Source organism: Anomalospiza imberbis, chromosome 1 (genome assembly GCF_031753505.1).
Source record: "Anomalospiza imberbis isolate Cuckoo-Finch-1a 21T00152 chromosome 1, ASM3175350v1, whole genome shotgun sequence".
NCBI lineage: Eukaryota > Metazoa > Chordata > Aves > Passeriformes > Viduidae > Anomalospiza > Anomalospiza imberbis.
The window spans coordinates 12,818,539-13,106,896 of NC_089681.1; the positions used below are offsets into that span (position 1 = coordinate 12,818,539).

General features: G+C 40.7%; 3 protein-coding genes and 4 long non-coding RNA genes across 8 annotated transcripts; 2 read left to right on the plus strand and 5 right to left on the minus strand.

Moving 5' to 3' along the window:
• Positions 1 to 39,921: 39,921 nt before the first annotated feature.
• On the minus strand, positions 39,922 to 175,830 carry LOC137469400 (uncharacterized). Its single transcript, XM_068182102.1, has 2 exons — positions 173,666 to 175,830; positions 39,922 to 39,937 (listed from the first exon to the last, which is right to left on the minus strand). Exon 1 carries the CDS (start codon positions 175,717 to 175,719, stop codon positions 173,911 to 173,913), a length of 1,809 nt encoding a protein of 602 aa, XP_068038203.1. The 5' UTR covers positions 175,720 to 175,830; the 3' UTR covers positions 39,922 to 39,937; positions 173,666 to 173,910.
• LOC137469398 (uncharacterized) lies at positions 85,774 to 87,358 on the minus strand. The gene is made up of 2 exons (XR_010996476.1): positions 87,026 to 87,358; positions 85,774 to 86,866 (listed from the first exon to the last, which is right to left on the minus strand). It is a non-coding gene; the product is annotated as an uncharacterized lncRNA (long non-coding RNA).
• Positions 86,756 to 105,980, plus strand: HAS2 (hyaluronan synthase 2). Its single transcript, XM_068182074.1, has 4 exons — positions 86,756 to 86,896; positions 95,764 to 96,390; positions 100,894 to 100,995; positions 103,019 to 105,980. The coding sequence occupies exons 2-4, from the start codon at positions 95,764 to 95,766 to the stop codon at positions 103,949 to 103,951; spliced, it is 1,662 nt and encodes a 553-aa protein (XP_068038175.1). The 5' UTR covers positions 86,756 to 86,896; the 3' UTR covers positions 103,952 to 105,980.
• Positions 103,860 to 114,151, minus strand: LOC137469392 (uncharacterized). The gene is made up of 2 exons (XR_010996475.1): positions 114,044 to 114,151; positions 103,860 to 104,093 (listed from the first exon to the last, which is right to left on the minus strand). It is a non-coding gene; the product is annotated as an uncharacterized lncRNA (long non-coding RNA).
• On the minus strand, positions 158,080 to 191,493 carry LOC137469407 (uncharacterized). 2 transcript variants are annotated; one of them, XR_010996482.1, is made up of 3 exons: positions 191,169 to 191,493; positions 190,969 to 191,068; positions 158,080 to 158,272 (listed from the first exon to the last, which is right to left on the minus strand). It is a non-coding gene; the product is annotated as an uncharacterized lncRNA (long non-coding RNA). The 2 variants fall into 2 exon arrangements; XR_010996481.1 differs by having other exon boundaries at positions 190,969 to 191,048; positions 191,169 to 191,484.
• A 29,035-nt stretch (positions 191,494 to 220,528) lies between these two features.
• LOC137465339 (uncharacterized) lies at positions 220,529 to 221,557 on the plus strand. The gene is made up of 2 exons (XM_068177357.1): positions 220,529 to 220,547; positions 221,007 to 221,557. The coding sequence occupies exons 1-2, from the start codon at positions 220,529 to 220,531 to the stop codon at positions 221,555 to 221,557; spliced, it is 570 nt and encodes a 189-aa protein (XP_068033458.1).
• A 39,861-nt stretch (positions 221,558 to 261,418) lies between these two features.
• LOC137475500 (uncharacterized) lies at positions 261,419 to 268,502 on the minus strand. The gene is made up of 2 exons (XR_010999936.1): positions 268,302 to 268,502; positions 261,419 to 261,647 (listed from the first exon to the last, which is right to left on the minus strand). It is a non-coding gene; the product is annotated as an uncharacterized lncRNA (long non-coding RNA).
• Between the last annotated feature and the right edge of the window lie 19,856 nt (positions 268,503 to 288,358).

A 288,358-nucleotide genomic window follows, 5' to 3' on the forward strand; every position in this document is an offset into this window, starting at 1 on the left:
ATCTCACCATTTTGAACTTTAATTAATTTTAATTTTAAAGGTGGAGTGTTCGATTTCACCAGCTCAGTAATGTTATTATCAATATTACTTTCTTTTATTTTGACCTGCATAACTACCCAAGATTTTTCAGATGTCCAACTCACAATACCAAACTAAACAACCCCAAAACTGCATTGTTTGACATTATGTGTCACATGGACAGGGTACAAAAAAGGTTGGAACTGTTGGATCCCAGCCAAAAATGACGCCCAAAAAACTGATACCAGTAACAGACCACAAAAAGACCCTGTAACCTCAAGGTCACCTTGCAGTGTGGATCCTGCTTCATTATTTGGTATCTATGCCTAAATTCTTGATTCAGCTGCTTGTTCTTGGAAATTACAGGAAATTTTTTTTTGGCTCTTGAATTTAGCTAACTTTACTGCAGAGATCTCCAGGAGATTTAACAGAGAAACTTTTGTCAATTCTGCTGTAATTGTAATCAGAATTCAACAAATATGCTGCATGGGAAAAAGAACCAATTTTTGCCAAAGATTTAGCAAAATATACCTGTCCTTTTCCTTATATTTTTGCTGGATGTCAGGGCATTTGGAGCTATGATTAGACAGATGACTTTAGGGCTGTGATAATTTCTTCTTTTCTAAAGAGAGCAAAGAATTATCTTTGAATAAAAGCAAGTCAGTGTCCAATGAGCATCTCCTTGTGGCTGTCTTTGTTCTCGGTGTGTGACAATCACTTTGAAGACTCATTTTACTACAAGGGCACTTGTGTGAAGAGTAGCCCACAGGACCCTGCGATGGTGATTAGTCTTTGTATACTCCCGGATCCTTTGTGCCAGACCTTCAGCATGACAGTTCAAATGGGTTAGGAGTTCACTCTCACTTAATTAATCCCAGATTTTGTTCATATGGCACACATCGTTGGTGGCAGGACTTGCAAACAGGACTGCATAGGTATGAAATCAGCAAACAATGGCTTCATTTTGCTTTGTGGTTCTCTGTGAAGCAGGCCTCAATCTAGCAAAAAAACTCCAACCAAATGAGCTAAAATAACCTCAAATATACAGATATATTTTTCAGAAACAATATCTAGATAAAAACTTCAAATGTACATTTTAAGTGTTATTTCCAAGACTCAGAGTCACAAATAGTCAGAAAAAATCTAAAAGTGTTTTATTTTCCTTTAATATTACAGTCTTTCAGTCTTTACAGGATTTTAGGGAATCCACCTCCTTTACTGCTGCAGAAACCTAGAAAAAAATAGTCATCTAATAGGCCTGCAGCAGTGAAATGTCATTAATGTCCTGGAGGTGACTCCTTAAGTCATGTTTAGAAGATGTGGTTTCTGAGGCAATGCCCAGAACTGGCAGAAGGAGCAGTGATAGACAAGTATTTAGAGGACACATTACTTTTCTTACATCTGCAACTCTTCCACTGGTGCTGGGTGCTGTCCAGATCTTGAATAAATCAGGTTTTGGTCAAGCAGAGTTTACCAAGATTTAAACCAATCAAAGCAGTGGATAGGCAGCTAGGTAAGCAACAATTCTTTGAAAGATTCTGCTGGTTTAGTACAAAATGCATTTAGATTAAGGATATGGAAAGAAAATTCCTTAATTTAGGGATTAATTTAAGAATTCTCATTAATTTCTTGATGTTGTTAATGCCATGCTGCACAGCAGCTTCAGAGTCTGTCTAATTCTGGTGGACAAAGAAGTGACTGAACTTGTACAAGCCTTTGCTATCTGGACTATATGTATTATTGCACCCAGAATAACTGAAAATTAAGGTATTAGGACGTAGGCAAATTCTGCAAGCTCTGACTATTGGAGGCTATCTCTGTGTGAACGTAGACTGTAATAAATGAAGTGTCTAAATTACATATCAACATACTCTAAAAATCTATAAAAAAATTCAAAGGCACATGGTTGATGACCCTTTTCCTTTGACACAAAGGGTCTTTCTCTCTGTAGTACAATGCCTTACACTTTGGCCTAAGCTAAACTTTTGTCTAAGAGCCAGGAATGAGCCCCTCATAGAAGGAAAGATCTTCACAGGGCTCACTGCATTTCCTCAATCTGCACTCTGGAAGGGAACAATACAACTGGAAGAGCAATTCTGCCAGATCTGCTGAAGGCAAAGGCTACTGTTCTCCTGAGCAATTAATGCAGCTATGCATCATAACATCAGTTGTGCCACTTAACATGCAACTGTTGGATGCTTAGATGCTAAGGCTACCTCTCCAATAAAAATTAAGTGCAGCCAGGACTCTTGTCTGGCACTGAGGACACCTGGTATGGAGCACTGCCAAGATCAATACTGCTAAATGCTATTAAATACTACATGAGTATATTAAAATCTTTTGCTCTGCAAAACAGGGCAACTGCCTGTTGGGAATGTCTCCTGCCATACGCTAATCTCAGAACCATGCCTGGGAACAATTTGAGAAACTGCTGAAGCAGGCCAAAAACATGCCAGAAACTTCTCTGATAATTTAAAACTGTAGAAAATTGACTTGCAGAGCCTGGGAATATTCCTGCACCCTGCTAAATTTATAGTGTAAGTGTAGCCTGTAGAGATTAAGGCAACCTAAGAACCTATTGAAAATAGGGTTTCAGGAAATATGGACTACTCAATACAGTGACTCAATTCACCCAACTGTCTGCAACCCTGCATTGAGTCTATGTCTAATTGTGTTGCCCTAGAAAACATTTTATATGATGAAGCTTTAATTTCTTATTCCTTGTTATTCCGTCATTAAAGTACAAACTCATCAGACTTAAGGAGAAGAAATGCAGTGTTTATAAATAAGGGATTGGCAGATAACACAGGAATATATCAGATCATTGGGACCAGGAATTAGCTTCACAGAAGCTAGATGCAATTAAAAGTGTTAGAATCAATGAGCTGAGACATTCTTTCATTTAGGTGTCTGAACTATGCTTGAAAGTTTAGTTTTTCATTTAAAGTCCTTTAATAAAATTCTGTATAACAGCCTCAGTTTGTCTGTATAAGTTTTTAAACTGCTCTTTGTGGGTGAAGATACAGAATAATTAGTATCCTGACAGGTTCATATTTTTATTTAAACTATGCATTATTTAGCTTAGCAGCCAGGGCATGTGCAATGGCATGAAATAATTTGTTCCATCAGGATACTCTTTGCATGACAATATGCACCTTGTTCTCTTTACTATGAAATGTAAAAATTCTTTATGAACTCACTATATTTAAAGGCAAAAGGAAAAAGCACTAAATCTGTCAAATACTGAATTTTATCTGGCCATGTATTGCAGATTAAAAAAAAAAAAACAAAACAAAACTGAGTTAAACCCCACAAACTTAAATCTTTACATCTTCAAAGAAAAATAGAATTTTCCTTGTGAGGCTATTACATCTTTTGCTATGTAATATTATCACTAATAAAGATTGCACGTTAGCAGGAGAGGCCCTGGGTATGTTCAAGCAAGAGACAGCTTTGTGGTTTCTACTGTTAAAAATCTGTCAGTCAGGTTCCCAAAACAGTGTAAAGGAAGAAAAAGAAAAAGACAGAGAAAAAGGAAGGAAGAAGAGAAAAAAGGAAGGAAGGCTGGTTGACTTAATACAGGGACACAAATTAAAAGCAGGGGAAAAAAGAGTGAAAAGAGACCGGGGCTCAGGGAGTAGAGATGAAAGTAAAAGAAAAGACAAACATACACAGCTAAGGCCAGAGTGCAAGTCCTTTCAAGTCCTCATTAACCCCACAGTAAAGAGTTTCCTTGTGAACATTTAGCCTTTTCATTGAGCTCTTCTTTTTCATTGTCAAATGTCAGCTGTGAAACGTTTGGACGCAGCAGTAACCCTTTAAAAACCTCTTTCACAGAGTGCAAGCCAAATCCACCACTATGTTTTAGCTCCATGAGCAGACACACTAATGTGAATAGTGTATTAAACCAATGTGTGGGTAAGAAAATCACACCCATGTCTGTGTGAACAGCTGTGCAAGGACTGGGAGACTAAAATTTCCCTGGTTGCAAACTGAGCACCAAAGTCACCAGGGCAGCATAATTGTGAGGGAAGGATGAATGCTCACTCATGGCTGATTTCTTCAAAAACCCTCCAAGAGACCATGATTGCCTTATTCATGTTTGAGGGCCTCAGGAGCAGCTGTCACAGAAGGATGATGGCACAGCAGCCTGGGATGGCTCCTTGCTAACAAGCACAAGGTCAACATCCAGGCTCTCTCCCCGAGAGCTTAAACATGTGCTTAACTCTTCAGTTTGGGAGCAAACACATTAACTTCAGTGTGCCTTTTCACAGAGGTGAAGCTCAGCTTGGGATTTTTTGAAAGCCTTGAAGTACAGATCCCTAACAGAGTCTGAAGTATTTTGAATCTAGAAAGTTGCTTCCCAGGGCAGATTTTCAACAACTCTGTAAATAGGTTTGATAGAGGGTGTTATATTATTTAGAAGGGACCAAACCAGAATGATATTTACGAAAAACTCATAAGAGTTTTTTGTTTACTAGAAGTTCTTTCCTTGCCAAAGGTAGTTAGTTTGTTCTTTCTTCATTTATTGATGCCAAGATAAAAAAGGGGGGGAAAAGCCAATTATTTAAGAAGGTCAAATGTGTCCCAGCTTAAATTGTGAATTACTTAAATAACAGGACATGTCACAAAACTGACATCAGTGTTTCTCTTCAGTCCCACCCAAAGATAATGAGAAGCCATTTGAAAAATTTCAGCTGAGCAAAATAAACAAAGATTTTGTGCAGACCCTGTTAAGAGCTTGATTCAACAAACCTGTATCCAGCCAAATAACTCTTTGTAAAATTAGAAATCTCTCTAATATTTCCTTATTCAACAAGTAGGGGATGTTTGGATTACTGCAATAATGAGCATGTACAGGATCAGGTAAAATAAATTAGTCCATATTTCTCTTCTTTATATCAAATGACATCCCACAGAAGACAGCTGTCATCTTTAAATCTTATTTTGGAGGGAATGAGACACCACTTATGTGGGAGGGGAGGAGAAAAGGCAAGAACATAAGAGAGAGAAATCCTGCACAGTTTAGCTACTAAGAATAGTTACCAATTATTTTATTACCAAATGGTACAGACTGAGAACAACAGGGAACAATGAAAACATTCCTGTGAGAAAGAATAGGAAAATATTATTTGGAATGAGAAAAATGTAGGCAGCACACTTGGAAGAATGGTTTTCAAGGAAACCCCTTTTTACTGAGACGAGAAGCAAATGGAACAAGGCTCTGAAGTAGAAGCTCATGTGCTCACTGAGGGGGGCTGATGTAATTGTTTAAGTGGCTCTTGGTCTCCTCCAGAAAAGCACGTCTTTGTGGAAGATGGCAGAAGGGCCAGTAGCAGCAGTAAGGGAGGAGGGTGACAGGGAGCTGTCTTACAGGTGGCATTGGCAGCCTCGCTACTGCTGTCCTTGGAGTGCACACCAACACTTACCAGACACCTTTGTCTGCAAGAACAAGCTGCAGCCTCCTCTCTGCTGTGGGACATGGGAACATGCTGGTTGTAATAATTCCATGGCTTAACATAGCTGTTTGTCACGCTTTGTCACCAGTCTGGCCAGAAACACCCTCAAAATGGCTTATGTGGTTGTCTGAGCCCTGAATATGTAGAGCTGAACCAGGACAAAACCCAGACAAAGAGAGAGTGTCCAGGTGATAGATACAAGGTGATGTTTGCCTTGGCAACAGGCCCTTGTGGCAAATCTCTTCTTCCAGGTGAGTCAGCTACTGCACATGCCTGCCTGTACAGCTCAGCCCAGGTACCAGGCAGCCCCTTGGAGGGCTCCTGTCCTCAGCTGCACACACTCAGTAATATTCTTCCACTGTGTACATACAAGGTACAGTTTCTGGCACATGAATTTGTGCCTTACTACTTATTTCATTCAGCCTTCCCAGATCTGAACCCTTAAAATAAACAGCTTTGCTGTCCTTTAGGCATTCCCTGAGGAGTGTTGGTATTACAAAGGTTTCCATTGCCATAAAGACAAAAGCAGAGGCTCAATGCAATGAAAAGGTTAATTGGTGTCAGTATGTTTTGAAGAGGGATGCTAGGAAGGAGGGGTATGCGGTTACAGCAGTAACCAAGACAAAAGATCCAAGCTCTTTCCCCATCTGGGCAGCAGTCCTCTTGCATGACTTAGGGGGAGTCACTTCTGTCCTCTGCCGAGGTTGCTGCTATTTTGCAATGTTTCTAAGTGTGCCCACCTGATTGCAGCCATGGGCAGCATGAAAGCATGTGAAATGGTTGCTCAGTCTGGGTGAGAAGGAAGGAGAAGTGGCAGACATACAAGGCAGAGCAGAAGGATAGAGATACTACTGTGGACCAAAGGAGCCAGCAGAGAACACAGAGAACACTAGCTGCTACTGAGTGTTACAGCAGAGGTGAATTTTTAAGAGACAGCATTACAGACCTGGGGACTGGGGAGCCCTTCCTGTGCACAGGATGAAGCAGGGGATACCACCCTAACTTTTTAAGAGAAAATTACAGTAACAGGTAATAAAAAATGGAAAAGTAGGCAAGGGAATCAACAGCAGCATGCTAATAATGTCGTTGGCATATATTCTTTTCAAGTTCCAGATGTAGTGGGTGAAGCAGATACATCCCCAAGCATGCCCTCTTCTCCTCACCTCCCACCTAATTCAGGGTATTGCCTCCTCTGATATAGAGACTAAATAGCTCTGGGAGCATCTCCTTCTGTTATTCTAGTCAAAGCAATTTTGCAGAGTAAATGCATGTTATTTAAAACCTAGTCTAAACAGTCTGTCTTAATTTTCATAAAATTGAATAGAGCATGAAAAAAAGCCATTTAAATGGCATTTAGGAGAAAGTGTTACTTTTTGATGATGACGTAATTGTGAGTATCTGGAGCTTGTAAATCTTTTCCTTATACATCTAGAGAGCATGGGTTTATGACCTAAGAGAGGACAGGCAGGTAGGGATATAATATTTATAACCTACAGGAGGGTAACCAGGTAAGACAGGAAACATTTAAGTAGCGACACTACAATGATTAAGGCTTTATTGTACCTCTGTAGCTGAAAAGCAGTAAATTATTACAAAGCATTATTATCTCATCCTAAGAGCTCACTCAACACATAAGGAAAAATAAATAGTTCACTTTGTACATTTAATTCAGTCGTTTGCCTGTTTACATTGAAACTGGCTGCTTTAACTCCCCAAATGTTTAATATCAAGTAAGTTCAAAGAAAAGTATAACTTCTCAGCAATGAATTTCCTGACTTTGCTCTTTCTGTTTAGAAAAGATGATAAAATGGATTGCAATGTTTTACAGAATTTCAGTATTTATTACATATCAAAGCTATTGGCCTAGCATTTTAGAAAGATTTACAGGTTTTTGTCTTCAGATGTCACATAACAACTTTAAGACTAATCTCAACCAAAGATGCTAAATTGCCAAAGTAGTTTCACAACAGTCTGGAGTCTTAAACCTTTCACACCGGAATTTTGCTCTGCAGGATCCAAGAAGTATGTGAATAAAGAAAAAAAGGAAATAAGTGAGCCAGCTAAATCATTTGTACAGTGATTAAGTGAAAAGACAGCAGTGACCCTTAAGCTGATGAAATGAAACCCTGCAGGAAGCAGAAAAGCAATAAACAAAATGGCAGAGGTTGTTGAAGACTATGGACAAGGTGGTATCACCAAATACCAAGCCCTGGGGCAGACTCTGCCCTGCAGTAGAGGCACTGTTTCCCTTATCCTCCTCTAATGCAGAAACACTATACTCTACTAGGGTTTCCCAAACATTTACAAAGCACATTTCCCTTTTGGTTCATCTTCTAGTGAGTGTATCTTTCCCTAATCCACTGCTGCTCCCTTCTTTCAGGGCGAGACAGCAAGAGTGGGGGTTAAATGCTTGTCCTCTCCTCCCTGTTCCTGCCAGGACTGAGTGCTGATAGCAATTAAAGTTATGTAATTAGCAATTCCCTTGCTGTGGCAAGCACTGACAGCCAATACTTAAAGCCGATTCTCACTTTGCCTCTCTGGAGGAGCTGAGCTGCTGCTGATTTCTGCTGTCTAAAATTTCATGACCCTTTTGAATGCTCTTGTGACCTTTAAGGGGTTCATGACCCTCACTTGAGAAACATTGGGCCATTTCTATCAAACACTACTATTTTTTCATGGCTAAATATTCCTATGTTCCCAAGTGCACTAACACCTTGCAATGGGCCCCTGTAACTGTCAGACACTGGGGACAGACTTGCATGACCCTGGCACCCCAGACAACATCATGTGCTATCTCTGCAGCTGCTCATCGCTGATGCTGTGCAACAAGGATGTTGCACAAGGATACCCCGTCCAAAGGGCAGAGGCAGACCCAGGATGAAAGGGGAATGAAGGAGAGTCATGTGCTGTGACCACAGAGCAAGACAGGCAAGTGCATGGAAAACACCATCTCATGTCAGCTGGAAAACTACAGCCAGGCCCCTGGGCTCTGCTGACACCTGCACACAGTGGACCTGGGTGGCTCCAGGAGCAGCAGAAGGAGTTTTAATCATGATGTAACTCAAACCAGCACTCTTGAAAGGTGAATGGCTCCAGTGCTGGCTTGATCCACTGTGTAATGTACTAGTGTGGTGCTTGGGGAGGTTTCCCAAACTGGGAGGACCTCTGGGGGAGCTGAGAGAGCCCACAGAAGCCTCCAGCTCACATGACAGCAGATGTTGGGACCTGGGTGGGGTTGGAAACCAAGGTAGCCAAATGCCTTCACACCTATAAAAGAACCACTTAGGCAGCCCTGGTTATCTGCAGTGATGCCAACAGGGAGACAATCTGCACAGAAGGTGTGCAGAAAAGATGCTGAAGACCTGACAACTTGTCCCGGGAGCAATAGTAATCCCCCACAGAAAGTCATAGACTTGTTAAGCTCTGCATCCACTGTGAAGTCCATGGGCCTTGATCACAAGGTGACTCAGTTTGTGGATAAGGGAAAGGAATGCATGTTGCTTACCTGGAATTCAGTCACCAAAGCCTTTGACATCATTACCCACAACATCTTCCTGAGAAGCTGGCAGCCCTTGTCTTGGATGGATGCACTCTTGACCAGATAAAAGACTGCCTGGATGGCCAGGCCTGGAGAGTAGTAGTGAAAGGAGGTAAATCCAGCTGGCAGCTGGTCACAAGCAGTGTTTCCCATGGCTCAGTTCTGGGGCCAGTCCCATTTAATATCTGTCAATGATCTGGATCAGGGGATCGAGGGCCCCTCACTAAGTTTGCAGATGATGCCAAGTTGGTTGGGAGTGTTGATCTGCTGGAGGGTAGGAGAGCTCTGCAGAGGGATCTGGGCAGGCTGGATCAGTGGCCCAAGGCCAGTGGTGTGAGGTTCTACAAGGCCAAGTTCTGGATCCTGCACTTGGGTCACAACAACCCCATGCAGTCCTACAGGCTGGGGAACAGTGGCTGGAAAGCTGCCCTTGGAAAAGGACCTGGGGGTGTTGGTCAGCAGGGACTGAACATGAGCCAGTGTGTGTCCAGGTGGTCAAGAAGGTCAATGGCATCCTGGTGTGGATCAGAAACAGTGTGGCCAGCAGGATCAGGATAGTTATTGTCCCCCTGCACTTTGCACCTTGTGTGCTGTGTCCAGTTCTGGGCCCTCACTGCAAAAAGGACCCTGAGGTGGTGATCCAGAGAAGGCTCTGGAGCACAAGTCTGATGAGGAGCAGCTGAGGGAGCTGAAGGTGCTTAGCCTGGGGAAAAGGAGGCTCAGGGGGGATTTTATCACTCTGTAATTCCCTCAAAAGAGGCTTGTAGGAAATGGAAACTTCCACAGATACTGAGGGGTTTGATTTGCAGCCTTGGAAGAAGCTTGAGTTGATGTAAAAATAAAAGTTCACAGACATTAACAGAAAAATTATAAACTTATATTTCTATAGTTCAATGTAAAAATATGCCTTAAGTAAGTAAAAAACTGTATTGGGTAAGATAGTGAAGAGTTTTATAGTGTAGTAATGTAACTGCATAGAGTAAGCTAAGAGTTTAAATGTTATAATAGAAGCATATGTGTGTACATGTAATAGTAGCCCATTGGATAAAAGTTATGCAGTGCAGCAGAATTAAGTAAAGATGATAGGTTAGAAAAACAAAACAAACTTTGTGGCAACTTTCTGTTGGATTAGAATGTTGCATATTGCCTTGTAATGAAGAAATTTGTGACTACCTTGAGCTATGGCCGACTTCTTACTCCACTAAAGTCTCACAGCTTTTGAGGCTGATGTTTATCTGAGTAATAAATTGTTTTTTGCCCGATTGTGGTCCCATCCCTTCAATTAAGGCATCAATAATAATAGAGGCTGTAAGCCAGGTGGGGATTGATTCTTCTCTCGGGTAAAAAGCAATGGAACAAGAGGAAACAGACTCAAGTTGCGCCAGTGGATGATTAGGTTGAATATTAAGAAAATTTCTTGACCAAAATGGTTGTCAAGCATTTGAACAGACTTCTCAGAGAAGTGGTGAAGTCACCATCCCTGGAGGTATGTTAAAGCAATATAGATGTATTGCTTAGTGTCATGGTTTAGCAGTGAACCTGGTTTAGGAGTGGACTTGGCCGTGCTGGGTTTATGGCTGGATTTGATGATCTTTAAGCTCCCTATGATTTGCATTTCCTCTGGTTGACTCCTTCCTTTCCCTGGGACAAAACTGGATAGTGCTGATGGGCACAGCCTTGGCACTCTTCATCCTGCCATGAAAATTTTCCATCTGAAGTTTACTCCATGTGAAATGGGAAAAGTTAAAATTCATAGGAAAGCAGTAACAATCTGCAAAGTCACCAGATGTGGAAGAAAGAGAGAAGAAAGGGGCAGGAGACTGGCTAATATATGATAAATAAAGACTAGGAATAAATTCTGAATACCACTCTAAAAGCCATGGACATGAAGTTTACCTCTTCTTACTTATAGACCCCCAAATTTCTTTATTGGATATGGTCATCTGAAGGTGACATGAATTTATGTATCCAAGGAAAGATGACACATCTGGTGCAAAACACTTAGAGAGTAATAACGAGAAAATAAGCCAGAGTCTCCTCCAGAGAGCAATTCAGCACAGAAAAGGAGTGGTAGCAGGAGCAAGCATTCACATGAAAGTCTCTGGTTTGATTCATAGATTCCAGCATAACTGGGGAACCCCTGCACTGCAGTATCAGGCTTTGGAATCAGTTTTGCACCATGCAAGCACGGAACAGCGTTGAGCCCTAGGAGTATATTCACACAAGACCGGCAGGCAGGGTTAGGCAGCCTTGGATTTGGTCCCAGCTTGACCTCCCTGCTTGATTTTAAGCAGCCTGTGAACAAACATTTACTACAGTAACAGCTAACAAGTGAGTCTCTGTAAGGTGTAAAGCTGGGATGCAAATTACAAACATATGTAAATTGAAATAGTTTAGGTTAATTTCTTGGTGCTGAATTCAGTGACTAAGTGCTTATTTTAGAATGTTCATTCCATGCCTTGAGCTAATGCTTTGTTCATCTCTTCAGTGGCAGAAAGTGATTTAGCATAATCCTTTACTGTAATGTCCAGTTTTTCCATAAAGATTACAGATGAAACCAAAAGACCTCATTCTAAAGAAGGCTTATTTCTTTGCAAATCTGGCCGCTGTGTGTTTAACAGCACCAGAATGGTCCATTGGAGGGAAATCTCACATTTGGGAGGATGCAATGAAGGAGTCCTAGACAACCTAAACCGTCCTTGTTTGCCAAACAATGTGTGTGTGTGAGGCTTAAAAAATGATGAATTCGAAACACATTTCCCTGCTTCACAACAACTGAAAAATACCTTTCAATCAAATGAATAATAAAACTCATTGAAACCACTGAGGCTGATTATCATCTAGCTATAATCATTGCAATGCTACTCGCATGAATGTGACTGCACCCAGCAGCTGATATCATCTGAGGATCTGGTCCAGGGATCTGTGTAAGGGAGACTGCAAGATAACCATGGGAGACCTTGAAGTTTTTGGCACACAGGCCTGGTTGTTAATCTCAAAGTCAGTTCCCTTACCTCCTCTATTGGAATACTATGGATTTACTTTTTTTCTCACAGTATTTCTGCTTCTGTCTTTGACTTTCTTTGACTTCCAGCTGAAATATGGATGTTAAAAGAAGCACACAAATTATTTTTAAATATGATTCAGAAATGTCACTGCATTGTGGGGAATGAAAATTCAAGTAGTTGTTAATTTTACTCCAACTATTCAAATAAAAATTGAGACACTATGTTTCTTTATAAAAAATAAAATGTTGAGGTCTGTTTATCTAGAAGGATATTCTACATTATAGACTTGGCCTCATGAGATGTGGTCCATGCAAGGAGGACATTCAGCCTTTTATTAAACTACTCTTGCTAATTATTTAAAAGAAGTTTTAATCAAAGCTTTCTGTTTTTTTGGAAAGATTTCTCTTTTTATGGAAAGTCAGTCTCTTTAAGTTAGTGGAGAAAAGTTTGATGTTTAAAGTCAAAATTTTAATAAAGCATTTTAAAAGTACATGCAAGCTATCAAAATAACTTTTAAACCTGAAAATTTAATACCATTTTTTTGGGAAGAGTTCAGTCTGTTTCACTCTCCTTTCAATTGTGGATGATGAAATTATTTAATCAGCTTTCTATCCCTATTCCCAAAATCTGCAGCTTCCCAGCATGAAGATGGAAGAGGTGGATTTACTGTAATAGGGTGACTTTTTTCCCTGGAAAAGCTGAGATAATTCAGAACTGATTCCTCTGGCCCTTTGAGCTCATGTAAGTAGGAAAGGCTGTAATTTAAGTGTTGGGGAAATGGTTCTTTGAAGCATAAGATATATGTACTGCAGACACGCCACCCAAATCTCTCGGGAGTTCACCACCTCTGTGGTTCCCAACGTACTAGCAAAGAGTTTTTCAGCCTTTTTAAAATCATTGTTGCTACCATGTTTGTGCACTTTCCCTGGAAAGGATGTTATGTGATTTAGGCCATTTTAAAAAGATTCTATTGGTTTGGTCTGCTCCAGCTGGCTCCAACATTTCACTAGGACACAATAGAATGTATTTGCATCCAGCTGTAAGATCTGTCAAGACTGTAAGAATTTAAGTGTTGGGATGAAGTCAAGCTGGTGTGGGGTGAGCTTGGAAAAATGGCTGAGTTTATATTCTGCCTGTGCTTTAACTTAGATTGCTAAAAATACAACTTCTGTATTCACAGGACATTTACCCTAAAGAAAGTGTTTAAGGATAGTGACTTACAAGCGCTGTAGGATACAGCTCATCCTGCAGGAGCAGCTCTCACTCCCAGCTGTGGTAGCTTCTCCCCTCTCCCACTGCCACTGCAGCCTGCAAGCTTGAACTCTACATCAAGCTGCTCCTAAATGATGTGAGCATGGTGTGCTGGCCCAGCCCACTTGCAAATTCTATTTGATTTTCTAGTTCAGTGAACTACAGGCCTTTACTTCTACCTGTGATTTGCTTGCTCTTGCCACAGAAGATGGCAACAGACAAGAGTGAGGCACTCAGGGAGGCTTCTGGAGACTAAACCGCCTCCACTACTGGTGTTTCATCTGCTGTGTCTGCATTGTCAACACCTGAAACCTAATGTGGGCTCAGCCAGCTCGAGGTGGTGCAGTCTAACCTAAATTTCCAGCTCTACCTAGCTACTCCTAATGAATCCTGATGGGCAGATTTCAGGGTTTTGCAAGAGAGGAAGGTCCTGCAGCTGAGCCAACAGCAGAGCTGGTGTGTCACCACAGCTGGGCACATTGGCATAATTGTCCCTTGAGTATGTATTAGAGCTCCAGCTCCAGGGTGGGTGAAAGGAAACACCCTTCCTGTCCTCCTGCCTGGTAACTGTGGGCAGAGCAACAGAGAAGGTGGCTGCAATGGCAAAATGTCTCCTAGCACCCCACTGAATTTACACAGAACTTGTAATCAATCTTCAGGCACATCCCCTAATTTAGGCAAAACCTGAGCTGTGCATTTTTATGTCCAGCTCTCAGCTGGATCCTCCATGAACCACCACTGTCAGACAATGTTATTACCATTGCTGTTGCTTGATAATTGCATCAACCTTTATTTTTCAAAGATTGGGCACTCAAAATTAGCATGGAGTTTACTTCTAGATTTTCTGGCGCCATTTTGCAGTCAGGTACAGGAGGACTAGGAAAATGAAGCGGCAAAACACCCTTCTTGCCTTAACTTGTTTGGACAGTTGCAGTCCTGAGGCTAAATTTTCTCCTCTTCCTTTCTGATTATATATTGAATATATGCAATACAAAAAGAAACAAGAGAATAAAAGAGAAAGGAAGAAAGAAAGAAAGAAAGAGAGAGACACTCTTTTAGTTCAACACAAGCAGCTACTTTAATGACAGTTCTTATAAAAACAATATTATGTTAAATTATTTAGTAAGTTTTATTTAATAAAAAGGAAAAAGGAAGATGAAATAGGGCATTGAGGAAATTCCTCTGTTTATTTTTGTCTCTATGGTGGTTCATTTTACCCACCAGTGTTTTTTTCTTCACTGCAAATCCCCCTTCCCTCTTGATTAAAAACAGACTCTAATAAAAGTGGTTTAAGATCATACTGATAACTTCAATTCAAGAACATGAATAAAGAGCAGCCTTGGAGGAAAGAGCCCATCTGCTCATATATGATATTAGGAAGGGAGTGCATAATGCAGAGTAGTGATTGCTACCATGTGTAAGATTATTCAGGTCTTCCACGTGTGGCTTCTAACCTATATGGCCACTTAAAATAAGAGGGATTCAAGTATCCTATAAAACAGGTCCTATGTTTTACATCTGACCTTTTCCTGAATATCAACCTTATTAAAAACAAATAAAAAATGTCCTGAATGGAAGCTGTAGTTTGATCTGGAGCTTATGGAGGCTGACAGCAACCCTGCTATTGCTTAGAGCAGGGCAGGAGCTGGCCTCTGCTTCATTCAAAAGGAAACCCATATCAAGCTGCCTTCTGATGATCACTCCACAACTGTTTTTTATTTCATTTTATTCTAATAACCTTACAGAAATACATTTTTCACCAAATTGAAAGCTTGTCTTCCCTGAAGCCATGGAGGGGATGAGATAGCATTACATCAGACATTTCAAACAGTAAATTCTGAACTTGGAAGGAGAACTTCAAAGCAGGGTTATGTGAAGTTTCAAGTGCCCAGGCAGAACAGCAAAGGTGAAACAATCATAATCTCCACAGTGGAAAGCAGTGACTGAGTGAGTGTAAGCCATGAATCCCATTATTTTAATCTAAAATATGTATTATCATGTGGTTTGGAATCCATGTTTGATATGCTGCGCTAGTTGCTGTAATAATGTATAATACAAGGCCTGGACTCCAAGACAAAATTTAATCAAGATAAAAGCAGGTTGCAGGCAGAGATGGAAAGACTTTTGCACACCATTTTTTACAATTTTTAATACAAGTGCAGCAACTGGAATTGGTGAAGGTACAAATTCTTTTAGCCAAAATGGTTAAATTAAAAAAATAAAAAGCCTACAAAAAACCTCCAACTAATACAGAAGCAAATGAACATATACAGAGAAATCTTTTCCTTGTAAAGCTTGCTCATCTGAATTTACAATGATAAATTAAATTGGAATTACTCTTCTATCTATGTAAAGCCAGAGATAAGGGCTTGGACTGCCTTAATTATACTGGTATAAGCTGGCTAAGAGCCTCTGCCTATTCACACAAAACAGGTGCCACTTTACCAGCAATGGAGATGCCTCTTTTGTTCCCCGAACAAGGCATCAGTGCAGGAGGAGGAAGCAGAAATATATACTCTCAAGGAAAAGCTTGCTCTGGAGGTGGTTTGAAGTGAGAGGAAGAGGCAGCTTATCAGGTTTTAACAAAGATTGTTTTGCAAAATGTCTCTTTAAGAAAAAAAAAAAAAAAAAAAGTGGAGGCTTTTTGTTTTTTTTAAAAATTATTTTTGAGGTTTTTTTGTGGGTTTTTTGATGGGGTTTAGGGATTTTTTTTAGGGTTGTTTGTTTTTCATTGATTTTGTTTGCTTTTTTACATTAAACATAGTAAGATGTACTATGTTTACAACATAGTATTTAACTTACTGTGGAGATTGATTTCTGCCAGCTTCGTCAGCGCTCTTTGCTCATCACTCTTCCTGGGCTGCGTTTCACAGAATCCAAACCACAGCTTAGAAGAGCACCATCTTTCTGAAGAACAGGAGCTACTCAGTGATCAAGGAGCCCCCTTTATGTCAAGCAGCAAAAGCACAACCAAGACATACTGAAAAAGCTGATATGAATTGGGCATTTTGGCATTAAGCTGAAAAGAATCAATGAAAGTTTCTGCCTTGAACTGAAGCTTGTTTCCAGACACAGAAAGTCCAGATAGAGTCTTTCCTAGATGTTCTGCATCCATGGAAAATAGTTATGACAACTTCTCCTAAAAATACTTTTCTTTATATGTCTGGAAGTACATGTATAGTATTCTAGGTTTCTCCCATTGCTATATGCTTAATAACAATCCTGGCTTATGTTCTTTGCTAAATTTGGACCAGAAATGCTACATTATTTGCCCACAGTCATAGCAGAATGTCTGAAAATGGCATTTGGATTCTCTCCAAGTAATTGGGATGAATATACTTCTTTGCTGCCAAAAAAAAATAATCTTCCTTGGCTATAAAGTTCCCATACTTACCTCTCCTACCCTATAGTCTATAGCTGTGTTTCTGCAGGCCTGTGACCCTTGTCTCATAAGCACCTCTGAAAAGGTGTTACAGGCAGGATATTGAGGGCTGTGAGGAATTAAAGCACTTGCCACAGATGTGTGCATGGGACTTGACTGTTTTGCTAATGGTGGGAGGCATGAAACCTTCATGTCCAGTGCAGCCACAGGCAGCAGCTTTGTCTCAGCAGCCACTGTGAAGAAGTGGTCAGACCACACTCTTAATTGAGTTCAGATGTATGAGGAGGAGATAATCTGACATGGACTGACACGCTTACACTTCTCACACCTTGTGGCTCCTACTTTCCTTCCATCACAGGACATCCACCATAATCCCAATCTCCTCCCATACCCAGTACTTCAATTTTATGTTCCCTCCTCTTACAATACCCTTTTCCTCTTTCACGCTTCTGTCTCCTGCAAAACCTACCTCTCAAATCCAATATTCCCTGAATTTTATTTTGGCCATTCCCACCTCCAGCCTTAAGCCCATATCCCTCTCGGTTGCTTTTTGGCACCTCCTGAGATATCTCACAGGCATCCAGCCCAACAGCATCACCTGGAGCCATCCAGCACCAAAAGCCTGGATGTGAGAGGCAGCAACACTTAGAGACCTGCCCTTACAGGGACCCTCAAAACAAGTCAGAGCAAGGGAATGAGCTTTAACTGGCTCCTGGTGACAGCCAAGTATATTGTGTGCTGGATGAAGCCTAGTGCCTAAGTGCAAAGCAGATTTATTGTGGACAATGCTGCCTCCTTGGGCTTGGCAATTAAATATTGTGTATCTCACACCTCTGTTTATGAAACAACTTGAGGAACTTACTCAGCATGAAAATCAAGCAATCAGTTGGAAATGCTAAGTTATTGTTATACCCATTGAGTAGGCGGACCAGAGTTACACGCTTAAGGCTGTGTATTCACTGATTTATAACCAACAAACAGGCAGCCTTTTTATTTCCAATTAAATATACATCTGTCCCTTATCTGGCTTCTTTCTCAATTAACCTTACTCCTAGCTGTATTGTAAATGCCTTTGAAACAGAAGATGGAGAACACAGGTGGTTTCTAGGATGGGAGGATGAATAAAAGAGACAGATCATGTGAATTATCTCAGCTGAAGCAATAAAATGTGAGTGACCTGGGAATGTCCTGTGTGTCTGGTTTTGGACCATAAAGTCTACCCAGAAAGGATGCCATTTATCTGCATTAGTCCCTGAAGCAGGCTTAGCAGTCTTTTTGCAGGCCTGAAACAACGTCTATCTATCATTGCTACTGTAATCTTGAAAGCAGAAGGCTTAATGGCAAAAGCATCTTAAAGCTACAAACATGGTAGGAAATAAAACACCACGCTTGTACAGAGGGGGATTTCCCAATCAGTAGCTGTGCTGGTTGTTGCAAAACCATTTCAGTTGTGTTTCCACATTAAATATTCAACAGTCCTGAAGCAGCTCTTTGGCTCACAGTAAGGTCACTTGGGCTGTCTGCATCTCCCATACATGTAGGTCTGGGCTAGGAGCCCAACTTATAATTGCTTTAGTACCAAGAGCTCAGCAAAAGCACTGCAGGAAAGGGCCTCTGTCCCTGTCAGCTGTGATTCTCAATGACACCTTTAAAATTCACTTGTGAATAACTGATTAGATGGATTAACTCTGGCTCTTTGCTCCATATACCCAAAGGCAAATTTATTCCTTTGTAGGCAATAATGTCTTCTAAAGTAAATAAACAAACCCACAGATGGTGGTTTACTTGTTCAATTAATATTTTGTTGTTAATTATTTGTAACAAACTCTCAGAACTATTTCTCATGATAATAGATAAAGACTTACCATGGAGCTGATGTTTGCTGTGGGACCAGTGTTTACCAAGAAGAGTATAACAAGTCCAAAAAACAGTCACAAAATAGTCACAATATATATGAAATAGATTTATAAAGCTAAAGGCTTTATAAGGCTCTTTAGCCTTATAAAGGCTAAAGAGATTAAACTGAGAGGAGTGGATGGGGAAGGAAAATGTAGCCAGTCAAAAATTAATTAAAATATGTAGAGAAATGGTCAAAGATGTTATAAAACAATTTAAAACAAATGAAATGGAAATTATAATTAAAACACTTGTAGAGACACTCCTAAACAAAGCTAAGAAAGAGAAAAAGCTATTATAGAAAAATCTATACTTGGTAGGATTAGGGACAATAAGTATGTCTAATATGTTGGTAATAAATCCCTAAGACAACATAAGCCTATTGCCACACAAAGCTGGTAACTTTATCAATACTGCTGCAGACAACCTGTGCTCAGTAAATATCTGTGCTGTACCTAGAAAGCACAAGATGAGGAAAAGGATGACAGATTATCCAAGCCATTAGTAGCTGAAGACACATTAGGCAGCATTTTATAGAGATAAATATTTTAAACAGAAGCTCAAATAAGAATCACCCCAGGGTTCCATGAGAACTGACTGAAGTGGTCTCTGCCATGCAAATGTTCATTTTTAACACATTTTGGAATACCAGGGAAATACCAGGGAAGACAGCTAATATTGTGTCTGCATGGAAAAAAGGGAGTGGTGTGACAAGAATAGGCTGGTGAACCCGACATCAACACCAGGCAAAAATATTTATTGCTTTCTCTCCTCCCTTTTCACTTCTGACCTTGTTTCTTTTTGAACGCCAGCCCAGTGACCTTGAAGCAACCTTCTGGTTGCTTAGTTTTCCTATGCACTGGGAGTTAAGACTGATTCCCACTGGGGTCTCTGCAAGCCTGACTGGAATTCCAGTACCCTCCCTGCTAAATACAACCACACATGGTCCCCAAAAAGGCTTGGGAAGCATCTGGCCTGCTATGCAACAGCAGCACACAGGAGCTGGGAATCAGCCAAAGAGTGAGAGTACCAGCTGATGGATTTAAATCAAGGACTCAGCTCCAAGGGATCAGGGAGGAGCAGAGGAGCATTTTGGAGGAGGGACAGTTCCGAGTGATACAGGCTGCAGGGGCTCTTTCCTGGTTTCTCTGCTGCGAACTGAAGCGGGAATGCCTGACCCACGGAAAATGGTGGGTTCACTTGTGCCTTTTGTCTTTCTGGTTCATTTGTAGGATAGAAGTCTGGACCAGGCTTCTCTGGTTTTAACAGTCTGTAGCCAGAAACAAGAACTGTCAATAGTCCCTAAACCTTGTGTTTTCTGCTATTATTCTATCCCTAGTTTTTCTGCCTTTCCTGCTTACTCTTTTTTTAATTAGAATATATATTTTTTCAGACATTCCTGATAATGCCCTCAGCCAGACACTTTGACAAAAACACCACTTGCAAAGTGCAGTCTTATCAGGATAATAGGAACAGAACAGGGCTTGCACAGGTAATGGAGGGCGTACCACAGAGTCTCTGAAATCTGCTGAGGGAATTGATATATCATGTCTCTATCACAGAGGAAAGACTTGTGTAAAGATTCACTGACCTCTGCTTCCACATATCCCAAGTGCTTGGGCTTAGGTACTGTTTGTTGCACAGACCAGCCTGAGATATGTTTGATGGTACAAGTGTCTTGGGTGTGCAGTTTCTGGTTTTCATCCAAAAGTAAAGAAGACCTGCAGGGACATTAAGGGAGCTAAGAACAAACACAAAAGGTAGTATAACATCTGGAACTCACAGTTTCTCTTTTTTTCCTAATCTTATTTTACAAGCATTTTGGAATAGACATGAGAATTGAGGGGCAAAAAACATGAGAGCACTGTTCCAAGACAAGTTAACTGGAAGAACAAGTTGAACCAGAGACTACCCTCAACAAAGAATACTTCAGTAAAAGGAAGAAGGTATAAAAACTGGAGACAAGAAAGGATAACACCACATTGTATACAACAACATCTTATTTTCCTAGGCACAAAATTAGGATTACTTATTATTCCTATACTCATAAAAGCTGGATATTCTGCAGTCGATAAAGGTATGCCCACTACAACCACCGGTTCCCAAGGTCTGAGATGGCTGTAGGCTACTTCTGAAGCTTTTATTGTTATTATTTTAATAATCCTGGATACATACTTCAGAGGACAAACAGGATGTTATTTTTCATGAAAGGGGCCAAGGAGAACAATAACTTCATTTGCTTCAAAGAGTGAAGGGAAACTCCCTGCCCTGATTACAGCAATATAAGGGTTAACAGAGGAGCAAAGGCAAGTAGTATCAGTCAATGTCATCGCACATGTGTCCCATCATAGAATAAAAGATGCAAAAGGACAGAGAAAAGGACCTTCTACCACCTCCTCCAATGAGCTATCAGTGGGACCATGTGCATGATCTAGCTGGGAGAATGTGGATGCCTGAGTGAGAGTTCTGGCCAGTCTTTTCAAGGCGAAGGGATCCTGACGTGCTTCCTAATACAGAAGATGGAAACCAGTCCAGTATCACATATACATTTCACCTTTACAAAAGTTATCAATGCCTCTCTTATTGTTTCCCTTGGAGGATCAATGATGATGCTGTGAACTTGAAAGCAGCATCACTTAAACAAGTAATTTGTCCAAGTGAATTTCATTAGAGAGGTAATGTCCTCATGCTTTCAGTCATAAATAGCTGCTCAGCAGTGGAGAGGCATTTACAAAAACTTTATGAAATAACACATTTCCTGGTTTATTGCCTGAGGATATGTTAGCTAGACAGACTTCTTTGTCTAAATAAAATCAATTGATGTCAGCTAGGCTTTCTCATCTTAGCGGATGAAATTGTTAGCTAGGCATATTCCTAACTTTAATAATAGGAGTTGCAGCTGTTGAATATTGTTTGTGGCAGTCTTGTCAACAAATGTCTGGTTTAATTTATGAAAGAGAATTGTGTCAACAATGGGAATTTATTGTTTTCTACATTTCATTCCTTCTGGAGTCCTTGGTACATGAGACGTTATGGGAAAGAACTTGTGCAAAATACAAAGCTCTGAGTGAATCTGGGATCACACATTTACAAACACAAGCATTAAATATTTTGAGCTGTAACAACCCTGGAGGTGTTCAAGGCCAGGCTGGATGGGGCTCTGAACAACCCAGTCTAGTGGAAGGTGTCTCTGATCATGACGGGGTTTGGAACTAGATCACCTGTAAGGTTCCTTCCTACCCAAAGCATTCTATGATTCTATTAATTCAAACAGGCTCCTTGCAAGGCATTGGGTAGTGTTCTTCCTTGCTCACCATTTTTTTTTTACTTATTATGTATGTATTGAAACACAAAAATTTTTCTTTTCAGGATCACTATAAAAGAGCTGAAAGTTGCAGCATTTCACTCAAGAAATACTATTAGAAAACTATGTTTTTCCCTATGTTGTCTTTCTGAATTCATTAATAATTTCAAGAACCCTAAAACTGCATCTCTCAATGAAATTGCTGATGTCTGAGGGTATTTTAGCAAACTCTTCACAGGCTGAGTCTTTCAGCTCACTACTCAGGCTATGATCACATTTCTTTGTTTCTGCTGAAGCTCTCTGGCATTTTTTCCCCTGATTGCCCAGATGTGGAAAGGAACCACCACATAAAGCATAAAGCATAAAGCTGAAAATAAGGAGAGAGAATAAAAGTGTGTGTCCCAATATTTTCCTGTTTGTCAGTAATCTATCCTGGACCTGAAAAGATAGAAGTTCTGGAGTTTTATGGTCTAGACAAATAATCTGTGTTCAATTACAGCTCTGTCTCAAAGGAAAAATCTCTATCTTAAATTTTTATGAGGAAATATCTCTAAATGTGACACACTCTGTTTTCCTATGAGATAGCCTTTATAAAAATGTCCCTGGTGGGCTATTCAACTCTGCAAAAATCATTACTAATTTCAAAATGTAGATCATTAATGTGACAGAATCTTCTATGGAATAGATGTTTCTCTGCAGAATTTCATTACCTCTCTTTTGGCTATAAAAAAGATAATTTTTTAAATTTAGATATAATGATAGGTATTAAAGGAGAGGACCAGTTATGATAATTTTGAAAAGTAATAAAACACTATACCTTGTGTATAAATTGATTAACTTTCCTCTGTTTTGGTACATACAGATCATGTCCAATATGTCTTGTAAGACCCCTAACAAAGCAATAGCTGAATACTTTAAATCCTCTAACATATTTAACTTCACAGCCACCTTGACAAGTAGGGAAATACTATGGTGGCCAAGACCTATGTACCTCTTCCTACCTGTAAATACCTCATTGAAACAGCTATGTAAATCCAGCCATCTTAGGGTCGTCACCTGGCAAGTGAAACACAAGCATTGTTGGAGTCAAAGTTACCCTGAGTGAGTTCTTAATTTCCCAGTCAGTCTGCCTCACCAGGAACTGACTAGGGATGGTGAAGGTCATCATTTAAAGGACAAGACCTAACAATTCACTGTAGGTGCAATGAATTTGAGCCTGACCTCATGAGCATAGAGAGGTTGTAAAGAAAGTCTCTGCCACGCTGTCCTTGCAAAGTCACTGTGATGCCAAGATGGGCTGACTTGCACAGACATTCAGCCTATTTCCCACCCACAGGCTTACCACCTTGTCAAAAAATCCCTCTGAAGTCTGAGACAAACAGAGACAGGCCCCCAAAGCAGATCTAGCTTCCAGCAATCCATCATCATCCAAGTCAGAGCTGTTTGCTCCTCTGAAAGGGTTAGTGTTTGTGTTTTGCATCTCCATGTTACAACTGGTAGCAAATGCTGACTAGAACGGGTCTGTAGCACCAGGAAGGGAACAGCTCTCGGTGAAAACAATGGGTTTGTCATGACAATCTATGACAGGAAAAAATCAGGATTGCTTGTCAATAAACATTTCTTGAGAAAATTTGTTTTCTTTCAAAGTATGTTTGGGAGTGTTGCAGGGAGTTCTGGCTCTTTTCAAGGATTATCTGATACAGTAGAAATATACAGGAAGAGAGGGGCAGGGAAAAAAAGTCACACAGAAAGGGATAGATAGACAGAGTTATAAGTGGTAATGTGATAATATTCTTATATATGGCACCATCATTTCTCACAGCAAGACTGTCTGACCAGATGTGGGTAAAAACAGAAGGAAGGAGGCAGAGAACATGTGGTGGGTGAGGGAATCCAGGTCTTTGAGGACAGTCTGTTAAGTGCTGGTACATGTATTTCTGTGGGAGTGGGAGGAGCTCCTATTGTATTTGAAGCTGAGAAAAGAAACCTTATACCAAATTATTGCTTGCAGTAAGTGCAAGTTCAGCCACTTCTGAGAAGGCAGTAAAGCATTCCCAGGGAAAGTTTCTTTGCACTCCTTCTTGATTTCAAGAGCTTTCTGAAATTTTGAAAATTATTAATAGTGTCAGGCATAAATAGGTGCCTGGGAAGAAAAAGAGTTTTCCAAGGAAAATATACATAAAAATTATCTGACCTCCTTTTTGCGGTTTTGCTCAGACAACGAGAAGACACCATTTCTACAGAGAGGAGCTGAAAGGAGGGTTTTCCCTGCACAGACATCTGTTTCAGGCTGAATTTTCATGCCCGTGTTGTTTTCTCTGCTGGCAGTAAACCACTCTGCTCAAACAATCATACACCCTTGTGTTGAGGGACTTGAATGAATAGGAAGAAAAAAGCCCTTTATGAAGCTTTGAAATGGCAAGTGGGATCAAATGAATATTTTCATTGGCATCAGCTAGTCCCCCTTTGTTCAGAGCAGGAGTTTTGAAAGTCCAGTGCCTGGACCATCACAAAGTCATAGACCAGCACTTGGAGATCACCAAGGAGAGGGAGAATATTGCCTCTCTGGATTCCCAGACACTCTTTTAAAGAAATAAGGAACATACACAACAATGTTTTTGAATACAAAAAGCTGCCACCAGCTCTTTGTATTCAAAATTCTGCCCCATTCAAAGGCTTAGGGCAAATAAACCCCCTCACCTGATGGGAATAGTTTGCACAAATCCAATCTTTGAAGCTAAGAATAATTTTGAACAAAATTCTTGTTAGGAAACACGTAACAACACCACAGCTGAGTCTTTTGCAGAGTGAGAGCTGAAGTCCTTGGATCTCTTCCTCTGCCCACCAAACCCCATGTGAAAAGCGAGATGAGGTTCCCACAAGCAACTCCAATTTCAATCCTTTTCAGACTTTATTTCTTCAATTCTGTGGCCTCCTGTGGTAGCAAACTATGCAGGCTGGCTACCAGCTGTGTGAAGGCCTGATTATTATACATTTTAAATTTACCTGCTGGCAGCTACATTTACACTCAAGTGCCAGAAGAATGGAAAAAATAATCTAATGCATCTCAGTTGTTACACAGAGTTGCTATGGAGACAGGATGGGTCTGGAAAAGAGTATCAGAGAAGGGTCCTGCCAAAAAACAGTATCATGTCTCTCAGGAAGGCTCCCCAGAGGAGTGTTGAAATCTCAGTCTGGGAATCTCTCAGTGTGGAGAGTGGAGCAGGAAAGGAACAGATCAACCTGCAAGGATCCAGAAAGGAATGGTCTGAGTCTCACCTGCCCGAGCCATGCAGGATGCAGAGGAAGAGCAGAAGGACTGAAGAAGCAAAGAGACTGTTGGACATGGGTAGGTGTGGAAAAAGGAGCCTGTTGCCTAAGAACTTCACCAGTTTCACTAGCTCATGCTTCTGAGGAGTTCAGTACTAAGAACTTGGGGCTTCACTCAAAGCCTGCTCAGTCAATGGGAATCACTCTAGTTTTCTCTGTGTTTTGGACGGAGTCCTTTCAAAACAAGCAGTGAATAGAAACAGGCTTTCTTCATCCCTGTGGCCAGGAATACCACCAGCATACCTCAACTTTTAGGATCACAACAGAGTTTTCCAAAACAATTTCCTTGGGAATGGAGAAATGATCACAAATGACTGAAATACCTGGGCTCTCTTCAGGTGGTTCCCTGGCCAAGACAGAGAGACTCCCTGCAGCCTCACACTTTGCCTGGTGATCACGAGACAGGAGCAGACAGGCTGGCAGCCAGAACTGTGGTTCTCCAGCCCAACCAGGAGCAAGCACAGCCTTACAGGAGCTGAGCTTTGCTCACCCACTGGCAGCTGCCTGACAGTGCACTTCACCTGCATTTAGGAAGTTCAATAAATTTCTGAGAATCTGGAGAAACTGTTTTGGTTTTGTAATTATGGCCAGGTAATTATGGCTTGTAATTTATGGCCAGGTTCTCCCAGTAAGAGCTTCAGGTAGCTGAATTCCTTCAAAGGTCTTGTCCTGGTTGTGAGTACTCAGAATATTGCCAGCTCTGCCCCAGCACCTGGGCAGTATTGTCTATTTTCTGTGGTAGCAGAAAAATCTGCAACACCAAAGGGTTGAGTTTTTGACCACATGCTGGAGCTGGAGCCCTGAGCACATTAGCTGGCCAGAAGTCGTGTTGATCCTACTGAACGTATACAGGTGCAGTTGTCTTTTAAATAAATTATCTACTTAATTAAATTTGAGATGAGACTTATTACATAGGACATTAGTCAGAAAAGATCCTGAAAAAATGAGGGTTTGTTTTTTTTTTTCTTTCACTAAATCTTGGACTGTTGAGGTGTTTTTGTGTGTGGTTTCTCAAAAAGACCTTGGATAACTTTTGATTTTAAAATAAACACATTTTGAGAGCAGAAAGTGTTGCAAATATTTATATTTTCTTGCCTTTTCTTTGAGTTCCTCTAATTCTGAAACAGGAAATAAATTTTGTCATTAAGTGGAACAGGTCTTTTTATGGCATTTGTGTTTCTAAGAGGTAATTTTCTATTACTTGCTATCAGTTATATTTTCCAGCTCACAAAGTGTAGATAGTTCATTTCCCTTTTCCAAAGGACCTCCATAGGTGTTTTAACATCTGCAAGAAAATAGGCACAATCATTTCTGCATCATGGGGAAGCTCCTAAGGGGACTATGGTAAAATAAAAGAGTATCCAGTCTGCTTGGAACCTCTTATATAAAACATTTTTGCAATGATAATTGAGAAATTATCAAAGCCTTTTGGGGAGGAGGCCATTACATTTCTTTAATTACTTGAATTTTTTATTTATTTAAAAATAAAACCTGATTTTATTTTCCACAGTCAAATTTTAAGCTGAATTTCCAGTTGCAAGTGATTTTTGCAAAAAAACTTATAATGGAAGATAATTAGAAAAATAACAGTCAGATAAAAACAATATACCCCAAAGGCATTTAAATAAAGCATAGAGATTGTCACAAGCTTCTATTTTGCTTATCCCTTTGTAACAAATAAGTAGTCAGAATGTGTTTGCATTATGACACAGGATGAGAAAAAATGTCAAAAATCTCACAAATTTTTCTGAGACAGAGGAATTGTCCTCACCTGACCAAATCTTCCGCCCAAGACTTGCAAATCACATCCCTTCTTCTGACTTCCACATTCCACTGGCACAGGGTGTGCTTCTCTCCCTGATTTTGCACCACATAACCCAAAAAAGCCACTCACGTGGGGAAGGACCCTCAGCTTGGCGAGAGCTGCAGGGGCACAGCTTAGTAACTGCTGTAGAGAGGAATAAGGCTGCCAGGCTGCAGCTCTGACCAGCACCAGTGACTAAACCTACAAAAAGTGTCTCTTTCCCACACACCAGCCAGCCCAAGTGGTTCACCTTGACTGCCTCAGGGACATGGCCTCCTGGAGAGGCCTTGGAGTGTTCACTCCACCTGGCTCCTTACTGCTGTGTGTCCTGTGCCTCAATTCAGAGTTATTGAGGGGGCTCTGCAGCTCATGTTAATAACATTTGTACCTGGTTTTCAAGAGTCTCCTCACCAGCTCTGCCAGGCTGGTGCTCCTCTCCAGCCTGCTCCTCTCCAGCTCTCTGAGGGACAGCTCTGTGCAGACTACCCAGAGCAGGACACAGAATCGTGTAAAGTCAAGGCTGGAAGAGATCTTCAAGATCACCCAATCCAACTGTCCATCCAGCACTGCCACTGTAACCACTAAACCACTAAACCAAATCACCGAGCTCCAGATGCCTCTTAAACACCTCCATGGTGTCATTCCACCACCTCCCTGGGCAACCTACTCCAGAGCCTGGCCACCCAAACAATGAAAATACTTTTTCTAGTATCTAACCTGCATCTGCCATATCTAAGCTTAAGGTCATCTCCTCTTGTCCTCCCACTGCAGGCATGGCAGAAGAGACCGGCCCCCACCTCACTGCACCCTCCTTTCAGGCACTTGTGGAGAGTGACAGGGTCCCCAAACATAGCTCCTTCAGCTGTTCCTCATGTTTTCTAGTCCTTTTGTGAGACTTTTTGCCCTTCACTGGATGTGCTCCAGCACCTCAAAGTCTTTTTTAAAGTGAGGGGTCCAGAACTGAACACAGCATTCCAGGTAGAGCCTCCCTAGTAGCAAGTAAAGGGAGGCAATCACCACCCTGGTTCTGCTGGTCACACTATTCCTGGTACAGGCCAAGATGCTTTGGCCTTCTTGTCCACCTGGGCACATGCTGGCTCGTGTCCAGCTACTATCAGCCAGCACCTCCCAGTCCCCTTCAGCCAAACAACTCTTGAACCAGTCCTCCCCAGGCCTGTAGAGCTGCATGGGTTTGTTGTAACAATGCAGGACCCGGCACTTTGCCTTATGAAACCGTGAGAAAGGCTGTTCTGCCTGTCCATCTGCAAGATGATGTTCTCCACTGCTGCAATGTAACCCCATCCAGCAACTATGTACCACACAGTACTCACTCACTCACTCCCCTCTGCCTCACCCTGCTGGGATGAGGAAATCAGAAAAATGGTAAAACCCATGAGTTGAGATAAGAACAGTGTAAGAATTGAAATTAATAATAATAATAATAATAATAATAATAACAACAATAATAATGATGTTAGGAAAAGGAGACAGGGATTAAAATGAAAGAGAAATAAGTGATCCACAGTTCGAGAGCTCATCACTGTTCCCCATCAGTGGTCAGCCCCTCAGCCAACTCTCCTCAATGTATATATCAGGTGTGATGTTCCATGGAATATCCCTTTGGCCAGCTCAGGTCAACAGTCCCAGTCATGCTCCCTCCCATCTTCTTGTGCACTTCCTCAAAGGCAGAGCATGAGACACTGAAAGGTCCTTGACCCAGGGTAGGCACTACTTAGCAACAACCAAAACATCAGTGTGTTATCAACATTATCCTGCTGAATCCACACACAGCACTGCACCAGTGCAGTGTGAAAAAATGAATTCTATTCCAGCTGGGACCAGGACACCCATGTCAATGGCTGAAGACTCCACAAGAAGATTGGAGTCTGTTTTTATTACCTCAAATGGGAAATGGAGAGCTTTCACATTCAGACTCTTGAGTTTGCATAGGCAGAAGAGGCAGATTCAACCCCCCCCCCTACCAAATGGGTACTAGTGTAGCAATAGAGGTGAGAATTTTAAGAACTACAGTGAGCATTGGTTAGGACTGCTCACCTAAAGGAGACAGGAACTCTCCACAGGGTGCTGATAGGGTATCACCCAGTTCACAGGTCCAGCTGCAACAGGGTGAGCACAATGCTTGGATTGCTAGGAAAGGGAACTGCTTATCTGAAAGAAAGGTATGCAGAGGACTGCTCAACCATAGCTTTCCTGTAAGATCCTGTATCCTTCTTTGGGGATGTTGAAAAGCAAACTGAACAGGGCCCTGAGGAAGTTGCCTGAGCTGGCCATGCTCTTAACACAGTCAGTCAGTCAGTCAGTCAGTCAGTCAGTCAGAGGCTGGAGCTCCAAATATTTCTTTCCATCAAAATTTTTGTCTGATTCTGTGCAGGTAATGCAACACTAGACACAGGTGTCACACTAGATACAAAGAAATAGTGAAAGGTCAGGAGTATTGAGAGAGAAAAGAATGACCTGTGGAAGTCATGCAACCAGTCATATTCTTTAGCATCATAGCATGGCCTGTGTGACCAGTGATGATTCTGAATACATATAGATAAGCCCTGATAAAACATAGTTCACAATACAGGATTTTTTTTTTTTGTTAAAACAAACAAACAAACAAAAACCAAACCAAAACAAAAGAAGGCCCTGAAGCTTGATCCAATCTCCTGGAAACTGAATTTGCTTCCTTGACTTCACTGGTTGTCTGCAAACTGACTACATGGGACGTATTCATATATCCCAAAACCTAAAGAAACTGTAATGATAAAATTTGGTTCCTTTCTAACATATGCCATAAGACTACTCTTCAATCACTCTTGTAGTGAGAAAGGTGTACCTTCTGGAAAAAGCTCTGAGACTTAATGGAAGGAACACAAAATGTTCCTCAGAGCAGAGGTAACCGAGATAACTAAAGTCCCTGCCAAAAGTACCAATCATTACAGCAGGGGCTGAGAGCAGCTAAGCTACATGGGATGAAAGGATTTCTGTTGGACCAACCACAACTCTGGAAGCAGAGAGCTGTGAAAGAGAAGGCCAGAAAAAAAGCCAGAGATGCAAAATACTGAATTTTGTAAAAATCAGGCAAATGCTTCTGGCACATTTGGATTTCTCAGTGAGGAAACCACCTCCTGCTTGCTTGTATTTTTTTATTTATTTTGTGAAGCAAGGAGACCTGGCTCGTATTTCTGGCAAATAAATCAGATTGCACAAAGACTCTGCATGACTCTATCAGCTCCTCCTCCCAAAAGAAACATGACACAGAAAAACCCTGAATAGCTGCTAAACATTCAAGCCAAAGGAGCATGGGATTTCCTGCAGCAGAATTTTATGGTTTCTTTGCAGCACTGAGAGAATACTTGGTGGGCTATTCTGCCAGAGGGGCCCATGTGACATATAACTGCTCCTCAGAGCACACAGAAATCACAGAGAACACGACTTTCTGCCTGTGGATAGCTATGGTCACAGTGAAGAACACAAGCTAGGCACATGGAACTACCCACATGTGCCACCACCAGAGAGTTGATGCTGCTGGTAAGTGGCACTGTCAGTGCGCAGCAGGGATGAGAAAGCAGTGCAGGAGCTTGCAAAGAAATTACCTACAATCCTTAATGCTTGATTTATTATTAACATATTCAGGAAATATGAGGATGAGCTTCAGATGCTTTATGGTAAATGTCCCATGTGGTGGTTCCTTCACTGTGCTGGGAAGAGAGAGAGAAAAATGAGCAATTGGGCCCAGGGTGAACAGGGATATTAATTAAGGAGATTCTGCCAGCCCCTTGAGGCCTGTAGATCCCTCTCTGGCAAGTGGTTCAGAGTTTAAAAAAATCACATATTTCCCTTGGTTTATGTCGATAATCTAAAGTGTGTAACATCATATTCTCCATAATATGCATCTAGCAGAAAGACAAGAGAGCAGCTGGAGCAGGGCATGCCTGGAGTACCTCACCACAATTTCCCCAGCTACTTACAGAAAACATCTCTCTTGAGAAAGAAGGTATCATTTATTCATAATTACAGTAGAATATCTATTAGCACTTAAGTCTCCCACATTTCATCTTTTTTAGCCATTCACATCCTTACTACTTTTTTACATTGCATTGATATCTGACACGGACAGGCAGGCTCTAGAGAGACAACATCCTTACTGTCCAGCAGGCCCTGTAAAATTGAGGGATGGACATCAACATCATGGGCTCTAGTTTCAAGCCAAATTCAACTACATCACACAGCTGGTTCAGACTGGTTAAGTGCAGCTAAAATTCAGATGCTTGCCATACATCTAGAGGTCATGGCTGAGAGTGAGATCTATAATAAAAACCAAGAGATCCAAGTCACTAAACTACTGAAACAAGTTCCCTACTGATTTCAATGGGACTGAAGTACCGAAATATTTCTGCTTCTAAGCCTTCCTCCCTTTGTTCATCCCAGTCCCACCATGGATAGTAAAAAACCAGAAACAGAACATTCATCCATTTCATTGTGCAGTCTCCAGTTTCACTGATCACTTCTTTGTCTCCTAAGCTGCCTGCAGTCACCTGTAACCTACTGCATCTGCATGTCTGTGGTGCCTTGGGCCTCCAAGGAAGAGAAGGAATCATTCCAGAATATTTTTACTTTCAAGCAGATGTTTGCATAGACAGTTTTAAACCCAGAATGGAGGAATTCAGTTGGCTAAAGATACATACAGTGTCATCCAAGGGCTTGGCATATCAAGGCAAATGTGACAAAAAACAATGGGAAACTTGCATCCTCACAGGACAGCATCTGGTTGGGAAAAAGACATGGGTTCACTAAAATGGTGTTTGGTGCCTATATTCAGGCCATTGAGCCAGGCTCCAAATGTCATCTTCAGAAGTAAAGGTTATTCCAGACAAAGGTATTTGTCTGAAAATGTGAGATGACTTCCATCTTTGCATTATCAAGACATACCATAAATTTTGAAGATGAAGGCAAAAGACCTTTCTTAAACTGTATCCAAGCTTCTGGTGCATCTTCTATGATTCAAGACTCACCAAGAAATTTAGTCACAAGTGCTGGAGGCAGTGTGGAGCTGCGCCAAGCAGTGAGGCCCTCTGGGGCAGCAGGATGCCTGGGGACTCAGCAACAGCAAGGGACTGTGTTGCCTTTCAGTAGGCACAGGCAGTACCTGCAGCAATGCCTCTTGGCCCACTCCACTGATGAAGGCTGTGTTCAAGAGACACATTGGCCAGAAAATTGCACTGGTTATCATCAGGGTCCATCAGCAGGGCTCCCCGGTGGAGACATCATCCTGCAATTATGTGGGAGCACACATCTGGCTGCAGGAGGAGTGTAAGGGGGAGCTGTTTGGGAGTGTCTTTTAACGCAAGAAACTCAAAAATTTTTACATCTGGAGGAATCAGTCATGCCTTAGATGTTGGGCCATTTTCCTCAGAAATGAGCCTCCTCCCAGATAGGGGAAGGAGAGAGATGTTGCCTGTGTCATAAGCAGGGTGGGGACTCACAGCTCATTGGTGTTTGTCCTAGTTTCCCTAACACATGTCTGAGTCAGGGAAGATCTGCCGTCAGAGAAAGTGCAGGCTGTAATAGTAAGGTGAAAATTCCTCTGTTTGTATCATTGCACTTTATTTCCTTATCTTCAGCAAATAAAAGCTGTTATGAAATGCTGGTTTTCCTTTCAACATCTGACAAGTTAATCAGGAGCCCAATTAAATGCAGCACAAGACAAACCAGTTACATGCATCTCCCACTGTCTGACTCCCTTTCAGAACTCTTACATCACTTTTAAGTCATTTCCTTCCCCAGATGAGGCAGCTTAATTTACACCAAAGAGTTTGATCTAACCCAAACAGTCTTACAATAAACCAGACAATCTCATTTTTTATATCATTGGCCTTTAGAATCAGGGGGGCTTCTTCAGACAGAAACTGAAACTTCTTACAAAATGTCAAAACATGTTCATAATCAAAACCTCAGGTGACAACTTGGGCCTAAGTATCATGAGCTTTGTGATCGTATTTTAAATTACAGAAATTTTTTATTTGGTGTAGCAGTGCCCAGAGTGGCAGATGGAAAGAGAAAAGAAAGTATTTCAATAACCATGTCACAATAGATTCTAAGTACTCTCAACTTGATTTAGCCGTTGGATTTCTCCATAAACTGCCAATCTGTGGTATGAAGAAGCAGAATTTGTGGTTTTCCTTAGAGAAAAGCACAAGTGCCTCGCATATTATACTATAACAGTGAATAATGAACATGTGACTCAACTCAGATATTATTCAGGAAGGAAATTCTCAGCAATTGCAGCCCAGGTAGAAACACATCCATTGTTTTATATCTCAGACACGGTGGACCAGATGAGATGGCTTTACTTTGAGCAGAGGAGAGACTTAGAAGAAGCAAATGTAATTCTCCTTACTTTCTTTATGAAGTGTTATATATTACAGAAATCAATAAACTCACAAAGCTAAAAACTGATATCATGAAAACTGTAGCTGGTTTTTTACCTTTTGTCTTGAAAGGAGTTGAAAATAACCCACAGGAAAACCTGGATCGGGAACGGTATCTTAGCAAGGTATATATTCCCCTGATTGTATCCCTAGTACAGAGCAATCTGTATTAGCAACTCTTATCAGAGCCATCATATGGCCTTCCACACCAATTCATGACCTAAGCCTCAGAGAGCTCTGTGAAAAATCTTGTTCCTTTAAGAGACAGTTATCCCTTGGTTTCTTTCAGGACAATGCCAGAACTCATGGATTTATTCTGTATAAATGAGAAATTCCACCCCTCATTAAACAGACATGGTCTGTAGAAGATAATTAACCACATCTTACAGTTTATCCAACCCACTAAATTTGGGTCAGATATTGCTCTCCACCCAGATTAATTGTCCAGGACAGACTGACTGGTTTTGGACCAAATAGTGTCTCACAAGCACTTAATATGCCTGGCATGGCATAAAAGGAAGCAGAAACCTGAGAAGAAGAGAAAATTAGAACAGTGGGAAGAAAAACAGTTTTTTTACTGTGCAATGGACTTTGTCTGTCTAATGAATCCCCTTTGAAAACCACCCATAGTAATAAATTAGGATGTAATATATTGCAAACAGATCAACAGGGGCATGCACATAGTCTTAAGTATCTGCCACAGGTGTTTGATTTTACATTTGACAGCAGGTCAAGGAGTAACCATGTAAGAACAATTGTGCTATAGCTTGCAGGGCTAAAAACTTGTTCTAGATTGGAAGGAAAACTAAGCCTCTTGGTCTTTCTGTAGAGTAGAATCAGTTGATATAACTGGGTTTTGATTGAAAACATTTTTAAAAATTTAGATCTGGACATTTTTTCCTGCCTATAATATTTAGAAGACTTCTTCTAAATAGAAGCATCATTGTGATTCAGTTACGTTAACATAATGTTTTACTTTCACAGAATAAGACATGCTGACAATATTACATTAAAAATATGTCTGGGCTGACCAACTTCTGTGAGGTCCTTCATGCACAGTCTGCCCCATTGGCTTAAATCTTGGATGGTCTCTAGAAAAAAACCTCAGATCATTACAGTTTTTAAATTACATGAAACTTTTGGGGTTCTTCACCAGCAGTTGTGAAGATATATACAGTATTTTTTTTCACACCTACAGATCAACCAAACCAAACATAAATGTATACACAGGAGATTATTCTATTCTTCCAAAATATATTAAAAATCTACAGAGGAATGAATAAAAAAATTAAACAAACCCACAACCCACATGTAAGGATATTAGAGATATTTTCATTGAACCTTCTACCATTTGTCTTGATTCCTGCTGCTGTCAGTGTTCCAGTTTTCTACAGCCTCTCAAAGAAGTCTGGAATGATTAACCATTTCCTGAGTTCCAGTCATGCTTCCCATCCATATAAACAGTAAACTCCTATCCATGTCTCTAGCCATTTAGCTTTATTGTTCCTCCCATCCATGTTTCTGCTTCTCAAAAAAACCCATCCAAAGAAGAAAACCACAAAGCCAACTGCAGTAGTCTTGGGAATTTCCCAGTTCTTGCCTATATATGTTGTAGCAAAGGGGATGTGTGAACCAGTCACCCCAGTGCAGGGTACACTGAAACAGAAAGGCAGCCCCTGGAACTTGAATGGTTTAAACTCCAATGTGTTGTGCAATGTAAAAGGGTTTATTGACCCTCTAGTCCAAATAACTGCTAAGAGCCACCATTGGAGCTGGGGTACTTACCCAGCTGAACCTGTGGTCTTTTTCATTCTTACAGTGCTTATTCCTGTAAGAATATTATTCCTGAGTTTCTCCACATGCTATTTATTGTGATCTTGGAGTAAAAAATGTGCAGGACAGTCTTTGCTTGGCACCAGATATGAGTCTTATTTATTTAAATTATTCCCTCCTGATGCTGCAGGTAAGGTCACACTGGAGCTGTTGTGGTCTCTAACATTTTGCTGTGTCTGGGACAGTATTCTGCAGAAGACTGTGGAATATCAGTGCATTTCTGTTGCTGACTCTGGTCAAATGTTATATTTTTAATTTAATTTCAACAGCTGTGGTCTAGTGACAAATGTCTATGCTCTGCATTAGGTCTGCTCATGACCTAAAACTGTGAGAGCTACAGCAGAATCTCCGCTAATAATAAACAGTATTAAATGTCAGCCAGATGAAACTGAAGGATGGAAAAAAAATAGTACAATGCAGGGAGGTGCTCCTTCCACTTACTTTTATTTTTACTGCATTTAGAGACTTTCACAGTTTCTCTGCCTTGAGTAATATTTTTGAACACAGAAATTCACTTCTACGGAGTGAAGTTCACAAGTCTTCCTACTGACTTGAGGAGAAGTAGGATCAGGACCAATTATTTAGGTTGTCTTCCTTACCAACTTTCCCTGCCTTTTTCTGCTCAGACATGTTTCTATTTTTAAGTCTTTTCTTTTCCAAAGATCCCTGAAACATGCTGAAGATAGGCTTCAATTGCATCCAACATTTTGTAATGAGAGGTGATTTGTTCTGCAAGCAAGGAAGAAAGTTTTATTGTTCTGGCAATTTGTCTCTTTGGATATGGTTTAGAAATCAAATAATATGTTGAAAACATGCTTCAACAGAAATGAAGCCCAAGAATCCTCATGCTAACACCTCATAGCTTTAATGGAAGTCCTTCAATAAAATCGAAGATAGGCAAACAGTATTTAGGATTGTCACTACAGGCCAGAGCCTGTTGTAGTTCTACTGATTCTGTGGAAGGCTTTCACTCTTTTAACTCCTGTCCTTTGAAAAGACAAAACACTCTTTGGTATTTCTATGCTAAAAGTTAAGACCCATGAAAATCAGAAACTGGCTCAGTAGATACAAGTAATTATGAAGGCAGCTTACCTCCAAAATTTTGCCTGCAGTTGCCCATAGCAAACAAAATTGCTTTCAAAAGTTACACCCCCAAACTCTGCCCATATTTTCATGGTATGAAATAGAAAAATAAAATTTCCCCCTCAAAGCTATATGTCAGTAGCTCCCAGAAAGTCTGTGGGGTTTTTATAAAAGGGCAAAAGTAAAAAAGATTTAAAAATTCTACAAGTGAAGAACATTGTAAACTGCTGTTCATTTCAAACTTCAATTTTTGAAGCTATTTAACCCTAGAGTAACTATTTTAGGGAAGGCCAACAGCTATTTCTGGTATTTTTCTGGGTATTTCTGGAAACAGTCTGGTTACTCTGTCACCATGGGCACAGAGACATTTGCACAGAGACAAATTTGAGTCAATTATTTTTGTGTGTTCAAAATAATGGAGAGGATTACACTGACAACTTACATCACATCAGAATCCACAGGATCCATCATCATGAGCTTTATAATTAAAGCCTTGTCTAAATGGAAATAACTTCCTCTGCAAAACCTTTCTCAGCTCACACAATTTTAGGAAAATAAATGTACTAAAATACTCAGATTTTGTGTAAGGACATCTTGAAAAGTAAATGGAACTGGAAAATTCATTCCAAGACTTGGGCACAAAAATTATCAAGAAACATTTTATGGTGTTAGGATGAATATTATTAACTCAAGTCACAAAAACATTAGTGTATCAACAACTGCACAAAGATGAGGTCTATCATTACTGGAGCCAGAATAAACCCTTGATTTTTGCATTACAGGTAAAATGCATTACAGGTAAAATGACATGCAGTGGTGACATTAGTGACAAGTCTCCCACAGAAATATTGCCTGGTTTCTCCCTTCATTGATTTCTTACCATTATTCTTTCAGACACATCCTATAAAATCATAGGAAATTGGAGAAAATAAAGAACACAATCTTCCATAACTGGAAGAAAAAAAGGATAGCTTGGACTTTTTAACAGTCTGAATGGAAAAAGTTTTAATGAGGATGCAGAAAGGGAACCAAAATAATGCTATTTTACCTGTAAGAAGAGGGAACAGAAAAAAAGTCACAACCAAAAGAAGGCTGAGAAATCAAATGTGAAATGTTACTGGTCAGCAACACTTACTATCCATGATTTTTGGTTTTACGGAATAAAATTCTGAGTTAGTGAAACCAAAATTTTTGTTGCTGTAGAGCAAGAGTTCTTACAAAATTCTGATAACTCATGAGTATGTGTCAACAGGCAAATCACATTTTCATAGTCCAAACTCAGAGTAAAAAATTGATACCAGTAAGTGATAGCTGTTTTCTTGAGTGATGCATTAACTGAATTGTTGGTGTTCATTTCACACTTTGAATAACCTGTGTTTGTGAGAGATGACAGATAGAAAAAGCACTTTCTCTTTCTATAGAAAGCAATTGTCTGGTTTAGAAAACTCTAAAGTTGATGCAAATCAAAGCTTGTGGTTTCAGTCCATCTCTGGCATATTTTGCCCTACTATTTCAATTCCCTTTCAACTAAGTACCTTATATACAAGGAAACACTGTCTAAATCCAGCAGCCTGTTTTGGAGGAGTTATTCAACTCAAACCTTCAACAAAGTGAAATTCATGGCATTGAGCCAAATGGTGATTTATTCATGCCTTTCTATCAGCAATCTATTTGAACTGCTTGAGATTGCCTGAATAAATTGTTGGCCCCTGCTGTTTGCCACCGAGACCAGACTTCCCTCCTGGCAGCATTCACGAGACGAACCCTGCGGTGTTTTCTCCTGTGCCCACCGAGCTCTTCCTGTGCTGTGGTTGACACCTGAAGCTCCCAGCCCCTCTGCACTTCACCTCTCATCTATGTGTTCTCCTTGAACTGCTGTCCTGTACTTTGACATGTGCTGCTGGAGCACCTGGCTTCATTCACCTACTAAACTTTGTGATTACCCCTCAAAAAATAACACATTCTTCCTCAAAACATGACAATACTGCACCATTTTTAGCTATAAGCACTGAGGAGATATATACTTGGTAATTCACCAGGCAAAATGTCCCAGACCTTCCCAGATTCTGGGACTACCATTTCATTCCATCTTTGTAAATTCTTCTGACTCTCCTTATTTTTGTTTTATTCTCCTTTTGTAGGCTATTTGTGATTTATTTCTCTGATGTTTTGGTGATGGTTTGTTCCATACATCGTTCCAGTGGCTACTTTGCTCCAAGCACACCATTGTTTTCTCAGACCAACCCTGGCAAATAAAAATATATGTCTATATTCTATAACATTGTATTATGTTTAAAGTATCCATTTCAAATATCTTTAAATGATGTGCAGATTTCAGACCAATGTACTTACTCTCCATTTTGTTTCCTCCAGTCTCTAGGCATTTAGAGTCTTGCTGGTTCCGTCTTTTTATCAGGAGAGTTACTGTTGGTATATGTTGCAACTCTACTCATTAACTTTGGAAAAAAGCCACTCAGTTTAAGTGCTTTTGCAAGACTTGCCTGTTCTACACCAACAATTGAGGTTGCCAGGTGCTTTTGTTTATTTAATTCCCTTCCTTTCTTTTTTCCCAACACAAACGGTGGTAATTCAGGCTTTTAGAAAATACTTGGAAACATGATATTTTGCATTAAAAAACTAGGCCATGCTTATATTGCCAGCAATGCATGTTTGAAGTATTAACACAAAACACCTAAAAGAAGCATAATATTAATAAAGAACTCTGCATTAAAGACAAGCCAGCTGTCTTTCTTATCCTAAAAAAAAAGCCAGGAAACCCAGATGTAGAGCTAATCAAATTCAATTATAAATGAGCTACCTGGCAATATCAGCTATTTTTTCCCCAAATGATTCAGAAAAAAACAAAGTTTTTTTACATACTTATTTATATTTGAGTTCATCCAATACCTTGGGTAGGCAACTGCTTTGATTCATTGTCTAGGCATTAGTCATTAGTGGTCTGACTTAACAAAGCAATGTCAGGACAGAGAGGCTGTTGTAATACAGGATTTTCCACTGGGCTTCTCTGTTATCTGAAAACAGATAAGAGGCAGACTATCATTTAGGAAAAACTTTTCCATGGGGAAATTTATTCATTGGCCAATAGCTCTTCATTTCTTTGGTATCTTGCAGCAGGTACCTAGCACAAGATGGCCGTTGAAGGTGGGAGAAGGAGCAATGGCCCCAGCTGCCAGTGCTGACTGGTCATACCCTTGCTCTCCAGATCTCAGTGAACATACATGGAATTTACTTTTTATTTAATCTGCCTGATTTGCACAGACAACGTTTTCACTGAATTCCTTGAGAGGAAAAGACCTATGGCCATTGTGTGCTCCATCATGGAGACCAATCTGCCAAATCACTCTTATGAGTCTTACCCATCAAAATGATACCCATGGCATGATGAGTACAGCTTAATAACTTCAGGATCATAATGGTCAATGAGTAGTCAATCAATTAATTGACAGCTTAAATTAATATTTTGCAGCTCATTCTAAAGACTTGAGGGTAACCCTGAGAACATCTCTATCTACCATATCTAGGAGGGAGAGGGAATATCAGGTGGCTCAGGGCATTAGGGGGACAGAAACCACTCTGAGGAGACAGACAGAGTATCTCACTAAACATGAAGTTTTTCAAGCCTGAAAGCAATGAAGGTCAGTAAATGGTAAATGTCACTCGCAGATACCTTTGTTTCCTTTTCTGCCCATGTTTATTGAACTGCAGTTTAGCTTCATCACAGTTGTAGCATACTTATTTCATGGTTATACTATTCTTACATTCAAAAGAGTGCTGCAAAAAAAGGCAGTCATTACACATGAATGTTGCACACACATGTTTGGTTTGACAAGGTATCCAGCATGAAGATAATTCTACTTAAGCCCTGTATATGGCCGCAACTGAAGATTCAGCTGGGACTAGGCTGAGCTGTTGCATGAAAAGTTCTAACATGAAAACTGAATATAATGTTTTTTCTTCTGAGTGCTGTCAGGTAGTCCTGCTGTGCTTTTTTTTAAAAAAGCAGTGGCCACTTTACCACTCATGACTAAAGTATAATCAGTCCTATTGTTGGTGGAAACACCATCCTGGGAGATGTTTAAGAGGTGTCAGATCTAGTGCTGAGTGATGTGGTTTAATGGATGAGGGGTTACAGTGGTAGTGCTGGACTGATGGTTGGACTGACTGATCTTAAAGGTGTCTTCCAACCTTGATGATTCTATGAAACATCAGCAATTCAACTGTGTTTTTGACAATACTATCACAGACCAGGAACTCTGCAGTAGGTAAAATCCCTTTCCATTTAAAGCCAATTTTTTTAGATGCTCTAAAATTCACTGGTTTCTCATTTCCTAGAAACTGCATGGTATTTCATTAACAGAGAGCAACACTAGCCTACCTGGAGTCATTTGAACATAGGAATCATGTGACATATTTTATCTCCTCTTTCCCCTCTCTTTACCACTCGCCAAAGTTGGGAATTAATCTCTCTCTCTCTCAGATTTTCCTCACAGTTGACCAGCCAGTTCCAGGCTACTCGTGGCTTCCACTGCTTCACAGAGAAGGAAAGGAAGCACAGTATTAACAATAAAACAAAGAACTGGCAATTGTAAGTAGCTGTGAACCTGATAACCCAAAAAGTAATATTGTGTGTAAACAGTGAGAATGCACAAGGGTCTGTAGATTGACAGCTTTCACTGTAATTGGAGGATTTCTGAAGATATTCAATATTCAGCCAACATCCTTTCAGATCCAAGTAGGACAGACAGGAAGGGAGTAAAGCATCTTGGTAAAGTCTGCCTCTGTCACAACACTTTTAATTGGAGTGGGGAAGAAATTTGAAAACAGTCTGAAAGTTGGAAAACAATCAGAATTTCCAAAAGAAAAACAAACTTCACATATGAAAACTTATAGGCCTGGGATCATGGAAAAGGGAGAAAGTTTGAGGCCTTGGTGACTAGAATACAGGAGTGAGTGGAGAGGGAAGGTGTTGTTGGAAGAGGCTGAGGAATGGGGATTCGAATGCACTGAGCATGAGTAGAAAATGGTCACTGACTGCTATGAGCAGATAACGGTCACACTGCCAGATCCTGAAGGGCAAAACTGAACAGCCACTCACTACAATTATTCCTTCCTAGGATCTTTTTTTTTCTTTGGATACTTGAAGTTTGATGAATGTGCTTTATTCTAAAGGCAGAGAATAAACTGAGCTCTGCATTAATCAGGATCATTAGGGAAATTTTGGCAGGATTATTTTTACTTGGAAGAAATATTGACATTTATTCAGGGACATTTTTTTTTCTACTGGGTTCAATCAAGAATTTCTTGTAGACACTAGAGACAGCCCTGATATCACTTGCTGAGGATCTACCTCAGATATATTCTCTTAGATGGCAAATTCTGCAGTATATATATATCTGCTTGTATCTACCTAGCAAAACAGAATGGTAGTCTCTGGCAAGGTTCCTAAATAAAATTTTAAGATAGCCGTGTGATGCCCAAAATGATTTTTCCTTTTGCTATCTGAATAATCCGAGTTCAACCACTGCCCCGTCTCCTTCTAGACAGCCAGTCAGAAACAGCCCAAGCTTCTTATGTGTCATCATGAATGAGAAAAAAAAAAAAAAACAAACAGCCGCAGACTAGGAAGTTATTCACAAACCTTGAGTGCTGGTCTCTTCCTCTCTGCTAAACCAGAGAATGATGAACTCAGGGACCTTCTGCTTGCTGAGGATTGTGCAGTGAATGCTGGTATGCTGTGTCTGGCTTGGTGGGATCCTTTGTAGAGCAGATACTGTGGATTTAAGAAGTAAAGAATCTTTGATTCACACTTCACTGGTGGTCACAAGTCAGTCTCTTAACTTGATATAAATGGTCTCCATAATTCCAGGTTATTAAGCCTATCAGGAAATAATGTTTTTTGGTTGGTTTCTTTTGTGTGTGTGGTTTGGTTATTTTTAAAGGATTTGCTTTGATCATTAACCAGATGCTGGAACGTATTTGATTTAAAGTCTTCATGATAGCAAGGATTGATAATCTGAGCTTTCTTGCTTCTGTCAAGAATATTTTCAAGTCAGCAAGTTGTGTCTGCAAGCTGTTACCATCTGGTGATAGCTCTCAGTTTGCTATGTAAGGAACAGGACTTTGGCAGGCTTTCTCACAACATGGAAATGTAGTTATGTGGCAACAAGGATATCAAGTAGTGTCTGTCCCTCTGCACTCAGTGTCGAGGACATCAGCCACGGTGGAGATGGGGCGTGGGGTGGCAGGAAGAGCCAGGCACCCTGGGAAAAGGGGAGAGGAGGGCAACAGGGAAGAGACTGGGGATGGGATGAGAAGGGTAATCAGGGAGGAGGACAAGGAGGATTCAAGTGAAGAGATAGATAGGAACTGATCATGGGAGAGAATCGGGGTGGCAGGAAGAAAGGAGAGCTCATTACCAGGATGGCAGAGGAGTTTGCCATCCTCCAGGCTCCATGAAGGGCTGAGTCTCAGCTGAAGAGCACCTCCTAGGAAAGGAACAGATCCTCTGCTCTTACCTTCTGACATGAACAGGGTTCCCAAAAGTCCACAGGTTATTTTATTTACTGGTGAAATAATGAGGGCAGATTCTGTCTCTGACTCTTCCACACAGCAACACAGAGAGCTGGCTCCAGACCACCCACAAAGCTCCATCAACAGTGAGCCAGAAAATTACACCAACTCAAGAGGCAGGCTCCACGTCTTGCTCTCATGGTGATATACCATTGTGGACATTTGCAAAAAATTTATTTGGTGGCTGCAGAATTAGCTGTGGTGCTGAGATCACACACACTGGTCACTGAGGTAAAACCAGTGGAAGGAATAATGAGAAGCCATTATTTCTTTGAGTCTATTGTGCAGGATGAGTTTCTCTCAACATCAAGAAAGAAGCAATACAAATACTTCAATTTAAAGTAGGGAACCCTAAATTTTCATGGCAGCAGCAGCTTTTCTGTGGTACTGCAATAGTAACTTGTTGCAAGAGAGTCAATATCCTTGGCAGTTAAAATAAAAATAAAAGGATCTCTTGATAAAGGATGATGTTATAGCTCTGGCCTCACTGTCAGTGGCAAAACACCTTCCCAGTGCTCTATAAAGGGCAGATCTTAACTCTCTTTTGAATACTATTAGAGAACAGATTTATCTTTTGCTAATTTGCAGATTTGTCTGCACATCTTTGTCCATGTTGTGCAATCCAATTCCAATCTAATCCTCCCTTGGTGATATTTCACAAAAATCTTAGTCTGATTATGCCCTAGTATCCAATTCATTTTGGGAGATGTTGCTTTTCAGACTTCCCCTACATTACAAAATGTTTTAAACATTATGTTTGGAAAACATTTAGAAGCATTTCTCCTCTCCTACCAAATAACTTCACAATTAATAAAACTTTTGTTTTCTTTGAAATCAACAATATGGTTTCTGCAGGTAAAATACCACTGGTGGAATTAAAATCATCTCATGCTACGGCCAGAGAAAATTTAATAATATTTTTTTGTTTGGTGCACTTGTGTGCACAGAAGATAAAGACAAGAAAAACCCCAAACTTGCTGTTTTAGGTTTAATCTGGTATGTGACCACAGTTATCTAAGGGGAAAGAGCAAGGAGCTGTAGAAAGAATGAATGGAAGTGGGGAAAAAAGGAGAAAAGGAACTATAAAACCTTTTGCAATCTACAGAGAGAAGTGCTGGCTAAAAGCATACAGGAGGCCTTTTAGGCCAGCTCCCAAATTCCTCCTTCTTTGAACACTTTGTAAACAGATGTGGAATCTTCAGCACAGCTAGGGGTGATGGATGAGAAGCACTGACCATAAGTATTTTAGGAGCCAACAGCCCTTTAAAGAAAAGATCTAGGCATCCAGAAGAAGGAAGACTGAAATTTAACAGATTTAGATATCACTTGGTAGAACACAACAATGTATGAACCCGATGTGCGCCCTGACTGCACTCTATCTGACTCTCTGGGGAATACATGGGGATAATTAAATACCTGTAGAGGGATCTGTTGGGGCCTGGCCAGCTCTGCTGGGAGCTGCTGAACTAGCCACAAGCTAAACATAGTGAGCCACAGGCTTCATTTTACACCCAGCCCAAAGCACTGCTGCAGCAACCTGGGTGGGAGCTGCAGCAGCCAGCCCTGGGCTCTTTTGAAGTCTGATGCCTACAAACCTGTGTATGCCACTGTCATCCCTCCCCTTGCTGCCAGCTTGTCTCCTCCAAGCTCTCAGGAAGATGTGAGGTCTTCAGGAGGTGACAGGAACACTGAGACAGGCTCATTCACTTCATGTCAGAAATCCAGGCAACCAAAATCTTATGCTTAAAATGCCTGTTCTTTCTGTTTCTTTCTTTGAATCTTCTAGCTATTCCAGACATTTGACCAGCCAAGCAGATGAAAACAAACAAAAAATAATCAAAGCAACCCAAAGACCTGTTCAAAGTAGTTTGCAGGCGAAGGTTTGGACAATACAGTTGCTGTTGCTAATTCTTTATTTTCCCCTCATCAAAAGCAACAGCATGTTCTTTATCTTCCCAATGCCATCAAAGCAACTGAGATAAGAAGGAAGAGCCACTCCTTACCTTCATACACATCACAGTGAGCTCACAGCATTGCTTACAGTCTGTGGAGTAAAGGGATCTATGAAAAAAGATCTCTACCCCAAGCAGGTATCAACAGAGAGTTTAGACTTGCCAGGCATGGAGATTTTGGGGGAGGAGGAGAAAATATTATTCACTTTGGAACCCTATTAAATTTGAAAACATTTACATTATATTAGCATGCCTAAATTTGTTAGAAAGAGGAATTGAGGCAAGGCAATATACATGGATAAAATCCTAGCTTAGAGTAATGTGTTGACAGAAACGGATAGAAAACTTCATCATTCTGGTATAGTTCATTTTGTTCTGTAATATGCTAGGCCAATATAAACAATTTGCCACCAGTATAATTGCCTGTTCCCTTGAGTATTTTCTGTGTTGCTGTTTCAATTATACCACTGTAGTTAAAGTGGCAAAATTATCAAAGACAGACAAGCCTTTTTAGAGGAAACTCAAACTGCCTGCCAAATAAGGATTTGTATTGCTCAAATAAACTCCACGCAAACAAAATATTCAAAGGCTTCCAGCCAATAAACGTCAATGATATTAGTTCATAGACTGCCAGCCAGTGTGGGCCAGCTGTGCAGGGGCAGTCAGGGGCTCAAATAAGGAGATGCAGCAAGTGGAGTCTGCAAAACTGCCTAACCAGTGCAGGAGGCAAAATGCCACCAGCTTTCCCCAAATGTGTGTTGTTACACACCTGTCTACCTTTGCAGCCCCGCCCTTAGAGCATGAATTTCAACAACAGACTATGCTAATGCTCTGGTAAAATAAATTTACCCACCTAATCCTCACAACTGAAAGTATCCTGAAGTAAAATACAAACATCCTTTGAAAGTATCTGAGGCTATCCATTTAAAATTCCTGTCCATTTAAAATTTCTATCCATTTAAAATTACTCATCCATTTAAAATTTCCCATCAACAAAACTGTTTGGATTTCAATGGAAGGGCCGTAACAAGCCAGGGAACTTAGGTCAGGTCACACTGGAGACTGTCTCAGCCAGCTCCCACCTACTGCTCCCATCTCCAGTCCTTGCACGTGTTCCTCTCTTCCACGCTGAACTGCCTGCAAGGCAAATCTGACAAGGCATCCCTGGAGTCCTTGTCAGGACACAGAATCTGTACCACCACCTCAGCTGCATGCTGCAACTGCAGGTTGGGAAGGGCATCTCAGCTGAGTGAAACAAAGAGTGATCTTTCATCAGCAGGATTAAGAGCCAGGCTTAAATTAACACAGAGCTGCAGCCTGCTTTCCTGTGGCAAAGGTTGCACAGAATGGCATATCCTGATGCTTGAAACAGCTGAAGTGAACGAAGCAATAAAGCATTAAGTTTTTTGTGGGAAAGAAAGAGAGGTGTATGGACTAGGTGTCCTCTCAGGGTCCCTTCCTATCCTGCTCAAGGATTCTCCACTGTGAGAAGTAAATGCTGGCACACACAAGAGCAAACCTTGTGCTGTATTTGTTGGCAGAGTGCGAACCACCCTGTTCCCTTCTCTGTAACAGCTCATGTAGTACTGACAGCAGTACTGTGGTTCTCATGTCCCAGCTGTATCCCAGCATTAGAGGTCACAGTAAGCTTTAAACACTGAAGGATCAAAACAAAACCTTGACTTAAAGTTTATTGGTTTTTTTAAGAGGTGTTCTCACTGGAGAGGTGTATCCCAAGGACAATTCTTTCTCCTCTATTACATCATGCATTTTCTTGGGAAATGGGACACAGACTAAGATGGTTCCAAAAAGATGTTCTCATTTTTATCCTCATCTGATGTTTTTTTATTTGCAAATTCCCCAGAAAATTCTGTGGTCTAAGGAAAATCCCATCCTCTCTTCAATAATGGATTTGGTATTACTGAAGATACACTGGGAGATTTTCGAAGTACATTGATTTAAGTGTTCTTTGCGGTAATAGTTTAGCAAGAGTACAGATTTACCATTGCTGCATAGCTCTGAAATAGAACAGACTCATTGTTCTGCTACAATCTCCTCATAAAGCTGGCATCAGGCTCTTGAGATAAAACAAAGAAATTACTTTTTCATAAAATCATTCTATGTTGCAGGTGTACATGTCACATTAGTCACATTAATATTTCATGTTGTAACAGATTTATACATTTGATGCAAATCTCATCATTACCTCGTACAGCAACCTCAGATGAAGTGACCCAAATTCTACTCACTCAGGGCAGGTCTGGAAGAGATTGTTTTGGAATGATCTGCTCTGCTTGATCTGTGTGCTGTGGGGACAAACTATAGCCAATGTCAAAAACTCTCCTAAATGCAACCAAGTGTAGATTTCAGACCCCCAACAGCAACTAATTCACTCTGTTTCACCCATTTCTGGTCCAACTGGACTCTACTCCGTGCTAATATGGACATTGCTCTTCTGGGGCTCCACTGTGTCTCTCCTCCTTTTCCCCCTCTTTCCATTTCTATTTGTCACACTCTCTTTAATTGTCATTCATTTAAAAACCTATCAAACAGATTTGATTTAAGCAAGCTTTGTGGGGTGACAATTACCCAACATTTTCTCTGTCAGTTTTTTTGTTGCTAATTTTTAATATTTTGCTTTGCTTTAAAATATATTTTTCCAAATTACTGCAATTTCATATTTTCACTATGCCTTTTAGGGACATATTTGTGTCTGAATAACTCCAAGTCTTCTAATAACATAATTGAGTGTCTGATTTTAAAAATTTGCAGTATTAAGCAGTTAAGGACATCAGTTTTATGAGAAATGGAGATACTCAGGGGACTCAAATTACTTCTTTTGAAAGAAGATTTGGGGCTAAATTGGAACACTCCTGCATCCCACATATCTGTAATATTTGATGACCCACAATTTTAATCAGGTTAAAGAAAACATGGGGTTTATCTATGTGTGACAGAGAACATTGTCCTCAGACAGACCAGTGACAAATTTTAAGAGTATACTCAGTAACACAGAAGACATTTCAAAACATAATTTTAAGAGGAGATTTCATCCTATTTACCCTTTGGCAATTAAATTAGGAATTTGAGAATTCTACGGAGAAAGGGAAGCCATGTCTCCAGGTATCACTTTGGCCATTTAAAGTCCAAATCACCCACTGGAGATGCTCATATTTCTTGGTAGAGCACTCCGCTGCCTACAACAGCCTGTCCACTTGGAATTAGGCACTGATATTATAGACTTGCATCAACAAGAAATTAAATAGTTTTCTTTTTTGATAAAACATTCTCCTCTTTATAGCAGTGAGGACAACAAAGTCTTTTTGTCTGATATGTATTCTGTTTACTTCAGGTTTGAGAATGCATATTATCAAAGCAAATATTTGGAAGAGCCTTAAAAGTTTGGGGTTCTTTTTCTTCAGGGATTTCCAGGAATCTCTCAATGAGACTGACCGGGAGGCCAGAGCCTGGTGTGCCTGGGCTCTGTTCCCCAGTCTACCAGAAAACCTTGTGTGACCATCTGTGCTTAATATATTCAATCTTTGAAACACACAGATAACTGACCAGTACTGAAGGCTTTGACTCGAACCTATGATGCTTCAATTACTCTTGTGTAAAGCGTAAGTAACAACACTTCTCTAAATGAAAAGGGTGTTTTAAGTAGTTCCATTCCTAAGGAGAAAGGGCAGTGATATTTCAGTCAAGGAATCACTCATTACAATGTGATTGTGATATTATGACTCCATAGCTGACAGACATAATAAAGATCTGCAAGAAACTTGACTGTGCCTGCCAACATTCATTCAAGTTGAAAGTGAGTTGCAGTAGCATTATCTGAAAAATCAAATACTTATTCTTTGGCATTAAACCCCATTGTGATTTTAAAATATATGTTTTTCCCAAGACCACCAGGACAGCAGGGTCTGCATGAGGGCTAATTACTGATCTCTGACATACACAATTGTGCAACAGCATCTCGGCAAGGTTAGCCAAACCTCATGCTTTTATGTGTTTCAAACAGTGCCAGAGTTTCCTCTTCCAAGTCCAAGTTTGGCCTCCTCTTTATTTTACAATAATTCTGTGCTTGGGAATCTGAACAAAGGCCACCAGAAACTTGAAATCCAGAAATGAAGTCCAGAGTAAACAATAGACCAGAGTCAAGCTCACTCACTCTAGCCTGTTGCTGGCACAGACGTGTCATAGCATTTGCAAGAGTCCAGACCCCTGCAGATGCTCTTCTTTATCTCAGTTGTTAGATAAGGGTATGCCTTTCAGGATTGTTTTAGAGCCAAGATCATGCCCATGATTATTGAAGGAGTTTCTAAGAGGTTGTGAATTGAACATTGTCTCCCCATAGAAAAGCCTTGTTTTCTGTGAAATGCAACCTGCAGAAAAGCTGTCTTATGATATTACAGAAGAGTCAGTGTAATGTCCTCTGTCCATTATCAGATTCTCTGCCTACCTACTCCCTTTCCTTTTCTTTATACTCTCTCAAAAATTACATAATTTAAATCACTGATCATTTCTGGAAAGTTTTGACACATTTTTATCAGACAAGTCAGGCCTTTGTATCACTTTCACTGCAGACTGGCACTGAGGGATCCTCTGCCTTACAAATGAGCCAACACAATTCAGTGCAAGATCTTGTCGGGGCAAAGCACATTATGCTTGCATTGAACACTCTTCCTCACAGGCACTTCCAACTTTCCCACCATTCCCATCACAGCAGATACATTTAGCATCTCCTCCCTATAAGCTATTTGTTAGGAAAATACATATTTCCATTTTTCCAGAGTGTTTTAAATGGCCTTGTCCTACTCCATGCATAGCAATGGTCACACTACTAGGAGAGTAGAGGTTACTTCATTTTGCACTTCAGCATCTCATAGCTTATGATGCTATGATCTGATGATGAGAAAGGTATCTCTTTCCTCTGCCTGAAGCAGCCATGGGATTCATTTTCAGCCTAGAGATAGAAGTGGCTATAAGAAGATTGACATGGCCATGAGATTATTTGCATCTGGGTTTTTTTGCTGCTTGTTTGTACATGGTCAACATGTGAATCTACCACCTCTGTGTCACAAATCCTGAAATAACTTTTCCCTTCATCTTTCTCTCCTTCCTCAAAGGAAAAAGTGGTTGCAACAATTAACTTATGTAAAATAATGACTGTATTTGTAGACAGAGCACATTTTCATCAAAGCAAAGGGCTTTGAAGTTGACAGGAGAAGGACCTAACTGAATGCACAACACTATTGCTGTATATTAATACATCACCTTTGCTGAGTAAAACTTTCATTCCTGGCCTGCACCAACGCTACCAGTCAGGAAATAAACTGAATGGCATATGTTTTCCAACACCAATTCCAAGGTAATATGCGTCCACCTATCTTTGCAGAACATTTTGGGCAACATCAATATGATGGCAGTAGAAGAAAAAACACCAACATTTGCTGAAAGGCCTAGCTGAGACTGAAAAAGAAAAACTCCAAACCTCTGCCAAAGGCAGAGCATAAAGACTACAGTTCACAAAATATTGCCACAAAATATTGCTCTACAACTGTTGCATTTTGACACAATTGAAAAATATAATGGAGTTGAATGCAAATTAGGACTGGTATTGCTTCGTGTCTGCTCAAGGAATAAGAATGAAAGATGTTCAAAACATTTGTATCAAATCAGTGTGCCAGAAAATTGAGTTTGACTAAGAGAAATAGCCACAAAAGTCATTGCTGACAGCAGATACTTTTGTACTTTTCTATATCCTTTCTTTTTTCAAACTGTACTCCTAAAGAATGGACATTTTCCTCTTTGTCTGAAAAATCCCTTCCTTTTGGTAAAGTATCCCAGCAAATTAAGACACACCTTCACAATGCTCATTGCATCAGCTGTCACCTACTTAACTATCATCAGGGTGTTCTTTGTAGAAACATTCATACACTTTCTACCTCTGATACTCCTCCCACTGTAGTGCGCTGAACTGTTTCTGTATGCATTTGGCTCTCACAAAAGTTTGGTGGGGTTTAGCAGCCAATTAGTACCAGTTAGCCTGAACCTGAATTCTGAAACACTCATCCACAACCTCCAAGTTCTTCTATAAGGAGATGCCAGGTCTTTCTTTGGTTGTTCTTCCCCTTTGCTTTATCAGCTGGGTCCAGGAACCACATGCTTGGGTGATGTCTGCACATTTTTGGACAACCTTAGCACTAAGTCTGGCATTCCCTCATGACACCTGTACAATACCTGGACTGGTTGCCCACAAACTTCTGATTTCACAGAGTTTCACATAATCTGGCAGGACTTTCTATAGATGTAGGAGTCTGTCCTAAAACTATCATGATGGCTAACAGAGAATATGAGAAAGAAGTCTCATCATTCAACTTTGTGAATATGTTTGTAACTACTAACAGAGCTTCAAATGTAGAAACTGCTCTGCCTTCAGCTCTGCCAGGGCAGTGTAACACTGCTGTTACTATTTTTTAGCACAGCACAGGTACTGCAGCAATGCACCAGTGAACCAGACACCTTGAATACCGTACCCAGCACCTTGCCTCAGAACTATCTCGAGGGAACACCGGGTAGACTACAAGTGGCAGCCACTGCAGTTGTACCATTGTATTGTCAAGATTTACCTGGGTCAGGTGAGCAGTGGTCTGCTTGGTTGCGTGCCACTGAAAGGAATGGGAAACCTGAGGTGGGGAAAAGCTGGTATAGGTGCAGCATCAGGCTGCTCTCTCAAAGACTCTGGAGAGCAGCACTACAAATGGTGGTGAATATATGACTAGTTACTTACTGAAGCTATGGGAAATATTTTCCAGGCTGGTCCTACAAAAACAGATGGGAATATACCATGATGGGAAAGACAGTAATTCCATTGAGTTCATTCATTTCACTGAAACAGAGAGAGCCCATGAGGAAAGACTGCAGAAGCAGCTTGTGCCATCCTGCAGGCTCCTTAGCACAGGTCCACAATTGGTGGTCGAACCCTGTAACTCTTCTCTCTGATCTCTATGGATTAAATGAAGCTCATCAAAAGATGAAAGCATCCAGAGGTCTGTGACAAGGGAAAGAGCTGAAAAGAGGCCACAGCAGGTTCATGAAACCTGTTTGTGTCTGCATGGTAGCATTAAGAGGAAATCAGCTCTGTCACATTGAGACAAATAAAAACCCATATTTCACTCTGGCTTTCCATTTCTAAAACATGGGTTGTCCATAACATCTCTCCCTTAGCTTTGCCCTGGATTAAGCCAGACAGCTGCATACATTACATCATTATCCACAGAGAAGCAAGATTGTCCATGTTCTAATAATATATTTTTAATAAATCCACCAATCCCTCACCAAAGGACCTAGGCAAAGATCTGACGAGTAAGACTTATTTACACAAGACTGACTCACATGGTGTTATGCCTCTTCAGAGAGGGCAAAATGTTCAGACATGAACTAATCAAGCAATTCCTGAAACTAGTGGGACATGCCTATGTGGTCCTTGGTTCATGAGGACACTGGATATGGGTGGAGATCAGCAACAAACCAGGGGTGAAGGGACAGGAGAAGGTGGGTAAAGGAGGAATGTCTCAGTGGCAAGGCAGGAGATGCGATTCTGTTGCAGAAAGACAAAAGGAGCAGGGTCCTTGAGAGGGGGAGAGGCTGTGAAGAGGGGACAACCAATGAGCTGGATCAAAAAGGGCAAAGAGGAAAGGGCCTTGCCTCTCCACTTCATCACATTCTTACACTTCCTACGTTTCTTATATTTAGCACTGAAATATCCAGCTGACATTATGACAGGAAAATCTATCCAGTTAACTCACAGATCTCTGTGACTTCTCATCAAAGGGTTATGTCTACATTTTAGAAGGTATCACTTTAGCTTCTGATGCCAAGCCCCAGAGCCTCTGCCAGCATCATCAACACTTCCAAGTAGATGGGGGCTATAAGAGCTGCTGCTTGGCAGCTCAGCTGAGTGTGCCTGGTGAGGTGAGATGTGCAAGGTTCAGGAACAGTAGGGATCTTGCTTTATTCCAGCTGTACCTGGTTGGAGAAAATTTATCTCTTTCCTTTGTGGTTCTATAAAACACATGTGAACAACTGGACACGCTCACTAATTTTCTTCTCTCACCTCCAAGTTCAGACTCACCCCACTTCCAGCACATGGGCTTCCATGAACACTGAATTAGCAATGACAGCTTGGGGCTGAAAAACTTCAGGGTTTTTCTCACTATTAATCAGCCCTACACATGGCACAAATTGTCTCGAGGAAGATCCCACATATATTTCCTGCACAGCTGGTCAGTTAAGCCAGAACAGTTCCCCAAATTTGTCAACAGATGTGTCCTTGCAGGCATACACATAACATCTTGGACATTACTGTTTTGTCTTCAAGGAAGTAAATCTTTTTTTAACAGTTTTAGGTTGGATAAAAATGACTTTAAACTGGATTAAATTGTATTTTCTCTAGCAGTCAGCCTCATCAGCTCTGTAAGCAGTTAACTCATTCACTTCTGTGATGCCTTTTGGGCTAAGGTTTGTTATTTCTTTGTGCTGTTAATTAGCTGATAACAGTGGCAAGGAGTTGTGGGTGCCAAGGACTGCATTTCTCATGTGTTTGTGAGCGATAAAGTCTGCACAGCTCTGCTGAGGCAGAACAATAAAGCCCCTGAGCAATTAAGGAAATCTGATCAGTCCCACAAATATAAGGTGCAAGACCTCCTTTTGTCCAGGGATCTGGTAAGTGTTTCATGCCTTTATTCAAGAGAATCCAGTGGGGAAGCTGCCTCAAGAAAATGTTTATTAGTTGAGCTACTGAAGTTATGCCTAAGTAACAGCCCTACTAATCTCCCCTAAAGCAAAGGTGAGTTCATAACATAATTTGCTGAATTAGACCTACAGATTGGACTGCCAGCTCCTAGCAAGCATTAGCCAGCACCCAGGTTCCTCGGGAGCACAGACTGGCTGGTTGCACTGGTTACAAAGCTGTTTCCATGACCTGAGAAAGGAGAGCTTCACTTTTCCCAATATCATCATCATATTTCAACAAATGCCTTGGGAGTGTTCAGATTCCAGCAGCTGCTGTCTTCTCCCTGTCTGTTACAAAATGTCTCAAGCTCTCAGGACAGAGTTCAACACCTTCCTACAATCCACTCCTGGAAACCACTAGCCTGCGGAATATCAAAAAGTGATAGCCCAAAGTTTATTTGATCTCATCGAGTTCTTCAGGTGAAGGACTCATACTTCACAGCCCACTTGTGGTATTTAGTCATTAAAAGCAGAAAATCTTAGAGGATTTCCTCTTAAGTGTCTCCAATTCCCTCAGCAAGTTATCGCTGACGTTCAAATTTGAAAACTTACACAACTTTCTCATTCTAGTTCTTGGAAGTAAACCCTTGTGCATCACAGCTTTTGTGCAATATATACATTCTAAAGTAAAATTAATATCCTCTGTTTAGTCTGAATTCATTGGCTCCATGCCTAGAGTGACTAAGGAAATAGACTAGCATTTATAGAACAAAGCTGGAATTAATTCTGCTAGGGAAATGGACTGTGTTGAGAAAAAGACTTGAGAGGTGAAAACAATGGGACTCTCACTATCCAGAAGTGAAGAGTTGTCACATATAAACTGGAGTCTGGGAAGGAGAGACAATGTAACATGCAATAGCTCAGAGAATAAACGATCTGATCCAAACTCCTTGACTGCCACTGGATGTTTATATGTTTCTGAGAGTGATCTCAGATGACATCTGTATAAATTGAGTTTTTTACAGTTGCAGGCCCAAATTCCATTTTCATTCATCCTGGTACTCAAACAGAATCAATCCATCAGAATATAGACAGATGCACAGTTCTTACCATGGGGCAGACAAAGGGTGGCTCCCCTGTAATCTGTGTAGCTGTTCATACCTGAAGAGGATGTTCCACCCCACCCATTCAGAATGAAGAAGAAAAAATTGCTTTGCTTATCCGTTAAGCTCCCAATATAGACCTATTAAATGTTTTGGTCATGATTTTGAAACATATAAATGTAGTTTGAGGATTTTCATGGCAGACTCTGTAAGGCTGTAGTGGAGACTGTCTCACTGTAAACTAGGTCTATAGCTTTTTGCTATAACTTCAGCAGCATAAAAAAATCACATTGCCAGAACTTTAAAAATGCTTGAAAGAGATGGACTAATTAAGTGGTGCTAATACGTAAGCAGTTTAGGGTTGAAATACTTTTGGGGTTTAATAATGAAAGAGAATAATGAATATTATTATTGAACTTGGAAACAGTTTAGCTTGAAGGAAAATGGTGTAGATTGCAGGGTGCTTATACCTGTCTTGGAACCCAAACTTAATCACTATTCCTATAATAAATATTTCCATTAGCTAATCACTTCAAAGTGGTGACCTGTGTTTCTTTTGAGTAAAATAATGGTATATGAAAACAGCAACAATACAGGACAGCCCACCTACTGAGGGCAAATTGTTTTACACACTACAGGCTACAAGATAATCTGTCTTGATGTTTGCATTTAGACAGATTGACTCAAGAGAATGTGATAATTATTTATTCACAAACTCCATAGAATAAATGACTTTCTGCAGGAGTTAATATAACTTACATAGTTAACTCACTGACAAAAATGGACTGTTTGATTGCTCTTTTTTATTTGGTGAAGTTATCCACTAATCAAACAGATTTAAATGTTACTTTCTTGTGTGGTCATATCTTGTTGGAATCAGAGTGTTTTTAAGAGCAATAGCAGTCAGCAATGATAGCACGGGAATTTATAATTGAGAGAGTTTAGAAGTCTCATAGAAAATGGGTTAATCACATCCCTCAACTCTTGAAAGAGTTGACAAACAAGACCACAGGTAATTTTATGGCTCAAAAAGGAAAGCAAATTTGAAGGAAAGGTTTAACCATTCATAACCGGTTTGAGCAAGTAATAAAATTTCACCCATCATTAAGCTTTGATACTGCAATTAATAAAATTGCTGGGCACCAGATCTCTGTGTCAGTAAGACACTCTATGGATGCTGTTATTGGAAAACTGCTTCTAGGTCCCAAAATTATGATTTTCAGGTACTTTGTTGTTTGCTATCAGTAGTTTAAAATTATATTTGTAGATATGTGAGGCCTAATTATTTTCAACACTATTTCATAAGTCTGTAATTATTGATTTATGTATTTGTTTCCCCCTTCTTCCCATCCAAAAAAGTGCTGGTATTAAATATTAATAAGCATTAATAAATCCCATTTAATTAATTTTCAGTTATCAATACTGTGTTAACACTGATGAAACAAAGCTCTGTATAAAGGTAGACTTACTTGGCAATTCAATACTTCCCATTCTTTTTTAATGCCTTGGGAGGAGGCTTCAAGAGAAAAAATACTGCCATATGAAGTATATGCCCCCAAGGAAAAAACTGAAAGGTGAAAGATCGCAACTCAACAGCATCACTGAGTCTGCTGTGCCCCTGAGTGGAAACTTCCAGGCCACCATCAGGTGTCTTCTAGGTGGCAATGAGCACATTTATGGATCCTTGCTACTTTTACTTACCTGTCATGCATTGCACAATACTTTGTACTCCTAAATTGTGTAGATGCTGCTTGCAGAGTCTCTTGACACAGAGTGAAAGCGGATTGGACAGACATGACCCAAGAAGCAGAGAGAGGTACCTTCTCCATACCCTGAAGTAAGTTTACTCAGTTAACAGAATATTATGGGCATGATGTGGTTTGTCTCTTTATTCACATGCATATGACTTGTTTCCTTGCATTTTACCAAACCATTTACAATTGACTGGCAACTTTGAGCAATTTCTTTTTTTAAGAAACAGTGTGGGTAGTTTTGCCAGCCTCCTGACATTTTACTTCTAATGCCTTATGATATATTCCTCATTTACTTGCTGAGCTTGTTCTAAAATCGAGTCAGACTCTCTTCTCATATGTGGTTTGCTGTCCTACCTCTTTCTATTCTGCTGCATTCATCTTGGCATAGCTTGTTTCTTCAGTCTTTGCTTTCAGCAGAAAAACCTGCTTCCATGTGAGGCTTATGGTCATTACTGTCATAGTTTTAACTTTTACCTTGAGTTCCTGCACAAAGTCTGAGATCTGTTTTCATTTGCTGTACTGCTTTGGCAGAATAGTCTGTTTATTGCCACAACTGCAGTTTGCATGCAGAATTCACACCTAAAAGATTTACTAAACTCTCCAGATATACTTTATTCACATGTTTTAAACATAAATTGAGTTCACATAAGTAAAGTCTGTCCAATCCATTTCTTGAAACTACGTAATTTCATTTAGCACCTTCAGACAGTCACACTCCATTGATTTAGATTTTTCTTCAAGAACGACTGTAGAACTGTCATTTTTTCAGACTTATTTTTTTATTATGATGGTCATTATTATATGCATTGGTGAGAGAGTTTAGCAACCACAGTCTCACTTCAAATCCATTTTGCTCATCTCTGTGAAAGAAAAAAAAAAAAGTTATAATATCTTAATAGCAGAAGCTAGATTAACTGAAAGGATTTTTGATCCAGCCATGACAATTTAGGATATTGTGTGCATCATCAGAGCAATGGAAACTGCCTGTGTATGGATTGAGTTACAGTAAAAGAAAGGTGAATTAGGAACAAATTGTCATTTGTTCATGGGAATGAATAACATTAGCACATTGCTGTCAGCCTACTATGTCTTAGCTGCAAGTATGTGCACAAACATTTACTGCCAATAAGCTCATCTGCAGGAACCCATTAAGCTGATATAACAAGACATCTCAGGCTTATCTGCCTGCTCTGATGTGACATATCAATCTTGAGATAAGTCTCAGTAGTATATATCATCATTTTAAGTATTCAAATGCATTGCAGCATATAAATGCTGCATATATATGCATCAGCATATAAATGGAGCTCAGAAGAGTTCTTTACTAGCTCTCGAGTCAAATAAAGTTTTGAGTTAATGGAGTTTGCAATTTGAGCACACAACATGTATCCAACACTTTTTATATCTACATTAAAATATTAAAATTAAACGCTGTGATGCGACATGCACACAAATCCCAAGGGCTGTATTTTACTAGTGGTGTTGTTTCAGTGGTGTCTGAAGCATCTAGAAATGCTTTCCTGACTGAGCCAACTTTTAAAGTAGGCCCAAAACCAACAAGGAGACTGCCTGTCCTAACTCAAGAAAGGATGAGTAGGACTGTACTTGCTAATCAAAGATGACAGCCATAGCTGAATACTAGAGATAACTGTGACCTTAATGATGGTCACTAACAGCCAGGGCACCCAACCTCCTTGTATGGGACTGAAACGGAAAATTCTGAGGCACAACTGGGAAAAGGGAGTCAGAGTAGGACTGCTTTGCCTGCACAAGAGGTCTGAACTTGAGATAGGAGACAAGGGTAAGGTAATAGCAGTCCTGGGTTTTGTTACGGCCCAAAACAAAAAAAGCTTCTGCAGGAAGCGGCAAGGTTTGGGGAGCAAGGACATAACCTTTCTGACAGATGTGTTTAGACTTGGAGGTGGTCCTAATGCTTCTTTTGGAGTCATTTTGGTCAAGCAGTTTGTTTTTCCCAGGCCTCCCTCTTTCTCTGGACTGCTTTTTTAGAAGACAATGCAAAGCAAAAACAAACTGCAATTAAGTTCAGGTAACACTAAATGTCTGACCTGAATCCACAAACACAAGGGGTCTTTCAAGCTGAAGCTGGAAACTTCATCTCTATGACAATGGTCTCAGTATTACTTCAAATGCCAGCTGAGATCATCTAACAAAGAGAGACCACAGGTAATTGTGTAAAGAAAACAAGGTACTCTCAGGATGGAGTCAGACTTTAACTCTGTGTGGTCTGGTTTCTGTTGGCTTACAAAAATACAGCGTTTCATATGCCTGTTGCAGGACCCTGAAAGGATCGGTTATAACACAATCTTTTCCTAGTTCAACAAACAAACTTTAATACCCAGCTTTGAAAACTGAAAAACCTCCATCTTTCAGGTGTTAACAGTTCAAACAAAATGTCAGAACTTAAAAGGTGAGTTTATACTGTTCTATTTGCTGCAATTTGCATAGATACAATGCAGGGGAGACTTTTCTTTATGCTACAGGAAACAAGGAGTTTACATCAAAGAGCACTGAAAGGTGTTCTGTAAGTTCACAGAGCAAGAAACCCCTTTGGTCTACATATCTGGATGGAAATCTCATGAAAACAGGCTCTTCCATAACATTTCCAGTCATTTCTAATCCTAGCTGTCTCAGAAACATCAGAGTGATAACATTTCTCAAGTTATTTCAGTAGCCCTGGTTTTGGTCAGGCACGGGAAGCATGTAAACTTCACAAACAAACAGAAGTCTGACAGACAGAGGAAGCCTCAGAAGAAAGGCTTACTTCAGATTTACCTCATCTAGGGGGAATTTTTTTTATAATATTAATAAAGATGCTTTGTACTTTCATCCCAGAATCATGGGATTCCCCAAGGCCTAGTCTGTGCTTCAATTTTTAAACTATGCATTCTGTAAACACAGAGCTCCTTAATGCCATGGCTAAATCTACTTTTTCAGCTGTTCTACCTATGTGAGACATTTTGTACTAACATTGATTATCTTTTTTTACAGAACTAAAATAAAACTCTATCTGGGGTAAACTGCTTTGGCTGGAGGAGAGAAATATTTCAACATACACATAACTTCCCATCAGAAGGAAAATAATTAAAAGAAATCGCATGTGGTCCTCCTCCTGGGTGGCTGTATTTATTTAATTTTATTTTATTTTATTTTATTTTATTTTATTGATTTTTAATTTTTTTTCTGTGATCCTTTCTCAAACAGCAGTGCTGTGGGAGGTGGTGATGCTTTGCGTGCCCTTCTCTCCTCTTTACACATACTCTATCAGTAACAGACCCTGAAGACCTCATCTCTGCTTATTGTTGTTTGATTTCATACTTTTTGCATGCCTAAATTGGGAGATTAGAATTCAGCTTTCCTTTTGTTATTTCCTAACTTTTATTCATCTTAAACTTTTTGAACATTTGCAATCAATCCACTTGCTTCACAGTGGAGCCCGTGAAGCCCTAAGAGCTGAAAACACTGGCCCAGTATTAAATGATCAGTGAATTCTCTTTTCCAGAGAGTGGAGGTCAATATGGCAGATGCTGTGACATTCAGTAGCAGTCACATTGAAACATTAATTACACCTTTTCTGCATTTTCCCCACCAGTTTGTGATTTCATTTAGCAATTACATGATTACAAAGGGAAACTGCGTGTCCAGCTCCCATCACTCAGGTCAAGATAGAAGATAATTGCTTACACAAAATAATCTTGACAGCTTGTGCTTCACAGCAGTTTTCCTGTACATTTAAAGAGAACAAATTGCAGCCTGCAGCTCAGCATTGAATTTGCCAATTATATTAGCAGTCTAAAAAAAGCTGTTTGCCATTGCTCAGTAGTATTGCTTGCCTGGCTCCTGGACTTGTTCAGTCTTAAGTAAAAGCAACACAACATTGCCAGAAGGAAGAATGACACGCAGGCCTTCGAGACACCAATATTCCAAAATTAAGGAGGTTTGTTTGAAGTCCCTTTATGAAATATAGAGAGACAGTGCTACAAAGGAGAAATGCTGCTGGTCTGTGAGCAGACCAGGAGACTGGGCCTATGGCTGAAGAAACATTTCCAGTGAAAAACCCCTTTGATTCCGCTTGGCTTCAGCAGAAATGGATGGATCTGACCTCTCAGCAGGGCACTGCCCTCTGGCCCATCATATCACTTCTCATTCTTTCATTCTTCAAGATCATCAAATGCATTTACACTTTTACAAGTAATATACTTGGTACAAGGATATTCCCCACTCTCATGAGTAAATGCATTTTTTTTTAGTTATTTCCCATTTAAGATGGCCTCAGAGTCATCTGACTCTTGAATGGCTGAGGATTCCTCATAACGAAGAACGAGAAGCCAGATTTTGGGAACTACCAGCTGTAGGCAAACCAAGTGCAAACAAAAAGATCTGAACCTATTAACAGTAAATACATTTTCCAGTGGTATTTTGCTGTTAATGTACAAACCATGAGCCTAGCAGTGCTTCTACAGCAGACACTTGAGCTCCAGGCATACCTTTCCACTTAGAAAATCCAAGCAAGAGAAGGAAACATGATCCCATTCCCCCTTAAGGTACCTGCTCACTCCAGAGAGGCTAAAAGAGCCCTCTGAAAGATCAGTGCATTGGTGTCTGCCACAGATATCCTCTTCTTGCTGTGCCTCACTCTGGTTTTGATCTGGACTCCGGCAGATTTCAGTAGTAGGATGGTCATTCTCAGCAGAGTCATGCCTGAGCTCTGCCATGCCCAGGGGCAGCTGGCTGGCCTCGGAGGCAGCCCTGGGCATTGCCAGCAGCCAGGGCTCCTGCCCGCAGCGCCTGCAGCCAGGCACAGCCTCATGTGCAAACAGTCCTTCCCTCGCTGTCACTCCTGGTGGTGCTTGCTGCTGGCAGTGTGTGTGGCTGGCTCTTCCCACCAGCCAGGGCTGGAGCTGGCTGCCCTGCTAATTGTTCTTAGCTAGTTGTTCCAACAAGGTTTGTTCTCAAGTCATCTTTCCCACCACCTATTTTCTGCTTTCCTTGTTGATTTCCTGGCTGCTGCCCTGGTTTGCAGAGAGGCTCTCACAATAAACCCTGCAGTGATCCAACATGCAAAACCTATGGACTCCTCACTTCAAAACCAGAGGAAAACCCTTCAGGCTTTCATCCTCTGACCAGCACTTTCTTTCCCCCGTGTGAAAAATAGAACCATGTTTTCTATCTCTTTAAAATCTGATTGTTCATAAAATGCATGGTCCCTAACACAGAAAAAAAATTAATCTAATTATATTCTTACTTCATCCTACTCAATTAGCCTCTTCCAGACTCATTCCTTTAACTTTTGAACATATACCAACCAAGGGTACCTCTCTCAGGGTAATCAGGGTGTCTACTCTACAATCAAATCAGCAGACTTATACAGTGTCATTGCTACCATTACTTTTGGTGACTTACCTTTGATCAGTATTTTTATATTGTTATGCTCTTCTCCTAATGATGTAATATTTTTCAGCACTGCAGCATCCTTAAATAAAGACCATTATATGTGTGCAAAACATTACCAGAATGACACATCTCTCATTCAGATAACAGTTGAAGACTTTCTTCCAAGTGGGAGCTAAATTTCCTTTTCAGATCCAAAAACAGAGGCTTCCAATGTATAACTAAACCTTTCTTTCCTTCAAAGTTTTCAACTTTTTTTCCAAAGTACAGGTCACTAGAGAGTGGACTCTCCAGCTACTTCAGCTGAGTACCAAAACTTCTAATGGGAGTGTCTTCTTTTATCTGTGAGAGAAAGAGGAAAATGGGCAGAATTCTACACGGAATTTCACAATAGGTCTTGAAAAGCTAGCTTTAAAAAGCTTAAAAAGCTAACTTTATGTCCATACCACAAGAGGCAACAGAATGAATTACAGCAAAACTCTGGTAAGAGGCTAACAGATTGCAGAAAACATGTACACCACTAAACACTAACTAATCTGTCAGGCATATCAAGGAAAATCAAAGCTTATTACAACATGTGCAAATAAGGAGTTGATAAAAGTGTTGAACAGTGTTAGACACAGAACAGCCCACTGGGGAATTTCCATGAGAAACACATCCATTTGGTAACAATTCCCCATCAACAAACACTTTTTGAATTCTGCCAGCTAGTCAGCTCTTAATCCATTTAGGGTGTGCTATACTCACATTTTAGCTGCCATGGTGCTAAACCAAGTGACTTTGCAGGAATATACCTATGCTAAATCTGAATTATTATGTTTGTTAACCTATATGTGATTTCTTGAAAAACCTAAATAGTAGAAAATCTTTTTTCCACAAAATCATTTATGGCGTGTTGACCCAGACTGGATGCCACATGCCCACCAAAGCTCTTCTGTCACTCCCCGCCACAAGTGAACAGGAGAAAATATAACAAATGTTGCTGAGCTGAGATAAGGACCAGGAAAGACCATTCACCAAATACCATCACGGACAAAACAGACTTGAATGGGGGGAAAAAAGTTCAATTTATTGCTAATAAAAATCAAAACAGAATAATGAGAAATAAAAAAAATCTTGAAAAAAATCTTTCCTCCATCCCTCCCTCTGTCTCAGCTCTACCTCCTCCCACTCAGAGGTGCAGGGAGACAGGGAGTGAGGGTTACACAGTTCATCACAGGTGGTTTCTGCTGCTGCTCAGGGAGAAGAGTCCTTCCCCTGCTATGGCATGGAGATCCTCCCATGGCAGACAGTTCTTCATGAACATCTCCAATGTGAGTCCATCCCATGGGCTGCAGATCTCCATGAGCTGCTCCAGTGTGGCTCCCTTTCCACAGGATGCAGTCCTTCAGGAACAGGCTGCTCCTGCATGGATCCCCCATGAGGTCACAAGTCCTGCCACCAAACCTGCTCCAGCATGGACCCTTCCCTCCAAGGGTCCCTGCCAGGAGCCTTTTTCCCACAGGTTCACAACCTTCTCTCAGGCATCCACCTCTTCTGGTGCGGATGGATGCTCCCATGGGCTACAGGGGCACAGCTGCCTCACCACGGGCTGCACCACGGGCTGCAGGGGAATCTCTGCTACAGCACCTGGAGCACCTCCTGCCCCTCCTTCCTCACTGACCTGGGTGTCTGCAGGGCTGTTTCTCTCACATATTCTCGCTCCAGTCTTTGTTTGCAATTACTTCTGTGCAATAACTTTTAATTTGCCTTCTAAGATATATTATCACAGAGGCATTGCTGCCACAGCTGATGGGCTCAGCCTTGGCCAGAAGCAGATCCATCCAGAAGCTGACTGGGATCAGCTCTGCTGGACATTGGGGAAGCTTCTGGCACCTTACAAAAGCCACCTCATACAGACACAGCTACCAAACCCGGCCATGCAAAAGCAATACACATGTTGATTGGCATTCAGTGGATTGCATAATTCTTTACTCATTGATCCTGGTTGTGCTTGGCAGTAGAAGTTTCCTGGGTTAAATTTCAAACTGAAACACCAGAAGAAAACAAAAACTGTATTAAAAATGACAGAGGAGAAAAATAGCATTGGCAGAATCCATATATTAATCTTTATAGAGGATGCTCAATACCAACACCACTCTTTGTTCAAGATGGCTTAACAGTAAGAAAATTAAGTAATACTGCAGTCACGGTGCAATTTTTTTCACAGAAAAGGCAGGACAATCATGTGTCATCAGAGAAGCAAGTTGTGTTACTGTTTTGCTGGAGATAGTTCCATCATTCATTATCAGTTTTTTTTTTTAATATAAATGGAACCTTTTTTTAAAATATGATTCAGATTTTTATATGTAGATTAAGATGATTTTTAACCTGTCCAAAAACGTGAATTTTTCCATATGTAAAGCCAACATCTTTAGCACTGATTGAGCATTAATTGTGAGACTCTGAGGGTATGAAAATATTTTATTTATCACAGAACTATTGAATGTCCTGGGCTGAAAGGAACCTTACAGACCAGCTAGTTCCATCCCCTCTGCGATGGGCAGGGATGCCAACTGCTAGGTCAGGTTGCTCAGGGTCCCTTTCAAACTTGTCTTGAACACTTCCAGATATGGGACAATCCCAGCTTCTGTGGGCAACCTGTTCCAGTGCTTCACCACCCTCTGAGTAAAGAATTTCTTCCTAATACTTAATCTAACCCTGCTCTAAGTTTAAAATAATTGACCCTTGTCCTGTCACTGTCTCCCCACAAAAAAAACCCAACCAACCAAACAAAAAACAACAACAACAAAAAAACCCCCATAAAAAAAACTCTCCCTTCTTTTTCTAAGCCCCCTTGAAGTCTTGTAACGCTGCAATGAGGTGTCCCCACAGCCTTCTTTTCTTCAGGCTGAAAAATCCAGCCCCCTCAGCCTGTCTTTGTAGGAGATGTGCTCCATCCCTCAGATACTGAGCTCCTGAGTGGTGGTGCTGCTCTGGGAACAGTTTCTGAGAAGTGTGATGCAATACAAAGGAGCCAGAAAGGTGCAAATATTGATGTAGACATTTTCCTGTGCAACATTCAATATTTAATTCAATTTCAATATTTTACTTGAATATTAAATATTTAAATTAAGTAATTAAATAGTTGCTCTGGATTTCAAATATTATGGCCTTGACTTAGTGACTTCTATGGGAAAAATCAGCATTAAAATTATTTACAGCTTTTTACAACGTTATAGAAAAAAAGAGTGGTAGAGACAATATTAGACACTTTGTTACATACAATCCCAACAGATTTTGACTGAAAATTTGGGCAGTTCAAATCATAATTCCTGCCCACATCATTATTTACCTTTTCTCCCCAGGAGATGATAACATTCTTAAAACCAAATAAGAAATTGCATAATGAAGCAGGAGTTAATTGTGTTCTCATACAAATTTAGAAAATAAATATATTGTCTCCTTACACCATTTGGGAGGAGGGGCATTTGTTGGTTTGTTTTTTTTTTTCCCATAGGGCTCTTCCGTTACTGGATATCTTCTGTCCCGTTCCCATTTCTGTTTTGGGAATCTCCCAGAAGGGCAAAAAGAGATGCTGGTATATTCAAGAAGACCACAGTCATGCCAGGTGAGCAATAAGTGCAGGAAGGTGAGGTGTCTTTTCCAAGGGCAAAACCAAATTCAGCTCTTGTCTGTTGTGTGGTTGTGATCACCAAAGACACTCTACCCATCAAACAAAAATGAAATGCACTGGACAGATAGTTGTGGATCACTGATACAATTCATAAAAATTTAGGTATATGGATAATATAACATAAATCAAATAAATTCCTTACAACATGTAGCAACATAAACAAACTTTCCTTAAAGCCAACTATTTTTTCCTTCCTGGATATGATACTGATGCTGCTATTATGAACAATTAACATGAGAGATTTGAAAAACAAAGATTTATAAAAATGTGGTAGGAGTGGAAACCTAAAACCCCTTACAGTCCGTATGATTTGATGTCTGAGTAGTGAGTATATATTTATATTGCTAGAGGATTATCGAGGGAAAATAGCCCGGCTTGTTAACACCTGATCAGAGGGATTCACATCAGACTGATAAAATAAAAAAGGGGGATCTTGTAAAAGAGCTGGAAGTTGATGGAATGTTTTGTTACTTATAGTCTCATTCTCAGCAAGACTAACAGTGTTTGTGCAATCTAATTATAGGGGAAATTGGATACAAAATGTTATCATATCTTTAATGGAGGACTCAGAACGAGTTAGTGGAATTTTAAGCAGGCAGGGCAGGAAAATGTTGATTACTAGCACTCAAGTGATTTGGAAGGTTTGAGTCCTTACATTTAGGAAATAAAAACTTTAAAAATAGATTTACAAAGGTGTGGGGCTCTCTTCAGCTGATAACTGCTCCCTTTTCTTACAGAAAGTACTTAGAGAAGCACTGAGCTAGAATGGGCAGAGGAAGTGGAGTGAGCAGACCCAGGGAGCAGCCCAAAGCATTGCCAGTTCTGGTTCCCATCCAGACCTTGGAAAAGACACCATGCTTGCCTCACTCTTGGAGCCTCACTGGGACCCCAGGCACCGTCCTGGATGTCAGAGTTGGGAAGCTCAGTGGTGACAATGATTACTCCCATAGTGAACACTCAACTAAAGAACAGCACCCACAGAAACCCAGACATTTGGTGATACCTCAGCCACCTGGGCAGTTCAAGGTTTTAGGTGATACTTCACTCAGAGGAAGGGAAAACCAGACAAAAAACCTGCTCAAACTCCAAGTGGTACTACCTCATTTATAGCACTGTGTCCTTTCTGGGAGCTTGTGTGTCCCATCCAGCTGGTTAGATCCACCTGGGGCACACTGGACACTTGCACAATGCATGGTCGGGGGTGGGAGCTGGGAGCAGGATGGAGTGACATATTGATGCCAGGGGGAGCGAGCTCTCCTTGGAGGGAGAGCTGCCTGCATGCTGCCCAGCCCTGACCTCATCACAAACTTCATAGAATTCCCAGAGTCAAGCAGAGGAATCCTTGTAATCTGGAGAGCAGAAATCTGGGAGGTGTGAGGAAGAACACAAGATCCAGTACTGGGCTTGGAAGGTAACTCTGGGGGATCCACATCCTCCTGGAAAATGTTGCCTCTGCACTGGGGAGGGGCAGGGCTGTCTCCTCTTGTCTCTGGTGGTGTGGTGTGGTTCACGTACTCCACACAGCTGGACCCACCTCACGAGCCCCATCCAGCCAGGGGTAACCTTTCAATGTTCCAGTGCAGCAGACTTCTATGTCTGGCCAATCTGCTTGACATCTGGATCCATAGCAATGGACTCTGCATCTTTCACTGGGCAAAGTCTCCTCTGGGTGTGTTTAATCAGCCCCTCAGTCATCCTGCAGCACTGATGATAATGTTATTGTTGACTCACCACAGGAACTGCAATTGCTGTGTCAATCTAACACTTTGTAGATAAGATCAAGATATTATGATAAGATATTAAAATCACTTGAGGTTGTGGGAGGATATATATATTTATATATTTATATATATAGAGAGAGGGAGACAGAGATACGTATGTTGATTTCAAAGACCATCTAAATCTGTGGAGAGTTTCCTATTTATCATCATTAGTTTTAGCTTAAACCCTGTGGGACTGACATTTAAGGGAGCAAGCAACTGGGCAGGGACTCCAGGGACCCGGTGACCAGTTTACACAACAGTTTTTTCCATTTGCTTCTTAATGACCTCAGACACCTCTCCCTATGACTCAGTTTCCCCATCTGCAAAGGGGGTAAACGTGACCTTCCTGGGAGAAGGATGAAAATCGGCAGGCTGAAAAGGTGAGATGAGCTGGGTATTTTTATTTTGCACACAGTAATAAGAGAAGAAACTAAAAATAAAAGATGAGAAACTTAATCCATTTGAGTAAATATGTTTCCTTCTGGTGAGGAAGCTGACCAAAAGATTTCTCAGCAGCAGCTGCAGAGATTAGTAATCTGCAGCTACCCAGAACTCAAATCTATACTGTCTGTATTCAGTGTGCCACTATCAAATTCCTGTTAATCACTCAGTTAGGGCAATGGTGGTAGCTAAGGCTGATTCCCAGCCTCAGACATTTTTATGTTCCCTTGGTGAACATAAAAAGCAAAACTCTCCTTGCCACTCCTTCAGGAAACAGATTGAGACAGGGCTCAGCTAGAAATCAAGCTGGAAAAAGAAGTCTGGGCTCTAATCTAATCAATGGAAACTCTCCTCACCTCTACAAAGCCAGGGTTTAGCCCTGTATCCAAAAATAAATATCAAGGATTTTCCAGTGCATATCTGTGACTTTTTAAGAATGAGCCTGTATGGGCTTCCCCCAAGCAGCAGCAGCCAGCAGTACCCTCGGTAGCGGCGTTTCTGAGCCTTGCACGAAATGTGCTCACCCAGGCTTGCAGATCGCACTCCCCAGTCGTATCACTGAGCTGCTGACCTCAGAAGAGTATTTTAGAACACTTTTTAGCTATGGCCAAGCTAAGGGTTGCTTGGCTGGAGGGTGTTTTGGAAGATAGTGCAGCCACATGCTTTGAATAACTGAATTAACTGAATCTCACATGTTCAATTATATTTCCATTGGTTTCTACAGCTACTGGGACAGAGCAGGGGAGGACATGAGCTCCAGTCACATAGCTGGAAATGCAGAGATTCAATGATACCTCAGCTCTGCACAGTCCTGTAACAGGAGTCCTTTGGCAGATGAATCTTCCATTAAGCACATTTTTGGAACCAGGCTGATGGTCAGGGAGGGGCTTGTGTTTGCTTGATAGATTTACAATAGGATCTCATTGGCCTTCTGCTCTGTGTTTGTCTGGCTCTTGCTTCTAGTTAAGCATTCAGAGCAACCCCCTGGGCTTTGACTGTATGAGAACCAAACCTGCTGAAGTCAAATGGCTAAAATTTGAACATCTTTCCTAGGAGTCTATGAATCCTTGGAGATAAGTATGGAATTCTTGTCACCGAGATAATATGGACACTCAGGCTGGCCAAAGCATCAAAGTGAATCTCCATGCACTGCCATTAAATGCTGGAATTTGGGGTGTTTTCTTCTGTTGGAAGAGATGCAAAATACAGCTGTTTGTGTAAATCAGGACACACTTTAAAATACCCACAGCCCTCTATTGCCAGCACAGACAAGGCCCAGTGAAGGACACTCACCACTAAAGGTCAATGGGCAGAAAAATGCAAATGGAAATTAAAAGCATCAGAAGGAAAGTGACAGTAGGGTTCAGGGAATTTCAGAGGAAGGGTGGGCATCCATGAGGCAAGTTACCAAGGCTGACCTCAGACCATGAAAGGAAAGTTCATCACAGATGCCAGTAATGAAAGCAGATGGGGATGTGACATAACACTGGCTTGCCAACACATCATTGACTAATTAAATGGCCAATACCATAAAGATGATTTTTACCACAAAAATCTACAAGAGTCTAAAGACTTCAAAGACAGTAAACTCATTTTGTAGATGACAAACATTAATGAATAACTCAATTAAGAGCCCCATAACCCTCCACTCAAATTTAAAACTGCTTGCCCCAAGTTACACAATGAATTGCCATGGTGTATTGCGAAACTTTCTCCTTACTTCAGTCAGGAGATATTTTCTTCTCCAGTTTCAGTAGTAATAATCATCTCTTTGCTTTCTTTATGGCCGTGTTAATCACAAAGAGTGGAGCACAAAGGAAACATACCCAATACAGGAAAATAATGGTCAGTGAAAATAATGGTAAGATTTAGCCATTTTGTATTTGTTCTTGAAACAAATAAACACAATTGGAAAGATAAGTGGTTTGAAGTCTTTTTATTTAAGGCTTTTACATTGCTTTCTATCTTAAAAAAAAAAACAGTGACTATTAAATTAGTTTTTCCTGCCTTCTAGCCACAGATGCAAGCCACATTACACATCACAAAATTGTCTAATGTTGATGCAATTGCTGATCATAGTTGTGTTGGTCATTTTAAGGAACCAGACACACAACTTGGACTAGGAGTCACTGAATCTACCAGTTCTAAACACAAATTCAGCCTTTGTCACGTTATGCTGGAAGTGTGGCTCAGGAAGCCACCTCAGTAATCTGGCCTATTCATTCATTTGGCTTTTATGAATGGAAACCAGAAATCTGGGGTAGGGATTATAGTGGGGTGGTTTGGTTGTGGTTTGGCTTTATTCTAAACAGAATACTGCTTTTTCTACTGTGGATGTTTATGTGATTTTATATAGCCTGAGTTCATTCAGATTAGGTCAGGGCATCCTGAATTTGTCTGTAAACTGACCAACATAAAATTACAGAGATATTCAAGAACCACACTTTGGTATCCTTCCATGTGTATTTTATGCAGATAAACATCACCTAAGAGAAGGATAACCAGCTTCCACAGAATTGCAATATTTGTTATTAAATACAGAATCTGTGATTCTAACAGCCTGGCTTAATTTACCGAAAATTATGAATTTCCATGTTATTTTTCAGTTATTTATTTCCCTGTTGTCAAACACTTTATTTTTTATTATTGACATCTGAAATTGACCCCACATCTGTTTAGCAAAAGACAGCTACTTTCTTTCAAACTGTCTGTTTATGAGACTTACACCTCATTGTGCAAGTTATGGTGTATTTCACACAAAAAGACAAGCTTTTCCAGTTTGCCAGAAAAAGAGCTATTCAGCTATATGAAGGGGCTTATCTAAAAAATACAAATACTAATCTCTAACTAGACTACTGCAAAATCTGCTCTCCTTCATATTATCTTCTTGTGTATTTGAGTACACATTTACACAGAGGGAGGCATCTCTCAGGTGATCTTCCCTTCTTGCTGCTCTAATTCAAAACCAGACAGTGTTTAGCCTGGCCATTTTCACGTGGGAAGCAGGAAACAAGGCACAGATTTATCAGCTGTGCCCCACTGGCATTTGGGAATATCAGATGGTTTATGTAATAATTATGCAGCATTTTAGCTGAACTGGTTCAGTTCTTAATGAAGGAGATTTGGTTGCTGGGAAAGCCAACACTGAGGTTATGAAGGATAAGCTTCTTCTCATTTAGCTGCCTAAGAATTAGGTACTTTAAAAATTATCACTCCAGATTCCTCACAAAATAGTTATCCAAGCAACCTCAGGAAGGGATGAACAGCCACTGTCAGTGCCTATGTTTCTCTGTTGAAAAGTGAGAGAATCTAAGTGACCATCTTGAGCTAAATATCTAATACTTAGATACACAAAGTTAGCAGAGATTAACTCAAGTATGAGAAGTATATGCAAAAATTACTTAGCAGCTTTTAGAATGATAATTATATAAGCAGCACAAAAGAGATTTGACCAGATATAGATTGGAAGAAATTATCACTCTTCTGTAAATCTGTATCTAAAAATTGTTAGAACCAAAACTCTAAGACAAGATGTTAAAAATAAGTGTGGCAGGTGTAAATTTGGATATCTAAAGAAAGGGTAAGGATTTTTTAAGTGTGTCTACTGAGCAGAGCCATATGGGCTTAAGGGGAGCTACTAGCATTTGGTGTTTTTGAAATGACACCATGCGTTGAAAGCTTTAAACTGACAGTGAAATCTACTTTATGTCATTATTTTTCTTATTATTGATTTTTTTCTGAATTTTTTTATTATCCACAACAAAAGTGCCTTTTTTTTTACATTTTTTATAATAGAATTAAAGGGCAGTGTTCAGATGTCCTGAAATCTTGCCTCAGACAAGACACACAGCCCGGGTGTTCACACTTCCAATTGGACAGGCAATCAGCATTGCTACACTGCCATGGAGCCAAGATTCGCCATGCAAACACTTGCATGTGGTCAAAAACACCCCAGCCTGCAGTGACCGTAACTTAATTTTGCCTTTATCTGCAGACTCTGAACTCTGCAAGAATTTGCAGGAGCACCTTGAACAAGTATGTGTGCCCTGAACAGACCTAATAAATTCTGACAGCAAGGGTGGACATCACCTGGAGCAACATTACTGTTGGAAGTGGGAATAGACCCTATCTCACCAACCCCTTGAGTAATACTGGAGCTTTTACTTGAAAATCTCAGAAACCATAATGGAGGATTTTTATCTGCTTCAAGTCGCTGATGCAGAACAGCCCTCGCAAGGAACAACACAAAACATGTTAAATGTGTGCATCAGAGAATCATATCATAAATAACCTTGAAAAGGAAAAGACTGCTAAGATCATTGTGTCCTACTTTCTATGCGTGGGCACATACCTGTGTGTCAGTGGCAGCATTTGTGGTCTCTGTGGAAATGGACTGATGTTTAGAGAGGTTTTACTGGGCTTCCTTAGAGCAAACAGGACAAAAAGAGAATGAACACATTCAGTGCTCTTTAGCTGCCAAGTGATTTTAAATGGTAGATCTGTCCCAGTAGATGGTAGATGCCTGTCCCAAGAAGCACCACTTATACCAGAGATGCTTCTGAAAGCATGAATCTGGAAATACCTTGGAAGATGGAGGCTCTTGGGGAGCCTTTTGGTCTTATCCTGCATACAGAGAATTGTCTGCAATTAAGAGAGGAAAATTTTTCTGTTCTTGGTACTGTTAAAGGACTAGATCTCTTAAACCATAGCCAGTGACAGAAACCAGTCTAACTTGGGTGATAAAACTCTGCACTGCAAGAAAAACACCAAAACAACAAAAACCATATTCTTAAGACTAAAAATTAAAAATAAAATATAAAAGGGTAGACACGGAGAGATATTTGCCACCTCCTAAGAAGATTTTTAAATCAAAGGGGGACACCGTGATTAGATTATGGCCCCAGAATGACAACAACTCAACTTTCTCTTTGAACTCAGAGAGGCTCCCAGGATGAAGTAGTGTTCAAAGACAATTCCTTTGCATGAATAATATGGGGGAGGGTTTAATTACCACCTCCTTCATTCTTCATCTTCTCTAGCCAGAAAGCTCAGGTTTCAGCAGTTTTGTTTCTCACTGACACTGTGGCAGACTGGGGGAAGGGAGAGGAGGGTGGAAATACTGCAAGGCTGGGAAAAAAGGGAAGCAGCCAGTGAGCTGTAGCAAAAAGAACAGAAAATAAAAGAAAAGGGCACTGCCTCTTTCATATATAAACCAGTTAAAAAAAAAAAAAAAAAGAAAAAATTAAAAGAAAAGAAAGCACCATCCCACGGATATTATAAATCTCTGGAAAGTGTAGTGTCAGAAATCACAGCTCTAGTGAAAAAAAATCCTGTATCTCAAAACTCGTCTCACTCAAAACTGTTACATTATAGCTGTAAGGCAATCACGGGGTGCATCTAAAACCTGGTTTCACTCTGGCTGTCAGCTTAAGTAGGGCTACAACAAATGCAGACCAAGAATGAGTAAATCCTAATGTTTGCCTGTCTAAATAAAGACTGAATGCATATTGTCTTTATGTTGTCACTTATCCTCTTTTTAATGGATACAATATTAAGGACTGAAAATGTTTTTGGCCAGTAGCACCAAAGAGACCAGTGTGAGTCTGTTTTTAACAGATTTCAAATATTTTCAAATACAGTTGATTTGAGCTCATATAATATTCACAGCTTAGATCAAAGGTAAGAAACTCTCTTAGTTATTATTAGTAATAGTTTACAATCAGCCATGCTATCACTTGCCTCTGCAGCTTTCTTAAAATATCTGCAATTCGAGTGCCCTCTCTGGACAGAGGAGTGAGCCCTCCACACACAATGAAGAGAAAGAGATCTGCTGTGTTTCCTTACTTGGAACAGCAAGGGTCTGGCTGTGTTTCTTACTCAGGGCTCTCCCTGTAACTCTCGGCGGAGAACCACCTCTTGCTGTTCTCTGCCCAGCTCCTTTGCTATCTGAGGACCTCTGTGATGCCGTGTCCTCGACGCAGGAGCCTCACACCCATCCTGACGTGAACTTTCCCTCGCCAGCTCTGCTGTGAGTCAGTTGGAAGCAATTACTGTGTTGTGCAAAGCTCACGTTAGGCAATAGCAGCTGTGAGAGAACAGATGCCTCCCAGGTTGCTCCGTTTCCAGTTGTTTCTGACTATCCCTCTCCATGCCAGGTGTTGATGGGACACCCCACCACAGAGGAAAGAGCTTCTCTTGCTCTCCTCCAGCCTATCTTGGGTGGAGATGAAAGGGAGCAGAGCAGGCAATTAAGAGTGCACTTGGCTGAGTCCACCCAACCCAAGGGCACCCAAGGACACCTGGGACCAGGAGGAAAGGATCATCCCATGCCTGATACCTCAGTTACCAGATAGATTCAGCCCAGAGTGTGAAAACCACTGTCAGGACCTTGGTCTGAGCTCAGGTTTTCACATTGCATTTTCTCCTCTGCTGAACAGCAATGGGCTTTCCTAGAAAAGTGCTCTAGCAGCTTGGCCCGCTGAGCAGAGGTCATATGAAGACTCAGCCTATGGACATAGAGGTTTTGGCCAGGCATAAAGTGCTGGAGCCCATCCACCCTGTGGGGAAGTGTTCCCCCAAACCTCCAGGACTTACCTGGAGATCTACATGGGCCAAGTCAGAGGCAGCCCCACAGGTGCTCATATAGTCAAGAAACACGAGCAGAAGGAGAACTGACACTTAGGCACGGCCTCAGGGCTATTTATACCCTGTAGAGATGCCTGAGAGCCCCTTTTGTGGCATGTGCAATAAGACAAGCCTAACCCTGCACCACACAAGGTGCTGCTTGGGTGCTTCCCCATCAAGAGGGAAATGGGGAAATAAATATCAGTGGGGCTCCTGGTTTCTGTAGGAACAGAGGAAGATAGAAAGTAAGATAAAAAATATTTTAAAAAACCCTTTTAGATTTTGCTTCAATGAGCTGTTCCTCTCTGTTTCTGACAAAGAGCTAGAGATGAGCAAGTGTAACATGTCACCACAAACGAGCTCTACGTACCTCCACACCTTGGGGAATTTGGTTCCTGACTTAATTTACCGAAACAATGCCCAGTTGCTGAGGGGTTTGGTCAGTCACCCACAAGATGACGAAACAAATGACACCAGACGAGATGGGGGTTCCCTGCAGCAGACACACAATAAGGATTCAGAGCACTGTGCAGCCCAGCCCTCCCTGCTGCCGCCAGCTCAAGCAGCCCACACAACTGCTGAGCTGCTCTGGGGAAGACCAGCTCCTGGAAGAGAGAAGATAAAGAAAGAGACGTGGACAGATCATCCAAGATTAATGGTGGAAAAAAGTGAAAATACTTGTAAGAGGAAGCTTTCACTATGCCAGAATCATTATTAATTGCCTGCAACTCCCTGTGACTAAGAGTTGTTAAACTTCATTGGCATTTAAAAATGTAGATATTCCATTACACAGGCAAAAAACAGCTAAGATATTGGGATATGAAAGGGGGATTGACTGCAATGGGCACTTCTAATTAATTTTTTAAGAGTATTTTTTTTCAAAAGTGTTTTTTACCTTGTCTGTTTAACTCTGGAAAGTTGTTTTTACCTCCTCTATTTTAACTTTTTTTTTCCTAATTGGTCTGTGTTTTTTAACTCCCATGCCAGTTTCTATGAAATTAATAAGAGTGATAGAGAAATTTCCAAAATATTAAGGTATTTCAAACACTGCCTGAAACAGTGTCCAAAAGATGACTAAAATGAGTTTCCTAACTGAGATCAGCAGAGCCACAACCCTTAGTAGACATCACAGAAGTAAAATTGACAGGGAGCAAGTCTTGATGGTCACAGCATCATTTGCTTTGATACAAAATTGCATTTATAGAATTATCCTTTTCATTTTTTGTGACCTTTTGTCTTCAGGGTCTTCTTCACAGGTAAATCTAATGCAGCATCTTTGTCTTTCATTGCTTTGCACAGAACACTATATTTTGAATGAGACTGAAACTTTTCTGCAAAGAAAGTCTGGCATTCTGGTTTCCCACCTGTTCAGCTATAAATGGAGACCACAGAGACCACCTCTTTTGCTTAAGAGGGATGATATCACAATAGGCACTACCAGGCTGCTAACACACCCCATATTCCAAACTCAGGTATTCCCAACAGATCTCAGCTGAAAGACCACTCTGCTTTTGAGGGCAGAAGTGACACAGGAGCTGTAGAGGGCTGACAAGGCACCAGCACATGGAAAACCATTTGAAACTCTTTGTTGGGTTGGCAATGGACAAAAAGCTGAGAGGGGCAAAGGGCTGAAAGCTCCCTCTGAGGCCACAGACATAAGTTACCATCACTCTGAGCCTCCTTAGTTCTCATGTGCACCTGTAAACTCTCTTTGAACGTGCAGGTGGGAGTTTCTGATGTCTTTGGTAGCTCCGATAGGGAACATGTGATTCTGCCTCCTGAATCTTCAAGCTTGCCTTAGGCTTGCACTGTTTGTCTGAAATGGAGTAAAGGGGCATAAATTCACCTCTTACAAGGCAAACAGTGACAGTTCATTGAAACACATGGCCCTGTACTTCCTCTGGAAGAGAAAGGCTAGAGCAGCTCAGCAAATTCAAAGGCAGGATGCAAGATAAAGGCAGCTTTGAGAAGGAGTTGAGGTTTTGGTTTTCCATTGCTCCATTCTAAAAATAACAATGAAACCTCAGTAAGGGGTGAGGTGGTACCCTGTTTTTGTGGACTGTGAGTGTTGGTGCACAGATGCCATGGAAGTATCCCTAGCTGAGGCCTGGACTTGAGCTCGAGTCCCTTGGGAATGGCTTTATAGTTTTGAGGAAGCAGTAAAAATGTTACAGGTGTCTTCAATGACTGGTGCTCGCCTGCCTTCACAAATCACCTCAATACTTTCACCCACATTTCTTGAATAAAAGAAACTATTAACACGCCCATATTTTCCTTTGTTATGAGGAATTGTAACTAAAGGATAGATACAAATTCCTGCTGTCCCGGGTACCAGGACAGAGAAAGCCTTGCTACATCCATCAGCTGGGGACACCAGAGGGAGAATCTAGGGAAAAGCCACTAGCTGCTCATCCAGAGCACTAGGAGGAGGTAGGCTGTAGGTTCAAAAGACCCAGCAGATGTGTCTGGAAGGGAAGTGGGGAAAGAAGTGTCTGTTAGCTGTCACCACTATTGGACCAGAATGCAAAGGGCTTTGGCAAAATTTTCTCTTGTTCTTTAGAGGACAGAGATTTATGAGAAGGTGTTCCCTAATTTAGTTCTGCTTTTCCCAAGATTCCTCTGTCTCCACTCAGGATGGGTCTCCTTCCAGCAAGGAGTACCACTTACAACAATGAAGAAATCCCCTGATCTTCAAAGGGCTGCAGCACATTGCCATAATGCTGTCATAGCGAGGACATAGCCCCATCTATACAGGCAAGATCAAACAGCATCCTGCAGAGTCAGGATGCTATTGCATTACAACATGATTCTTCCCCATGACAGATTTGGCCAAAAGCCAGGCAATGAAATGGGTCTGCTAGAGTGAATGGACTTGGGGTCTTAGACAGCAGTTGGAGATTTATGCTGTTGCTGCTGCAGAAATCAAATCAAGACGCTGTTCCCCAGCATTACAGGCTTACCCAGCCATCTGCAGACCAATGGTGTGAAATCTGTGCCTTGTGTCATTGCTGTAGCTAAACAACTTGTGTTTTTCTTTCAAAAATGTGTTCAATGAGTTCATCGTTAATTATAATTGATATCAGTTAATACTAATCTTCAGAAAATGTGAGAAGGAAAATCCATTGAGAATATCCCTAGGTGAGCCCATCAAGAGATCATGCTGTGCTCTCATTTTCCAGTGTAACTGCCCATTCAATGATAGCTTCATAGGAAGGGGCACAGATAGTTTTAGTGGCACTTTGCTGCCAAGGTGTTTTAATGAAAGGCAATCAGCAGGATGCAGCAACCTGAAGTACTGAGCAATGATACAAAATCCAGAGATTTTTGTGAAGAGATTTTAACTGTCCTTCTTCATACATCTATACCCTTGATTTTGGTCTTGAAGTCATACTTAATATTCCTTGCAATATGCAGGACAAATCCATCGGTACTGTGGATTAGAGAGCAGAGAGTGAGAGAAATGAGCCTGTTAAGGTTTGGTGACTCTTGCAGGACTAGCAGAAGGACTGAGACCCTTAATGAATCTGAGTTAAAGGGGCTTGTGTCTGCTGTAATCTGTTTGCTGCATGCATGTAGGATTGTGCATGCTGGAATTTATGGTGCATACTCTGAGTCACAGAATATGATAAGCTCAAACCCATTGCAAAAAAACAAAACAAAAAACAAAAACAACAACAAAAAAAAAACCCACACAAAAAAACCAAAAAACAAACCAAAATTGCTAAGGCATTTGCACAAAAATAGATTAGCATGGCCTGAATAAGTGTGTTTGATTGGGTCAAGTGATAGTTTGTAAGATCTTAAGCTGCTGTAACATAATTCCCAGCAATCATATGTCTAATATGCTATCATGTCTATGTTTACTCTAGTAAATGAAATTAACTAGAGTCTATCCACTGGTTCTGAAGAGTCATGTTAAGGTTTGTGTTCTCATGACCAGACTGGAGCCTGAAGCTCATCCTCCCTGGTTTGGGACAGTAGGGACAGCCTGAACTGCTGTCAGATGAGCATATTAAAAGAAGAAGAAAAAAACCAACAAAACAACAACAAAACAATCTTTCTTGACCTCAGAAAGCTAAAACCTCTGCAGGTGACATTAAATGTCATGGGAGGACGTGGGCCCCTCTAGAAGGTACATTCAGACAAGGGACTTTTTAAGTATCAAGTCAGGAAGGACCCAGAGTTTCAGACAGATAGATGATAGAGGATGGCATGTTTTACCACTGGTCACAGAATATGAGGGTTTGCAAAATCACTGCTTAAATAATGATTTAATGGTGGACTTGGCAGTGCTGGGTTAGCAGTTGGGCTTAGAGATCTTTTCCAACTTAAATGATTCTATTTATTTATTATGCTAAATTGTGTGTTTGCCTGCACAATCCATTGTCTAATAAAATCAGTAGTGTAGGCTATGTTTAACATCTAGAAAGAGGCATATGACAGGAGCACCAGCATTACTTTAATAGCCAGATCACTGTGTGTCCTCCAGCCACAGTGAGGAGATCCACTCACTGGAACACCAGAGGATGCAATGGGAGGATATCTCTTTAGCCTCTCAACTCTTTTAACAGTCACTCCATATCATAACACAACAGCTCTTAATTACTTCAGGAAGATGCCGACTTTCTAGAAAGATCTTGGAAAAACCATCCATTCTTTACACTACTCCCTTCCTGCCAGGGTGCTGTGCCCTGCCTGGGGGGCCAGAGGCACAGTGGCTGCCTGTAGGCTACAGTGGGGACAGTGCATAGCAAGGCTCACAGCTCTCCCTGACAGATGTACATGGAAGTTCACATGTCTTCTCATGGCATTGCTTCCATGCTGGCATCTACCCAGACAATTTCCACTTCCCAGCAGCAGAAAGACTTCCTCCTACAAAGGTCAGAGATTTGATTTCGCTTCAGAGCACAGCAAGCAGCAGCAGGAAAAGCTGAACTCTACATCAGGGCACATTAATATTCCCAGATAGATCGCTGTCAATTCACTGATCACAAATCACTCTGATGTGTCACCTAGTCCTGTGGCTTTGGTCAAGGAAAGACCTTATCATCAAGGCTTCAGTCTGACAACAGGCATAAAGCTGTGTCTTTGAAATCTGCCCTCATAACCAGAACAGAAAACATTTTCAGTGAAAGATCAGAAGAGCCAGGAATCAGCAGGGTCTGCAACCTGTCACTGCTCACATGTTTGCTTTGTTATCAGCACATACATTCAAAAGTACCTTTGTCAAAGGGCTGTGGCACAGTTGCCTGTGCAAATCAAATTGTAGCGCAAAGCAAGAAAAGTGTTTGCCTGTGACGAGATCTCACCTGCTTTGTGTGCAAGCTGCTGGAGATCATTAGTACTCTCTGACACTTGTTATTTGTAAGCAGCCCTGCTCTCTTCAGGTTCATTTCCTGCTCCACAAAGCAACACAGCCAGACATTTTCACACATTCTGGATGCTTTGGGTAACATGGAGCAAACATCTTCAGCTACTGACTCCCTGACCATCCAATAACCCCAACAGCTTGGCTGTTGTATGCTGCAAGGCAGTATTCAACCCAGATCACACGCCATGAAAATCCATTAAGGACAGACAGCTCCACAAAATGGAACATACACCCTTCCTAAGTATATGCCATGCAAGAAAGAATTTGGACTGGAAAAAAAATCCAGACTCTTGGAGCAGGAATTGATTGTTAGTGTTCTCATAAAAGGTGCTGGGGGTCCCACTTGAGATTTCCTTGGTAAACTGTGTATGTCACAGACAAATTTCCACACAGCCACACTGCCCAGCAGCCAGCCTGCAGGTGCACAGCACCACACAAGTGTTAGTTTCGCTCTTGATTTTTAGCTTCTTTTGATGAAAAATATGCCATTAACTGAGAGTTGATGCTCTGATGTGGGATTTCCAGACAAAGGAACAAGAGATACATTTGTCCTCTGATTTCTGGTGAATTCTCATACAACATGGACAGAAAATGGGCCTCTAACTTGTGTGAGTGCAGCTGCATTCCTTGAGGTCTCCTGGGGCAGTTGTACTCAGATGCCTGCAGGATATGACCTATCTCTCATGGAGCTGGTGATGGTAGGGAGGACCTACCAATTTAGTCATATTCACCTTCCTAACACTAATCTGCAATATGTGCTTGTGGGAAGTAACCAAGAGACCACGTAATTATTTAGGTTAAGTGGCAACTTTGATTAAACTGTTTGGTAAGCACTGGCAACAGGTTAAAGAACGTCCTAAAAATGAATAAAATTAATAAAATGAATAAAATTAATTAAATGAATAAAATTAATAAAATTAATAAAAGGGGTGTCCTATGCCGCTGCCTAAATCTCATACACTCTAAGAAAGCCTCACTCACTCTTTTTTTATTTCAGTTAATGAAAATTTTATTCCAAAGGAAATTTTAAGTCAATGAAAATTTGTATTTAATGTCAATTATTTTTAATTTTATTATTGTTGTTGTTACTGTTGTTGCTATTAAAAAAAAGTAAGCCCCTTAGAGGTCCCTGTGTCTTTGTTCCCATGTGGTGGCTGGGAATTTCACTGCCTCTGTTAGCATCACTGTTGGGAGGACAACTGCAACCACCAGGCTATCAGAGACCAGGGCAAGGCTGTGATTGGCTGCACCACTTCAGTGCTCTGCCCAGGAAGAAGGGAGATTAATAAAGGCAACTACCTCCAACCAGTCATGGAAGCTTCTAAAAACCACTATGCTGGCATGTGTAAAAGCCATTACTCATTCCAGTTTCTCCATCTGAAGGTGTCTGGGAATGTAGAGTAGTATTTCTCCATCCTGTGAGCAGCCCACTGGAGACAAGAGCCCAGGCATTCTTCCAAGGGGGACCTGGACCCCTTCAGGGATAGTCAGACTCTCCAGACTGGTCAAGGTCAGCCCCGCCAGGAGCTTGGCAGCAGTGAAATCGTGTGGGTGAACATGTGCCAACCTTGAGCTGCCTGGCTCTGGTCAGTCTAATTCACTAGCAGAGTCATTGTGTATAGATCTACCTTTAACTGCATGTGCTCTTTGTTTCATGTGGTGTTATCTGTGGATCCTACAGAGTATAATGCTTCTACTTTAGCATTGAGACATTCTAAACTGGAGTCTCACTACTGTCACATTACACTATAGGCATGTGATTAAGTAATTTCTCTTAAATTAGACTTCACAAAAGAAACCTCTAACTGACCTGCTTTTCCTTCTGCTCCATGCTGGTTGCACATTAAAACCCATTACTTCAAACCATCCTGACAGGCATTTTTGCTGACAGTCACAGTCCATTCTAGCCAAGAGTTCTGGACACATCCAAATGTGCATGACTTGTTTCTAGTCTGAACCTGCCTGCTATTAACTTCTAACTTGCTTCAAGTCATGGCTTTCCCTGTTATATTAAAAGAAATTGTTGGGAAGTTTCAATTTTGCAAGAGTTATTTAATTTTAAAGACTAATGGTTTTTGCTGGACCCTGTAAATTTTTACATATAAATAACCTTGGATTTAAATTCCCAGAACACTGAAAGCCTCTAAAATGGCTCTATATATGGTGAAAACAACCACAGAGTGTTAGGTCTGTCTACACCCAGTCTTCATAAGCCTTAAAGTGCCCATGATATTTATATTCAAATCTGCAAGTAGATTCTCAGTTACCATAAAATCATAATTTAAGGCATGATTCTGCTTTCACTTACACCCATATGGGTTTCCGTAACTCTCCCACTTCCAGCAGAATTTCCTACATGTGAAAAGAGGTGTGGAACACACCTGGCATGTCAATCTGTTTGTCGATGGCTCCAAGGAGTTTAGAGGTGGAAGGAACTGCTAGATCACTTTGTCTGATCCGCCTGTTATGGAAATCCACTCAGTTATTCTTGTACTGGGCCCAATAAATTTCGCTGAACTAAAATGTAGCTTCCAAAAAAGCATCCAGAGAATTTCAAAACTTAGGAATCCACCACTCCCCTTCATCATTCAGATAACTGTTTAAAGAAAGCTTGCTATTAAATGTGCCTTCTGTCTAGCATGAATACATCTACCTTCCAGTTTTAGCTTTTCACTGTTACATGACAAAGATCCTTATTTTCTCTCATTTTCTTCCTTGAAGACAACTATGCATTGCAGAGTCTGCTTCTTGCTTTTCTTTTTGATAAGCCCTACACAATAGCTGATCTGCAGTAAAAGGGTGTGTGTAAATCCTCACCTTAGAGACAAGGCAAGATAAGAGCCTTCAGTGCCAGTAGGCTCAGCCACCTCAGCAGCCACTGCTGAGGGACCAGATCTGACCCTGTCTTCCTGGCAGCAGTGCTCCTGAAGATGCTGCTTAGGGCAGTCCTGCTGTCTGCTAGCATTGCCTGCTCGTTCCCACCCAAGAGCAGCCCGGTTCCCTTCGCCCTACGCGGCCAGCTCACACATGCACATAGGAAATGGCCATCATGCTCTGCAGTGCCTTCAGCACAGGTCACTGAAGGGGTGAGTGAAGCACTGCAAACTCTGCCAGTCCAAGCATGTGTGTGTGCTGGGGGTGAGTATTCCCATATTTAAGGGTGACAGGAAAGAAAAGAGAGGAAAAATGCACATGGAGCCATTCCCCCAGGGTAAAGTGAGCACTCAATAGTTGCTGAAGAGTAGCCTATATGCCATCAATTCATCCACTAATTTACTCTGCAGTAACCAATTTATTTAACCATAGTCTATGTTAATCTCCCCCAAAATTTATTTTGTGTGACCTCTCCCAAACAAACCCATTGCCTCATTAGAAGATTAAGTCAGGTTAGTTCATTACAATTTTCCTAATGGCTGGTGACAATCTATGCCTGTGGACAGTGACAGCCAAGAACTCCCTTCTCCTCACTACTTGTGACTATAAATCACAATTAGGACCAAGGATTGTTTGATAATGGTAACCATGTAGACATAACATAACATATATATGTAGATGTGATATACTTCTAATGAAACACATCTGCATCTGGTTTCTATAGCACTGCGTGGATTGGCATTAATCATTTTCTCCTACTTTTAATTCCTTCCTGGTAGGCAAACCTAACTTCCTGACCTACGTTATCCCGCTTGCCCTGACAGTGATCAGACAACATGAGCTATGGCTGAGAAGGAAACAGCCATAGACATGAGAGACTCACCATTCCCATTATGTCACTTTCTAAAGCAAAGTTTTGGTGTGATTTAAGTGCTGCTATTGCTGCACAAAGATTTGTGCCTCATCTACTGTCTCTTGATCCCTGTTCAAACCTAAAGAGCATGGGATTAAGCCAGTGGGATACTGTGTATTTCCAGAGTAATATATATTCATCAGTAGAGGAGACATGCAGTCTTCAAATGTAACTATTAAAAGGTGGAATACAAAAAACCAAAAAACAAATAAACAAAAAAGCTATTTCATTTATAACAAATGCTCACTTGAAAAAATTAATCTTTAACACTTAGTTATTAACCAAACCAAACAAACCCATCCTCCCCCTGAAACCTCATTTCAGAAATTATCCTAGACATGAAGTCCCCTGTTCAGAACATACATATCCCTGAATCACGACAAGGTCACCAAGTGCCCAAGGAACACAAACGAGGCCGGCAGCAACAGTTCCCCAAGGCACAGTGTTGAGTGCAGCCATGGATGGATGGACTAGGGACACCTGTGCTAATCCTCTCTTACCTTTGACAGTGCCAGAGAAAGTCTGATGCCAGGAAATCACACCTTTGGACTCACACAGACATCAAGGACTTGGTTATGTGTACAACAGTAGCAGAGCTTGCTGAGGTAGCCCCTTGCCTGGCTAAATGACAAACATTCATCATTCATCAGGAACTGGAGTGATAGGGCAGGGAGCAAGGGGTACAAAATGAAAGAGGGGACATTTAGGTTACATATTAGGAAGAAATTTTTCACTGTGAGGGTGGTGAGGCACGGGAATAGGTTGCTCAGAGAAACTGTGGATGCCACACCTGTGTCAGTGTTCAAAGCCAGGTTGGATGGGGCTCTGAGCAACCTGGTCTAGTGGAAGGTGTCCCTGCCATGGTAGGGCAGGTTGGGACTAGATAATCTTTAAGGTCCATTCCTTAAAGAATGAACATTCATTCTGTGAATTTGTGTTATAAGCCTGGTTTATACCAGATACTTGGCTATTAGGGTGGCTCCCGGGGAGAGGGGGATCAAGTAGCCCTCTTGACACCTTTCTGCCCTCTGCGCCTGTTTGCAGCAAACAGTGCCATATGTCCCTCGCTTGATGACAGAGGTGTGCAGGGCTCTGCATCTAAAAGTTTTGTGACACAGATTTGGAAGTGGTTGCAGTATGGGAATGGAGCTGCCATGGGAGGAAGGTCTGAGAGGGAGGAATACCTGAAAGCCCTGATAGATTCTATGCTTGTTAAGTCAAGCTGTACTTTCAAGGACACTCTAAACCATGAAAAGCCAGACTGCTGCCAAAGCAGTTGTTTTGCCTGCATCCAGCCCAAATGATCTCTTACTTTATTGCTGCTCCCTCTCCCCAAATAACTAATTTCTAACCTAGGACAGTTCTCCTGACATAGGAAAAGGGACAGTGAGGAGGAGGGTGAAACAGTTGCTTTCCCTGGAAATGTCAGGTTAAAACTGCCCACAAAACTCTGGCTTAAACTATTATCAGATTTGTTATTTGAGACAGATTGATTGTTCAAGGAGCTCGGCTTCAATGCACATCCTAAAGCCACTCCCCCCGTGGCTGAACACACCTGTAAATGTAACCACTTCCCCGAACTAGGTACTCAAAAAAATCTCCAGCCTAGGAAACTACCGACTTTAAACCATTTATGGCACACGAGAAGCCCCCAGAGCGCTCTGGAGTTTTGCCACACCAGAAGGTAACGAGGGGCGATAACTCGGCGAAGACTCATCTCCGGATTTCCCAACGGTGTCTGGATACGGTTCCCTTTGTGGGCTCGACGCCCCAAAGCGGCGACCTCTGCGGTCCTTGAGCAAATAGCACGGGGGAAGGGGAAGCTGATCCCCGCCATCCTCCCCCGCGGGTCCCCGCCGGGGCACGGCGGCCGCGGCAGCGCCAGCCCGGCCCCGCTGCGGCCCCGGGCCCGCGCGGCTCCCGCGGGCTCCGCCGCCTCAACAGCGCCACCCAGCGCCTCGTCATCTCACCCGCCGCGGAAACGGCGGCTCGACAGCGGGGAAAGCCGCCTTGGAAGCGGAGCGCAGCCGCAAGGAGCGAGTGAAAGCGGCCGGCAAGCGGCAATGGGGTGTGCTGTGAGCTGCTGGTGCCCCTGGCTAACAGGGAACCATCGACAGAATTAACACTTCTGATTTATAACGAAACAAGACCAAAAAAACACCCCCAAACCAAAAGCAAACCAATCCAAAACTCCAAAACAAACTCCACACCACAATTTTACAGTTTTTAAATGGCCTAACATATTTCCCGGCTTGTTTTAACACAAGAGGCATGGGTATGAATATCAGTGGGAGCTTCCTTGGCTATTTACTACAACAAATCTTCCCGAGAGTGAACGGGTAAAGCAGGATTCAAAACTGTGAAGTTCATCCATTCATAGACGCAATTCCTTTATTAATAAAAACCAGCAGCAGCAAAAACTGTCCCAGCCGAATAGTGGCTGTGGGAGGGACGAATCCCACACCCCAAGCCCAAGGATGCAGGGAGTGGGGAAGGTGGGGGGCTCCCCCAACTGCGGGGCATGAAGAGGAAACCAGTTGGTGGCAACATATGTGTATTGTATTTCTCTGAAAAAATTTGCAACTTGGCTAATTAAATTCCTGGCGCTGAACTGGTCCTTGGCTGAGATCATGGCAATTGGGAGGGTTGGGTTTTTTTTTTTTTCCTCCTTACAGGAGTTCCCTCCTTCTTCCCATCCTCCGCCTATTAAAACAAGTCAAGTCTCCCTTGTTAAAAGACCCCATAACGTGGAAGAGGCAGAAAAGCAGCAGCAGCAGGAAAGAAAAAGACGTCTGGAAAATATTACCCGTTTGCTGCTGCTGCTGCTGAGAAACCTCATTGAAACAGTTACTCGGGCAGCAAGGTATCACCAAAGAGACTTTATCTGATGCTGATCTCTCAAACTTTCAGACGCTGCCTTGCAACTTCTCCAGGCTCCTGGCTAGCCGGGTTTGAAATAAGATCTTCAACTTCGACCACGAGAAACTAACTCCTAATTTATTATTTCTAACTTTTTTTAATTATTATTATTATTATTATTACTATTATTTGGAGGGAAAAAATCCCACAACTTTGAGCTAAAAACTGAAGCAGAGAAAGACAAATACACGATAATTGTGAAAACACGTGGGAGAAAATGAGTAGGACTGAATAGCCTTACACGATTTTTTTATTATTTTCATTTTTAATTATTTTTTTTTATTTCTGAGCGTCTTATTAAGTCCCTGAAAAGTGCGATTTGTTCTTTTACCTCAAACTTGGAAACTATTCAGCGGGAGCAACGGTACGTGAGACCACACAGCTGGCTGGAGCCCCTCTATGACCAAAGGACAGAAGGACAAACAAGGTAGGTGATTTATGATTATGCTTCTGTCAGCTCAAGAGCAGAAGACCCCCTCCTCCCATCCCCGCTATTCCAGGGAGGAGAGCTGGAACAGATCCCCAAAATACGAGTGGGGCTGGGGGAGGATCTTACCGGCTCCTACGCTACACCTATTTCAGCAATGAATAGAACCGCCGTGAGGATGAATGAGGTTTTCAGCTTCAACCCCTCCTCCGTGTAATCCGTTTAAGACATTTGCTGAGCTTCAAGATCTGGGGGAAAAAAAAAAAAAACAACCAGAACCTCAAAAAGCCAAAAAAAAAAAAAAAACCCAACAGCCCCATAAACCCTGTGAAATCAGAATAAAATCGAGCACAGGCTGGGCAGCCGCTCCGCTGATCGCAGCGGGGAAGGCGAGACCTGCTCAGAGCCCAGTCCGGCTTCCCTCCGGCCGCCCCTCGCCTTTGCATCCAGGGCCGGGCGGGGACGCGAGCGCAGGGAGGGCTGCGACTGAGGGAAGGCAGGCGAGGCGGCGGGCGTGGGGCTGACGCCCCGCCTCGGACAGCGCTGCCGAGCAGCCCGGGCGCCGCGCAGCGCGGGGAGGGACGTGAGGGCAGGGCGGCTTCCCGCGGGAGGGCCGGGAGCCGAGGGCTGTGGGGCGGGGGCCGCCTGGAGCTCCCCGCGCCGCACGCCCGCGCCGGGCCCGCCCCGGCCGAGGGCGGGCCGGCCCGGGGCCGCGGCAGCGGGGGGCGATGGCAGCGCCAGCACGGCCGGGCCCCGGTCGCTCCCGCGGGCGGGGCCCCGTGACGTGGCCGCGCGGGGATCCCCCGGCCCCGCCCGGTGACGCCGCCGCTCCGCCCCGTTGGCCGCGGCGCCGGGCCGGGGTTCCCCCGCTCCGTGTGCAGCCCGCGGCCAGTGCGGGGCCCGCGCCTCCTGCCCGGCTGCAGAGCCCTGTCCCCCGCAGCCCTGCTCGGCACCCCTTGGAGCAGCGGCTGGTGTCTCTCGGACACGGCCGAGTGCCAGCTGGTCACAGCCTCGCCAGACTCCATAGCGATGCTGGCAGAAGGGGGCATTGGCCCTTGAGAGAGAATTTACCCCATTTCCTTGCCCCGAGAGGATCCCATTGTAGTACAACGTTCCTGGTGGGCGTTGTCTTAATCTAGAGAAGACGCAGAGGGGATCCCATTAATATTTCAAATATATAAGTATCTCAGAGGCGGGTTCCCAGAGGATCGGTGCCAGACTCTTTTCGGTGGTGCCCAGCGACAGGATGAGGAGCAATGGCCTTAAGCTAAAACACAAAAGTTTCACCTCAACAGGAGGAAGAACTTCAGGTTGAGGATGGAGGGCACCAAACAGGCTGCCCAGAGAGGTCGTGGAGCGTCCCTCTCTGGAGATATTCCAAACCCACCTGGCCATGTTCTTGAGTTGCCTGCTCTAGGTGACCATACCTGGGCAGGGGGGTTGGACTCCATAATCTTTACAGGTCCCTTCTAACCCTAAGGGTTCTGTGATTCTGCAGGGCTGCAGTGACCCCACATCTCTTAGGGCACAGCTGCTTCTCCATGGTTCGCTCGGCTTCATAGTCTTCAGCCTTTGGGATCATTTTTCCATTGGCACTCATGCACTTTTTTGAAAGCACACCTTGTGTGTAACATAGGTGCCTTGAGGGTTCTTCTGAGGACTAGATAAGGGTAATAAATCTTTCTTACCCTGCATCCAAGCATAGAAAAACCTGGGTCAAGGTTTACCAGTAGGAAGAGCTGCTCTATTGGATTCAGTGGAGTTTTCCAGGCAAGTTCACTGGGAAAAACTCAAGTCTTCATATTTGTGGCATGAAAGCACATTTGCTCCAATTTTTTGCTATTCAAGATTAGATAGAGCAGCAAAATATTCCTAACCAGCAACCAGAAAACATTTCTAAACTAGATTTTTGTTTAACCACAATCCAAAATATCTGAGTAGAAATATGATTTACTTCTTGTTTTGTTTCTTGGAGCATTTGTCTGGTGATTTTTTTTTTTTGTTGGTTTTCTTTTCTTTTCTTTTCTTTTCTTTTCTTTTCTTTTCTTTTCTTTTCTTTTCTTTTTTTCTTTTCTCTTTTCTTTTCTTTTCTTTTCTTTTCTTTTCTTTTCTTTTCTTTTCTTTTCTTTTCTTTTCTTTTCTTTTCTTTTCTTTTCTTTTCTTTTCTCTTTTCTTCTCTTTGTTAATTTGACAACTAGTGTATTACTGTGTACATCAGGGTCAAATCCAACCTGCAGCCATTGAATTAATTCCACATTGGTTACTCAAACCTGTAAGAGATTAAATTTGAGCAGTTTAGTGGGAAACATACACTGAACAAATATGAGATTCTCAATTTGCTGATCAAAGCCTGTGCATACAGCTAGAGTTTGCCATCATCAGTAATCCTGTTCTTTTAATTTAACTTCAGACTTTAGTCTTATGTGAGCCCTTTCCAGAAGGTCAATTGCATAAAAAAATCTGGAAGTTATGAAAGACCAAAAGTTCCAGATATGGTAATTGTCTTGTAATAAAGGTGTACAGATGGAGCATAACTTTTCACTTTCCTCTCTGCAGGCTGTAGAATAGAAGAGGGAGTCTAGACAGCTATCTTATGCTTGTGATTAATATCTACCTAGAATCATTTGTAGTGCGATGATATATGATTTAATTTGCCACCAAAATAAGGCTAGTAATGAATCTAATTATTGTCTGAGAAATTGTAAGCCTCAAACACCATTTACTCCCAGAGAGTGTGTATACAGGCCCAGATCCAGTGTGTGCAGGCACTCACACGTGCTCTCTGACACACTCGTGTCATTGAAGCAGCTGCTCTGTGGCAGCCAGTGCTATTATTCTCATAAGTAAGGAAGTGGGTATTAAGGCTTATAAAGATTATATTCTTCCTTTGGTTGTGTGCAAAACAGCCCTTGATGGCTGTATGCACTTAAATCTGCGTGTGCTGGCTTTTATGGTGCTCACCTCACTGATCTCAGGCATCCTGCTGAGTTAGAGTTGCATGTTTGTTACAGACAAATCCCCATAGACTATACCTTCAAGTGAATATAGGCAAGGAAAATAGCAAGGGGTGTGTTGGTTTTTGTTGGAGTTTTTTGACTAAAGCCAGTTATATGGAACTAGAGAACAGGTGGATCTCATTTAGCACTAAAAAGTGTAACCTAAGCCTTATGAAGGGTTTTATAGAGCTCCAAATATTTCTTACATGATCATGATTCCCATTTTACAGGTGAGGAAGTTGTGACAGAGATAAATGAATTCACTTACCTAAGATCACACAACGTTCATGTTGTTGAATGATAACACTAGGAAGCAAATTCAAATTGTCAAGACCCTGATCCACTCTTAGATTCCTTAATGTAAGAAATGCAGTGGTTAAGCACTGACATATCCAACAACCTTCATAAGGGAAGTTCATCTCTACAATAAATTTGTCTAAAATATACTTGCATTTTTACCTTGAGTGTCCCAGAAATAGCAGCTTTTCAGATAAAAATTTGTTTTATGCCTTTACTACAGAACTGCAAGATAAATTATCCACTGATTTCCCTCTTCAGCAAAATATCTAAGTGCACACTTATCTTTAATGACACATTTACATGCTTTGCTGAATTCAAAACCTCAGCACTAAGGTTGAATAGATATTCAAGAATTCAGTTTCCATACAGGCATTAAAAAATGAGATGTTTTCAAAGGTTTTCTTTGCTCAACACTTCTGGTTTCCACAAAGGTTCCAGACAAATCTGATCTGCAGATCTTATATGTGAGGTTGTTGATTTGTATTATCAATTTGTTTTCAATGAGGAGGTGCTATTGAAGCTGCTGCAACAAGTGCCTCCCCTTCAACGAAATTGCTTGAGTTTCTATTGCATAGCAATAACTGGACACCCAAATTGGATTAGTCTTGAATGAACTAATTGCAAGGTGTACCTCTGGAGGACACTTTTCAGGTTTTCAGTCCATTAGATCTGACTATACTAGTTAAGAATAAAGCACAAAAATGTATGGAGGGTGGAGTGAGGCCTTCAGCACCAGGTGTTCCTCTTGCAGATCTGTTCATGTGGTATTGCCCTGCTTGCTGATGTGACCACAGCCCTTGATGTCTAGAGAGAGGCACAGCTCTTTGTAACCTTTAAAAGTGAAGGGGACTGTGGTGGGTTGACCCTGGCTGGCTGCATGGTGCCCGCCCAGCTGCTCTATCATTCTCCTCCTCACAGGATGTAGATGCAGAAAATAAGAGGGCAAAACACCTGGTATGTTGAGATAAAGGCAACTTAATAAAGCAAAGGCTGTGCATGAAGCAAAGAAAAACAAAAAAATTTATCCTCTACTTCTCATCAGCAGATAATGTTCAGCCACTTCCCAGGAAGTAGGGCTTCGGTACTGAAAAACGAATGTCATAACAAATGCTTCCTCCTCTTCCTTTTAGCTTTTTTATCTGAGCAGATGTCATATGGTATGGAATATCCCTTTGGTCAGTTTGGATCAGCTGTCCTGGTTCTGTTCCCTCCCAGGACCTTGGCCACTCATAGCATATTGGTGTGGGAGAAAATGTTGGAGAGACATCCTGGACACTGTGGGAGCACTGCTCAGCAGTAGCCAAAACACTGCCATGTTAGCAATACCTTCCCAGCTACCAATATAAAGCAGAGCACTTGGAGGGCTATGGGAAAAAATAATTCCATCTCAGCCAGGCCCAGTACAGGGACACAATGAGCACATTTGTGATCAAACTTTTATTACTGCCTCCTGGATAGATACTGGCTTTTGCAACTTTATGGTTAGGGTTTTACTAAGTGTCTTCAGATGTTTGGAATTAACAAGTGCTAATTCTTTCAAACAACCTTCCAAATCATTATGTGTTTTTTGTGTCTCCCTCTCTTGCTTTTTAATCTTCTGAGGGAAAGCTACCCAGAATTACTATGTGGCAATGTTTGAGTGTTACACATGAGAGGGGATTTCTGAAAGAGATAATGTAGTGAGATGCATCCCATGTGTTAGAAGCAAATATGACTTCAGTTTGACCTCCATCAGTTTGACCCCCATCACTGGTTCCATGTCCTGTATCAATGGATGCCAGGCACCACCTGATTGCTTCCTTTTTCTTCATAGCAGCTACACAACAGAGGGTGCCCAATTGAACAGGCTGCAGATAATATTGGTATCTTCTGGCACAAGTGCACGTTGGTTTTCTGGATATCTATTTGCCCATATTCAGTATTAGTAACAAAATAAGCTTTATATTTCTCTTTGCCTCCTGCCTTCATAAAGGGATGAACTATCTTCAGGTCCTGTTACTCTCAGAGATGCATTAAAGCTGATTAATAGCCATGTGGATGAACTTTGCCACAGGATTTTGGAGGAAGAAAAATTGGTACTTTACCGTGGAGGTCACCAGTATTCTTTGCTGAGTAAAGACCCAGTTCAAAACAAGACATAAGAACCTGCTGAATTTCAGTCAAGTGTCTAGATCTTATAAAAGTTAAATCTAGGTACCATAACTACAGCAAATGCTAGCCTAAATATTTTTCAGAATAGAGAAAATGGAAGCATATTTTGCTATGTTCTTCTAATTTGAGATCTAAGGCATTATTCAGTCTGAGAAAGGAGTGTGATCTCTAGTGCTACAGTTAATACCCCAATCATTAGATGTACTGTGTATCAGTCATTTGTTAACCTGATGTTTTTCATTAGTTATGCCAGTTGTTAATAATAATGTAAATTCACCTTCATCACAAAGGAGAAATGTTCTTTTTGTATATATATTTGGCTTTATCAGGATGCCAAGAGACACAACGCCAAACAGTTCACCAGGTTGACTCTGATGTCAAGTACATGCAAAGGTTCATTTCTTGGTCATGCTTTTCCATAGGAGCCTCCAAAGAAAGGCACTCCTTGCCCACCAGTGTACAGTCACTACAAGGCAGGTATATACTTGGCACTGCTTTGTGAATCAAAATGTGTGACTGAATCAGCAACAGCCTACACAGCATTAGGATTTAGCATATGGCTTTCACATTTCAGTTCTACGAGATGGGCTGGTGAGCACTGCTCAGCTCCATCCCTAAAAGGAAAGAGCTGAAATGTCATGATAACAAATTGCTCAGTAGTAGACTTTGAAGACTCTTTACATACACTCACCTTGTGCTTGCGACCCTTGAGTCTGCTTGCTGGAGGCTGTGTAAAACGCATACTGGGTTCAGCACCATGGGGTTAGGTGAAGATGCCTCTAAAGATTTAGATGCCTAAATTGCAGGATAGAATTGTTATATTTCACTGTGTCAGGCCAGGCTAGATAATCATAACAGCATTGTCTGATCTGAAAGTCTGCCTAGCCTCAGTATTAATATTTGACTAAGCAGTTCATTTTTAGTCCCAGACTTATACAAGCATAATTTTTTTTTAACTTCTTGGCTTAATTCTTGGAGATGGGTGGAGAGCTTTTGGCTTCTTTGCCATTGTTTGGGCATGTTAAATTTGATAAAGATCATTTCTGCTGGGCAAGCTATCAATACCTCGTGTTCAATCTTGAGACTATTGAGCAACTTTTCCAGTTCCCCTGAGATTCAGTCAATTAAAAGACTATACATAAAACCCTTAATTGCACATACAAAGGGGAGCATTTCTTTGATGAAAGCCAAGAATTTAGATCAAAACATGGTTTATTTTCCTAAGGTTGACGGAGAAAGGGAAAAAGAAGTGTTGTTATATTAACACCAGAAATTAATTTCTTGATCTTAAAAGACTGGATTTTTGCAATGGAGAGGATCTGTGCTGTAATGACCAAGTCAGAGAATTTGGTTTTGGTTTTTTTTTCCTTTTGTGCAGAAGCACTTCATAGGTAGAACAAAACAATAGCAAATTAATGTAAAAGATGCCTGCTACATTATATAGTCATTCAAATGTAGCCACTCCAGATCTTAACATAAATCCTGTTTATTTCAGCCATATAATTCTTAATGTAAGCACACTTGAGACATCAAATGGGAAAGAAGAGTACAAATGCGCCATTAATGAGGCATTTACCTTGATGTTTGTGACATTTTGCATGCTTGAGGGATTAGTAAACACAAGGGCTATTTTACTTCGAGGTAGTCTAGAGGGGATCCATTACTTAATCTGTTTTCTAAAGCAAGTTTATTTTAGGCACTGAGTTTCAATTCATCTATAGTGGTGGTAATTATAAGCTGTCTTTTATTAGGCATCTTTATGACCCCTGCTATGAAAGATTTTCAGACAGGCCAGAACAGGGAGGGTCCCTTTTGCTGGTGGATCATTACAACACCTGTCAGAGCCCAGCCTTAAGTATTCAAGGAAGTCCTAGAGCTAGGGTCTGATTTCTTTAACAGTGCCTCCAAATATATATTTAAGAGACTTCCTCCTGTCTTGAAATTTAAGACCCTAAATAGCCAGTGGAAAAAGACAAAGTCTTTGTAACCTCAAACTTCATGCTTGCCTAGTTTATTTTTATATTGTAAGTGATTCTGTGTTGACTTTTTTGTTCCAAGCCTATAACTTTTCAGACATATATATAGTTGATGACAGCTATGCTGCTGTGTCTTAGTAGTCATTTTTCAAGGAAGAGTTAAAAACATATGTGATGTAAGGAAGTCCTATTCCAACTTCAGCTTTGGCCAACAGATGGTGAAACAAACATGAGCAGCAGATGAGTGAGATGATAACAGCAGGGAAAATATGAATATTAGCAAGAAAACACAAATATTAAATCTATTACTCTGAGAGGACCTAATTCAGCAAAATATTCAAGCATGAGCTTTATTGACTTGCCACACACTTGCTGGATTAGCCTTAAACAGACATCATCTGTTTTATGTACTTCACATAAAATGCATCTATTGGCAGAAAATGTTGTCATTAACTTCTTACAATTCTGAGAAAGCTGTTGCATAAAATAGGTAATGTGATTGTCAGAAAAGATATTTAGGTACCAATAGAGTCCACCTGCCTGCCTGCCTATACTGTTTATTTGTTTCAAGAATGCCATTGCAGCCTCCATGCCAACCAGTTGCCCCATAGGCCAGAGTTTAGGTTAGATTTTATAGCCAGGTAAGCTAAATATGTGGAAATGGTCAGAATCAGCTGATGTCCTAGAGAATTTCTGAGTCCAGGGTGGAGTGTTGGCTCTGTTAAATTTATGCATATTTTTGCCACAGACTTAATCTCAGTTAAGCTTTAGCCCCTATACACACATGCTTACGTGTGCATGTATCTGTGTACACAACTATATGAATATTACATTTTTGCAATGGTATTGAGAAGACCTTTTAAAGCAGATGTCTGATTATATAAATATAAATTATAAATATAGTCAGACATCTGTTTAAAAAATTATAAATACATTCAGGCATCTGTTTTAAGAATGTCTTTCCAATATTTTTGCAAACATAACTAGGCGACAGAAACAATTCAGGGTGGGATACAGTCATGACATGGATGGGGGATGAGGAGGGGCTGCCCAGACATTCAGCTGTTCCGCTCTCCTGTGACCGTATGAAGCGAGTGGTGGCCCAAAAGCCCCTTCTCCAACCTCCTCAGGATAATATGACAGAATGTTTTATCCAACTAGCCCAGGCTGCCAAAATAAGATCCTGACAGAGATAGCACCTTCTGTGAGGGCACTGTGAATAACGAAACATCTCTGCTACATTAAGTCTGTTTAGATTGTACTTTATATGGAGGAAGTCCTGCAAAGAGATGTTCAGTTGAGCAAGGGGATGCAGCGAGTCTGAGCTAGAAGCTCAGGGTGTATCTGTTGATGCTGAGATCTGTGTTGCAGCCACATGCACCCATTATGATGTCTTGTATCAGCAAGTGGTGGCTCTGCTAATGGTTTCCCTACTTCTTTGCAGATGTATTGTGAGAGATTTATATGTATCCTGAGAATACTTGGAACCACACTCTTCGGGGTGTCCCTCCTGCTGGGAATCACCGCTGCTTACATTGTGGGCTACCAGTTCATCCAAACAGACAACTACTACTTCTCCTTTGGACTCTATGGTGCTATCCTGGCATCACATCTCATCATCCAAAGCCTGTTTGCCTACTTAGAGCACAGGAAAATGAGACGGTCGCTAGAGACTCCAATCAAACTGAACAAAACAGTTGCCCTTTGTATTGCTGCCTATCAAGAAGATCCTGACTACTTAAGAAAATGTTTACTTTCTGTAAAAAGATTGACCTACCCTGGAATTAAAGTTGTTATGGTCATTGATGGGAACTCAGAAGATGACGTTTACATGATGGACATTTTCACTGAAATCATGGGTAGGGACAGTTGTGCCACTTACATCTGGAGTAATAACTTCCATGACAAAGGTCCGGGTGAGACAGAGGAGTCTCACAGAGAGAGCATGCAACATGTATCTCAGCTGGTCCTGTCCAACAAAAGTGTTTGCATCATGCAGAAATGGGGTGGAAAAAGAGAAGTAATGTACACAGCATTCAAAGCACTGGGGAGAAGTGTGGATTATGTACAGGTAGGTATTAGAGCACCAGGTCAGTGCCAATTCAAACACACTTTGAAAGAAAGCAGCTTTTGTATATTTTGTGCAGCATGTTATAGGCCATCCTAGTCCTTGATGAACACAGTGCTCCTTTCAGTCTGTTTGGAAACAGCTTGACCGTTAAAAGGGTATTTTGCTACCTTTTAAAATGGCCAGTCTATCTGTGACTGTTTAAAATCTGTACACCAGCTACTGGAGAAATCTGAAATCCTTCCCCTGCCTTCAGTACTGCCCCCTCATCCAAATGGTTTTACTTCAGACAAAGCCAGTGACCTCCTGAAAGCCCCATCTCTGCTCCTGTAGGTGAAGGTCTTGGGTAAGGCTTTATTTTGTGAGTTTGTTAGCGGACCCATATATGAGCAGACAGGTATTTGATCTCACTAGGGAATATCTTGGAGAAGTGGTGAAGTCTGTAAAAAAGATGGGGATATATTTTAAAGGCTTTGAAGGCTATGTGGAGTATTCAATAAAAGGGTCAATGTGTAGATTTGAAAGAAAATTTCTTCATCTAAAGCCTGAAGGAGCTTTTGCTTCATCACTTACAGCTGCATTACCTCACTCACTGCAACTTGGCCTTTAAGGCCCTTATGACACACTACTCACTTAAAAATGAATTAGGCTGGGTCCTCTCTCCCTGTTTCCAAAGCAGCAGAGGCACATTTTTTCCAGCTGCCTTGGATCCCCTGAAAGATTCTCTATGTATTTGCCTTACTTACATGGAAGCATTCCTTGCTCCTGCAAACAGCCCTGCTGACTGTGGGAAGGGGAAAGGAAGGCAGGTGGAATCAGATACTCTGGCTGGACACTGAAGATCCTTCCTTAGAAATCTAGGCCAAGAAGGCTCATTTGACTAATCCCACTGAATAGGAGATGATTTTCCTAATGAACCACCCTCAGTTCTTCCCAGCTTCTCCCACACTCAGAGCATCCAGCAGTCTCCTGCAGTGGAGCAGCAGCTCCCCGCGAGGTGCTCTCTGCTGGCTCAGGGCAGCTGTGTGGCTGAGCCACATGTGTTTCTGGGGCCTGTGCCCAGCCTTGTGTGGGTGTGTGTGCATGCTCTGCACAGCACAGCGTCCACGTGCAGTGTCCTAGGGACCTGGAGAGGCTGCCAGTGGCTGGGCTGAGAGCAGCGAGTCTTCCTTCAGTGTACAGGAGGGGCAGAAACAGGAGTGCCAGGAACTGCTCTGTTATTGGAGCTAGGAGAGTAAAGCCAAGATTTAAAACCCATCCTCTACCACTTCCCAAACTGAAACTGATTTATTCTTTCAAAACAATGGGCTTAAGCTCCCCATTGTCTGTGCTTTGGTTTTGTGCTGTGAGGAACTATGATGGGATAAAAATGCTGATTTTCTTTATTAGCATGGGTTTATAATCACACAGACATACCAGATTGCAGAGAAAGAAGGCAGAGAGGAAGCAGATTCATTGCAAGTTTCCTGCCTGAGTTCAGCTCTTGTATTTTTTAGGGAACCTGGAAAAAGTACTTCTATTTCAACAGTCATAGCATAAATTCAGAAAATAGAAGGGATATTTCTGTTTAGTTAACACTCCAGACCTGGCTCAGAAGTTCTAATGAATTTGTCAGAGACTGTAGTGCTGCTGTGAGCACAGTCTGCAGTAGTGAGTGATGCCACAGTCACATCTATAATCACATCTGTTGTAGAAATGTAGCCCCTTGGTGGCCCTGGCTACTGCAGAGTCATAAAAAAAATGCAGCTAAAATGTGGCTCTGTTTTATGATTGAATAAAGGTTGAGATATTTCAAATGGTCCTTTGGGGAGACCCAGGGTAAATTACTTTAAACAAGCCCAATATTTCAAAGGCTAAGCAGTCTGCATCAATGATTAAGCACTTTTAAAAGTAGCTAGTCAGCCCCACTTCCCAGTCTCAAAATTGTAGGCCTTACAGTTCTTAGAAGACACCCTGGAATTATGAACAGGCGATCATAAACAGTCAGACCAGTGCAGATAACGAGTTGTTGCTCAATAGTGGTGTCTCATTAAGTACTGAAAACTGCTGTGAAGGCTTGTTTCCATCCTAGAAGAGTTTATGAGTGTGCAAGTAATCAGGTGGAAGAGTTACTGGCAGGTATTGTCAGTGCAGAGCTGTGAGGTAACCAGGGTGAAATTCATCTTGGCTTGATGGAGATGCCTGTGTGGACAGTCTAGTGCAGCTCAGAGCAGCTTGGATAAACTGTCACTGCCTATAGCAAGTAAAAGAAGAGCTCCCTTAAGGTCAGTTGTCCCTTTCATGTAACTCTGTGACCCAAAGCAGTGATGTTTGGGTCACTCGGCCCTTATGTGGAAAGATGCCGAATTGTCTCTTGGGCTGTCCTGGGCACACCCTGGCTAGGCAGGTGTCAGTGTTTATTTGGGCTTCTAAGTGTCTGTGTTTCTCTGGGTGTGTCCTCTGTTCACCTGCAAAAACCTCATCCAGATGGAAAATGATGCTTATTAGATTTGTTCCAGAAACCCAGACATATCCACTTGTGCTGGCATGCCCAGGACATGTGATGGTGTTTTGTTGAAAAAATCCAGTGTTTTCAGGATTCATCATCGCTAATATATTAGTGATGTGGCTCATGGGGCAGGCCTTTCTACCATAGGTAAATACATCTGATGAGGTGGGAGCTGCTCAAGTAACAGGTGCTGGAGGGAAAGCAGAGGGGCTGGGAGGCAGCTGATCCCGGCCCACCACTCATGGTCATGGGAAATGACATGCCTGTCACTGCCTGAGCACCCTTGGAATTCAGCAAACTACAGATTCCCTGTGCAAAACACTCAGCAACAGGTTTGTCCAGGAAGACCCAGGTAAAAGTATAGGCACTGTTTTCCCTCTTCAGTAGAATTGTTTTTCTCCCCTTCTGTCACCCAGTGCTGTCACGGATGACTGCTTTCCACTAGAGCTGGAGTCAGGCCTTGGCCAGGTTACAAAGATGCTGTGGGATGAGGCCATTGAGGAGGGGAGATGGATGCATCAAATTAGTGGGAGCTGGAGATGCTTGTGGCTTTTCTCCTGACGGAGATATGAGAGCTTTCATCACCTTTCTCCTCTTGGCCCCCTCTGAGTTAGCACGGAGGGGAGCTGTTGGCAGAGTCCCAGCTGCATCCCATATTATGCAGTCTGGCTATCCTGGGTATCCTCTCCTCTTCAGTCTGGTCCAGAGCAGAGCCCCATTGCTCTCCTCCCGCTTCACAGAGCAGATGTAAAGGTTACCTCTCCCCTGGAGTGAGAGGGCTTAGGTTGAATTAAAAGTTTGCATGAAAGGACACCAAAATTAGGATACCTGTTACAAAGCCTCAGCAGAATCTGTCTTAATGTGCTGTTTATGCAGAGCTACTGACTTGTTCCTATTTGACCCCGTCTGAAGTCAGAGGAATACAATGTGGGGAAAAACTGGAGGCAGTATGAGAATTTGTAGGGTGGGATTCAGCCAGTCAGAGGGGTGTTTCTGGGACAGTCTCTGCTCCACTTCCTGGGTGTCTGTGAAATGAGTTCACAAACGATGTGGCCAGTTCTTTCAGCTGCAGTAACTGCAACAAGGAGACACCCTCTTGTTTTAAACAGGCTGCAGCCCGAGTCATTCTCCTCAGAGCGAATGAAAGCAATGCCAGCTGTCTCACAGACCAGCCAGCCTGTCTGAGCCCTCCTCCTACTCTCCAGGGGAAAGCCAATTTCCTAATGTACACAGTGTTTAGTTGACTAGGAGTGTTTGTGTAGCTGAAATGCCTTGTGTGTCATTTACTTCTGCCTTGGTCTTTTGCAGTACTGAACTTCAGGACTCACGCCTTCTGGCCTTACATATTTTTTTATAAGAATGCCAGAGAAAAATAGCAAATAATTTCTCTACATCAAATGTCAAATCCCTGCACTACTAATAACACATCATGCATCTAAAATTAAAAATTAGTTTGTTCTGAAATACAAGATACATATTTTACATGAATTGCTAAACCCTTCTGTGAGTGAAAGAATGATTGGGTTTCTTCCCAGACTCCTATTTGACTTTTTTTCTTTTTAATAACAAGTGTCTGGGATTTAACTCCTCGCTCTTTCCCTCATATGGCAGTGGGAAACATTTGACCAGGGTGCTCCAACCGTGCAGCTGATGCAGGGAAATTTTATGTCAGAGCATAACAGGAATCTGCTGCATGCCCACAAACACTGTCTTATTCTGCAGTGCCCCATATCTTATTCGAAGAAGCCAGCCCAGTGTGCCAGTAAAACAAATGGAGCTGATACAGAGGATTGTTTGTGTGCACAGCCTTAACAAACTCTGTGTTTTGTGCACTACTATGCCTTGCTGCCTGGTACAAGTGACCTTTAACAGAAATATCAGTGCAGACTTCAAAGTCAGATTTAATTGCATTCAGGAGAATATGCATTTAGAGTCATTATAATCACTTGCATGATTTTTATTTTCTTCTGTAGTGTACTCCTTAACCCATTTTTGTTCTTGTTTTTTCTTACTTGTAGGTCTGTGATTCAGATACAATGCTTGATCCAGCCTCATCAGTGGAAATGGTAAAAGTTTTAGAAGAAGATCCAATGGTTGGAGGAGTTGGAGGTGATGTGCAGGTGAGTACAACATTTTCAGATTAACAGAGGTGTTTCAGTAACTATTTGCATTGCAACGTATTTCTCTGCCTGAAACAGCATTAAATATAATTTATGTGTATATACTATATGCATATATTTAATATGTGATGCCATTATAGATGTTCTTATCATACCTTAACCTTTTTGTCCATTGAATGGAAACTGTTCTTGGATGTGAGCACTGTATGGTTTTAACATCCATAGCATGCAAACAAATAATATTCTGCCCCCTGTATGTGAAAAGGGGGACACTAGCATTGTCAGGATTGTTGTGGCATCTTTGAGTCTCTGGGTATAGCTGCTTGCTCAAGGTACCAAAGAAAAGCTATAGGGGAGCAGGAAATTGAGAACAGGTCTCCCAAAGCCATGTCAAGCAACCTTAAGTACTTCAATTTTATTACTAATGGCAGCCAAATTTGTTAGAAATAAAAAGGAATTTTGAAACGCTGCGCACTCTGTGTATTGCTGGGCTTCCCATCTCTGTCGGGGGGGCAATAGAAAACTTCCAAGTCAGACCAGTTCCATGTGTGTTAGGATGTTCAGAATTACAGAGTTTGGCTGATTACTACAGCAAAAAGCTCTTGTTACCTTTTGACACATCTCCTTCTGCTGCAATTTATAAAGAGAAATGTGTATGAATATTTGAGTTAGCTTTATGATCAGTGCCCCGTACTCATTTGGGCTTTTTATGGGAGATAGAGGAGAAAGAGCTATGTAAATGAGCAAGAACTTGCTAATGAACGCCCAAGTAGTCAGAAGTATTTCAGGCATGTGGCTTATAACTCCAGAAATTAGGATTCCCACAGAAACCTGAATAGCTTTGGAGCTCCAGACTGACCACAAACCAGGTGACACAGCCTATGCATGTGAAGTTCCAGGCATGTGTGAGTACAAGTGAAGGGAGGCAGTACAGGTTCAGCTGTGACAGTGAAGGTTCATAAGCATCTGCATTGGAAAGGACGTGTGTCCTCTGTGAGGAAAGGTGACAGAATGAAGGCTTTGAGCTTTTTTTTCCCCAGTTCATTTTCCAGCATACACCAAACACATTTGAGCCAGGCTTGAGCCTATCCCTAAGCCCTGCTGCTTCTAATATGTTCTAGAATTAAAACTGACAGAAATTAGGACCATCAGAGCAAAAGACTATTTTTTTCTAGTTGCAGGGCAATGCTTTATAGTTGTAGAAGGCAAAAGATCCACACACTTCCTTGTCACATCCTCTGGCACAAGGTGTGTGTTGAGAACCTGGATGTGAAGCCACAGATTTGCGCATCTGCATGCGCTCATGCATCTGCTGAGTGTTCAGACTGGATGTGCAGTTGGGTTGTGCAGAAGAGAAAGACAGACATTTATGTGGGCCTGAGGAAAGCTCCACTGGAGTATCACCATATGTCTTGGGACAAGGTAACAGGCTGGTACTGCAGAGACAGAACAGGTTGCTCCTCAGAGGAATGCTACATATGGGGACACAGTTCAGAGTTAAACTTCTAAGGCTAGACTTGTGATACCAAAATGTAGGGCAAAGACCATGTGCTCCGGTTTTCTTGTGCTCCAGTTTTCTCGTGCTCCAGCATAGTTTTGGGAGGGCTGGAAGGAGTCTTGTAAGCCCCAAAGATGTGTACGGGCAGGAAAGCAGCAGGAGGCCATGAACTCACCACCTCCTCTTGGTAAAATCTAAATCCAGCAGGTCTTTAACTGGGGGCAAAAGGGGAGGAAAAATGAGACAAAAAATAAGGAAAATTCATGGTGGAGAATAGGAAAGGTTGCAAGGAAAAAAAGAACCTCTCAGTGAAACAGACATTTGAAGGTTTCATCTCACCCTTCCTGTGAAGGTCCTGGCTGAAATGTTTGCACAGCTCCTGGGCTTGCCATGTGCTGAACACAGGAGTGAGGCTCCCACCACATTTCATCTAATGGTGCTTTAGTCTCAGCAAATTCCTTATTGAGCCAATGTGTACATTATCTGTTTTAAAAGCTCATCTAAAAGGATTTTTTTTTTCTTCAGATTTTGAACAAATATGATTCCTGGATCTCCTTTCTGAGCAGTGTGAGATACTGGATGGCATTTAACATCGAAAGAGCCTGTCAATCCTACTTTGGCTGTGTACAGTGCATCAGTGGACCTCTGGGAATGTACAGAAACTCTTTACTCCATGAATTTGTGGAAGATTGGTACAATCAAGAGTTTATGGGCTCCCAGTGCAGCTTCGGAGATGACAGGCATCTAACTAACAGAGTGCTAAGTCTGGGCTATGCAACAAAATACACAGCTAGATCCAAGTGCCTTACGGAAACACCAATAGAGTATCTCAGGTGGCTGAATCAGCAGACCCGCTGGAGTAAATCCTATTTTAGAGAGTGGCTTTATAATGCCATGTGGTTCCACAAGCACCATTTGTGGATGACCTACGAAGCAGTAATCACTGGATTCTTTCCTTTCTTCCTTATTGCCACAGTCATTCAGCTCTTCTACAGGGGAAAAATCTGGAACATTCTGCTCTTCCTGTTGACAGTTCAGTTAGTTGGCCTGATAAAGTCTTCCTTTGCCAGCTTCCTTAGGGGCAACATTGTCATGGTTTTCATGTCACTCTACTCAGTGTTGTACATGTCAAGTTTACTGCCAGCAAAGATGTTTGCAATTGCCACGATAAACAAAGCAGGGTGGGGCACGTCAGGAAGGAAAACCATTGTAGTTAATTTTATAGGACTCATTCCAGTCTCCATTTGGTTTACAATCCTCCTAGGTGGCGTAATTTTCACTATTTACAAGGAATCAAAAAAGCCATTTTCTGAGTCAAAACAGACAGTTCTCATCATTGGCACAATACTTTATGCATGTTACTGGGTTTTGCTTTTGACTTTGTACATGGTTCTTATCAACAAATGTGGCAGGCGGAAGAAAGAGCAACAACACTACGACATGGTGCTAGACGTATGATGTTTCCGTGGGAAGTTACCCAGAGTTGTAAAGCAACCCAACGACCTTGTAGTATCTGTGGCATCAGACATATGTTGCCAAGGGAAATGGATCACTGCTGCTGGGAATAGGACACTTATATTCCTCTGGGTTCATTTTCATCCTGCCAAAGTAAGGAAAGAAAAAAGAAAAAAAGAAAAAAAAAGATTTTTTTGCTTTCAAGGGGGGAAAGACACAAACCACACAATTACGACCTGTTCACAAGAAAAGGGGAGAACTTCTGTGTTTATGCACCTTTTTTAATGTGCATATGCCTGACAGTGTTACGTTCTATATACCTCACTGGTCATGCTTATGTGTGTGGAAAGAAAGAAAGGGCGTTTGGAGAATCAAGAAAAGGACTGTACAACCCCTTGCAACCTAATTTATGAACTTCTCTTTTTTATAGTTCTGTTTATAGGAAGGGTCTTTTGTTTTAGGCTGCCAAATGTAATGCCAAAGGTAAATTTTAAGAGGCCATTGGCTGAGCTGTATTTTTATATTATTGTATTATTTGTGTGTGTGTATTTTTAAGCCAACTTTTTTTTAAATCACATATTTTATATTTTACTATCTGCCAAAAAAAGCTGCCTCCCCAACATTTTGTTCTTTAGCCTTTTTAAATATATTTGGGGACAAAAAATCATACATTCTCCCCCCAAATTTCTGCTGAAATGATATTGTTCAAACAGAAATAATAACTAAGTCTCTCTGCATTTTTGCAACTAATGAATGGTTATTTCTGTGAAAAAGCATTTAAATGTGCTCTTTTAAGACATTTATTAGGAAAGGCCCAAAATTTTCAGGTTTTGCATACAAACATATATGTGCATACAAAGAGGCCAAAGGGGTAGATATGTGCAATTTGGGGTTTTTGTTTTGATAACATTGTAAAACGGAAATCTGCTTCTCTGCTGAGAACTTAATATCCCTGGCAGGCACAATAAACCATAAAGCAAGGCAGGTCTCCACGCCACTGGAAAAGACATTGCTATGGAAAGCATCCCACGGATTTTATATGGAACCTCAGCAGTCAAAAACTTCTGACTTGGAAAAATCTGCTATTGAATTCACTGATGGTCCTAGTTGTTCATAATCTGCTAGTACCAAGTAAATAGTTCAGGTTTTTATTTAAAAAAAACATGGAAGGAAAAACTTATCATTGCTTTTAAAATGTGTGTGTTGTACTATAAAACTTCTGCAGAGTCCTTCATACAGATTACAGAAAATAATCACATACCTTCTCTGGCATCCAGTGTAATACAGACCCCAGTACTGAGCCCAATGATTTGTTTTTGACAACAGCATATCTACCAGAAAAGAAGCTAATTTTTTAATCAGAAAACATCAAGCCTTAGCAAATGCATCACTTCCTTGGTGCCTAATAATCAGTCTTGGACATTTATTTTGGACCATGGTTTTGAGAAATAATATTCAGGACTAAATCCTGCAGTCCTTCTCCAGCCAAAGGAATGTGGCATTGAGCCCTAATATACTTTATAAAGAGCAACAGAAAGACCAGCAGCCCTTTTTAGATTCTGGTATTTAAAGCACTGTGGTAAAGCAGAAATCGGCATATGATGCTTAAAGAACTTAGAAGCATTTTCAGCTTCTCTTTTTTATGCAGACATGAATAGATTCTGCTGTAGAATGAACTGCACACACACTACCTTATTGTCTGATTATCTTGAGGTACATGATTGCTTGAAAGTCATACTAATATTATGTTAATGATTGGAGAGTTGATTCATGTTGATTACAAAATAGAACAGTATTAAAAAAAAAAGCAAAAGAAACGGTAAAAATCAAAAAAAACTTGACTATGCCTTTTAACTATTTATGATGTAAGTTAAAGCTTGGGTTAACATTCAAATGTCAAATAAATCTTCTCATTCTATAAAAAGATTGAATTAATTGCTGTATTTATTCTAGCAATTATTCAATGTATTTCCAATATAGGTTGTATAGTATAATTGTTACTTTCATAAATAAAATATTTTTGATAAGATTATGACTAATTCATGGTATTTCTCGCCAGCACTTTTACTTTGAAGCCATAAATCTGCACAAATTGAAGGCTGTTGTTCTAATGTCACCAGCCCGATTTCCAAGTGGGAATTTGCCATGGAGCACCTGTGGAGTGCAGTGCATGCCTGAGGTGGCTGGGGCTGGTCCCTGCTCTGAGAGGCAGCACAGGGCATGGGCAGCACTCAGAGTCTCTGCCAGCAGCTGCTAGATCAATTCAGTCAAAACACTTCCTTCCCTTTTTCCTCAGCTTCCTGATTTACAAAGCAGGAATAGCAATCCAGCTTCCTTTTGGGAAGCATTTTGAAGTTTATGGCCAAAGTACTTTGGTACATTACATAGGAGCTGATGTTTTCCAGCCCTCCTGTCCACTGGAAATTATCACCCTCCATAGCTTGGGAAGCAGAGGACAGGTCTATGGCCTTCTCCTGCTCCTCATTAGTGCTGTTTGTCAAGCCCCCTTTGCCCTGGTACAGCTGAAGTGCAGCTGAATATTTTGTGTCACTGAAGGTTATGGGCAGCAGCCACTGCTGCAGGGACACAGGGGGCAAAGTGAAATCTCACACAGGCATGGCACAGGTCAGTTACTTAGGAGACAGCTTTCTCAGCCCTTGCTGCTTGTTACCCTATGTCTGTACTGTGCCCAGTATTGAGCTCCCCAGGACAGGGACATCATTGATAAACTGCAATAAGTTCAGTCCGGGTTGGTTTGGGCTGGAGTGGTATCTGAGACACCTGGGCTGGTTGGGCTGGTCAAGGGATGGCTTTGGCAGGAGGACCCTAAGGTCACATCCAATACCTATAGGGAGGTTTTCTAGAAAATGGTTCCAGGCTCTTCACAGTGCTGCTTGGTTTGACAGCAAAAGACTCCAAGTTGAAAGGGGAGAGGTTCAAGGTTCAGGGTTCGGCCTGGGTATGAATAGGGGCTTCCCCATGAAAACATCTAAGCAGGTTGTGCATCCTCCAGGACAGTGCATCCTCCCTCCATCCTGAGGGAGTTTCAAGACTAAACTAGGCATCTGAGATGCCTGGTCTGACCTTGGAGCTGCCCCTACTTTAAGCAATGGGTTGGAGTAGAGATAGGAACTCTCCTGTCATCCTTTCTGAAGCAGGTGCTGACAGCTCCCACCTGCACGGAGGCTCATTCTACCTCTGTTCCAAACACATCCATCCTGACCTCAGGTACAAATAGCTCAGCAGCAGCTGGTACTGAGTACCCAAAAAATCAGAGCCCTTCTGGTGACTGGGTCACTCTCCTCAACGTGTTTGTGGCCATTTAGAAAAAGGTTTCCGCAGAAAAATAGAGTATGAAACACTTTGTATTGAAAGTGTTCTCAAACAAATTAAGACTTTTAATAGCATTTCCTGGTTTTCATTAATAGTAAAATATATTTTTGAGATCTCTGTCAAAAGAAGAAAACATGTTAAATGAAATAGTCATAGTCTGTTTTGAACATTTTTAAAAACACAGATTTTTTTAGTCACCCCTGATAGACAGATGGTGCTGAAAAAAGTCCCACAAATTATGAATTCTACATAAAAGTAAAAAAAAAAAATCAAAAAATGCCATGAATTGGCAATATCTCAAGTTATAAATCATTTCCATAGTAGACTAATTTGGGTTTGAGAGCATCTGTTTGCAGAGACCAGGTGTAATGCAAAACCTACAATAATCAGAGGTGCAGAAGGGAGGAAGGACCCCTCCTATTCTGTCTGCTAATAAGCTTCATTTTGGCCAAGAATCAGGTTTCTTTCAATGGGAAATGCATGAATATTTAGCAGAACCTTTCTAGGAGGCAGAAAAATTCCTGTCAGACATGCTGCCAAACATGTCCTGATGCACAAGCTGTTGTGAATCTGTCTATTAAATAATTTGGTCTGAATTTTTTTTCTTAGCAAGAGTTAAGATGGTAAAGAGGAGACAAAACTACTTAAAGTTGTTGATGATATTTGGTATTACTGAGGCTTTGTTGCAAATGCCACTTTTCTCTGGAGTTAACATAATTATTTTAAATAAAGGACATTTTTCCCCCAACATCTAGCCTAAATTTGCTGCTTAAGCTTTGTTATGGATGGATGGATGGATGGATGGATGGATGGATGGATGGATGGATGGATGGGTGCCACAAATTGTTCCTGCTTCTTCTAGCTATGGAAGAAGCATGTTATACTTTTTGGAATAAATATTATACTTTCTATAATATTTGTATTGGCCAAATAAATGCAACTTATTCTCCTAAAATAGCACTAAGATTTCTATAAGTTACCAAACTGCCTAGAGGAAAATAACCTTGTAGTCACATTGTCACTAAATAAAGGAGAGATCCAGGCCATATTTCTGAGCTTTGATATATGATGGTACTCTTCTGTTCAAGTGTAAATGTAGCCTGTGGCATGTTATTGTTATAGGCCAGAGAGTCCTGCCCCAGAAAATGCTGGACACAGGTGGCATTGATACATAGAGCAGGAACTAGCCTGGTCTGGGAGACTGTAGAATTTAGATGGGATCCCTGTCATCAGATGATGACCAGATTGAAAAGAGTCCTGTTTTTTGTTTGGCTTTTTTTTTTTTTTTTTTTTTTTTTTTTACTAGATTAAATACAAGCTATCACTACCCACGAGAAGCAAAAGGCAAGTCAGCTCACACATTTACCTGACATCATGTGGGATCTTATTCTCTCAAGATCCTTAGATGTCATTCAGTTCTGCAGTTTTCACAACTTTCTTTTTTTCCTAAGTTTTCCTAAGGACATGTTCTAAGTCCTTTGGTCATGTGCAGGAAGCAAGAAAAAACACTAACTGGGGTCTAGGACCCATTGGATTAATACTTCCATTGCTTCTTTTACAGCATCCCTGCTGGGCTGACTGTCTTCTTGTACTTCAGTTTGTTCCAGTTGGACACACTCTGTAGAAATTATATGGTTATGACAGGACCTTCTTTTGGCTACTTCTCACAAATATCAGACACGAAGCATTAAGAGCATGCTCATGATCAGTGCTGCTTTGTATAACCCAAGGAAGTAAAGTCTGGAATCTGACATTACCAGACACATTATTAGAAATTACAAAACCCACAGAAAAATCATGTGAAAGAATGACAGCTAGCAAGGGAATCACAGGAAATTATATTTTGTAAGTTTCTCTGCCCATATAATTATTTATTTCATAGTCTTTGTGTGTAAAAGTAGCACTTCTTTCTATGTCTTGATCCTACAGCACTTTAGGGACATACTGCTATATGGAACACTTAGTCATGAAGGACTGAGATGAATGTGGCTAAAAATAGATCAAGTGGGCAGCTTACTCTAAATTAATTATGAGATTGCAGCCTGTATCTACTCCCCAAAATTGTTCTTAAGTTTTCCATACTGATTCTTTCATTGAATGTAGCTTACAGGCTGACCCCATCCAGTGAGTTGATGCTGCAGATACCAGTGAATTCTGTCTGTGCTCAGTCCTCGCTGTGTTCCTAAGAGCTGGTCCTGACCTGAATTCTGCCACCATCTATAATACCTGGATAATCATGACAGCACTGTGAGATGTATTAGGAGATAGCTCAGCATTGAATGAGAAAGTCAGTGAAGATTGTAGAAGAGGGCTCCTCCTTCAGGAAAGGAAACATTTGATAACAGAGATATAAAAGAAGCACTGCACAGTACACAAGATGCTTATTTCATGCTTATACTGTAGAGAAATAGACCTTTTTCCCTACAAATGCCTGTTGCTGTTCACTGCCTGTGGAGGGAGGCTCAGTGGCCAGCTCAGATCATGGTTCATAGTTTAATTCAGGTTGGAGGGTTCTCAGGAGATCATCTAGTCCAACATTTTCTCAAAGTAGGGTCAGCTCTGAAACAAAAGCAACCCAATTGTTACTTTGTTTTTTTTGAGAGTTTTAAAGTTCTTCTAAAAGTTCCTATGCCTTCTAATATTTACATATTTCAACTAAGTTTTCTCACACACTGTTCATATAAATAATGATTGTTTTACGTTCTTCTTTGTGAGTAGAGAGAATTAATAAACTGTTAGTTTAACCAGTGTAGTTGGAGAGGTGGCAGTTTCATCCTCCAATCCACTGCCATTTTTACTATTATATATATAGTAGAGTCAGAAAATAAAGTTTACCTTTTTAAGTTCTTTTTCTTTCCTTTTACATCTAACCTACTTCTGTAAATTATTTCGTGTCACAGTTTAACACCCAACAAAAGTTTATCCCACAGTTAGCACAGCCTTTCCTTAAATGTTGACTTCTGTAGATGCTCAGATTTGGTCAAATGTGTAAAAACATATGCACTCTGAAAGCCTTGTCTACACAAGAAAGTGTGATGTAACCAAAATATTTGTGATTTCACTTATTGTAATCTAAGTGTTATTATATTTGGTTTGGTTTGATTTATGTTTCTTGGGAAATTATGCTCACAACTGTAAAACTAAAACTTCGGTTTACTAGCTTGTACAAAGAAAACTTTACTTAAATTGTAGTAATAAATTGATTTATTCAAACTGGCAGAAAAACATGACACTTTTATGTTGGCCTATACCAGATCAGTCTCACATGATTTACCATAAGATAAGCCAAATTAATTTACAGCACTTTTTCTCCATGAGGTCTGCCCTGGGCAAATCCTTGCTCTGCAGTAAGCATGAGGTAGCTTAAGCCTGCAGCGTCAGAGTCATTAGTTATATTGCATTGGCCACAGGGCATGAGAGGAAACACGGACAGATAATGTATGATAATTAAGGCAGTGTAAACTCATGCCCTAGGATATTCAAAGCTTTTAGATGTATATGTACCTTAAACCGTTCAGGACCGATTTCCAAGTAAGCCAGGGGCCTGTGCCATGTGCACACAAAGACACCTTGGACTTGTGATGTGAATTGTGAAGAGAACAACCAAAATTTCAACCTGGTTATTTAAAACGTTGGAAAACTCCATTAAGAATGTGTTTTCAGAATAAGGGCAATTCCAATTTGATTTAGTAACACCTCCTCTTCTCCATATTTATTTTTTTAGGTAAGACTTTAAGACAGTTTACCTCTTGCACACTAGAAGTGTGATCAAAATGTGCTCACATGATCACAAGTGTAGGATGTGGGGTTGCCCTCCTGCAGGCACTGGAGAAGATGCTGAAGATACCGCCTGCTGCAAAGCAAATGAAGCTGAGATACTGGCAGGTGTGCCTCTGGGCATGCACTGTCTCTGCATGGGACTTTGCACAGGCCAGAACCAAAATACCTGCCTCCCACTGCCAGCACCCACTTGGCTCAGGCTGGGCAAGCAGCAGGCTGTTGGCTGAGCGATGGCATTATGCCCCTCTGAGGCACCTCCAGCATGAGAGATGCACAGGCTGCATGTATGTTGTAGCCGTGGTAGAACAGAACATGCTGCGTGTGCAGCAAACCCGTATTAGCCAGGAACCACAGAAGTCGGGTGTGCAAGTAAGAAGTCTGCTCCTGGCAGCAGAGGAGGGAGAAGAGGGATTTCATCAGGGAAAGAAGCATAAATAAGCCGTAAATAAGCTAACTCACTGCATTGCACATCCCTCTGTGGCCAGATGAGCATTACTGTGGCTGCTGTGCCACAGTGCTCTGGCAATGGCATATGAATGTGTTACCACAGGGAGAAAAGAGTGTGAACCTACGCTGCCTTGTGCTGGGTGCAGCTGTCACAGTGCATGGTCCTCTTGGCCCACTGGAAGCAGTTTACTCTTTTCCTGACAGACTGTTTTACACATACTGCAAGATGACAGCATGATCACTGGGAGATGCCAGATCCATTGATTTCAGTTTTTATAATCATTAGTCTTACATTCTAGTAATTAATTATTTGATGGTCATTTGGCTTAACACAATTCCAGTTCTAAAACACATGCTGTAATCAACTGGATTCATCCCATAGGAATTAATCACCGTCCCACCCCCAGCAGGGTGTACTCCCCCAGCAACCTGACAGATCTCACATGGGTGGCTTTACCTGTTGGGGAGCCTGTGTTGTCCTCAGCTGCCAGCTCAGTCCCTCTCTTGCTTTGTCACTGCTCTGATTGCTACTTATGTTCTTAATTAAATTAAAGGAGTGTGAGGTTCTGGCCAAATTAATCATGGCTGGGAATCAATGTTCATATTTCTCTTGCAGCTTTGAAGTCTGTCTAATCTCTCCCGTTCTCACTATAATATCTGAGATGTGATGAGGGCTTTGTAAGTACACAGACAGATTGCAAAGTTAATGGGCACATATGGGTGTTTTTTTCTCAGTCATTATTCTCTCTGTAATTGTGGTGGAAAGAATCTGTCAGCAGAAATGCACTCCTCAGTAATACATTGCTGTAGCATGTTGGTAAATGTTGGGGAGAGTGCTGGTCTCTGCAAGTGTGTTCTGCACACGTGATAGATCACTCCATACCCTTTGTTTGTTTTGTTTTTTTAAAACAACTAACCAGTGAAGCAGTAATTTGGAAATATATCTGGCATTGACTTCAGCTTGCCAAAAACTGTGGAAAGTTTTCTGATCAACCCAGTGTTGAAATAAGAAAAAAGCTTCTTATCCTTGTGGGTTTCTTCCTGTGAATTTTGGGCGATACTCTATGCGCTAACAAGCAAAGCCCCAGAAAACTTAGCATCATTGCACGGGACACCTGTATCCTTTTGTTTTCCAGCCACTTCCTCAAATCTAATTTGCTACTTCTCTATTTCAATCAGTACAGCCAGGCAGGTATAAAGCTAAAGTCTTAACCACCCATAGCAATTACACATGTTTCATAAGATTAGGCAGGAAACACTTCATAAATTCCAGTAGTTAACACTTGTTTTAATTGAATTGCTCCTGAAGCTTGAATGGAACTGGTATTTCTCTGCTCTGAAGGTTGCTTTTCCCAAAACACAGCTGCATAACAACAAACAGATGTTTTCCAAGGGAGATAAGGCCACATTTCCAGTATTGGTTAAGTGATACCTCTTTTTTGTACATTTATCATGTACTTCTGCATCTAAAATAGTTGGAAAAAACTTTGGTTTGATTCACCTACATTGAATCCCTTGGCATTAACAGAAGTTTAAAAAGATCATGCAATTTGTTTGTGTTTAATGCATATTAAGTAATTTGATCTTGATTTGTCATCTTGACCACAGGCAGAACAAGTCATCATGATGTAGGGACACATGTTTTTTCTTAGAAAAGCAGAAAAGGAGCTAATGGATCATTCCTTAGATCCATTTAAGCTGCAAAGCATGCTATGCTGTAGGACTGTACCCTAACAGAGCAGCTTTTACCTGTTTGTATGAGGTAAACTAAAATAACTTGCCTAGGAATATGTGCTTTAGAAGACTTACATCTAGACTGATGATAAATAGTTCATTTTGATTTAGAAATAGGTGAGGCATTGCAAGATGCTCCCACCTTTATACCTGTTGCCATAGAGATTTTATACTTTGCATTCTCACCTGCTTCAGCACCAGGTCAGCCAGGTTAATGCAAACCATGCTCATCAATGCTTATTCAGGTAAAATACTCAAATAGCATTATCCAGGCAAATATCAATCTCAGTCCCTTTTATCATCCCAGCTGTGGAGGCAACAGCAGCAGCCAAAAGCCAGGGTTATTTACTTCTTCAAGAGTTACAGCTCCATCAGAAAGCACTGTCTGTCTTTGCCCTGATACAAGCAGACTGTAATCCAGCTGGCATCATCCTGTGCTGCTGCTGCTGCCAAACATCTGAGAGGGAAGGGCTGCATATTTTAAAAACCTTGTCTGCACATGTCAGTTTATTTAGTATATGTTAAGTCATTTATTTTAATCAAATAGATCAATGAAACCCTAGAGAGTTTATTCAGGCACACCTGTTTTGTTTTTTCTTTTAAGCTTATGTTATTTGGAATCAAAGCCAAAAAGCCATTCTTACACCACAGTAAATCTGTTCAAGAGTAGAAAAGGCCTCCTCCATGGATTGTCCTATTATTATATTCATGCAGTAAAATCAGACAGTAAAATTCAGACAAGCCACAACTCATTGCAAACAGGAACATACAAATGCTAAAAGGCTAGAAGTAGTATGTTACATAGGAGCAGAATACTATGGAAAAGTATGTTCCAACCCACAACTCTGAGAGTCCTCAAAAACTGGTTATTTTCAGAGGAGATAAGTTAAAAGAAGAGACCAGCAGCAGTTTTGTTTGTAATTTCCACCCATGAGTTAATTGCAAACTGAAGAGAACTGAAAAGAGTTTTTTCCCAGTTCTAATGGCTATAAGGTCACTGTTGAATTTCTTCATGTTAAATTCAACTAATTCAACTTAAATTCAACTAATTTTGCTTTAGTGTTTAGCAGAAAGGTAAGAAATTCTCCATTTAAGGAACTCTGAAGCCCAGTGAAATGCATTCCCATTTAACATATCTCTGTTAAAAATCTGAGTCCTCAGAAATTGTTTTCCACTTAAAGTTCTGAGTATGTTTGTTAATTCTATACATATAAATGCTCAATTAAACCAGATTTCCTCTAGTGGAATTTGAAGATTTCAAGACTGTTTTATAAAATTGTGTGAAATGTTTCAAGGATGCATCAACTATCATCATCCAATGCTGAATAATGCCCAGTTAGATAAGTTAGGTTGTGGCACCATTACCATGTCCTAGAGTTTGAATAAAATTTCAATCACCATTTGACTGATCCCCAAATGCCACAAATATAAAATGGATTCTAGGCAGATCTTGATTGTATCCCTACTGAGATTGTATCCCTACTGAAATGCAACCTCTTTTTTCAACTAGGTGTCACATAATTATCTATATTTTTACTAACCATGTAACTTGCAGTGGTTCCTTTTGATCATAGGTCCTTTGTCAAGACATGGTCCTGTGAAATGTCTTGAAAGCTTCATCAAAATGAGAAAATGATGTGTACAGCTTCCCTCTCTTATGCTCTATCTGCTGTTGCAGTTGACTGTATTTGTTCCTAAAAAAAGACATGTTAGCTAACTTTATTACTTACTGTTTTCTATCCTCCTTGCTTTTCTCCTGCCTTCCTTTTCATGATGTCAGCTTCCAATCCACCACCATGTCCCAGAGAGTTCCTGCTGGTCCATAAAAGGTTTTGTGTTAACTCAGTGAATGTTCAAGGCCATGCTCACTTGCATAAATAGATTTTACAGCACAGTCTTTCCTTTTAGGCTGGACTGTAGATATTGAGTAGGAGTCAATAGAAGGCACATGAGGCTGGACTACCTCCAGTCCTATCAACTGTGCCCTCTTCTCCTGGCCTTGAGGTAGTTCCCAAACTATAGTCCAGAGTCACCACCAATATTCAGGCAAACACAAGCACCACAACCATGTCAAAAAATACTGAGGTGAATAATGAGTTTGAGGCTTTCTTGATCTGTTCTCTCAAACCCCAACCAAACTTAATCTTCTCTTCCACATTTATTGTGGCAATCAAATCTTTAATTTCACTTCTTCTCCCTGACAAGTCTATCTTACTTCACTTTCTTGAGCTACCAGAACTGAAAGCAGGTTGTTGCTACATCCTGTGTTGGAGTAGTTCAGATCACTTTAAAACCTCTATCTAAATGTACTGTACAATGATGAAAATTTGATTGGTTTCAATTCTTAATCCCTGAATCAGTTCTATCTGTAAGCTAGAAGATGATTCCTTTCATTTTCTTTCCTAGACCAACACAGGATTTAATGAATTCAAGATGTGTATATTCTAAGTCAGTAGGGACACTAGGATAATGGGAATTACCTAATTGACACATACCACCACCCACACACTTCATAAAATCCAGTCTCAAATTTACTGGTATTCAATTCAGAAGCAGGCTTTTCCCAGTGTAGCTCCATGTAAAATTGCTACACGTTTCTGGTCCAGTGTTATATAGCTACGGGTCTAGTCTTGTGAGGTACTAAGCCCATACATATAGTGGAGGAGGCAGTGATCTCTGCCTGCACCTACAGGTCTAAATTCAATGTGCATTTTGCCTGAGGAAAGACTATTATATTTTATTTTACTTGTCTTAATAAAAATTCTTTGAAGTGCTAATTATCCTTCTGCTGCCACTTGTTGGTATATGCAGCATGTACTGCTCTGTGATATTTCTATCTTATCTGTTTACTATTTTCTAGTGAGTGGCTTACTATGAGCAATTCATTCCTTCATTTGCTCTTTTACCTCCTTGTAACAACATTTGAGTTCAGGGTGGAAACTTCCACTTCTCTGCTGGAAGAGATCAGACAGTTGACAGAATTTTTGCCAAGGTATACAGAATTTCTACATGGGCATTTTCTACCTACTTGGCTATTTGTAGCCCACTTGGTCCTCTCATACTTTTGTCAAGGTACGACTGGTGCTTTCAGAAATGTTGCTTTTTTTTAGATTTGGTGTTAAGACCAGGTTTCAAGCCCCCACCCCCCAAAAAAAATTCTGTTAGCTGAGCTCCATGCCAGAGTGCAGCATATTTTAGCAACTTTTATGCACTTCATTAAGTGTAAATGTAACAAGCATCTTAGTGTTCTCCATAATGAAAGGATTCTTTGAGTATTAAATACTCCTTTGGTTGTTTTTAATCAAGCTTAATATGTGTGAAATTTGTGGGAAGGACAGTCCCATAGACTAACAGCAACAACAGGTACAGCCAGAAATCCCAACTTGTATAATATATGCATAACACCACACCACTTTCCTTACCCCTTGGCCTACTCAGAAAACCTTGTTGATCAATTTTGCTTTCATAGACATTTAATTGAAGTACTCCCTGTTGTCTTTCTGCATTGATATCCACAGGTGGCTTTTTGATATCAGAACTTAAGGAGAAGGTGTAAATACCACTTGGTTCCTTATGCAGTTTAATTCACGGTGGAACTCTATGCAATTTAATCAACTGTGCTTTCACAGCTGGAAAAATGGGCAAGACCTTTTCACAGTCGGACGGTCCCATGTTAGCCATCCACAAGTATTGTGGGGGGCTAACTTGTCATTTAGATAATCAGATTTTAGCAAAAATCTCCCAGCTGGGGCTATCTTGAACCAAAGACCCAGAGCAAGTGGGACAGGTTTACAGGTTTGTTTCAACTTCACTTAAAACAATAGGCTTCAGGTGTTATTTGCCTGTTCATTTCAAAGGGTTGTTAACTAGATGGCCAGTGCTGATAAATGTCATCACACTATGTCCTTTTAACAGTATGTTCCAGATCAAAAACCTGGACTGAGCATATGTACCCTTCTTGTGTAGCCTGCTTACAGAACAATTATGTCCTGGGCACATTTTAGCCACTGCAGAGCCAGGCAAACCCATCTTAAGTTGCCTGTCCCAGGGGAACTAGTTTCAGGTTGACTCGGATGCACTCAAAAAGCATGGCAAAGGTGAAGAAAAGGAGAGATGGGGAATCCTAGGGAACTCCAGCAGAGAGGAATATAGGCAGGAACATCCAGCAGTGGATGTCACAGTTTCCCTATGACATGACCCAGGCTGAGTGTTCACTTCCCAAAGGGCTGCACTCAGCTGTGCAGTAGAAAGAGTATTAAGCAAGTTATATTTACAGCCTAATCAGTGCTGTAGCTGGTCTTATAAAACTGCCTGGAGACATAATGGGCTGACAAATATATTCCAAAGACTGTACAACAACATAGCTTAAAATGAAACATGACTGCCATATAAATCAAATGCAAAATCCATTTTAATGCTCTGAACTGTATTTCCCCCCCTTTTTTTTTTTTTTTTTTTTTTTTTTTTTTTTTTTTAATTCTGCCCCATTTCTTCTTCACTTTTTTCTCTTTTCATATCTTGCCAGAGCAGTCTCCTAGACACAGAGACATCTTTGGTTTTTTACCCATGCAGTAGCAGTGAAACATTTTCATATATCTCCTTCCCTGGTAAGATAGATAGATAGATAGATAGATAGATAGAGAAATACATTTAGATAGAGATATATGTAGATATATATATTTTGTATAGTGTTTGTATATACATTTGAACTGAAGAGGAAGAAAAGGTATCACTTTTCCAGACATAATTAAATCATGAACTAAACAATGACAGCTTTCGAAGACTTGAAATGAACTAAAATCCGCAAATTTCATTTTTTCTGGTCATGTCCCTATCTCGGCCATCCCAGTGACATCCAGTCTTTCCCATCTATGCTCTCTCCCCTGACAGCTCCAGGTCTGTCCATTCCCTCTCTCACCACACAGATGCTTTAGTAAAACTCGTGTTTTTTCCACACACCTACCAAACTTCTGCTTAGGTTTTAAAAACAGAAGGGAAAAAAAAAAAAAGCTCAGGAAGTTGTTTTCACTCCCAAAGTCTACGAATTCAAGGAGTGGGAAAGAGATATGATCTTAGAAAAAAACACACATCCTGAGGGGCAAGGCCTGGACGCCTGAAATAGCATTTTTGCGCTCAGAGGATGGATCTACTCTTCCTTGTCTGCTGCACTGTGAAAGAGAAGGTGAAGTGAATTTGCACTGTGCCAGTGCAAAAACAAAGCGAAGCAGCAATGCCCCACATATTCTGATTTCCAGCCCATTTGAGCAAAATCTACATCGAGCCTCACTAAGTCAGAGTCCTTCTCTTTTTTTCCTCAGCTCCAGCTTGAATGATCCCAGATTTTCCCCAGATCTTCAAACACATCCCCGACACTCCCTGGCCTTCACAGCGAAAGGGAAGCTGGCAACTTCAAGAGCAGCGGCCGCTGCTCGGCGCCCGGCGGCCGCGGCGCGGCCCGGTTTGATGTGGCTGACCTCCCCGAGCCGGCGGCGCTGCTGCTGCTCGGCTCGGTTCCCCGGGGCGATGGATTACCCTGACACCTGACTCTGCCAGCGACACCTCCCCGAGGGCTCTGTCCTGCTGGGGAACCGGCCCGGCCGGGCAGCCTTCAATGGGCAGCCCGGCCTGGGAGTGGGGCACTTGCGCGGAATGAATGTTCCCATCTTGCTGAGAGACAGCCTCAGGCCTGAGCTGGAGCCTGAAAGACTGGAAGTGTTTCGATGTGAGGATTCAGCTGGTCTCCTGACAAAACAGAAGCCAACTGTGAAATCTGGAGATTTTCCAGATTTCCCCAGTTTCTAAATGGGCATTAAGATCAGTTCAGTGTATAACTTCAACAAGAAGCTGCCATGGGTCATTGGTTTGTGACTCCCTCTACTTCCTCTTTTGCGCCATCCTTCCCCTGCACATATCCTCCACCTTCCACTTTAAAGAAATAAGAATTTATGAAATTATTTTTCTTCGTTACTGGACTCTGTCCACAAAAAAACTGCAGAAATGAAAAGTGTAAACAAACAGGGGCCATAATTATTTATAAAATAACTTTTTTTAATACCTGTATTTTTGTCCTGGGGAATAAAAAAGTCAAACTTCATAATGAGAATTGGAATTTTACTTTTTTTTAATTGACATGCTAAATCCACTTACATGCTGTCCCAGCTGCAAGCTTACACATGGACAACACTGGAACACATTCAAAAGATCATTCATAATATTGATTTAGGGCAGGGCCATTCTATGAATTAGGATTTCAGGTAAAGAGCTTTTTATGCTTTTGTTCTGGTGTATTATACTAAGAAACATGCAACTGAAGAAACCCGCTTGGATTATTAATCGTAGCCCATAATCATAAGTCTGTATAGTGCAGGTGACTTCAGAGATCAATCAACCCACCCCAGCCATAAAATAGTTCCTCTAGAGAGAAAAAGAGGATAAAAAGACCTCACCTGTGTCCTGTATTAGTTTGGTTAAAAGCACAAGGTGTTCTTTAAAATTTGAGCACCAATACATAAAACCAAAATATCTCCTTATTTGCCAGCATGGCCTGGGACATGTTCCTTCTAGCCTGGACTCAGTAGCAAGTCTTATCTTGAGCAGGTGAAGTACAGCAAAAGACCTGAGAGTAGAAATATTTTGGAGAGCCTTTGGGAACAACCTCTCTATCAGGTGTACTGGGACTAATTCACCAACCTCAGACATTTTTTCATCAAAAAGTGTAAAGAAACATTAAATACAACATATCAAAATCTAATTTCTCAGTTGGAATAAATCAGACTTAATTGGCAGATTTATTCTACTTACACCAGTTAAACTCGTAATGAGTTTTGGATTGCATTCTACACAGTACTTGTAGTAAGCACAAGAAATGTACTTACTGTAAGTACTCACATAAATTAGGATATTTTGCTACATTTTTACCAATACTTTTTCCAGCAAACTTAAATGACAGCTTAAGCTGTCCTTTTAAAACAATATAAATACTTCTGCATGTCTCAACTTTGAGAATGTCCTTTTCTTCACTGTTGCCGATGGGTAGCAAGTGATTTCAGCCGATTGTTATCTGCTTGCCAGAGGATATGAATGTGCTAATCTTACTTCCAATATAAACAACAGTTGGGGCAACTTTTTGCAATGTAAATGGTTTGTTGGGTGCATTTTATGACACAGCTTGTGTCATCACAAGCACTGGTCATTGTTTGCTTTTCTTTAAAATTAAGTCAAAGTATTTCACAGCATTGTTTGGCACCAAAATAAATTAGGTCCATTTGTGTATGGTCGAGGTGCAATTGTGCACGTAGGCATTTGTACTCAGTTTTTAAAAGGGATGCAGTTATCAAGAATTCAGAACACCTAAATTACATGTAAGGACTTAGGGTGTTTTGTCAACAATGAAGAGGATTTAATACACAGAAAAAAATATGTAGGGTTTATGTTTTTCCTCCCCTGAAAAACTGAGTTTGCACTGTGCAAACTCAGTTACTGAGATGTGCACTAACATTGTATTTCTGGTCAATTATTCATGTCAAGAAAAGATAGACATTTACCCTGGTTGGTTACTGCTTATTTATTTGCTTAAATATTGCACTTCTTTTTTTTCATACGAATTTGAGACCTATGAAGCTGCCCCAAACCTACAAGTCAGAAAAACTGAATTTGAGTATTTTTGTTTGTTTCTCCAGAGTAATTTTAAAAGACATTTAAAAAACTGCTATTAACTGAAGTGAACTTAACATTTCCAGTCACTGAGCTCACAGGGAGATGAAAGAATCGTCCTGGCCATTGCTCAGCACTTTCCTTTCGCTCTGCCCTGTCCGACCGTGGAGGTTATTAACTTTTTACAAGCGCTGCTCACATCCTCTCTTTGATGGATGGTGCTAAGCTTATACTTAGATTACAGGATTTCCTAGCAAGGCCATTTTGTTATTGAGAGGGAGGAAATTTTAACACAAGGTGATTTTTCATATCAACCCCTCCATTCTCCCCATAACAATTTGCATGGGGAAATGGTTTCAAGGAGTTTCACACCACACCAGCCTGAGGCCTTAATGGACGGCCATGGATGTCCCAAACACAGGGTGCAGTGATAGGTTTTGGACTAATCCTCCCCTGCTTTTCGTGTCCAGCTGCAAGTTACAAGGAGGCTTTGCCCTGGGACTTCAACGCTGCTCTCCTGCAGTTCCCACTGGGACACAGGAAACCTGGGCTGACCAGTGAGAAGACTGAATGAGAATAGAGAGGAAAGGTGGCAGAAAGTGGGGAAAGAAAGCACCCTTTTTCCTTTCTGAAATTGTTGTCCCGTTTCAAAGTGGAAAAAAAAAAAAAAAGAGAGAAGGTGGAGAGGGAGGCCAGAGGGGAAGAAATTTTCCTGCTACCTCATTACTCTCCACTCACTGTAAACTCCCAGCTGTGGCCAGCCTAACTCCTGCCCTTTTCGCCCCTCTGGCCTCTGCACCTAAATTTCTCACAACCTTCTTCCCAGCTGGAAATGCAAATCAAGACACATTCAGAATTTTAAAACAAATTTTAAAACCAAAAAACAAAAAAAACCAAAAACCAAACAAACATGAGTAAAAAGCCCCATTCTCCTATATGGATTATGTAAAAACAAATATAGCGGGTCTTCATCGTCTCTAACTTTCTGTGATTTCTAACTGAAGTTTCATGACTCATGAATTTACTTTTCTATCTAAAAAACTTACTGGCTTTGTTTTTTTTCCTTAGTGGAAAAAAAAGCTGACACCAGATGTTTCTTTAGACCCTTCCCTGTCCTGAGTGAGTAAACACCAGAGACAAACAGGCTGTTCTGTCATCTTGCTCCTCTCCAGAACACCAAAAGTTTTAACACTTAGTTAAGAAAAAGAAATTTAAACTGCTACCAACTGCATTTCCAGCTAAAGATATGTAAGTCTTCACTCTTAAAATTAAATAAAAGTTTTTGCTCATGAATAATCTGACTGTTTATAAGCAGTGTGGTATGACGCAAAGATACAATAAAGCTCTTGTGCTGTCCCAGCCCTTGGCTCAAATGAGTGTGTCTCCTGGCCCAGGAAAGCAACAGCCTTTTCTAACAGCCGCCTGTCAGTATTTTTAAAACTTCTCTCCTAAAATAACATGTCAATGTTTGCCTACCTGAACTTACAGGAAGACTGAATGAAAATTTGTGGGCACACCACTGTAAATGGATTTTGTCATGGTTTTTATGATGTCATCAGATTATTTATCCTGCTGTGCTGAGAAACTGAGACTTGCATTTCCCATTTCAGCCTCCTCATCTCTGAAGGCATTTTTGAACACCTTTTTTTTTAACACCTCTGAAAGTAAGGGGTTGAGATTGTGGAGAGCAGACTACCCGTCCTGAGGTGAAGGTGAACACATTGGATCCATTCTGACAACTGGCATTCATGCTTGCCATGTTGCTTACGAATATATCCCAAAGCAAACCTCAAAAAACCCCACCACACAGACAATTTTAATTCCTTCCCTGTCAGTAACACCACTACATTTGTTTAGCAGCTAGGCATGGGATTATGGCACTAGCTACTATTTTATCTTCTACTTATTTTATACCAAGACATTTGAGAGAGATGAAAGAGTAAACAAGCTCTCAGATCCAAAGATATTTTTGTACTGAGACCACTACATCTGCAAATTACAGGTATTTTAAACTTTTTTTCAATTACACACACATAAAATACTAGATCACTGCATAGTTAGCTAATATTATTTTAATACCACCTTTCATGTAGATAAATGTTACTTCTACCTCAGTCTTTGCTTAACAAGTAATTCAAAGAACAAATCTTGGGTGTAGGTGTCTCAGTTTACCAACATTAGTTAAAATTAAGTTTCACTCTATGCTTTTTCAGTAGTCAGAAGATAGAGTTACATATCTTCTGGGATCTACTCATCCATTCAAAAATAGATGCCTACTTTCACTTGGACACAGGTAGGGTTTTTTTTTCACTAGGATCCTGGTGTGCCCCAGGGCAAGACATAATCATGTAAGCCATTGTTTTCACTATAGGCAGTTAAACACATTTATGCATATGTGCATTTTGCAGCACAAATTGTACCCGGTGATTTGCATCATAATTCCCGGAGCAACTCTTCTGCACAACCCCAGGGGTTTGGGTTGCAGCACTGGGATGGGTGGAATGTGTTTGTGGATGGTGTGGAGGGATTTCAGACTGCAAAAGCTGTCTGATACAGGTCTGGGGGACATCTGGGAGTGAGGAAAGTACTGTCTCCTACTGTCAGTGGGAAGCAGAGCCTGGAGCAAACCCTCTGTAGCTGGGAAGCCAGTTGCTTCATGCTGGGAAACGTCCTGAGTGAGAACTAATGCACAAAAACTGTGGATGATGTGGGGAGGGGAAGCTGGAACAAGGGAGGGAGCAGGGTCACTGAAATAGCCAGGAAACTGCTGTTTCAGTAGTGCCAATGTCTTCAACTTAATCTAAAATCTGATTTCTCCTTTGGTTCCCAGCAGGTTCTCTGCAGGGCAGCCCTTCCTGTGGAAACCATGTGCCTGAATTTGTACTTAAATAACTTGTAGAACTGCACAGCCATGGGGAGAAGGACACCTTCTTAGAAAATTATATTTGTGAAACATTAAGATAGAACATGATAGTTTTTGGGGCAGCATCAGAGCTGGGGATTTGTGGCAGGGTGTCAAAAGCTGTTCCTTGTATTGTTTTGGTTTCTTCTGAACTTGCAGAGTAGTCCCACTTCCTTCAGTATTACAGTCACCCAGATGTATCAGGGTGTTAAATGGTGAGAAATTGCTCTGCAATTTAGCTACATATGGAAAACATGCTTTGAAAAATGTGTTGTTGTCTTTTCAGAGGTGAATGTGGAGATTTTCTAATCTTAGACGTGGTTTTGGGTCTTTAGTTCAGTTTCCCAGTATACATTTATGTCTTGATTCCACCAGAGTTAAATTTAAGATCATATTAGTTTTGCAGTCAGGAAGAAAATTATTTATCCTTGCTTGTTTCACATTTCTGCACTATTAATTCATGGTAAGATGAATTTTTAAGATACAAGGTGCTTTTTTGTTGTCCTTTCCCAGGTAGGACTTTACGACAATGACAGATTGAGAAGTGAAGACTGATTCCTGTCCATTTAGACAGAATTGGACTCATCCATGCTTCAACTTACACATCCAGACCACATTACTGCAGCTGGCACTGAATCACCTGTTACTCCTACATTACAGCTGAAGGAACCAGGGTCAGACAGACTGAAAAACTCCACAGACTGAAGTGTTCTTTTAATTTTTGAAGGATGACAGCATTTATGTGGATGATCTGGATGTGGCCAACATCTCTGATAATATAATTACTCTCTAAATAGAGAGCCATTAAACACTAGTTTAACTTTGGATAGAGATGCAAGTTCCTTGAGTGTTTAGAAAGAGCATATTAGCTCTTAAGAGCATAATTTGATGTCATAAAAATGTGTGGCAACCAAGTTCATAGGCAACATGAATAAGGATTAATGAAGGAGGAGAGACTTTTGTGCTAAACATCAAAACACTGTGAATCAGATGCAAGCCATTCAATTTTTTCCACTATCCAGCAAAATGCCCATGCAGTGAGCAATTTCACACAATATGATGATGCTTTCTTGTATCACTACATACTAGCAAAAAAAAAAAAAAAAAAAAAAAAAAAAAAAAAAAAAAAAAAAAGTTGATTTCTGGGATGAGTTTCAGAGCACCAGAGAAATGGCAATACTCTCCCATGAAATGTTAATGTTGAAGTGTTGTGAAGTGTTGTCCAGGCATAGTTGCTCTGGATGCTCATGCTGCTGCTTCATTCTATGCTCAAAAAGACCATGCAGACCATGCAGCCTTCAACAAGAAGAAAACTCCCTCTCCCCACATAGTAACAACCAGCACCCCCTGAAACTACAATCTCGGATGTCCACCCTAGCATTCAGCACAATGTCACATACAATTAATGCATCCATGCAAAACATGGCCACAGGCCATAAAGAAGTGGTGGGAATACCCAACCATGGGCTATAGGAACCCTATTTTTCATGTGCAAACCTTATAATCTGAGGATAGTCTGAGGCATTTTGTGGGGTGTTCTATAAGGAAATAGGGTGAACACACTGAAACAGGAAGTGAATACACTGAAGAGCATTCTGGATAAATTTACTTGTCTCTGACATTATCAGTCAAATGTTGATAATTTCTAGAGAATATTTAGTTTAAATATACAAAATAAGAGACCATAAATCAGCTTTATGATGTTTATATGTTTTCCTTGTGAGATTGATAAATTCTATTTGTTTCTTGCTTCATCCTGTCTTCTCTTAGTTACTCTTAATTTTCGAGATGCAGTTGACACCCATTTAATCCAAACACTTCAGATTTCTGTTATGAAGACGTTACCTTACAGAATTTCTAACTGCAGACCTGACTGTATTTAACTAATTTCAAGGTTTCAGACTTAGGGGTTTATGAGAAGTATGGTCCGCACATGCAGTATCTTCCTTCAGGATGTCTGAGGTTACATTAATTATCAAGCTTCCAGGAGAGGAAACATTAATCATTTGTCTCTGTACATTGCTGGGATTATTCCAAAACCTCCTTCATTTTCTCTGTCAATATAAATCCAATAAGGAGAGAAGAGGAAGGCTTAACATATGGTCAGAGATAGAGAGCATGTCCTTTTCTCCAGAAGCATATATCAAAGATTTGCAGAGATCAGGCTGATTCATCAGCAACACCCTTAGGCCAATATAGGGCCAAGGATGTGAATTAGTCACAAGCAATGTGTCTTTAGACTTCCATAAACAATTTTTACAGATGATACAATAAATTTATATTTTCCTTGCTCTGCTCCCCCATTCAATAGTCTGCTATACTCCCTTTATAGCATTTCCTTTTGCCCTTATCTCCAAGACAAAGAGCCATGGATGTAAAACTTGAAAATCTCCATTCTTGAGCAGAGTCCAGGAATCAAACTCAAAAAGCTATATCATGAACCAGGATGCAAGCAAACTTTTTGTCAAATCAGTGTCCTTAGGGTTCATGTTCTTGGTGTTGATAACATGAGGGGACTGATAACATTATGATATTCTTGAGGCACATTGTTCATGTCAGACACAGATTAAGTTTTCCAGAAGAAGCACAACTAGCTAAGAATAAGATTGGCAGTTCATATAAAGATCAAGCTGAATGCCATCTGCATGGAGAATTTTTCATCTAAAACTAACAGTCATACTCTGTTTTCAGCTACCTGAGAGAACCACCAGGTTCTCTCTAACTACCAGGTTACTACAGCTAAACTAGTGGAGCTGCTCAGAATTGTTAATGGTGTAGATGTACTTGATTACCAGGAAAATGCTGGGAGCCTTGTTATTTATTCCCTTTTATTATCTTGATATGCTCAATTTCCAACTAATTCTTCTTAGTTCACCTTTTCAAACTATAGGCAGTAATCCAGGTTTTCCATGCTTTAGGGAATTTACAATACCACAAGAATCTAAGCCATCTGATCTCTTTTCTTAAATCTGAGTAACACCATCCATGTGAGTTTGTTTCTACTACAATATTCCAAGAGCTAAGGTGTCCTGAAATTATCTCGGGGTCTAGAACTGGATGGTCTAAGTTAGTCATAGGCCAAAAAGATCAGTCAAAGTCACAGTGGAGACAGTCAATGTATCACAGTTCTATAGCTTTCTTACATTAGGCTTCTTTCCCAGAAATGCAAAGAAAGGAGGGTAACAGAAACTTGGGGAGAAAAGATTTTCTCCCGCTCTCTGTGGAACTACAATGAATTAGGCGAATAGATATTATATAATTAAAAGGAACAAAAGGCTTTGAAGGAACGATGTCCTTATGATCAAAAGGCTGCATCATACCCTAAGCTAAGGAGTATTTCTATTTATACTGTTTCACGGCTTGTATTTGCTTTTGTTAAAAAAAAAAAACACATTATGACCCTGAAGGAAAAAAAAACATGTGGGAAAAGAGCAACTACCTGAGATTTTTGTCCTGCTCTGGAACTGCTGCACCCTTGTGCAAGTGAGTGAACCTTTCCTCAAGCATGTTCCATAATCACTGGGCCATTCTCTTGGTTTCAGTCCTTCCCTGAGGCATCCAGTCCACATCAACAGTCAGTGTGCTTTTGCAAGTGAAAAAAAGGTGATTCTATTAGTCAAGACCCCAAATCCACACTGAAGCAACAGCATGCCAAAGTGCACAGATGCTAGTAAATGTATGCATACTTCCAGTATTGCTTCAGAAAAATGTAGTGTAACTCATTACCTTTCCTTCCCACAAAAGAAACTGCTTTGAAAAATAGGAAACAAACACATGGCTTTAAATGGAACTGCTGATTTTGATGTTAGTTATAAGGAAAAAGTCAGATCACACTGGAAACAGCATGGATTTTTTCCCTAATTTGATCTACAGGAGAAAGGAACAGTTTACCTCCGATAAGCAATTTGGAGCTTTTAAAATAAAATATAAATCTCCATTTAAATTTTTTGTGTTAGTGAATTCTTTTCAGTATGACAGATACAGAGGACTTATTAGTTAGTATTGTTTTGTAACAAAAAAAATAGCCATTTTTCTAAAAAGTAATTTTAGAAATAGCCCCACTTTTGTATAAATCCCTGTCCTGCCGCATCCTGTTTTACAGAATTTCCTTTCTGTGCAGATTCTGGCAGAAGTCAGCTTGCTAATTCCCAAAGACTTCAATTAGCCACATTGTGGTTTTCATAGAGCTGCTAAAATATTTGACTCCATTAATTGACTAATAATATGTTTTCATTTACAAATGGCTTGCTTAGAAAAATCCCAAGGAGTAACCGATGCATTTAAATAATTTTTCCTATAGATCCAGGCACTTTTGCTTCAGTTTTGGGAAGCTTCATATAAAGGTAGTTCCTCCATGCTTAGATCTAGGGGGCCACACCACAGCAACAGATGCTTCCAGGGAGCAGGAGGCAGAATTGAAATGTCTAAGTCTAAAACTATAATCCACAAAAACTTGCCTAGCCTTGCAGGAGATACAAAGAGCCCTAACAAGCGAGCATTTCCCCTGTGAAGTTCACTAGGTACTTCCAGTGCTTGACTGCCTGGTTTGCTGCTATCCCTCCAGAGCTGAACATTTTGGTACCTTTCTTATGACTGCAGTCATTTGAGACTTGCAAACTGGCCAGTCCCACACTCATATCCCCAGAGGTCCAGTCAAGCCAGTGTTTCCTAGAAAAGTTGGATGTGTACTGACAGCACTCACTTCTGCACAAAGCACTGCCAGCCTTGGAAGCCCTGCATCTGGAAGGGAAACAGAACTGTTGCTTTTATCTAAAAATTTAGAGGTTTAAGGAATTTACCCAGGAAGCTGAAGCTCAAGGCTTTACTCCTACTCAGCCAAAGGCAGTTCCAGCTCAGATCTGCCAGGTCCCGCAGGAGCACTGGGAGGGAACATCCTCCTTTAAGTATGTCAGAACTGCTGTGGCTGAGAAACACCGAGTCAAAGGAGCAGGAATAGAGAAAAGCCACAAACAGGTGATGTTGTCCTTGTGTCTAGGAAGCACAGACTTCAGGCTGTGCTGCACAGTAAAGATCTCAAAGGATGTTAATATTTTTAGGCTAGAACCCTGGTGAGGGAAGTTACCCCCAATACATAACCACTGTCCTTCCACTGTCTCAGCTGCTGATCAACACTCTCCATTTTAGATGAGAGACTTCAAGTAAACACTTCTCAGTTTGCAGGACACTTGCTAGAATTTCAGTTAAAAAATTAAAAATTAATTCTTGGAAATAAATTTTCTCATGAGCTCTAAGAACAAAAGTGAAATAACAGAGCCATGTAACCCAACATTTTCTCATCTTTAAAGCAGAACCATATAACCTACATTTTCTTGTTGTTAAACTCAGATATATATTAATCCTTTCCTTATTTTAAAAAAAAATTATTAAAACAATGGGTACACTGGAACATCTTAAAGAGTTCAGTGACTTAATTCCATTCTTCCATATGAAGGACAGAAATTAATTATTTTTATATACATGAGAAAGCAAAAATGTATAATCACAAATTGTTTTTCATCATAAGGACTTTACTGATGGCTTCTAAATCACTAATTGTACTTGCAAATGAATTTCCTTCCACTACAATGGAAAGAGATTAGTTATTAAAATTTGGCATATTAATATAAATTATATCTGTGGTGCTTTCTAAAGTAAATTGAATATACTTTTGATGTTGTATGTAGAGCTGGAAGAGTGTTTCAACCTGCCCATTTCTCTGATAGACTGAGAAAGACATTAAAGTATCTGTATAGTCATGAAGCTAAGGGAACAGTGATAGGCACTAGGGAAGATTCTATAAAAACGGATGTTTCTGTTCTACATCTCTTTTTAATCAATGGAAGAATTATGTAAAAGCCAATTAGACTTTTAAAATTAACCAAACTACATTTGTATGAAGACTTTCAAGCATTTTTGTCATCTCAGCTCATTTTGAAAGTTGATTTCATAAAATCATAGAATTGTTTAAATTGGAAAAGTTTCTTAATATTGTCAAGTCCAACCCTTAACCCTGCATTGACTAATCCAAGCACTAAACCATGTCCCTAAGTGCCACAAGTACACATCTTTTAAATACCTCCAAGGACGGTGACTCTACCACTTCCCTGGGCAGTCTGTTCCTGAGTTTGATAACACTTTCTATGAAAATTTTTTTCCTAAGATCCAATCTAAACCTCTTGTGGTGCAACTTGAGGCTGTTCCTTCCTGTCTTATCACTGTGACCTGGCAGAAAAGCCAAACCCCCACTCAGCTACAACCTCCTTTCAGGGAGTGTTTGAGAGTGATAAGATGCTCCTGGAGCCTCCTTTTCTCCAGGCTGAGCTCCCCCAGCTCCCTCAGCTGCTCTTCACAGGACTTGTGCTCCAGACCCATCACCAGCTCTGTTGCTCTCCTTTGTGGATACATTTGCAATTTCAGAAATCTTCTGTTTTCTACCCATCTGTTTCAGTTAAATAGTTAACTTCCCTGGAAGAAGTACCTTTTCTATGAGATCTCATTTGGTATCCAGAAGCAGTTGGAGCAGTGTTTTTCCTCACAAAAAATATATATTTTTACTTCACAGTGAAATAAGTTTGTGCTAATGAGCTCTATGAGGTAAAAAATTACTCCAAAATACCTAAGGACCTTAATATTGGAATTCTTTGAAGGAGGAAGTTCATAAATCATATTGCCATATTATATGTCTATAGTACATCTAATACATGTGGATTTAATTAGCAAATATGTAAAACTTACATTGAGTACTGTAGTACTTAGTCCTACAAGAATCAGCCTGAAAAGCTGTTTTTAAATTCAATACTTAGAAAGTGTATAATCTGGATTTTCATCCCTAAAATATAATTTCTACATGGACATCATAGGTAATCTGTGGAAAAATTAGCAATATTCAGAAACTGAGTAATGTTGTAGCAGATCCAATTTCGAATTAAACTTTTCCTAGAAACGAGATGATGTTAACTATACATTTGATAAAATCTTAAATCATATTTTCCAGAGAGGGAAACAGAGGGAAAAGAAGCATATGGAGGTCACTCTGGGTGTGACGTCCATTTCCACATAGGTCTAAGTCCCATTAGTCATTTCAGCATATATATTTTTTTTTAACATCTTGATACTTTGAGTGCTTGTGTACATTGTGGGAAAAGAAAGGGAAGATAAAAAGGAAAAGGATGAGAGAAGGAAAGAGGAAAGGGAAGGAAAAGGAATAGGAAGGGAGGGACTGCAGGAATACACACTGGCTCTGGGAAGATGGAAAGATGGATGAACAGGATGCATGCAAATAAACTCCTTACAGTTCATGGGCCCTCAAAGGCACAATTCTTAGTGAAACAGGTGTTCTGATTCCTTGTTAGTTGCTCCTAGCTTATGCAGCATTGTTGGCTACTTTTGAAATGTGATCTTTGTAGGGCTGATATGATAACTAAGTGATGGCTATCTCTTATTCCCAGTTTTCCCCATTTTCCCAGTAGAGAGGTGGAGCCCATTCCCAATCTGGGCAGAGAAATGATGCCTTCACTGAAAGATTTTAGAAGTATTCATGAAGGGAAGGTATCTGCTTTGCAGGACAGCTCATGGAGCAAGAAAAATGGCAGAAAGCACAGTGATGCAGCAGTGATGCTGAAATGGATGATGATATGGGTAAGAGCAGACTCACCAGAATTGTCTGCAGGGGTGCACCAACTGCGACAAAAAGAACTGTGGGAGGATTTAAATAACCTTGTCAAGGTGCATGTGTGAGCCCCTGCCTTCACCTCTAGATCTGTTAAGAAAAAATAAAAATATTTTTAAATTATATTCCACAGAAACATCATGAGCCTATAGTGTGCTGTAGACAGACTGAACTTTGTCACCCCAGTGTGAGAGTCCTGGGCCTGGTCAGCACATCCAGAGCTGAGCTGGAAGAGGTCTGGAAAGAAACACCTTCAGTTCCTCCTGCTTTGGTCCAATTCATGGGGAGGACGACACAGCCATGGGACTTAGTACTGGCACAAGCACCCCCAGGAACATCCTTTTTCCTCATTTTAGTTTCAAATGAGGGAGTGCATTTGACACATGGAGACTGATCACAACACTGGTCTGAAATAATGCTTTTGAATTTGACCTTCTCTCTCCTAATTTGCTTTACTCATGTGTTGTGCTTTATCATTGATCTACAACAAGAACCTTTTGTAGCAGAACACCATCTTCTTCCTGCACCTTTGTGCAGCACTAAGCAACTGTAATATTTATAATATCAGATTTTGGGTGGCCTGGGCACTCTTTTGGTTTTCATAAAAGGACAATTAAGCAACTTTTGTAGAGTCAAAACTTGGACACAACTAAAGTCACTGCCGAAGGCAAGTGGACCAATCATCATGAACAGTGTATTAACTGTGCTTCCCTACAAGAAAGCACCAGAGTATGAGTATGGGGTTTCAGGGATCACAGAGCCATGAGGAGCAGCCACAGGAGGTAGTCTGGTCAACAGGATAGGCAGAGATTTGCTTCTGCCTGCTCATTGGAAGTAAACTAGATGATAGAAAAGATGATGCCTCGATCATGATACCAAAGTTTCCTCCTAAAGACGAAAAAATCCCAAAGTAGCCCTGAAAGTTCCTGAAAGTTCTTGTAACACGTTCAAGGCACAAGTAGTGGGAAGGCTCTGAGAGGGGCTGTAAGGGTTAATGGATTAATTTGTAAATGTTTTGAGATCTTGCCCTAATGTACAGAGGGAAGCTCAGAACACTTGCTCTGCATGTATTTGCAACTCCATAAATAAAGACCACAATGCCAGGTCTTGAATTTCACACATTAATCCACAGGGACCTGCAACCCAGACAGATGGCTCTGAGGCAGCAAGGAAAATAGTCTTCACTGGTTTTCAGCTCTATTTGATTAGGTGGATTTCCACGGTATGAGCAACCTTACAGAAAAAGAACAGGCACTTTAAAAAACAGCTACAAGCAAAACTTAGATACACTCTCTGAGAAAAAAGGTAGTGTCTGTCTGCAACCACCAGGAGGACTAAATCTGGAATGATTTGGGTTCTGTTTCCCACAGTGAAAGAGTGGGAAAATGATCTTCCCTTGCTCTTGGGATAGAAATGGTATTGGATGAATCAGCCTGTTACAAGAACTTTTTTGGATAGAATACAGGAAAATCTTCATATGATTTGAATTTGGTTAACTCACAAGCATTATTGTTTGACATTGTTGGCAAACACAGTATCATTAATAATAGGATCTGCCAAATGCTACTACTTTATGAGACCTATGACAGTTGAATCTATGCCTCAGTAGCTTACAGAATCACACACCTGTTACCAGGACTCATCCTGCCCAGCAGCAGGGAACTTGCCTATGAGTGCAGAGCATCTTCAACTTCCACAACAACCAGGCCAGCCAGAGCTCTCAGCATTTTACAGGACTGATTTTTATATTTCTGTCCTTTCCAGCAGACCCCTGGGGTATTGAAAAAAGCCAATAAAGAAAGCAAAACAATACAAAAGCCAACAAGCAAAAAAGACCAGCATTTGCTGAAAATGCTGACCAACATTTGCATTGATTCTGGTAGTGTGCCCCTGAAATTTCCTGCATGTCCTGCTGTGTAAATGCAAAAAAAGAAAAAAAAGTAAAAAGAAAATCTTTATTTCTCCAAATATTTGCTTTGGCTTTACTCTATACACATCGTCATTTCTCAGATCCTACATTTCAGAGCAGGGTTTGAAAAGGACTTGCCTGGGGAATATTTCACTCACTTATTCTGAGATTTGCGTTTTTATCAGACAGAATTATTTAGGTTGGAAAAATTCTCTAAGATTGTTGAGTCCAACCATCAACATAATACTGCCTAGATCCTAAGGATCAGGTGAATTTAGCAGAGTGTTTCCATTCTCTCTGTGAACATTGCTTACTGATCATTACCTGCTGCCAGCATCCTTATTCTTATCTACCGAGTCTGACAAGAGAATCATGTGAAATTGTTTTTCCCAGTCTGTGTCAGGCCTTGAGGTTATGACAGAGTAGCTTGAATTTCAAACTATGGATTGAAATCACTGCATCAGGCAGGGCTGAGAGCTTCTGGGCTCAGTAAGCTGTGATCCACCCCAAATGCAGGCCCTCTCCACCATCAAGGGATTGGATGTTCAGATCCCATTTGTGGGCAGTAACTGAAGTTGTTCCAGTGCTTAACTTGGAAAACCAGCTCATTACCATGCAGCCTGTGCCATGCATGTTGCTGCTGTCATAAGCCTTATTTTAAATTTGTCATTCTTGGCTATCAGTAAAAGAACAGAAGTGCAGCACGCAGAGCAGAGTAAACTCTGTACTCCAAGTTCTGGGCAAAGCTGCTCCAGTATGTTAAAAAAATGTAAGTACCATAGCCAGTCAAATCAAAAGCTTGTCTAGCCAAGTATCCTGTCTCTGACAGTGATTATTAGCAGATACTGGAACAAAAGTATGATAATTAGGGTATATAGAGTCCTTTTACTGCCTTCCAGCCTCTAAAAATCAACTATGTAGAGATTTCCTGAGGCTGAAATTACATTCAGGGCATAGTATCTAATAGTCAACAAAGCAGTCATCCTCCATCAATGTGTCAAAACCTTTTGGTATTTATTTATTTAATGCATTTTGCCACAATGTAACTACAGGCCACACCAAAAGTTTTCCTTTTTTGCCTATTTTTAGTTGTGCCTGACAATTTTATTGGGTGCCCCCAAAGATTTTATATTCTGAGAGACTGTGATCAGTCCTGGTTTGTTTTCCCTGCACCAGCTAGAGTTTATGGAACTGTGCTCTATTCTGCCTCCATTATAATTTTTCCAAACTGAGAAACCCTATGATTTAGCAGAAGAGACATGCCAAAAAGGAAAAGAGGCTTGCTGCAGGAGCAGTTGTGGAGGAGTTTCTGGAGGCAGGACTTGCTCCAGACATCTTCTCACCCACTCTGTAGATCTGTGAAGCTGAAGAACGGATACTGTGTCCTGACAGCATCAGGCTCAAGTGTCAGAGTAGGAAAAGCCAAGGACTATCCCTGCTCTGCAATTCTGACACTTCTCCCCAGGGCCACTAAGATATGAAGGTGAATGGCAATTTTCATCTAAGGGTGGCACGAGAACCCATCTGCCACAAGGCAGTAAGAAAAGAAAGCAGATGTCACTGTCTTCTCTGATGTATGTGACTGCCTGTGTTGGAGGTCTTAAGGAAGCTGGGTAGCTGAGTAGCTGAGGATGGGAGGAAATTTTCTGTGTGATTTCACAGGGAAGTCTTAAAACCCACCTGAGCAGGAATATCAGGTTGATGATACTTTTTATGAGCAAAGAGGACGTTAATACTAGACACAGTATTTAGAGTCAGGGTGAGGTGAAGATTTTAATTGCTGGGCAGGAAAGGAAGTAGATCTTAGGTTGTGTGCAATTTTGGAGAAAGGGCTGCAATGGGAGTAAAAGAGAATGGGAGTACACAATGAGAGTAAAAATTCACCTTGGTCTAATAGAAAGGCACAGAGAAAATAGAGGATGAGTCTCTGAAAAGAGAGAGTTCACAACTCTTTAAAAAATAAGGACAAAAATAGAAAATACCAAGTTTCAAAAAGAAAGTCCAGGAAACTCTGAGTCCATGACTGAAATTTCATGGTGCTACAGCCAGAGCAAAAGACAACGGGGAAAGGAGGGATGTAGAAAGATCCCGCATGCAAGGTGGGAGTTGTTCCCAGGAGCAATAGTAATAATGTGAGCATGGCCTTTCCCAAAGCAGAGAAAGGGTAGGAAAGCAAGCATGAGATAAGCTTTACTGACCCTTACCTTTACTGTCCTTAACAGATTGTGTTACTGCTACAGATAAAATTAGGTTTTTATAGGAAAACCTCCCTTCTCAGTTCAAGTCTGGTTCTGAGTCATAAACTCATAAACTTACAACTTCAGCTTCAGTCCCTTTCACAAAGATCCATGTTATAATGTAAGCCTGTAAGGTCATTAAACCCAGACCATGGAGGAGGTAAACAGCAACAAGCACATTGCCAGAAACAAAAGCCTGTACAGATACAGACAAGCTTGTTCTGACTTTGCAGAAAAGTAAGGTGCAAAAGGAAAAGATGTCCAAATGAAATTATGTAACAATTTGTATCTTTGTATACAAGATGAGAGATGGGTCTTTTTCACCTCATGGGTAGGACAGGCCAGGAGAGGGGTGGTGCCAGAGTTACATATGCAGATGAAAAATCCAAGGAAACAAGCCAGCCAGAGTGTGAAGCAGCCACCCTGGTGCCCCTTCCTGCTGTTGTCAGAGCCGCCTCCAGAATGAGCAGAGCCAGGGCATAACGCCCCAGGTCTGCTCGCTGGGAGCAGCCTGTTCTGCAGTGTCACACTAAAAACCCTGTCTGCACAACAATCCATCATTGAGGATTTTCTGACTGTTCATGGAAACATCTCCCGTACTCACAGATTTCAAAAACCATCATCAGTGCAGCCAGAGCGCGTTTTCATTAATCAAGATGTTAATTGTGGAATCACCTAGAGCTCTGCCAGACAAATAAGCATACTCAAGACATCCAGGACTAGTAAACTTTGCCCTTTTTATGACTGCTTGTTCCATGTTTCTCTGTCTAATTAGGTTCAACTCCCTATGATAACTTTCATCACTGGTTTATTTCACATACAAAATAGTGCCTAGAGAGATGCTTGCCTTAACTTTAGGATAATGCGCGCTAAGAATTGAATGCTTAATTTGACAAAAAATAATAGATGATACCCTAATCTGGAAATAGCATTGCAAAAGGAACTGCAGCATTGTGACCTTTAGCCCTAAATCCTGTAAGTTTGGCTAGGATGTCTTGTTAACAGAAGGAGAGTGAAAGCTGCTTTCTCACTCACAAGTTTTCTCACTGCTCCTCTGCCCTGCTCCTAGCCTTTGCAGTGACACTCCTTGATCTGTGATTGGAAATGGCTTAAATAAAAGTCCCAATCTGGGTATTCCTCTTCTCAGTTCTACTGCGGGTTGCCCTGCCACGTCTGCATGAGCAATGAAGATCTGTACAGCAATGCTAGCAGCTTTGAGATAACAAGGTTTGTAGAATGTCTATTCTCCTGGTACAAGTAACTTGTGATCTGTATTCTTGATTTTCTTGGAATAAGCTTTTTAGCACTTACCCTAAGGTCATGGTGCCTGAGACTGCTGGATGCTGCAATGTAGTCATTGTATTTACATTGTTGGTCATTGTATTTACAGAGGTTATGGTCTCTTGTCTTTAGCAATTTTCTCTACTAAAACCACCCTCTCTACAATTTTTATACCAGAATATTTGACTCCACTTTGCTATAGCAAGGAGAAGACAGAAGATCTGATCTCTTCTCTTATTGTTGCCCTCAGTTCAATACAGCTACTCAGTAAACCTCTCTTGGCCCCAGGGAGAGGAGAGCAAGACTTGGCCAGGGGCTGCCTGAGCCAGCCATAGATACTGTGCTAGTCCCGATCCCTGCCTTTATTAGAGTGTGTCCAGTGAAGATACAGAAAGTATTTAGAGATGGTGGAAGGACCAGATGAAAACAATAATACTTATTTGATTAAAAAGTATAAAGACTTGGTTTCATTTCCTATTGTAAAGGAATTGAGATGTGGAAAGCACAAGAGTTCAGACAGGCCCCCAGAATAGCTCCCAGCTCTGTCCTAATGTGAATATTGTGAAAAGTCCTTAGGTGGATATTGTGATCTAACTCCTGCCTAGAGCAGCAGTGTCCTACAAGCATTTAAAAAAATGTTGAAAAAATCTTCCTGTGTCCCATCTGCTGTTTCCCACCTCAAAAGAGAGACCCTGAAGCTTAGGCCTGTTTTAGTTATCCTTTCTTTGTCCCCATACCTGCTTATGAGCTGAGTGCTTGTTCTTCCCTTCTCATCCATTTTTGTTCACTGTCTCACCCACAAATGTCAGCACTTCCTGCAGTTTCCAGAAGTTCTTATTTCTCAGATAAGAATTATTACATAGACAAATCCTGGCCTGCATTACCCAAGATCAGGTTTTCATGTGTGTGACCTGCTTCAGGGCTATATGAATGAATACTGAGCAAGTATTTGACTAACAGAAGAAATACACAAACCTGCTCAGATAAAGCAAGACTCACTCAGTGATGTCTGTGCTATTTTAAGTTCAAGATCTAAATTCATGGCCAGCTGAATATGACTGGTGTCAGCAGAACTGTCCCTGATAAGCCAGCCTCATTTTCTGCCTGGGATGTAGGTAGTCCTCCCATCCAGGCATTTTCTCCACAATGAGCAGAGCATTTTGCATCATTCATCTAAGGTTCTTCACAGATCTTCAAAACAAAATACAGTCTTAGGAAGTTACCTAAGCTGAGTATCACTCCTATTGAGTCCTAAACCTCCAATAGTGGAGGGACACAAAAGTAGAATGCCCAAAGCTAATGTTATCACTTTGAAGAGCAGGTGTCCAACTCAGTTTTGTGGCCACCATGTGTGGGCTGTATGATTCAGATCTGGTTGGCTCTGGTGTCTTTAGGCCACTGAGATGGCTTGGACAGGGCAGGATGTCAATATTCCTCAAGCAGGGCGCAGGGCACCCATAACAAAGCATCACATCACTGACTTGTCCTGCAGACCCAAGAGAAAAAAACTGGCCAGGACAATACAGTGCTCATCAGCTTCCAACTTCCTACTTTGTTGGCTCCCATACTTGGAAACCAGTTGAGCATGAAGTTATGACAAAATCCTGATTTACGCTGTTGAAAATTAAGAAATGACAGAGTGGTTTGCTGGACTAACCACATTTGCCTGCTTTTGGTTTTTTCCCTTACAGTAAAAAAAGAAGAAATTTTAGGCAAATTTTAATTTGACATGTTCCTCCTATCTTTGCCATTCACTACTATTATGTGTAGAACAGCTACAAAACAAGAAATCAAGAAATTAACTAAGCAGGACATGGTTCTTTGCAGCTGGAAATTATCTTATCACCTTGATTAGGACATGCACTTCTAGTATCCAGCAAAGCACGCACGTGTTTTTCTTCTGCCTAATTTCTTGTGCCTGTTCAAAAAATAGCTTGCTTCTAACTGCAGGCAATGCTCACCACAAAATGTAGAATCAAACAAAAAATAAACATCACCTCAAGCTGTTACCAGAACAATTTACAATTTACTCATGTTCCTTTCTCAGATATTCTCCTTGTTTATTCCAGAGCTTTCTGGATTAAAAAAAAAAAAAAAATCTGTACAGAGAAACGTTTTTCCAACGTTAGTTTAAACGGGTCAACAAATTAACAGGAAAGAAATGCAGGGTCTGCTTTTGCTCTCCGTTCCTGCATGTAAAACCATTCTGAAATGTTCAATTAACTGTTAAAACCACATTTAGCAAGCTTCACTCTCCATCACTGCCCATACTCTTCACCTCTGCCATCCTAATTTAAGGCATCACAAAAATCCCCCTGCCAAAGTGCCAAGACCTGTGGTTTCAATAATCCAGGGGAGTCTTCACTTTAAATTGTGGTTTTAGAGGTGGACCTTCAGCTGAGACTGTCTCTATAGAGCTTTGCTCTGGTACCCTGACAAGTCTATCCCCTAAGTTTGCTCACCTCATTTTTCTGCCAGTAATATGATAAGAACAATAAATAATAAGGCTATTATTATAGTTTGCTGAATTAGCTTTTTATCATTGAAATTAAAAGCTTAACTTATAGTCACAAATGGCTTAAATATTTAGCCAAAGTAATACTTCAAAATTGCTCCTTCCTTAAACCTATGAGGTAATTCATAAGATATTGTCTTTTGGGAGCTAGAATAAATATTATGAAAGTCAAAAGATGTCAAATCTTCTAGGCAATGGAATAGCCTAAATTAATTCTAGTAATGAATTCTGATACAATGATTTCTAACATGTCTCTTTGGAGTGATAAACAATCTGACTTTTAAAATCCAATATTCAATACATTTATGAGTAACCACATGGTAAAATGATAGCCAGTTTGTTTCAGTCCTAGAGTCTGCCTCAGCGTAGCTGCTTGTTGCAAACTTTTCAGTTCTTTCTTAGCAGGCTTGCTGGAAAATTGCCAGTTACAGAAATCTCTGGCAGTTGTGAAGTGCAGCTGTGGCAATCTGCTTAATTTTCCATAAAATTAATTTGCATCAGGCAATCTCCAGCATATACGGAATAAAACACACACAGGTCCCTATTTCAAAAGCACTATGGTGATCTCACCTGAACCATATGAATCATTTTCATACATTTTCATTGCCATGACAGATAACGTAAGGCCAGTGCTTATGGTTTTTAACTACTTCAGAGTTCATATGAACTTTTTGACCATGTAGCCAAAAAGAGAAAAAAAAAAAATTACTCTTATGTAATTTTTGTGCAGAGTCAAAGCCTGTAAGTCAAAATGGGTAACTGGCATGTATCAGCTCTTTTAGTGATATGAATCCACCTCACTCAGTACACACAAATAAACTATAAAAATATTTTTAAATTATTAATTCAGTGAAGTCTTTGAAGTTTGAAAATGTTCAGGGGAAAGTAAGAAATAGAAAAAAATTTCCTTTTTTTGTCAACTTCTATATCTTCTGCCAATCTTGAGCTCATAGTACGAGCATGAAATTAGCTACAGAAGAAATTGGCCACTTCCACCTATTTATTTCCATTTATTTTAACTGATTTAAGCATTATTTCATATATTTATCTCTTTATTTGATCAAGCATATTCTTTGACCAGCATAGAGATTTAATTAAAATTGCAATTTCTTCTGTGTTATACATATACCAGCAAAAACCCTAACACAAGCACAAACTGTATCAGCATTAAAGTGTCTTTGCCAATACTGTCAGCTCTCTGTTATCCAGACTAATGGGAGGCTGGAAATAGCTCCCCATACAAGGGATCTCTGTCCCTGCACCCTCCTCTGGCTGGGCATACATTGCATGGCCCCTCAGTTGTGCTTCTGGCAAGTTCTACCTACTGGGAGTCAAACTGCCCTGCAACCAGGGCCAGGTGCTGCCCGCCCTCGGCACAGCCCTGTCCTTGTGGTGCTGAAGTCGCACTGAACTCAAGCTCAAGCTGGCCCTGAGCGTGGCTGCTCACATGCTTTTGCATCCATGATGTTAATGAGACCAGTTAATTAAAAATTTTGTTTACAAGAAGTTGGTTTATTTACCTGGGGAACTGTTACAACTTGCATCTACACAAGGAAGGTGTGCTTATGCAGTAGAGCAGTGTGAAGACTGCAGTAAATAATTTCAAGTCCTGAATACTGTCTTTGTTTATTTTGTCTGGATATGTTTCATTGATTTGATTCACCTGTGAGTGTTTGATTCATCCTGTCTTCATCAGTTAAGGCTTTGATCTAGTCTATACTGCTTGTCCTGCCCAGTCCATGTATAAAAGAATTTGAAAAAGTTTATGCTGACCAAAAGGTTACTCAACTATGGCTACTGAGAAAAAGAGGGAATGCTAAAACTTGGCAATTCACTTTGGCTTCCCTTTTTACTGCTACTCAGCTGATCTTTCTATCCATCTCAGCTATCTCTAGCTACAAATACAGAACAGTTGTTTTATAGTGTATGACTTTTTCAGACTTGGTAAATTATCTGGATTCACAACATCTGGTTTACATGTGATGGTGCTCATAGCAAGAGAAGCAGGATAGTTTGTTGGGGTTGTGCTTCTGTCAATATGTTCTTTGCAAAAAGGATGAGTATTTTTTGTTCCAAAGAAATATTTTGATGACCTGTGGTATCACAGAGGGAGTTCAAGGAAACTGTTAATACATATTTTTAATAGACAACAGCTTTCCAGGACCTGCATCTGTTCAAACATACCATTTAGTCTGTGGAGATGGACTAACACAGACCACTGTGCACCAGCAGGGGCTGGGAGTCCTCAGTGAGATGTGTCTACTGTATTTGTTATCCAATGTTAAGGATTGGTGAGCTATGATATCAGAATTTCAAGAGCTGGACTTATGAAAATTTAAGGTAACTAACTCCCTCACATTCTTACATATTTATATTCACTTTATATTAATAGGGGATTAAAGGGGATTAATTCAGTTGCACAAAGAAAAGTGCCACAGGGTATTTTTCATGGCCTTCTGCTGCTGCTCCAGAAAGACACATCTTGCACTGGGCCTGTCATCTTTATACTGGACACACTGCAACATCTCACATGGCACTAGATGTTTAGGCATAGAAAGTTGCACTTAGATATTAGCCCAGGTTCTACAGAAACTCAGAAATTCAGCATTGAAACAACAAGTTCATGAAGGAAAAAAAGATTTAGGAATTGCAATACTAAGCATATCAACACTTCAAATTTAGGCACCCCTTTGAGGATTTATTCTATACACTTTGGGAATGTTACTGAACTATGTAGATTTCAAGGCCATTTTCTGCAAATTCTCTCTGCAGTTCATGGAAAGAGGAAAATGGAAACAACTTCAGAGATGGCAAAGACCTTACATGTAGATAAGCGGTGTCGCCCCTCTGTACTGTACAGTCATTAGTTTCTTATTGTAAATGCCACTGTCAAAGGAGTAAAATTAGGTGGAATGGGCCTAGAGCCAGGTCATGCACTATGACTCTCAACCACAAGACAGGGACCTTGACTCCCTCTCATGGAGAAGGATGGTCTGTAGAAGCCAGCAAGCTGAGGGGAAACCTCTTTGAGCAAGGCAGGAGAAATTAAAGAAATGCAGAGGCAGTTTGCAGAGTGCCATGGGAGCAGCACTCAGCCTCATACTCTTCTCTGAAGTCGGACATTTGCCTAAAGGTCTAAGGAGGTTTGTTACCAAGGATGTAGTTACCATCCCTTGCTGGGGCAGTGCAATCAGCTGATTATTTGCCCAAGTTTATCATGGCCTAGAGAAAGTAAATACATTAAATATCTGATGAAAATTAGCACCCAGAGTCGGGTGGGTTAAGTAACTATGAGAGGAGAGACCTTGAGTGATCTCTCAGACCTTCTTTGGAGAGTTGTTATTGCTGTGGTTTGTTTTGTTATGACAGGAAAAAATAAGACAAAGAGTACGAGGAGAGGTAATCAATTAATTCAGATATATACAAAGGGTCCATCCTTTTAAAAATAACATCTTTTAGTTGGATTTCAAGAGCATGTAAATTAATTTTCCATATAATTAGAAGCCCACCAGCACTGAAATTTTAACTGATAATGTGGACAATGAGAAAACAATTATCAGTGACTTGAGATTAATTATGAGTGACATTAGCCACCAAGGTGGCAGTATATCCATGGTGTCCCAAAAGGCCTTCTTTTACCCCTCTTCTGCAAGTACAGTACTGGTAGAGGTGAAATCTAGCATATTTCCTGGTTTTAGATCAGGATTTATGAATACAGTAGCTCTGACCAAGCTCAGACACCAGCTGTATCTCCTTTCTGAAAATCTGTATGAAAACCAGGAACTAAGCAGACCAAAATATTGTTTAACTTAACCACAGGATTAAATTATGTAGAGGGAAAAAAACATGTTAAAACCCCCAGCATGCATTCTACATCCCTTTGTGGCTGTCCCAGCCTTCTCAGACACCCAGTTATATGACCAAAAGGAGCGTTATTCCCACAACTTTACAGCTGCTTTTGTAGGAGTTCCCTTTTTAAGCTGCTGCACTTCTTTTGATCTCTGTTAGGCGTAGGCTTTTTCCTGTCTTGCCAATGTCTTTTAAAGTTCTCAGACACGTTGCAAAGAAGCAGTCTGGTGTCAGCTATTCAGTTTTGTCCCCCATATGTCTTTTGTCCCTTTTATAGCTCCTGTGAGACTGTGACAAGAAATTTATTGTGAATGTGCTACAGTAACCTGGTAGGCCCTCAGTACTCATCTATCACCTTAAAAGAACATCTTCCTTGCCCTCTCAGGGCTAATACATGAGAATATTTCCCACAAAATGCATCTGTTCCAGATATCATACTCTCATGTGCATTTCTCATTCAAATCTGGGCACACGAGGGCATAAGCTCATCCTTCATAGGCTCTATCCAACTGTCTCCTGAGCACGAGGGTCACAGCAGAAGCAAAGATGGGATCTGTGTCTGTGCACAGCAGACAGAGTTAGCACTGCAGACAACTACACGTCAGCAGATGATGAAGTGTTATTATGCAAATTTCTTCATTAAACTAACATTTCCTTTCTGCTCTGGCTCAAGTCTGTGTGTGTTCTACTCAATTATGTCTCAGCTTCCCAACCCATTTCACACATAATTAAGATAAATATTGTTGCACTTAATTAATAAAGCATGGCATTTAATTTAAACAATCTCAAATTCAACTACCATATAATACTGGCTAAAAGATCTGCTGTAAAGATGGTGACATCCAGACCTGAATATTTCTTAATTATGCACGAGTTAGACATTTAGATGCTTCTTATTATAAAATGGAGAACTTTGATGTGACAGACCTTTCCAAAACACATTCTTATTTTGCAAACTTGCTATGATTTTGCTTATCAACAAATAATAGTGGGAAAATTTATACTGCCATCAACCATGTGTAGTATACAAATTGTTGTTTAATGCCATTCATTTAACCATCAGTGTTGCTCACTTTTTACTAAAGTATGCAAACTGATTTTTTAATAACAACACTCTGGATGGTGTGTAAAAGGTTAATATAATATGGTTAATACTATGTACTTATACTGATTAGAAACCAGTGGCAGGTTGGTGTTATGAGCAGCAACTCCTAATCAAATGGAATATATATGCATGCAGTGTCCTCTGCACACAAATCCTGGTTGAGTTTTCTTCATTCAGTGCTAGTTATACTGTACTGTATTGCTGTATCAGGACAGCAATCCTTCATTTAACATTTTTATTATACTAAATTGCTTTTAGGAATTTAAATTTAAAGATGGATTTTTTTTTTCAGGGGTTTACTTCAGTTTCCAGATTGTAATTGGCAAATCCTTATCATAGTTTCTACTGCCTTGATCAGTTTGGAAGTCACACTAATGATCTGTAGTTGGAGGTATTTTTAGCAGGATGTCATAAAGGAACACAATCTGGATAATTATGCAGAGTGTTTATGGCTTGGGGAGAGTGATGATTATCTGTGTGATCTTCCGAATATGTGTTCCATTTGTAAGCCAGTTCAATCTTATCTTCAACAGGATAGAGGATTAAAGTTTTCTGAGCTTTTGTGGACTAAAAAACCCTGATATCTGCATAGGGGAGAGACACTTATCAATACTGCAGTGGAAGCCTCCTGTTTGATATCAGAGAATTTACATTATGATTTTTTTATGAATACTGCAGACCTTAAGGCATTAGAAAACAGGTAAAAAGTATAATCATAAGACACAAATTAAGTGGATGTGAAGCTTCATTAGTTTCACTGATCATGGAACAAGTTCTTACATTGTCAATAAAACACTTAGTTCAAGTCTGTGAATTAATGCCAGATCCCTCTTTACAGGTTGGCATATCCTGATATAAGGAATTTTTCCATTTCTCTGATTTCTCTGATTTTAAGCACTCCTGCCAATACAATTACTTGTGAATCAGTCAGTTACCTCTGGAAAAAGTGTCTCTGGTTGATCAATGTAGCTGTACTTAATAATGTCATTTTGGATTATTGCACCATTCAAAAAAATAGACAGAGAGAAAACTACAAACCATTTTGCATACTAAGGTAACATCAAAGCAGGATTTGTCTGCAAATGTCAGACTTCAAAAAGGCTACACCGACAATAGTGAAGGTTTTCCATTTACACAGAATACCTGTTAGAGATCAGTTCCAATCTACAGAAACCTGATTAAGGCTTCTTGTTTTACAGTTTAGTCAGCCACAATTCTCATCCAAATAATACACTTGAATGAGACCTGCAAGACTGAGCTGGACACTCAGATGTTTAGTTTGACTGTATTTGGCTTCATTCCAAGTGTTTCCCCATTCCTGGCTCCGACACACAGCTTTTATATTATGTCATAAATACTGTCATCAAACTAAATATGCTATGCTGTAGATTGGTCAGCTGGAAAAATATTATCACTGTAAATGGCAGAGCATTGTATGAAGAACTGGAGCAAGGAAAAATCGGTAGCAGATATGGCTGATCATCTACTTAGTAGAATATTTTTCAGCTTTTTGTGTAGACTCTCATCAGAGGCCACTTCAGGCCCAAAGGAAAAGAAAGCAATTTCAGCAAGAATTAGGCAACAAATGATTTAGCATAGCTGAAGGCACCTATTCTTTTTCGATAACAGAGAAGGCATGACAAAGAGATGTGAGCATCCCTTGCATGGATTTATCTCTTTGTGTCTATATATTTTCCCCAAGATAACTTCAATTAGCTTGAGTCCAAATTCATTCCTTTTTTTTTTTTTTTTGATGAGTGCCCGAGATTGGGCAAAGCTCTCAATAGAAGCAGTTCTGCTCAGCAAAAGAAAGGAGTCTGAATTGCTGTAATCTGCCTGCCAGGGAGGACAATGGCCAGGAAAATGCAGCACCTGAATGTTATCATCTGCTAATAAGAGGGTTCACATGCTTTAGAAACACTGGCAATACACTTCACTTAAATGCATCTTCTAAGCTTGCATGGTGTCATTTTTACTGCTCTTGCCACCTTGGCTTGCCAGTGCAGGGATGCCAGACCTTGATAAAATCATAGGGTGATTCTGCTGTGCAGACAAAGCCTTTATAATGCATGGTCTGAGAAGAGCTGAAGGGTGATGCTAACCTCCAAGTTATTGTAATTTACCATTTCAGTCCCATGTAAGCCCAAAAGAGTAGTCTCTTGTCCCAGAAGAAATTTCATACCCTGTGTTGTTTAACCTTGTTCTTCTTCCCATGGAGGGCTGTAAATGGGCTCTTTATTCCACCTACAAGCCTTAGAAAACTTTTTCATAAGGCTATCTCTGCCAAAGACATAGTGATCTCATTGTTGTGGCTAACTGAACAGATGATTCTTGCAATGACAATTCCACTTCAGAGCCCTACAGTAACCATAGAAGAGGCTTTAGCAGAAGACACTTCAGTTTGTATATCCATATTTAATTTGTTTATTTTGCCAATATACTGCACAAACATTTTCTGTGTGATGCGGTGATGATTTGTCGGTAGCAGCTTGGTCCACATGTTTTTTTACAATGACAGTCATTGTGTTCATATATTTCAAAGAGAAACTGTGGAAGCCACAATGTCCCCAAGCTGAGGGCTGAAATCCCATATAGTTGTACTAGCCCAAGCCTGTATTTGAGGAAGCCCAGTCTGTGCATAAAGTTGCACTGGAATCATGCACCCTGACCACGAGCCAAGTGAGTTGTCAAGAAACCAAATAATTTTCTGATGGCAGCTGATTTCCTGGCAGGAAGGGTTTCCTCAGAACCCTGCATGGGTCCTGTCTTTTTGCCAAGACCCACCCATGTCACAAAACATTTTGATTTCAACAAATCAGTGGTTTTCAAAAAGCCAGGAAAAAAAAAAAAAAAAAAAGAAAAACATAAAGGAAAAAGAGTTGTTTAAAGACAAAGTTCTCAACCAATTCAAATGATTTCACTTAGTTTTCCCTAAGCTATAAATCAGTGCAATTGCTGTGTTTCAAAACAGGACCGTCCACTTGCATTAGCTAGTTTGGAAGAGTCTTACACACCGAGTCCTGAGATGGCTGAGAGCACTGCATTGTACCAATGTCCTGATCAAACCATAGCAGTGTACTTGCATATAGCCTCCTGCTCCCCCGTGAAGGTCCCCCCACAGTCCCCAGCATAAAGTCCGTGTGCCTGTTCCCCAGGAGGATGAATGGCTACAAAATTGTGCTTACCACAGGGCCTTTCATTCAGAAGAGAAATTTCAGTCTCTGGTACGTGGAATATGTTCAGTGCCTTGTTGTGCCCTGCCACCCTAGAGTGTAATTTAAACAGGAGAGGTAACAACCACAAAAGGCTTCGCGGTATGTCTGGTGGTCACTAACCAGCAGAAGACAGACTGTCCAGCCAGGGTCACTGGGTATCTCATCTGGCTCCTTGCCTGAGCTGTCCCTAAAACTTAATTAGGTAAAAATAATCCCAATTTAAAGCACTGGTAGAGCCAGCCTAGAGGATTCTCAACCAGCTCTTGGCTTATTGCCTTTACCAGTGATTCCTCACATTTATTCTCAAAATGAGCCTCTTGGGATTGATACCCCTGCTGAGTGATTGACCCAAAGCTCTTATGCAGAGTAAATGAGAGACCCTAGCACCTGACAAGATACATGCCACAAATGATCATGCAAACTTCAATCTCCAAAAGCATTTATGTGTCTTTGAGTCAGAGACAGCAGGGTTGCTATGCAAGATTTATATCTAAATGACCTTCTGCAGTTGTGATTGCTCTACACTGGCATGCTTTGCCTGTGTCCAGAAGCAGGGTTGGCTGTTCCTTCAGAGTAAGTCCCTCCTTCCATGTGGTGTGGATTTCCAACAGCTTCAGGCCCAAGGGCAGTTGATCCTCTCCTCTGCACCATGCATGTTGTCATCCTCCCTGTGCTGTGCAAAAAGATATGTAGCAGAAAACAGGTGAAAGTCCCTGCATTTCATTTTATAGTTAAATCAGATTGTCCGTGACAAAATACCAGGAGCATACTGTTCTTTTACTTAGGCAATACAAGTCCTACAGCCAGTCCTTTCTCATCTGCACTGTCCCACTCTGAAGCCCGTGCCAGGATATCTCCCTGATGCTCCTTGTATGCATGTATGCTGGCACCTCTGGAGCAATGAGGAGGGTGAATTAGGGGAGCTTTGGAGCTCACAGAAGGGCATCAGTATTTCAGGAGGGAGTAACACATTCTTAATCAAAGCAACTGGCTGGGGCAGGGCATAAAGTGAGAGAAAGGCAGGAAGGGGACCACCAAACTACATGGGAATGGAGATGTGACAACGTAAGTATTACTCTACTATACTGTATTATAACTCTGCAACAGTTCACCAGTCATATTTTTATAGCAAAACAACAGTTTGTTGAATTATAAACTGCCCATGCAGACAGGCCTTTAATGTTTCAATGAGAAAAGCAGGAACTGGAGTTGCTCAAACAAAGCCAGGGCCTTGTGTACCAGTATTTTGCTGCTTCTGGACGTCTCAGCAGCATTAAACTGCTCCATTTAAATAGGTTTCCTCCATGTAATAGAACTAGACCTGCAGTTTCTGCAAAATTCCTGAGTGCTCAGATTTGGGCTGGAAAAGGTTTCTTTTCATTCAGTATAATTCAACAGAATGCTCTTAAGAATACCAGGGAGCCTGTCAGCACTACCTTAGCACTAACAAGTACAGTTATCCTGAGTAACCACCCTGAAACAAGAAAAGACACTTTTTATGACGACTGTTTCTAATAATGTCCAAGTTCCTTTGTCAGATCTTTTCCATCTTTCACAATCAGTGGGACACTTAGACTGTGCGAGGCACTGGGATTGCAAGCAGACAGGCGCTGCACAAACACCAGGTAGCAAAGCCCTGGAACAGCAGAGGTAATCCATGAGCTGGTTTGAAGACAAACTCCCTGCTGTATCTCTAGCCTACTTTCAACCTCAAAAGAATGTGGGGATGTTTACAGACTCAGCATGCCGAAAGCCAGCGCAGCTGGAATTTCAGTTCAGCTGGCAAAGCGCTCCCACTGAGAGCCAAAGTGGCCAACGACCTGCTCCCAACAGCCAGTCTGTCCCTTCCCGTGGTTTATTAGCTTCATGTGTGCGGCAGTTATATGGGCACAGCAGAACAAGCACGTCTCAGGGGGAAGCCAAAGATCGAAGGAGAAGCTGGGACAACCAAAACCTGGACGTGCAGCTGGAGAGAAAAGCCTGGCTGTGCCTGGATGGCTCCTTTGGGGGTTTCCTGAGGAGGATGAAGAGAGCCCAAGCCCTAAGCTTCTGTGCCCTCTGGTGGCAAACAAAGGAGTGGAGACAGAAGAGGTCACTCCTGTCCACCTGCATCAGCACAGGGCTGGCACAGCCATGCACAGCCGTGCCCATCCTCTGCAGAAGAGGCCCCACGGGACTCACATTGGGTAGCAAAGATGGCATGGCAGGTGAAATGCCTCCACTCCCTCCTCTGGCAGAGAATGTGTGACAGCATTCTCTCCAAACAACATAAGTCCCCAGTGGAACTGATGAGGGAGGGAAAAAATCCACTTGGGAGACTTGGAGGCCCCTTCTCCACAGTCCATTCTCCCGCCAAAAGCATAACACTGAGCTAATGGCCCTGTAACTTTGTTTTGATTTCCTGAGCAATCTTAAGTTACCTAATATCTGGCTGGCTTCCCTTAATGGCTTTCCAGCAAAGTAATTCTTAAACAGTTTTCATCAGATACCAACTATCATGAAGTTAGTTATCATGAAACTCCTGTTCATATTATCAAACACCTTGATGACAATCTTGCCTCTATTTCCTTTTTTTCTTTTCCCTCCCTGCCTGCACTGATTATGCTCTTTATATAGACAGGACATACACACACACATAAGTTTTTGCTTACAAATACACATGTACATGTCTATAGAATCATAGAGTTGTTTAGATTGGAATAGACCTTTAAGACATGACATCCAACCATTGTGTAGACATAGATGTAGGTGTAGATATGTAAATGTCTGTGAAGGAACCAAGAAGTACCACAAACCTCTGGGCCAGCCCCTCTTTCCTAGATTGGTTCTCAGCCACCCGTCAAGGTGACAGATAAGCTCAAGGATCTCAGAGACCATCCACTTTACTCCTTTCTGAGAGAGCATAAGACTGTTTTAATGCTTATTCAGCAGGAGTCTTGTAGTAATGATGTTGTGGCTAAGACACAGCTGCTCCCAGAACTCTTTGACAAGCTGAAAAAAATGTGAGTAACCTGTCCTTAAGCTGGTGTTATGCCCACTGCTGCATGCATCCAGCCAACACAAACAGTGAGAGGACTAGGGTAGGCAGTTCAGCTATTGTTTCACTATCCTCCTTGTCCTCTTAATTATTTGAATCTCTAGAGGAACTAAGAAGAATGATGTTTATGCTTAAGCTATGAAAGAACAAGGGACTGTTTAAAATCTAATATTCCTGTATTTCCTTGTGCTGACTATATAAGTTGTGATGACAAGTCACTAAAGATTTCAGTGCATTTCCACAAGATACCTTTTCAGGTGCCAGAATTAAATCAGTGCCCCACTCTCTGAATTTATTTCAGAAAGCATCAGTAATTTCAGTGATTGCTTTTTATCAGAGGATTTTAGAGCAACAGTGCTACAAGGCTGCTCTAGCTCTGCATGGGTCACCAAAGTTTCTTGTTCTCCACTCAAATCTGGAACATATATTTAGAGCTCAGATTGGAATGAGATGCTTCCAGCATACCCAACTGCACCTGAGCAGAGACCATGTCAGTCAAAGCTTACCCTGTCCTGGCAGTGTCTTTTCTGTTTCATTAGGATCCACAGTGATAGGACAAGGAGTAAGGGGTAAAAACTGAGAGAAAATTTAGGTTAGATACTAGGAAAAATTTTTTTACTCTGAGGGTGGTGAGGCACTGGAACAGGTTGCCCAGGGATGCTGTGGATGCCCCAACCCTGTCAGTGTTCAAAACCAGGTTGGATGGGGCTCTGAGCTGTCCCTGCCCATGGCAGGGGCTTGGGTCTGGATGACCTGTGAGTTCCATTCCAACCCCTGAACATTCTATCATTCTAAGACAGAACTGTTGTTTGACAAGCATTCTGGCATCAACTCATAAAACCCTGCAACAGATTAGGTGAAGGAAGAAATCTGTCTTAAGGATGCTTTGCTACCTCATTTATAGGTATATATACCCTTTATTTGAGTGGGGCATAAAAAGTAGAAAGAAAACTGTATTTTTTTTTAAGAGAGTACCAGTTTTCCTGTGACTGTGTGAGGAGAAATGAGCCATTAATAAAATTTTGCTCAGCACATCTAAAGAATTTTATCTCTGCAAACTTTGAAAAAACTGGTCACTTGCTATTGATTTTTGTAACAAGGATGTCTCAAGCACAGATATGCCCCTTTCAAGGAACTGCTTACATTCCAAATATGATTAAACCAGGGGATTAAATCAGTATATTTATGCATTAAGGCCACATTAGATATGTTAGGAGCTCCTATCCAAATAGGGAAAGCAGTCTTTCAGTAGACATGTAAATTATTGTCAGATTGCCATGCAATGAGAAAAGCATCCAAGCTGTTTTGTTATGGTATAAACAAGGCATTAGATTTACCTGCAAGAATGACACACCACAAGCATGCATAAGACAAGTTTATAAATCAGATGAATTTTCGTAAGTTTTAACATGAGTAAGAACTTGCTCAAACATTAATATCACTGAGTATTTTGGCATCTGTTAACTTTCTTTTTCTGTTTCAAAAACCCTGCAAGAAGTGAAAACAGAGCCTCCTGTCTGGAGAAGCAATTAGCCTGGTCTGTGAGCAGTATAGCAGAATGAAACTGTAAATGAGATGGCTCCAGGGCCTGAGAAAAAGAGGACATAGACAGCCAATGATCAGCTGCCTATGGAAAAAGAATTGGATTTAATACCACCTTAATCAAGGCATTTATCTGTCAGGCAGATAATATTGGATAAGCATCTTGTAGTAGGATTCATCCAATCTGTCATACACTGGGAGCTGGGGGAGTATAAAGTTCTCAATAATCAATTCACATAAAGAAATCTACTGTTTTACTGATGGAATTCTGTCAGCAGAAGGACCAGACCTGTTCTTAGCTGAAAGACTTCATCCCCTGCTTCTAAAGCAATTGTGACTCAGGCTGTCCTCAGGCTGTGTTCAGAGCAGCGTGGTCTCCCCACTCTGCCAACTGCTTACTCAAGCAGGACCCCCTTGAGCTGGGCCTGCCACCACGGTTCAAGGGCGTTTAGTTGACTGAAAATGCAGTTGACTGCTGTCTGGGGCACAACCAGCTAAAAGCTCTCAGAAATCTCTTGGCTTCAGGACCTAGTTTGTTTTGCTGTATAGAAAGAATATGGCCAGCAGGACCAGGGCAGTGATTGTCCCCAGCACTAGTGAGGTCTCACCTCGAACCTTGGGTTCAGTTCAGGGCCCCTACAATGGGCATTGAGGTGCTGGAGCAGGTCCAGAGAAGGGTAATGGAGCTGGTGAAGAGTCTGGAGCACAAGTCAGATGAGGCGCAGCTGAGGGAGCTGGGGGTGTTTAGCCTGCAGAAAAGGAGGCTCCCATATTGGTCTCTATGACTCCCTGAAAGGAGGCTGTAGCCAGGTGGAGGTCAGCCTCTTCTTCCAGGGAAAAAGAAGAAACAGCCTCAGGTTGTGCCAGGAGAGGTTTAGGTTGGATACTAAGAAAAGTGTCATAATGTAAAGGGTTGTCAATCTTTGGAACAGGTTGCATGGGGAAGTGGTGAAGTCACTGTTCCAGGAAGTGTTTAAAAGACATACAGATGTGGCACTTGGGGGCATGGTTTAGTGATGGACTTGGCAGTGCCGGGTTAAAGGTGAGATTTGCTGCTTTTGAAGGTGTTTTCCAAAAACATAAATGACTTTGTGACCCTATGATTCCAAATGTTTTCTAGATGTGTATTTGAATCTTCTCTGGCTTATCTGCCTACTTTTTTCTGCTCCTGGATCAGCAGTAGAACTGGTCTGTTTTAGTGGAAAAGCGTGAAAAGGTAATAGTCACTGGCTGAAAGTGTTCACATGTACTTTCATTGTTGAAAGAATAGGTGAAATGAACAATTAATGCAGACAGCCACTCCCTGTCCTTTGCAGACACTCACCTATAATTACAGCCTTTTCTCACTGTCAACTTCAAAAGGATAGGAATGCTCCTGACTACTCCCTATAACTCCTGATGAACCCTTGTGGGATCTCAGTGAGGCTCATAATCCACAATTAAAAAAAAATACTATCTCACATATAAGTGATATATACAGAGCAATTTAACTATAGAAGTGGAGAGGTAGCACAGCAGTCACCCTACACTTCAACATCATCCAGAAAATATCAGATTTTTGCATCTTGGGCTTAGTAGTGAATTCAGATATCAAGGCCTAATTCTTCTTTCATGCCTCTGTAATTCAGAAGTAACATGAGAGGAAAATTTTACCACTGAAGGTAAGATGAAAGTTGGATATTAATTGCTACAACTTTCAATTTTAAAAGAAAATATTTTAATTGTGATGCAATGCAGTGGGTATTAAAGAAGCTAACATTACTGTTTATTTTACATGATGCCCAGTCCTTTTCTTTTTCAATTCCAAGGCAAAGCCCCCATCTACTTCATTATGAGCACGGTGTGATATGCCTCAGATAACATGTGAAAGTGCAATGGATCTGTGAGTGGTGGATATCAAAATATAGCATTACACAAAGATAAAACCTAACTCTATGACCACACAGGGGTAAAGGAGGGAAGCTTCCAGTTCAATCAGGGATACTTCACTGGGAAAATGTCAGTGCAACTCTATGTATTCCTTTAAAAAGGGAGTTATCACCATTATTTTGCACTCTCTAATCTGTAGTTTATCATAACTTTAAGTGATTAAGCAGATTAATTTGCTGCAAAACACACACCCTCATGCCTAATGGCACAGCACAAACCGACTGGGATCCAAAAGCCATTTACATCCACACCTACACCAACACTACACTACACCTACACCTACACTAAATCCTGACTCTTGGTGGCCTTGCTGCCAGAGGCCAAGTTCTGGAATATCAAGGGCACATGGTTTCAGTGCTCCAAAACTATCTGCTATGGTTAACCTAGAACTTTCCAAGGTCTCATAGTATTCTGATAAGAATGAAGCCCATATTAATCTTCTTGATTATGCAAAGGACATGATGTATTTGTTCATTCTGCATTATAGATGTTATTGTATTTTATATATATTTTTTTTTTTTAATTCAGCAAGAAAAGTCTTAGAAATATAAGAAATGTTTGGTTAATTTGAACATCTGTAAACCAAGACTTCATGAGTTGGATTCTCCAGCAGATGGGATACAATTTTCAGCAGAGGCTAAATTATTTAAAACTCAAAGATACATTTTCAAAGAGACAGGTGTTTAAATATCATTGAAAGTCAAATGAAAATAAATTTGTGAGTCCAGTTCAAAAATAGCATTTCAGTCTGTGTGAAAGCAATACATACTCATCCTGGAGAACATATTTTATTGTCAATTTAATGAATCCAGCCTCTGGATTTTGGTCAGGACATGTTCATGTATTAAAAAACCAGAGGAGAGCAAACTCTCCCTCCCATGGGAATTAGTGGTGACAGGGTACATTTTAGACTATGGAGGCATTCAGAACAGATAACACTGTTTCATCCTGGGCTGAAGCTATTGCGCAGGTCTTTCACTCACATGAATAGGGAGAGTTCCTCTGCAATATGGAGTGGGTGAAGCCTGACACAATTGCTGTACAAGGTCCATACCTCTGCCATCAGTTCAGGGTTTATGGGAGGAGGAGGAGGAGGTCTGATGACATTCCCCCTGAAGATCAAAGCACCCACAGCAAAAAAGCAATCAAACCACCAAAACTTTCTCAAGGAGAGCTGTGCTGAAGAGCTCTGCCTTCTGGTGTCTGTGGTTTCCCCTGAATCAGCAGAGCCTTCAGATGGGGCTCTTTGGAAAAGACCATCACAAAGAATCACTAGGTTGGAAGAGATCTTTTAGATTATCGAGTCCAACCCATGCCCTAACACCTCAACTGCATATCCTGTGTGAGAAGGGATATGTAATAACCTCCTGCCACCACCCCACTGGGTGGAACCGACTACAGGTTTGTTCACTTCTCTGCCGTACCCATGAAAGGCCACCCACCTCTCAGCCAGCGCTCGCTGTGCTGCACTGGGATGAGCGGGAGGAAGCTGATTACCAGAGCGGCATCAGAGCAGGTGTGCTGGGAAATGAGCCAGGAGGGATTAAACCCAAGCTTAGATCGCTGTGACTGCATTTGTTTTAATTTCCTGGAAAGACACTGTTCAGCCTTAGGGAGGCACTGGGAAGGATGGACAACTACTGTGCTTGTCAAAGGAACACAAAGAAGAAAAAAAGCAGGAACTTTTTGAGACATAGAACAAATCATGCTTTTTCATAAAGATTTTTGTCTTGTTGGTGATGTCTCTCACTGTGTAACAAAGGGTGACCCATTTTGGGTTATTCTTCTATTTACACCTAAGCCTCTGGTGTAAAGGACCCAGAAATTCTGAAGGTGCCAATTTCCCTAATTTGGGACTTTCCCTTCCTCTACTAGAAGAGATCAAAGGAGACAATGTGGCTGTTTATTGTGGTGTCTTGCTTTCACTATTTGACCTGAAGCTGGGTACAGCCTTTATCCCTCCCAATCTGGAGTTTGGGCTGATTAGATGTCACTACATTTATTTCTTTAACTTGACATCACTATGTGACCGTGGGGAGCTTACTTCCAATGTGTTAACAGTCCTGTAATGCTTAGATTAAAGGCTATAAAATACACAAATTACTTTCCCTTTATTTGCATCCTACATTCATGTGAGTAATTGAAACAATTGCATGAATATTTGCACTTTCCCCTTCCCTCACTGTGGCACCACCCCTTGAATTCTCATCATCTCTTCACAATCTCAAGACAGAGATTCCAATGCTGAAGAACTCCAAAAACCTGCAGAGGTCTGTCACAGGTGTGTCACAGGTGTGTCACAGGTGTGTCACAGGTGTGTCACAGGTGTGTCACAGGTGTGTCGCAGGTCTGTCGCAGCCGGCTGCCTGCACGCTGTGACCGACACTGCGGGGATGCGGTGCCTGCTGCTCCGCTGCCCGTGCTGGGGCTGGCGGTGCCCAGACATGCACAGGAGGGGCACGGGCCCGTGGAGGGTGGCAGGTGGCCGCCTGCCAGGCGAGGCACAATATGGTGGCTACTGCCAAGCCAGCTGGGTTCTCGCTCTTCCAGCTGGCACAAAAGTTGCCAGGCAGCCTCCACTCCAAGAATTTAAAAGCATTTTGGGCTATAATCTATGCCATGTGTTTCTCTGTTTTTACTACATAGTAGAAAATAATTTATTCAGATATGCTAAATTATACTTTTATGTTCCACAAACACTTCATTGTGAAACTCAGTTTTGGCATTAACTAGAAAATGCGGTACTTTGCTCATTGTATATATTATTATAATGGTTCTCTTTTGTTTAATCTAAATATTGTAGCTCATTTATCTTCTGGGGTGTCACAATTGGCTCTAGACTGCCAATAGTTCTGTTGCTATCACCTAAATAATTAATACTTAAACATCTTATAAATAATTAATAGATAACTAATTTTTGATGTATGACATCTACACTATTTTGTCCAAAAGAATCCCTCATATTCTTTCCATTTTAGTGCATATTGAGAACCTATAGAATACTGATCATTGCCTTTCTAAACAAGAAATGCTGAAGAAATGTTCTTCTGAGTAATTCAGTATCACCCAGTTCTTGAAAGAATTTAAAATGGCTCCTTTTTCATAAATGAGACATTGTCAGCAAATTAAAAATGGGAATAGAGCCCAGGATATTCAGTTAGAGATTCAGAGATCTCTACCACTTGAGCTCAATGAGAATTTTCTACTGTTAGAACTGCTATGAAGCTTCTAAGCTTTTTTTAGTTCATAATCAGACATGAGATGGTAACTAGATATGTCAATACATGCCTTTATTTCTAAGTCTCTACTTGAAGAAAAGAAACTGCTTCAGTTTGAACAATTCCAAAGGTATCATTTTCATTTCCTTCTGCATCTTTAAGTTACACTTTGCTCTATATGGGTTTTTTGGTGCAAGTTCAGAAAACAAAAGTGAGTGAGCAAATGCAGTTTTATTTTCTGTTGTGCATTGTTTTCTAGGAATGTCTTTCCTCCATTAGATCTACCACATGACCACCTAATTATCTTTCTTCTTTCTGGGGAAAAAACAACCAACCGACCCACCAAACAAAAAAGAAAAAAAAAACCAACCCAAAAAGCCCCTAACACATAACCAAAAAAAAATCCAACAACAACAAAAAAGCTAAAACATTTAATGTTCTTATCCTTTTCTGTCTTATGTCACATTCTGCAACCAGTCCACAACAGAAATAATTATCACGAAAGTCCACACAGTCACAAATAAATAATCTCAGAAAATCTATTTACACCCCTGTGGAATATGATTTCCAAATTCCTCTCAAGGAAAAAAAAAAAACTGGTTTTATCTTTCCTGTCGTTTTATTTTAATTGAAGTTTTTCACATTCTTTATATTGGCTTCCAAATGCCTCACCCTTTTTCCATCAGGGGGGCAGTTCCTAGAAATGTGTGAATTCTTTCATTTGAACTACAAAAGCCTGGAAGCAGACTTGCTGTGAATTCATCCTACATTTGCAAATTGGCAGCGAATCGTTAAACTCGTGTCTGCTGGGCTGTCAAGGTTGTGTCTGCTGTCACTGTGCAGGTGCTGCTGGCTCTTGTCCTGGGGGACTTCCACGACTGTTGTTCTGGGGCCTGTCCAGGGAAAATGTGGTGCACCTCTTAAGAGGCCATTCACAGTCTTGTGGTTTTCAGACACCTGTGCATTGTGCTGGAAGAGAAACCTCACGCAAACCTTCGTGATTCCCGTGAAACTTTAATGTGTTTCTTTTCCTGGCAGCTTAAGCAGTACCCAGATGTGGGTTATGTCCCAGCCTCCTGGGGTCTGTGTACACAAGTGTCTGATTGCAAAGCTACTTCAAAGCAAAAGCAATTTTGGAACCGTGTTACAGCTGACTTGACATACCAAAGTGTGACCTGAAGGACTGAGATCCAAGCATAGATTCTCCTCTGCAGGTACAGGGGTATCCACCCAGCGGACATCCCAGACTGGGGACAATAACGTCTGAAACCACCACAGCGGGATTTGGCCACCAACACTGCAGAAAACACCTTGCCCCTGCAATGAAGCTGTGAAGTTGTGTGGAAGTGGAAGGCAACAGGAAAAACTAATTGTGTTTGTGGATAATGTGGGAAATACTCTATGTAGAAGATCTTCATCTTATAAAGGCTTGTGAGCCTTCAGACCTGATCACAGCAGTAGTCACCATCCCAGGGCAATAAGCTGAGGCAGCAGTGGCTACTCCACTGCCTGCATTATTCATGTGACCTGTCTGGAGAATCTCAGCAATCCTTGGAATTTAATACTTATTAAATACTTGAAATAATAAAAATCCTCTAATATTAATAAATAATAGAACAATATTATTCCTGTAATTCCTACCATAGTGTGTGTTTAAAACTTCTAATTGTCTGTTGAGACATCTGAGAGATTTGACACATGAGCTCCAGCAGATCTTGCTGGGGCAGTTGGAAGCAATACCTCTGTCAGGGTAAGGATCAGAACATCTGGATATCAGCCAGGGATCAGAACATCTGGTTATCTAAATCAAAGCATCTGCATTCCTGTTGTCATCAAGAGACATGGAGGGCTTAATTCAGTTGCTTAGGCACAATCACCAGATGCCATTTGAGCAGTCCCAAATGTACCCACCTCACCTCTGGCTGCCACCCTGAAGAGCGTGAGGGTTGTAGGCCCTGGGTTACATCTGCTGGTCTCTGAGTCGTGTTTGTGACCCTGTGGTTTTTTCTGGCATCCTGGCATCTCAAATGCCTGATGGCTGAATGAACCCCAGCCAATACACCAGAGAGCCTGGAGAGCAGATGGGAAGAATTAAGTGGATTTATTGACAAAGCAATGACACAAGGAGGAGATGGGACTCACCTCAGTGACAGCAGCTCCTCTGACTGGAGCAAGTGTCATCCCAGGAAGCCTCATCTCCTCTGTCCACCTCTATCCCTAGTAATCCTAGAGTATTATTTTTGAGTTTAAAGCTTCTTGAATTAGTTTAGCTGGGGCAAAAGAAGCCATGGCTGTGAAGAGACACCATAAATTGTGAATGGATTAGCAGCATCCCTGCTTGAGCTGCATCCTTTACCTCCCAATGGGCCAGTAAACTTGTGTGCAAGAATATTACCACATTGAATTAAAGGGCTTAGTTTGTAGATGGAATTCAAATTAAGGGCAATACATTGGTTATTTTTGCAGCAAAGGCAAGTTCTTAATATATAAAGGATGATTTAATTTTAAACTAGATTTGAAAATGCTTCAATGAAAGGAGTTAATTCTCTCTTTAGGTAAAGTTCACATAAGCTTTTAATTCCATTCTCTAAACATCAAAAGTTTTGTTATTATTCACTATTCACTTACTCTTCATAATAGCAGCTTCATAGCTGGTAAATTCAAGCAGATGTTTCTGTTTCAGTCTCATGCCACTGAAAATGACTACAGATCAGAGAGCTTCTTTAGAACATGCATTTGCTTTAAAATGATTGTGCTCTTACACTGACTTACATTTGGTTCTTGTTCTGAAAATGCTTTATTTCAGATTTTGTGCTGATCTACCACAGATAATCAAGTAGCTTTTAAACACACACACAATTCAGTTGTCCCTCACGGCTCTGCAGACTTTCTGTCTTTGAAAATGATGTCCACAGGAATGAGGAGAAACAGTCTTTGAGCACAGGAACTCATGTGCTTTACAGTGAAATCACAGCTCTGATCTAACATACATGCAGTAAACTACATCCTAACAGTCCAGTAATTTTGATTAAGACCTGATCTTGCAAAACTTATGGACAGGATTTTTTCCTAAATCCATTTCCCATAACTACTTCAAAGCTTTGTTTCAGAAGTACCTGTGAGTTCCTGCTACATCAAGGCTGCAGTGATAAAGTGGCCATGCTGTGGTTTTTATTAAATGCTAGGATGTGACATTTTATTTACAGCTTTCTGACCCAGTAAAAGATCTATGCAAACACTGGGCTGCTTGATATAAGAGACAACTTGTAGTACATTTGAGCTGTACCTTTATTAAAAGTATTTCTCTAGACATTCCCTTTCCTTCTTGAATTGTTCTTGGCATTTCTGGAATATTTATGAATATTTATGAAGGCAGTTACTTGTCTACTAAATGGAGCCTGTGAGTAAGTCACCAATTTCTCTGGAAATATTTGCCTTTTGTGAAAACTTTGTTGGCTCTTCCGCACAAGTGCCCCTGAGGGACTAGAAAGTCTGAGCACAGCCTTGTAAAGCACATCCTATAGAATGTATAAAAGCCTTTAACCGGCACAACCGCCGTGCAGCAGATTGAGTAACCATCCAAAGAAACTCAGGGAGCACCGTGCTTTAGTCGAGGAATGCTAGTCAGGAGGCTGTTTTGTAAGACCTTTGCATATGTGTTCTTAGCTACCAAACCTGTGCTAAATCAGCTGCTGAACAGACTTTTATCAGTTAATAGATAACTCTTTTTTTGATTAAGTAAACTATCTTAATAAATTCAAGGCTACATGGAGAAAATACACTGATTTATTGGTCCAATACAGCTTACTCTGAAAGCAAAAGGAGTTTCACATTTGACTTCAAAGGAAGAAAATCTGTACTCTAAAACTTTAAACAGTGTAATAAACACTAGTAAAACATAATACTTACTAAAGCAGCTTGAACTGTGCTCCCAAAAGGTACGCATTTACTTTCTTTTATACTATTTGTTCAACTTAATACTAATGAAAATGAAATATGATTGGTCACCGAGGTCACACCTGAGTACTGAGAGTTAAACAATCTACCAGAAATAATACAATGAAATATAGTTGCAATAAATGCTAATAAAACTAACCCGATTGCTCAGTTTTGCAAATAGGTGAAAACTGAATACACCAACATGCTTTCCAGTAAAATGAAAGTCTGCATACTGAGTTCTAAGTTTTAATATTCGTGTACACTACAGAGTCATACATGCATTTGGAGATTCTGTAAAATTTACATTAATATCAGTTGAACTGGAAATAGGTCAAGATTGCTTTTTTGGACTGAATGCTTCACAAATTGCCTATTTACAATAGCTCACTTAGCTCTGCTAAGTGGTTTCACAACAGAAGACCATTTTTTCTTTCTCTTGCCTTTGTGTTCTTAGTTATTCATGGTTGTTGCAGCATAGAACAATGGAAGTCTATCACAGCAAAGACTAAATGAAGCCTAAGTTGAAGGTGTCCTGATTTATCTCTGTAGGAGTCAAATCACATTCCTCTCTTTAAGACTACTGGAGACAGATCTTGCATGTTCACAATGCACTTTCACAGTGAAGTCTGGCATATCAACACCATTCTTTTGCTGTTTACAAGGAAATTGAGCAAAGGAAAATGATTTTCATTTCAGCCTTCAGCCAGCTGTGCTGCCAGACAATGAAGCATGATGCTGAGTGCAGAACAGCAGCTTGTCTGATAGACGGTAAGTAATTAGCTGTTTTCAGTCTGGAAAAGGTTTTATGTTGTCCTTGGGCTTTAGACAATTATATTTCTTTCCCTAAGCTGCATTCCTGTGAGAAAAAAACTAAACCAGACCAAAACCCAGTATTCACCCTATTCCTATTTACTGTGAAAAGATGATGCTCTCCCAGCTCTGTAGAGCAGTGACCCTCCAGGTGTAGACCAGATAATGGATGTTTCATTTCATTTCTTTCTCTTGTGCCTTTGTGAGAGAAAATCCAGACATCGCCTTTAGCAATGCTGCTGGATGTTGACCCTGAAAGAATATCCCAAATTACATGAGTGTATAATTCCTGTGTATTTCTTGAATACAAACAGGAAGAATGGACTTTGCCTTTCATTTCTTATTAATAAGATAGAAATATCATACCTTTACAGAGTCTCAGCAAAGACCTTAAAATATATAAAGATACAACTGTAACAAGTTGTTGAAGAGGTACTATTTCCTTTTATTTCCACAGTTTTAGCTAACAATGAGTATAAAGCAAATAATACAATTAGAAGTGAGCACAGTACTTACAGAAGGCTATATAAAAAAGATCCTTCATTTACATGAAGCAACTGTATATATATATATATATATACAGAATAAAGGCTCCTTGGGAAAGAGAAACTCCTGATACTGAAAGCTAAGTAGATTGACTTGAAACTTGTTTATGATCTAATACATTGTCATTTGAAATACTTGTACAGTCCTATCACCAAGAAATCCCCGTGTCTCACTGATTTTGGATTTACTACCACTTCTAAATGGGACATCACTCATTTCCTCATTTTGCAGATTCAGAAATGAAGGTCTGATGTGACCTTTGCAGGGCATTGAAAATCTGGGACAGTGGAGAAAACAGAACTTATGTTTGGACTGAAGTCAAAGTAAGTATCCTTTATGAAGTCTTCCTTTTTTTGAAAAAAAAAAAAGAAAAAAAAAAAAAAAAAAAAAAAAAAAAAAAAACCCACCACACACCATAAACCCAAACCAAAACTATGAAGAAAATGTTTAGAAATTATCACTCATGAGAGTATAGTAACATGGAACCAAAAGAAACCTTGCGACTTTCCTTGAGGCTGGAGTCCATGTTGGCAGAATATGGGAAGTACTAGTGAAGGAAAAAAAATGATGGAATGCTAAATTACTGTGGAGGCTTTCATGTGGTATGATTGTGCCTCTGCACATGTGTGGATGAAAACAAATTCATGTTATGGTTATAGAAAAAAGATCAAATGTTTATTCTATTGCAATTTGACCAAGAGGTGTAATTAAAACAGCTGTATCATAGGATTTATTGCAGCAAAAATGTAGGAAAAACTCAGATTATAAATTGTCTTTTTATATTATGAACATCCTGTTCTCTGCTTAATCCTACAATCCTGCTTACCAGAAATGCCATTATTTGAGTCAGGGTCATGTTCAACTCTAAGTGATGTTTGTATAACAGATCCATCTGGCTTCCCCAAGGCCACACAGCTCAGCAGGACTAAGGTGATTGGGACATATTCACTAGGAGTGATTTGTTCTGTTTTGTCCAGCTGAACTCTGTGGCCTTGCACAATCTCCAGGAGTCTGGGTCCTGTACAACTCCGTGGCTGCATCACACTTTCAGTAATTTGTGTTTCAGAATTAATGTACTATTTTCTTCATATTCATATATGGTGACAAATGTTTGTTTCCATGTCACCTTATGTTCAAAATTAAATCTTCAATGTATGTAGCACTGCATATGTATAGACTACACTTTATAATCTGAGTGGTCCTAAGATTACTTGCTTTGGCCATATTGTCTTGAGTAATATCAAAGCTGAAAGAAATTGTGAGCAAATTGGATAAAGGCAGAAAGAAAGAAGACAAAGATGCCAAGACAGACTTTTTTTTTTTTAAGGAGGAAACTGAAAGAGAAAACTGGAAAGCCACAAAAACTTTTCTCAAGTGAGACAGACTGGATGAAAAAGCCTAACTGAGGCCAAAGGAAAGAAGTGGTAAAACATATTTAAAGGCCTTACAGCAGGGCAACAGGAAAAGGTGCTACTAAATAATGATGATAAAGAAAGAAGATAGTACTGAACACTCAGTGAAGAGTAATCTACAGGATGAAAAACAGAGAACATGAGCATTTTACCCCTCAAAATATTATATTTTCATCCAGTTTTTATCCAGAGGTCACACATCCTTAGCCCTGGGAGAAAACTAAGACATCTTGGAGATAATCAAGGAGGAAACTGAAAGGAAGGAAGTGTTGAAAGGAGAGGAAAAGAATACATTCATAAGTGGCAACAGTAATAAAAAACCAGTCTGGTTAGAAACAGCTGATGGGATACCTGAACAGCAAGAAGTGAAAAAAGAGGGTTCCATGAGAAACATAAAATAAATAGCTGAGACAGATCAATATTGCTACCAGATCCCAGATGTAATGCTGAGAAAAAGAAGTTAAAGAATAAGGAAAAGTTGAAGTCAAGGACATGCAGTTGAATTACATTTTCCTTTGGTTGGCATTCCCTTATTCATTAGGGGAATAAACCAGCTGAAGGAGAAATACACAGAACCTAGTGTCTGTGAGTTTTACCATCCAAGCATTTAAACCTAAGGGACAAATACCAGTGAAAAATACAGATGAATCAAAAAAATAAATGCAAATTCTGCCAATATCAGAAAGGTAGTCATAGCTATGTGGGGGTTCCGTAGATGAATCAGAGAGAAAAGGGATGGTGGTACGGATGGGTGAGAAACAGCCAGAAGAAGGTCCAGAGGGGAGTGTGGGAAGGAGTGAGTACAGACAGGCAAGGGAAAGAGGCACTGCTGAGGGCAGTACCCAAAGAGATGGGGCCAGCTTCAGAGCCATAAAGAAACACTGTTCTGTAAAAACAAGGGCAAGAGCAAGAATTGGAGCATCATGGTACAGCAGATTGGAAAGGACTTCAAAGGAGGTAAGTGATGAGTAGAGAACTGGATTATTCAGTGAGTATAGGGGATGAGATAAGAGGAATAAAGGGAAATAAGCATCCAGAATTAACTAAGTTGACACACTGGTACAGTGGCAAGGAAGAAGTGAGGCCAGAAGTATGGTAGAAAGACAGATGGACACCACTCCATGGTAAATGAAGGAAAGAAGGTGATTCAGACAGCAGATATGGGAAGTTAAATGTTTTACTGCAGTTTGATCTTGGACATGTCTATGAGAACAGCAACAGTTACTAGCTGGACTTTGAGGACTGGAAGCTGTTACATACATAAAGGAGGGGAAGCAAATGAGAAGTTCATAATCAGGGTAAAATAAATGCCTCAGAGAAGGATCAAGAAAGTTGTGGAGAGCTGTACTTGAGAAAAAAAGGGAATATATGAGCTAAGGCTAACCACAGGTAAGGAATAAAACTCATCCATCTGAAGAAACGTCCGAAGACTTTCAAGTCTGCAAATCCATTCTTCCGTTCTGTTTGTTGTCTGAATTGCCAGTGTCGGGAATGATCAAGATCATTCTTTATTGTTGCAGTGAATCTTGTAAAATGAAATTTGAATGTATAAATTATTGAAATACTGCTTGTTCAGAATGACTCATTAACATCACAAAACAAATAAGTCGATAACATTGCTAATTTGATTCAAAGCCTTTGAATATACATCATCCATAAACTCTGACTTCAGTAACTATAAACAACTCTGTGAGTGTCCCCATAATTCACAACAAAAAAGCTTTTATGACTCCTACACTTGGGAACTACGCATTTTTACTTCTTAATCATGACTGTTCATGAGCTGAAATTCAAATGTTAACCCATGAATTATTTATTGAAAAATATTCTAAAGTACTCATTAAAATCTTAGGTGGCATTAAAGCTAACTCCACACTTCTTTCTGTTTGCTTCATAATGCCAACCTAACAGATTTACTGATGAGAAGCATCAGGAAATACAGTGAGTGTTACATGAATAACAAAAAAAATCACAAAAAGCGAATTCTGAAACTGGAATTTCAAACCTCAACCAGTATCCTTCCAGATAACCTCTAAGTCCATCCCAAATGACTTAGAGCTTTAAAAGACATCCAAAGTATCAGGCAATAGGTTTTAAAACTTTGTTGAATCAGGGTCTTAAATCATTCCTGATGATGAACTGCACTGGCATTTCTCCAAGAAAAAAACAAAGCACGCTTTTAGTCCTCATTTCTTTATTCTGTTCATCTCTTTTGAACTTGGGTGGAGGATACAATCTGTGTATTGGGAGGAAAGGTGTGAAAGCAATAGCATGATAGCAGGGAATTTCTTAGAAGACATGGGTATGAATAAAACATTAGGACAGAGAAGGGGAATTTACATTTTTTTCACAACAAAGTCGACAGCTGTTATGTCATGAGTCTATACTTGTCCACACTTTGTGTGCTGTCTTTTTGCTCCACCTCACATTTGTCTTTCTCTGTGCATGCTGTACATTTTCTGGGCAAATCACTGCCTTTCCCTTCGTCTGGAGAGAAACACATCCTTTTTTTGGCACTGGAGCAAGCTCAGTAATGAAGAACATGATTATAACTGACGAAGGATATGGATTCATCTTTCAATGTCACAAATTATTTACTATGATTCAGAGTCACAAATTCCTTTTGTCCAAGACTTTCTCTCTGAAGCTTCTGCAACAGTTACCATATATTATTGATATGACTGAAATTTAAGGTTGGGAGGAAACTGGGGCCAAGATTTTGAAGCACTAAGCAACTTCCCTAAAGCCAAATCCTTTAAAATATCACATGTTGGACATCTAAAACTGGGTATTTGTCAATTTTTCATATCATTTAAGTTTTAACGATAATAATGATAAATGTTGCAATAGTATATAATACTTATATATTATCTATAAACCTAAAGCTTTTCCCAAGTGATGTTTCCCAAATGGGTCATCAGAGTCGGAGTTAGTTAGATTCTGATATTCTGTAGTCAGTTCTGATGTTGAATAAGGAGCTTTTCAAAAACAGTTACAGTTTTTATAACACTTGAAATGTTTAAATGTTCAGGAAGCTACAGCTGTCTGATGTTTGTTAGACACAAATGCAGAAGGGAATATTGCTTCAATATTTAACTCAAAAAGCTACAGTGAGTTTGAGATGATGATAGGGTTGTGATAGTGAGTGTTCAAACCCACGGAAGCAGGAACCCATGACAGCCAGCAAATACCTGATCCACAGCCTCCTGAGGACTGCCAGCTGCAAGCCCAAAGACAAGAGTCATGTCTCAGAAATGTGCAGTACAATGATGCCCATGAAGGAGTGGCAGTTCTACCAGCTCTCTCTCGATACAGCATGCTGCACTGCAAGTTTCCTGAAAATATTACTGATCATATTACACTTGATGCCTTTGACCTTTTTCATATGCTTGACAGAAGACAGGGATAAATAATTCAGTATGGTCTATTCAGTTTCCTGGGCAAATTTGTTCCACACCCAAAACTATTCTTCAATCAGGAGTTCTTTCCATGTGTTCAAATCAGCATAGTAGTACTGGTCGGATCAGGTCCACCATTTAGAGTGAAAGGAAATACTTGAATAACCTACAAAACACACCCTCCCTCAGGATGTGCAGAACTGAAAGTTACTTACTTCATTAAGTAAAAGAAGGAGGTTATCAAGAGGCTCCATAGCACAGAAAACATTCATTTTCAGGGTCTTTCTTGTAGTCTTTGAAGAAATGTTTAAAGGAGGCATTTAAAATGTATCTGATGATTGTCATCAGGAAATTTGGTTTTGTTCCATATTCTTAAATTGCTGAAAAGACTTGACCCTTGATAAAATTGGAAGATATTTCCTTTATGCTGTCACATTTCCAAATGGCTGGAATCTAGACTGACTTCTTCTGCCTGAATGTATCAGCCAAGGGTTTACACAACACCAAGTAAACTGCTGTTCTGATCCCAAGCTTGCAAAGTCCACAATAATGGAAGCAATGGATTTTTTTCTGGGATGGCTTTGCCAGCATACAGAAAAATCTTTCTGAGTCTCACCCACTCTTTTGGTGTTTAGTAGTTGCAGGCTCCCAATCAATGCCTTTTTGCAGTTGTCTGTCAGGAGCTCTAAGAGCTATAATGACTTATATCCAAAAGAGTATCAGCATTACCGGATCTTCTGTCCTGGCTGGAAACTGAATTTGTCACTACAAGCTGCATATGTCAATGGTATCCATCTTAAAGATTTTCACACAAATTGGACACGCATGCTAACGTTTAAATGCCAGAACCACGAAGAATCAAAAGAAACTTCTCAAAACTGAAATAATTTGTTGTTATGTATCAACCAAAATGGCAGACAAGTTACATCAAGGAGACCAAGATCAATCACACAACTGGCAAAAAATAGTTATTCTACCCTCATACCAGCTACTCCACACTTATCAGATAAAAAAAAGTATTGTTATATAGTATTGCCTCCCTCACTTAAACATTTACAAAAATATTTATAATATAAACTGTTATTTTCAAACAAGCTGGAGAGGCAGAGGTCCTCTTTTCTTGTGTGAGCATTGTTTCATTCATATTTTCCTTCAGAAGGAAACAACGGAACAAGTGTGGAAAGCAGTGAAAGCTATGATGGAATTTGTTCATCAAGCATTGGTCTTTCTACAGCATTGTCCCCACAGTAGGTTTAAATCAAGTGTTGATTGATTTATCTGCTTTTCACCTTGCAAGCCAGGAAATGTCAACACCATTGGAAAGTATCATACTATGATGATGTTTGTATATCATTTGTCTGTTCCATGACATTTTTTTCTTCTGGTGACTTAAACTGAATTTCAAACATTACAAATTAATTTAAGTAAAACCATGTATATCCCCTCTGTGTATATATAGGTACAAGACTGAACCATTAACATTCCATACTAGTGAAATATTAGAAGCATTTAAGAACCAGATAAAAACAAATGGGGGGACTTTCAGTTTCATGGCAATGGCAGACACTGATTCAGGGGAACAAAATCACAGTGCAGTGGAGAGATGAGGGGTACAGAAACAAGACTCTTCTTCCTTCTCTCAGACCCCATCCCAATTTCTGACTGAACTGTAATTCCAGAGACAGGCAGACTTGTCTATACCTGGACAACGGTGCTTCAGCTCTCCATCTCTCCTCTGTTGCAAGCCTAGTGAGTCAATGGAAAAGGTTCCAGGAGGGTTGTGTCAGCCTCATAGAGGGGAGCACCAAACTGAGGACAAGGGAGATATTTCCTACAGTGCTCCCACAGCCTGAAAGGGACAGAGATGCCTAATCCTGGAGCACTATGTAAAAAGGAGGGCTCATTTCTTCTTCTGCAGATGACTCCACCAACAAAAGAATATTTGTGAAGCTTTCCCAATAGTCAGGTAAATAATGTACCAAAAACAAGACAAAAGAAACTAACATTTTCTTTGTTTTATGCAATGGCAGCAAGGCTGCTCTTTTTGAATCCATGAGCTAGAGTGATTCGAAGTTCATCTGTGACTGAGTGTACCATGCAGTGTGATGTGGGGGCTTTTCCACAGAGCCTATAAATGTGGGAGCTGGAAGGGGTTTGCAGGGGTGGGTGTGAGTGAGCCTTGGCGGCACATGTCAGCCCCACTGGAGTCCCAGTGAACTCCCACCCCTGGCCTTCACAGAGCTTTTATTGCTCACCAAGGGCCAAACCTCACCTTCCTTACAGTCAATGGGAGCTTTGCCATCGCCTTTCTTGAAATAAGCCTTGACATGAGCAGAGCAAACAATGGGAAAACAGAAGCCAAGCCCCAGGCTGCAGAGCCCATGGCAAGTTTCCATATCTTTAAGTGGCACCCAGTGTTGGTCTTCTGAAAGAATGTCACTGTACCTGCTCTTTGCATGGAAAACACAGCTTTTACACTTGTAAACATATATAGAAAGAAATATATTTAGGCATATTATGGTTTCTCTTTGTCGTGAGAATAAAAATCTGTGCATGATAACAGTGTCTACATATTTACCGAAATCTAATGCCTATTCTAAATGTCAAATCTTTATTATCTTTGCCTGTTTTAAGTGGGGCAAAAAATTTCTTGACTCGTCTGTCACCTTCAAAGAGCCTATGTTGAAAATACAAAAAAAAAAAAAAAAGAAAATTCAAACCTCACATGTCAGGATTTTTTAAGGTGCTAGGATAGCTTTGAATACCAAGATTTATATAAAATGAACTAAACATATTAACTAAAATATTAAGAGCAAGAAAACTGTTCTACAAGTTCCATTCCAACTGCTAACCTTCTATTTTCTAAAATGTGTCATGTACTCAGTGCATATGGTATACAAATATAGTATACAAATATATGTCAATGCTTTATCAAAGAGTAAAGCTAAATTCTAATGTATTTAGGACTTCATGATTCAATTCTAGATTAACATGAGAAATTGAGTCAGTCAGATCAACATGAAAATGAGCTCAGTACTATCACACTTAAGTGGTGGATGACATAACTTTGTGGAGAGGACAAAATTGCTGGACAGTTACCCTTTATAATGGCTTTCTTATATTTTAATAGACACTAATTGGTAAATCTACAGGAAACTAATTTACATTTTGATTAGGAATTCAAATTGAGATAGGAAAAAGTGCACATACATAGAGTGGTTTGTCATCATCTTTGAGCAGCATTCTAGTCCAACCTGCCTGCAGCATCAGTTCTTTGCCTATGGCTGCACTACAAACCAATGTTACCCTCTGGAGTGTGTGCAGCTCCATGTGCTGGGCATATGTGGGGGCTCCACTGAGTGCCAGGTGCTGCTGGGTGAGGGCTGCACCATCCAAGGGCAGCACTGAGGACACGTGGTGGATGCCACTCATTTCCAGCTGGCTGCCACCAGCCACCAAGTCTGGGCTAACTGAGGCCCCTCACAGAGGACAGGATTACTCACTGCCTTAGGCAAATCTTTCCACCTCAGCTGTTTCTGAAAGCATGACTTTGTGGTTATAAATGTTATGATGGCCTCCATCCACATGCTCTCTTCACATGATTCTTACAACATGTTGGCATTACTTCACAGCTTACCTTTTTTGCGTGCAGTTTTTTAAGAAAGCCAGAGCACTTTTGTGTTTACTAGAGCATTTATTGTAATGTGGTCAGGTCAGAAAGCCTGCCATTCCTCTCTGCAGCAGAGCTGCATGCTTTAGACTTGAGGTTATGGAGCTATTTGCACTTCCAAAAATTGGTTGCATCAAGCTGTGTTGCAATACATGAAACATGCCACATCAGGGATTTTTCTTTTTCATTCTGCCCTCAATTTCTCTCTTCAGTCCTTCCCTACCTCTCCCAGAGAGCAGCTAGTCATTTGGCAAGATGTGAAGTTAGTTTTCAGTCTTTGGCTTTCATGGTTTATGAAGAAATTCTCTGCCTAGAGTCATTCACAAGAAGAGCCTATTCACTGTGAATTTGAGATTTCTCTCATCATTGGATAATCAACTGTGATAACTCTTTTGGCCTTGCACATACAACCTTACCTGAGGTAACAAAACACTTGACCCATTTTTTTGGACAGCACAACAGCAGATGTAACCCATGTGCCTTTGGGTACTGTATTCCATGTCTAACTCAGGTCTAGTTATGGCCTCCTAGTCATTTAGTTATTCTATTGAAACTCTAGGAATACAGCTAATTAAAGGAAGGGAAGGTGATAATCAAATTCCCCATGCTGACAGTACCACTTTGAAATGTGAGTGCTTGTTTGCTTTGCTTCATGGTTTCCAGCAGCAGTGTTTAAGCAGACTACTTACAGGGCATGGCATTTCAAATTATGGAAAAGAGAAAGCAAATTCTCTAGGGCTGAATCATCATATCTGGAAATTAAGCAATGTCCAATTTACACAAACTGCATTCATAAATTTGAATTACACACTGTGTAAAGAGACACTCATCCAGTATGTACTGGTAGAAGCAGATGAATGGAGCAAGGCAGAGTTCCAAATGGAAAGCTGGAACCTAGAGGAAAAGAAGTGGTGCATTTGTTGTTTCTGTTTCATTTCTTTTCTTTTTGTAACAGAAATGAACACAAGACCTTTATGTGCAATGATTATTTTAGAGAATGAATTGCCAGAGGGATGGATCACACAGACTTTGTCCACACAAGAATTCTCACTAAAGAGAAATGTTGAATCAGACAAAAAAACATGCCTTGGTTGCACAAGGCACTGTACCTGTCAGTTGATTTAAAATACATAGGAACCACAGGGGGGTTGTTTGTGGAGCACTGAATGCTAACCAGAAGTCAGATGCTGGGAATGATAGGTGTCCTCTGCTGCTCCTTTCCTCTTACAGGAAAATGTAGTCACTAAGCCTGGCTTCTTCCAAGAAAATGCAATAATGAATCCAGCCTTTTTTCTTTTTATTTGCATAAAGTCATAAATCCCATGTATTCCATTTTTCTGTACTTCAGAGTACCATGTTGGATAACACAATGGAGTATCTGTACAGATTGCCTAACACACCCACAGAATCCATTCTTCTGGTAACATCTCTGCGCCCAGGAAAGTAACAATTTAAACAATTTACTACAGAAAGAGCAAAGCCATCCTGAATGAATATCCAAGTCTATCATCCAGGATAAAAGTGTTTCCCATAGTCCCTGATAGTCCCAGTTTACCAAGGGCTTCTCTTTCATAACATCTCTGAAAAGCTGATGCCTTGACCCGACAAGCTGAAACCCCATCAGCACACACCCAAGGTTTAATTCTGTTGAGGTTTTTATGGTAACCACATCTAACCAAGAATTCAGTTTTCCATTAAATCACGTGTTAGAAGCCCAAACAGGAGTTGGAAACCTGAAAGCTTGTCTGGATCTGAGCCAAGAACGTTCCAGTATTACATTGAGTAACACGATTAACATCTGTCCTCCACAGAAGGCAGCAGCACACAGCACTTTTCTGAATGTTGGCCTAAAATAGCAGTAACTTGCAGAGATTTCTCTTCATCAGGTTTCCATTGGTGGTAGCCAGTATATTTTTAAGGTGAAAGGATATAAGCCCATTTCTTCTATGTAACCATATGGAAGAATCAGAATGATAGAGAGAGCAGCAAAAACTATTGGATTTTATGATCTTTGAGGTATTTTCAGACCTAAATGATACTGTTTGTCCTGGTTTAGGACAAATTAGGGGAAAATCTCCGAAGGAGCCCCTTAAAGGAAACAAACCCCCACAACTCCTCCCCCCTCCCCACTACCGGGTTCGGGAGGAATTTCCTCGGAGGATAAGTGGAAAAAACTTGTTTATTAAGCAAGAACAAAAAAAACACTCCCCAACACAAGAAAAAACAGCCCGAGATGACAACAAACGTTTTCACCAGTCCGAGAGAGACCGAACGGCTTGGGCAGTCTGCTGAGGAGGGTGCTGAGCTTCTCTGTAGTGCAGACTCCGGAGGAGTTCCTTGACGTTCCCGAATCAAGGTCCGAAGCAGGTCCGATGTCTTCAGGGAAGGGGAGGAAGGAAGGGAAAAACAAAAATAGAAAAATGGCAAAATAAGGCAAGCAAAGAAAAAAACAAAAAAAGAAAAAAAAGCAAGCGAGCAGAGCAAGCGAAGCAGGCCTAAAGCTAGCAGCAGCAAGCCATAGCAAGCAGCCGGGGGAGGGACACGGCTATAGACAAAACAAACTGAGAGCACGGGAACAGGAATACACGATTGGGATACAAAGCATGAAAATGTCCTGTCACCCCAGGACATTCCACCCCTTATCCCATATCGTGAACATGTTAATGAACACAATGTAAAACCTTTCATCTCACGTGCTCAAACCTTCCACACTTAACACATTTCCTTCCATCTTACTTGCTCAGACCTTTGACACTTTCACGTTTCCTTCTGTCTCATGTCTGTATGATGTAACGTACAGACAATGGTGGTAACGTTCAGCAAATAATGATATCATCCCACAATCAGATCTCCCTGAGGTACACAACGGGTTGTCCCATCTTTCTGCATTATCCACCAGGTATAACCTGGTCCTTGGGCAAAGACAATCCCACGAATGGGTTTGCCTGTACTCGAAGCAGGATTAATCCATACCGTCTTCCCCAACAAACCTCTGATATGGGCCACTGGGACTTTATCTCCATCGACTATATTAAGGGGCTCAGACTGGGCAGGACCTGCTCGGTTGGTGGAACCCCGAGTGTTAACTAACCAGGTGGCCCTTGCTAAATACTGCTCCCAGTTCTTGAAAGACCCCCCACCCAATGCTTTCAAAGTGGTTTTTAACAATCCATTGTATCTCTCCACTTTACCTGCAGCTGGTGCATGATAGGGGATGTGGTACACCCACTCAATGCCATGTTCCCTAGCCCAGGTGTTAATAAGATTATTTTTAAAATGAGTCCCATTGTCTGACTCAATCCTTTCAGGAGTACCATGCCTCCAAAGGACCTGCTTTTCAAGGCCCAGAATGGTGTTGCGGGCTGTAGCATGAGACACGGGGTAGGTTTCCAACCATCCCGTAGTGGCTTCTACCATGGTTAGTACGTGGCGCTTGCCTTGGCGGGTTTGAGGCAGTGTGATGTAATCAATTTGCCAAGCCTCCCCATACTTGTACTTGGACCACCGCCCCCCATACCAGAGGGGCTTCACCCGCTTAGCCTGCTTAATGGCGGCACACGTCTCACAGTCATGGATAACCTGAGAAATGCTGTCCATGGTTAGATCCACCCCTCGGTCTCGTGCCCACTTATAGGTGGCATCTCTACCCTGGTGGCCTGAGGCATCATGGGCCCATCGTGCTAGGAACAGCTCTCCTTTGTGCTCCCAGTCAAGATCTATCTTCAACTCCCCTATCTTTGCGGCCTGATCTACCTGCTGATTGTTTTGCTGCTCCTCATTAGCCCTGCTTCTGGGGACATGGGCATCTACATGGCGAACCTTCACAGGTAGTTTCTCTAGCCGGGTAGCGATGTCTTTCCATTCTTCAGCAGCCCAAATTGGTTTTCCTCTGCGCTGCCAGTTCGCCTCCTTCCATCTCTTCAGCCATCCCCACAGAGCATTGGCTACCATCCAGGAATCAGTATAAAGGTAAAGTTTTGGCCACTTCTCTGCTTCAGCAATGTTCAGGGCCAATTGAACAGCTTTGAGTTCCGCAAGTTGACTCGATCCACCTTCTCCTTCGATAGCTTGTGCAACCTGTCGTGTGGGGCTCCATACGGCTGCTTTCCACTTCCGGTTCATTCCTACGAGGCGACAGGAACCATCAGTAAAAAGAGCGTAATGTATGTCTTCTGCCGGCAGTTGGTTATATGGTGGAGCTTCTTCGGCACGGGTCACTTGCTCTTCTCCCTCTTCACCAGTGAGCCTGAAGTTTTCACCCTCAGGCCAATTTGTAATTACCTCCAAAATCCCAGGACGATTTAGTTTCCCAATTTGGGCACGCTGTGTGATGAGGGCAATCCACTTGCTCCATGTAGCACTGGTGGCATGGTGGGTGGAGGGAACCTTTCCTCTAAACATCCACCCCAGCACGGGTAGTCGAGGTGCCAGGAAGAGTTGTACTTCAGTACCAATCACCTCTGAAGCAGCTTGGACTCCTTCATAAGCAGCCAAGATTTCCTTCTCCGTTGGGGTGTAGTTACTTTCAGACCCTCTGTAGCTCCGACTCCAGAATCCCAGTGGTCGGCCTCGGGTCTCCTCAGGCACCTTCTGCCAAAGGCTCCAGGACAGGCCATGGTTCCCGGCTGCAGAATAGAGCATGTTCTTCACATCTGGTCCCGTCCTGACTGGGCCAAGGGCTACTGCATGGGCAATTTCCTGCTTGATCTGGGCAAAAGCTTGTTGCTGCTCAGGGCCCCAATGGAAATCGTTCTTCTTACGAGTAATCAAGTAAAGAGGGCTCACAATCTGACTATATTCAGGAATATGCATCCTCCAGAAACCTATAGCACCTAAGAAAGCTTGCGTTTCCTTCTTATTGGTTGGTGGGGACATAGCTGTGATTTTGTTGATGACATCGGTAGGAATCTGGCGCCGCCCATCTTGCCACTTCACCCCCAGGAACTGGATCTCCCGAGCTGGTCCCTTAACTTTACTTTTCTTAATGGCAAAGCCGGCTTCCAGGAGAATTTGGATGATTTTCTCTCCTTTCTCAAACACTTCTGCTGCTGTGTTTCCCCACACAATGATATCATCAATGTACTGCAAATGTTCTGGAGCCTCACCCTTTTCTAGTGTAGTCTGGATCAGTCCATGACAGATGGTGGGACTGTGCTTCCACCCCTGGGGCAGTCGGTTCCAGGTGTACTGCACGCCCCTCCAGGTGAAAGCAAACTGAGGCCTGCATTCTGTAGCCAGGGGGATGGAGAAAAATGCATTGGCAATATCAATTGTGGCGTACCACTTTGCTGCCTTGGACTCCAGCTCGTACTGGAGTTCCAGCATGTCCGGCACAGCAGCGCTCAGTGGTGGTGTCACTTCATTCAATGCACGGTAATCCACGGTCAATCTCCATTCTCCTTCAGATTTACGTACAGGCCAAATGGGACTGTTGAAGGGTGAGTGGGTTTTACTAACCACCCCTTGGCTCTCTAACTCTCGAATCATCTTGTGAATGGGGATCACAGCATCTCGATTTGTTCGATACTGCCGGCGATGCACTGTCGAGGTGGCAACAGGTACTTGTTGCTCTTCTACCTTCAGGAGTCCTACTGCAGATGGGTTCTCTGACAATCCAGGCAAGGTGTTCAATTTCTTAATGCCCTCTGCCTCCACAGCAGCTATTCCAAAAGCCCACCTGAGTCCCTTAGGGTCTTTGTAGTAGCCACTCCTGAGATAGTCTATGCCCAGAATACACGGAGCCTCGGGGCCAGTCACAATTGGATGTTTGTGCCACTCCTTCCCGGTCAGGCTTACTTCAGCTTCCATCAGAGTCAATTCTTGTGATCCCCCCGTCACCCCGGCAATGGAAATACGTTCTGTTCCCACATGTCCTGAAGGCATTAAGGTACACTGCGAACCAGTATCAACCAAAGCTCTGTATTTCTGTGGCTCTGATGTGCCAGGCCATAGAACCCACACTGTCCAAAAGATTCGATTTTCCCTAACCTCTACCTGGCTAGAGGCAGGGCCCCTCTAAGCCTGGTTATCCTTCTTTCCAGAGACATATGTCTTGGAGGTTCCTTCCAGGGGATCCGACAAATCATCGTCATCATTATGCCTGACAATTCGACTACGGGCAACTGGAGCTGCTTCCCTTTTCTTACCTTCCTTCAATTCACGCACCCGTTGTGCCAGAGCAGCAGTAGACTTCCCATCCCATCTCCTCATGTTTTCTCCAGACTCACGTAAGAAGAACCACAACTCAGCTCGTGGGGTGTACCTTCTCTCCCCAACAATGGAACGTTTGCGTTGGATACCAGGGCGTCTAATTTGTACAGCTGAGATTTGGAGGAGGTCCTCCTTAATCTCTTCCCTGAGTTTCTTACGACTTTCCTCTATTTTGTCTTCTAATTTCTGCAGTCGTGTTTCCACAGCTGCAATTCTGGCATGAGTCGGGCCATGTACAGCATCCGCATATGCTCGAAGCTTCTTCGCCATATCGAGTACAGTCTCATATACCTCATCCCGCTTCATTATTGCTAGAGCAGAAGCGTATTCAGGTGGCCCAAGTCGCACAAGTTTCCTCCACATTACAGGTGTACACGGTACTAAGTCTGGATTCCTAGTTGTTATGTCATCTGAAAAAATGACCTCTACCACTGCCATCTCCCTCAGGCGTTGGATCCCCTGTTCTATGGTCTTCCACCGTGTCTGCTGAATATAGAGGTCATCTGCACATAGGTATCTTTGTGCTACGCTGTCCAGGACCCGTTCCCAGAGGCTGTGAGGGCTAGCCCCTCTCATCATGCCTTGGTCGATCACAGGATCGTGTGACAGGGATCCCAAATGCCTCACTTCAGTGCCATCCAGAATAGTAGCCTCCCCTGCTGCATCCCAAAGGCGGACTAGCCAACTAATTATAGATTCATCGGGCTGTCGCCTATAATCCTTCCTTAAGCCTCGAAGGTCCTTCAGGGAGAAGGAATCAATATTGGCTCCGGAATCTGTGCCATTTGGTGTGGTTTCTGATTTTGGTGATGGTCCTTCTCTTGGATCATCATCATCATCCTCCACCCTTCGGTCAGTCTTGCTTTTGCACTTTCCACCTCTTGTATTAGCAGCAACAGCCATTGGTTGAGGCTTACTCTCTGGTTTAACTACTGGCCTGGAGCCTGGGATGTTGGCTGCAGCCTGAGTGACTGGGATAGTAACTAACTTATCTCCCTGTTCCCTTTCCTCTGTCTGCTGCCCTACAGTGTCTAGCAGGGTGCGATAAGCATGTGCCAGGGCCCAGCTCACTGCAATGATCTTTTCCTCCTTAGTGTTACCATGGCACCTCTCTTTCAGGTACTTTACCACCTCAGCTGGATTCTGAATTTGTTCAGATGGAAAGTCCCAGACTATAGGATCAGAAAACTCCTTTAAAATTTGGCCCATATCCTCCCATTTCCCACACCACTCAGGACTCCTCACCCTTGGTTTTACTCCTAAATCAGGAGTCTCACCAGCCCCTCTAGAAATTTCAGCCTTCATCTTATATAAACTGCAGACAGTATAAAGAAAGCTTACTAAATTAAATGCCAGAAAGATGGTGTCCTTGGCAGTCAGGGAGAACCAAACATTTTCTAATAGAGATGTAAATAATTCAGAGGAGAAGAAGGAAAGCAAAGGCTGAAAAGCCTCCTCCCCTGCTTCTCCCCTAACAAACTGAGTACACAGCCACAACCACGAACCATACATTCCTGGAACCGATAACAACATTTTTATAAACCTCTTGCAAATCATCACAACCAAGCCCAACCCGATAAATATTCTGGTTAGTGCCCCTCTGCTACAAAAGCTACGCATTAGGGACAATACCGGAGCTATTTCTGGATAAGAAAATAAACCTAGGGACCACAAAGGTATTAAAACTTCAAAAAACCCTAATGACCAGAAATAGAGGCAGGCTTTCAATCCAAATGACATTATAACTTCAAAAACAGACATACCAATGTACCCACGAAACAATTGAGACCAAAATATTATTTAGAATGAAGTTTTTTCCACTTTGTCTGGTCGATTTCCCCGTACGGGCCACCAAAGAATATATTGTCCTGGTTTAGGACAAATTAGGGGAAAATCTCCGAAGGAGCCCCTTAAAGGAAACAAACCCCCACAACTCCTCCCCCCTCCCCACTACCGGGTTCGGGAGGAATTTCCTCGGAGGATAAGTGGAAAAAACTTGTTTATTAAGCAAGAACAAAAAAAACACTCCCCAACACAAGAAAAAACAGCCCGAGATGACAACAAACGTTTTCACCAGTCCGAGAGAGACCGAACGGCTTGGGCAGTCTGCTGAGGAGGGTGCTGAGCTTCTCTGTAGTGCAGACTCCGGAGGAGTTCCTTGACGTTCCCGAATCAAGGTCCGAAGCAGGTCCGATGTCTTCAGGGAAGGGGAGGAAGGAAGGGAAAAACAAAAATAGAAAAATGGCAAAATAAGGCAAGCAAAGAAAAAAAACAAAAAAAGAAAAAAAAGCAAGCGAGCAGAGCAAGCGAAGCAGGCCTAAAGCTAGCAGCAGCAAGCCATAGCAAGCAGCCGGGGGAGGGACACGGCTATAGACAAAACAAACTGAGAGCACGGGAACAGGAATACACGATTGGGATACAAAGCATGAAAATGTCCTGTCACCCCAGGACACTGTTCTAAAACGAAGGATAAAAAACACCAAACATTTTTGATAGAATGAGCAGCTGTAGACATAAGGAATCCTCAGTCTTGGAAAGCTTGCTAAAAAGTGTTGTGACAGAAGACTAAAAAATCAATAATAAGTAGAATGGAAAAGGTGAATAGGAAGTAAGGAATTACGTATCACTGTTCCTCCCAATAGAAGATTGAGAAGGAGGGCATTAGCTGCTTATAATAGGTCATAAATTCAAAACAAACACGAGCAGGTACTAGTTATTTTGGTGGGTTTTTTTTTTCACAGCTAGCTGTTAAACTGTGAAACCTCCTGCCACAAGAAAGAGACTGTGGAATATGCAAGGTCAAAACACAGCTGGATATATGCCTGGAAGAATTGAAAAGATGCTGGTGGCCCAGGCAGTCTTGCTATTGCCAGCCACTGGAAATGGGACCCTGTGCCAGGGAGGTATTACTGCATTCCTGCTCTATTTTGACATTCTTCCAAAAATGACCACTACTGGCAGTGTTGGAGGCAGAATATTTAGGTACATGGACAATTTTGCTGTTTGATGTGGTACAGCTATTCTTTCACATAATATGTATGTATGAAAATCACCAGAAACTGTGATGGAAACTTCCTAATCTCATCAAAAGATTATATCTGGCATATTTGTAGCCCGTTTTTCTCTTTCCCTAAGTGTGTGCTCAAAGCCATCATTTATTTCTCCAACAGACTTTACAAGTGTCTCAATGTTTTAATATCTCTTTGTGCAAAACTTTTGCCCTTTTCTTTATGAATAGGTCATTAATGTTTACAAAAAGCTGGAAAAGGCTTCTTTTCAAGGGCCAGATCTGCCCACTTTTTCATTTGTGAGGTGCAAAGCTGTGACTGGTCTATTGTGGAAAACAGCTTGCAAAGGCTTTGAAAATGCAAATGAAATAAAGTAAATCTGTCCCTTTTTTGTTGATAGGGGTAGAGGAACAATACAAATTTGCAATTTTAAAAATTATAAGGATTATTTGATAATTTTTATGGCCAGGGCAGCTTCCAGAGGGAAATGGAGCCAAAGGAGAAATTTTAAAACATAATATAACTAAATCAAGGAAACAAAAAAGTTCCTTTTCAGTTACACAGAAGCCTTGTTGAAAGAGAAATACTTGTGGGACATGAGGAATGAAAAAAGTCAGCATGCAACTGCCCAGGCTTGCCCAATTTGTAGCTCCCACCTCATGGCAATTGCTAAGAGTGTTGTAAAAGAGCTTCTTTGTCTCTGGAGAAAGTATTGCTTTCAAAGACAAGAAAAATCCACAAGCAACCTCTTGCTTTGACACACAGGTCATGACATTAAAAGAATAATGTGAAGAATCACAAACCACCGGTTTCAGTTAGGAAAGCAATGGCTGGTAGGAGGGAGGGAGAGATATTTATGTTACGATCTGCTAACTTTCTGTTTATACGTTTCTAGCTCCTTCCTAAAAAAAAATTCCCCAAAACAGGCACCTAGAAAAGTCCTTCAGCATGACCCAAAAGAGGTAAAATTCTTTAACTTTGTGAATAGTATCATCCGTTTGCAAAGGGAGTGGCTGGAACAAAATAACTTCTAAAAAGATGCGGGGTTATTTTGCCATCTCGTTGCAACATTTTGGTGCAGAGGGGAGATGCCAGCGGGACGAGTGCGTGCCGCAGCAACCCAGCCACGGAATGAGCGCATTTCCCGGCGGGCGCTCGCTCGGGGAGGTTGGAGATCGTGCGGGGAGCCTGCCCGGGGAAGGGGGCAGAGGCAGGAGGGCACCGTGCCAGCAGGGCTGGCACACGGTCCCGCCGCTGTCACGGGGAGCGCTGACGCTTTTACGGATTTCATCATTTTGCCAGAATCAATTTTAGCAACCGGTTCTGCTTGAAACACTGAGAAAATTGTGGTTCTGGCAAGACAAAATAGTGCAGTATTTCCTTGCAGCAGAGCAAAGAGGTGGCAAACTTGCCATGATGGGCGCGTCCTTTAAGAAAACTTTCTGAGCTCCATCCCTTCCCTCTGCCTACCCTGGTGATGGCAGCAATAATACCAGGCTCGTTTCCTCTATTCCCAGTTTACTACACTGCAATTAGGGAACACTGCTGAAAAGTGATGATCAGCAGCAACTTCACTCTTAAAGAAACTGAAGGAAGCAGAAGTGAAGCCCTTAATCCGGTAACACCCTCTATGCAAACCACAAGTGATTTTTCTTTTAAGGAAAGGGGGAATCTGGCTTTTTCAAAGTCCTTGAGTATGTGAATTTTTCAGTTCAGCTTGTGAACTGTGTCTGATACACTCATAAGTAAATGCACAGGTGTGGATCTACAGTTATGGCTAAAATACACCCTCAGAGGCACTTCTCTCTGGAACTCCCCTGTTACATGGGAACCCTGGCTCAAGTGACTGTAGCATAAAAGAGACATGAAGATATCTTAGGAGTGATGAGCAACTGGGTATTTCCAGAGCAGAAAACCCAAATGCAGCCAGCTTGCAAAACTTTGGTAAACTCTCAAGTTCTGTCAGGAAAAGCAGAAGGGTGGTGTTGACTAAAGAGGACTAAAGGAAACAGTTGAAAAGCAGCTGTTCTGAGATATTTTGGGAACAGCAGTAGCATACGACATTGACATAATGCAAAGATTTTCTTATTGTTGTTGTTGCTGTTACTATTATGATTATGTGGAATTAAATTCACCTCCTGGCAGGTAGACTGTAAAAAAAAAAAAAAAAAGCCATGAAACCACTTTGTTTTAGTCCTGACTCCTTTGAAAGACACCATCAGAGAGCTCCATCCTTCAGACCAACTCACCATATGCATTTCGAGCTCCAACAGCTGGCTTCAGCCAACAGACATTTCTCAGTCAGAGATGATTTTCCCAGCTGTGAATCTGAAGCACGAGAAGAAAAAGAAGTGCCATTGTTCTTGGTACCCACTGTAAAATTAATTAAAAATGCCAACAAGCACTGTCACCTTCTCCAGGCAATCAGCAGAAGACCCCTGGACATTTCAAATGTAATGTCAGGGGAAATTATTTGATTGATCACCTATTAAATGGCTACCTAATTTGTATGGCTGCCTGGAATGGAAATTGGGTTCTCTGTTTCAGAAAATGATACAATAAAATGTTTGATAAGTAGATATATTTGAAGATTATGGAATCTTCAGATCAATCTGAAATACAGATTTGATGCCAAACCAGATACCTGTGCATTCCTGGAAGTATTGTAGGAAAGGAAGTGAGGTGGAGTCAGGAAGCCATAGATTACTGAATAGATGTCCTTTGCAGCAGGAAAGATCTTTCTGAAGTTAACTGGAAATGATATCACAAAAGATCTGGAGAATTTTTGGGGGTTTTTTTTTGTTTTTTTTTTTTTGGTTGGTTTGGGGGATTTTCTCTTTATTTTAAAGAAGAAAAAGAGTAAGTGGGAAAGAAAAAAAGGAACTTAGTTACTATGCCTTCAGAGAAGGGAATGGCTGAGAAATTTGGTGTGAATTTTTGAGTGACAAGAAAGGACTCAAAAGGGAAATGCTAAAATATTCTACTCAGCATACTAATAACAATTCAAACCTCCCAGTAGAGTTACCTGGGAGTTTCAGCAGAAAAGCAAGTATGTAGTAAACACAACATTATCTAAGTATACTATAAAACCAGAACAATTTTGAGAGCAGAGAGAGATTTCCAGCCTTCAGTCAAGAAGACCAAACCTTACTTGCTGAAGCTGGAGTTTGTGAAGTATCTTAGCCAGTACACAGGGTCTCTCATGCACAGCTTAGATGCTGTGACAAGCAGGCAAAAATAAAATATAAAATATTGCTATAAATTTCCATTGAATAAAAAAAAAAAAAAAACCAGTCCCAGATTTCTTGCTAACCCATAGTAAAGGCCATCTCCCTTTCATAGTGACATACTTCTAAGGAAAGCCAGATGGTATCATTCAGCTGTTTCTCACTTCTTTCTCATAGTAAATTAATAAACAGCAATACAAGAATGATTTTAGAGAATTAAAGAGACTTCCAGTTGGGAACTCTAAACACATCCAGCTAAAAGCTGATTTGTTTGTTAGTTTTATGAGTACATCAGTATGGCCTGGCCATAGCATCAAGACCTGGTTTCTCTCCATGCTCCTCTTCATGTTTGCTAATCACTGCCATTTTTCAGCATTTCTGGTTTCCCATATCTATTGCAGTGTTGGATGCTTACTCTCTAAATCAGTCTGAAAACTACAGGTGACAAACAGCATTCAGCTTCCCCAGGGATGTGGTGAAGTGCTCACCCCCCTGAGTTTTTCAAGTTATGAGTGTGCAGGCTGCTACATAATCTCCTTTAGGCTCCCTTTCTCACATCAGCTTGGACCAGATTGTCCTTCAAAGTCCCTTCCAGCCTGGTCTGTTGTATTATTCTATGACAACAATCACTGGAAACTGAAAGTAGTATCTTGCAGAAAAGGCCTGAAAGAAGAATTTTAAGAAATGTTTATTCCTTCTGTAATGTAAGGAAAAATATCCAATTTTGTTATGTTATCTCTGGTAGCTCACGTATTTTATCCATTTGTCTTCAATGTTGCTGCATATTATTTATTGCTACCTGCTAGGAGTGTGTCTCCATCACAGTTGTAGTCAGGGCTATAGGTGCCCTCAAAGCAAATAACCCAATAGTTCCCATTTTCAGTGCTTTGGTTCACAGTGGAGCAGCCTGGATGACCTGAATCCCTTTTGGATGAAACTGAATCCTGTTCATCCTGTAAATGGGGTGCAACTGAATCATATAAATCAGTGGAAAAGAAGGAAATCAAAGGGAGGTTAACACACCAGGCTGTGAAGCACAGCAGTTCAGCTGAAGCACAGAGTTAACTGCTGCTGCTTAGCCAAAGGGGCCGGTAACATCTGGCAGAGTGATGGGGCAGTAACCCTGACTCATAACATCCAAAATCACTCCGGCACAATTCCCACAGTTTTCTTGTCAGCACCCATAATTCCCTTGTTCTTTGTAAATCAAAATAAATGATTGATGTCAAACATAAGCAGAATAGTGGAGTCTTTCAGCTGGCTAAAGAAGTCATGTTTTCTGGGGGGAGAGAGTCAGCATGATTTATCCTGCTCTTCGTATGTTCTCTTTAAAGTTGCACCACTGTATTAAATCCTGTTTTCTCAAAATGGAAAACAATGAGAAGAGACTTGCAAGAACACCACCAGCTTCCATCTGCGAACAATTTGATACTTGCTTTCGGCAAATTTCTAAGCATTCCAGTTTTAAATAGACTTTGCACCAGTATTCCCTTTTGCCTCCTTGTCACTGCAATGCTGCAGTGTTGAAATATTCACAGAACTGAGTAGAAAATATCACAAATATACTTGGACTGAGAAGTGGGGTTTTATGTGTGATTTTTATATGTGGTTACGCCCACTGTTCTCCTGCTTGTAATAAGATTGTTGGAAATACAAACATCTAACAAACAAATCTGGCAAAACCAGGTGGTTTACTGCTTTGAGTTGGTCACGAGTCAGAAAAAACTTTCTTAATCTAAGTTAATCAAGGAAACATCAGTTGCTCTCAGCTGCAGTGGGGGCTGACTCAAATAGGTCTGGATTCAATCTATCATTACAGAAATAACATTAAAAATACTGTCTTCACCTGCTTCTTACTTTCTAACTTATAAAGTTTATTATAATTTTATATATGATGTAAAGGTCCTTCTAATAGGCCAGTGAGTCCAGGATGGATTTTGGTATCAAAGCTTTGGATATCTTTCTTTGCAACAATAAAAGAAGACACAAATTTCTCTACAGTTTTAAAGAAAAATCAAAGGTGAGCAGTAACTCAGCAGGAGCTAGAAGTTATTGAATATTCTAGATAAAGCATGTCCTTCAACCCTCTGCAACATATTTTCCTAGCTTGGACATGTCAAGCTCTTTCTGTCTTGTTTCTTGAAAGATAAAAATAAGTTAAATGCATTACAACAGCCAAATAATCAACTATTTCCAGTGCAGATATGGATTTTATCCAAAGGGAATACATTTCAGAAGCAAGGCTACACCAGCTGATGATATTCAAACAACAATGAAGCAGCTAAGTCTGCCCGCAACTTGCTAACAAGGCTCTACTGAGTTATGCACTGTGCCTTAGCAACTGACAGATAAATAATCTTGCTCCTTTGTAAGAAAATGAACAGGCTGGTTAACTTTAATCCCCTGCCATCCAAATATATTTAAACAGTAAAATGATTAGGATAAGAATACACTGCAATATGAGTTGGAAGAGTGCTAAGGCTCCGGAAGCATGCACTATAAATCAAGCATTTAATGATTTAAATCAAAAACTTCAAGCAGCTGTCCCTGGGAAACATCGGGAGAACAGACTGTGCAATGAAGCCTGATGAAAATTCATTTAGAAGGGAAACATGGACTTTATGGAAATTATAAAAATAAGGTGCTGAATTTCATAATGTATTTTTATGTTCTTATGCTAAGAATGCTTTTTACAAGCCCTACTTTTATTCAATAAGTAGAGTACAAACGCTGTTATCTTAGGCAAAAGTTAATTTGGGATTTTTTTTCTAAGTTGGGTTATTAGTTATACCTTTCTGTCATTGCTATAGATCTGTGGAAAAGGTTGTGACACCTGCAGGAGCCATGAGCCTATGCAGCACCCAGGGCTGTTCTGCAGAAAACTCAGACTGTTTTAGGAAAGGAAGCAGCACTCCACTCCAGCTGAGGAACTGTTCCCTAAAAATTCTTCTTGAGCACCACAGGATCACAAGCACTGTAAACTCGTGAAGGCAGACACTGCCATCCAGATTCTCTCTCCTGCCATCCTGCAGCTCCCTGTGCTGCTCCCTCCGTGTCCCAGCACGAATACTGAGTTAGCTGCATGAGGAAGATCAGAGGAATAATCCCCGTTATAAACTCATTATTTATTTGCCAGTTTAATGTTAACCTGGATCAGCTTCCTGTAGGGTTGCGGCAGGAACAGGATGAGGCAATTGGGGCTGGTAGAGCAGCATGGCTGAGTTATAGTGAATTAAAATGCTCATGATGCTATAGCCTTAGTGTGGAAAGTAGAATGACTCAACAAAACATTTAAAACTGATTTTTAGACCTCTGTATGCATAGTGGTATTATGCACACATTACCCAAAAACCCCAGAAAAAAGCAGCAAACAGTGAGTAAGCATATACTTTCCCACCAGATCCTGGAAGGTTGGTGGTGATAAGAGGAATATCCCGCCAAACTGAGTTCATACAGGGCAGTGATCTGCCCTACATGAAATGGTTCTCAGACCATAGTGCAGCCTGGGGAGGGCAGTGGGGTGCACCACCAAATCCATCCTGAAACCAAAGTTAGCTTCTCTGGGCCTCTTCACTAAGATTGATAAACCAGCTAAATCCTCCTTAAAACTCTTTTAAAACATACCATTTTGAGGAACACAAAACCCCAAAAGCAAAACCCACACATTAAAAGGCAGGTACATTACGTGTTTCTGCATTTACTGTACATCAGACATTGTCAAATGCACAACAGTTCCACCAGACAAGGATTATCTGATAATGCACTTCATTTTACTTGGAGAATTGGGATTTAGGATTTAGAATTTAATCACTAAAAATATATATGATGATAAAGTTCCCATTACTTTGTGGTTTAACAGCAAATAAGTTTATTTTCCTGTAAGTTTTCTTATAATGGCAGATATTCTGCAGGTTACATTTGTATTTCTGCTCAGGATAAGTGTTGTCTTGCATACATTAAAAAGAGAGGAAAGAAAATGGGAAAGGAGTGATTGGTAGAAAAGGACCTGGTTATGCTCAACTGTAACAGCCTGTATGGAATCTGGAAGGAAGGAAAAGACTTTAAAGAAGAGGCAAATAGCCCAGTCTGCACATGGGTAGGATATTAGTAGAGCTATTTTTACTCTGCCTTAACAAAGAGCTTCCTACGTAATTAAATGTTGTTGTATTTGGAACATGTAGAGGTATTATTGTATTATACCTGTGTGCATACTCAGAATGGGAGAAATAGGACCTGGGTTCACCCACCTGCAACACTCAATGACTCCTGGAGCTCAGAGATGTAGGTAGATGCTGACTTCCAAATTGAGAAAATAAGTGCTGCAGGCAGTGATTGAGACTGTAGTTAGAAAGCTCCTGTCTTAAGTGAAAATAGTCCTACATCACTTTAAAAAAATTTCTTAAGCACTGTATGTAAATTCATCCTTGGGTGATTATATCTTCTTATAGACATATATATATAAAATCAAGTAATTTCCTTTTTATTAATACATTTTAAATGTTCCACTCAAATGTATTTGCTGTGAATGCTAAAAGCTTTGTAGTTGTGCAAGCAAGAATCATCAAGAATGAGACAACAGTGATAAAAGATCCAAAAAAAGACAAGAGAAAACAAAACCTACAGCTTAGGAACCTTTGTTCCAATTGAGCCTTTTTGTTTTTTCCTCCAAAGCTACAGAGAAGCATAATGATTATAGTTTCATAATTTCTGTAATACAACTTTTATATCCTAAATGTTATAGAACAATAGCAGAATCTAATTTATGTTAAAAAGAAATTAGAGGTTAAATTACAGCCAGTAAAGCTCCCTAAGATGTCCGTAACGCCAACAGAAAATATTTTACTGACTCATTATTCACAAAAGCATGTATTCTACATTTGTGTGACTCATAGTCATGCTATCAGAGATTCAAGGCCAAAATTCTAAAACAAACGTGCATTTTGCTGTTTTGTTTATCTGATATGAACATTTCAAGAATATTTAAAGAAAAAGCAGAAGGTGAAGGGAATTACTGAACTGCAGAGACTAGTATCCCTGCATTCGCCTGGGTACACATTGTCAAAGAGCAACATAAATCAAGCAGAAGTAATGGCAGCTTTGTTAACATTGCCTTACAAGATTCTACATTTTGATTACTACACTGTCAAGCTTAAACTCTTAGTTAATTTAAATTGTCTATGACACTAATCCAGTGAAGCCCATGTTGAGCACTTTTAGGAAAATTTCAGCCGAGTGTTTTTTTTCCGAGCTGGACGCTGAGGATACAGATACACAATCTGCTGGCTTTAGACAAATTTCTGTGCATCAGCTGCAGCTTCATGGCTGGGTGAAGCCAAAGCACTCTGCTTCTCTTTTTGGGGAGTTAAGCACTCCAGCATGCTTAAACACCACTGCTCTGTAAATGCATGATAACACACAGCAAATTGTGGTAACTCAGGCAGGACCTCTTCCATTAATGACAAATTTGTGATATTTTGCAATATAAAAGATGTCTGTGAAAACGGAGGCATTTTCCTCCATGCCTGCTGGGGACAGATTCAAAGTTGCAGAGTAAAATAATGCAATGGAAGTTTATGTTAGATGCTAGAAAAATATTTCCAATAGTAGTGATGGTGAGGCCTGGAGCTGGTTCTTCTGGAAGCCATGGAATCTCATTTACTGGAGGATTGTAGGAAGGGATTACACAAACATTCCCCATGAGTGATTCAAGACTGGCTGAATCTGCCTGGAGGAGGGTTATGAACTACAAGATCAACCAAAGTCTGTTCCAGTCCTACTTTCCAATTGCATATCAATCTTGATAGAAGCTTTTGCTGAATTTGGTAAAAGTACTTCTATCTCTTTCCTGAGTCTGAAATTGACTTTGTGATAGAACCTTGTGCTTTTTGACACCATTGAAATAACTATTGGGGACCTTTCTCTCCTCTTGATAATATTTCAATTACAGAGGTTTCTTAAACCTTGAGCAGAGAACTCCTGTCAGAGCTTAAGGTGATAAAAAAGAGCTCTCACAAAAATTTTATTAGAAAAGTCATACAAGCCAAGGATATATGTAGCCATCGGCCTGAAAAGTGGTTCATCTGAAAGAATACTGTGTTCTTATTATAAATTATTAAGATTTAATAGTTTTGATTTTTTTCCGTGATGATATCATTTTAATTGCTCAGATTTTCAATGTGTTAGTTGGGATAACTTGGTTGCATATACCAGGTAGATGGACACCTTCTAAAGGACTCTGCCTTACACACTGGTGTGATGCAGACTCATCCAAAGATGCAATTTCAAAATAATTTTTCTCAATTAAATTGGAAGTGCAAAGATACTGAAATACCTGCTCTGCCTTGGAAATTGTTTGGTACGAATTTGTGGTTCAGAGCATGGAACAATAAGCATCATGCTCTCCCTAGATATTCTGCTGCAAATATTGAGGTGATTGCTGCTAACAGGAGCAAGTGAGGTCTCACAAGGGTGACAAGAGTACCAGAGTTGCCAGCCAGTCTAAAAGAAGAATCCACTGTACTAGGAATCCACTCAGGGGAAAAAAAAAAATCTCTAAGGGAAACTAATGTTTCAGATCTTAAGGACTAAGTATTGTTCACATTATAGCCAGCTCACATCAAACCCTTTAAAAATATAGTCATTCTAAGAAATGCACATATATTTAGAGCAAATGCTCAGAATTTAGTACATTTATAGAATTGCACAAAGTTTCATACAAGTGAAGTTATCATCTCATTCCTTAGTCCCCACTCTCTGAACAGGTCAGGGATTTGGCTTCCTTTCATCTCCCAGTATCTACAAGAGCACTCTTAGTTCCCCTCTTAAGTATCAATAATCCTGTTTTAATGATGGAAGGCTAAAGGACAGGAAGAGGAAGAGATCATAGCCACATTTCACGTGGCAAATCTGTGGCACACCAAGGAACAGGTGTAGGGTAGAGTTAAAGTGACAAGATTTTTCAAGAATAAAATCACTTTCTAAATTATTTTCTCTGTTTTTTTTTTTTTTCTTTAAATGCTCAGTTCTTTCAAAACTGCTATGCTTCATTCCAGTTACACATATTGACTAAAACCATCAGCAATTAGCAACAACACTGTTTGCCTGAATTTTATTTCACCTGAAGGGACAGTCATGTGAGATGCAGTACTTACACCTACAGGGAGAGCTAATTCCTGAGAGTCCTCCCGTGAGAACTTGAATATCTAATTACACAGAAATGATGAAAGATTAATCATCTTGAACAGGATCCCACAGGTAACCTGCAGCAGAGTGAGGAATCCATTAAAGACCCACTGGGTCCTCCCCCAGTGCTCTCATCACCAGCTCATTTCTCCCTCCATGTTTACCTTCTGCTAAGCAAAGCTAAGGATCACATGGACTGCTAAGAAATTTTTGGCTGCTTGAGATGTTGCAATACAATTCAAATATATGCTATGCAATCTTACCTGGAAGTATCAAGAGTCAGTCTTCTTTTTTCAGCAATCTCCACAGAAGGCTTGAAGAAGGAGCAAAGTCTCTGTGTGGTCTGTGCAGGTACAAAACAGCCTGGCACAATTTGGACTGCAAAGAACATTTGCCTTTATGGAAAAAAAAAAAGGGAAAAAAAAAAAGAGAGGACAATAAGTTTGACTGAACAGTTATTTACCTACTATTAGAAGGTATGCTCAACCAGCTGTCTACAAAATCTGTCTGGCCAGCCAAATTTGGTGGCTTGAAGGGCTCAAAGGCAGATCTACAGCTGTCATCTAAGCAGAAGGAAGAGCACAGTGATAAACTGTCAATGAAACTGGAGGGAAGAATTGCATTGCACCCACTTTTGAAGCTCCTCTAAGAGCTGTGCAAGGTGGTATGAGGAATAAAGCTAAACTGTCACAGGAAGACAAACAAAGGGAATTTAGGTGGAGTGGTGATGATTCACATTGCTACAAGAACTGTCAGTGGGAGACAGATTTTTCTTATTCTGCAGATTGTCTGTAAGCTTTTGAGACAAAGGCTGTTAAAGACTTAACAGCTTCTAGATCTCAATATCTGTGGTGTAACGCTTATTTATTATGAAATCTGAAATTGAGGGAAATTTGTGAAACCGCCTTTCTGCAATCAGTGACTGTTAAGGTAAGACTGGGCCTGTTTCTGTTTCTAGTCTTCCCATGAAATCTGATAGAAGGGAGAATGGAAAAAACACCTCAAGAATGAGTTCCAAAACTCTGGCCAGTTCTGATTCAGTCCTTTCCTTTCATTTTTTGGCCTGGATACAGCCTCAAGCACAAGTGTTAGGAACAGAAATGCTACAGTTCTTGTACATGGCACTTTTCAATAGCTTTTTTTTTTTAACAAACAAACAAAAAGCCAAACCAAAGAATTTTTCATTTAACTGAAGAGTCAAGTTATCCTTAATAGTCTACATAGAAAATAAAATTGAAATTTAGCTCTGTGAAACTGATAATACTGACTTTTGCTCCATCACTGTCAGGAATGCCATGCTCAGAAATTAAACTCTGCCTCTCCCAGCCCACAGCTCAGGGAAGGGCACAGATGTGCTCCACTTGCCCTGTGGTGGGAACAACAGGGTGCTGCTACTGAGGGGAGCAAGAAGGACAGGGCTTCTCACCTGGACTACTCTTCCCAGTCCTTTCTGTGCACCCATTAAAATAACACTGGGACACATGCAGCTTTATGCACTCTTCATTGACATTGTATCATCCACACAGGAAAGATTCAGTTCCTGACTCACGCCAGCTCTCCATCAATATTTTTGGCACATGAATTTATTTCAGTGACAAAAATGGCTTAGTCAGCTCTGTTTCCTCCTGCTCCTTCATCCCATTGCCAAAGCCTCACTGCTCATCCTTCTTCCCATCACTCCCTTAGCAGAGCCCATTCAGTCATTTGTTTGGCCACTCAGTGAACAAGATCAGGGAACTAATTGGGGTTAAAAACCAAAAATCCAAAACTTGCTGGCTTGTTTCTTACCCAGATCAGTTGTCCAACGAGTTCACAGTGCAGCACAACACCAGAACATCTGTGCTGGATCACAGCACCGGTCCATTTGGTCTGGTGTCCTGCCCCAGCAGCAGAGCAGACACAGCAGATGTTATCAGGGCTACCATCCAGGAATGCTCTCCCAGCCTCCTGTGACTTGTGACTCAGGGATGTCTTGAGCGAAAGTTAATGTTTTTATATTTAATATTCATTGATGGATTTTTCTTTCATTTATGTTTCTGCTTGTTTTAGATTTTGTTTTTAATCAAAGGAAATGTGTTGCATCCCAGGTTTGGGTTCACATTATGGGTTTTTCCTTTGTTAGTTTTCCAATTCTCTGTACCCTCGTGCATCCCCCGAGTTTTCCCCTACTCCTGTAGTTTCCGTGCCCATCTCCCCGTTCTCACGGTCCCACTCACCCCAAAGTCTCGTGTCCGCCCCTGCCGTGTTCCCATTGGTCGCTGTAGTACACGTCATCACCGCGATGTCTGTACCCATTGGGCGGGAGGGCTCCCCGTCCGCCCTGTCCCTTCCCTATATCACCCCACTCCTCGGCATGCTCGAGGCCATTTGCGTCCGTGCGAAGCTGGGAGCGGCTGCAGCCTTTCCATCGCAGCTCTCGCAGCCAGGAAATGTTTGCAACCCATATCAACTGTGGAACATAGTAGAACTGTATTGCATGCCGTCAGTGAAGTGCCTCTTGTTGTCTGCCCTGGGAGTAGTACCTAGTAGTTTAATTTTGTGCTCTTTGATTTTTATCCTGGAAGAAGCAAAGAACAGCTGTATACCCTATTCACCTTTCTTGTTCCTCCACTTATTTTATAGATCAACATTGCAGCTATCTCATTCAGTTTTTTCCCCAGCCTCCAGAGGTCTTAAAATACCCTTAAGGGTGTTGCCTCATATGAATAGACAGCAGAGACAGTAATGTAATGTGGGTAGAGATGTGCATGGCCAGGGATACTGGTAACTTAAACTGGGGACAGAAATGGTCATGTAATGAGCCTTTAATTAATAAGAAATGTGCATCTGGATAGACAGTCCTGCCTAGTGAACATAATTTCTGCTTCCTCTACCACTCCTTGTCAATGTCAACCAATGCCTTCAGCAGCTTTCCAGTTTTGTAAGTAAATAAAGAATTCAAATGAATGATTTAATACATTTCCTTTAATTCTCACACTGCTCAGTCCTCAATTGCCTTCTCTTTAATCTTCCCTCATTTGCAAAATGCAAATGTTTTTTGAAGACTCTATTGTAGCTGGTTGAAATGTTTACTAAAATTAAACGTTCAGTGTTGCTTTTCGTTGCTCTGAATATAAAATCTCCTTCACCTTCCTTTGTCTTGTTTTCTGTAGATCTCCCAGTACTTCTTGCTTCCCATTTGTTTATATTTCTTAAAAGCCTCAAAGCTACTCTTTATGATCTAATCTGCCCTTTGTCACTCTGCTTCTGCTTACAATAGGATTTAGCCTGCAGGCTCTTGCCAAATGTGTTTCTTAGACATATTTTCCCATGTCAGGGAGTCAAAGTTACACTACTCATTACCTGCTGTCTTAAATAGATGTCCTCCAATACTGAGGTACTTGTATTTTCTTGAGTCTTCACCTGACAAATTCCAAATTCCAAAGCCAGCATTTCTTGCTGCCCTGCCTGCACCATGCTCACCTGTGTGTGGGCTCAGCTGAGCCCTGCATGCCTTCAGCCCCAGCTGCTGCCCAGGCCAGGACCCAGCACTGCCCAGAGGAGCAGGAGCAGCTCTTGGTGCTCGCCTGTTCAGCAGTCCCTTCACAGACCAACCTCATGGTGTGCTGTCTTTTTAGGCTGAGTCATTTCCAGAGATCCAGGCAGAATTCAGGCATTCAAGGACTGTCTCATTTCATGTCTCACCAGGCTGGTATTTACCTGAGCATCAGCCTGGGAGACACCAAACACGGGGTTGTGTGTTAGGAACAAGCACAGTTATACAAGATTCTGCAGCTTCTCAGAGCACTTTTGAGGCAGGGAAAGCAATGCTGTCCGCCAGGGAAAATGTTTCCAGTAGGGCTTTTCTGGTGCACAACTTCACCAAAGGGTCAGGACTGACATGGATTGATTTGAAATACATCTTCTCTTCCCTGAGTGGAAGAAGAAACATAGAAGATGTTTCTTAAAATGGCCTTTCCTGCACTCTTTAGGGGATCCTTGCCTTATTCAAACTGTTAGTGGGAGAAAGAAGGATGAGAATCTTTCTAAACAATTCTCTGAACAAGCTGATTTCTATTTTGTGCCATTGTGTCAGATGCAAGCAGTATGCAAGCATGGATCACTCATGGAGTATGACACAGAAATAGTTTCCAGCTTCATGCAGCTGTCCCTGTTCTTAACAGAGTACACCAGATGGTAGAGGAATACACAGAGAGAAATTTTCAATGTGGAAAAAAAGGAAAAGGTTTTTTTAATTACTATTTTTTTATATCAATTACTTTTTTTTTTTTTTTTTTTTTTTTTTTTTTTTTTTTGCAAGCTCCATTTTGTAATGGCTTGTGGAAATAATCACATGCTGGTGTGCAAATTAAGGTTTTATCACAGTGCATTGGGACAGAGAGCATACAAGCAGAGCATGCAGCCTAGTCTCTCTCAGCTTTGGAAAGGTTATGAATGCAGCTTGCCTTTGAGATGTTTTCTTCTGCAGGATTGCTTTTTTCATCTTCCTTGGATTATGTACTGTGATCACATCACATCATCAGTTTAACTATGATACATTGTGACACCAAATCGGGGCCAGAAGAGCCCTGAAGCAGGTCTCACTGGAAGAGAAGCTTCAGTTGCATCTCACTCCATCCCCTTCCCCCCACCACCTTGCCTGACAGTGCCCATCTTCTTTCTTTATTTAGTGTGAAAAGGGGGAAGAGTGTTCTTTTTCTGCATGAAAATAGGGGATCTAAATGTATTTTCCCACACATGCATGGCTACTTCCAATAGGTGGGACAAATACATCCTGTCTTGGTTTCTCCAAGAGTCTGTGTAAACATCTCAAAGTCACCTGAGCCACCCACATTCCTTTTGTTGCCCTTAGCTTCTATTAAATGGCCTTTACTGTAGCAGGCAAAATATTTACACTATTTCTTTCTGCAAACTCAATTGCTGCCTTTCTCCTGGTCTGTCCCCAGGACCCGGAGCCTTGCATGACAGCGCTGCCTTCTGCTTCCCTTACTTTGAGCACTACCAGCTGAGCTTTAAAAGTGGGCAATTCAAATTATCAGTCAGACAAAACAGGCTCCTTTTAGTTCTTTTAAAAGCTTTTTAGCTCTTGTCTCAGAGCTTTTCTTGCTTTTCCTTCACATTGCCTTTAAAAGCAAGACTGACAGAAAAGATTAAGTTGCTTCTGGCTGCACAGGATAGAAGCAGATTAACGCAGCTGGATCCAACCCTGGGAAGCCCAGCCTGGATATGTATGTTAGCACAACCCCAGCAATGTATAAGCAAGAGTCGTTTGTGTTGATCTTTTTCAGGATGATGAGTTTGTGATTAACTCTTTTGTGTGGAGCCTGCCTGTGTAGGAAGCTGGTCCGCAGCAGGATGCTGATGGAAAATCTCCCGAGGTGTCAGCCCTCCCTCTCACCACACAGAGCTCTGCAGCCACTCCGCTGGCTACAGACAGGATTTTGTTTGCCCTCTATCACCTTTGAGTTTTTTTTTTTTTTTTTTTTTTTTTTTTTTTTTTTTTTTTTTTTCTGGGAGCAGGAAGGCTGGGGAAGAAAGGAAATCTTCCATCTGAGCAAAGTTTAGTACAGCCTTCTCGGCTGCTGCTAAGGAGTAGGTCCAGTCCTGCGTGGTGGATGTGCTCATCCAAGTTGCAGGAAAGTAATTAAACTCCACAACAAATGCAAAAGAGATGTTTTAGTGGGCAAATGATAGGCTGTTTTCTTGTTCATTTATTTGTCTTTAGGGCTGAAGATTTGGGTTTTTATTAATCTAAAATGACTGAATAAATAGCTAAATAGCAAATAAAAATTCATCTGTTTTGTGGCCAGCTATGAACTATAATGTTCAAGAGACTGCAAATTCAGCAAATTATCTTAGTCAAGCTGGTAGCATCTTTCGTGCTTTAATAAAGAAAAGCACAGTGGATCCTGCAGTATGTCCATTCTCCCTTGCAAGGGGCTGGCTGCAGGAACTGCAGCAAAGGGCAGGAGAGGGCAGCAGATGCATCATTTCCACGTGTGCTACGTGTGGTCCCTGCTTGTGTTCCTGTTCAAGATTCCCGAGGGTGGGAGGACTGACCCTCCAACCCGTCCATGCCCCCGGTCTGCGTTAACTGACTTGAGATACCATTATTTGCCAACCTCAAAGTGTGGTGAGGATAAAAGCCCTTGAAGAGGCTCGACACTGCTGAGAGCAGTGTGAAGTTTTCTTCCTGGTTAGAATGGGGCATTCAGAGCAAATCTTTGCTAACGAGGTGTATCTGCTGGATGAGCTCCAAGGCAGAGAGAAATAACATATATAACAATATAGCTATTCCAGGGTTCACATCTGAATCCCAACCAATATATTAAGATGCCCTTTTTTTTTTTTTTTTGCCCTTTACATGGCATTAATCCAGGACATATTTACATACAACAGATTTGAAATCACACACACCCCTAGGCTGCACGAAATATTTCTATACAGCATAGTTTTTCAGAGACAGTAAATCAGACCATCTCCAATAGATACCTATACATTTTAATGAATGCACAATATCTCTGTCACTCTGCCTCCCTTGTCTAATGACACATTTTCTCTATTTCCATCACATCTCCTTCCATATCAAGGTGAAGGAATGAAACTAAACACTGCTGACTTAACAGTAAATTGAGCAGGAAAGAATCTACACTGGACTGGGGAAAACAATCATTCATTTTGCAGGCTTAGTGCCAACAGCACTACCTTGCAGCTCCAATTATCTGATATTTTAGTGATTACACTCAGTTAAGCAGGGATAATTGAAGCAATTTTCAGCATCTTCACCAGACAAGCCAGAGGCATGACCTTATCTTAGATAACAGAAAATGAGATTCAAATTAGCTTTTTTTTTTCCTCCCCAACAGTGAGCAGGCTTAATTACAAGAGAAAATTAGCAAAGGCAGTGGTGTCTCTTCCAACTTTCAAGTCTTCAGATGGTGTCTGGTGACTGACTGGGGGACGTAGTTAAACACAAATTTAGGGATTTCATACAATTGTCTTGGAGCTCTGTTGTTGAATAATGGATTTTGAATGAGGGAATTCTGGAACTTATGGAAAACTGTGACTATCTGATTGTAATTGTTATTTTTTAAACTTTTGCTGACTAGAGAATGTTCTACTTGGTATCATCATCATGAAATAAATGTCCATACAAATGCTAAGGCTGATTCATCAGACCACCTGCAGGGGAATGGGGGAATCCATGGGGTTATCTGCCTGAACCTGAGATGCCCCAGGGTGAACTGCTGGCACCATCAGCTCTTCCAGGGCAACTGCATGTGCTGTAGCTGCTGCTCTCCAGCTCTAAAAAACAGAGTGTTTCATATGACTCCAGAGATCTACAGTCTGTCAAATAAATCAGGGGTCTTAATGGTGCTCAGAGAAACTTATGCTTTCCTGGCTCAAAAGACAGGCAGGAAAACATCAGTGGTGTTCCTCATTTGCCATGGACACTGTCTTATTTCTGCTCAGCACAGGAGCTGTGAAGAGATCACTCCAGGACTGCTCAAGATTTTGGCTGTTGCCACAATAATCACACTTAGGAAATGAGCTACACTGTGTTTACCCCCTACCTCTGTCAAACCAGCAACTTACACTGTTAGTTATATTTGGTATTGCTTTGACCATTTGGCTATAGCTCACACACAGCAGTTATTTGGTCTGGGCTTTTCCCCTTAAGTCCATAATATCCCAAAGAAAGCTACAAGGATACAAAATATTTTCTTTTGTTTTGTTTGGGGGGGGGGGGGTTAGGTGGTTTTGTGTGGGGTTTTTTTGGGTTTTTTTTTTTTGGGTTTTTTTGGGTTTTTTTGGTGGGTTTTTTTTTTTTTTTTTTGTTCTGTTTTGGTGGGTTTGGCTTTGTTTTTTTGGGGGGCGGGGTTGGTTTTGTTTTATTTTTGTGGTTCTGTGAGAACAAGCTGTAGTAAAATGAAAATGAATAATTCACAGAAACACTATTTCTACTTGCATTACACATTCCTACACATGCAGAAAAAAAGGTCTGTTAGTTGATTCCTCTTAGACTAATGCATCAGTTTATTATTTTTCAGTGTGAAGCAGAGCACAGCAGTTCATAAAATATAGTAAAGAACACACATGTATTAATTTAGAAGTAGTTCAAGTTTTGGCTTTGAGAGGTTTAGATTTATGGGACCAGAGGAAAAAACTATTAGTTTCTTACATCTATTTTCTCGCTTTAAATGAATCTTTCAGCGTTTTACTGGCAGCATTTGAAAACACTATTGTTTTGGTGGAAATGTCACATATCTAATTGTTCTATGGGGAGAAGCAATAGACTGCTTTAGTTAAAAATATGCATGAAATAAAATTACAAAGGCATAAATGAGGACTTCCAGCCCAAAGGAATGCAATGTTGGGCATACAGTGTCAGATTGGTCTGTGTGGGTAGGACAGCCTGACTGTTTATTTCCTGACAGTTCAATCTGTTCCCACACACGGAGGCTGCACAGGCAGCTCAGCACATGAGAGGCAGTGGGTGCACAGCCCAGCCTAATGCCAGTGGCAAAAGGGGCAAGGGAAGAGATTTCCCCAACAGACAAGAAAACAAACCCAGATGAGACCACAGACCATAGTCCATAGTTATCCTTGGCAGAAGTCAGGAGATTGGTGCCACAGTTTTTCAATCCAAGAGGAAATGTTCCCAGAGCTACAATTCAAGAACTCCTGTGCCAGATCCTTGTGGCTTCATCCTCCCTTTATATAGACTCAAGGTGTTCAAACCAGTGGGTGGGACTTGGAGGACAGAGGTCTTGTAGGCACCCCTCTCTCTAACTACCAAACATGAAACCTCCATGGCCATGTATCCCCACAGAAGCAAAGGAATTTTTTCAAGGAAAAAGCTGAAGGGACTAAATGTAAAACATCTTAGGTCATGTAGAGAAATCAGGAGAGCCCAACACATGCAGGGAGTACATGTAAGAGCAGGGTGCCTCCAGTCCTTGCTGTAGTGCCTGTGGCCTGGTTTCCAGCTCTGATATATTGCACCACTACCCAGCATGGTGTCCTGCCTGGCTTTCCTCTCAGATTCAGATTCACACGTGTCTCCCTGTGAACAAGGGGTGATCTGGGAGTTACTCCCCATATTGTTTAGTATGGGCAACATGAGAATCTGGTCCTTAAGACTCCTCATCGTGCAGAGTTAAGGAAAAAACATGTGTCTCACAGGTTTTAAATGCCAATCATTTTAAATGTAGCAACCTTTCAGTTTCTGCTCATTTCTGCTTATCAACACCTTTCCCACCTCTTCCTGCTGTACTGAACTGGAGGAGACAAAACATCCTTCTGGACCCATCCCAACTACAGACCTCATTTAAAGTTCATCAAGTCTAGCCACAGTTGAAGATGTTTCAGGAAAATAGCACAGGCCACTATTCTTTGTCTGTAAGCCTCTCCAGATTTTCTTGCTCTGAAATCTCAAGAGGATTCCCAATTTACCTAAATTAACTTCCCCTATAAATTTCCCAAAATAGAACATCTCAAATACTCTTTGTCACTTGTTTCCATATAGAGATTGAACTGTAAACCAGCAGAGACTGAGACAAAGATATTTTTCATGGCCAGCATACAGTAAGACTCTCACAGAAAAAGATATTTGCTCATTTCTGAGACTGTCTTTTTCATGGCATTTATTTAGAAGCTCTTATTTACTGAGAAGCTTTGAGACTTATTTAATTTATAGATATTGCATAGGACAATAGCAGTGGCTCAGGCTGTGAAATGCCTCTTTGTTGTTTTTCCCACTGCTGCCCAGAGCACGAATGCTCCTGATGGTGCCTATTTGGCTTGAGCATGTCAGACACAGACCAGACAGGATGCTGAAGAAAGAAACTGGTGTCCTTCCTTTTCAAGGCCTGGCTCAGTACACAGGGGGATAAATTTGCCTTGTTTATAAATTCTGCAGCTACCACTTACAGCCATACCTGACATGAGCTTGAGGAGATGTGAGCAGAGCTAAAGTGATCTTCCAGGAAGCTGATGTTTCAGGAAAAATATTGTACGGAAAGCTTAGAAGCCCAGATTAGACATACACAGTAAATGGCACAATTGCAAACAGCATCCTGCTTGTTGAGCTCTTTTACACACTGGAGCCACTTGGACCAGCTAAAATATCAGGCAAAGACTGTACCAAGGGAGGAGCAGGTCAGATGTGAATATTGATCTCTGTCTGAGGCAGCACATTCCCCACTCTGGCACTGTGCAGCCTCTGCAATGGGTTCCAGTGCACAGCATGGACTGATTTTTGCCAGAGCAGCTTCTCTGAAAGCCTTGTCTGCAGTTGGTGGGAGACAGAGATGTGGTACAAGAAGGCAGCAGCCCAGATATTCACAGGTAAAACTGGAAACACTTCTGGCACCAATTAGGCACTTCATTATTTGCACATCTGTAAGTACCTGTGTTGGAAATGATCTCACCTGCTCTCATAATTGACCACTTAGAGGTCACTAAAGTAAGATCACCTTCAGAAATGCAGTTCTCTTTCTAGGGCTCAAGTCAATGCCTGAAATAGCTGAAAGCTGGCTAGGACCAAGCCACACAGCAGAATGTTGACACTAGTGACCACTGTGATGGCTGGCCCTCTGCAGAGAGCAGTGAGGATCTTCAGAGCTAGCAGAGATAAGGCACAACTCACTGGTATTCACAATAGCTGGGTTAAGAATCAAGCATGACTGAAAATTCGTATCTGAGAACTAGCCTGGTGAAAGCCAAGAAAAGCCACGTTGCTCATTAGCAGGGTTTACTACCTCATGAGAAAGCATTTACCTGCAGCTAGGGCAGCTTTGCCCTCCTAGGTTTTGCCAAATGCCAGAGACAGCTGCCTGTGCTGGCCCCACACCACCCCACAGTGCCACATCTGGAGGCACTCAGGGCTTCCAGGCAAACGCTGTCCTCGGGTTCAGCTCCAGTGCAGCACGAGATCCAGAGATCCACCTTCGTGCATGGGCAGAGGGGCCTCCCTCCTGCCTCCTCCCCGTGTGCTTTGCAGACCCTGAGGGAACATACCAAGAATTGCTTAGGAAATGTTGGCCACTGCACTTTCTCTCCTCAGACCTATCAGCTGGCATGCCATGGTTAAACCTTTGGGTCTGGACAAGCTGAACCCCTCACCTTTGAACTCCTGTGATGTTCAGGTTGCAGGCCCAGATTCACTCCCACTGTGAATTACAATAATGTTATTTCCCTTACCTAATGCCATGCTTCTGGTATAGGGCTGCAAGGAGAAACAAGCTCCACCTACACCTTCCCTGGCACTGGTCTGTGTGTGCTAATGAGGAGTGGTACAAAGACTTTGGATCATCGGTCTGGGTCTCCTCCATCCCAGTGATGCCTCCTGCAGAGCAGTTCCTGGCTCTCTTGTGAGATCAGGTGCTGCAGGATGGATGGATGTCCCATATGAACGATCCTGTTTTCCATTTCTGCTGCCTTTCTGCACTGACAGCCTTTGCAGCTTTCCTGCAGAGCTTGACTAGACTAGCCTTCAAAAGAATTACTGCTGCTACTAAAGAAAGCATCTCAGAGAATACAGGTCAAGGTTTAAACCACACACAGACGTTGCCTGTGGATTTCCCCAGTACTCAGGCGAAGGCCCAAAACTGGAATAGATTGTACATATATTCAGACAGCAGCAGCTCTTACTCAGTTGGGCTCTGGTTTCTGGCACTACAGAGCTCAGGTGAGTTCAGCTGTGCTTTTCTCCCTCTGAGATGTACTGCCTGTTTTAAACACAACCCTGTAGATATTTTGTTTCTTTCCCTTGCACCTCACAAATGAAGTGTTTTTCTTTCAGTTGGTGGAGAGAAAATTCCACTGTGTGAAGCCACATGGGACCCTTGTGTCTGCTCTGGACATGGTGGCCAAATGCCATTTCTATTATTTCACATAACTTTTCAAGGAGTTTTCCAGACATATTTTTTCAGTAAGGTAAATAAAACAGGATATTTTGTGTTGCTAGCTATTGTCCTGTGATTTTAGGGGATTTTCTCAGTGTTCCTGATCTGCTGTCTGCATTGGTCTACTCTCATACACCAAAGTTAGAGTCTACAGCTTCTCTTTTCCATAGAGTTTGAGTCCATATAGATTCTCTATTCCCCACCTTAGAGTGTGTATCTCTAATGGTTTGCCTTTCTCCCAGCCTGGAATTTCATACAGGAATATCATACAGGTAATGCCATTTCTGCCACCTGTGGTTTATCTTTCTGCTCCTCTTGGCCTTCAAAGGACCCAACCTTCTGAAGTTAGGAGGCAGATGCCAGTCTTAGGACATCCATTCCCTTGTGATAGAGACACCTACAAATGTAATCAACTCTACAAGCAGTCATAGCAAGCTCGTCTCAGAAGAGACAACTTCTCACTGACAGGAACAGGCTCCACTGCAGACAGACAGCATCATCATCATCATCATCATCATCATCAGGGCCTGTGCCTGCCAGAGTCAGCACAAACACTGAACACCACTTGAAAATAAATCACAAGGATGTTTAAGCACATAGACTGCATGTGCACCCGCCTCATCTTCCCTTGGCTGATGATGTTCACTCACATGAGGAGCTGCTGGTGGTTCCATGGGAGTCTGAGACCACATCCTCTATGCTGATGGTCTAACATCCAACAGCAGACTTCATCAAACCAAATTTTCCTGCAACTTTTGCAATTAGGTTTTCCAGATGAAGAAGCCTCACAGATATCATAGTTTGGAGACAAGAAAAGAAGAGTGGGAGGCTGAGCTGCCATCACAGGAAATGTTCTGGGCTCAAAGAAGTCATCTAGCCCACTCTTCTGTGCAAATGTAACTTCAAAAATTCACTTTCTCACATATATTCCTCCTCTCTGGTAGTGATCCCCTCCTTTTTTCCCCAAGCATTCTCTTCCAATCCTTCATTATCCTCACTGCTAGAAAACCACTGCTGCTGTCAAGTTGAATGTTGAGTTTCATTGCTTCCTGTCAGCTCACATGTTTCTGGAAAAAATATAATTTCTTTATTTCATTCCTTTAGTAGGTACACTGCCATTATGTCTGTACCAGGAACATCACTCAACATGGTTATTCATATTTCACATGAACAGTACAAGTTGCTGCATACTATTATATAGCAAAATAACTAGATAAGCACATTACATTGACTGTCTATGACATTTTTTATTGTTCTGATAAAAATTAATTGTGTTTTTCAATTCAGGCTTTCTCTGGGATTATTATTTGTTATTGAATAGAGGTTTTTATTTTTATTAAATCATCACCTGTACCAACTCTAGTTTTTCACCTGGAATCTAATAGTTTAATGGAAAAACACATTTCAGGGACTGTCTGGAAGAAGCACAACTATAGGGAACGTTCCTTTCATTCTACCTTCATCTCTCATAAGCTCTGAAAAAGTCATAACAGGAAATAAATGTAAAGGCATCTCAGGAAGCCATTTAATCCATCATTCTGCTCCAGGGCTGAATTTGAACTGAGAATTTATAAGAAATAATGGAAGGCAGCCTAGGGAATTACTTTCTTCCTGAGTCACCTAAATTTCCATTTTCTAAAGGATTCCAGTGCTTTGGTCTAGTTTACCTTACAAAAACCATTTTTCTGTCTAGAAACACTAAAATTATGCTCTTCCTTCTATTGAAGGAGTTCTTTGTAGCTGCCTACCTCATTGTACAACTAATATTCTGTCAAGACTATGAAAACATACAGGTCTTATATAGCAACATTCTAAACCATGAGTGACACCACTATGTTGCTAGGAGATCAGTGATCTTCAGAAAATTTCATGTAAGGGGTCTCCAGCTCATGTTGATGAATTTACATATCAAACACTTCTGTCCAATACAACTGATAGGAGTTATTATGCACCTTCCCTGCATCAATGTATTGACCTAAAAAAAAAGAAGAGGGAGCTAGGCAGACATAAGAATGTCTTTTGAAGTAAGATAATAATAAAAATCACTGAAACACAGTATCCAGGAGTAATCTGGAAAAAATGGAAAAGATAGAGTGAGGTCAAGAAATACAGTTAAGGATGTGATTTGACCCTGTGTGAGGAAAGGACATGTACAGTAAAAAGCTTGACACATGAAAGAGATTATTTAGGGTGTCAGCCTTCATAGCCACAGTGAAGCATCTTCTTTAGGATGTGTCAAGTAACTCTCTACATCTCCTGATTCTACTGACTGGATGTGCTGGGGCTCAGTGTGATCCTGTGAAGTACAGGTGTTCAAACTGTAGTCACAGAAACTCAGTCATGTTTACATACAGAACTCTACCTATACACAATAGGTTTCCTTAGGTTTCATTTCTGTGAAATGGCCATGTGAAATGGTGAGAGTAACAAATCCCTCTGAAGAAAACCAAACTTATGCCTACAACAGATTTTGCAATTCCTAGATTCCTAGGAGGAATTGGCTGATTGCCAGGAGGCTCAAAGCACTCATTGTAGACAGGAAAAAAGCAGAGACAAGTGCTTCTGTTTCCAGCACTTGACCACAGATCGTCCATGGCTGGTTTCCTTAGGCCCCTCTGTGGTTTGCAGGGTCCCTGTCCCCAGCCACTTTCCATCAAACCTCTCTCATGCAGAGCAGAGGAAACACACCCAATTCTGGGATGCAAACAGGGTCCTACAAGGACCCTCTTTTTCCTGATCATTTCATATCCCTATTTGAGATTTTAGAGGGAACAAAGAAAAGATTCTGTGCTTCCAGCAGAAGGAAAAGGGACAAGATATGGTAAAAAGGCGTGAGACAGAAAACTTCTCTGTTTTTTGTAAGTGTACCAGTTAATCTGGTAAAAAAATGTTTCTCCTTACTAACCTTATCTCTCATCACAAACAATTGACCTGTCATTATTACTCTACTGTAATTTATAACACCCTTTAATTTTTAAAATCCATCTGTTCCTGTAGGGATTATAAGGCTGATTATCACCTTGCCAACACTTATCATCAGGTGGCTGTGACTGTTTAGATTGCTGTCCAAAGACAACAAGAAGTACATTAACAGAGAACAAAAGGTACTGTTTTAAAAAACAACAGTTACCATTAAGCCCTCATGATACAGATCAGATAAACCCAGTGATAATGTAAAGATCATGACCTCTGGGTTTCCCACCGGGCTCATTGCAATTTTATCTTATCATCACTGTATAACCTAATAAATCAGTGTATGCACAAAAACACACCAGTTAGCATTGCCTTTCCAAAGGCTGCTTTGCAGTGTTGATTGCTTTAACTGCACATTCCCTAATTGTTTTTGATTGGTTTAATTGGACATTCTGAGGTTGGGATTTTAAAGAACCCTGGGATGAAGTAGGTTCCTGCATATGAGTTTCACCAGCTGTGTTAACAAACAGGAGGCAAAACAGATGGGTGGCAAAAACATAGAAGGGCTCAAAGCACTGCAGGCTATCAATTAGCACCTCAAAACTTATGAATGCTTAAATAAAGTGAACTTTAACATGTCCCTAAAAGCAGAAGGAGATCATGACCATCATGACACACCAAGGTGTACAAGAGAAAATCTGTATTGCAGGGCATAGATTTGTGTGTCCAGTCTCTCTGGGTTTTCCAGGATATTCTGCCTGCATGGCTATTGGTCCCAAACTCAGGCATTTAATGTTGATTTGCCAGACACTGATCTTTGTTGGTTGAGTGAACAGATCTCAGTCTTGAATTGGAGTTATTGACAGCATCCACTAAAGAGGGAAATAAAGAGACACAGGGGAAGCTTTCTAACTGGAGCTAAACAAAGCTAAGATCAGACAGATTTGCAGGTTTTTTTGGGAAGGAGAATAAATATTTTTGTGTCCTCTTCCAGCATTTCAAGTAATTTAGAGATGGTGCTTATCTTGTTTTCTGTGTTAGTGGAAAAATTTGGTAATGAAATATCAAGGAGTACATTTGGGGTTATCTGATCTTGCTGTAAAAAGTAGCAAAGTAGAAACTACAATATTAAATTTAGGCATAAGGATGTGAGAGACTAAACTTGAAGAGACCATGGAAGAGATAAGGAACAGGTTAACAAATCTGTCTACTGCAATTTGAGTCCTCCACTCTACTCCATTCCTGGAATTAACAACCCATTCCTGCAACAGAAAGGCATGTTCAAATAAATAAAACAATTCTCAGTGAAATGACTGAGGCTTGAGAAGACACTGTATTTCCAGCTTTGCTTTGTTCATTAAGCAGTGTGTTAGAGGAGGAGCAGTAGTGACAGAGAACCATAACATCTTAAACCATTTCCCTTGAACACATCTTCAGTACCTTTCAGTACAGAGATACTTCAGCAGAGTGAGACTCAACCAGCATCTATGTGTATTGAGTATGAAGCACCATGCAAAAAAGCAGAATTGAATCCTCAACCCTTGCTAGAAATCAAGGCTGGCCTCTGAACCAACTCAGGTGGTTCTCTCACCAAGTCTGAAGGGTTGTATTTGACAAGGAAATTTCCAGCCTTGGCATTACATCTACTTTTTGTATCACAGTTGTGTCAATTGACACATTAAGTAGTTTAGGTTGAAGGGACTCAAATTCATGGTTTTGCCTATAAGAAAGCACCCAAACCATCTGGCTAGGTCAGGTCCCTTATGCATTTCAGTGGGATGTGTGCCCTGATGCAAACAAAAACACAGAACCTGGGGGCCTACAAAGAGAGGAAGTTCTTTCCCAGAGTGTTTGGGATTAAATATTCCACATTCAAACTGAACAGGGAAGTCCTAGGTGAATCTTAAGTATTGCCATGCATTAAGTGACCACTGAAATGTACATTCTTAGGCTTGGATTCTTAAGAACTTTCTCAGATCTAATCCTTCTGACATTTTTGCTTTCCCAAAAATTATCAAGAACCCTGGGTTTTCTTACTGTAATTAAATTACCAACAAATTCTTATTTTATTTGTTTAAATTAAGTTCCTGAAATCTACAGTGTGGGCAGAATATCAGCAAGACAGCTTAGACTAAATAAATATGAGGGCAATGAATATCAGGGTTATTAAGAGAAACAGATGGTTAGGAATTGAATTTATTTGAACGATTTATTAAAAAAAATATAAATATCTAGAGGACTGAGATTTTTAGGGAGCTTTGACATCCCATATTCCCAGTCAGGCAGCCCCGTGGGTGCTTTTCTCACAATGTTCTGGATTGTCTTCTTCTATCTGACTGGGAAAACAAATACTTGTGGATGCTACAGAAAGGATGTTGATGCCTTTGCAGATCCTTTGGCTGCACTATTTCAAGGTTTCAGAGGAATTAGGTTCAATCTGATTATATGAGGGGATGGTTAGCTGACATTTAGCAGTGCATTTGTTCCCCCAGTAATCATGTTAACACATCTACCCAGTGCTCACTCCCACCAGTAAGATCAGAAAATAGCTGTGTGCTGTGTCTGAAGACCCACCATCTGAATACTCCTATGTCAGACATTTTTATTACCCACTTATTTCTAGGCTTGATGAAAAGTCTCACCTACTTCTGCAGGCTACTGTGCCCAATACTGTGTCATCTTTGCTGTTTTCTTGCATTTAACACAACAGAAGGCCTGACGTCTGGATAAATGAGGGCAAATTAGTGCTGTGAACAGGGAAAAAGGGTGGGGAACAATGAGAGAATGTTGGAATTGGATCCACAGAAGAGCTGCAGTCCTAGAATTAGAATAGTCAGTTTATTTTTGCTTCCTTTTTAGCAAAATTATTTTCTTTGAATTTCTTCTGAATTTAGGGTGTAGATAAATTCATTTAGTGAACAGATGATGTAGCTCAAGATATTATTCCACTCTCCCCCAGAGCTCGTTCAACCCCGAGAGCTCAGTTTGAATTTCTGCAGGAGGTGGTTTGGAGCTAAGCCATCAGATCCTCTGCTGAAGTAGCTGAGGACTCTTCTCAAGGCAGCAGCATCTGACAGGAGAGCAGAGCTGAACAAAAAGGAGCTGCAATAGCCTGACCCACTACCACAGCTAATGGAAGCTAATGGAAAATTTGTGTCCAAGTATTTTCTCTTACAATTCTTTTCTACTTGATTGTTTGGAGTGTTTGGATTGCTTGGATTGTTCACTATTATTAGTGAAAACTGCCTGCAGAAATACACCTGGCCCTAATTTAATGCATTTGCCTATGTCAAGAGGCACTAAGAGCCCAGTGTGGATAAGCCCAGCTGTAAATAGCCAGTCACACATCCAGTTTAAATTTAGATATTTACTTGTGCAACATCCCAGAATCCAACCAGATTCAGCTCAGTTGCAGCCAAGCTGGAAGGCAGGGCAGAATTCAGGAGTATTCCGACACTGGTGCATCAACAGGAATGTGAGGACTGTATTTTAAAATAATAACACAAAGAGAAGCATTTGCAGGTATTATTCATGTACTTAACAGCTGTAAGCAAAAAGCTGCCATGAAACCTATTAATATTGCTAACTTTGGGATTTTCCCTTCACAGATGATGGATACAGCTTTAGCTGATGGATTAAGCCTCAGAGCCCTGAACCAGAAATGCTGAGGCTGGGAGTATTCTGTCTAGGCATTGTGGAATGGGCTGGCCCTACTATTTGCAAAGGTTAGACACACATCCCTCCTGTTGCAGAGACATGAGCACAAGGCAGGTTGGATTGCCTCACCTGGGTGCAGGGACAGCAGCAGGTCTGCAGGTGCTGCAGTCAGAGGCTTTGAAGGACTGTAAAGACCCAGGTGATGCAATGAAAGATTTTGGCATCAGTGCCATTAAAGCTCCTTATTTACACATCAAAACAACCTTGCCAGATACAGCATTACATATCTGAGTGACCAAAAATGCAGATGTATGATTTACAGTGCTTTCATTACAGTCTTGTAAGTAAATTCATGCTCATGGTTAGCTTTCCTACAGATGGCTAAAGACTGGCTACTAGTCAGGGGACAAAAACAAGATCAGCATCACTGAGACCAGTTTCCCTTGTACAATCAGTGTGTTTTATCTCTGCACAGGAGGTACCAGTTCATCACCAGCCCCTCTGTGGGGGCTGCCGATAAAGAGGCTAATCAGTCCCAAATCATGTGGCTTCCTGGAGCAGACACATGACACTGAGGCTCAGACCACCAGCTCTCTTCTCACAAGCCACAAAATGTGCATCAGAGGGGTATGATGTTCTGTTCATAAGACAGAGGTGAAAGGCTCTATATCCTATTACACATCCCCTGGGCCAGCCAGTCTCCTTGTTTACATTTTTGTCAGAAAAAAATCAAGGATGTTTTTACATTTGTGAATGGAAAGGCAGCAACAGGAGTGCATGTGAAGTGGTATTTCTTAGTCCCCCATCTGACTCAGTGTTGGATAGCAGCCAAGGAAGGAAGGCAATTGCCAACTCTCCAGCTGTGAGAACAGGGACATACTAAACCAGGGATTTCTCTGGCACCAATAGAAACAATGAGGAATCTCTGTTCTCCTGAAGCCACCTTCTAAGCTGATTGCTGCATCCTACATGGTGACTGTGTAGGTCTAGGCTGCCACACAAAGATCCAGGAGCATGTGCCTCCTGGTGGCTTCAATAAAGAGCATGTATGTGATCTCTAAAGCCTTAGGTCCTGCGAAGTGGTCCAGGTTTGGAGAACTGGACTCATCAAATTCCCTCCATGGCATTTGGAAATATGCTTGTTTTTCACACTGTGGTATGGGATCACTAGATCCTGAGGTGCAAAAAGATGCCCAGGCTCCTATTGCTACTGAAGTTACAAATACTTGAAATAACCTGTGAATGATCCTTCTCAGAGTAATCAATATGAGCAACTCACAGAAAAACAGCATTATGCTATAATGCTGAGTTAAATACACCAGTGTTCTCAGTCTCAATGATTCTCCCATCTGTGCTGTTCAGCCAGTAGACTAGTTTCTGTCATGATTTTGACTTAATTAGCTTTTTCCAATATGAGAAACAATCAGAGGAACTAGCACATGTCTGGGAGCAGTGCTGACCAAGTCTGGGTGCAGATTTGTCTTTGCTTTGGGAGCCAGGAGAATCTCTTTGTCTTTGTTCATCTGTCGGTTTGGAAGATAGAAAAGTACATGTGCAAGTCATTGCACACCAGCTGGCCTCCATGCCCAAGGACAGTCCCAAGTATGTGTCGCTCAATGGGACAGTCACAACCTAAATGTCTGACTTCAAAGACCAGTGCATTGCTGTGATATTTGTTGCTGCTGCAGGAAGCTTCACAGCAGCATTCAGAGAGCCATGTCCTCTCTCATATGGTCAGAGATCATCTATTTCACACACTGCGTGCAGGTGTTCTTTCTTACAGACATTTGGGCCCTCAGTTCCACTCTTCTCTCACCCCTTTGTATGAGAAGCCAACATTTTGGTACAGGACATGATGGACCATGTGTCATAGGCTGTGGTGTCCTAAGGAAAGAGGCCCTCAGACACTGTCCTATGGATTGTACTTTTCTATTCAATTGCCTTGTGGTACAGCCCCAGTCCATCTGTAGGAGTTATGAAGGAAAAAGTTCCTTGGGAACAAGCCAGAGGGGGGATGAGCTGTTCTGGCAGGACTGATTTGGACCTAAATACAGTGTAAGTCCTTTTATGCCTATTGTCTGTCTGAAGGTTTTTAACTCTATCAGTTCACCCATCACACCACAGTCATTTCTTTGAAGGAACCAATTAAATATATACTTCCTTCTTTGATCTGAAAAACAACTCCACTTATTTCAGTTCCACTCTCGATTTTCCACAGCCCTCCCTCTTCTCACAACTGCCCTGTTGCCTCTGCTTCATGCTCTGCCTCCTCATTTTCTTTAGCTCTTTTGCCTCCTCATTTTCATTGCAGTCACTTCTCTTCCACCACCCTACAGAAATTCTCTCCAGCTCCTTCCTCCCCATGTCTCAATAGCCAAAGCAATTTTTCTGTTTTGTTGTTGTAAATGCCTGTGGGCAGCATCACAGCACAAAGACTTCACTCTGCTGAAGCATGCAGGAGTCTTGCCACTGACTGCTGACTCTCCCAGTAGAGCTACATTTCTCCTGAAGTTTTGGTGATTTCTTCACTTTTCTGCAAGCAAGAAAGGCATGCATGTAAACCAGCTCCTCCATAGGATTCATCGAAAGCCAGCAGGAGCTGATAGGTGAAATGTAATTAAGACATGATTATAGAATGAAACTTACAATTTAGTTCATTTCCTCTAAATCTTTCTGAGTTCTCAAGTTAACTTTGTGTGTAAATAGTTTGATATGGATCCCAGACCACCTCAGCTGTTTCAGTTAGTTTGTGTGAAGTTCTAGGAAAGGTACTAGAAAGGATGGCTGCAATCTCCTGCTTTGGCCCAAACATAATCTGCACCAGATTGCCCAAGTTTCTGAACTTCACAGCATCATAAATCTGTGCTTTTATAAATGTAGAGGAAAGAATTATGTAGGTTCAATGAAAACGTTTGAATTAACATCATGTAATGATAGATTCCATAAAAGCTACAAGAAGTCTCTAGAGAGTAGCTCTTAAACAATGACCAGGAAAAAAAATACCCCATACAGCTAAAAGCTTTCTATGCTGTATCGGGATGTTTTTGGCTTTTAAATTATATACATTGGATTATGACTGTGAGGCCTTAGGAAAATTGTCAGTGGAACTGTTTAATGCAAAGTGTCCAAAGTCCACCTGAGAACAAATGAAGCCCTGAGGCTCTTTAAAAGGAGGACTGTAAGGTCTCTTTCTTTATATTGGCACTGGAAGACATAGTTAAATCAGCTAGAAAAAAAGCTGCACTATTAAAATACCCTTTTGCTTATAGAAGACATTCATCTCCCTGTCTCTTTAGCCACTGCTAGGTAAAGAACTTCATCTGCTCCAGTTTAAGTGGATGGCTAGGTCCTGATTGACTTAAATGGGGAAATGGCTGGGCCACAAATGCAGAACAGGAGGAAGCTGATTGAAAATGGCTTCATATTTCTGTCAGAGCAAAGGAAAATATCTGTAAACAATTTCCTTCTAAGGCCTTTCAGAACTAAAGTCATTAATGGAAAGCAACTGGCAGAAAAGCAACACCCAACACACTGACTTGAGAAAAATAAACAGAACATTTATACAACCATCTTCCAGGGCAGCCAGTGTCTTTCTCACACCTATATTTCCTTTTTTTGCTATCTAAATCTGAATACATTGAACAAATGTAATTTTTTGCTTATTTCTATACCATCACCTTTTCTACCTTCTTTTCCAGCATCACTAAGGCTGCACAACATATAATAAGGCACTTCGTAACCTTTGACTCTTTTGACAATTATTTAATCTTATATCATCCTGTTGTGTCTGGTAAAGAAATGAGGCACAATGAGTGTGTAAGCATAAATATTAATTGCAAACACATTCTATTTTTCTTGCAATGTGTAAATGAATGAAGAAAAGATAGTGCTTAAAAGGAAAGCAGTCCTTTCTTCTGTAAAAAAAAAAAATCCTAATGTTCTTATCTTTCCTGTTCTTATCTGGTACAGAGCACTTTCAATCCATCAAGACAGTACTCTTCTTGTCTAATCGAACTGCTGAGAGATAAGAGGTTTTAGAGCTTCCTGACCATTGTTTGAACCTTTTTCTTCCTTGCTCAAAGAGGAAAGTCTTGAAAGTCTCTAAAGCTCCAACTGTAACTAATTAGGGAATCTGAGGAATATTCAGTTCAATGCAGAGGTTAACTGAAAAGGAAAACTTCAAACCGTACAGACATGACCTTAATGGGAGATTCAGATTTGAATTAAAGCTATAGTAAGCTAGTCACTAGAGATTCAAGCTTCTTTTCTTCTTACTTGGAAAAGTTCAAAAGCCCACTCTTAAGCATGTAAAGAAAAAAACCTCCAAACCTTAAAAGGGTTGCCCATTTGTTATCTATTTTTATCTCAGTATTGAGCCATTTTAATGGAGATGGCAAATGGCTGGGCAATTAGCTGAGTTAGTTGTGTAGACTTATAGCTTCTACCAAAATGGGGAAAGACTCTGAGTGCAAAGGAAAAATTAATTCTGTTTATTAAATAACTGTAACTAGCTCTTAGAATTTAAATTAAATGCCTCTTATGGCATAATATGACATTCCAGAAAGAGAACATCACATTTGCTGACTTTATTCCTTTCTGTTATAATATTACTTGGTTATGTGAGAAGTAATCTTAAGCAAAAGCATGCTTGGCAAAGACCAAAAGACAGTGAACAACAGATTCCAGAGAGTTGCATGATTTTGTTTTATTCCAACTGACTTTCAGTTCCTTGTAGACTCAATAGACTAGCATTTAATTAGTGAACCTTTTAAAATTATCACTTGTCCCTGGATTTAATGGCAAATTAAAGACGGAACATTTCTCCCAATTTAGTTTCCTGCTTTTAAAATTAAATTTTTTCTTGTCCTGTAGAATTTAAAAATGTCATCAGGCTTTTACTGTCTGCAGTTTGTTATGAATCACATAAAACTCATTAAATATGGCATTTTTCATCATGTCGTGTATATTAGTGAAATCATTACAAATGTGTTTCAATAAATCACCAGATCAACTGCCATAGAAAAGCCAACAGGAAAGTTAAAAATAACCCTTCTTTCATGGTTTCCCACAGTAATGCGACTGTCTCAAACTCTAGGCAATTTATTTATAGTCCTTTTTTAATAGTAGCTACTTAGTTGAATTTCCGCCTTCATATTTGGGTTGTTTCATCTAGACATGAGTATCAGTCCCAGCCTGATTGTTTGGACTCAACTCTAATTTCTCCCAGATTGTCCAAGGAGAGTGTACATTACAGAACTTTGTAGCTAAAAAGAAACACTCATCAAAAACTGCAGCCCAATAACCTGCACTGAGGCAGGATCAAGCACACTAAATCCTCCTCAGCAGAGGGTCATCTTCCTGTGCTTGAAAACATTCAGTGAAAGGTTTTTCACACATAGCTTGCCAGCCAGTGTTTCAGAGCCCTTATATAGGTAAAGGATTTTTCTTTTCCAATATAAAGCCTTTGATTATGAACAGACTTATTCTCTCCCCCAGTGAACATGTGACACAATGGTTTCCTGTCCTTCCTGTAGCAATATTAACATAAAAGAAGCATGCCATGTTTTCCTCAATCTTCTTTTTTTTAGGTACCCAGTTCCTTCAGACTTTCCATATATGTGCTTTTCATCCCTTATCACTGAGGCACCAGGCTTGACCTTCACCAGCTTAGCTACATTATCTGAACCTTACTCTGACACTCCTAACACTCCTGAAATGCCTCACTGATGGAGAAATGCTGAAGGATGTGGATTGCTCAGCCTGGAGAAGAGAGGACTCTGGGGAGACCTCATTGCAAACTTTCAATATATAAAGGGCAAGATTTAAATGCAGAGAGAAGCATTTACCAAGGCCTGTTGTGACAGCACAAAGGATAATGGTTTTAAACGGAAAGGGGGTAGGTTTAGGTTGGACATGAAGAAATTCTTTGCCATGAGGTTGGTGAGGCACTGAAAGAGGTTGTTCAGGGAAGTTGTGGATACCCTGTCATTGGAAGTGTTCTAGACCAGGCCGCATGGGTCTCTGAGCAACCTGGTCTAGTGCAAGATGTCCCTGCCCATGGCAGGGTGGGGATACACTAGATGACCTTTAAAGGTCTCTCAAAACATCTCAAAACTCAAAATATCCTGTGATTCGAATGAAAACTAGGCATCAAACAGAAAGAAATAGCTAGAAAAGAATGGTGTTGGCTCACAAGGAAATGCAATTTATATTCTTATTCTATTTTAGCTCTGTCATAACCTTCAAATTCACTTTGCTGTACTGCTTTCACTGCCAGTTGCTCCAGCCCTGGATTTGTGGGTTTGATCTTCACCTCAAATTGTTCCTTATTACACTTGTTCTTGGAGAATTTCCACCCATCTCTTTTGGGTCACCTACCCAATTTGACAGACTTCTTATTCCCACAAAGGGGTCCACTCACGTTGACAAACCGTGGTTCAAAGTCACTGGTGCATCCCACTGGGACGGCAGGAGTTCAGCTTGTTGCAATATTGGTCAATTATTTATGTGCTGTTCCCTTTTACCTGTACCAGAAGGAATATGCAGGAGCTTCTTTCTTCTGCAGCAGGTGAAACACTCCATAACCTCAATTTTGCTGATCCAGTATAAAACATACAAGCTGATGCTGAATATTTTAATGATCAGGAAATGAGGACCTTATTGCATTAAGTGTACAAGGCTTCTAGACCTTTAGAAAATGTTTAGAGAAACATTTTGACTGCAGAAGCTGGTCATAGGCACCAAAGGACTTCTTTAGTTGGAAAAAGATTGAGAAATAAAAGGAAAGAGACTTGGTTTTGCTAAGTACACTTAAACTGTCCTTTTAATAATAAAAAACAGTTGTCTTCAAGATGGGATAACTTTTAAATATAAAAAAAATAACACACCACAGGGAGCTGAAAGGAAAAACAAATTTAATTATGTAGTCAAGACCATCCAAACCACCCACCCACATAATAAGTGTTTGCTGCCTACACAGACACACTCGTTGCCACGGCTTAGCCAATGGTCTTTGTTTGAAAAGTAAACACCTTTGTTAAAAAATAAAAATATTACTTGAAGTGAATAATCAAACTGCTTTGGCAGCATCCTGCTCCCTCTGAAATCAGCAGGCTACTTTCAGCAGGATGGGTGTTAAATTTTTGCTTGTCTGATTAACAAAAGCTGGGGTAGCTGCAGGGAGGATGTCGGGAGCTGGGCTGAGCTGACAGCTGGGCGCACTGATGAAGAGCAGCCACGGCTGACGAAGGGGCTGAGGCAGGAACTGTAGAGGTTAAGTCAGAGGTGGCAGGACTACCAGCAGTGGGCTGTCAGAGCCACTGTGTTCCTCTTGGTGAATTAAATGTTAAATTGAGTTTTAGAGACTGTCAACCTCAGTGCCTGGGAGTTTTCACTGGCATTACTTGGTTTTTAATATACTTGTAGCTCTTAAGAGCTGATTGTCATTGTCATAAGCCATTTTATCAATGGGCTTAAAAGCAAACTGCCTCCAGTGCAGTGTAGCAGAAGCACATGACAAAGCAGCCATAAATCACTGTGGCCTGAACAAAATGCTGATTAATATTCAGTCTGTGTGTCATCATACGTGGCTGAGCCTGCTGGTACTTCAAAATTACAGACACTGAGAGGCTTAAAATTTCAATGAGCAGAAGAATGAATCTATCAGGGCTGTGCATAAAAAGCCTTTCCAAATACCCCAAAATGAGGATTCTCACCCTTCTGCAGTCCGCAAAGTTTGCAAATGATAAGATAGAGCTTTGCTAAGTGGGAAAAGATAGGTCAATGCTGCAAGAGAGAGGAAATATTGCCTTTTTATCTATATATGTTTTATCTATTAAGGCATATATTTTTGGTAGCGTGTTTTTAATAACTGGAAACTAGAACTGATGGCAACTGATATCAGTTTGGTTCTCAAAAAGTTGGGTACTTTGTTATGGTGCACACAGACTAAAGCTTTTTGGAGCAGGCAGTTGAAGGGACCAATGCCAAGGGCCAATATCTGCAACAGTTTCTGAGAGAATGCTGATTTCAATTTGTCATAGACATTCCTTGGTAGTTGATATATTCCTGTAGACAAGAAAATATCAAAACTGACAGAAACCATCTTGGAAACTGCCATTTTTAGAGCCATGATTTGCAAAAGCAGGAAACACAAGAGTGCTGGCATTTGGGGAGTGTGAGATTTTGGAGGTTTATGAGGATGCTGCACCAGATGAAAGGCAACAACAAAACAACAACAAAACAAAAATCTTGCAATGGCAGGCATTCAAAAGCCCTCATGCTGAGAGAAAGAGACATCAAGTCCATCTGAAAACTAGTGAAGGAAGGTGGATGCCAGCAAAAATAATTCGTTTGTAGAGATAGAGACAAATTTTTGGAAACAAACTCACAGGCCACTGGAGCAATCATACATTTTAACTTGCCATGGCAACAGAGTCCAAAAGAAATGTCGATGCAAACAAAATGAATAAATTAAAAATAAAAAGCTGTTTACAAATCTAACTGCTTGGGAGGAGCCAGGGAAAGGGAAAGCATGTACTAGAAACAGCACCCTTGCAGCCCTGCATTTCTAAAGATGCAGGGGTCAAACTCCAGATCAACACAGCAGTGCCATACTGAAAATGCATGGTAATTCTTTAGGATGTAGTGATTTCAGTGAGAAAGAGACATTGAGAAATATGGAATGGAATAGAACTAAGGTGAACTGGTAGCTCTATATGCCTGTCTTGAGTAATCATTCAGAGGAACCTAGGAGAATTAAGGGTGTTGAAAAATATTTTGAAATAAGTGAAAGCCATTAGGCACTGCAGCACAGCTTTGCAAATGACACAATTCCATGCTGGTATGGCAATGACTGAGCTAAGAGAAATATTTTAGAATGAATGTGTCCATGACAGTCAAATGTCTTCCAGAAGCCTAAGCCAAGTCAAATGGAGGGATATGCCTTCTTCTTTTCTTTTTCCTTTCCATTCAGGCACATGTGCTATGTTTTCAGCGGTTTTAAGTTTCCATGTTGCCACAGCTCCTGATAAAACTAAGGAGCTGAAGAGTGAGGAGCACTTTCAAGGAATGCCTTTGCCTGAATGAATCTGCAGAGGTCTTGGGAGCACTGCTCAGTCCCTCTCCTACAGGAAGCCCCTGTTCTACTGACCTCCAGGGAGCTCAGTTTACGTTACCGAGGGATTTTGTTCAATTCAATTGCTTGTTTGAAAGATTTCAATTACTTGCCAAAATCCTTCTGAAGTTTATGCATAGTTTGTTTTACCAGGAAATCAGGGTTTAATCTACAGACATATATTTTATGCCCTAAAATCAGAGATTTACTTGTTTGAGAGAGAGAGAGACATTTCATATGAGAGATTTAAACAAATATCTTAAGAGCTTGCTGTCATGGTCCATACACAATTAGACAAAAGATTCCCTGAGGGATCAGGGAACATCAGTCTGACCCTGTTAAATTCAACTTTTGCATTCATTCAATATATGCAATGAAGATGTGAGTATCTTGGGCAAAAGTGAATTAAAATGCTTTGAAACAGCTGGGCTCATCTGGTATTTTACCAGGCATTCGACCTTGTATAGAACCAGAAGAGCAATGCTAAATTTTTTTTTTTTTTTTTAAAATCCTTGTAAATACTGTTTTACAAATTTCTCAGAAAACAAACCCAACACAAACAAAAGCCCATACAACATACTACAATAAAGATTTTTGGTTCTAAACTGAGGTGTTAAAATCAACTGATATTAATACTAATTCCAAACATAGCTCCTGGATATTCTCCTAAAATCTTTGTGAACCTGGAGAGAAATTTTTATGCCTTGATAATATAATAACCTTTTTTTTTTTTCCTTGTAATTTGTAAGTGAGTCTGAGTAGGAAAAAATGCCATCTAACAACACAGCACTGGAAAACTGATCAGGTTGTTTAATCCCCAGACTATTTTTACAGTAATTTTCCATATAATTTTTCCTTCTGGAAACATCTGATAGTAGCCGTATGCTTTTCATACCAGGAAACCATAAATGAAGAAGGCACCTGGCCAGACTGTTATGTATTATGATAAGTAATAGTCAGAATGTGCCTCATTAATATGGTGTGTCAGGGATGTTGACACAAAGCATCAGATTTGCTCTCTGTGTATCTAAAATGCACCCTCACAAATGAATGCAGAACCATGAGGTTTCGAAGACAAAAAGACTTCTTAAATATTCTAGTTTCTCTCCATGCCAATACAAGGTTGCTTTTGGATATACTGTCACATGTGGGTCATTGGTTTTTCCCTCTCTCCTTTTGTCTTACTTCACATGTATGTTAAATACTTAATTAGGAGCAAGAAGCCTGTGTAACACAACACTGTGGTACTGGAATGCAGCAGAAGCAACTCCGAATTTCCTGGCTGCACTGAAAGGAGCCCAGCTGGTCAGTCCCTCCTGTCCTCTTCCTCCCCCTTCTCAAATCCAACCAGAAGATTCAGCCTTCACATGCCAAGATTTCTGTCTGTGAGCACACACAGGTTTCCAAGTAAAGCAGTGCCAAGCAGAGACCGCTGCAATTAATACAATTAACAGAAATCCAGCAGAATGCTGACTCCCAGCCTGACTCAAAGCCAATCTGTCCTTTCAGGAAAGGTCACCCCAGCTCCAGATGCAGCAGAGCAGTCCACATGCTCCTGGGATTTGCCTTGCCACAGACAGCGTGGCTCGCATTTCTGGATGCTGTGTGTGTCACGCTGGGAGATTGCACAGAGCAATCAATATTGTCCCGGCGCCTGACCAGAGCTCTTCTAGAAACTCCAGTGGCAACGCCAGCAATGATCCTGTGTGTGAATGGGAGTTTGGTCTTGCCGGGAAGCTGGAACCACCATGGGAATTACAAGGAGGGGCAGCATATCTCAACAGGAAAGTCATCCAGGAAGTCTCATTTCCAAGAACCAGCTGGTAAACAGTTTAAAGCACCCTGTTCACATCTGTAACACTCAGCAATTAATGAGGCACTCATGTACCTATAAAATAACCAATTCAGTCCTATTTATTTATAGCACTGATTGAGCACTTTGTCACTGGTTTTGAAGAGGGAAAAGTAGACTGAGCCCCAGATACAAAACCGGGGAGTGCTGGCACTGTAAAGTGGCCTGTCTGTCCTGTTTAACAAGCAGTGGTTATGGTTTTAATTTAATGTCAAAGGTGTTGGGAGTGGCCATTAAGAGGTAATTAATAGCCTGAAATACCCTGATCTATAAGATTGCTCAGGATTATACTGTAAAATTAGTTTAGAAGTGCTAAAATATTTGTCAGACAAGCAAAACAGAACCTCAGAAACCTTCCCCACCAGCTCTCCTGAGCCATGAGCCACGTGCACAGAGGTGAGTGCAGCTCCCACCCAAAGCACAGCCCTACACTGGGAAACCCTGTTCAGACTTGACTTCATTTCTGACTGAAATTAAGTTTGCTTTTCTGCCCTGACCCAAAACTCTTGCAGTGCAGAGCCAGGCAACCTTCGGCGGGGTCCACGTAAGAAGAATACAGCTGCTCTTTTCTAACGGGAGGAAGAAGGAGGCTTTTATGGCTGTCCCTGAAGAGAGCCCTCTTACAATGCTTCGCAGTGTCTAAACAGACCTACGTGCTCTGATCCCACTTGGCAATAATGAAGGACTTGTATTCCTCCGGCTTCGGGGACCAGCTCGCCCGCCGGGCTGCAGATGCCGGCTCCGGTTACAGCGGTGGCGCGTTAAAAACCTGTGACATTTAAGCGGGGATGAAAATTAAAATTGTCTTTAGCCATTGTCCGTATATTTACCCTTTGCTTTGCTCTGTTTCCATAGCAATGAACAAAAAAGGATCACATGCGTCTCTCTTGGAGGGGGCGGACGGGGGAGAGACGAGCCGCCGTTCTGCGGGCAACCGCGCCCCGCCGTGGCTCCGCACAGAGCGCGGCCCCGCGGCCCGCGCCCCCCGTTCCCCCATCCCCGCACCCCCGTTCCCCCATCCCCGCACCTCCTGTTCCCCCATCCCCGCACCCCCGTTCCCCCATCCCCGCACCCCCTGTTCCCCCATCCCTGCACCTCCCGTTCCCCCATCCCCGCACCCCCGTTCCCCCATCCCCGCACCTCCTGTTCCCCCATCCCTGCACCTCCCGTTCCCCCATCCCCGCACCCCCGTTCCCCCATCCCCGCACTCCTGTTCCCCCATCCCCGCACCCCCGTTCCCCCATCCCCGCACTCCTGTTCCCCCATCCCCGCACCCCCCGTTCTCCCCACATCCCCGCACACCGCTCCCTCTGCTCCCCCGCATTCCCACACTCCTCAGCCGGGCCCCGAGAGCAGCCCTGCAACGCGCCGAACTGAGTGCACCGGGTCCAGACGATACACCCTGAGCAAAGGGGTCTAAGGAATTTGCTCTGAGTACTGCCAGACAGCGAGGGGGTTTGTGTTGCACCATCAAGTCACAGAATCATGGAATGGTTTGGGTTGGAAGGGATCTTCAAAGGTCATCCAGTTCCAATCTCCCCTGCCACAGGCAAAGACATCTTCCACTAGACCAGGCTGCTCATATCTCTGTCCCTCCTGACCATGAACACTATCAGGGATGGGACATCCACAACATCTCTGGCAATCTGTTTCACTGTATCATCACCCTCTGAGACAAGAATTTCTTCATATTATCTAATCTAAACTTATCCTCCTTCAGTTTAAAGTCATTACCTTTTGTCCAATTACCACACGCCCTTGGTACCAGTGCCCTATGATCTCCCTGGAGCCATGTTCCAGCCCTCTGACCATCTTTGTAGTCCTCCTCTGCACTCACTCCAACAGGTCCTTGCATTCCTTATGTTGGGAGCCCAGAGCTGGGTGTGGTACCCCAGCAGGATCTCACAAGAGAGGAGCAGAGGGGTAGAAATCCCCTCTCTCAGCCTGCTGGCCACAGTGCTTTTGATGCAGCCCAGGACACAGCTGGCTTTCTGGGCTTCCAAGAGCACATTACCAGGTCATGTTGATCTTCATCCACCAGCACCCCCAAGTCCTTCTCCTCAAGGCTGCTCTCAGTCCATTCTCTGCCCAGCCTGTATTCATACTTGGGATTGCCCTGACCCAGGTGCAGCACCTTGCACTAGGCCTTTTTGAACAGCATGGGGTTCCCACAGGCCCACCTCTCAAAAGTTTCTCTTTTTCCCTGGGGACTTTCTGTGAGATTTAGCAATTCTGTACCTAATGATTATTTACTGTTATTTTTCATCTGTGGCTGTTTCGCTTATTAGTAAACATTTTTTTTTTTAAATTTTACTTACATCTACCCATATTTAATTTCTCCTTGTTGGTGGAAAGGGTTTGGTTACATCTATAAGAGGAGACAACTCATTCCATAGTGTCTACCTCTTAAATTGTCTTAAAAAAAAACACTCAGGTGGGCCAAATTAAAGAAAAGCTGTTGCCTGACTGTTAGATCTGTCATCAGCATTTGCCCTGAATATTTGATGAACTCTAGGGAATTTCCACTTGTCTGAGGATAAGCACAGATGTTAGTCAAGACCAACAGAGCATGGCAGCTGCTCCCCCATTATGTGTCTACATCCCATCAGATATTTTATTGTGGCATCATAAAGGATAATATGTTGTTCCTATGACTTAGAAATTAAACTTAAGAGAGGTTAGTGAAAGGATTGTGAAACAAAGAAAAAAATCTCCCCTCAAAATACGAACTACAATTTTTAGAACTTTTTAGCATTAGTCATTTTTAAATTACTAATTAAGCTAATTTTACAACTTTGTTATTATAAATTCTTAGCAAAATTGGAAAAGATCTCAGGAGATCAACTAGGCCAGTAGCCTCTCCAAAGTAAAGCTAACTTCTGGGCTCTGTCACATTGTCCAGGACATGATATCCAGGCCACGTCTGCAAACTCTAAGGATGGGGCTTCCAGAGCACCTACTCCAGTGATGAACCAGGCTCTTGTTGAGGGCGTTGTTGGGTAAAGAGTAATCTAGGTTTGGAGCATGTTTAAGAAAATTTTGTTTTAGAAGATACTCTGCTACAAACATAACAGTACTCCTTAAAAGCATTGTTCTCTGGTTTCAGATGCATTTCAAACAGACATCATGTCAGCATGTATTTTTGTGGAGGGATGTAATTTAATGATATGAGGAACAGGGTATTTTTCAGTATTATTTTTCAAATGGGGATCTAATAGAGGTATATTTAATAATTGTGAATAGATCCAGAGCCCTTTATTAGCCAGAAGTCTTGCACAACTTAGAAGTGCCAGCAGTCTTTTATTATGTCTATACTTAAACTATAAGAGATTCAAGTTGCATGGAAAGCCTTTGGCCTTCCTTTGAATAAACCAGTTTTCTTTTTTTCTCAAACAGCAAGAAATTTTGCTGCAGGACATGATAAAGGAGGGAGTAAAGTTTATTGAAGATAAAAATAAGTTTTATTAGTTGATCCAGTGTCTTTTTCTAAGGATTGAGAAAAAAAAACACGTGGCATTCATAGCTCTGTGATTTATATAATCATCCATGAAAGTAGACATCATGAGGACCACACAAATTTTTGCCAAATCATGATCCCATTTTTGCTTCTGCAGTCATATCTGATGCACGTGATGGTATCTCACATCAGGCTTATTGACTTGCTGTGCATGTGCTTTCAGGGAAATTGTTCTGGCATTACAGATCTATATCTAGGTCTTCCAGACAAGGATGAGGGAAAACTCTTGAATTTCATAAGAGCTGAAAGAGAGATTGATGGAAAAAGCAATACAATTTTAGAAAAAGTAATACAGGAGCAAGGCAGTGATTGTTCCCCTGTACTCAGCACTGGTGAGGCCACACCTTGAATCCCATTGTCCAGTTCTGGGTCCCTCACTACAAGAAGGACATTGAGGCACTGGAGTACGTCCAGAGAATGGCAACAAAACTGGTGAAGAGTCTGGAGCACAAGTCCTACAAGGAGTGGCTGAGGCAGCTGGGGGTGTTTGTCCTGGATAAAAAGAGGCTCAGGGGAGACCTTGTCACTCTCTACAAATCCCGGAAAGGAGGCTGTAGCCAGGTGGGAGTCGGTCTCTTCTGCCACGTAACAAGGGACAGGACAAAAGAGAATGGTTTCAAGTTGTGCCAGGGGAGGTTTATATTAGATATGGGGAATAATATCTTCACTGTTATGATGGTCAGGCACTGGGACAGGTTGCCCAGGGCAGTGGCAGAATTAACGTCCCTGGAGCTGTTAAAAAGACATGTAGGTGTGGCACTAGTGGACATGGTTTAGTGGTGGACTTGGCAGTGCTGGTTAGGAGTTGGAATGATCTTAAAGGTCTTTTGAACCTTAAAGAATGGTATGATTCTATATTTTGAAGATAGTCAGTAAGTCTTAGTTTTGGGACAGGATAACCCCCACAATTGTCATGCATACGCTGTGAAAATTTATATTGGGAAGAAAAGACAGATAGACACACCAGGGTAGTCAAAAAATTATTTTGGTTCTTGTGTTCAGGAGAAGGGAGAAGAACCTCAGCATGTTCTGCCACTTTTCCAGGCAGGAAATATCTGGCCAAGCTATTTATGATCCATGCAAGACTGCACTGCCCATGACTGGGGATAAACCTACCTCTGTTTAGACACTGCTGTCAATCACAGGCCAGGGCATGGTAAGAACAGGCTGCCAGGAGTACTTAAGCGTAGAATTCCCTAGAGAAAAGGTGTTTCTTCAATGAACAAAGCAGAAAGAGACCAAGACAAATAAGCCAGACAGCACATCCAGCAGTGTGGCCCATATGAACACCCTATCAGACATGCAGCCAGATGCACTTTGATAATGTGGCCTGCCTGTCTGTGTGTCTCCAGACCAGAGCACCCGTTTCTGGAGAAGGCCTCAAGTTTTGTCTTTTTCTGACATTTTTGTTCCTTAGGCCTCCTGCCATTTGTCTGAGGCTGAAAGACTCCTCTGCCTTGTCTGTATATGTGATGGAAACAGATGAGTCCCAAGGGAAAGTAGAGTGACCTTTGCACTTCGGCAGCTTGGCAGAAGTGCAGCAGAGCCCTTCAAATCCTGATCCAGAGTCTGGAGGAACCCTAGGATGTTGACAAGTTTCACAGGGGTTTCCTTTCCAGTTCTGCTTCCTGCAAAAAAATGAAGTGCTGGTGAGTAAATTAAAAAAAAAAAAAAAAAAAAAAAAAATCCTTCTTTATTTTCTTCCTTTCTGCTTATTCCTCAAACTTTGACACAATAGTAGAACAGAAGAGAGATGAAAAAAAATGTCTGACTGTATTTCTTTACAAATGACTTGTTAAAAAGCAAGATGTTTATTGAAAAATCCCAATGATGCAAAAGTCCACAGCTGGTTAGGAAATTGGAGGGAAGTTGCAGTAAATTCACTATAGTTTTATTCCACATTGGGCTCTTTTCTCTTTGGGTATCAAATATATATACACACTTCTGACAAACTCCTGTTTCTTTAAGCTTGTGGTCATTCCTGCAAATTCAGCGCCATGTTTTTAAAACTGAAGACCAAAATGTCAGAAATATATCAGTAGAGTTAACAAAAGTTACCCCAAAAGCTCTCTGTTCACACCCTATTTACTCTGTCATGAAACATAATAAGTGCACTAACTTATACATGGAATAATTTTGGAAGAAGTTGTGAGAGACTTGATTCAATGGACATAGTCATGATTTTCATGGAGAGTTGATCATAACCCTTCCTCAAATGTTCAATGAAAACAACTAAAGCAGAGGGTTTAGAAGAGTTCTGGGCTATCAGGACGTGGTCTATGTAACAAAAAGTGTTGAAGAGAAGATAGAACAGAGCTCAGATTATTCCTTAATTGGAAGAAGTCATGTCTGAACCCAAGATGCTCCTGTATAGCTCCTCAAATATTTGTGGAAACTGAAAGAAGTCAATCATACAAATAGCAGAATGTGTTTAATCATGTTAGAAACTCTTGGAGTAAAGGTCTCCTAAAAGACAGATCCTCCAATCCTCATCCTCACATATGAGACCGTTATGACAAGAAGCCTTGAAATAACCTATAAAGCTGAACTTTATAGCCATTAATTGATGAATTACCAGCAGAGTGATGAATGGTGATGGAGAAAGTGTTCACATTAGCAGTAATGCAGGTCAGGATTATCTTCTGTATTTACAACTTCTCTAATTCCTGTGCGAACCAACAGGATATTTATTCAGCACATTGAAGTGTGCCTACTGTATCATGCACTAGATAAACATTTATCCACATGGTCCAGTTTTTCCTCCTCTTGGTCTTCTGCACTAGAGGAGGAGGGGAAGGAGACATGCTCTGAGTGAATATGAGCAAAATCTGTGGCAGGTAAGAATCCAAGAGCACAGGAGGAGACAACACAGGAGTAGAAGCTGCAATGAAGAATTACCATGTGAAGCCTCAAACTGTACTGAGTCTAGCTGGCATCCAGGCCACACAGACACAGACAGCTCAGAGAAGCCCTTCAGCTCCCCCAGAAATTACAGTGGACAGATCTTGTCAATAGCTTCATAGGAAATCCTGCCTGGAGTGGAAATTCACTTTGCATTTGTTGGGAAGTCTGACAGAGCAGAGATAAGAGGTTTTTACCATGAGGCAGCAGCTGAGACAAGGGTGGTCAAAAGCAATGTTCCTATTTCTACAACAAAGAGAACTTTGGGACACTTTGGAGGACACTTCCTATGATATCAATGAAAGTCTTTTCTTATTTAAAAACCAGACATCTCCATTGAGCTCTAGGAAGCCAAAAGTAGCTGTAACAACCAGGGTCACAAAAAGAAGGTTCTTCTTTTTCCTGTTGCTAAGCAGTTATGGGCTTTGTCTTAGCATCACCCATCTCTTTGTCCTGCTCCACCTGAATTCATGCCAAAAAAAGAACCAAAGATAACCATCTGGTGAGAACTTACTGTACAGAAAAGAGGTCAAAGGGATTTGGATCTCTGTATTTCTAATCCAATTTCTGCTAAGCCACACAATGGAGTTGCCCTTCTGTTGCAGCTGTGGGCCAAGTGATGACGGATGCTGTACATATGGATTGAAAAGGACAATCCCTAACCAGTGCCACCAGTACCTTTCCCAAAGTAAGACTGAATAAAGGGCAAGAGAGACACCAGGGTACAGGCAAATTGTAATGACAGCAAGATCTTCACACCACTCTGTTGAATGCGGCATGGCCACCTTCTCCTATCTGTGCAACTATAGTCAAGGTTTAGGGAGTTTGCTGGTTTGGGTTTGCAGAAGGGCTGCCTGGTTTGCAAGAGATGAGATTGAGTCCAAGCTGTCTGCAATTTTTAAATTCAAGCTAATCAAACATAGTATGGGGATTTTTTGGAAGCAGGAGCAATATTAAGTAATTTTAGAAGCTTAGACTTCAACAGCTTTGCTGGCAATTCTTTTCACCTTATTTTGGAGAAAAAGCACAAAATTATGAGAGAAAATTATAACCTTAGAGATGGGCAGTGAAAGATGTTTGTTTTCAATTATGCAATGAATAAATAGAAGTAAAAGTGTCCTGTGAGAGGAGAGATTAAGTGATGTGCTAGAAAGACTAAGCTCTCTTTTGTCTAGTCCTGGGTGGTAGAAAAGTGATTTGCAAAGGTACAAACCAATGGTTTATTCTAGACAAGTGGTTTATTCTGTGTTTATTTTAGCTGTCTAGATAGACAGCTGGTTTACTCTTGAGGAACAGCTGTTCCCTATAAAATGTTATGAATTATGTCCTCTGGAAAAGGTCAGCAACCTTTGGAAAAGGCAGGCAAGTGGCATTGAGAGACCTCTGAGGTTGTAGCAGAGAGCTACTGGGGTACCACATGGAACAAAAGAGGGTAGATAGTGAAGGGAAGGGAAATGAGAGAGTATGGAAAACACAGAGACGTGAACCCTAATTTTGATAAACCGAACGCAGTAATAATTTATCCCACTGACAGGAGCCGGGACCTTTAGTCTGTGCTTCTAGGAGTGTTTGGAAATTTCTCACAGTGTTTCAGAACACAACAGATATCAGATCACAAAGCTGTATATAACAGAACCAGTTGATGCTTGAGGGAAAAGAAACAGACTCTTCAGAAAAATAAGAAAAAAATCTAAACCATTACAGTAGTTTGAAAGTATTTGGAACAAATGAACCATTGGACCAGAGCTGAGGTATTAAAATGTGCATGGTAAATACATTCAAAAGACACTATGCTGGTGCTGCCTTGTATCAAACATATCTAATATCTGGCATATCTTTAAGACACTACACAGTTATGACAGAGAATTGCTCTGATGAGCAGCTGAAAAACTGAGAACTCCAGCATGGGATGCTGTTACAGCAACATAGCAGAGAGGTCTGGTGCAACTTAACACTGACCTTTTTTTACACCTTCTTACACTGAAGAATCCAACATAAAATACCACAAAATGTCAAAAGATTGTTTGGCAAGTTGGCTTCAAGATGAAGAAAACAGCTTGGTTTGACTGAAGCTTGTCAAATATTTCAGCAGTCCTTTTCAGAGAATGTGGAGACCGTGTTTTCTGTGCAGTTTGTCACTCGTCAGTGCATAACAACATATGGAGAGTTAAGGCAAGATCAGTTTTGACACACTAATTCCTGCTTTTAAGATGTTATTGGCCTATCTCTAGTGGTGTTTTGGAGAGAAGCAATGAAGCAGCAACAAGGCAATACCATAAACTTCCTAATTTTCCTACTAGGAGAAAAATGACTAGACTACATGACAAAAATGTACTCGTTTCTGTCTCTTTTAAACCCCCATTTGTCTCACAAACAGAAAGGAATTTTTCACAGCTATAACATGGTCCCTACTGGCCATGTATCTGCATTACACAATCAGCAAGGAGTTCAACATGTGGACTTTTTTACCTGAGGACAGCTCTTCACCTCCAGAGGCTATGAGTGATTCCCAGTGAAGCCAACAGGTCCAGATTTCATCTCAACATATATCTGCCTATCTGTCTTTCTCCAGCCATTGGAGAGACACAGATGAGTCTGACTGGTCTGAAAATGTACCACTGCCTGCTCTTAGCACTACTTCTTTTTCTCAGGATAAGTGACTCTCCTGGAAGTATTTATTTACTGACTATAGAATGAACAATGGTTACTTTTGATTAGAAGCCTAACTTTTAAACAAAATTGAAAAAGGTGATGCAATTTCTAAGACCTATTAAATCTTCTGAAAAGAAGAAGCCTGGGGACACCTTGTAACAAGCTTGAGTGAGAATTGCCTAGCTTTTGACCACAAAGACTTGAAACTGGTAGAATGGATCCATTGCACAAACAGCAACAAGACCAAACAGTATTGGGAAATTCCACATTGTATTGAATAAAATGTTCCCTCCATGTGGCTTTGTTGCTAATGGCTGTATGCACATATCTTGAATGATCCTAGCTCAGGATAGCTGACCCCATGCAGGAAGAAAGATTAATGTGTAGCATACTGAGATGTCATTTTAGTCCAGTCTTCCAAGGGAACAAGTCTTGTTTGATCATATTCTGTGTGTCTCTGTCCCCACAGCTAATTTTTGAATGACCAGCCAATTTTAAGAAAGCATGGTAGCAGAGTACTAGTTCAAAGAAAATAGACAGGTTGGTAGGGTAATTCTAGGTGCAGAAAGGCTTCGGCAACACTTCAGCCCTCATTAGTGATCAGCAGATCCAGAGAGAAAGCACACATTTTGTAGCACACATGAACAGCTCAATTGTGAGAAAAAAATCTGTAGAATATTTCTGCTTCACTGGAGGAACAAAATAAACCAGGCATGAAACCTGTTGTGTATGTGGACTAACTGGATGGGAATATAGAGCTCAGTATGAAAATATTCATGCCTTGAAGCTTGAAGGTATAGATAGCTCTTTAATACATTGACAGTTATGGTGGGAGTACAAAAGAAAAGGCTTTTATTGGGCTTGTGAAGAGGAAGTTGTTAAGATTGATAGCTGCCAAATGCAGAGTCTGCAGCACACATCCTACTTGATGCACACACGTGCTTGCCTGCACATAGTGGCTTCTCACAACTCTGTTGCAGAACCAACAAGGGAATGATATGAGTGGCTATTTGAGATAAAGCACTTCTACCACCAGGCCTGAAAATTCCACTGGGGTTTGGAAGTCAGAGTGTATACTTGTATTATCCCAGGTTCCTGCTAAGGTATCACTTCCAGCAGTGAAAAACAAAAGATGGCTGGAGACAATTTTTAACTTCTGCAAGTCTTGCTTTGCTTACTTGTGTTTTGATCCAATCCCAATAAAATTTCTGTCCTTGCAGGGGGCCAAGTCAGGAAAGTATTTGGCCTTGCATCTACAACTCACTTAACAGTTCTTTGAACAAATGAGCCAAACCCACAATTTTCTTTTCTACAGTGTTATAAAGAGAGCTCTGAGGAATTCACTCATGAGTACTGATTTCATAAGCAGAGCTGAGGAAATGCACATGCAGAGGAATACACATTTTACATGGAAGGGTAACATTTCAAGCCACATTTTCCTTTCAACTTCATTGTGTCCACAAAGAACTTCAAGAATCTGCAGAAAGCAAAGCTGAACAGGAAAACTACAGTTTTTCCTACTTTAAAGGAACAAAGGGAAAAGTCATTATTAACTTTGCCTTAATTCTTATTTTACACCTAAGACTAACTGTTCATCTTGGCCAACTCTCAGAAAATTACAAATTATCCAGGAGTGAGTTTTCTGTTGTAAACTCCTCAGTGTAGAAATCACCTATCATTTGGTTTTGTCTAACGGCTTTTAACAGAAGTAAGAAAAACAATAAAATAAAAATCTCAGGCTTTAGTTTGGTCTCTCTTACATCATAATGTTCCCTCAGAAAACCCTTTAGCATTCTAGGTCAATTTAACAGGAGAGCATGAAGAAATGAGAAAGGTAAATCAAGGTCTGTTGCTTCAGACCAATTCAGTGTCCAGTTTGAGGCCATGGGGACAAATCCAGCTGAAGAATGTTTAAAAGTTAGGTCCCACATTTAAGGTACTCTAATAATAATAATAATAACAACAACAATAACAATGATAATGATAATGTGTGGAAGCAAAATTCCACTTTCCCAACAGCACCTTCTCCCTTTTTCTTTCTTTTTCTTTTAAAGAGGGATGGAACCTACTGCTGCTCTGTTGTTTGTTACTTGGTTGGTTTGTTTGGGGTTTTGTTTGTTGTTGCTATTTTACAAGTCAATGCCACAAAAACAACATCTGTTTCAGTTTCTCCAGGCCAGCAATCTACACGAGTCCAGGTGTGCTAATGGTGCCAGGTGTTCATCACAGCTGCCAGGGACTGACTCAGGCTTTCTGTCCAATGGGTTGGAGAATACTGGGCTGAGGTGCAGCTCACCTTACTCTCCCTACAGCCTTGCTCTGACTTTTCTACTCCTTTGGTAAACACACAATGTCAAGATGGTCTTACAGGGAACAAATGGCCAGTATGTCACAGGCTGGAGATTGCTGCTTTATGAAAGTTGACCTCATTATCTAGTTTTAACTTCTCCAAGTAAGGGGTTTTGTTGTATCCAAAATCTCTCTCTATATTCTTTCACTTTGTGGCCTATCATATTTACAGAAATCAAATAGATACAGAAGCTCTCTGTGAAAACACACACAGGCTTCAACATTGAATGTCACTCCTTTGGTGGCCTTCTGGTTTGGAGTCTTAACCAGAAAATGACATATTTTCATTCAAGCATTCCCTCAGGTTCTTTTTTTTTTTTTTTCTATAACTTCATCATTGTCAAACATTTTTGCAAAGGACCAATACAGTATTTTGTAGAAATACTATTGCGATTTTTTTTGGACAGGTTTTCTGAGTTGCTCTGAGATATTTTTATTCTGTCAGATGGATTGTCTCTAGATTCAACTCTTTAATATTTAAATATTTCAATTCTAGTGAGTTTGTCAGCCATGAAGGTCATAAAATAAAAGCAAAATCAGGAAAAGTACAGGCATTTCTACCAATATAGTCAGAAAAAATGTTTCTGATGCTGTGGTTCTAGCTATCTACTTCAAGATGACTGTCCTCTCCACAGTCCTTTTTCTTTTGTGGAAAATTGTTTTAAAATTAAATATACTTATTTCACAATAGAGAAATTATTTAAGACATGAACCACTTGTGAATGTTTTCTAAAACAATGTTTTAGAAACAAAATTGCACAGTGCTCTGAATGGTTTCTTTCACTGATTTTGCTGTTATTTAGGAACGGACATTTAACAGGTGACACAGATGGCCAGAACCTTTTACCTTTGATGGAATGTTACCTGGTATATACACAAATTTTCCTTTGGAGGCAAGTTTTGTAACATGTTCCCAGCATTTCTAAGTATTTAGTGAGACCAGCAACAAAGGGTGTGATTTCTTCCTAAAACATCACCTTCCCAAAACAGGCGATTAAACTGGAATTCCAGCATTCATTTACAAAAGGAATAAAACTCTATTTACATCTCTAAATACTACAGTCACAGAGGAAAGCTGAAAATCTTGGCTCAAGGCAAGAAGCCAGACAAGCACAACTGCTTGCTAATTAGCTCTTTTGTGTTGGCAATGCATTGGAGAACAAACTCATAATTTTTAAGTAGCTGGGGCTGACAATACCCGTTTTGGGATACAGTATAAATACAGCAAGTGTAAGGACTGCCTGCACCATCATGTTCTGGTTATGTTCATAGCAGCATAGGCAAAGGAAGGGGAAAGTATTTCAGTGTTGAGAGTTTTTTGCACTATAGACTGAAACACAGTTTGGGTGTGAATAATTGCAGTTGGAGCCACGAGCAGCCAGGGTAATAACCCAGAGCCCTGCTGGGTTAAACCAGGGACATGCACAAGCCATCTGCCGTGCAGATGGGAGCAAGGATGGGCCCATGCCCTGATCTTCCACAAATTTAAGACTATCTCTGGTCATTGAAAAACAGATGAAAGGATGTGCCTGTAGGTCTGAAACCCACTGCTTTAATAACCCACAGTAAATCTTGTATATAAAGAACAGGTAAGTCATGCTTCCCAAATACACCTGTCTCCAAAGAGTGTAGAAGGGAGAGAGAGCAATCCAACACAAGGTCAAATGCCCATTAGCCCAAAGATGTGGACTTTTAGCTCTAGTTTACACCACTAGAGAATCCAAGATGCCATTCCTAAGCCTTCTGTACCTACTCTGGAGCAAGCAGCAAATTTCTCCAACTCTGCAGACCTGAGTTTCCTGGTATAAAATGAAGACTGTGATAGTGATATAACTTTTTGAGCCTCTTCTTTGAAAGAAAGGTGCTAAACACATGCATAAGAAAATCTAAGTAACAGGGAAAACACTGATGAGGGAGCATGGCTGAAAACAAGGCAGAAAAGTTACAAATGAGGATAATGCAGTAGGGAAATCTACAGCTGTGAGAGGGAGGGGGATGTGTGAAGAGAAGATAGCTTTTATTTGAAACATGTGTGCTGCTTAATCATGGCTGGAACCTGGGATGGGGTGTGACTCTGTAGTGGAGAGAGCATGGCAGACACAGGAAAATTATTTTTTATTTCAAACAGATGTATTAACAATGGCCTTATGCTGATGAAACTCAATAAAGAGATTTAAAATGGGGTATACCGTGATGGGAATTTGTAGCTGGGAGGCAGGAGGGAAAATGATGATTTGTAATAGACGTGTGTCATCACTGTGTGCTCTTGGTGCCGGGAGGAGGGTGGGACTACAGCTGCCAGAGCAAGTGAAAGGAAAACCCTGACTGCTGTTACAGCAGAAAATGGGAAGAAGGGATAGGCTGGTTACAGCAGGAAGGGAGGAGGAAACATGTGGTAGAGGAGGTACATATATATTTACAAATTACTCCTCACTAAGTTAAAATTCTTACTTTAATTTGCCACATTAAAGAAATATTTTACTCACTCCTGTAACTGTTTTCTCTCTAATTATGGGATGTCTTATGCCTTAGCATTTATAGATTGATGCCTGAACATAGTCCTTGTGTTTTCATAAATTCAGGATCTTTGTTACTCAGTGTGAAGTTAGAATTTTGCTTCCTCTCTGCATATTTTTATTTGCTTCCTTTTTTTTTTAACACTGTGTTAGAAACGTATGCTCCTAATTTGGTTAAGGTGAAAGCTATTATCAATTTTGCCTCCCCAGGGAATCTCCAATCACAAGCAGCAAGAGATTTTACTTAAAAACATAAACACATATTACCATGAGCAAAGGAAAACCAAGTTCAGTACAGGCAAGACCTGAATAATATGCCCATGACTGCAGTAGAAAATTGGTGAAAACCACAGTTATATAGTGAAAACATTGAAAACTAAAAAAATACCTACACCTAATTTAAATTTTAACTTTGAGAATGCCAGCAGACAAAAGGAAGATGAAAAAATCTTCCCCAAGTTCAGAGAGTACTCAGAAGTAAATGTCCAGATGAGTGCAAAGAGTCTCAGCCTTCATGACCATCAGTGAAGATCTCATCAGCAATGTCACTGCAAACTAGGGTGGGATGCCATGCCATCAGTAGGTGTTTAGATTAGGATGAAATGAATCCCACTACGTCCCTTTGACCACATTAACTTTGGCTTTCTCACCAAACTGTATTTTGTAAGAGAGGAAGACACACAGCACTAGGCACCCACGGTCTCAGTACACAGTTGAGTTTCAGTACCAAAGATCAATGCTCAGCTACTGTGACTTGATGTATATGATAACTTGCTAGACCTAGAAAAGTCCCTGCATCCCCAGGTCTGTCATAAAAATAGCTGACTTTTCAAAAACCCTCAGATAGGCCACAGCTGTAGAGCTGCACAAAAATAAACCCATGATCCAATTAATGCTGCTTTATTCGCATCCAGGGATGAAAAGTGCATTTTTCCTATGACTCGCCACTTACTCAATAAACAGAAGGAACTAGAGGTGCATGATGCTGGGCTGCCCTGGAGCAGGACATAGCTGCTCTGGCCCTCCAGGGTGCAGGCTCCTACTTTGAGGGCCCTCTGTTTTGCTTCATGCTCTGAAGATCTTGGAAGGCTTTTTCAAAGACATTTTTTTCCCATGCTTTTGGATATTAGAGAGAAAGTACAGCTTACAAAAAGAAATTAGTATTTAAAGGAGATTTCTGAGTTTGATTGTTTTTCTGTCTTCTTAAATAGTGCTGCCAGCTCACAGCAGAAGGCAAAGTAGAGATCCATGGGAAAGCAAACCAAAATTACATTTGAGAAAAACTGTTTGCTATCAGCTTCTGCTGGTTTCAATCCACTGAATGACTAGAACAGGGCCATTTTATGCTCTAGGTTTTCCTTTCAAAATCCAGACACAAGGGAAGTGCTTGTCAAAAATTTTCTTAAACAGGGTTTACTATAGACAAAGACATTAAGATACATTTGAAAATGCCTATATACATTACAAAAGTTGGTGAAATGAGCTTTTTCCAGTGTTCTTTTAGGAAAGAAATGAGAAGTGTGTATTGCATGTTTCTCTTGGGACAGATTCACCAGCAGTGATTTGAACTGAAAGAAATCTCCTTCACTTCTGCAATCTATAATGAAGGAAAACTGAGCTGTTAGTTAAAGATGAAGGTAAAAGCCTGCCCCAAATGAAATTAATGGGAATTCTGCCATTGATTTCAAAGTGGCCAGTGTTTCAACCAAGATATAAACTTTGTTTTGTTCTGCCTCGTTCTGGGAATTACTCAGAAGCAGTGCTATGTAGGAAATTAATGATTTTTTTGATGCTCTGCCCAAACTGAAAAAAATAAAAAGAAAATAATCTTCAGTCAACCAAAACCCATTGTTTATTTTGCTAAACCAAGAGAAACTCAGAATACATTTTTTGTCAGCAGAGGTATTTCTTCAAACACAAAATATATTGTTTGTGCAACTCAAATCTCTCAATCTTCTGTCTTCATTTATTAAAAAAAAACAGTTTTTCAAGCAAAACCAAATAAATGTCTTTGTTTAAAGATGTCAAAACAAATTGTTCTGGATTTTCTAAATCTTTTATCACCCAATGCTTTTGTCCAAAACCATTCACTAATATCAAAAGAGATTCCTTTGAGTTCTTCAGGAACGTCACGTTTTTTGAATAAACCCCTTTTCCTGGAACAAACCAAAATAAAACAAAACAAAAAAAAAATCTCTCCAGGATTACAACATGGTCAGGTCTGCAAAGAGAATTTAAATCAACTTTGAAAGAATGATCATATTAAAACAACTTACCTGTTAATTAATGGCAAATATTTTCAATGTTAAACATTTATTTTTCATATGAGTCCCAAATAAGAGAGGAGAGTGGATGAACATTTGATGTAAACAACAGAATTAAGTACATTTGAGATCCTGGTGCTTCTAGTTCTGAAAATATACTTATTTCTAATTGCATCAAAAACTTACATAAAAAATCTCCCCTTTCATTCAGTTATGGACTTGAAGAAACAATGTCACAGTAGCAGATGGACACGCACAGCGTCACAGCAACCCTTCATAACCCAACTGCAGATATGTGAACTGGCATGGGCTCAGAGTCTGGTTGGGACTGACAGGGATTTTTGACCTTTTTTTCTCTCTTTTTTTGTTTGTTTGTTTGTTTGTTTGTATGTCAGTATAATGTAAGTTTGAGCAGTTCAGACTTCACACAGCTCTAGTAGAAATGGAAAGTCCTAACCACAGATTAAATCATCTGTATTGTATTATGAATAGTCAGCTCTGTTGAGAAAGGACATTTGACTTTGCAATGTGGTAGATATTAGCAAACACTTAAGAGAAACCACAAAACTTCATGTATTTGCCTGGAGTAAGCCTGCAACATCTGCTTGAACCCTTCTGGGCCTACACTGTTAAGAACATAAGTCAGCTTGTTGGTCATTCCTCTGAACTTGAAGCCAGATGAGCAAATCCAAGCCATTTCATGGTACAATCACTCTAATCATTTCAGCATGGTAACTAGGGTTTTTTGCAGAGGACATGAGCTTCAGAAAAATATTAGGCAGCATTTGCAACACTTCCCCACTTTCCTCCCTTACAAAGATTAAGTTGTGTGATTTGCAGAGCTCTGAGAAAAAAATCTCTTCTTATCTGTCTGTCTGGTTTATGATTCGTTCATTAGGTCACATTCCCACAGTCCAGTTTCACGTATTTAGCACCACTGACTTTCTCCTTCATGACCTGAAATTGCCCATTTTGCATTTTCACTCAAAGGACTCGCTATTATACATATAAATTAAAATTTATAAGGATACTTTCTTACTGTATAATATTTTCATAGCTGCTCTGGGTCTACAAATACCTCTGCTGGATGGAACTGGATTTGTCCAGCTGGCAAGGTCACTCCTGACAGGTGAATGAGAAATGTTTTCCTTGACTGTTGGTGTTTGTTGGATGCTGTTTCTAAAGTCACAAGGTAGACACAGAAGCCAGAGACCAGCACCCATCACATCTGTGAAGGTAGAGGCAGCCGTAATCATATGGCCGTATTTGTACAGAATTCCTGATATCCATGTCAGCCTACCAAATTTTAAAGACAGGCTCCAGTTCTACATACTTCACAATCCAAAAGGGACACAGGGTGGTAAGGGATGATAATAGCCAGTGATGTATGGCATGAATGAGAGAGATTTACAGGAGATAAAAACTGGATTTGTTTTATATGGTTTCAGCTGTCTTTTTAGCTATTGTTCAAATCCCCCCTTTTATTCTGCTTTGTTTTGGATCATTTATGTTTCTTCCTCACACAGGTATAAATTAATGGTAATGGGAACAAAATTTGTTGTCCATTAAAGACAAAAAAAGAAATTCTCTGAGTAAATAATGGTAAGTTTTTCCAGTTCTGTGTCATTTTGGAAATAATATTTTCCATGTGTCTGCACACAAATTTCTGGTTTGAAGTAAGGTAGGCAAAGTGATGTTATGTTTCTTGAAACCTGAGTATTGATGAATTAAAGATATATTCTTGGGGGAAATTTTAAAATCTGATCCAGACACTTTATATGGGAATTTGGTCAAGGTTTTCACAGGTGCTGAAGTCAAATTAAAACTTGATTTGTCAAGAAAAATCTTTCTGCATGAAGTAAAAATTCCTAACCCTCCTGTTCTTCTAGTATAGCAGAATTGAGAAAACTGAAAAATATACAAATATCTTTATTTTTTCCAAAAAGGAAAAACTGGAAGAGGAAATAGGAAGAAAAAAAATTTGAAAACACCAATATATTTTAAACATTCTCTTATAACTAAAAAGAATTAAGTTAATTTATGTTTCAAAAATGCTTTTCCTCACAATGACCACTTTTGGAGCTCTGCAAGCAAGTGGGTATCTCATACAAACAGCAATGACTGGATATGAATGAAGTTGAATAAAAATTGTCTCTTCAATATTCATCAAAATCAAAAGGAGTTTTCACAAAGAGTTGGATACCTTTCAGTAAAGTAAGAAATCTTTTATTTTCCAATTATCCTTTGTCAAAAGGAGGCAGCTAGGACCATTTCTTTTCCATTTTTTTCCATTTCTTTTCTTTTCAATTATTTTTTTTCCAGAAAAAAATAGTTTGGGCCCGAGCCTAAACAAATGGATTTTGCTGAAAAGAAATTGAGAGAAGCTGTGGTTAACTGAATATAAATTTGAGTTAAAACAAAAGAGATCTGGCAAACAATTATATCATTACACCGCTGCAATTAGAGACAACAGTTGAAAATCTCAACAAGTACAAGCTAATGATCAGAATGATCAAAAGGGAAGGTACAGAAAGACAGCAAAGATCCAAATGCTGGCACTGTTTGCTTGTGCTGTAAAGAAACGGCAGCAGAACCATGTGCTGAAACCAAGGTGCTGAGTGACATCCTGCCAAGCACAAACCTTCAAGAGAATTTGCACATTGTGGAGATTAAAATGGAGTGCACCAGTGCCTTCTGTGCTGCAGCTGCCCTGGGGATGCCCTGAGGGCACCACGGGAGAGAAGCCCAGAGGAGGTGAGGGGTGCAGACTGTCCTTCCACGCCCATCGATGGAGAGCTCCCACCAGGCAGTGCCTGACTGTGCCAGAGGCGCCCAGGACAGATCACCTCCTCCCTTGGGCATTCATGAAATGGCAGGAATGGAGAGAACTTGGATTTAACCTGTCAGTCCTGTCGGTTTTACAGTTGTTCCTTGACTCTTCACAACTACAGGAGAAGAGGAGGCCCTTTGATCCCCACATCATTCCCTGCAGAAGGTAATTCACCTGGAACATGTGGAAAAGTCTATTCCAGATCCTTTTGATAGCTTCAGAAGACCAACACTGTTAACTTGTTTTTCTTCTGCACAGGAAAAAAATGCAAAAATATAAGCACAGTGAATCAAATGAGCAGCTATTTACTCTCCAGTTCTGAAGGCACCTCCCAGTTAATTGCTCATTGTTTCTGGACCACTTTTATCTGTTCTGACCACCCCTTCAACACCACAAGGGAATCACTGCAGACAGCATCTACAACCCGTGCTCTCCATATTCCTTTCACAGCTTCAAATAATGCCAATTCCTAATAGCTTATAAAGAAACCTTACAAAGAAACATCTTCCTCTGGTGAAATGATCCGAAATGCAGGTACTAGAGCTGAAGGTCTAAAACAGAAAGCAATGAAAGCTTCCCCCAGGAGGCAATGCAGAACCAATGCTTGATGACAAAATAGGGTGGATGAGCAGTCTCAAAATTAGTGATTGGATCTGCTCATTGATTTCAGATAGCTACAATATGATGTGATGTTGTGCTTGAGTGAGCAGCCCACAGCACAGCAGGTTATGAGGGAACATTGTGCACGTGTGTTTCATGCTGCAGGAGTGAGTTAGAGGCCGTCTAAGCATCACACAATTGCTCTAAAATTAATGGCCCTCCCGGTCTCCTAAGGGCTCCCCCACTTTGGTTGCCAGCCACCACCTCACTCTAGAGCAGCTCCTTTAGCTGCAGGAGGGGTTTTAAGGGTACAGTCCCCTTGCAGTTCAACGTGATTATCTCAGCAGGTCTCAGTTTAATTTGGCAGATCTGCTCTTTTTCAAAGAAAATAAGAAAGTTAACCACCGATGAACTGCTTTTCACAAAGCAGGCTATTCACATAGAAAAAGACTGGCAATAGAGCTTACATACATGAGGATCAGGCACCACCTTTAGCATAAGTCTCTCTCAAATATAGGACAAAATTTTGTAAGCACTCGGAGTCAACATAAGACATTACAGAGGTCTTTAATGCATGTTCAGTTCTTTTTGTTATTTTTCTTTTAAAAAATAATAAAAATCAATCACTCAAACAACCAAAAAAAACCTAAACAAAAACAAAACCACAATTTTGTCCTTCTTCTCCTCCTTCAAAATGAAGTTTTGAATGCCTGGTTACCAGTCACATGAGGCTTCCTATTTATGAGGCCAGGAATAAAAATCCCCAGTTAAGGTTTTTATCATTGATACATTAACCAGCAAATGTTCTTATGTAGAGTTGGAATAACCTGTTACAGGAAATGAGCCTTTAGACAGAACACATTTTCTTCCATGTATATTTCTATATACTTTTCTTTGTTTTTAGAACAAAACATAATTGGGAAGTCATAAAGACACTGCCTGAAAGGTTTCAAGGTCTATTGCTGTAAATTAACCAGAAATTTGCTTCTCTCAGATATTTGAATGTCTGAAGTTAGTGCCCGTGTGCCCTTCATAGCCAGCAGAGGAGGAATGGCCTGCCAGTCCCCAGAGGACATATGCCAAACATATAGATTAAGGCCAGATCCCACCCTAGATTTCCAGTTTGGTTCTAGCCCAGCCCAGAGAGTTCATACATTTTTAGGATACAATTGAAATCAAAACTTATGCTTTTTTTTGCTTCATGACCCATGTATTTTACCTTGCTGTAAAAGACCATTAACGAATGCATCAGCTTCCCTTTATACAGTATTAAAAGCCACCAGATTCTCAAAAAACATAATGAACTTGAACTTAAGCTTTAAAAGGAAAACCTTGTCTGAGGGACACTGAGAAATTGTAAGCACTGAAAGTCTCTGTAACTTCATCCCTAAAGTTACATGTCTTACAGAAAAGAATCAGAATCTTCTTAATAGTCCAGTTCCATGAATAATTCATGGTAAGAAACTTGCCTGAACTACTGTTTTCAACACACCCTAACTTTGACTGATTTTGCAGTCCAGATGATCTCAATATCTCTTGTCCTAATTCCAGTGGAATAAATCCAAATCTCCTTTTCCAAAAGGTTCTAGGTTACATTCTGAGGTTTAGGCTGCCTTTTACTTCTAATGCCTATGGCAGACTGAAAAATACCAGAGTACAAATCAGATTTCTTTAGGGACAGGCATGATGTAACCAAATGTTTAAAGAAATTGTTACCTGAGCCAGCAACATGGGTTTCACTTAGACATTGCATTTTTCTTTCAAACAAAAAGAAATTTAGGAGAAGGTCTGAAGTGAGATTAGGGTGTCTATAGCAGAAGCCAGGTAGACTTTTTAGGTGCAAAAGGCCAAACTGTTTAGAAATGCCCTTCCCAGTTGGTTGTGTGTTAGCAACTGCCTTTGGCTGACCTGAGAGCATCAGCTCTGTGCTGCTCTGCACCTCCTCATCCTCCGAGTCCTCTCTGAGGGCTGTCCCCAGGCTGGGGGAGGCAGAGGGAAAAGCATCTAAAAACCAGGTTCCTCCAAACCAACCATCATACAGTTTTAGTCCCTCTCCAAGTGAAGACTGCAGAGAGGCAGAAAAAGCAGTAAGTAGGCATTTCTGTAATCAAGGCAGTCCTCTGCATTTGGCCAGAAAAAGTGGGAATTCTCTCACCTGCAATGAGTGCAGTGAGCAGGCAAAACACTTCAAATCCTTTACAAGTGTGCTCATCAAAAGCACTGTCTGTAAAGTCCTGCTGCTTGTCAGGGCTGAGACTCAGCTTTTGAGATACTATTCATCTTCCAAATACAAAAGTCTCCAACCATTATTAGTAAGTCCTTTGCCAGCAATTGAAGTGGAGACACCTCTGTGCACTGGGAGCTGCAGCCAAAGGGGCAGCCAAGCCAGGCTTTTGTACCTGAAAAGATTTTCATTAGGAATTGAATTACACTTGGACACATTTACTTGCTTTGACTAAACAGTCATGTTGTGCAATTTCCCCTTTCCAAATGCGGTTTCCATGCCCAGCCTGTTATCAGAGAAATGCTGACACAATTTCTGCTATCACAGAGTCAGTGGAGGATTCAGTGTTGCATATGCATAAAAGCAGTAAGCAAATTTCCAAATGGATTGGTTGGACTTTCATGTAACAGTTAATATTTTAAAAGTGGTTCTCTTTACCCAGTCACTCGTAAATATGATAAGGATCCTCTTGATGATTTTCATTATTTTAGATAGCCCTTTTCAGAAAGTAATTGGGTCACATATATAAGCCATGGGAGCATGGCAAGTACTTGGCATTTGTTCATTTGTTAAGGTTTTATGCTTGCTTTAGAAGAACCAAGAGAATATCCACACATTAACTTCCTTGAGAAGGTTACATTTCCCCCCCCCCCAGGCTAATGAAAATCTACAAATGTTCTGAGATGTTTTTTGTGTGAGAGATTATTTGTTGAGATGCAGGCAAAGATAAAGTATTTATGTATTGGGTCCAATACCTGCAATTTTGATAACCATAATGATCATTACAAGGCTTAACAAACCTTCTGCTGTAGGGCTTAAGTGGCTCAGTAAAACCATCTTTTAATTCATTGAAAATATTTGCAGTAGCTTCAGATGGAGTTGATTAAGCTCCAAGCCTGGCAAAGACTTTTCTCCCCAAACTAAATGATTGCTGAGAGATCAGCTTTACCACAAGATAATGTTTCTTCATTTACAATTACCACTACTGATTACTTGGTAAATGTCACAAGATTAGACAATGGTGTTATTCAATAAAATATGTTATCTAAATCAGAATAAAAATATTTTATCTAAGGTAAGCTATGAAAATGTGTAATGAAATAAAGTAATTTTCTATTTCATGGTTTAACTTTTTTGGTAAAATATTTGTTTCCCATATATTAAAGAAGAAATGAGTAAACAAGAAAATTGCAACAAATTCTGAGCTGTGAATAATTTCTAGGGTAATCCAAAATTATAACCTTGTAAAAAAGAAATCAACTACATTTTTTCACAGTATTTGGACAGTATCAATGGAATAACAAATAATAGTATTTACTGGTCAAACAAGATAGAATAATTTCATTAGTGGTCTGTATTATTCCCAGCTACACTCTGAGCTCTGTTAATTGCAATGGACCATACAAAGATACCAAGAGTGTTGTTCATGAGAATCCAGGAGTTGATATGGGTAAACTGTGAGGTAACAGAAGAAATAAAAGCTCTTCAACATGGAGTTGAGTTCTGGCAGTGTCAGTGTCTGGTTTATCTCTGTTTCAAGCTGATTTAAAATTTCTGTGATTGTAACACATGTTAATAATCCAAGCACTGCCGATGTGTTTCCTGCCGAAATAGGAAAATGCTGCCTCTGCCAGGTGTCAGAAGACCAGATCTTACCAGAACACAGCAGGCAGGACCCAGGACACCAGCCCCAGGCAGCTTATGCTTCTTATCAACTTCTACACAGTCCTGTAATACTAAACTAACCTTTGGAAGATATTAAAAAGTGTTGTTGTTTTCCTGGTTTTTCTTCTACAGTCAATACAGCGTTTCTTTTGTCTTTGCCAGACTAGGATCTGAATTCTTGATCAGCTTAAATAGACATTTAATTTCCTTATAGGCCACAGTATGTTATCTTAAAAAAAAAAAAAAAAGAAAAAGCAAAGGAAATAGAAAATGAAAGGTGCAGATAAAACTTTTCACATTAATTAAGATTAATGTTCAATTGTCCTGTAAAAATAAGTTAATCATCATGGAATCATAAATTTATGAAAGTTGGAAGAGACCTACAAGACCATCCAATCCAACCTTTCATTCAGCACTACCTCTGTAATCCCTAAGCCACTAAACCATCACCCAGCACCAGATCCAGACACCTTTTAAACACCTCCAGGGATGGCATCTCAACCACCTCCCTGGGCAACCTATTCTGATGCCTGATCATGTTATATTATCCACAGAATAACAGAGTATACTGCAGGGACTGTAAAGTCCTCTGATAGAGTAGGGTTTGTCATTGATGCTTGACCAACTTTTTTTTTCTGGATTCTTTTAAGCAGAATGTAAGATGAAATGGGTACCATAAACTCTAGGAAGCAATTTATATTTTAAAGTTTTTCTCCATAATTTAAGACAGAGTAGCAAAAGAAATTCAGGATTTCCCATGACAGTGTTTGCAGGAGCATCAGAAGCCAGAATAATCTTGGTGAATCTGTGCATATATGCAATTGATAAACCAGGATGATTTCTGAAATTACATGTTTTATAATCCCACAGTTTCTACCACAATGGTACATGAGTACCTCCTAAAGTAGTTTTACCTCTAGAGAGGTGGAAAGTTTTGCCTCTAGAGAGGCAATCTTCATTCCCTGTGTGGGAAACTGCAGAACAAACAGCTATTTTCTGAAAGATTCACCAAGCTGATTCCCCCTTTTAAAATGTATATCATTTTAGGGCAATCACCTGAATATTTCCAAGAATACAGTGTGTGTGATATGGACCAGGAACCATATGTCTTAATTCTTGACCCTTTCCCTAGAAATTATCTTTATGAGGTGAGCCAAAACCATGCTATATTAACATCTCCTAACTCTCTGTTACACAAAGATATTGATTCAACATGATATTTTCAAATGATAAAATTGTTCATTACATTTATAATCCCAGATGATGGTATTTCCAGCCCAAACAAGTAAGATTTCTATCAGCATTTATACCTTAAGAAGCTCATGCCTGAACAAGATGAGCAGGAACCAGGCACGTTCTCAGGAAGTGCTGCTCCAAGCAACCTTCACCAACACAGACCCTGCTGCCTCCAGAATGGCTTCTTCCCCCTCCAGTCAAAATTCTGACAATGAATTCTGAGATCCTAAATATAAAGAATATAATGATATTAAGAATTTAAATACTATAGAAATTACTGACATCTTAAATGTTAAGAATAATTCATAGGAAATCTTTAGCATCAAAACTGAAGTTTAAGTCAATGATGCCAGTGCACTGGGGACATTGGTCTTTGCATTTGAGTGCCCAAGACAGTTTGAAAAGAAACATTTCCAAATAGTTACATGAACATATTTCAGTGCCTGACAGAGATTTGTGGTGCTGCTGCCCAGTCAAGGGTCAGACCCAGAGCAAAACATTCACTTATACAGAATCTGAATTTGGTCCCAAGACTCTCTCAAACACACTTTAAAAATTGTACAGCAGTTTACTAAAACATAATCAACAAAAAAAAAAAAAAAAAAAAAAAAAAATAACACCCAGAAAACCACAGTTTTCAACCCTGTAACTAATAAAATCAAATAGAAATTCAAGAAGATTAATTACTTTCAGATTTAAAGAAAATGCAGACAGACAAAAACCCACACTCTTTAGCCTGAAGGCAGGGGGTTATTCATCCTCTGCATTTTAATTTAATTTCAATGAAAAGCTAAGGAAATTATTGGTTTTCAGCCCCTCTTCTATAGTATTTTGCAAAATTAGTATAGGTTTTAGAAATCTTCTAATAAAAAACATAAATTTTAATTTAAAAATGCCTGCCACAGCCACAGTAACAGCCACTTTAACAGACTCACAGTTAGCCTGGTTACTGTCAATTTAACCACTTGGAAAAACAGTCATCTAATATTGACTATGAATCACCCTTAAATCTTTGTGGTGTGAAAACAGAAACACACTTATAGTCTGTGCTTGCTAATATCTGATTTTGTGTCCAGACAAAAAAGAGTCAAGGGACTTCTTCCCCTTGTCCCTGCTCTCAAAAAGACAATAAACTGCACCACAGAAAAACAATTATGTGAATTTTTGTCACTTTTAATTGAATTGTGATGTTTACCTTGATAGAGGCTGTGAAGATATTTTTGCAAAGGAAGTGTCTCACCTAGTAAGAGTTTTTAGAAGGGAAATCTTCTGTGCTGTTCTGCTTCTGTTGCACTTGTCTGTGTTAAAATTCTAATTTTGTTTCAATTTTATACCATGGTGCAAGCCCTCATCAGTTTCCTGCATGAGTAGAAAACCCAGTGATTTGGGTTTTTACAGAAATAATTATCCACAGAGAGGATTGCCCACACGTTCTAAGGGTCACACCTGAAAATTTTTGGAGAGAAACTTTTCCTTTTATACCTATGCTATTCCAGTTTCCAAGCAGTGGTGTTCCAACCTGTGGCTGATACTATGGGGAAAGAAAATTACAAATTTTGTCAGACCAGATGGAAGTGATATTTATCTGATTTAATATAATGTGGACTCTCTCCATCACCTTACAATAACTAGATAATAATTTTTTACTATAAACAATGTCATTCAGTTGACCTTTTCCCCCCTCCTTCCAAGTTGCCTATTATAACTCCATTGTTTGGAGTAGTGTGTTTTATCTGCCTTAGCCACTAGGATTTATTCCTACGCATTTTAGGCGCTAAGGAGATCTTGGAACACCACTGTAAAGAAGTGGAGATGATGGAGATGACAAAATTGAAGCAGTGGGGAGCTCCTCAGGTCACTGAAGAGGAAATCTTGACAATCCAAGGTGTGTGAAGAAAGCACAGCTCAGGGGACCTTCAGAGATACCAAATACAAATGCTAAAACCTGGGTTTTAACTGCTTTAGGTGCTTTAAGAACCACAGTTTCCTCTCGCAGGCATAGCCAAGGTAAATCAACTTGAGCTCATGTGTTTCTGCATTACAATTTGCATTGTGTCATGTAGATACAGCCAAAAAAAGGCTTGGAGATGGATTTTGAACCAGGGCCAAAGCAAAGGTAAATTTTAATTTCAGATTCACAGTAAAACTTCTGCATGAATTTGTCCAAAATTGGTGCTGGACTTGTGGAAATGGGCACCACCTAACCTTGAGCACCAGTAAGCTGCTCTGTAGCCACTGGCTATTGCTCCTTCTGGTTGTAGCTGTAACTTACAGAGACTTTACAAGGCCCAAGGTATTCCCATATTTGATAGCACTCAGAAAAGAAGTGCCTTCACCCAGCTGCACTGTGAGAACTGTCCTGCATTTCAGGGAAACTATATTCACTGCTTTTTGAAGGTTTTGAGCACTCCAATAATAGTCACCACTATGTATTTTCTTTTTTAAGCAAGATGCAACTTCTCTGCTCCAGTTTTTTTTTCAGCTTTGATCATCCCTCCCACTATTCAGTCCTTTTTTTCCACAAGTTCAGCTAGTGAACTACATTAGACATAAAAATTTTACTCTTCTTTCAGTGGATTAGTTCAGGGTTTTGTCCTTTCCTGGGTCCTCAGTCATAGAAGCAGTAAAAGTCTTATTTTTGAGCCATACGAACAGAAAAAAAACAAAACCTGGTGCCTTAAAACTATCATGGTTCTGAGAATTGCAGAGAAAGTAGCTGCTTTCTACAGAAAGTAGGCAATTGACATAATAATAATAAAGCAGAACATGCTAGATCTTGCTTGTTTTACACAAGTATTGGTATTGAACAGCTCAGAGTATCTGTAAAAAACCTTCCCAAACATGCTGAGGCAGCTGAATACTGAGGGCATTGCACAATGCTCTCTTTACTTGTCAGTAAAACCAACAAATGTGTAACATTCAATATGGAAAGGCGGGTCTCATCTTAACCAGCTGGCAAGCCAAAGCAGCAAAAAAGTCTGTTATTGCCCCAGGACATAATCTCAGCTTTCCCCCAAAACTGTGTTGAAGTCAGGGAAGCATTTGTGAAAACCCCTGCACCCACCCACAGTCAGTGTACTGCGATCTCTTCAATCCATGACATATCTGAGATCTCTTTTAACTACCCTGTTATGTAGAAGCCATGGACTTTCATTCAAACAAAGAGAAAACACAGTCATCAGAACATTAAGCTCACATGAAATTTCCATTTCCTTACAGGAAAGACTGTATGGGATCTGAACACTGTCCAAACCATGCAGCCGTTCTGGAGTCACACTTGAACATTTGAGCTCAGACCTATCTGTCCTTGTTGAATATTTTATGTTGACACAAACCACATATGTTATGTATCTGCCTCCTTTTCCCCTTTCAAATTGGTTTCTCTGATCAGTGGAACAAAGATACAAAAGGAAATTAATCTGCTGCACATGAATGTCCTTCATGGTATTTAAAGTCTTTCCCAGATCTTACTCTGAAAGGGCATGAAGATAAGCCCAACATGAATTGCAGCAAACAGATTTGGGAGGATACATTTTAAGAAAAGGAAAGCATTATTTTTTTCACCTTATTTACTGAAAATGAAGTTTATCAGCTCAGTTTGTGAATCTTAGGACATATTCTTCACAATATCATTTATAGTCACAAATCTCAAATTAGAGGTAACATTTATTTTGATTGGGAAATAAAATATTCTGAACAGTCTTTTATTTACAATAAGTTAGTTTGTTTACTATTGCTTTATTCATTTCATATTTGTTAGGCTTTGAAACTTTTATGCTTAAGGTCTGTCATTCAATTCCAAACCCAGAATGAAAAATAAATTCTTGTTTTCCCCAGTTTTTGTGAAACTGAGCGTTAAAATAATTATTTACAAAATTGAATTATTAGACAGAAATTACTAAAAAAATCAGAAATTTATTATAATCAATTTTTAAAACATAGATTATGAATGACAGATGAAGAACTGAAGCTGATATTGAAGTCTTTCAAGAACTGTTTGGATGAGTCTTTGCTTAGAGTAAACATGGAGTTAAACACAGGAATGTGTGTACATTATATAGTCACTGTTTTGAGCAATTATTGAAGGATTTGTTAAAATGTCTGCAGGTAACACCTAAAATACTTAGAAGTTGTTGAAATTTAGATGGAAGTTGTTGCAGAGATCTTATAAATATGTGGAGTCATTAAATAAGCAAAACAACGTTCCATAATTACAGATACACATCAGTGACTGGAAAGAAGTGCTTTTCCTGTAGTTTCTGAAGCAATAATTTATTTGGAGACATTTCTCTTGGGGCAGTCTGCAACTGCTTTGATGCTAATTCATCTTTTCCTTTTGTGAAAAGTGAAGGATAAAATCAGATAATAAAGGTAGAAAAGCATCACGTGTGTGATGAAATACCTGTTCTGTAATTTTCCATTGTTGTGGGAAAAAGCAAAGCTGCAATCTTTGGGAGGTACAAATCACAGCACATAATTTTATTCTAATGTATTACTTGTAGAATCATAGAATCATTATATTTGAAAAAGACCTCCAAGATCATCAAGTCCAACCTTTGAACATCACCATGCCAACTAAACCTAAGTGCCATGCCTAGTCATTTCTAGAACACTTCCAGGAATGGTGGCTCTGCCGCCTCCCTGGGCAGCTATTGGAATGCTTCATAACTCATTCAGTGAAGAAATTCTTCCTGATGTCCAGCCTGAACATCCCTTGTCACAGCTTTGAGGCCATTTCCTCTTGACCTGTTGGTAGTTGCCTGGGAGAAGAGGTTAGTTGCCTAGAAGAAGACGTGGAGAACGCAGGGGGTGCTTTGATTTATTTATTTATTATGCACGTGATGACGCTCTGCATTTGCCAATTTCCCCATGTAGACAATAATTCAGTACCTGCTGAAGTCTTTAGCTCCTGACTATCATGAGTGGATTTATGGAGATCCTGAAACTTTGTCAGGTTACAGAAACAGGTTTTTGGGTAAACTACAAGCCTGGAAAATGTCTTCCATGTTCTGTTCTGCGACTACTAGATAATGAAGACTGTAGCCCTTGCTGAAGCATCATGGTTCTTTTTGACCAAGGTGGGGTGGTATCCTTGAGGCAAACCATGCACCTTGCCCAGATAATGGAAGCATTTGCTAACACATTATCTGAAACATCTTCAGAAAATGATATAGAGTAGTCTAAAGAAAGCATAAAGGTTGTTCCAAAGCTGACTTCATGGGCTATGCAATAATGGGTAAAGGGAATTAGAAGAACATAAATAGGCAGATAAAGACCCATTTGAGGTGAGAATGACAAGTATAGAGGCCTCAAAAATGTGGACTGATAACTAGACCTGTAAATGTAACTACTCTCTGTGGTTGGTTTTCTTGGCACATCTTCTAGAATCTGAGTTTTTCACATTTATTACTTAACACATTGCCGATAATTCATCAGCATCAGCTATTTCTCCCCTTCAGAGGCCCTACTAAATGAACATGTTTGAAGTCAATAAAAAGCAATCTCCCTAGAACACAGAAAAGTCAGTTTCTTGCTTATAAGGAACAGAAGTACTTTTACATTCCAAGTAGTCTGTTTTCCATTTTCAAATTGGCATGCATGAAGCTGAAATCACAGCTACATAGGTTATGTTCAACTGCAGGAGTTTGGAGGTATTTTGTTAGGGAAAAGAAGAGCAAAACAAATTAAAATGTATCAAACAGACACTATCCTTCTCTACAACAGTTAAATTTGAGACAAGTGTGAAATAAATATCTGATTTGTAAATAAGCTTATAGTCACATAGTGGGTTAAAAAACACACGATAGCTCAGGTTATGAGCTTTGTTACATTCAGCTTTTCTTATTCTGCCTTACAAGTAGGTACAAGCCTACTCACCTTTGTACTGAAAAAAAAAGTATCTATATTAAAACTAAAGCAAGGAGTAGCCCTGCAAAAAATAACTTTGCAGCATTTCTTAAAGGAAGGGTTTTTACAGTTTTATAAAGAATGGTGAACTCAGTCACCATGGCTAGGACACTGGGTCCATGGAATCATTCATATTTGAAAACGCCTGTAAGATCATCCAGTCCAATCCTTAGCCCATCGCTGCCAAATTCACCACTAAACCATATCCCTAAGTGACACATCTACATGTCTTTTGAACATTTGAAGGAATGGTGATTGTAACACTTCCTAGGATGGCCTGTTCCACTGCCTGACCACCCTAACTGTGAAGTCATTTTTCCTGATACTGAAACTAAACCATCCCTGGCACAACTGGAGGTCATTTCCTCTTGTCCCATCAGTTATTACCTGGGAGAAGAGACTAAACCCAAACTTGGCTTCAGCCTCCTTTTGGGGAGTAGTAGAGAGCAAGAGGATCCCTCTGAGCCTCTTTATCTCCTGGCTACCTCAGCTGCTCCTCATCTGAGTTGTGCTCCAGATTCTTCACCAGCCCCACTGCCTTTCTCTGGATTCACTCCAGCACCTTTCTTTTAGAGAGGGGCCCAGAACTGAACACAGGATTTGAGGTGTGGCTTCACCAGTGCAGAACACAGGGGGTGATCACTGCCCTGGTCCAGCTGGCCACACTATTGCTGGTACAGGCCAGGATGCCATTGGCCTTCTTGGCCACCTGGGCACACAGCCAGCTTGTTCTCAGATCCTTTTCTGCCAGGAAGCTTTCCAGCCACTGTAGAAGCTTCATAGCTGAGTACATTTGCATGCTATATAGGCAAATAGTGACAGGACAAGAAGCAATAGATTTAAACTGAAAGAGAGCAGGTTTAGATTAAGTGTTAGAAAGAAATTCTTTACTCCAAGGGTGATGAAGCACTGAAACAAGTTCCCCAGGGAGGTTATGAATGCCCCATCCCTGGAAGTGTTCAAGGGCAGGTTGGATGGGGCTCTGAATAACCGGATATAGTGGAAAGTGCACCTGCCCATGGCAGGGATGTTGAAAATAGATGATCTTTAAGGTCCCTTTCAACCCAAACCATTCTATGACTCTGTGGGGTTATTGTGACTTAATTGCAGGATGTGGAATTAGCCCCATAAAATTGACCTCAGCCCATTAATCTAGACTGCCCAGATTCCTCCATGGAGCCTTTCTACCCTCCAGCTGATCAGCTTGGCGCTGGCTTCAAATTCACTGAGAGTGCCCTTCATCTCCTCATGTAGATTGTTGATAAAGATATTATTTAAGATTGTCCCTAATACTGAGCCCTGGGAGACACCACTTGTGACCAGTTGCCAACTGGATATAACTCCACTCACCACCATTCTCTGGGCTGGGCCATCCAGACAGGTTTTTAGCCAGAAAACAGTGCACCTATCCAAGCTGTGAGCAGCCAGTTTCTCCAGGAAAATGCTATGGGAAACAATGAAACACTACCAAGCAACATAAGCAGCTAAAACAACTTCTGCAGATCTTGGGTTAGATGAATATCATGTCCTTTATCTGATTATTTGTATACAGCAATTAATTTTCTTATTAGTCCTCCAACATATTCATGTTCTCTTTGACATTTACAATCTTTGTGTGTACAGGAAATGCCCATAAAGTGTGCATTTATAGATGCTGGATAGATCAGTAAATTTCCATGCTATGCAGCTTTCCCCTGCAATATGAACAATTGCCATCAAGTAAAAGAACAATTGTTAAACATTAACAGCAGGATTTGTCTGATCAAAAATTGATGGTTACATTTGCATTACTCTGCCAGATTGATTTTATTTAATACCAATAATATCCAATCCTAAGTAAGGGATAGTGGTTTTAAAGACAGTCAATTAAGGCTAGATATAAGGCAGAATGTTTTACTGTGAGAATGGTAAAGCACTGCAAAAGGTTTCCCAGAGAGGTGGGAGATGCCCCACCCCTGGAAACCTTCATGGTCAGACAGGACAGGGCTCTGAGCAATCTAATCTTGTGGAAGATTTCTCTTGCAAGATTTCCCTTGCAGAGTGTTGGACTAGATGAACTTTAAAGGTTCTTTTCAACCCAAACTCTTATTTGAATTCATAATTCTAAAGCAGACACTACAGTAGGTCAGAAGAAGTGTTCCCTAGGAGAGTGTTATCCCTATATGGACAGCACAAATCCCACCAGTGACAAGCCAAATGTGGAAAGGCGCTTTGTGGGTAACCAAAATAAAGTGAGATTACTTCTGTACTGCTGAAAGTAGTGCAACTCAAGTCAAGATTTGCATTAACAGAACTGTAAAATTAAAATTTTGGTCAAGTATAGCTTCTAGAAAATCCAGCCTGCGTTCTCCTGAGAAATCCAGCCAGTATTACTAGACACTCTTTAACTTATCAAGGGTTTAATACAGCCAGTTCCTCCTATAAATACTACAATGGATTCTTAATCTCTTGTGCACAGAAAAAAAAAAAAGGGACAATAATCTTTGTTAAACCTGGACATGTTCTTTGCTCAAGGTCTTTCAGGAAGTGATCCAGGGGACGACTCAAAATGTGGCAATATGACAATTACCTGTTACCTACCAGTATCCATGTGCAGAAATTCACAGTGGCACCAGACTGATGTGTTGGTAAAGATCAGCATGTAGGACTGAGACAGAATTATAAACTGTGTGAATATGGTTGAGACTGCAAAATAAGATAAATATTTATATACTTATTTAGAAGTAGATATTTTGCAGTTTACAGTTCTGATTGAAGAGCAAAATCAGCAATTGTGGTAGTGATACAATTTTCCTGGAGCAGAGAGGCCAAAGACCAGAGACCATTTGTCTTAGCAGGGAAAAGGACTTTCCACAACTACATTCTCCATTATCCATTTTTTATACATGTCAGTGGACAGAATTTGGCCCTTGGATACTGAAATACTGTCATGAACACAGGCAAAATTAATTCGTTTTCTCTCAAGGAAGAGACCACAGAGGTGGCTGCTCCTGCCCCAGGAAAAGGACCATAGCATAGGGAGGTCACAAGGGGGACAGCTTGCTCCTCTGGGGAGGGCGAAGACAACACCTGGTACTTCATGGACATGTCCCCTTCCACTGCAAAATTCAGATATAAAACAAAATGAGCTAAAAAGCACAGCAGACTGACATAACTTTACTGATGCATTTTGGTGCTGGACGGTTTTGTCCTGCCCCACTGAACTTGCCAGGTCATGTTCCTTCAGTTTAAAACACTTTGTTATTTTATATAGTACTTTTCATCAAAGTATCATGAGTTACTTTGCAAACACTAATTATGCCTTTCAGCCTTAATGAAGAATAATCTTAGTCCAAAGTCATGAATTAGTCAATAAGAGAGAGAGAGATGTTGTCTTGGTTCCCAGCTTAATGCATTAGACTCTACTTAAGATCATAATTTTGCATAGTCATCATTTAGACCTGAAGGAGGTAATTAAAAAAAAAGTATTCTTGAACTCAGCAAAGACTAATCAATGCTGACACTAGATAAAAGGAAAACATTTTTTAAAAAGAACAAAAGCTGACTTATTTAAAGTCAAAATAATACCCTATTGCAACATGTCAAATAAAGACAAGTGAAAGAAAGAAATGCATCTTAGTGATTTTATTATTGTAGCTATAGACTCATTACATATCAGAAGCTGAAAGAAACAAATATGATTTGGAAAAGTAGATTAAAGATAAGGGGTTTTGCCAATATGCCACAGGAATAATTGGTGCTGTCAATATAGCTGAAACAATATATATCTCAATGCATGCCAAGTATCTACCCTGTTTTTGCAATGAAAGTTCTGTCTAAATTAATGTATTTTAAACATATTTGTGTACTATTTAAGATTTTTATTCTAAAAAGAATTATGAGAATGCCTACTTGGTTTGAATTATATAATTTCTACTTTTCTAGAAGAAAAAAACTGTTACATATTGCCTTGAGTGGATGTAGTTTTTCCCTTAAAAGAATTAGAGGAAAGTAGGCCATCATTAGGAAATGTAAAGATTTCTGTCTGAACCCCAGCAGACTTTTCATTCCTTGACTTCTGTTCCATAAATGAATCAGGTGTAATGTGTACCGTGTCTCTAATCCCTCAATTTTAGCTTCTTACATTCACAGGGAAGCCATTCCCCTTCAATTTACAACAAAACAACTTTCCATCACCATCAGGTCTGCCTCTTGCAAGAAGAGGAATGGAGTTATTCATAAAGCTAAAACTGAATTTTGCCCACCTTTCTATCAAAAATATCACTTCCTTATCACATGCCATACAATGAGCCCAATCTTTTGGGTGAGCAGCTCCCACCCTGCCCAAACTCTGTCAAAATTTGCAATCATGATGCCAATAGGGCAGATTCCAGTTGTATGTGCCTCATGGCCAGATGTGGACTTTTGCATGTCCATGATTATCTGAGAACACATCCTCTGAATGCCCTTGCAACTCAGTTGAGGTGGGACAAATGATCAAGCAGCATGTTTGTGTTTTCACACTGTGTTGCTAAGGAATGTCAGAACTGGGCCTATTATCTAAGCAGTCACTGTTTACAAGGAGAAGAACAAAATGATTGAGGTCTTTCTCCCAGGTACCCTAAAAAGACACGATAAGAAATAACAATGTCATTGTTTGCTTTCAGTACATTAATCTCTCTAATGTTATGTAGACATAAAAAAGTTCATCTTTGCTGAAATTTATCATTTCAGTTCCAACATTATGGACTTGGTGAAAATTCAGTCATGAAATTGCCATTTTCTTTCAGTTACGTTACTAATTTAAAGCAAATTAAAGTTCATAACACATCTTTTTCAAATGCAGGTCATTTCAAAAAGATATATTGATTTGCAACCTGAAACATGATGGTCTGACGTCAGTATTCAGGCACTTTGCATTCCAAAGCACTACCTTTTGTGTTTAGAGACCTCATGATGTTATCCCAAGCCATAGACTAAACACCCAATTTGAGGTTTAAAAAATAATAACACATCAATTAATTTGGCAATTTTAACATATAAATCTACACATACAATCTGTAGTCCATAATGGAACAATAATCTTGTGATCTTTTGGCCTAATTCCTAAAGGCAAAGGTTTTAGTTACAGATGAGAACAATAGAGGACACAGTTCAGAGGGATTAATGAAGTTATTGTTTTGTACAGATGTGAAATCTATGAAAATCTTCCTAACGAGCCAAAATACCAATTAGTGACTTTCCTTTTCACTGGCTCCTCTTTTCCTTCCCTTCATTGTATATAATACTTTCCCATGTTCTCACCAATTTTTTGTCCTGGCAGAGCTAGAGAGAGGGTGGAGCACCCTCTGCAAGGAAGCATCCAACTGTGATATTGTGCGTACAACTCACTAATCAGCTGGTAGCACATAAACATTTAAGGTCACATCCAGTCCATGCATACATGACCTCAGAGCATTATCCAAAGCCTTTTCACTGACCCCAGGACATTGGCTGGTGAACTAAAGCATAATACGAGTACATAAACTTCTGCCACCCACCCTTTGGCCAAATTTGACTCCTCCAGGCATATTCTCTTACCCAAGTCTCACCCAAAAGTCTGGAAGCAAAGTGAAGAAACAGTGAAATTAAACTTACATCACGCAAAGCTGGTTCAGGTAATTTTCACTTGGATTTTCAGGAGGGAAAAATCAAGAGCTGTATTTGCTAACTAGATTGCTCTGCGTACTTTTACAAACAAAACCTCAACCAAACCGGTCATTTCATAGAACAATAGATAACACTGGCCAACAGGGCTTCTCTCTTGAGAAAAGAAGCACTGCCTAGATCAATCTTTTCTTACACTGTGGACACACAGGGTAGACAGGAACACGTGAGATCTTTAACCTTCCCTCCTGGACAACCACTGAAAAAAGGCACCAGGGACCTCAATTTATAATAAACAACTCCTTCATATTACACTGCATCTAACAATACACCACACACACTGCCGCTGCTGCTCTGAAATGTCATTATTGGTTACAAGCCCAAATCCCTCTGTGGGACCTGACCATCTGTTACAGAGATCAGGACACAGTTTGATGCACAGTGTTACCTACAGACAGGAAACCAAAACCAGTAACAGCAGGAAGAGGTGGTGCATAAACCATGCAGTGCCTACAAAGCAGGGATCTGCCATCTTGTTATTTCATTTCATCACCTTTTAGCAGCAAAGGGGAGATTCTTGCCCATATCCTCAAAAGGAGCCTGTGACATTGTACAAGATTTGCACCCAAGTAATGTCAGCATATTCATATCTCCAAGTTTTTCACTTTCCCAGGCTGTTATCCAAATCCTTGGATGCGCAACTGGTACTTTGAGAGGGCACATCCTCTTCCAGAGCTACCACAAACTCATGAAGCCAAGTGAGGTAGAAAAACACGTATGCAAGTTTCAGGCAAAATTCATGACTACTTCCTTCGGATCTTTGGGGAGGATGGAAAGGAGGCAATGGTACAGCTAAGCTTGTTGAATTACTGAGTTGCTTTCTATAGCTTAAACTGTGAATTTTAGAAGTGACTTTTTAGCAGTCATCTGTAACAGACTGGCAGATTTTGAAGACAAATAGGTAACATTAGAATAGGATAATTGCCAAGAAAATTACTCTTGGAAGAAGAAATGTTGACTTAACAGAGTTTCTTCATGGAAGAAACAAGAATTCAGATTTCCTTGACCACATTTTCAAGCATATCTCTATACAATTTTTCCAGTTCATCTAAAGCCAAAATTGCAAAACCAGAAAAGTGTTATCCAGTGCAAAGCCAAGATAATGAATGGGATGTGGAAATTTTTTGATGATTATGACACAGTAAATGTCAAATATGATGAAGTTTTACCATGACTAATTTGCATCACACAACATGAAAATAAAATATACAGTTGACTCATATGGAAGAAAGAAACAGTGTTTACCCCTCATTTTTGTTTCATCAGGTTTGAAATAATTCTGCTTTGTTCTTGGTCCATAACCAGCTGAACTCTGTTTTCAGCTGATTTGGGTTTTTGAATTCATTATTTTAATTGGACTTTAACATGTTAGAGTTCATTTCTCAGCTATGTTGCTGTATGTAAAAGCCATCACAGACTCCCTGATGGCGTATTTCTGAATAGACCTTCCCTAGGCAGGCTGCAAATGTGTATCAGCCCTCCAAAGGCTATGTGCTAGAAAACAGCACTCATTGGCCTGCTTTAGACATGCTGTGCATGGGTTTTGAAATATCTTTACTTCCTCTGTTTCAAATTTGCCCTTTCTAATCTTGCCCTTTCCTATAGTAAATGGCAAGACACGTTCAGAGTCCCTGCCAGCCAAGGAACCTGCCCTGACTTCCGCTACCACTACAGGACTCCAGCCTGTCACCCACCCCAGGAAATGCCTGTGAGGTTTAAAAACACAATCCACATCCCTCTGGCCGTGTCACAGGTTTCATTCACAGTCTGGCAGGGGAAGGGGGGTGGGGTTGAGCTGACAGAAACAACAAAGTATTGCTCACACTGAGCATGCACTTTATTCATACAGGCTGTCACACAAGGGGAAGAGTCCTTGCTTTACCTCAGTTCTGTTCACCTTACATTTTTTCTTTATTCTGTTTCTTTCTTCACAGTCATTCAATCAAATTATTAAAATATAAAATTGCAGAAAAATAAGGCAACAGTACTGGATGAATGCTTTCCATCCTACATGATGTATTCAACTCAAATAGCAGACATTAGAGGGGAATGACAAGTTTATTATCATTGTTTTACCTCACTGAACTCTTCTGAGTCTCCAAATTTAGTTAGATAATAAATATTTTATTTATCTGATGTCTGTCACCTGTGTGATATCCACTTTTTGTTCAAGTAGGTCAGCTCTTTTCAATTTTGATTTTTAATTCATAGAGTTACAGAATCACAGAATCATTTATATTGGAAAAGGCCTCTAAGATCACCCCCTCTGGCCATGGAGCAGCAGGAGGAGTAAGTGCTCCTGCTCTGTGTGCCCACTCTGACCCCACAACCCAAGAGGTCATGCATGTGGGTCCCCACGTGCAGCGCCATCCCACCACCCATCAGCTGGGTACAAACACACCTGGCAGGGTCTCACAGGAGGGTGTTGTGTCTGGGCAGGGCAGCACAGTGACACTGGAACTCCACAGCAGCATCAAACCACCTGCTGCTGCTGTTTCCTTTACGATGACTCTCCATACCAAAAGCTATTAATCCTTATTTCTTTTTGCACTGACTTCTCCTTTGTTAAAAAAAAACCAAACAAACAAAAAAAACCACCTCTTTGTATTTTCCTGGTTAATATTTTGTACACCAGACAATCAGCTTCCTCTTGAACACTATTGGGTTTGCCAGTTAAGATTTTGGTAACAGGAGGCTACAGGGGAGGCTTACATGAGGAGCTGCTAGAAGCTTCACACGTGTCCCACGGAGCACATGCCAGCTGGATCCAAGATGGCCCTGCCACTGGCCAAGTCCAAGTCCATCAGCAGCAGTGGTGCCACCTCTGGGGTAAGAAGGGGGAAAACATTCCTGCGCAATTGCAGCTAAAGAGTGGAGAACATGTGAGAGGAACAATTCTGCACGCACCAAGGTCAGCAAGGAAGGAGCAGGAGGAGGTGCTCTAGGTGCCAGAACAGAGATTCCTCTGCAGCCCATGGTGAGGCAGCTGTGCCCCTGCAGCCCATAAAGGTCCACAGGGGAACAGAGATCCACCTGCACCCCTTGGAGAACTCACACTGCAGGTGGATGCTCAAAGGAGGTTCTGATCCACTGGAAACCTGTGCTGAATCAGGGTCCTGGCAGGAGCTGTGGTGCTGTGGAGAGAGGAGTCATGTTGGAGCAGGTTTGCTGGCAGGACTTGTGACCCTGTGGGGATACCCATGCTGGAGCAGTTTGTGGAGAGCTGCTGTCCATGGGAAAGACTCATATTGGAGAAGCTTGTGGAGAGCTGTCTCCCATGGGGAAGACTCCAGACTGGAACAGGGAAAGAAATGACAAGTCCTTCCACTGAGGAGGAAGGAGCTGCAGAGACACCATGCGATAAATTGACCATTTTCCCCACCCACCCCTCTGCATCACTGGAGAGAAGATAGGGAAAATCATGAGCAAAGTGGAGCCTGGGAAGAAGGGAGATGGGGAGAAGGGGTTTTTAAGATTTGATTTTATTTTCTCAATACCCTACTCTGATTTGCCTGGCAAAAATTCAGTTCAATTCCCCAAGCCAGGTCTGTTTTGCCCATGATGGTAATTGCTGAGTGATCTGTCCCTGCCCTTATGTCAGCTCATGAGCCAATTGCTATATTTCCTGTCCCCTGTGCAGTGGGGGACGGGGGAGATAGAGGAACTTCAGTGGGCACTGGGTATCCAGCCAGAGTCAATCCACCACGTCAGTTTGGACAGTTGTGGGTGTCCCATTCACCTGTCACATCTACAAGCCCTTCTGCCTTAACAGCCAGGCTGTTATCCAGGCTGTTTCGCCAATGGCAGACCATAAGGCCATCCCTACAAGAAGACCTAAATTCAGAGGGAGTATATTGTATTACACATACTCTTCCCAAGGCACTGCTCAGGCTAAGAACATTGCTATCATCCTCTAAAACAGTCAGAAAGCATTTCTGTCACTTGGTCTCCAGCATAAGCTCAGATAGCAGGAACAAAAGACAATTACCATGAGATTTAATGCAACAGATGCAGTTTTAGAAGTATAGGAATATTTTTAACAAGAATAATCATTGGAACAGCTTACAAACTGGTTGTGCATTATCCATCTGTTCATATCAAGACAAGCTGCTATTCTTAGAAGACACTGTAGGTCAAACCAAAATTATAATGTAGGAAAATGAATTTTTAAAATTTTTGTTGCAGAAGTCAGATTAAAGGAGAATAAATACAGTTGTTATATGTTTACATTTTCCAAATATGTGCTATTTTGCACCTGTAATTTAAGTTAAATCATATTTGTAAGGAAAGGATCTGTGCCTTTTTTCTACCCTTCTGCACATATAAAAGACTGATAACTTGAGTTAATAAACCCAAAAGACCCCATTGAAGTCTGACTACATAGCCCCAGGTCAGCAATACTTTTTATACAGCCCTTCCCAGATGTGTCATGTTCACATGTGCTGTAGAATGCATGTTTCTGCCTAAGAAATCCCAGCTAAAATTATGGGAATGCTTATCATAACAGCAGTTTCCACCCCTGGGTAACTGACATTTTTAAATTCAGTCCTATCCTTTTAAGAGAAGCTTTTCCAAGACTTCAGAAAGTGCTGTCAGCCATAGGTGGGGGACTAAAAGGAAGTACTCTGTGATCTAAGTAGAAATGTTGAGGACAGCATGATGTCATTTATATAAGTATAAACCTGAGAAGTAAGATAGCACTCAACATTTTAAGAAAAAAACAAATGGAGCCACCTTCCTTTCCAGCCCCTTACTCAGCAGACTACATTTCTCTTAATCTGCTTATTGATGAATCTTTAACCTGGCTCCATTTCCTCCTGGCTGGCCCTGGTCAGGAGAGGCAGAGCTCTGAAGAATAGGTGAGAGTACTCAGACAGCTCTGTTTCTCCAGAATAAGTAGACAGAGCAGCCTGACTGGGACTTCTTGTTTGCTTTTTGTGGGTTTTATTTGTACTTTCAAGTTCTTCATTCCAGATGTGTCTGAAAGTGGAGGGGACAGTTTAGTCCCATTTAAGCCAAGTTCATGTGTGGTATCCTCTCCTACTTTCTCTTCTCAAAATGGGAAGACAGCCAAGGGACATCCAATCAGTAGGAAAATGATCTTCAGGGATGCTTGAGTGAGGACCCATCAAAGTAAAGAGCCAACACAGCTGGAAAAAATAGGAGACAGCAAGACCTCACTGAAAGCCAGATGTTCAGTGCACATTTTCCTTTCTAATTTTTTAATCAGAATTTTTTAACAACAACAGAAATACATCCTACTTTTTCTTAAAATAATGTCAGGAAAGGAGACTGCTTATGAGTTTAAGTTCATGTGTTTTATTGCCCTAATTCCTTTGAAAAAAGTTTAGACATAAAATTAATTGGAGAAGAAACATATGCTTCTTGGCTTGGCAATGCTCAGTGCAGTCAGTGTTGGATTTTTTCTTTCTGTGTACTTTCACAAGATGTCTGTTGGTTTTGAATTAGTTGCATTGTAGAGTTAAATTTATATGATGGGGTTTAATAGACAAAACAAAGACTCTTTACAAAAAATGTTTTCATGGAGATTTTGATGGAAGAAGAGATATAAAATAATGAGAAAGAGTGTAGCTGAAGAATAAGAAGTCTATAGGGAATGTTTCCCTGCACAGCTTAAAAGCTTGGTAAATCCAGCACTGAACTAATTTACAAGGGACTGTGACTGAAGCAATGCCAAGAGAAAGAAGAAGGGAGGATCAAATGTCAAAAATCCCCAAGTGCTATTGAAGAAGTCAGTTTAGGGGTAGAGTGGTAAAAGAACTTGGAATCAGAGATGCCTGGTTTGGGCCAGATGTCTCAATGTCTCTGTACAGGTGTGACTAACATGTCCCCTGATGCACAACAAACTTGAGAAGAAAGACTACTCAGCAGGGATTTTAGTGTTCAGCTCTTGGCTTTATTATTAACCTTTTCTGTGTGTACATCAAGTCCTGATCCTCCCTCCTTGTGTGAGCTCTCCTGGAAAGAGACTGTGTCCTGTCATGTTTGCAGCTACTCGACCACTGTGTTGATGAGAAATGTTTTCAGAAGCATGGCTAATCAGTTCTATTCAGAAAAAAATTGAGAAATTTCACAGTTTTTCAGTCAAGATGCAGACACATACTGGCACAACACTGGACATTCCTCATCTATATGGATGCCAGTAAGCTGCTTTTAATGAAAAATTACTAGTGGCCATAGTAACTGGGGACTGTAGAGGAAAGAGACAGTCTTGGTAACTGGGAAATATAATCTAAAATGAGCATATTTTGAATTTAGCTACAAGTCTGCTTAATCACAGAATGAATTATTAAAAAAAAGAAAAGCCAATTAGGATTTTTTCATAGAATCTGCTGATGTGGCCTCAAATTCTGTATAAACACAGTCATAACAAACATCACACAAAAAAGCTGGTTGAGAGTAAGAATCACAGATAAGAACTGAAATCAAATTAGGCAGCACAAAATGCATCATTTAGAAAGAGCTGAAGATGAGGAAATATGTAATATTTTTTATCAGTGGATGACAGTGAAATAGTGGGCCACTGCTGTGGAAAGGAGATGCAGCCCTAGAATGAATGGAGGAACTATTTTAGTCACACATAAGGGAGTATTAACAAAACTAAGCTGCTGAAGACGTCACCATTAGGAGACTAGAGGTATAGAATCATCAAGGTTGGAAGAGACCTTTGAGATCGTCCAATCCAACCATCAGCCCTGCACCAACACTAAAACCCCTAACTACTAAACCACATCACCCAGAACCAGATGCCTCTTAAACACTTCCAGGGATGGTCACTCCACCTTGTCCCTGGGCAGCCTATTCCAGTGCCTCACCAGCTGAACAATGAACATTTCTTTTATAATATCTAATCTGAATCTCCCCTGTCTTGCCTTAAGGCCATTTCCTCTGGTCCTCTCACTGCAGAAGTGACCAGCTCCCATCTCACTACAATCTCCTTTCAGAAGGTTGTAGAGAGCAATGAGGTTCCCCCTGAGCCTCTTCTCAAGACTTCTCAAGCCCAGCTCCCTCAGCCATAAGACACATTTTCTAAACCCCTCACAACCCTTTGCTGGACATGCTCCAGCACTTCAGTGTCCTAAACTATCATCCACCTATTTAGTCAATTTAAAGTATTTTTCACTAAATCTCTCTCTATTTAGAGAGAGATTTAATGAAAAACAAAAGGAAGTGGGAAATTTAGGGATATAAGGAATATACAGCTTGGACACCAAATGACAGCTAAAGAGTTTAAGAGGTTTGCCCTTGTAAATGAAAAGCCCAATTAACCAAATAACCCAATTAACACACACCACACAAACACTGTGTGAAAAGACCTACTGTATTAAAAGCAGTGTCATTTTAAGAACAATGGCATAAAGACTAGTGGAGAACTGGCAGCCAGAAATTAGAAACCAGAAGAAATAAAAGTTAGACAGTTCCCAACTGTTAGAAAAAGGAATTTCTAGCAAGCAATTAGGTCATGGTAAAAATAAAAATTAAAATTATTATACATACATCATCTGCTTTTAAGATAGAATCCATTGCATTTATCAAATGGAATTAGGATGACAAGGCCCAGAGAAGAAAACCCAGGGGAACCCACCCCAGACTATTTTTCAGCTTCCCACCACAGCTTCTTTTGTCTTTGAGGAAATGTTCCACTATCTTGTTATCTTCAAATCATATCCAACCCTTAAATTATCATTGGCTTCCTTTCAGTATTTTTATAGCCCTTTCCTCAAGCTATACAATTACCATTCCAATTTGTCCACCTTGAGATTCTCACAGTCCTCCTACTCTGGCTGAACATTTCCAACTTCAACCCCACCACCCTTTAACCCCTTCACCAACAAGAAGGAGCCACTCAGCCCTTCCCCTGAGATCTGTATCCTGGCTGAGGTTTTTTCCCCATCAGCAACTCTCGGACTAAGTTCAGATTTCCCTGAAGAATCATTCACCCATTCAACACTTCCAATCTCTCTTAGGCAATCCAGCTCCTCTGAAAGGCTTTTTTTTTCCTGTGAGGATGGCAGACCTTTTAAAGGCTTCAAGTCCTGAAGCCTTGAAGGTTTCTTCTACTTCAAAAACCCATATTTTCTTTAGGAATAAATTCTTTCCGAAGACTACAATTTTTTTTCCTCAAAAGACACTCCCAAAACAAGCAGTTTTGGATTTTCATGCATCCTTCCATAACACAGGGAATGGGAATCATTGGTGTGGGACACCTCCACTAACTTGAGAGAATCAGTATCTTTTTATGGTACATTAACTAGTTCATTTTATGTGAATGTTTCATTTAATGTTTACTGAACAATATTCTTCTTGTTTCAGCCTCTGAAAATTAAAATTTGAGGTAGATGTGATACAGAATTACAAAAAATATTTTATCCCTCATCTCTTGATAAATACCTCTGGCAGATTATAAGTGGCAATCCTGCTAGAAAGAGTGATATGGTTATACTTAGAGTTTGGATTGTAATTATTTTAATTAAGTTATTTGTAGTCAGTGAAGTCCTGTTTTCTAGTCTAGGGTAGCACAAGTTTAGAGAGCTTCTTTTATACATGCACTAAGCTGTGTACAGTACAGTGTTACAAGAATTCTGAGATTTTGCCTCCCAAAAAGCATTGTACATGGTGGATACTGTGAGATTCCAGGCAAAAAAACAAAAAAACAAACAAAAAAAAAAAAAAGACATGAAAAAATAGAAATTGTGCTGGGAAAAAATCTGGGGAAGACCAATGATTCTGCTCTGCTCTCTCCTGCCTGGAGAAATAGCCAGATTGTCCAAGGACTGATTGCAGATCCAATAGCAAATGGAGAGTTTGCACAGATCATGGTTTCACATCCTCTGTACTGCACATGCAATTTTGTAGATATTTTTCAGAAGTCTTCAGCATCTCCTTGCATAGCTCAGCCCTCTAGACAGACATTTTATGACATGAAAATAATTGACATCTTTACAAAGACTGATTTTGGTCTCAGAATCAATGTTTCCAGCCAATTGCTCCAAACCTTGTTTCTTGAAAACCTCTCAATCTTATTAGTACTACTGCCTTTTCATTACACCTGGGTCACCAGAGCTGTGATTTCATGTAGTGCTGTTACTCCTCTGTGCTGTTTTTAAACTTTGTGTTTTAGTGAAAAGCATGTGCCTCACTCAGTGAAAAGCTAATTATTCCCTGGAGTAAGAGAAATGACAGAAAAGAAAGAACAATATAAAAGCATCAGGTCCACATCAGTAGGTGGGGAATGGCACAGGGACCCTTTGTGTCATCCTAAGTAGACTGGAACTTTGGGAAAGCCACCTCATGTCTCTGGAGTTTAGTGTTTCTAGAAACATTTGTTTTCCACAGAAAATAAACATAATGTTACTCATAATGAAACTACATTTTCATGACCCATTAGAGGAAAAGAAGTGTTGTATAAGAGATTATGATGTACAGGTGTAAAAACTGAAAAATACGTTCATATTTTATTGGTATAACCAATGTAAAATCAACCATCCTTACACTACTTTGTAAAATATGGGACAATAAGGACTTTATTTCTTGCTTATGTGGCCAGTATAAGGCTTAGACTTACTGTTTTAAGGAGAAAATAAAACTTCCCATCAAGGGGATAGGATGAAAAGGGGTATGAGAAGGGAAGGGAATCAGTGGAGCCTTTAGCAAATATGACAGATTTTCTAGAGATAAGTAGATTATGCAGGTGAAAGAGAGAGAAACAAACCATCTGTCTGACCTATCACAAGTGTTTTCTAGAGTGCCTACCATTTTTCTTCACTGGAAGATAAGCAAAAAAACATAAATCTCTGCTGATAAATCTCTCTTGTGTAGAGTGGGTTCCAACCCTTGCAGGATTTGAAATTTCAGGATTGTATAATTCAAGCACTTTACCAGACAGTCTCAACTATATAGCTCATGTAAATCGTTATCAGATATAAAGCCCCATTGAAGATATCAATAATTCTGTGCAATAAATGCACACACCTGACTTACTGGTATAGTATCAGTTTTCATGACCAGGGCAGTCCTAGCTCCTCCAACCATCCTGTATAACTCTGAAAGCTCAGACTGGCTTTTCCTACACCTCAGTTAGCTTCTAAACCTGTTTTACTTTATTTTTTCTTAATTAAAAAAAAACACACACAAGCAAACAAAAAAGAAAATCAACCAAGCAACCAAACAACAAAAATAACCCAAAAAACCACCAACCAATAAAAAAAAAAAAACCCAAACAAACAAAAAAAGCCCCAGCTCACACAAACAAACAGATTCCTAATATGCTTTCACAAATCTCAATGCTCTGTGGGATTTCTGAGATGACTGATGGATTCCCATATTATCAGGTCTAGCAATGAACCATTTCTTCAATAATCCAACATATTCATACACTAGCATCCTAATAATCAGGCCAGTTTGGCACTAAGGGATCACAATATACCTCCAAATAGATTTCAATGGTATAGAGATTTTTACTGTGGAAAATATGTCAGTGGTGTCCTTTAAATAACAAAATATTTTAGTGTAGACAGGATGTTTTGGTTTGAAAGCAAAACCAGTGAGAGACTCCAAGTCAGAAATGCAATTTATTGAGAAAAGGGAAAATAAACAAAATACATGCAATAATACAAAAGGAAAACTACTGACAGAGTCAGAATACAACCTGATACCCTTTCAGTCAGGGTGTTGGTAGCAGTCCAAATTGGAGTGGCTGCAGTCCTCCTGGAGTAGCAGATGTGGTTCAGTTGGAGCAGTGATCCTGTAGAAGGGTGTAGTCTTCCTCTGAAGGTCCAGTGGAAAACTCCAGCTGTTTCCTCTTGGGAATCTGTGGGAAGGCTGACTGCTCTGTCCCAAAACCCAGATTATATCCAGGTGGGAATGCTTAGCTCCTCCCCCCTGGGCGGAGCATCTCACAATGGGCTGATGTCATTCTGAGTCATGGGGTGGGTCCTTAATCACCTGTTAAACAGAAAAGGCTCCTGGAGGGAGTTATCTCTGAGTCATGTGGCAAGACATTGATGGGCCCATTAACAGGAGATAAGGAAAACTGCCCAAAAGACAACTGCTACACAGATGGCAATAGAAAACATCTTGCTTCTCAATCTGGGACACAGGATAAATATTTTCATCCTTCTAAAGCTACATGTAGTGCAATGTAGTGTATGTGGGTAGTGCAATATTTCCAAAGTGCAAAATCCTGAGTCACTGCATGGAGCACATCCCCATGGATTGGCTCACTCATCCTGCTATAAAGGTCTCCCTTCCAGTAGTGAAAGTTGTCACTTACCATGCAGATTTGTCTCTCTTCAGTGTGATCACACAAATGCCATGTGAGTCCATCACTTGATTGCCTGGAATCTCTGGCAAGAACTACTGGTGATTCCCTTAGAAACCTCTCCTTGGATGGGTAAGTGACCATAAATGGTGAAAGAGAGGGCAAAGACAGATTTTTCTTTCAACAGCAGTGCTTCCTGGCACATGTTTCAGTATGGTAATGGTAACATACTGTAAGCAGAGACTGCACTGCTCTGCTGAAAAAAATTGCTCAGGCAAACAGCATGCTTAGTATTTGAATATCAGTTTCTTCCATAAACTGAGTTCAGCAAATCTGTACAAGATCCGAGGTGCTTTGCTGTCCATGATGGAGCTGAGGCACAACTGAACTGCAAGGACTATTTCACAGAATTCCTGCCCAACAGCTAGGACCTTAAACCTTCCCTGGAAAGCTTTATTGTGCTGAAAGTTATACTGAGGCACATTCCCAGAGATGCCTTGGTGAGGAGGTTACACAAACTCACCAGACTCCCAAATCCCTGTAATTTTCAGACTTTGCATCCTGCCCACCAGGATGTTCATCTTTGCACACATGAGGTGTCAGGAAATCCTACACAATGTTTTACCACATTGCCATATAGATCTGTGTTCCTATTCTCAGGAGACAAGAGCAGTTCTTTCACCACAGGAGTGTAAAAATCAACAATTATTGTCTGCAAGTGTTCATGCTGCCAAGGAATGGCTAATTACCTTTAACTGCCAGCAGCAGCTCAGCTGAGCCTGCTGGTGTCACCAAAATTTATATTAAGAGTTAATCATTGTAGCTGAGTTTTGCCCTCTGCTACCCTGGAGCAGCCAAGGTCTTCCAGTAATTATACTTGACCTGAGCTGTTTTTTCATTTAAACATGCAGATGTGGGGAAAATTGTATGAAGATACATGAGTCAAAAGAGGGTAACACTTTCAAAATCTGGAAAGAAAACTTAAGCCTTTGGTGCAGGACTGTAAAGTCCATTGCCAAAGCAACAGTGATGTAGCAGTGCTGAGGTTGTCATGTGCAAATCCCTTTATGAATCTGGATATTTGTGCCTAAGATTTGTCCATAAACTATAAAATAGGATATTCCTCTGTAAAAGGTAGAGAAGTCTGAGGTCTCCCCTTACTCTATGCAAATTATGCTCTAGTCCTTGCAAAAAGGGTATCTCTTTCAGGCAATCTGGTGTCAATGAACAAAATGTTTCATCATCCAAAGAAGAAAATCATATGTGGATCATAATTAAGTAAAAATAGTCATTTACTGCATTAGACCAATTCAGAGGTTACCACTTATAATTTTAAACTACAATTATCAATTTATAATGGAAAGTGAAGTATGTCTAAGTTACCACATGGGAGTATCTCTTTCACAGAGGACCCATTTTTATAATTATTTTAATATGCAATAATGAAACATGACTATAGTAAAAGATTCACCATAGTAGAATATATATGCACAGCACTTCACAAATGGCATTTTAACTCCATAATTTTCCTTGTTCTTCTTGATGTCTATTGGATCATATGCAGGGGACAATTTTGAATAAAATTACTAATGAGGAAAAAAATTTGTCCTGGGAGTTATTTTGGCTAATATTTGAACGAGCCATAAGGATAAGTTTGCCCTTATTTCCTAAGGAAAGTTTTAGTAGGTCATGATAATGAGGTTCATTACTGCAGGATTCATTTGTGCACAGGGGGTCTCACATGCCCCAAATCTAGCTGAGATCCTAACTGGACTACGTGCACATATCAAGTTTCAGAAATCTCCACAAAAAAGGGAATTTCCTTTACCCTTGAATTTTTTTTCCTCTACAACCTGCTCAGACTTCCAGTCCTCCAGGCTTCTTGATTTTTGGCCTGGACTCACTTCCTGCCTGCCTCTGGTTTCAAATTTAAAAGCTATAAGTATGATTTTCAGCTTCTGCCTGTGTTGAATGTCACCATCGTTTTCCCCATCCCTTGTCTGTAAAAGATTCTATACTTGCTGGGTCTGACTTCTACATTTTCTATTGGGAGAGCTTCTATCCCAGCAGGAATGCTGGTGCAGAAATAACCTAACATTGCTAACACTGGTGTTTAGCTCTGTATTTGACTAAACAGCTCAGTGATGGTTATTTCTGTCAGCATGAAATCACTTTGGAAAAGCCCATTAATACTAATAAAGACTTCCTGTAGATTCAGCGGCCCATGATATAATTACTACAATTAAAGGGTATGAAATCTCTTACTTAAAGCTAAACTAGAAACCAGGAAATTTTCTAAATGATCACTTATTCTCTCTCAAATCTGATGGGGATAGGGGGGCTTTATCAAGTATTCATTGATAGATATTTTTTCCTGTATTTGGAGTCTAACTGCAGGTTCTCTTGATTTTTTTTTTCTGGACTACTGTGCAATCAATTAGTCTTGACATAGGACGAAGCAGTGAATTGCACTGTGCTATGAAACATGCCAGTGATAACTGCACTCCATGTTGTGTTTTCAAGGAAATTTACCCTTTCAAATGCTTTCCTGAAAAAAAACAACGATAGAAAACACAATAAAGACTCATTTGAAAAAGGGATGCAAATAACTGTGGTCACTTAAGTTTCTTTATTATCCCAAGCTAATTCCCCAGAGGCATTTTCACAAAAGAATCAACAGACACAATTCATGAACGTGCAACCACAGAACCACAACTGTATCAGAACTTTGAGAGCATCAATCTCTCTGAGTCAGGACAAAGCAGGCCTGGAGGAGCACCAAGAACACAACCTTTATTCATGACCAGAGATGACTTTTCTCCTTTTCTCTTGATTTTAATTCTTTCGATGAAAAAGGCTGTAAAAATTCAACACTTAAACAGAATTTTGGGAAAAGCTGTTCTTACCTTTTTTCTTATTGTTGTTCCTCGTGCTAATTCTTCCACTATTAAAGGCAAAACAAATAAATAAATCACTTAAAAAATAAAGTAATTTTAAACCAATCTTACAAACTTGGAAATATTTTGTCCTCAAAACATAGCTCTTTCCATTAAGCAGAAATACTGATTAGCTATTTATACATATCTAGGCTGAACAAAAGATAACAGTAGGTACTTTTCCCATTATTTTGCAACATATACCGAAAATTATGTCATATTTGCCACTTCCCAAACAATTATGTTTTCTGCTTTTTGTAAATAATTCTATTATTATTTCTGGTTTTCTAAGGTTTTATGCTTAGCCAATACTCTCAGAAACAGGCAGCTAAATATAACTTGCCATATTGTTTCTCTCCATGAAGCAGATGACTTTGAAGGGTATCAGTAATTCCTATTACAGAACTCATAATATTATGATGCATCTTTAGGAAGCATCTGGTAGTTAAACTAGAGTTACTTTTTTTTTAATGTTATGTATTTAAAAATATCAACTTTTGTCACACATCATGGTAGGGTAAGTGTGTGTCATGGTTACAGGGCTAATAAATAACAGTAACACACAATACATGACATGGATATATGTGCTTAAAAGCCTGTAGTTTCCAGTTTAGGGACTCTCTTCCTGCTTATTACTACTTTTATTTCCAAAGGTTAGTAGAGATCATTAGTAACACTGCAAATGGCTGATGGTTCAACTGCTGCACCGAACTTCCCCACTTTATATTGTGTAGCTCCCCTGAGCACCTTTGGTGAGTTTGGAGCCATATTACTAAGATTAATTTGGCTCAGATAATTTGGACTCTCACTTCCATGCTGTTCTATTACAGGACTATCTCAAAAACATCTAATGTGTGTGCTTAAACTCACATACATAATATGTAAGGAAATGTAAAAATTTGTGCACTTTCTGAGAAATGTTCTTTTGTCAACCAGCCAGCACCCAAATAATGGAAGAATAAAGTTTAATAGAAATGAATATGTATATACAGTAGCTTAAACATGCTGTTAGGTTTTTTCCTTCTGAAATGAGTAATCAAGGACCATTTCATTAAATGCAACTTAGTGCTAGTCATAATTTCGATTAGCCATAACAGATGAAATATTTTCCTCTCAATACTTTGAAACAAACACATCAAATTCCCTGCTCTTAGCTTATTAAAACAATTTTTGTCTGGAAAATTGAGGAGGTAAGTAAACAATGAACACATAGACCAAATGGTTGCAGCATGCTGAGTTATCAGGGGGCACCTTGGGATATTATCACAGCCAAAGGAAAATCGACCTCCTGAAGAATATGAAGTGTGTTGTAAAGAGGATCTGGGCACCAACACCTACAAGCATAATGCACAAAGGCCTCACTTATAGGTAATTCAAAAAGGAAAATGCATCTGGAATTTTGCCTCAAAAATTCCATTTAGTAATTCAGCATGTTGTAAGAAAACTCTGTGCCTAACCATGGATACAGCAGCTTGAAATTTGTCTTGGAAGTTTATCAGTGATGGCCGGAGCAAGGAGTGTCTGCTGATCAATGTTAAGACCAAGCAAGGAGGGTCTGCTCTTCTTAGTGTTGAAGAATGCTGAGACCAGCTTGACTAAACTGTCAGATCCTGCCATGGGGAATGCAAGACACTCTCCCTGACTGAGGCTGGGAGCAGTGAAGGTGTGCTGGCCGTGACACAGAGCCAGGAGTGCTGTGTTGGGCAAAATAAGCTAAAGAGCTCTTAACACCTTTCTCAGCACAAAGCATGTTTTTCTTATTAATTCTGGTATCACATAATCTAAAAAATGCATATGACTGATCATCAATCACTTTATAGTCCAAAAGGCCAGTCCCATTTTTGCACAGGGAGGACTTCTACAATATCACCCCAAGCAGTTGCATGGGTCACCTGAGGGAACACCCCTCAAGGTTACTCCTCGAGGCTGAGCAAAAGATGTTTGCCGGTGGGGGTGAATAACATCAAGCTCTCCTTAATAATTTTCTTGCTAGCTTTAATATAATTGCTTCAATATTGCTTCAAAAATAGTGCATTATACTAGTAGTTATAGCTATGCATACTGTGTAGCAAATAATTCTGATTAAGCTCTTTTTTCCCTAATCTTTATAATTATTTTTATCAATTAAAATAAATAATATATTTATATAAATAGGTTAGGTTTGACATTTTTAGTCCTGTGGGCGTATACAAGTCCAATTACACCTGTGTAATCCTTTAGACATAAACCATTGACAAAGTCTGGGACTAAGACTTGATCCAGCTGCACCGAGGCTCCTCTCTGAGAAGGAGTTTAGGAAGCAAAGGGGTCCTTTCTGGACCTCGTGACTCAAGATGAGTGTTTCTCTAATAACTTTTGTATGAAGCTCCCACTCTGCCCACAACACATGCTCAGCACAGCCACAGACAAACCTTTCTGCCATGAAGACAGATTTTGCTGGCCTTTCTAGGTAGCACTCTCACTCAGGCACTCTGACATCTCAGCAATATATTATTTTGGGTTTCAGAATTCACTGCTTCTGTCTCTCAAAAAAGGTGCAGTAACCCCTGGGCTGAATGCAAGCCTGGAGAAAAGTGAATTCCATCCCTTGCCTTGAAGTTGTGCTTGTCCAAAAAAGAGGTTGGCTTCTTTGCCCAGGAATAGAATTATTTTTTAATCAATTGTTTAAAAAATTGCACTTCACTGATAGATGGAAAATTTAAGATATATCTTCCTGATAAAGCCTGAAAAAGCCACAGACATTAAACATTATTCAACAGACTTTGAAGTAATGACAGTGGGTGTTGGGTGAATTATGGAGATTATAGCTGGTTTCCTGTATCTTCTCTGTGCTCATGATGCTCAGTGCAAATACTTTGGAAAAACTCCCCATGACACACACTGATGTTTGTGGATCTTGTCAGAAGGGATTTTACCTAGATAGCTCCATTGCTATAAATTAATCTTTTATATATTTTCCCGTCTGCCTGAGGGACTTCCAAACACATGTGACCCTGTAGGCAGCCTGTAAAGCCATGCCAGGCACAGAGGAAACCATGTGTCTCAGGGCCACAGGCACTTACTTGTGGAACAGTGTAGACAAAAGGGAGGGGGAGGATTCTTTGAGGAGGTTCTGCCATTGAAAGTAGTAGTTGAAGAAATAGGACAGAGAACAAACCTCTCCCAGACAGGGCTAAAGAGCAATTATGCCTAAATTATCGTTGACTCAAACTGGTCTTCTTGACATGAAAGCTGGTCTGAAACAAGAGGCAATAAAATTCTGCTTACTGTCTTCACATTTATATCATTTCACAAAGTATGATTAGCAACTCCTGCTTTTATATGCAATCTGCACTTTGCTCTGTCTGAAAAAAAAATGCTACCTTGGGATTTTTGAATTGCCCCACCTAAGAGAGGTTGACCTCACAACTAATCGACAAGCAATTTAGATTGTAGCCAAAGAAGCAATCCTTAGCCAACAGGACATTGCATTTCCAACGCTGAAGGTGGGAGACACAGTGCTTCAGGCCATTGTTAATATGTTATGCTGAGTAAGGAGGAGGAAATAAATTCTGATTCTGAAGAGATTTGAAGGAAAGCATGATTCCAAGGTGACATCATCCTCTAAGAAAGCAAAGATGAAGGAGTTAGCTGAGAGACAGCTCCATGTATAGAAAGCTAAATAATATCTTAATGCTTTTCAGCTGCAAAGAGACTTCTAAGGTACTCAAGGTGTTAGGGTGTGTAGGATACATAGTTTTATCTTCATTCACTTTCACTCCTCCCAAGACATTCACAACAATGTAATTTCTATTGCAGTTTGTAAATACTCTCCCTAATTTATTTTATTCCAAGTTGCCCTGCGTTAAGGGTGTTTTTATGGTAATAGGGAAGTTGGGATAATGGAAATTCCTCACAGCTAGTCAGGAAAGAAATCCCCTTAGGCAATATGTGAGGAACAAAAGCCGTTAAAAAGAAAGGGGCAAAACACAAAATAGAAATGGAAAGGTGGGTCTGATAAAATCCAAGGGAGAATTAGGATTTCTGGAATTAAATAGACAAATTCAATGAATCTCATTCTAGCAGTCAGTTAGGCAAAATGAAATAAGACCATTAGAAATGTTAAATGCAATTAGAGAATTAATTAAAAATTAATGACTATAACAATTATCAGTAATTATCAGGATACAGTCAGCTAGATATTCACCTATCTCTACTCCGATTCTTTTACTCGTGAGCAACTCACTTTTTCTTGCACATGTTCTTTTCCCACTTGTGTATTTCTGTAATTTTGACTGAAAGCCTTTGGGACAGAAGCCATCTTCCTCCACATTTTGACTGAAAACCCTGGGCTATGTTAGAGTAATATATTGACTAATCCCACCAAATTAAATATAAAAAGCCTGTTCCCTCTGTAAAAACAATATTTAAAAGGGCATTAAAATTATAAAAGAGAAGAAATTCTTTTATTCTGATTCCTTAGCTGTCAAGACAAAAAGTGCCTTTCAGTAAAACCAGAAATTAATTTCATTTACCTGAGAAGTAACTAGCTCTGGATTCATACCTTTTAATAAAATAAAACAACTGGGAAGCCTATAAATAAGATCAAAAATCTCCTGTGGTTTTTTTCTGCAGACAGAGGGGCTGGACGAGGTTGCAGAGACCCTGTAGTGTATCCTTGCAGAAATGTGGAAGGTGCTGGGGCAAGGGGCTGGAATTACTGAGCAGAGCACTATTGGAGTCTTGCATCTGCCATGTTTCCAGGCTCCCAAATGAGGGTGAATTGGCCAGGAAGTTTCACAAGGGAGAGAATAGAAGTAGGATAATTTGGCCAATATAACTGTGATCTTTCTGTATTCATGTTCTAAATTACATTTTTAAGTGCATGAAAAGACATAAAAGAATTACTGCTCCAGCAGTAAAAGTCACCTGGCTGGGTAACTTCTGCAACCCAATGTTTTCTATTCAAGATTTTAAAAAAGAGTTGCTCAAAAATTTTGAAAAAAAAAAAGAGAAGTCAAAGTCCTAAAGAATTGGAGAACGGTAGAGACTAAAATGTTAAGGGTAACAAACCCTAAGATTATCTCTTCCACCAGCTCACTTCTGATTTGCTGGCAATCACCAATGCAGTAGAGACTGGCTGCAGAATGGCGATTTTCCAGCCATCTGAACAAGTTCCATTTGACATGACAGTCAATTGTGAGTCATGAACACATCCCAAAAAATCAGGATCATTATTCTTCATGACTAAATTGGTCATGATTTTTTCCTTGTTCTCAATGCTCAGCCAGTTTCCAGATCTATAAAACAAAAGGACATCATCAGCGAATTTCCAAGTTTACTTGCAGCTTGATTGTGGAAGGGATCCCAACAAGCCATATTTTTCATTCCTCACTGGAATAAATGCATCAATTGTCTCTTTGGCTTTCCTGACACATCTGTCTAAGAATACTTAAAATCCTTGCATGATGGAAACTCCACCATCTCTTTTGGCAAGTAATCTCAGTGTGTATCTCAGAAGTTGGAACTTTGCTTTCTTTGCTCCTCCTTTATCATTTTTTATTCATGCTTAATAGCATTTTTCCCCATTTCTCTCATAAATTATATTTTTTAGAACACTAATATCTCTGAAATGCTCAAATTATTAAAGTGAGGAGCTTCAAAATGGGCACAACATTCCAGCTGAGGTCTTACCAGTGCTGAGTACAGCAGAAGGATTACTTCATGAGTCGACAGGCCATTCATGCTCTTTGTACAGCCCAAGGTAGTGTTTAATGTGCTTTGCAATAGCATGAAATTTTTGATTGTAGAAGGTATGTGACCTTCTATAGCTTCAGATCCTTTCCTTAAGAGCCACCAGCTAATGGGTTATTCCCGTCAGATTTTATATGCAATAGACCATTTCAATGGAAATATACCACGTGGAAATTGCTCCTCAGTTTTTCATAATTTGGAGTTTTTTTGATCATTGAAACATCATGTCCTCTGCAGATTTATTAAGTTTAATCTTTGTTTTGTCCCCTCTGTCATTAATGAAAATATCAAATTGAAATAGATACAGAACAGATTCCTGCAGGTACCATTTCATAGCAGCCTGATATTCTAAAAGTGAACAATTTGCAATATTTTCTATGGTCTCCTCCTATTTAATAACCAGTTTGCCATCCACCCTGTAGCTGTTTCACAAAAAACACATTTTTACGTAGCTTTTGAAATAGTCAAAACTTTACTGAAGCCAACCAAGCCTGTCTGTTGAAGAAACAAAAGTGAAATACTGTGTTTAAAATCTCTAGTTCCCAATGAATTTGTGTAGTTGTCAATCATTCTTACTTCATATTCCTAAGTTTTTACAAATGATTGGATCATTTTTCCCCAGAATTTTTCTAGGACATCCACTTCAGTTGAATGGTCCACAATTTCTTGATCTATCTTCTTTTCTGTTTTAAAGAAAAGTTCTATATTGGGCTGTGGCGGCTACCTGCCACGACCTCAAGCAGACGAGATGTGCCGGCCAGCACTGCCCGTGTGAGGCCGGGTGGTCGCCACATGAGTGGGCGCTCCAGGGGAATGGTGTCTGCCACCCTGGTAGTGCTGAGTGCTGCGGCGTGGGTTACGCAGCTTTGGTAGGTCCACACGCTGAGAGGAGACAAAGAGATGAGAGAAGGACACTTGTTTGCGAGTCCAAAGAACTTTTATTCCCCCATGCGTGGCTGGAACAAAATGCTCTTGGGGGGAATGTGATGACAAAATTCCGGGGAACAAAGGGTGGCAGAAGATTAAGTAGGGGGTGGGTGGACAGGGGTGTAAACCTGTCTCACCCAATGGGGACAAACGATGGACAGGATTGACAACCCACAGGGAGTGAACAAACCTGACTGATTGGACCAAACAGGGAGGAAACAGGGAGAAGTGAGAAGATTGGCAAATAACTGTGGATCCGAGTGGCGGGAAATCTCGGGGTAAACAACTTGGAGCAAACCACTGTGAGGGGAAAAACAGGTGAGTACAAGGAACACACCTAACTAACATTAATAAAACTGACTAAACAAACCCAACCTACAACATTGGGCTGCATGGTTTGGGTTTGGGATTTTTTCTGTGTGTTCCTAACCATTGTGATACAATTTCCAATCATTTCCAGGCCTAGAATTTTCTCTCCTCCTCCTGCTTTACTATAAACTCCAACATTTGCAATTATTTGCTGTTCTCTGTTTCAGCTCTCCTCGCAGTGGTGACCATGTCTATACCTCCCACTGTAGGGTAATAGAATTACCCTTGCTTTTCTTTCCTCTGCTCCCAATGGGCATGTAGAATGATTCCTCATGCCCCTTGCTAGTTAAATCTCAGTTTTGTGCCTTTCTGGTTTTGTCCCTCCTTTCCCTTTTATTTTTTATTTTGTATCTTTTGCCTGATAAAGTTTTTAGGTTTTATATGCTTCTGTTTTGTAACTGAGCTCAACAAAGCACTCATGAGTTAGCAAAAGCTGGTCACATAAGATGCTTTTGGTCCTCCCTTCAGTTTGGGGTGGTTTCTGTTTATGTCCTTCACTTGAGGGATTACTGTCAATCATTTGAAAAGGTGAACAGTCTCTTGGCTTCTATTTAACTTTCATGTTTGATCCAGTTTCTCTTACAAATGCAGCCTCTCCTCCTGAGCCTTCATTATGGCAGATCCAGTTAGTATTATTCTTCTAATGTATCCTTTTCCATACACATATTTCTGGTTAACTAGGTTTGGTTAACTAGGGAACTGTCAGCCTGTTGTTTTCCCCTTTCCCATTTCTCCTTTAATTTCTTGAGGAAAAATTTCAATTGTCCCTTTTATAATTAAGAAGTTAAATACCCAGTGTCCCTCCCCACTCTGAAAAGTTGGTTTCAAGATAAAGAAATGCATCCTGCTGGTATCTGGTATTATCTTTGAACACTCAGCAAGGCAGGCACAAACCACAGTAATATTTTTAGATGTTTACAGGGTGTGACTCTGGTTCACTGTGACAGACTTGCTAATAATTTGGTTTCCCATGATCCAAGGGCACCATCAGAGTGAAGTCACCCACAGCCTGCCAAGCTGCACGCAGCTCTGAAACCTTTGAGTGACAGACACACAGTGGAATATTTGAGTCACACACAGAGCAGCTATTAGGTGGCTGAAACCACTGAAAATTATTTCCCTTTTCCATATGGGTCTTCTGAACTTCTCAGTAATAGAATGTTGTCCTGCTTTGCTAAGGGATAGACATGGAGCCTCCTTCCTGTGACAAGCTGAACCTTGAAATGGGCATGGATCTGGGTGCAAGATCAAGAACCCAGCAAGTATGGAGAAAAACCATCTAGAAGAGATGAGAATATAAAATTAGCAAATTCTGTGAGTCACAAACACATTATTTTTAAAGGAGAAACTTAAAGGGCTCATGAACGTGTATTTCTAGCTGTAGATAATAAACAGGTTTTACAAAAACTGTAAATATAAAAATAAATACAACAATCTGGACAGTTCTGTATTTAGAATAAAAACAGTGGAATTGACAATACATTTCATTTGGATTCAAGATCAATATTGGACCCTTATATCCCTAGAAAGGGCACCAAGCACATAAAATGTCCAGCTATCTTCTCCTTTCTTTGCTTCCACAGCTTTTAAAGAGTGACCAATTCCCACAGTCTTGAACTGTCTGTTTCAGGACTCTCCCACAAAAATACTTATTGGTGTACTCAAAACAAATGAGCTCATTGATAGCAGTTATACATTGGTCAGTCCATCAAAGACTTTAGGGGGATCTTTCAGTATTTCCATATCTTCTCAAGGACCACTTCTTTGACTTCTGTAAGACAAATTGTTATAGGAATATGCTTTTAAACCTGTTGAGGGAGCTCTGCTAATCCTATCTAAACAGCTGGTCCTTAAAATCCCTACCTTTTTGTTGCTAAAATTGTTACCAGCTTTATTACCAGCAATGTCATAGAACTGTCTTTCCTGGACAGGATAGCCTTTCCTGGTCAGGCATTTTTAGAGTGCCTCTTGCTTTATTTAAGTGTTATTTACATGGCAAGCTGTGAAACCACAGAATTTGTGAGTTAGGTTTTCATTGCCATCTTCTACATTTGTGTCTTAATCAATGCCCAGCCTGCTCATATTTGCCCATTAATACTCTGTATACGGAACATATAAAAAACTCTTACCATGTCCATATTAGGTACAATATGAAATTTGGCATTCTTCCTTGTATTTCCATGAGTTAAACTACTCCCATACTGCCTTTTAAAAACAATAGTTAAAATGTGAATTTTCACTTTCCTTTTCCCCAAGAAGTTAACTAAAAAACATTTCCCAGCTAGAGAGAGTGCAGAATTTGCACAGTTAAACTGCAGCTGTTTCTCATATGGGTGAGCTCCAGAGATGTTATGAGGGATTCAAACCCTGGGAGGAGTCAGGCACAGAAAGAGAAAGCTCTGTCTTGGGTAATTTCCTGCCGTCCTAATTATTATAAAAATATATGACAATTATAAAAAAAATTCTTCAAGGTTTCTTTGAGTTTTTTTAATCTGTGCTCTCATATTTTTTAATTGAAGAATTTTAAATACATGCTATTTTTTGGATTTTAAAAAAGACGACAGAAAATGTCACAGAAATATGTTAGCATATAATTTTGTTTACCATATAAATGATATGTACTTCATAAAATAAGAGACTTTTCAAACAATATGCAGCAATTGCCATCTGTTTGCAACTTAACAAGTACTAGGAAGAAAACAGATTACTTCTTTCTTGTTCCACTGGTTATGTTTTCCCAAGTGCATATTCCTGAGAGAAAAAGGCTGATATTGTAATCCTCCTTATATCTCTCCTCAATTTTGAATCCATTGCCAACTTCAAATAAATTTCATAGAAATGCAAGAAGTTTCAAAGGTATCTAAGTTCCTCCAGGTTGAAGACTACAGTGAAAGAAACAATGAAATGTATATAAAAATTGTGATGATCTTTACCACTACCCTAGATTCCACTTTTCTTTCAATTGAACACAGTCAGGAAAGCTGCAAATCTGGGCTCAGAGGAATGAAAAATAGCAAGAAGTTGGACTGTCAAGGGCAGCCCTTATTCCTTGGGTTACAGAGAGGAAGGAAAAGGTATCCAGGCAGGGAGATGGGGTGAGAGTTGTCCCTCTTGGCTTATGCCTCATTTCCCAGCATGGAAAGGAAACATCCCTGGGTGACACATCCAGCTTTCATCCTATAGCAATGAAACATTGGTTGAACTCTAACACACAGCAGTCAAGAACAGGACAGAGAGATCACCCCCTTGAGAGTGCATCACTTAGAATTGTTGGTTCGTGAAATTTTATCTTAAAAAATATTTGTCATCATACAAAGCAATGATGGAAAAAAGCTCTTTTCCACCTCCTCCGTCTCCCATGACAGAAATTAGAATTTTTTAATGGACACTTTACACACTTTGTAACATGACCAAAAAGCTGATCTTCCTGGAGTATACTAATGGCCACTGACACCACTCACCCCTACTGAGGCTAATGTTTTCTTGCACTGTTTTCAGCCTTCTTTCCTTATTTATCCCCATGTACGTATGACAAATATCTCCTTTCCCATAACTTCAATATGCCCCAAGGAATTAATTTGAGAAAAATTGTGGGGAATAAGTGTTAATGATCTCAGAATCAATTTTTTTTTTAAAAATACTTATTTAATATAGAACATAATTTATGCATGGAAGACTCATAGATGACTGTCAGAACCTGGAGGTTACTGATATGTGAGACATCCCAGCAGAGTCCTGTTGAGGTCTATATTCTCTCAGTACTTGCTGACCTATGAGGTTATGCTTTATTGTTGCTACAACCTACTTGGCGTTTATCTCATATGCAAGCCCAAAGAACATCAGAATAATAATAATTCTTTCACCAGCCTTAGAGTGGAGAAAAATCAGATCCATGATCCATATATTCAGCAATTCATGCCCTTATCCAGAATATAGGAGTCAGGAAAGCAAAAATATGTGCTCTAATGAAAAAAATAAATTTGATGTAAATGGCTGTAGGAACTTCATGTAGGACTTTCCTCTGCCCAGGCTATTCCACTTGAATGTTCATTTGCTGAGTACACATCTAGGAATAAATTCATGTAGTGTTGCATTTGGCTCATTTACCAGGTGCTGTGGAAATAGTTTAGTCCCTGCTCCAGCAACTTGGTATGATATTGCAAGATTTGTGCATGAACAGTCACCTTCCAGATGACTATTCAGGAAAAAAATAAGAAGAATTTTTAGGAAAAATACAAAATCACAAAACCTCACCTTCTGGTTTCCAAAATAGCTAAGCAATCCGCACAAGGCTGGAACAACTTTACCAGGATTATATGAGTGTCTGCAGTCTCATATATATGGAGTATTTCAGTAAGACAGGAGTAAGTTGGTTGGACAAAAGAAGGGGGAAGGAGACATTTCTACATCTAATAATTATTTAAGAAACCAAATCCTCTTTCCAGTTGTCTGCATGCTTACAGAAGCAGAGATTACCTTAATAAGTCAGATGGTCTACTTCCAGACATGAATGGATATCAGTGTTTTCCTTCCTGGAAGAAAGGATTGTTTGAGCTGATGGCTTATGGCAGGACTTGGCTGCTCATTTTTTACTCCCTGTAAGAGGCTCCAGAGCTGGACTGAGAAGGCAGTGGAGAACAAGCAAGGTTGAATTATGTCAATCAGCTCAACATGTTACATGTTAGCAATTCTAACATTCTCCAGAATCAATTAGGCTTCTGTACTCTCAGTTTTGGTCTTGGATTTTTTCCCATGCATATGTAGAAATCTATGAAATTACTTTTACTGTGTGTTGTTCACTCTAAATATATTGGGGTACCTAAAATTAAATGCTATTGAGTTACAATGCTTAAACTCTCTTTCGAGTCCAGCCTTATCTCTTTAAAACTTCTGCTCCCAAATAATGAAGACACAAAACTGCACCGCTTAAGGCAGATTGGGACTCCTTCGAATTTCCAGCCTTATGCCAGCATGAAAAGCCCACAGGGAGAAGGTTTTTTGTCAATTATTTCAGAAGCCTGAACAAAAAGCAATGCATAATAACAAAAAGTTTTTAAAAAAGAAAAAAAAAAAAAAGAAAAACCAAGCCAAAATAACTATGCAATTTAGATATTATTTAAGGCAAGGAGTGACAAAGTAGAAGAAAACAGATATTATGAGGGAAGAGAATAATCCATGATGGGACCAAAGAGACAAAGGAGGGTGTCTTTGGGAGGATAGAAGTTTCCAGGATGCAAAGTTGAATGGCATTGGATTACTGGGCAACCACTGTCATTCCTGCCAACAGTATAAAGCATCCTTTAAAGAGAAAAATAAAATGGGAGCAGTAAGAGAGTGCAAGATTAAGAAGGTTCCATTATCAGTGAATTTGTAACCCATTTTCATGAAGTTTGTTATTGCCACACTCCTGGAGAGAGTTTGTACCTCTGTGCTCATGGCAGCACATGCAGGGACACAGCAGAATCCCCCACAGCAGAACTGCCTCCCAGCCAGCATTGCAGCTGTTTGCTGGTTAACAGCTGTCTGTGCAACAATATGGTTGTTATTATTAATTAACTACAAATTCAGTAGATGGCTCCCAAGCAGAGTACAATAGTCTATGGAAATGCTGAATAGTCCCAGATCCACAACAGACAAAAGTCTGGAGCATCACTGATGCACATTGACAGCAAGCTGTTGCCAATAATTTTCTGAGCACAGATTTTTATCTACAGACATACTATGATTTTGCTGACTGAATTTCTGCAGCTTGTTTGGCAGTATAAAATACAGGGGAGCTGTCTTTAAAAAACAAAATGCTTCATATTAATTTCTTGTTTTTTTCCCATCAAGCCTGTTATCAAACCAATCTTAATTCATGTGGAAGTTTGACAAATCCATTTGGAAAGAAAGTATCCCTTCCCTCCTTCTTTCAGATAAGCACTGTGTTTTAGACAGCTTGGAACAGATGTGTACAGGATACTCAGAATTATTTGTGCTATCAACCACTGCTGAAAATGCTCTGGTTTAGGCGCTGGTGAGGCTGTTTTGTGACAAGTGCCTTACACTCACCTTCACCTTGACAATGGCTCAGCTCTTTGAGCCAAGGAAGGTTTTTGGAAACAAAAGTCACTTTTGCACTTGAGATAAATTTTTAATCTAGACAATGAATAAAATGGATGACAAATTTCCCAGTAAATTAGAGCCCAGAGAGATTCAGTGCAGAAGTCCAGGAAGATTTGAATTGGATAAAACTAACAAAATAATTATTCCTTCCTCTTTGAAGTACTTGCTTTGTGACAGCTCAAAAGAGGAAGTGGTCTCATAAGGTTGCCACCTTTGAAAGGGCTCTGCCAGGGACACTTTAGGTATCTTCACTTTGAGGCAACATAGAAGAACCCTTAGGAGTTATTCAGCCCCTCAGACAGGAGCAAATATAAATAAGAAGCTGGAGACATCAGTCAGTTTATGCCCCCAACTGTCCTGTGCAGGCATATGTGTCTTACAGGGAGTAGAAGTTACCAGTGAAAAATTAAACCAGTACCATTCATTGCATTGAACCAAGTGGAGAAAGAAAGAAAAAAGCGCCCAGTTGGCTGATTTCTTAAATACTTTGGGACCATTTGGTCAATTTTCAGTTTTAAAAGTGTTTAAATGCAACTTGACATTGTTCTCAAGTATCCCTTTATGGCTATGTGAACACACCTGCAGGTCAAAAATAAATGCAAGTCGTTTAGAGGACACTTCAAAATTTAAAGCAAACCCATCTATTTCTTCCATTAGGTGATACTGCCCCTGTGATTCTGACCTTTGAAACCTGCATTTCTTGGCTGGCTGGGATGAAACCCCCATACACATACAATAGAGAGCATTGCACAGCCTAAATTATGTTATAAATTTTGCTCCTGAGACCTGCAGGGAATATAGAAGATGTAATATTTATCTGTGCCTGGGCAGAGAGGAAGAATCAATAAGATTTTGCCATGTCTCATCATTTTGCCATGTCACCATTTTGCACTTTCTTGCAGCTGCAGTGTGGAGCAGCCCCCTCTTCCTTGGGTAGTGTCAGCTTGTGCTGCGTCCTCTGGAAGAAAAAGTGTAATACATGGAGAAATACAGTCCAAATCAGGGGAGGCAGACACACCATAACTTCTGTTCTGATTTAATTCATGATGAGTTACTACTTCACATCACAAAACAGATTTTTTGGCAGGAGCTTTGTAAGGGAGCAGGTGGGAGGATGTACAGGGTCAAGCATGATCATTACAATTCTCTCTCCTAAAAGAAAAAAAAAAGGAAAGAAAAAAAGGAAGAAAATTAACAGGAAACAGAAAAATTCCTCTTCTTGAGGTAGTTTAATTTACTTCTTCTAAAAGAAGAGGGTGAACAAAAAGAAAAGGAGAGCCCAGAGCAAACAGCCTACCATAGTCTTGAAATGACAGCAAATATCCTCCATACGGATATAATATTACATAATTACTGGGGCAACAATTAACGATTCTTTATGCAATACTTCAAAACTTATTCTTAATTAAAAACCTTTTTTGTGCAAGTTATTTTGCTTTTCCTTTTCAAATGATTTGGCTTCTCTGTGGGTCTTAGTGAGAGACATGAATCCAGTTTTCAAAGTTTTCACCTGGCAACAAAAAGGAGCTAATAAATAAAAAGATCTTTCTTCTGTGAGGAGATAGGAAGGTTACTCCTGGATAAGTGTTGACACAGAGAAGTGAACCAAATGCTTTAAAAACCTCAAAATACAGCAAGATTACCATTTATTCTAATGGGTTTATTTCAGGATTCTAATGCTGTTGAAGTCTGCTAACCTGGGGTTTGGAGCTCCTACCCAAACCCCAACAAGGGCTCCATTCACATGTTCTGTGAATGCTGTGAATGTGAATTCCTACCACTGCTCTCTCTTATCTGTGACGTGTTCCTGCCTCCTGGGGGTACACCAGCCTGCCTTCAGGAGCTGTAGCAGGTTAGTTTGTAATCAGAGATATTGCCCAGCAGAAGCTACGAAGCCTTCCAAGACCGAAACTCCTACTGACGTAGGCAGATCTGCATACTGGGAAATGTGTTAGAGAGGTCCAGAAGGATCTATGTCACCCCATACCACCTGGATTGTGCTTTGACCTGCTCAAGAGCAGCATTATATCCACAGTTGGAATGGGCATGGAGTGAAACTGCTCTCAGCTGGTCAGGACAGAGTCCTAATGGGAGTGTGGGGGTTTAAGCATCAGAAGGCACAGTGTTCTGGTCTTGATCATCACTGTTCATCCTCCCGTTTGGGTAGGGATGAATACACAGTTTTTGATTCCAAAGTTCCAGTTACATAAGGAAGAGAAAAAAGAGTAGAACCAGGTGGCCTGAACACTGCAGCACTGGGACACATTACAGAGGGACCTGCAGATGGCTGCTTACCTGGGTACCTGTGGTCTCAAGTCTGAAGAGCCAAAATCTTCCTGCTTTTGAAGATCTCCTGCCCTTTCCAAGGTGTAGATAAAGACAAGGATTATAGCCCTCATTGTGAAAAGACTTCAATAAATAAAAAATTATCTTAGCTCATTCTTACATTGCTTTTCCTTGAATGTCCTATTTTTAGTTCAGTGGTAAAGAGCATGGCAAGATGAGCTGTTAGAGTCCTGCAAGCACCAGCAAACTACTCATGGCTTTGTCAGGGACTATATGAGAACATCTGGAACAGTCTGCCAGCTGCTTTGAATTGTATTTAGGCACAAATATCACTAGGAAAAAAGCAGTAATCTCCTTTGATGACCTTAGAGAAGTGTTAAAGATGGGAAAGAATATGGCTTTTAATTTTTAGCATAACTTAATAGTATGGAAGATATGAACAAGCACAAAGTCAAGGTGATATAACCCTGAAATACAATGCTAAGACATCTCAGCTGTTTTCCTGGTGTATGGTCAACAGGCTGAGACAGTTTTCATTTAAACTATGTTGGAATGCAGCTTTGTGGAAAAGGACCCTGGGGTCCTGGTGGACAGTAGGATGTCCATGAGCATTGGGCTTAAGAAGGCCTAGAAGGCCAGTGGTATCCTGGGGTGCATCAGGAAAAACACAGCCAGCAGATGGAGGCTGCCCCTCTACTCTGCCCTGGTGAGGCCACGTCTGGAGTGCAGCATCCACTTGTGGGCTCTTCAGTACAAGAGAGACATGGAGCTTTTAGAGCAGGTCCAGCAGAGGCTGCGGAGGTTATAAAGGGAAAGGAGCATCTCTTTTACAGGGATAGGCTGAGGGAAGTGGGCCTGTTCAGCCTTGAGAAGAGACAACCAAAAGAGGACCTTATCAATGTCTGTCAGTATCTGAAGGGAGGGTATGAAGAGAACAGAGCCAGGCTCTGCTTGGTGGTGTCAAGCAATAGGACAAGAGTAACAGGCAGAAACTGGTGCACAGAAAGTTCCACCAGAACATGTGGAAGAACTTGTCTCTCTCTCACTGGAGATATTAAAAAGTTGTCACCATAACTTGGGTGTGGCTATTGGTGACCGGAGGCTGTTCAGGAAAGACAGAAGAAGTGGGGGGAGGGAACACCTACATCAAGAGGTGGATTGAGTGTGAAGAGCTGTCTCTGAAGAACAGCCAAAAGTCAAAAGCCTGTAGGTAAGAGACAGAAACCAAAGCAGCAAATGGAATCTAGTGGTTGGTGTCTGCTGCAGGCCACCTGATCAAGGGAAGCCAACAGACAAATCCTTCTTGCTCCATCTACAGGGCTGCAGTGAACATGCATTTGTATCCTGAGGGATATGGGTCAGGTAAGGAATAAAGTTAAGCCACTGAACCTTAGGAAAGGAAACTTCCAGCTCTTCAAGGACATGGTTAATGGGATCCCCTGGGAGACTGCCCTCAGGGACAAGGGACTGGAACAGGGCTGGAAGATCTTTAAGAAAGTCTTCCATCACAAGAGCTGGCAATCCCCTGGAGCGAGAAGTCAGGCAAGAAAGGCAAGAGATGGAATATCTGAGTAGGGAACTGCTGGTCAAACTAACGGGAAAGAAGCAAATGCACACGCAATAACAAGATGGACAGGTAACCTGGGAAGCATACAGGGATGAAATTCCATTGTGTAGGGATATAGTCAGGAAGCTGAAGGCAAAGCTGGAACTGAGCTTGGCAAGGAATGCCGAAGAAGGTCCTTAAGGTATGTTAACCAGGAAAGGAAGGTCAAAGAAGGTGTATGCCCTCTGACAAAAAAATGCTGGAAAACTAGTAGCAACCCATGAGGAGAAGGCTGAGGTACTCAATAACCTTTTTGCCTCAATTTTCAATGGCAACCTCCCTTCCCACACTTCTAGACAACAGGATGGAGACTAGGGGACAAAAGTGCTTCCCGCTGTAAGAAAAGATCAGTTTTGTGACCACCTGAGGAACATGAAGATACATAAGTCTATGGGACCCAACAAGATGCATGCCAGAGTCCTGAGGAAATTAGCTGATGTAGTTGCCAAGACACTCTCCATGATATCCAAAAAGTCATGGCAGTCAGGTGAAATCCCATATGTCTGGAAAAGGGGAAACATTGTAACCATTTTAGAAATGGTGGAAAGGAGAACCCTGGGAGCTACTAACCTGTCAGTCTCACCTCTGTACCTGGGAATATAATGGAGCAGATCTTTC

Excerpts from the sequence above, each read along its gene's own strand:
- HAS2 (XM_068182074.1), top strand. The coding sequence starts at position 95,764 with ATGTATTGTGAGAGATTTATATGTATCCTGAGAATACTTGGAACCACA. Across the intron at positions 96,391-100,893 it reads GAAGTGTGGATTATGTACAG|GTCTGTGATTCAGATACAAT; the intron begins GTAGGTATTAGA and ends TCTTACTTGTAG. Across the intron at positions 100,996-103,018 it reads GAGTTGGAGGTGATGTGCAG|ATTTTGAACAAATATGATTC; the intron begins GTGAGTACAACA and ends TTTTTTCTTCAG.
- LOC137469400 (XM_068182102.1), bottom strand. The coding sequence starts at position 175,719 with ATGCTCTATTCTGCAGCCGGGAACCATGGCCTGTCCTGGAGCCTTTGG.